Genomic DNA, 288,358 nt, shown 5'->3' on the forward strand with positions numbered 1-288,358 from the left:
GGGGGTAAGGATGAGGTGGGGGAGGCAGGGGAAAGGCCCAGGAGGGTGGGAGTGGCCCTTAAAGCAGCATTCCCCCATACCTAAGAGAGCTAAAAGGCAGCCCAATAGTAAGAGGCCCCCTGAGGCCAGGCCTCAGGAGGAGGTGCCAGATCCATCACGGCTGGGCAGAGGGGGACCAGTGGAGGAAGGTCCGACAAGTGCACCCGTGGGGGCGGGTGCCCGGGGATCGGTGATGGCACAAGGTGGTGTGTCTGGGGCACACAGCCAGCCTGATTTAGTGGCCAATCTAGCCACTGTTTTACTGTGGCTTTCTAAATTCAGATGTTATCCATTCCTTCTTGGGGTGGGGCCATGGCTACAGAAGTTGGCGTCTTGGAGAAGGCCAGGAGATTAGTGCCGCACCTAGAAGGGGCCGGGCAGCACGGGGTCCAGCCAGGGCCAGCCGTGACATCAGAGGTAGCTGGTGCTATGTCACGGTGGAGTCAAGTCTCAATGACTAATTGAGTTGTAGCCCAGGGGTGGTGTGACAGAGGTGGGGGACTGCCCCCATGGCCTAAGATTCCACGAATGCAGGTATGACAACCCTGCTACCAAGTATAGGTTTGAGGGAGAACCGGTCAGGCTGGGATCAGTTGGACAGGCATATTGCAGCTGAAATGATCTGGATTCTGGACAAGCCTGATAGGGAGGATTCAAAAAGGTGTAAAGAGTGTGCGTATTCCAGGGGATGTGGCTAATGGCCTTACAAGATGAGGGTGGAGGAAATGTTAGTCAATTGGTTTAAGGGGTTTTCCATTTGTCAGGCAATCTTAACTAAGTGTTTCAACGGTTTGGGCCCCCAACTGGCATGCTACCAGAACAGGATTGCATGCATTGTATGATTAGTATGGCGGTGTGGGGTGGAAAGAATACAACGAAGAGTTTAGGAGGATTAAGGTCACTAACCCTGTTTTGGAGTGGGATCATCGTTTTATGGTTACGTCATATGAAGCACCCGCGCCATGACTCTCCCCCAGTCAGCCCTTTCGGTCAGGTTTCTCCAGCAGCCCAGGAGAAGGGGTAGAAGAGAGCATGCTGGGATTTCATTAAATGTTCTGTACCAGGCCTCCAGGGTCATGTCAATGCCTGCTCATTGTGCTGTTTGCCTTCACATCCTAAATCAAAGTGTTTCAAGAAATCTAAGGATCGAGAGGGCAAGTAGCAGGATTGATGAACTCCTAATCAAGGCCCCGTCCCCAGTGAACTTGATGGCAATTATCCCATGGCTTAATAGGTAAAGTAGCCTGAACGCAGCCCAGGTTCTTTTTGAAGGTTTCACCGAAGTTTCAGGATACCAGCCCCAGAATATATATGGGTTTTCCCCATTGCAAGAACTAGCAGTCCCTGAGGTACATCCGGGCAGTGACTGCAGAAAAAATTGACAGAAAAGTGTGTTTGGGAAGGGTGGCCGGCCCATTTGAGTCAGTACCCCTTAAAGGTTTTGTCTGCTCCCTCTTGGAGGTGGAGCCCAAGAATAATCCATGCGAATTTAGGTTAATACATAATCTCTCTCTGCTCTAAGGGGTCAATCTCTGAATGAGGCAATTGATGTGACCTTATGCTCTGTTAAGTATACTTCCTTAGACCAGGCGATTGCTATGCTCCGGGAGTTGGGGCGGGGTACCCTCCTTGTGAAGTTAGACATAGAATCAGCCTTCCAGCTTCTCCCCGTGCACCCTCGAGATTTTCATCTGTTTTTGGTTTGAGGGGAAATACTATCTTGATAAGCGCATGCCAGTGGGTTGCTCGGTCTCATGCTCCTACCTCGAGACATTCAGTTCTTTCCTCAAGTGGGTGTTCAGGCAGAGAGAAAGACATCGGTGGGTGCTGCAATATATGGATGACTTTCTGTTCCTGGGTATACCTGGTTCGCCAGAGTACAGCAATGCATTGCAGTCTTTCTGCACATAATGAGGGAAATTGGAAGAGTCCTTGTCCGACTTAATGAACTCCTTCCTTATCCATGATGTGCGCCTGACTCACTAAAAATAGGCCATGGCTAGCCCCACCTCAAAAACATGGCAGTGATCCAGCAGATCCCAACAACTATTGACCCATCAGATGCTTGCCTTTATGGCCTAAACTTGTAAAAGCATGGCTACTTAACTAAGGAATTATGTCTCAGACTATACCTTTTAATACCTGTTTCCTAGTTTGGTTCATTGACAGCACTGAAACTTCCACTCTACGTTATCACCATGCAATGTTTATACAGGAGTTCATAACATCCTTCTTTAACCCTACACTACAGCCTTGCAACATGGCACAGAGCTGAGTGTGTACTGGTTAGACTAGGATTTGTCTTGGAAGCATACCCTTCTAGTACAAATTCCCATGCCTGGACAACATCAGGAAGGCCCCACACATTTGATGTGTGCTGTTTGTTCACTGCAGCACAAATGCAGTGCATTGGATATTTGGAGAAGTGAACACATTTTCCTTTGTTTATGCCTGCTTCTAGTAGGCATTATCATTTGATGCAAAAGCCGGAGTGGCAGTAGATTGGGCTTTGAGTCAAAATCTATCAGTCTTTTCAATCATACGTCCCGCTAATGTCTCATTGATGTGAAACAGAGCAAAGTGGTTTGTACTGAGAAAAGGGCACCTTTACAGCTCTAAACACTTTTGTGCTGAATAGTAAATACCATTCAAGACTTCACGTTGTATTCAGTTGGCCCACAGCCTTAGTAAGTCTGGAGCTCATTTTTGCTTAACTACTAGAAAGTGCATCTGAAAGAGCTAAACCGCCCTCACATTGCATCTCTTTTTTCTCCTTTCCCTCGGCCTTGGGCTCTGATTTGGCTCCGATCTGGCAGCATTGCTCTCTCACGGTGCGATTGCAGTAGAGGAGGCACAAGCCATGAGCCATAAGCATTACCATTTGCTGCCTTTTGTCCATGAGGGCCTGCAGCATGCCAGCAATGCTTCTCCCCCACTCCAAAGCAGATTCAACATTGTCTCCTGGCCAGTTCCTTTGTAAAATGGAGAATTAAAGAGTGGAGAGCTGCAGCAGTTGGTACACATGCACACAAAAAGGTACAGAAGGGCACAAGCATGACTGACTGCTTTGCAACATAAAGCGAGAGTAAAGACATTATTGTGACTTTTGAACGAGTGAGCTAGACAAATTCTAATATCATTGTGAATGGAAGCTAAACTCTTTATGAAAGATTTCCAGTTCAAGAAGCTTTGCTTAGGGGGCCAAGCATCAGCCGTACTCGGTCCACAGCAATGAAAGTCTCTATCGCTTCATCTGTTGCAAATATTAAAGTAACTTGCCTTCAGGAATGCTCTCAAAACATTGTTTCTTAGTCCTGCAAGGAGTCATGGCTCCACGAAGCACCTGGGAGTTTGTGAAATTTACAAATAATCAATAATATCAACAAAACATCCAGTCTGGGTGGGAATGTCCCCCGCATGGTGTGCAGTCACTTTCTCCTGCCCTGAGTACCTGCCTGCTAGGATCTGGTATCCTGGATTTTGATTTCGGCTTCAGTCTCACAGTAATCTAGTCTGTGCGCATAGGCCTTGGCGTGTCGCTTGACATGAGTGAGGCCCTGGACTGGAAGGTGCTTACCAACTCTGCCCTTATTGGTTTCACAATGGACTGCCGACCCTGTCATGAGTGTAGAGTGGTGGGGACAGCGTGCCATCTTTTTGTGTAATAGTAGTTGTGACCTGACCGTTCTTATATGTGTCACTGGAGTGGAATCCCACGCACGCTTGTTTAAAGTTCTCCATATGTATCCATATTCATGCTGCCTGTGTGCATTGCGTGTATGTTGACCTAGAATAATGGAAGTCTGTAGGTTCCACATTGGAAACCTCAGGCTTGTCCATGTGCACAAGATAGAGGTGAGGTTGTTTTCTCAGATAGTACATGTGTATTGCTGACATTCCTGAATCTGGAGGGAGTGGGCAGAGGGACATACACAATGAAGTGTGGAAGAGGAGCTCTCTTTAGAAACAGCCCACACTCAGCACCTCACCCAAGTGACATTCAGCCGTTTGTCAGAATACTTTTTTTTTCACTCTATCGCTGATGGTGTACGTTTTTCAAGTTACAGCAATGTCTGTGACTTCCGCAGCCTCATTCGATGTGTGCATTGTGTTGTACCATATAGAAAAGAGAAGGTAACAAAGGTAAAAAGCTGGTGTGCTAAGTGCCAGGGCCGCAAGTCTCAGACACTTTTACCCATGGACGTTGAGTCACCTAAATGCCAGGGGTAGCAGAAGTGACACCACATACCCTTTGACTTTTATGATGTCACAGAAAGTGACATCATATGACCTTTGACCCTGAATTGTCCCAAGAAGTGATGTCAGAGTACTTTAACCCTGATGACATTACAAATAATTAATATTGCAAAAGTTACATAATACATGCATAATTAATAATCTCTATTCTTCTAGAGGAAAATGGAAGTTGTTGGGGTTTCTCTCTGAGAATAAGTTGATAGAATGGGCTTTGCTAGTGTATTTTAATGCACAATCTTCACATACATCTGCAAAAAAGCTATAGGCACTGAAAAGACACTCCCCAAATATTCAACCTTCCCTGGTGTGCCAAACTAATGGAACCTGACAGTCCCCGTGAGTAAACCAAATTATGGCACAATGCTGAAAGCGATTACAATAAAAGAAAGAAAGAATGAAGCATAAAGAATATTGATTGAGGCGTCAACGTTTTAATGTAATCAAAAAACGGAAAATCATAATGTGAAATAGGGGAGGAAACCTGAATTACGACATATTCTGAATTAACATTCACACACAGTGCAGCACTCAGGAATGCTCCTCGGGAAGCAAACCTATGACAGAGGGTTACCTGAAATAAAGAAAGGTTCATGGGAATATTCCTGCTGTGTGGGATTGTGCAGCTGCAGAAAGCAAGTCTCAGCGGGAGAAGATGTAGTCCGTAATTGGCCTAGTTTTTTTGTAATCTTCATTCTGTTCGAGGATTTGTCATTTGGTAATTCTACAAAAGCATTAAGGAGCCGTAGAGCGCCTGACACTGAAGGTAAGGAACAGTCTGCCGCCGGCGCTTTCCTGTTCGGTGCCGTCATTCATCACAGATACATTTTTGTAATTTGCCATTCCATGCCGGAAGCCATTTCATGACACAATACGCATATTATACCGTCGTGATGAATTATAAAACCTTAACTACAAATCGGCACACTGCCAGTTCAGTGACTGACAGTCTGTAGGAGGCCGTTGAGATCTGTACTGATTTGTAAGCAGGTGCCCCCTGACCCCTAGGACTGACATTTGCCAGGCCCTTCGGACCCCGCACTGCGCTCCCTGTAATTTTTGTACCTACCTTTTTTAAAAACAAATTCCCTGCCCTTTTTGTGCTTACCGTTTTTTAAAAAAAAATCCTGTCATTATAGTAAGATTAAAAATGCTGCCTGCCGGACGCTCGCTCAGTTAGAGCCAGGCACTTTCAGGAGGTTCACTGCTATGTTAGAACTTGGGCTTGAGGCTGCATGGAATGTCGATAGGGCTTGCCTACCCGTAGCCCTTGTATTTCACCTCCGATCAGGTGTCAACATTTCCATTTCTCCTCTTTCAAGTGGCTGAGATAAAAGCGGGCATTGAAAATGCAATCCGTCTCGCATTTGTTGGAGTTAGAGCTATTGGCATTGTAAATGGCAATGTATTTTACCTATGTGTCATGGGAGTGGATGTATGTGGTGTGTAGTGGAAGTATATGGGTTGGTTTGAATTAGTTAGTTGTGTAATTGGTTGGCATGGGATTTTGTGGTGTGGATTTGTGTTTTGGAATTATGTGACATGGTGTGCTATGGAAATATGTGGACAGTAGTTACGTGGTATTGAGTGGAGTTGAAGGTATTCTCAGTGAGATTGTGTGTTATGGGGTATCATTATGTGGAATGTTATTTTGTGTTGTGGAGTGTTATGCAGTGGAGTTTAAATATGTGGTATGCTGTAGAGTTTTGTGGTATGATGTGTGATTATGTGGTGTGTATTGGATGTATGTGGTGTGTTATGTAATTGTGTTGTTGATTAGAATTGTTTATTGTCAAAATATGTGGTGTGAAATGTAAATGTGTTGAGTTGAATTTTGTGGCGTGGAACTGTGTGGCATGGAGTGAAAATATGCTGATGAAATTATGTGGCATGGTACAAAGTGTTTTTATGTGGATTGTTGCCTATGTGGTATAGTTTGCTTTAATGTTGTGTGTAATTAGGTAGAGCTGAGTGGTATTATGTGGAGTGTAAATTTGCTGGATGGTGTTGATTTATGTGTTGGCGGATCTCAATGAAATCGAGCATTAGGGTGGCATCACCAGTGCAATGGTATTTACAAAAGCACAACCGCCCGCGGTCCGGCTCTGCCTCTTCAAGCCTCATTTAGACTCCTGCTCTAAATATGTGGCAAAACCCAGTATGATGCTTACAGGTCCACAATAGGACATACAGAATTATGAATAATTAGGGCATTCTTCACATGCATTGGGAAGAACTTGCTCAAATGACTTTAACTACTAATTTTACACAGGACCAGAGAGAACAGAACAGTAACATGTTTGCATTTTTGTTGCAGTAAGTGCAGTATTCTAATCCAGCAGAATTTGATGCTAGAGCAGTACTCCAATTAACCCTAGCTTTCCTGAATATTTCCAGAACGCTACATGAGTGTTTTTGGTCATAGGTGTCTAGATGCATTTCTTGTCTCCACTCACGCCTGCGCATAAAACACAAGCACTGAGAGAGACACGGGGTGGACTGAGGGTAAAAGCAGTTGGAGGCAGACTTAGGCTGCTATACAGAATGCAAAAAGCAAACACAACACATATTTCAAAATAAATTCCTGAACTGAATTATTTGAACACACAAATGTGATTAAAAAAGATAAGTGATGTGTTGAACATGCATTTGCCCTGAATATGTTTATAAGCAGTCTCTGCTCTGTGAAAGGCCAACCAAATGCTAAAATCCTGGGTATTGTACCCAAGCTAGAGATAGCCACGCCTTGACTCTGGCGTAGGGACCCACCCCCTAGTGTCACCACTCCTGAATGCACTTCCTCCCTGCCCTCCGGTGACCTTTTACTCTTCACTGACAAACTGTGGTGCTTGCAATGAAAGGGAAACGCCGAGAACCCCTGCCTTTAGCCAGCACGTGTTACACCCCGTATGTGTGTGGTGTTGCTTTAAAGGGGTGCGATCAGAATGACAATAGGGAGGGTAGTGGAAATATTGGGTAGGAGGGTGCTGGCGGAATGCAGAAGGAGAAGAGGACCTCTAAAGGACCAGATGGGAGAGCAGAAAGAGGCTGTAAATTAAGAAACAAGTGGGACTGCTGTGTGGGGGGAGCATGGCCTTGCAGCAGTAGGCAGGGTTGCCCACCGCAGTAGTGAGATAGGGTGGGGAGGCAGCTCTAAATGATAGACCCTACCTTACTGCAGCTAAGAAGAGCATTTTACTGAAGAAGTGAAAGTTCGAGAGAGAGGAAAAAGAGCAACCCCAGCATCTCCTGCGGGAGAAAGGGCAACCACCCTCCTTTCTCTAGCAACTAATAAGGTATTATTAGACTAATGGAAGGTCTCTTAGGCTTGCATGGGGGACCCCATACCTTATAGATCAGCTTAGTGGAATCACATCACAGGATCAGCTAGGCTCTCTCCTGCAACAGCTCTTCGTTTCGAATGTAACAGAAAACATGCTGCTCTGTAATATTAAAAGGCTCGTCTTTCAGGTATTGGCAGCTGTATGTATGTTATGGCTAAGAAGTGGTACGATCAACCTGAACACAACAACCTGCCCCGTCTAGTGACCCAGACTCGTTCCTTACACGGTGTACAGACCAAGGTCACTACTCGCTGTTAAAGATGTTAAACAACAGACGGTTCTCATGTGAAGCAAAGTCGAGTCAGAAGTTCTCGAATGAATAACATGTAACAACAGTGTCGCGTGCAAAAGCAGCAGAAGCAGCAAGCTGGCTTTCTAACAGCCATCGAGGTTATGCTAACTTAGCGTTGTACAGAGGGCGTGGTTAACCCAAGAGTTCAAGTTAGAAAGAACGGAACGAGAGGAAATGAACTATAAGTCCATATAAGGTAAGTGTAAAGTTCGAAAAAGGAAAAAAAAAATTTAAAAACAGAAAAAGATGTCGTCAGGGAGAAAAAAAACATAAAAAAATTGGGGAAAAAACGACATCGATCGATACATCAAGGGTCGATCAAGATAAAAAGTCAATCCATAAAAGTATAGGCACAATAAGTTGCAACTGCCTCCAAGAGGATATCATTGGAGCGTTCCGCAAAAGTATCTGCCATCCAGTTTAACAGCGGAAAGGAACACACGTGGGACAACAGGAAGGTTCCTCGATATAACTTCGTTCCAGAAAGTCAATCGCAGCCTCTTCGATGGCCCAATTACCAAGGACTCCATGTGCCGCACCCAAGGCCATAAACCCAACACCAGAACATTCATACTCATGAGCCGTTAAGGGGCCCATCAGTTGACCAAAATCCGGTACAGGTGACACCGAGGTTGAAAGGCACAAATCCAGAGCCCACTGGAATGGACAATCCAGGCAGTGAAAGACAGGTTGCACACATGTAAAGAAGGGAAACTGGAAGGATAATCCATACGCGACACTTAAAGTCGCCAGGGGCAACGTGCCATAGTTTTCAAGCATCCGGTTGCGCAGATGAAACAGCCGGGGCATGTTGTCTCTGTACGCAAGTTGCGCAGCCATTGCGTAGGACGCAAACCAGCAAAAGTATTCCAGCAATAAGGGCAAGAAGCAAAGGAAGACCTCTGAAGACGCTGGAAAAAATAGAATGAAAAAATGCGGGAATCACACCAAAAATAGTCTGAAAGGAGGTCACGAGGCCGGAGCCCACTAGTTTAAAAAAATTAACTATGCCGGTCGTAGACGAGGCATTAAAGATAGTCTGTATCAATGTTCCAAAATGGAAGGGGAGGTCAGTATTCAAAAGCGCCTGCACCTCCGTGCGGGTGTTTGCCACGTGAAGAAGAAAGGTTTCACGGGATGAAGTTAAAGCGACCTCCCTTTGAGACAAAAGAGCCCTTATTCTGCTCATCTGGTTGAACTCTGCGCTCAAGGTTGGAATCGAAGGCCAGATAGAAACATCGAGCCGGCCATGCGGGGGTGGGAAAAGGACATTATTACAGCAAACTACACGCTTTGAAACAGTGACTATGTACGGAATGCCCTTTAGCATCCCACAGCAATTGTCATTATTTAAAAGCAAATAACTACCATTAGCAAGCAATGTGAATGAAGGGGTTATAACTGGCACAGGTACACCTTTCAAAACTCAAGCTAAATTAGGAGCGTGTACATTGCAAGCACCATGTAATTGTATGTGTCTACACACCACAGAATGATCAGGAGCAGAAGTGCATTCCTCACCCTTCAGATAAACCTCTGTGCCCTCCCGCATGCATCTATATGTGAACGGGAGCGACCAAACTTCGTGCAGGAATGCGCTTCCAAGTTGTTCATATCTGCCAAGAGCATAATGTTTCATACATGAACTAAATTTAAAAAGCAAAAAAGGTAAAGTGATTACGCCGTGGATAAGCCACACGCCCGAATTTAACTCCGCAATAGAAAAAGGCAATGGTTCTAATTTTTCGATGTGCAGTAAAGAATAAGTCGCATCCTTCATAGACATAAACTGTTGTTTGTCAGTTAAATTAAAAGGGAGGAACCAAGAGGAAACATTCATGTAATCCCATGGGACCTTCCCTGCCTTTAACTTTAGTAAAGTCCATGCAAATTGCATAACAGAACGCAACTGATTCTGGCCATGGTACAACATAGACAAATCATCCTGCACAATATCTACGACAGCTGAAACCATATTATCTAAAGTGTAAATTCTCGAAGACAAGGTATTTATACTATTATCAATCACAGCCAACACTTTTTCCATATTGGCCTGGTCAATAGCACGTAATCTGGAGGCAGCCTCAATTTGCGACAATTTCCAAACTTCGTTGTAAATAGCATATACCCATCTTTTGGACCTGCCTATTGCAGGACCTTTGATAAAATCATTCAAATCAATTTTGTCGTTTAAATGTGACAAATGAAGTTTAACAGACGCTAATGTGGAATGTTGCAGCCACGACTGGCATAACTTAACCACAGAGTAGGTAGTCACAGTGTGTGAAGATTCAAAACGAGGATCTACCCTGACTTGACTGTACCCAGGTGCCAGTGCTAAAAATCGACGTTGACAAGAATCTGAACCAGTTTGCCAAACCAACCAACCCTCCGGATTAAATGCCGAAACATTAAAGGTGGTGTTGGAAATAAGGGACTGCAACGTAGTAAGGGAAAGATCTGTGTAATTACCCCAGCCGGGATAAACACCCAGATCCGGGATCGTGGGGGAATTCATTCTTTTAGACGTAGACAAGCCAAAACAAGTTGTCTGAAAAATAGATGAATTCAAAAATAAAATATGGTTAGGGATAAGACCGGCACGATGCAAAGCTTCTGTTCCCTGAACCTGCCACGGTTTAGTACCCCAAACCGACTTAAGATCGATAGTAGCTTTCTATAGCTCATAGCCTCCGACAGCCAATTCGTCCATAAAGGACTTGGAATACAATAATTTGGTATGTGTCAGCCTTGCCTTCGAGGCGGTTTCAGGCGCCATCTTAAAGTAAAAGGAGGCCGGTTTTGACGCACTGAAATCCGAAAAGTATGTGAACTTGTTCACTAACGTTTTAGAACTGCCCTGATGAGGGGCTGGACAATGTTCCCATTGAGTGTAATTAACAAAATTTCGAAAGGTATTTGCTCTGTGTAGGAAATGTGTGCCATAATGTTGATAACAAAACTGTTCACCATAATTAGCAGAATTTAAATACAAATCTTCAGCATCAAATGCAGCATAATATTTTAGATCAGAAAATAGTGCTTCTATTGCTTGTACATCCCAATCATCAGATCTGATATTCTGTTTAACTACATCACCCATAGAAACACGAATTAGGCACATTAATCACTTGGGTAGGTCCATGAATTTGAAATTTAACAGCATCCCAAGCGATCCCATCACGCACAGGCCAGGCAGTAATGTTCACAAAAGTCTGGTCCCTTTTCATAATGTGGGATGAGGAATGGGGGGCCAAAGTTCCATCAATTGATCCAATTGTAGGTCGTTCAGTAAGGTAGTGTCCATTTATAATTTTAAAAAACACCACCACAAAGCCAATTGTCATGAACAAAAAAATACATATTAGCACCAGCCAGATGTAAGTCCATGGTGCGACTAAAAAATGTCTCTTGAACCAGGCAAAAAATATAGCAATTTTGGAAGGGGCAGTGGAAGTCATTGATTCAGTGTCAAAGGAAGAACGGGACTGGTTAATCGCTGTTGAATGTAAAAGAGGCAACGGGACACTTGCAGGATAAGCATACTCAGGATCATCAAGCAAACGACCATCAACAGGCGGTATTGGAGGGGAAGCAACAGCATGCATCTCAACTGCAACCTCAGGCATGATGATCGAGGGCGGCATCACAACAGAATTTCGCAGCATGGAGGGGCAAGAAACTGAAGGTGTCATACTATGAAGTATCGGCCACTCGCTGTAGCTTGACATTGTCAATCGAGATGTACCTGTTTTTCTTGCGACCAGGAAGTGGTGGTAAATTGACTGTACGTGTACCCTGGACTCCAAGCACCGGCACTGGTGCACGATAAGAGGGGCCAAACTCTTTCTTGTTCTCCACCTTCTCACGGACCAGATCACCAACTCGAGGTAGCCAGCCGACTACCAGAATCTGGAGCTCAGCTTCGCATGTAGAGGGTACGTGTTCCTTCGCCAGAGTGTCTCTTGCTTCTTGTAGATTCTGCAATACAGCACAGTGATCATCTAGGTCAAAAGGCGCGGCAGCCGCCACCATGTCTAGACCCTCAAGGTCCGGAACAAACATTCTTACTCCAAAGAGCATCATGTATGGGGTTCGCCCACCCAGAGACCTTCTAGGGAGATTATTAAGTGCACGTTGCACGTCATACAAGTGGGTCAGCCAGCTTCGGCCTGTACCTAAAACCCTTGCTGTCAAAGATTGCTTTAGGTCACGGTTCATTCGCTCCACAACACTATTGCCCTCAGGCCGGTATGGAGACGAAAATTTGACTTGGACCCCCAAACTTCTCATGGCTTCTTTGTAAGCCCTAGAGGCAAACGCAGGGCCCTGGTCAGAATGAAGGGTACCACATGCAAAACTCCCAATAAAGACACGCAAATTCTTGATGACCGTCCGGGCATCAGTACTCCTTTGCGGCCACACCCACAGAAAACATGTGCACGAATCCACTGCAACCAAGATGTACTTGTACGCAGTATCAGAGGAAAAAGGACCGCAGTGATCTAAATAAACACACGCAAGTGGTTGATTAGATATAAACAGCTGCGTATGTGGTGGACGCGCGACAGTAGAAGGTTTAATCTGCTGGCAAATGTCACATAAAAGGACATAAGCTTGCGCCTGTTTGTACAAACCGTACCACCAGTAACGTTGCTGTAAAAGAGATACAATCGCCGAAACTCCGGCGTGCGCGGACGCAACACCTTCGTCGGCAGCCGTAATCAGAGATGGTCTGCAGTCCGCGTTGGGAATCAATCTGTCACCAACGTCGTTAATCCTCACTAACGGGACGTTATCAGGACTTAAACGATAATGGTAGCGGAAAGGGAATCCTTTCGGAAATCCCGTCCCTGTCTCGGACGCAGCAATAGCTGCCAAGATGTCATCATCAATCCTAGTTTTGGATCTTGTAACTGCTGCTACTAAATATGTTGCCACTGCGGTTTTTGCTGCCTCGTCAGCCAAACTGTTACCGACAGCATGGACACCAACACGCTGGTGACCAAGAGTGTGAATTACATTCACGAGGGGCAGCCCTTCTTTAAGTTCTGCCACTCGAACCCAAAGCGTTTTGTGCTTTACTGTGCTACCTTTCGAATCACGATAGTCATTGTGACTCCAAAAGTGTAGATTCTCGTTGCATGATTGAACACAATAAAACGAGTCACTCACTACAAGAGTGGTGCCCCGAGGATCAGCAAACTCCAGTGCAAGCACCAGAGCTTTCAGCTCTGCCAACTGCGCGGTACAATCACCCAATGACTGCGTATGCACGACATCAGACTGGAACTCACCGTTCACGAAAGTACCTACTACAACTGCGCAGGCCCCTGAATAGGCATGCTTTGATCCAGTTGCGGGTTGCGCAGACCCATCAGTGTATATGACACAATGGTACTCCTCGAGCGGGCGCAAAGTCAGAGGAGCCGGATGAACAAATTCATACTCCAAGAACTCCTGTGTCTGTAATGCCGCGTCAAAGATATATGTGACGTCCGGCGAGGTCAAGGAGGTTGCCCATTGTATCCACCTTGGATGCAAAGCCTTAGAATTAGGTACACTGGCTTTAGTGACCGCCAGCATGTGCTTTCCCTGTGATAGCGCTCGCTCTTTCAGGATTGCCATTTGGACTGCTGTCAGTACTTTCTCGACAGCGGAGAAGCGCAGCTCAGCCGAAGTGTACAGATGAGATTTGTATGCAATGGGGACGGTGTCGCCCTCATTGAACGTCAAGTAGGTGAAACCCACTGCACCCGGTACGATTCTAATGACCAGGTTAGTGTGGTTATCACGAGTTTGTAAAAACTTTGAAGCTAGAAGATCAGACTGCAACTACTGCAATGCAGCCGAATGCTCAGGCAGCCAGCAAGATTTGGTAAAAGTAGGTTGTACCAAGGCATAAAGCGACTTGATACGCTGGGCATAATCAGGAATGTAGGTACGACCGAAATTCAGAAAACCCAGCAAAGATTGCAATTTCTTCAGTGTCGTTGGGGTACTGAGGCGTGCGCATTTCTCAAGGAACTGCGGAGCCAAGCCTCGACCCTCATGATTGAGTTCGTACCCCAAGAACAACACTGTGAACTCGGCAATGTGGGACTTGGCAAAGTTGAACTTGTAACCATAGTCAGCAAACATAGTTATTATGTTATCCACACGAGCAAGGTGTGGAAGCAACTCGTCGTCCGTCAGGTAGATATCATCTACATACGAATATGCTTCCGGGTCAGTCATCTCCAAAAGTGAGACCACACGAGCAGCAAAGACCCCGGGGCTGTTTTTATAGCCCATGGGGAGCCTTTTAAACCATTTTTGGTTGCCACCCGAGGTAAACGCCGTCCACTCATAGCTATGAGGAGACAGGTTATGGCTGTAAAAGCCGTTGGAGATGTCAAGAGTAGTTTTAAAACGTTTTCTCACAAGACTATCGACGAGAGCCGAACTGTGTGTATTCTGTACCGCACATGTCCGGCAGTGTGAATGTAAGTGCCAGTAATCCAAAACTAGGCGGTACGATCCATCAGGCTTCGTCACAGTTAATTAAAGGATTATTCATGGGTGACACACATGTTTCAATTACTCCCTGATATTCCAATTGCTCAAGGATAGACGCGACGTGAGACCGAGCTTCGCGACGCATGGGGTATTGGGGTTGTGGCTGGGGTTCCGACCGCAACGGAATCGTATGGTTGGGAGAAAATTTGTCCCAGCCCACCCGAGTACGGTACAACGCAGGCGCGAGCACCTGCCCCCACTCCCCGGCTAACCTATTAGAATGTTCCAATGGCTCTGTGTGCCCAAAGGACGGGAGGATTACCACCTCACCTCTAGGAGCCTCTAACACGAAAGCCAATCTGTCTCCGCCAAAAGTATATCATAGGTGGAGGTTAGATTATCCCAAAATACCACTTTAATTTTACGTTGTATGTCACCCTCAATTAAAAGGTCAATTTTAAACATTCTTTCAGGGGGAGCTACGCGAGTATCAGCAGTTTCAACACTTACAAATGTATCAGTTGCTGTCGCCACCAGAAACGGACGCAGCGCTTGTCGCACTACTGTAACTTCCGCCGCGCTGTCTAGCAGCGTTAGCGCCCATGTCTGGTTCAGAAGCTGTGTCCGTACCATCTGAGGCATATCTCGCAGTCAGAGCAGCAACTTTCTTCTTTTGAAACGGGGGTCTTTGACGTGCAGACTCGTCCTGTTTGCCTTTACCGTCAGTCTGACGGGGCTGCTCACGACCTTGAGCACCCTTTCCCTTCCCACGATCTCCGCCACCGGATTGATAAGCCGATGCTTGCTGTGAAGAACGAGGAGAGCGTTGTTCAGGAACCTGAAATCTATCAGGTGACTTAATATTAGAACGATCGCGCAAATCATGAGTGCGTTCACTTTGTGTCTGCACCGGTGATGCAGAACGAGACCTCCGTTTCTCTTGCTGCTTCCCCTGTTTCTTAGCTCGCCAACTTTGTTTCGGGAAGTTGGGCTTTTCGTCTTTGGTAGACGAACTCACTTTAGGCTGCTGCACTGCAGTCGGAATGATCACGGCGGGTTTCACACCCAAGGCGCTACGACCCACCATTCTGTAGGCTTTCGCTATAATTTTAGCGAATTCCTTTGGCCTGTCGCCCGGATCCACAAGTGCCAACATATTGCACACCTGGAATTGCATGGCATCTCCTTTGAGGTTGCCCATAACCATGGAAATAAACCACATCGAAGCTATCGACAAGCCTCAATCCCAACTCAATTGCTGCCTCGGCACCATGATTGTCTTGGACCTTCTTGATGACCGAGGGCAGTACAGACATAGACGGAGTGCCGTAGCACTTCGCATAGGTCGCAGCAAAGACCTTGCACCAATTGTCACAGTCGACAATATCCGGGACTAGATCCTTAGGCAATGTTATAGTGAGGATCCTGTGTTTATCCACAGGAGAAGTATTGGGAAACACGGCTTCAAATTGATTACATTTTTCAGCAAGCCAGTAAGGGAATTCATCCCTATTTTGGGGGCGTCTGCCGACAACCGAATTAACCATAACTGGACTGATGACTGTCGCATTATGGTCAGTCGTGTGGCCCGCAACCGCAGGTGCCCCCACCTGCACATTGCGAGACACGTACTGCACTAATGGACTATGGACCGTAACCAGGGCAGTGTGTAGCACACATAACTCCGCCACCACCACAGTCATGTAGCGGGGATGGGGTGTATAACCGGCCAGCACCGGCCATGTGGCCCCTGCAATTGACAACGGGCCCATTCTCGCCGGCGCTACTGCATGGGGAAGGGCGCCATTAAACCAAATAGTATGCTGCCAGGCACTAAGGGGAATTTCAAGTGTCCGATAAGGGGCATAGGCAGCAGGCATCGCGGTGTGAGTATATTCGTGGAACAAATTGTCATTTGCATCCACTTTGTCAAACGTCACCCAAGAGTAAAACAACTCATAGGGGAACGCCGCATCAGCGCCTACTACTAAAATAACAGCCAAGCCATCATCCTGGACCCCATAGACCCTCAAATGTGCGGTCAGGAGAACCCTACTATGCGTGGCAACATTGACCGCCATCAGGACACTTTCAAGAACAATGAAAAGCTATACTGTAGCACTGGGGTTCAGTAAAAGAAAACCTTTTTAATTATCAAGCTTGAAAGAACCTTTAGTCGAAACCTAGGTGGGTTAAGCCGTCACTCACGTTATCCGGAAACTAGAGTGAGGGCGCTGTGGACTAATAAAAGCACTACTAAGGCGTTTCAGATCAAAAGACCAAACGTTAGGTGCGCCATGTTGCAGGGATTCTGCTTATGCACAGAACTATGCGCAGGAAACCAGGACCTCAGAGAATTGTGGTGTACCAGAAACTCCCCTCAGAACTAAGAACCCCTATCCGACTAGCTTAGTGTCACATTCGTTATCCGAGATTTAGCTCGGCGGTCCCAATGTATAGACAACCCAGAACAAGCGACTTAGATACTCTCAGGAGTGGTGGGAATCCGAAATACTCGTTGGTAACTATATATCAGTCCACAACAGAATAACAAAGACTCGGTAAAAGTTTAAAGAGTTTATTTTATAAACCTCGCGTCCTAAGATGCAGTACTTTGGCTAACACAAGCAGACAAATGGTTAGGATCAGCACCATCAGCATTGTTACAATACCATAGAAAATGAAAGGAGCAATCATAATAATAATGACAGTGGAAAGTAACCCCCCTCCTTTCTCTAGCAACTAATAAGGTATTATTAGACTAATAGAAGGTCTCTTAGGCTTGCATGGGGGACCCCATACCTTATAGATCAGCTTAGTGGAATCACATCACAGGATCAGCTAGGCTCTCTCCTGCAACAGCTCTTCGTTTCGAATGTAACAGAAAACATGCTGCTCTGTAATATTAAAGGGCTCGTCTTTCAGGTATTGGCAGCTGTATGTATGTTATGGCTAAGAAGTGGTACGATCAACCTGAACACAACAACCTGCCCCGTCTAGTGACCCAGACTCGTTCCTTACACGGTGTACAGACCAAGGTCACTACTCGCTGTTAAAGATGTTAAACAACAGACGGTTCTCATGTGAAGCAAAGTCGAGTCAGCAGTTCTCGAATGAATAACATGTAACAACAGTGTCGCGTGCAAAAGCAGCAGAAGCAGCAAGCTGGCTTTCTAACCGCCATCGAGGTTATGCTAACTTAGCGTTGTACATAGGGCGTGGTTAACCCACACTACATAACATCATAAACTGGTTTGTCAATGGTGTCAGTGATGCAGTGAATGCTCTGTGAAAACAATTCCTCATCCTCGATCATGTTAACTTTACCAGACCTACATATGCAGGTATAGTGACCTTTTTTCCCCACAATTATTGCAATTTGTGCTTCTGGCAAAACAGTTTGGGTAGTTGGGACCATGGTTGATACTTCCACATCTCTGGCATTTTGTCTCACCATCTTTGTTCCAACTCGAGACAAATTTTTATTTATCAGCTTTGCCTATCCCCTTTTCAACTTTCACAGTGGCTTTGGATACAGCAGCAATTGCAGTTTCTCCATAAGAATTGTTGGAATCACCTCTAATAGAGTTAGTGCTGTTATCTACGGTTGCACTAGGATTACGAATTTCCTTCACCCAGTGGGAAGTATATTCTATGCTTTTCACAATGGTGATTGCCTCCCTAAGATTGGGATTCTTTGCCAGCAGATTTGGTTGCACTTTCGGGTCATTTGTGCATCGCACCAATTGGTCACAAATGAGAGAATCTGTCAACAGTTCAAAGTCACAAGTCTGTGCGAGTGATTTTTAATGCAGTTCCATAGTTACAACGGAGGTCATACTGTTTGGTAATACCTCTAACTTTTGGACCCCTGCCTGTTGGCCCAACTCCATGGGCACCCTCCCAATTCCAGCCAGAAAGATGAAAAACCTTGGCATGATACTGGACGATAAACTCACCATGGAGCACCAAATAAAAGTATTAACATCTAAAACTTGGTATCCCATCGGAATGATGAGAAAAGTGCTACCCTTGCTCCCTCGAGATAGTAGGCATACGGTGGTAAGGGCCCTGGTAACAACGAGACTGGATTATTGTAACGGGCTGTATCTGAACGTGCAGCAAAGCATACTGAACAGACTACAGATTTTGCAGGATGCAGCAGTCCATTTACTTACAGGTTCTTCCAGATTCTCCTCAGTTTCTCTGGAAAGAAGAACTCTACATTGGCTCCCCATAAAAAGCCGTATACGTTTTACGCCGCTGCCCATGACATTTAAGGCCTTGCATGGACTTGACCCTGAATTTTTAAAGCAGCGTATACAATGGTATGTTCCGGGAAGAAGCCTTCGATCTAAAGGAACAAAACAGGCTCAAGTCCCTCGTATCAGGAAAGCCCGATGGTGACCGACTAGAACTTACCTGTGCCAGGCAAGGCCCTTTTGGACATCGCTCCTATGCACCTGAGGCTCCTGCCATGCTCATCTCTCTCTCTCTCTCTCTCTCTTTCTCTTTCTCTTTCTCTCTTTGCCACTGCTATCCTGTTTTCATCTTACTCATTACTCGCTCTTCTCTGTGCTCTTTCTCTTTCTCTTTCTCTCTTTGCCACTGCTATCCTGTTTTCATCTTACTCATTACTCGCTCTTTCTCTCTTTGCCACTGCTATCCTGTTTTCATCTTACTCATTACTCTCTCTTCTCTGTGCTCTTTCTCTTTCTCTTTCTCTCTTTGCCACTGCTATCCTGTTTTCATCTTACTCATTACTCGCTCTTCTCTGTTCTCTTTCTCTTTCTCTCTTTGCCACTGCTATCCTGTTTTCATCTTACTCATTACTCGCTCTTCTCTGTGCTCTTTCTCTTTCTCTTTCTCTCTTTGCCACTGCTATCCTGTTTTCATCTTACTCATTACTCGCTCTTCTCTGTGCTCTTTCTCTTTCTCTTTCTCTCTTTGCCACTGCTATACTGTTTTCATCTTACTCATTACTCGCTCTTCTCTGTGCTCTTTCTCTTTCTCTTTCTCTCTTTGCCACTGCTATCCTGTTTTCATCTTACTCATTACTCGCTCTTCTCTGTGCTCTTTCTCTTTTACTTTCCCGTTCGCTCATCTCTGCTTGGCCTCTCTCCACTCACCTCTACTGCACCAACAGCACCCGGCACCCTACTCTCTTACCCTTTCACTGACTAGCCACCACCCACACAAAACCCGGAACTCTGACTCAAATCAACTGCACAACAACCTACAACACTAAAGGAGCAAGTTCTTATACACCCTCTCTTGCCCTCCACTCACCTTTCTCACACCAACAGCACCCCCACTCTATCACCCTCACACAGACCACCTGCCACCCACACAACACCCTGTAATTTCACTCAAATTAATAGCATTCAACACCCCACTAACAACACCCAATGCCCCACTCTCTCACCTACACACAGGCCAGCCACCACCCACACAACACTCCAATTTCTCTTGGATCCTGCCTGGCCAACCCTCACTCACTCACCAACCAAATGCCCCATCAGAGATTTGGGACCTGCTAATGACCTCACGCTGTTCAGGCTATTCCTCTGAGAAACCTGACTGAATCCTGCATCAGCCACTGACATCGCCACAGCCATCCTCCATGACTATAAGATCACCAGGCAGGAGCATCAACACAAGCCCAGAGGAGGATTTCACTTCACCTTGAAGAATACTTTCAGCTGCACCATATTCACAAACACACCCACCAGCTACATGGAACACCTCACATTCAAACTTCACATCACTGCCAACTCCACCCTGAGTGGTACCCTCATCTACAGGCTGCCAGAACCACGTAGCAATGTCGACAATGACATGAAAACCTCATTGCGCCCCTCATCCTCAACTTCAGCAATTTCATCCTCCTCAGGGACCTGAACTTACACCTGGAAGATCATGCTGACCTGAACTCAATGACTCCACTTGGAAACCTCAGCCTCACACCCTGCAGGAGCCTCCTGAAACCAATCTTCATCTCCTTCAACAGCATTTCAGTCAAAAAGTCCTTGCCGATCTCCTGGGCAGACCACATTCTTGTCGGATTCAGCATCCCCATCGCACACCACCAGAGCCTTAGCACTGCTTGACCTGCCGACTGGATCTGAAACAACATCCCAAAGGAGGACTGGACCACTTCACTTTTTGCAAATTGACCTGAACATATCACCTGCCTGCCCAAATCTATCAACAACTTTAACGACTGGATCACTACCTGTGACAATACGCTGGTCCCCTTCAAACACAGCAAAGCCACCGGATCCAGACCTCAAGCCAGCTGGTACATGGAGGAACTGAAGCATCACTGCAAACAACTAGAGCACAAGTGGAGAATGAGAAAAGACATCACAGACAAAAACACCAACAAATCTGTCCTGATTCTGTACCACCAACAAGTCTAGAACACCATGTACACAGTACTTGCAGACCACATCGATGCCTGCAGCAACAGCATTAAAGAAATTTTTGCCTTCGTGAAAGACTTCGCCTCACCAGTATCACACCCTCACAGGATCTCTTCAACAAGCTCTAGCAATTATTCTGCAGAAAGATTCCATCCCTATACAGCAACTTCGACCCTCAAATGGATTCCGCAAACCTTCCAACTCAGTTCCCCACAGCTACCATGAAATCTATCCACTCTGGAGCCGCCTCAGACCCCCTGCTACCAATGCCTCTACATCAAAGAAGGGCAACCCATCAGCGAAGTGTTTTCACCATCATTGCCCCACACTCTTCAGCCACCTTCTTAGGCACATGGGAACATGCTAATACCCTTCTACTAATCAAGAAACCCTCCATGGATCCATCTACATTTGCCAATGACAGTCCAATCTCTGTGCTTCTGTACCCAGCTAAAGTCCTGGAGAAACTTATCAACAGACACCCCACCAACTATCTCAGCAACCACCAACTCCACAGATTCATTCAGTCTGGATTTAGATCCAACCACAGCACATAAACAGCCCTGATCATCGCCACAGACAACATCCACATGATCCTTGACAGAGCACACACACACACACACACACACACACAACCCTCATCCTCCTGTACCTCTCTGCAGCATTTTAATTGGTCTCCCACCCTATCCTTATCTGATGCCTCCACGACATTGGAATCCAAGGAACCACCCTCCTTCGGATGTGCTCCTTCCTGATTGTTAGGACACAAGCAATCAGCCTGAACCCTTATGCTTCAGACACCCGCAACCTCCTCAAGGTTTGCCACTCAGCCCAATAATCTTCAGTTTGTATACGATCCTCCTGTCCAGTGTCATCCTCATCCACAACATTGATATAATCTCCAATGTCGATTACAACTCATACTCTCTCTTGGATAAGACTCGCAACACCTGAAAATAGTGCATCAGAAACAACCTCAACCTCCCTCACAGCATCCCCATCACACTGCACCTCAAGGATGTCCATTGACTCCTTATATACAAGCTCACCCTATTCAAACTCCTTACCCACACCTTCAAAGCACTACATATTTGCCCTGCTGACCTCAACAGTTGCTTTTACAAACCTTCCAGAAAGCCTGGAGAACAGAGCTGGCTCTATCAGGGGGCCCTTGAAAGGCTGGGGCCCATGGCCAGAACCAACTTTGCCCATGCATTAATAAAAAGTCTCTGCCTAGTGCACTACCACATCACTCTTTAAAGTCTCCAGGGTGCAGCAGAAAATGTTCTTCCAGGCCAAGGGCTTTGAGCTTTTGATAGTGGAAATGGAAATAACTATTTGGGCCAACCAGCCCATCCCTTGCTGCACCTAAGGGGTTTGGAGAATGTTGTGACAGTGCACGAGAGGAATAAAGGGGAGGCAGAAGCTATAGATTCTTGGGGCCAGATTTATAACAGAATTGCAGAGTGTGGTGTTATGCCATAATTGGTAACGCCACACTCCAACATTCTGAAAATGCAGGGATGCCTTGTATTTACAATAATACGTCGCACCCCTGTGTTTCCCCTAGTGCTGGCGCTAAGTTTAGCTGCCTAGCACAAATGCATGCAACCTTTCATCCCAATGCCCCTTCCTGCACATGAACAATCACTAATGGAGAATTGTAACTTCTATGTGTGCTGCATAATGCAGCACCTATATCAGTTGCAACTCGTCAATATCTAATGATTGTTCATGTGCAGGTAGGGACACCTTTCTGCACATGAACAATCACTGATGGCAATTTGTTCTTTCTAAATACTGCACACACAAACAGCAAAACCAAGGAAAAATTAAGCATTTCTCCAAGTTGTGCCAGTGTAAGACCAGGTTTTTCCTGGTCTTATTTTTGGCGCTGCCTCATATTTACTCCAGCCTTGAAAATTGGGGGCAGCATTCCAAAAACAATGGGTGTTGTGGCAGAACGCCCACTGCAACGCCCATTGCCTGCCCCCTTCATGCTAAATGCTGCGGCAGCCGCCTTGTAAATAAGGCAAAGGGGTTGTCAGCACCAGAACATCAAAAAAGTGATGTTCTAGTGGTCATAATCCCCTGTATACATGCCCCTTGGTTCTTCTTGCTTTCGTCTTGAAAACTACAGGGTGATTTCCAGCTGAGAGAGAGCTGGAAATCTTGCTCAAGCCAGGATTGAATTTTCAGTGTCCTGTACACCTCAACCGGCACAGCCTAATCCCTGCACAGATGTAGTTCACCCCCTGTGGTACTTACACTACCCATATGCAGAGTTGCAATACAGACATTGCACTTCATTCATGAGACCAACAATGGCTTTATGTGATGTACTAAAGAGAAAGCTAAATGAGCAGCTGAAGAAGCTTTATTGAATAACTGCAAAAACCATAAACTAGTTCTCCCTGCTAATGTTGCTTCATATGATGGCGTGGGCTCAGGTAGAAAGGCACAAAGATTAGTTTGAAAGGAATGACATCTGTTCACATGTCCAGCCTTTGCAACAAATGAATAACGAGCATGTAAAAAGGTGAACGTGCGTGGTTAATATATTAATTGCACAAGTAGCCCTATTTTGGACCTTTGACTGACAACCTCTTCCATGTGTGTATTGTCCTTTCATTTTTAGACCTGCTGTAATCACTATACAGAGTGTAATTCCAACTGCTGCTTGGGATTGGCGTCCCTCTTGTTTGCTGGCTGCTCATTGGTTGGTGCTCCAGGTACATCACTTCCGTTTATCGGCCAGGCGCACGACTACAGTTTCTTATGCTGTGAGTGTTTATATGTTATTTTGGGGTGTACTTCTTTTATTTACTGTTTGTGTTTCACTGTGGGTGCTTACTGTGGTGCTTATTTCTATTACTGTGTGCTGCCATTTATTTAATCATCACGGCGCTGGCTTCACGGGCCCAGCGTAACTTTTATCTACACGGGCACCACACTTTATGTTTCAGCATGGCTCTCGGGTTTATATTTCTTTTTTATGCGTCCACTCCACTCCAACACCCCCCCTGTGCATTCCAAATAAATTGCACGTTTTCCCTTGCAGTTATTATATTTACACGTGGCATGCTTTCTTCCCTCCTTAACCAACCACACCGCCGTGACTATCCTAAACCCGGAGAAGGGTTCCAGGAATGTAGGTGGCAGAGAAGCATGAGGCACAATAACACGGGGCATTTTTATTTGTATTAGCCTTGTGTATTACTTCTAGTAAGCTACATCGGCAACATGAATTTACTGCCAATCATCACATGAGGCTCCCAATCTCGGCTTGGCTGCCCTGCAAGTCATTAACTTTGTTGTGTGTGGCTGCGACTGCCGCTTGCACTTTCCCATAGCCCCCTCTCTCACCCCCAGTAATTGCCTTTGCTGAAGGGGGAACAAGGCCCGTCCAATCAATGGACACCCTGCAGCAGCAGGGCCCTCAGTAGTATCCCATGCTGTCTGCAGACTCCTGCCCGATGCTGCCTCGATTCAGGCTCAATGAGAGGTGCCTACACACATCAGGGCTCCAGCCTCAGCAATTTTCTAGCTGTGCCATAAGACCCCAGGCAACAAAGCAGCTCCACCCCAATCAGGGACACTTCAGACAGCCTTAAGGCCAGGAAGGAAGCAAGACCAGAGCACCCAACCCAGCTCGCAGGGGGGGCTCCCGCAGCAGCCGCCAGCCACCTCACTCCATTCGCAGCATACTCGCAGCACTGCAAAACACCTTAACGGGAAGGGGCCCAGCGGTACCACAAATGAGAATATTGCCTTGTGGCCCGTCGATTCAGCCACAGTGCAGGCCGCTACTACCAGGGAACAGCACCGCACTTGGTGAGCTCCCCGCCAGACTTCTGTCTGCACTCTTCGACTTCGGCTGGTACAGACCGTGCGCTGCTGCCTAAGGCCTGCTCAAGTGAGGCCCGCTTGATTGACAGTGTCCTCACCTCGCTGCAGACTCCCAAACAAACTCAGAGGGGGTCTCCATTGGCCGCAGTAAGCTACAGCACAGCACAGTACAACAGAGGGTCAGTCATCATAGCATTGGCAGGATGCGGCAGCATTAATTTGCAGGGCTGGGAACACTTGTCTAGAGCTGCTGGTCAGCCATCTTGCTGGCCACTCCCTAAAGTTAGGGTTAAATGAGACTACAAGGCCCAGGATTCTAAGACACAAATTGCACTTTTGCTATAAAATGTGTAATTTGTACTGTCTTCTGTACTAGAAAATGAGCTGAATGCAAATTCATCAGATTACCTCATTACCATGGGTGTAATGCGTTTGTCCTTTCTTTTGCACTTTATTCTATTGAGGTACTATTTTAGGTGAAGTGAATCAGAACTACAATACCCAGAAAGCATTGAGCTGTAAACATCTGGCACCGAAGAACTGTGCACAGTATTCTGCTAATTTTGCTTACATACAGAGTATGTGCAGGTATGATACAGTCACCACCGTTCTTGCTGCACTCTCTCCTCATGCAATGCTCGGTGTGCTGCAGCTTTGCCCAACAAGTATACCATACACAGCCCAGCAGCATATACAGAACTGCATATTGTGCACACAGAAGAGTGCGCTTTTCCTGACAAGTACTAATGGGCCAAAACTTCAGCCCAACCTGTGATTCCATGCTACTTTACAATAAGTCAAAACTGCAACCAGACTAAATGATGGTCTCACTAGTAGGAACATTAATCACCAGAGTTATCTTGATATATTTATTGTTGCTTGAAAACTACCTGTTGCACAAGGGCGTTGATATGCTTTTAAACCAAACATTATTTTTAAACACAGCCCCCCTACCAAAGTTAACACCTGATGCAGCTGCACCAGTCACACCGCCCTACTGTCAAGAATTCCTGTCATACGAGGGGAGGAAAACGGTAACCAGCGAAAACGGACTACATCTCCCAGGATGCTTAGCGGTTGAGAGGTTATGTAAACAGGAGAGCTGTTACATAACTCAAGGGAAACACGCCCTTATGTAAACAGGAGAGCTGTTACATAACTCAAGGGAAACACGCCCTTATGTAAACAGGAGAGCTGTGACATAACTCAAGGGAAACACGCCCTTATGTAAACAGGAGAGCTGTTACATAACTCAAGGAAAACACGCCCTATAAAGGGAGGAACCGGGAGGTACAAGGCTGTCGGATATTCTGTTTACACCGACGTACCTGCTTCGTGAAGAGCAGTGTTCCGGAGTGGTGCTCCAGTTAGGCAAGAACGGAGGTAGGTCGAGTCGTTACTCCCTGGGCCGTGTCTTGCCCCATCGTCACCTGTGAAGGACCCGGAAGCTCTACCGGTCAACCATTGAGCTTCGCTTTTTGACTCGGCTGAGTCCAAGCGCAGTGGCGCTTTCGCTGGTTACCGTTTTCCTCCCCTCGTATGACAGGAATTCTTGACAGTACATCCTCCCTCTCAGCGGCTCCCCACGGGTCCAGCGCTGGCAGGAAAACGCCGATGGAACAAGGAGACCAAGCGCGGAGCATGAACCCCTTCAGCCGGTTCCCATGAATGCTCCTCCGGGCCATAGCCTTTCCACGCAACCAGGTACCACAGCTTCCCCCTGCGCCATTTGGACGCCCGTATGCCCGACACCTGTTTATCACGGTGCACGTGGGAGTGCATGACCAGTGGATACCCGTTGTGGCCATGGTGGATTCAGGGGCCACTGGCATGTTTATGGACCACAACGTGGCATGCAGGCTAGGGCTAGTGCTTCTTCCCAAAGCAGTACCCGAAGACGTCTATGCGGTAGACGGAAGGCGATTGGTGACGGGGCCCATCGGACAGCACACGGGGGTCCTTCCGATGAGATATGGGAGGAACCATTTGGAACAAATCGATTTTAACATCATCCGAGCTCCCCAATATGGCGTCATATTGGGATTGCCGTGGCTACAGAAACACAACCCCTTTGTGGATTGGCCAACACATCGCATCGAAATGACGTCACCGTATTGCATCCTGCATTGTGGAATAAGAACGGAATCCCTTGACGCAGATGAGAGCGGGAGTCAGACGGTGGCTACAGCGGCAGAAAAAGATGTGGCTCTCCCCCAGGCTTATCACAGTTTTGAGGATGTATTTGATGAGGTGAAGGCGGAAGTGCTACCACCACATAGACAGTTTGACTGCCAGATCGACCTGGTGCCAGGGGCCAGCGTTCCCAGCGGCAGGCTGTATGCCCTGACGGAGCCTGAAAACGTGCATCTCCGGGGGTACCTGGATAAACTCCTCAAGCTAGGATTCATCCGCCCGTCCAAGTCTCCGGCCGCCTCGCCACTCTTCTTCATCCCGAAGGCTAATGGGGAGCTGAGAGCCTGTGTGGACTTTAGGGCATTGAATGCGATAACCATAAAAAATCGGTACCCCTTGCCTCTCATCAGTGTACTTCTGGAACAGGTCAAGAAAGCTCGTATCTACACCAAGTTGGATTTGAAAGGGGCATACCATCTGGTGCGCATGAGGGACGGAGACGAGTGGAAGACCGCCTTTAAGACCAGGTTCGGCCTTTTTGAGTACCTCGTCATGCCGTTCGGTCTGTGCAACGCCCCGGCAGCCTTTCAGTACTTTTTGAATGAGGTATTCAGAGAGGAGTTGGATATCTACGTGGTCGTATATATCGACGACATCCTCATCTATTCGTCCAGTGTGGAGGAGCACGTACACCACGTCAAAGCTGTGCTCCAAAAGCTGAGGGAAAACATGCTGTTTTGTAAACTCAGCAAGTGTGACTTCCACGTCACATCCGTGGAATTCCTCGGAGTGATGCTGAGTCCAGAGGGACAGGAGATGGCAGAACGAAAGATCAAGGCGGTGAAAGAATGGCCGGTGCCCCAAAGCGTGAAGGACGTCCAAAGTTTCATTGGCTTCGCCAACTTTTACAGGCGGTTTATAGATGGATTTTCAGGAGTGGTGGCCCCAATCACACAGCTACTGAGGAAGTCCAAGGAGTTTGTCTGGTCCCCTGAAGCGAACAAAGCCTTTGAGGCCCTGAAAAGCGCCTTTGGTAAGGCGCCGGTGTTGGCTCACCCCGATCCGGATCTCCCCTACGTGGTGGAAGCGGACGCGTCGGATGTGGCGCTGGGGGCTATCTTGTCCCAACGCAACCACGACACAGGGGTGCTTCATCCCGTTGCGTACATGTCCCGCAAACTCAACGACGCCGAACGCAACTACCATATTGCGGAGAAGGAGCTTCTCGCAATCAAGGACGCCTTCACCGAATGGAGGCATTGGTTGATGGGGGCAAGACATGTGGTATCGGTGTACACGGACCATCGGAACCTACAGTTCATGACGGCCACTAGACACCTTTCTCCCAGGCAGCTGCGGTGGATGATCTTCTTTGCGGGGTTCAACTTCCGCATCACATATCGGCCGGGGACGGAAAACCGGAAGGCGGACGCCCTGTCCCGTCAATCTGCAGTTAAGGAACCATTGCCTGCAACCGAGCGTTCCATCATTTCCCCGAGGATGGTATTGGGGGTTATCCAACCGGATACTTTCCTGAGGGGAATAAAGAGAGGGATCAGGTCATTCGCATGGCGGAGGTGGCTCCTCAGTCACAGAGAATGGCAGCTGAAGGACGGGATACCCCTGAAGGGCAGGTGCCTATTGATACCCACGCCTAGGCTAAGGAAACAAGCATTCATCTGGTGCCATGACTCTCCATGCGCAGGTCATTTGGGCTTTGAAGAAACAGTATCTGCGATGTTTTGTGGACCAGGGCAGGGAAGAATGGGTCGACTTGCTATGGGTTGCAGAGATAGCCTATAACAACGCCACTCACAGCTCCACACAGTCATCTCCGTTCTATAGCAACTATGGCCAACATCCCAGGTTCTTGCCATTTCTACATCCGTTCAGAGAGGACAGGATTCCCGCCACAGCGGACAAGGTGGCACACATAAAAGACACGTTGATGCGCTCAAGGGCTGTCCTAATAGAGGCCAAGAGAAGATACAAGGCTGCGGCAGATAGGAAGAGAAGGCCCGGGCCACTGTACCGCACTGGAGACTACGTCTGGATATCCACAAGAAACATGAGGTTTCGAAAGAACAGTGTGTTCCATCCCAAGTACATGGGCCCCTATCGAATTACCAAGTGTATGGGTCCCGTGAACGTGAAGGTGTGCTTGCCCCAGTCATTGCGGATACACCCTGTCTTTCATGTATCATTGCTCAAACCAGCACCCTCCAAGCCGTCTGGGACACCTAGGCCGGTATGCGTGGAGTCGGAGGTGGAGTATGAAGTGTCGGGCATACGGGCGTCCAAATGGCGCAGGGGGAAGCTGTGGTACCTGGTTGCGTGGAAAGGCTATGGCCCGGAGGAGCATTCATGGGAACCGGCTGAAGGGGTTCATGCTCTGCGCTTGGTCTCCTTGTTCCATCGGCGTTTTCCTGCCAGCGCTGGACCCGTGGGGAGCCGCTGAGAGGGAGGATGTACTGTCAAGAATTCCTGTCATACGAGGGGAGGAAAACGGTAACCAGCGAAAACGGACTACATCTCCCAGGATGCTTAGCGGTTGAGAGGTTATGTAAACAGGAGAGCTGTTACATAACTCAAGGGAAACACGCCCTTATGTAAACAGGAGAGCTGTTACATAACTCAAGGGAAACACGCCCTTATGTAAACAGGAGAGCTGTGACATAACTCAAGGGAAACACGCCCTTATGTAAACAGAGCTGTTACATAACTCAAGGAAAACACGCCCTATAAAGGGAGGAACCGGGAGGTACAAGGCTGTCGGATATTGTGTTTACACCGACGTACCTGCTTCGTGAAGAGCAGTGTTCCGGAGTGGTGCTCCAGTAAGGCAAGAACGGAGGTAGGTCGAGTCGTTACTCCCTGGGCCGTGTCTTGCCCCATCGTCACCTGTGAAGGACCCGGAAGCTCTACCGGTCAACCATTGAGCTTCGCTTTTTGACTCGGCTGAGTCCAAGCGCAGTGGCGCTTTTGCTGGTTGGAGTCGTAACTCCCAGCCCGACCAGAGACACAGGGACTGCCAGCTGTAACGCACACCAGGAGGTGTTTGCCGCGTTACAGACTCGGAAGTCCACAGGATCGATCGAGCGGCTGCTCTCGGTTCAGTCTTCTTGCTTGTGATTGGGGTATCGGTGACGCATCACCAGGAGGTGACTCCGCGTCCCGGTGCAGTCTGAGGAAGAGGTTGAGCGGCTGCTCCCTTCAGGTAGAGACCCCAGCTGGGTGTTTCCCTGACTCCTCGATTCTCCCCAACACTCTTTGTGCCCTTCACAGCCTACCGATTGGCATTGTCGGCCATTTCATTTCTGCCCTCTGTTGGCATACGCCGGGATCGGCGTATATGCAGAGGACGGTTAGGACCATCCGTGCTGTGGGCTGGTAACGTACTTAGCCTGGAGGATTCCAGTGACTATAACTTTTGTTTGTTCTTTGTATTTTATTTGCCTTCATTAAAAGAACTAACCCTTCACAAGTGGTTGCGTCCTCATTGTCGTGTCTGTTAAACGATCCTGAGACGTTCAGGGCGTTACACCTACAGCCAGTCCTGCTCCCAGCAATGGAGCAGAACAAGCATTTTCAGAAACTGGGTGAGAGCTAACCTCATATCCATTATATAAGGGAAATGATCTATGTAAGCGGTTGGGTGTGATACTTCCCCCAAATTCCGGCAAGCAAAACAGGTTAACAGATTTCTTCTAGATGATTTAATGGAGAGCAGACTTCTCCAATCAAATTTGTTTTGAACTTTTGAGATCAAATTTGCTAAAATGCCACAGACCCTTATGGGCATTCATTAAATATTCCAGTACTTTCATAGTGCACCAGAAAAGCCTGGCCTTTCCTAGGAGAAGATCTTGTTTTTATGTTGAACGTAAGCGTACCACCTTGTGTATACTTTAGTATACATCTCTTTGGGCTTAAAGCCATCCCTCTGGTTCTTATTTGTTTGTTTCAGTGTTTTTTTTTTTATAATTGCTAGCTTTTAAGTGGTTAATGTTTGCTCTTTGCCTTAACTTTGGTCATTTGTTTACTCCCACGGAGCAGGGCCATCATTCCTGTACTGCTCCACTTGTCCCATTATGGTAACTGTAAAGGGACCACTTATTTATTTGTCCAACAGCAATGCATCCGAGCCCTCGATCTTTCCATTCACTCCAAACTCAAAATCAGAAAACAGTACATGCCACGCTTTTTACTTCAGCATGAAGGGACCTAACTTTTATCTACATGGTAATTACTTGCGCCTGATTCAAGGTCACTGGGTTTCTTTTTTTAGGGTTAGGACCCATCACGAAACAAAGAAACACACAACTGCACATCTATGTGCATCAGCAAGTTTTCTGGCAGATGTGGGCCATTGTAACATCAGGCAAATACGTTATTTCTGTATCCTCCTAATTGCCATTCACTGGTATTGACAAATAGGTATTCAGAAGTTTTCATCTGTTCGTGTACTCCATTGTTCAGTGCTCTGCTGCTTCTGCCTGTTCTCGCCAAGAAAAGGGTTCTGTTTTAGCCTAGGCAGCACGCATGCACTATCTGGAAGACCTGCTGTAATCATTATACAGAGTATAATCCTTCCTGCTGCTTGCTATTGGTTAACTCCTGCTATTCTTTGCTGGCTCCTCATTAGTTAGCGCCCCCATTACATCACTTCCGATTTTCGCTCCGGTGCACCGGTCAACTACAGTTTCCTTACTCTGTATGTGTTTATATATTTCCTTTGTGGACTACTTGTATTACTACCTGCTCAGTTACATTGTGGGTGCCTATTCCTAGTACGTGCGGGTAAATAACAGGGGAATGATTCAATTCAGGAAGAACAGAGGTCGGAATCCTAATACATGAGAAAAAAACAGAATACCTCTGACACCATAAATCAAGAATCACTTTTTTCCCAAAAGGATTTTTTAATTATCCCTGGGTTATAGTTGTGTGTATGTGTGTATATATATATATATTATCTACTGGCGGTCGCCAGTAGATAGTTATAGTTAGGACCACGTTTCCATAGGAAATCCGCAACATTCTATTTTGAATAACTTTGGCGCCGGTTGACGAATCCTCGCGAATTTTTCAAAATAGGTGGGGCGCTACGCTCCGCTCCTACCCTGAAAGTCTCGGGGGGATTCGTCAAGCGGGGGCTGAGATAAAAGGGGGGTCCCAAAACGCGTTTTTCCCATGCATTTTTCCATAGGACCTTTAGACACAGCTACAGCCCGAACGGCTGAACAGAATTACTTGAAATTTGGCAGAGAGGTAGTCCTCAGGTCAAGGAAGTGCCTTTTGTAGGTTTGGTGTAAATCTGTTCAGTAGATCCTGAGAAAATAGCATTTAAAAGCATATATATATATGGGCGGAGCCTAACCACACATCTCATCCTGAGATCTGATTGGCTGTCAGCACTTCATCCAAGAAGTGTTGGCAGCCATCTTGGGACCAATATACATGATAGCACCTCATTAAAAAGCATTGCAGTTAATAGAAGGTTTTAAGACTTTAGTTACATTATAAATCATTTGTTGATGGTACCATACTCATTTTTGGAATTGTGGTATGTTCTAAGGTGATTTCACCATGTGAAAAAGCCTTCTGCTGGGATATCATGATTGAGAGAAAAATATTTTCTCATGCTTTTACCACAGAGGTTTGGAAGGTGATCTATAGGCTAAACTGAGAGCTTATTTTCTGTAAATTCACATTATCTTTCTCAGTCATGTGAGAATGAAGTCTGACATTCTCAGTAAAACATGTACATCCAACAAGGGCAGAGACTGTCAGTTGATTCCTTTGTGTTCTACTGCAGCTTCCCAGAGTGTTCCAAAGAACTACTAGAGCGCTAACAGTCCTACTTATGATAAACGTATGGCACACCTGAAGCCATCTTGCTTGGATTAAAGTGGTAACTCTTAAAACATTTAATTTAAAAAGGAACAAAATGAGGGGGTTCATTTTTCAATAAAAAGTATGATTAGTGCTGCAGAAATAAAAATTAGGGCACATTTTGAGTGACTTCTCAAATCCTCTTCTATTTCATTAAAAAATTCTGACATGCAGACTGAAACATGCACTTTCAATACCAGCAGCAGTTTTCCCTGGTGAGCAGTAGCTTTACTACAGTGATCTAATGAGCAAAAAGAGTGCTAACATTCTGAATTTATGGCAAATGTGTGACACATCTGAATGCCTTCTTGATGGAATCAAAGTAAAAAACTGAAAGTATTTCCTACTGAGGAGACTGCAGTAAATGAGGAAATTAGGAAACTTCATAACAAATAAGTCTCCCAAGATGGCCACCAGAGACAAAAGAGCCCAAATGTAGCCCAAATATCACCCAGATGTAGCCCAAGTATAGCCCAATGACAGAATGTCCCAGAATGTTCTTAAAAACAACTAGAGCGCTTACTGTCTTCATTATGACAAAAGTATGGCACACCTGAAGCCATCTTGATTGGAATAAACTGGTAACACTTAAAACATTTAATTTAAAAAGGAACACAATGAGGAGGTTCATTTTGCCATAGAAATTATGATTAATGCTGAAGAAAGAAAATGAGGGCACATTTTGAGTGACTTCTCAAATCCTCTTCTATTTCATTAAAAAAATTCTGACATGCAGACTGAAACATGCACTTTTAATACCAGGAGCAGACTTCCATGGTGCAGTAGTTTTACTACAATGATCTAATGAGCAACTAGAGTGCTAACATTCAGAATTTATGGCAAATGTGTGACATATCTGAATACCTTCATGATGGAATCAAAGTAAAAAACTGAAAGCATTTCCTACTGAGGAGACTGCAGTACATGAGGAAATTAGGAAACTTCATAACAAATAAATCTCCCAAGATGGCCACCGGAGACAAAAGAGCCCAAATGTAGCCCAAAATCACCCAGATGTAGCCCAAATATAGCCCAATGACAGAAGTGTGCAAAACACTTATTATTTTGTGTTTTTGCAGTGTTATATAGTGCAGACTTGTCAGGTATTGGAGTGCTTTACATGAGCATTGGTTACATCACACAAGAACACATTCATTTTGGTTGTAGACATGGGGAGACTCAGTGATTTGACCAGAATCACAGAATGTCGAGCTGAAGCAGAAACTTCAACCTGGTTCCCCAGTTGCAAAGTCTGCAGTTCTGGAAGTAACACCACATCATCTCCCCTAAGTGCAACATTTAATCAAGTGGTCAACTGGATAAAAAACATAAAGATAACAAATAATTTAAAAGTGCTTTGTCGCTATTTGAAAACTCAGAAAATATGTCCTTATTTTAGCCTTTTAGAGCACTAACCATAATTTTGATGCCAATAAGACCCTCTCATATATGTAATTTCTAAAGGAAATGCTCTAGGTATTACAGTTTTGATTACATCAAGATGATGTCAGGCGTTCCACACTTTTGTAATAAATATAGAATGTTAGCAATCTAGTTGTTCATTAGGATACTGTTGAGAGGCAGAGGCCAGGGGCACGGACTCTGAAAATTGAAGGCAGGTAGGAGGGTGCAAAGGCAACAATTTAACCACACTGAGCAGGCAGGAAGGGCCGTGGAAGCACAACAGACTATGGAGGGCAGTGGAAAGGGGGGCAGGGGCAACAAACCAACAATACAGGACTTGCAAGAGAGGCTGTTGGAGGCAAGATCTATTACGGGTCAAGGAAGCTAGGGGCGGTCCCCAGATCCCCGGGAGCCACCACAGAACTGAGCAGGAGAGTGAGTCAGGGACAAAAGGGGCACCTTAATTTGAGCCGGGGTGCCTAGGAACGCTTGCTCCAAAAATGAAGAAAACAGACATATGAGACATGGAATTGGAGGCAGAATACAATGGCAGTTTAATGAGAAGATGCAACTTCAAAGAAACCGCAGAATAGAGACACAAAGTACAAAATACAGAATCCAGATAATCATACAGCTGTCATGATATTCTCTGTATCTCAATTAATGTACTGACAGAGAGAGAGAGAAAACACATCTATAAATGCATCATGAGAAACAAGTTACACCAAGGAAAATGTTACCTAGGAACACTCACGTTTACTCTTAGAGCAAGCATTCCTGCAATTACAATACAAAATCTTTTAAATGCAAAAGTAAAGAGAACAATGGTTAAACATAACATGACCTTTCATATAGGTAAAATAGAATAAGATACTTCAAGCAGAGCAAGACATTTTAAGCAAAGGAAGACAAGAGCTCCCAGCTCTTGGGGAAAACCTGCACTGCCTGTTAACCTACATACAGACGGCGAGGTAGTCCGTCGATATCTGTGGGTGCTCCCTTTTTATATCATTTTGTGGGCTCCTTTGCACGCTACATCTACCTACGTATGCTACCCAAAAGCTTCGTCTGCAGATTTTACCAGACATTTCGTCATTTACCCACTTAATGCTGACAATGGACTGGGTGAAAAGGTCAGTCTCTCAGGCCAATCGCTTATCGTAAGTTCCATAGAGCAAGCAGAAAATAATGGGTATTGTACGGGAATTCAATATATTCATGTATAAAATCTCCTCAGTTCTCCTAACTTGACGCTCTGCGGTTGCCACTTCCTTAAAAGCGGGAAACCTGCCCAGGAAGCAAGTACCAGTCCAGGATGCAGCCTACTGTATGTCGACAGCTTCAGGGGGATGTTGAACTTTGATACCGAGCACGGAGCACTCGGGTAGGGTGGGAGCTACTGGTTTGGAGCAGAAGGCCTCGCAGACCTGCCTTCAGACTGCTATACACTAAAATTGCAGAGCTATGGTCAATTTAACAAAGAGGCCTACATATTGAACAGAAGGGCCTACACAGGGGTTTTATACTGGCTGAGTGGTAAGGATGTCTCAGGATAATTATATAGCAACACAGGACCCGCTGGTCAATTTAATACGGCCTACAAATGCAGCTGGCAGGGCAAGGACAAGGGTCTCATACTTCAGGTGTGGACAGAACGGGCCAGGGGCCCCCTGTGATACAAAATCTACCCTCCTTCAAGCCTGTGGCAATGTAATAGACCATTGTGGGCAGAAGGAAGAGGCAATGGTAGTACAACCATACATGCCAACAGACCCGATTCAGCCAGGAAACGTCCAATGTTTTTAAGCTCAAATGGGCTTTATTTGATCTGTCTCCTGTCTACAATATCCTCTTTTTCAATGTAACTCAAAGGGGAAAATCAATACCCCAGTTTTTTTTCAAAATCTCCCTCTTACCAAGTTCAAAATGTTCGCAAGTATGGTACATTGGATCATGGAAGGAAATGGGATAGGGACATGGACTTGGATAACAGAGGACAGGAGGGACATGGAGAGGTGCACCAAACTGACCCTGCAGGGCAGGCATCAGGGTTTGCAGCAGCACAATACACCACACGGGAGTGCAGCACAACAATCCATAGAAAGCAAGAGGGAGGGGACAGGACCATGCACATGGACAACAGAGAACAGAGGGGCAAGAGGCAATGGTAGCTAGCTGACCATAATGGACAGACAGGAGAGAAAGCTGCAGCATAACAGACCATAAAGGGCAGGAGGGACGGATCAGGGGCATTACAATGGAACAGACAAGCCAGGAGGGAGGGAGTAGGGCTGGGGGCAAGGGGGCAGGGCAGGAGCAGCAAGATAGCCATGGAGGTCAGGCAGGATGGGCACTAGAAGCAAGACACACCATGAAGAGCAACAGTGAGACTGTGATGGCATACACACAGACCATGGAGGGAAGGTGGGAGGGGGTCAGGGGCAGCTAACTGACCACACAGGGAAGGTGGGAGGGGCCATGGCAGCACAGAAGACCATGCATGGCAAGTGGGAGGGTTAGTGGCAGCACAATGGCTATGATGGGCAAGAAGGAGGGTGGAGGGGCATGCACAAAGGACGATGGAGGATAGAAGGGAGGGTCAGGACCTGTGCACAGACAAGAAAGTTCAGGGGAAGGGACCTCACAACAGACCACACGGGGCAGGCAGGAGGAGCAGCTGCAGCACAACAGACCAGGGAGGGCAGAAGGGTGTGGCAGTACAATGGACCATGTAGGACAGGAGGAAGAGGATAGGGGCATGGCATGTGGACAGGCAGGGTGGAGGTGACAGGGACAGGTTACAGTCATCTGACAATGCTAGGCAGGTGGGAGGGGAGTGGCAGCTCAACAGAACACTCAGAGTAGATAGGAGTGGCAGGTCCATGGGACATGGTGGGCAAAAAGGATGGAGCAGGGGCATGCACAAAGACATCGGAGGGCAGGGGGAAGGAGAATAGGGGCAGCAAGCTAAGCACAGAGTTTAAGCAGGAGGTCAATGATGGGGCATAGAATTGGGCAATGGAGGGCAGGAGGAGTGGACTGGTGCATCATACTGAGGGCAGTGGCAGCACATCAGACCATGCATGGCAGGAGGGAGGAGGCTAGTCCATGGATTCACACAACAGAGGATAGGGAGGAAGGGGATGGGGCAGCAAGCTAACTGTTCAGAGAAGGCGGGTATTAGGAACTTTATTGTTTTTAAAACATTGTGTCTGTGCGAACTACTTAAAATATGAACAAGTATGCAGCATAATCTCACTTTTATTCAGGAAGAAGAGGACGTTTGTGACTGTGACTCCGGGCTCACTTGGCAGAAACACCCCCTGACCCTCCACCCCCTATCGCAAAATGTAATGCCCGTGAAAAGGGTAGGTGAACACAGTGTTATATAGAACATAGTCCTGAGAGCACGATTGAAAATGAAAACTAGATATAGTGTATGGTATAAACTATGCACCAAAAAGTGTGATATAAGATGAACCGGGCGTGAAATATAATATGCAATACATTGTGCGCAATGACAGATTCATTGGAGAGCGCGAGATAGCACAGGCACTAGCGCGTGCTATGCGATATGCGCCTTGGAGTGTAATATGCACAGGGCAGTGTTGTGTAACCTAACTAGTCTCTAAAGTTGTAATATAAAATATGTGCTGGGGAGTGTAAGGTTGCATATGCACTGTGACAAAGATATGGATCCCAGATTGTAATATGTATGGCATAGCACTGTGCGTTATAACATAGGCATCGAGAAAGGCACGTTAGATGGGGCAATATAACCCGTGCGAAGACAAGTGTGGCATGACATATTCACGGGGTGGTGTTACAGTGCACATGGGCTAGAGAGTGTCATAGCATATGCACTAGCTAGTGGAATACAACACAGAGGTGTGTGGCACACGGCAGGCAATGGTGGGTGTAAGACAGCATTGGGCTCTGTCAGGAGCGCGCTGTGACTCTCAAGTGATGTTCGTCCCCTTTCCAGAGAGTAAAATAAAAAGTATTACACATCCGGCAGTGGATGTGTGTTTTATTAACCGTGAGGGGGGTTTCTTGCATAGTTTTGGTCGAATTTTTGTCGAATCCCCTTTGAATGGCTTGGTGTGCATGTGTATTAAATGTGCCCGTCAATAGCTACCCAAGTTTGTATAAATAAACGACAAGGGTGTCTACCGGGATTAGGCACGGTAGGGCATCAGACATGTCAGAGCTTCACTAGTGGTGTAAATACATTCCACGTGGATTCATTGCATGCATAGTCGCCTTTTAATGAATATCACGCAAATCGTCATGGTGATAGGTACGTACGGTTTGTCCAGCATGTCCTAGGTGTGTCTATAAATAAATATTTTTTAAAAATAATAAAAAACAGTGGCCGGCCCTGGGGATTGGGGTCAAAAAAATATAATTAGGAGACTGGCCCTGGGGGATGGGGTCATCAGGGCCAATAAATTAGAATAAGAAGGGGAACCAAACAGCCCCCCTTCTTAAAAAACTAAAATAAATAAAAGACTGGCATCGTGCAGGAGGCCATGCCCCCTCCGTGCAGCACTCTGCAAACGCGCCCCCAACAGGTATCTCCAGTATGCGCCAGGGAGCTGCGCTGCAGCCAGGTGTTCTGAGGCCAAGCCCCTTTTTACACCTCTCTGCAACGCAGCTCTGTGGCGCTTACTGGAGGTACCTAGTGGTCTAGTTTGACCCTAGGGACCCTTAGGATTCAAGGGGACTTAATCTCTCAACTTAGAACAGCCACAGGGCGCGTTTACACAGTGGTAAAGGGAGGGGACGGGGCCTGAGGTGACGTGTGCAAACACGCACTATGGCACGTTTTAAATTGGGGATATAATTTCCCTTCAATACTGAGGGCCCCTGGGGGCTAACTAGCCCACCAAGTGCTTCCAGTAAGCGCCACTGAGCTGCATTGCAGAGAGGTGGTCCAGGCCGTGCCACTTTTTACACCTCTCTGCAACGCAGCTCTGTGGCACTTACTGGAGGTACCTAGTGGGCTAGTTGGACCCCAGGGACCCTCAGGATTCAAATGAACTTAAAATGGACACAGGGCGTGTTTACACAGTGGTGAAGGGAGGGGACGGGGCCTGAGTTAACGTGTGCAAAAACGCCCTGTGGCCTGTTTTAAGAGGTAGTTTTAATCCCCATGCCCTCTTATATACTAGGGGCTTACAGAGGAGGTCTTGCTAATCACAGGGGGACCCCAACGCATAATGTTCCCTAGTGTATGTAGGTGTTTTCACTGTATTCTAAGTGTCTTAACATAGCACTGGCTCTAGGACTGGTTAGTCAGGCTCAGTTACCACCAGTATCCGTCTGAAAAAGTTGAGGGTACAGGATGATTTTGCAACAAGGCTTCTTTCTGCTCTTCTTTTTGTTCTTTCTGCATGTTATCCTTCTTCCTGCACTTATCTTCGTATTTGAGGACTTCTGTTGCTTCTTTCTGCACTTCTTTTGTTTCTTTCTGTGCATTTTTTCTTCTTTCTTCACATGTCCTATCTCTGTAGGCATAGTTAGAAATTAGCATTTAAAAAACCTTTGAAATTCACAGAAAAAACCATAGGTTTCAGGCACGTTATAGTTAGGAATTAGCATTTAAAAAACCTCAGAAATTCACTGAAAAAACCATAGGTTTCAGGGGTGTTATAGTTAGCTGGACTTTTCACTTGTACAAAACCATTGAAATTCCCCCGTTATAGTTAGTTCAGCTAACTATAACTCGGGCGCCCGCAATGCACTGCTGATGACGTCACATATTACATCACTCATGACATGGTCAGTGACATCACTCATGACATCACTGATGACATCTCAAATGACATCACTGATGACATCACTGATGACATCATCCTTGTGATAGAGTGGCAGACCTCCTCTCACCCTAATATAACCTTTGATACACACATTCAAAAATAGAGACTAAAATTTTCAAAACAATGGACATACCAATACCAGTTACAACAACCTCTTCAGTAATTCTAAGATCCACATACACATCCACTCATTCACCAACAGTCCTATACAGTCACTCATACATGTACTCACTCATCATATGTACTCATACACCTATACATCCTGTTACACAATGCCACTCATCCATAGAGTTACTCACACACATAGTCACTCATGCTAATAAAGAATCAAACATACATTTGCTTGCATATACAGTTATACACACACCACCATACTTACTTCTACGGAAACTTACACATACTTAGTCTTTTAAACAATCACTTATAGAAACACATACTTATTCATACAGGAACTCTTTCAATCTCTCACTCTCACATATACTCACATATATACACCAATAGTCACATATACTAGTTTAAAACATATGTAGTTACTCATAAAGACACTACTGAGACAGTCATTCACTCACTAACACACCCATACACACACTCATCCACCCATACAGTCCTGCACACATGCTGTGTTCAACACATACAAACAGTGAGTCACTCATTCTTGCACCTATGCACTACGCAATACCCCCCACCGAACCATGCAGACACTCAGACTGATACTCAAAAAACCAACTAATAACCTATATAGACACCCATGTAGCTACTCACCAACCCATGCAGCCACTTATACACAAAGTGAGAGACTGATACAGATATTTACATATTTAAACATTACTCACTAAGCCATGTATTCACTATGATACACTTAATCAGTCAGTTACACAATCAATTTTTCAAAAACAAATCATCCATTTAGACACTTATATACCCATTTATTCTTCCATCGACCTTGAGATATACATATATAAAACATATTTAATTTTCAGAAAAACACACATTCACTGGATGATGTCATCAGTGATGTCATCAGTGATGTCATTTGAGATGTCATCAGTGATGTCATGAGTGATGTCACTGACCATGTCATGAGTGATGTAATATGTGACGTCATCAGCAGTGCATTGCGGGCGCCCGCTGAACTAACTATAACGGGGGAATTTCAATGGTTTTGTACAAGTGAAAAGTCCAGCTAACTATAACACCCCTGAAACCTATGGTTTTTTCAGTGAATATTATACATATATACATTATATATATATATATTCACTGAAAAAACCATAGGTTTCACACACGTTATAGTTAGGAATTAGCATTTAAAAAACCTTGCAAATTCACTGAAAAAACCATAGGTTTCACACATGTTATAGTTAGCTGGACATTTTACTGATAAAAAACCAATGAAATTCCCCCGTTATAGTTAGTGCAGGCAACTATAACTCACGCGACCGCAATCCTCTGCTGATGCTAATACTGTATTTAGACAATTATTTGCCCATGTCTTCTTCCATTAAATTTTAGCTATACATATATTACAAATATTTTTTTTTCATAAAGACACATATGTCATCAGCACAGGATTGCGGTCGCGTGAGTTATAGTTGCCTGCACTAACTATAACGGGGGAATTTCATTGGTTTTTTTATCAGTAAAATGTCCAGCTAACTATAACATGTGTGAAACCTATGGTTTTTTCAGTGAATATATATATATATATATATATACACAGCAAAAGAAATGCGCCAAGCCCAGTTCCTGACAAACACACTTTTATTTTAATTGGCGTAGGCACAAGCATCACGTGATGCACCTGACGCGTTTCAGCATTCTGCTTTTATCAAAGGATTAGCCATCACGTGTGCACAGTGTCCCAGGTGCATTAAGGAATTGTCTCACTCTTGATGTACTGCATCTCCCATAATTCACCTCCAGCCCTGGTGAAATCACGGTTTCATCAAAGTTACATTTTCTCCACCGTAGGCACAGAAATAGTATTGCCGGTAAGTACAGTCAGTGAGGCTTTGCTGGTACGCACAAACTTGCTGCTTGTAGCCCTTTCAATAACAATATTGCGCCCATGTCAGGAACCTGCCTCACAAAGGCGTACACCTCCTCCGGCTCCCTTTCTCGCCAATATATATATATATTCGTCTTCATTTTATTCAGCGGCATTTGGATATATGTGGCAGATTGGTTTCGTCAAGCCACAACATGGGACCCTTTCTTGCAACGGTCAACGCCGTCAATCGAAACTTTGTCCAAGTTCACTTAGATTATATTTGCCCTGGAAAGAGAAAGGCGTTTGACCCCCCTCGTAACCTGAATGAAACGGAAGTCATACGGAAGCTGAGAGCAACTTGCGAGTACCGAGTCGGAGGACGCGGAGCATCGGAAGAGGTCTCCAGCAGTCGTGACTTTACAGTCAGTAAGCAGGTTCAAGTGGGGGAGGAAAGTCATTGGTGCATAGGCGCATTTCAGTAGTTAAGACAAACAGCTGATTTTTGGTCGCCAGCATTCTATCATTCTAACAGCAGTATGTCGGCTGACAACGTGAGAGACCGGGAATCAGCCGCGTCAACCATGTGTACAGATAGTCTCCCAATCCCCAGCAGTATACGTGGGAGAGTGAATGAAGAAATGAACACCACTAACAAGTCTTTAAAAGACATTTTTAACACACTAGAAAAGAAATCCAAAAGTTAACACACTAGAAAAGAAATCCAAAAGTGAGCAAGCCAAGTGGTGGGAAGCTAAATCCCTACAAGGATACATAGAAGTAAACCGCATACCGAGGGGTCTTCGTATTATGATAGCACCTAGCTATGAAGACCCGAATCCTGATTTTATGAGGGAATGGGCAGAAAGTAATTTAGACACATCACGACGACTAGTGCTCATCCTAATTAAATATGCGGAGATTGATCGAACCAAACTATTAACAGAGATAGCTACCCTGCATGAGCAACTGGAAAACCTGGGTACAAAAGAGGAGAAGGAAAAACTAACAATTGAAATGAACATACGTTTAAAAAAAGAGGAGACCAAGATAATGGAAAGAAAGGCATACAAATTCCAACGAGACAGGAATGATTATGATTTAGGACAAATCTTCACATTCTCTAAGAAGTTTGATGCCCTCAGAAATCCCGGTGATAAAAGTCAAGTCAAAATGAGGAATACCAGAAAAATTAATGAAAAGGCAGAGTCTTCGTTGTCGGAAATAAGCTCAGGGGCAGGCACGGAATCGGAAACAGAGATGCGTGATGATACCCAGCTGAGACAGAGTGACAGACCATCCCCTGGAAGAGAAATCCGTTTTTTAAACCGGGAAAGGTTGCAAACGCTCAGACCTCGGACTCCAAGGCAGCACGGAGAAAATATGCAAATTACAAATGCAGGCAGAGGCAGAGGACGAGGAAGAAGCACTGCCTTCGCAAACAAAAAAAAAAAAAAGAGGGGCAGAGGTCAATGGATGGCCAAGGAATAATGCCATCCAAAGAATGTGATAAAACCGTCATCAATCTCACGTCTTGTACTTTAACTGATGAGGAAGAGGGCATCCTTAAACTAGGCCTGTCGAATGTCCCCCGTGCAATATGAACTATGCCAATACTAGATGTGACATTTACAAAGTAGTAAGGAAACTCAAACTACGGAAATATTTTGCCTTAAATGATACCACAGACAAACCTACGTCAATGATTCAGCCCCCCTTAATCAGTGATTCATCAGAAACATTGCTAACAGCCGAGCTTCTTGAGCTTTGGGAAACTGATGGAACAGGATATGAGCAGAGAACAGCCTGTGCAAATACAAGAGCTAAAACGCCATTCAAAACGCCTTTCAAACCTCCATCTGTTTTCAATCCTCTTATGCCACGGGATGTAATTGACATTTTCCATGAGAAAACGACTATTCAAATAAAAAACTTTATAAAAAAACAGTAACACAGAAAAAGAAATATAACAAACAAACATCTGAATATGAAATGCTCATGAAAAAACTTAGCGCAGACAAAAACATTGTCATTCGACAAAGCGACAAAGGTGGAAATGTGGTTCTTATGATGCGAACAGATTATGATAAAGAGGCCTACTCTCAACTGAATGACCGCCAGTGCTACGAAAGGAGTAATGCCAGTGCACTCAAGGCTACCCAGCAAGATTATCGTCTGAAAATCACCAAGTGGAAAAATAAAAGGCTTATTACAGAGGCGGAGTACAGGTTTCTCAAGGTTGATAATCCGGTAACCCCAGTAATCTATTTTATCCCAAAGATACATAAAAATGAGAAGAAACCCCCTGGTAGACCAATAATATCAGCTGGGGGGGGGGGGGTTACTAGAAAAAACGTCAGTGTATATTGACTATTATTTACAGCCATTTGTCACAAAGCTTTCCTCATTTATACAGGATACAGAAGACTTTCTCTGTCAGCTTCAACAAATCAAGTGGATTGACGGTTATTGGATGTTAGCTCTTGATGTTACCGCACTGTATACAAGTATTAAGCATGAAGATGGTCTAACAGCAGTAGCGTATTATCTGAACCAAAGGGAAGGTCAGGACAGTGAACACAACAGTATGTTATTACAAATGCTTGAATTTTGTTTAACAAACAATGTCTTCATGTTCAACAATCTCCTTTATCGCCAACTACAGGGAGTTGCCATGGGGGCCAGTTTTTCGCCAAGCTTTGCCTGCCTGCATATGGGCGCTTGGGAGGAACTGGTCCTCAGAGTCAAACACAAGGATGAAATAGACGAATTTGTGGTAGCATGGTTTCGTTACATTGACAATTTGTTTGTTATATGGAGGGGCAATGAGGACCAAGCAAAGGAATTTGTTGCTAATATCAATGTGAATGAGTACAATCTTGCATTCAAAGTAACTATGAGTCTGACATCTGTCACTTTTTTGGATACTGAGGTTTACATTAAAAATGAATCTATAGAAACAAGACTATTTCGCAAAAAAACAGCTGGCAATACATTATTGCATGCTGGTAGTGCACATCCAGCTCATTTAATTGCGAGCATTCCACATGGGGAAATGCTACGCATCAGAAGAGTATGTAGCAACACATTAGATCTTGAGACTGCACAATTGTCCAGCAGGAATAGATTCATTGAAAGAGGGTACTCTTAAAAACAGCATAGACAGTGCTATAAACAAATCGATGCAGCACACCAGACAGGATCTTTTACGTTCTTATACTCCTGTGATCCAGAATACTGATGCACCTCAGAATGATATTCTTGCAAAAACTGAAAACACCTTCAGAATCATCACCGGTTTTAGTAAGCAACACAAAGACATACACATGCACGATAAGGTCCATGTTTGAAAAAGCACAAATGTTTACATTTTGTTAATGCACTATAAATGTTTTTTATTACAACCTTTATGATTTTGATGTATATAAAAGAACGCAAGAAGGTTTTGCTCTAGCTTGTTTCGTGATGAGATTTCATGTTTTGCAAAACAAGTGTACAAAATATATATATATATATATATATATATATATATATATATATGTATTCACTTAAAAAACCATAGGTTTCACACATGTTATAGTTAGCTGTACATTTCACTCGTAAAAAAACAATGAAATTCCACGTTATAGTTAGATCAGGTAACTATAACTTGCGCGCCCACAATAAACTGCTGATGACGTCACATATTACATCACTCATGACATGGTCAGTGACATCACTCATGACATCAATGATGACCTCTGAAATTACACATTGTGGATTGCGGTCGCGCAAGTTATAGTTACCTGATCTAACTATAACGTGGAATTTCATTGGTTTTTTACGAGTGAAATGTACAGCTAACTATAACATGTGTGAAACCTATGGTTTTTTAAGTGAATTTGCAAGGTTTTGTAAATGATAATTACTAACTATAACGTGTGTGAAACCTATGGTTTTTTCAGTGAATTTGCACGTTTTTTTAAATGCTAAGTTATGTATTTATTTTTTATTTTTTCTGGTTTTTCACTGTGCGCACACCCTGCACTTCGCGCACCGGGCGCCCACGTTGCGCAGTCCATGCCGTGCGCGCCTCGCCTTTTTTTAAACCGTAACATTTGTTTTTTTCTCCCTTGTGGGTCCTTTAATTTATTTAATAAATGTGATTGTTACTTCTTTATTTTTTATTTTTTATTTTTTTTTCCCGTGCGCGTACGTTAAGCCCTCTTTTATTTCTATTTCAAACATTAACATCAGGTGAGTTTACACAGCATCCTGAAAGTTTGCATAGCTTCCTGGGAGTTGGAGTCCTGCTATAACACCCATGTGGGCTGTAGCCATCACGCCGTGAAAATCACTTGTTTTTGGGTCCATTCAAAGCTGCTCCCCCCAGTGCGAACAATCCTCTACTGCTCCCAAGCAGTTGCCCACTACAGGCAACCGAGGACCCGCGCTGATAACGCAGCGGTGCAGTTCCGCGACCGGGCCGGCCGCATTAATGAGAAGAAAGAGAGTTGACCCCAGGTGGAACGCACACGCAGGAGAAAAGTGAAGATCAAGGGAAGTCTCCTCACGGACCACCACAGCCAATCCTGACGCGTTTCGGGCATGCGCCCTTTATCAAAGGTGAGCTGCAGCGTAGTGGCAAACATTCAGGACTTCCAGCATTATGCCCTCTTTTATTTCTATTTCAAACATTAACATCAGGTGAGTTTACACAGCATCCTGAAAGTTTGCATAGCTTCCTTTTCTCCTGCGTGTGCGTTCCACCTGGGGGCAACTCTCTTTCTTCTCATTAATGCGGCCGGCCCGGTCGTGGAACTGCACCGCCGCCACTGGGGGCAACTCTTTCTTCTCATATATATATATATATATATATATATATATATATATATATATATATACAGTTTTGATGCCTGAGTTGCCGTTGTGTCCCAACGCACAGGTACGGACCTCTTAAAATTCTGCAGAGATGAAAGAAAAGCTGCTTCAAACAGCCGGGGTAGCTTCTCAGTATAGTTTATTTAGCCATAGTAAAAACCAGACAAGTGTCCGCCCTGTATATATATACTATAACCCAGGGATAATTAAAAAGTCCTTTTGGGAAAAAAGTGATTTTTGATTTACGGTGTCATGGTATTCTGTTTTTTTCACATATCCCTAGCACATTGCACCGTTTATTTAATCATTATGGCACCCGCTTCATGGGTGGCTGCATCCATAACTTTTATGTATACGGGTACCGCACTTCAATGTTTCAGCACAATGACCACTTTTTTATATTCAATATTTTTTAAGCAGCAGGATCAACTCATTTCTCTCCTTTGCCGTGCGCGTCACATGCGTTTTTTTTGCTAAATACTCACTCCACTGCAAACCCAAAATTATAAATAGAAACATTATAATTTTTAATGCCACTAGCTTTCATTTTTAAAAAGCGAGACCTATTGCATTGCAAATGCTTATTTTTGTGTGTGTCTGTCCTCTTAGCTTCATGGAGGTCCCGAACCACTCTACTGTGACTAGTCTGTGTACACAAACCCTGTTCCCCTTGCAATGGACCTTGATTGCCATGCAGCTGTCCTATGTTTTCCCTGAAAAGAGCAACCTTTTATATGTTCTATTTTTACAGCATTGTCAAATTGCATCAATGCTGTAAGAAACCACTCACTTTATCGGGGGTGGATGTTGGAGTGACAGGTGGATTGACATTTTATTGTAATGCCATCTCCTTAAATTGTTGTTTATGTTGTCTTTGACATTGATCGGATATTTTTGTTTCCAAACGAAAGCCCACAAATAAATGCCACTACAAGGCAGCAATGTAATGGAGCTCTGGTGTGGGGATCAAAAGAAACAGGAGAACCTGAAAAAAAGGCATGAGGGAGGGCGGGGTGTAGGAAAGGATTGAGAGAAAGATGGATGAAAAAATGCATGGATGTATGCTGAATAAATAAATATCGATTGAGGCATGATGGATGAGTGAATGGATGGATGGAGAGTTGGATGGATGATAGTGTCAAGGACTGGATGCATAGGGTGTCTGTTGAGTGTCCTCCTTGCCTTTGCCCAGTAGCGAAGGGGCCAGCTGGTATAGATCTACTACTTAAAGAGTTGTTGCTGTCTTTTTTAGAGGGTCACAGTCTGGAAGAGCCAAACTAAGTGAAAAACAATATTCGGCAATGTTTTAGTACTCCTGAACACCAGGAAGTAGAAAAGAGCAAAACTGAAAAACAGGATAAAAGGTCAGATGAACCTCAAGAAAATAAGCCACACTGTTTGAAGAAGGATAATAAAAAATGCACACAAGAATAAAACAAGTAAGAGCAACAGATAGGAATTGATAATTAATAAGGAAGAATTCAAATCTACTGATAAAGATTAAGGGAAAAAATAAAATCACAAGAGGATGATAAGCACAAGGAAAAGCCAGTGAAGAAATGCGCTTCAACATTAAGGGCCTCATTACGATGTCGATCGGAAAGGCTCCAAACGGCATTTGGATTTTCCCAACCTGTGTCGGAACCCATGTTTCAGACTGACTCAAAAACATTAGAGATTGACCGATTATGATAGAAGGTAACCGTTTGGTCTTTCCTACTTGGTTCCGGACGGCATTCGGAGACTCTGAGTTGGTGGGAGCTGAGTCATACAGCTCTTTGGAACACCTTTCCGATCGATGTATTACGATGTCGGATTCAGATAGCTTTTCCGAATCGGTCTGTCTGACACAGAACGGCTGTCAGGAACTAACATTGGGGGCCCGTAGCAGCCCCCCCTTCACCCAGAGGCCTCCGGTTGGGGCCCGTGGGGGTACCCATGGGACACCTCTTTAAAACCATGCACAGTGTTGCAGGCACCATGGGGTGCCTGTGACAAGGGTTTCAAGGATTTCCATGGGAGCCTGTGTTGTCGGTCAGAACCCAGGCTCCAGTTGAAGTCAATGGGAGTCTGACCGAACGGTGTTTGGAAACTTAGGGGCACATTATCAAGGGGCCGCGATAAAATTATTGCCGCTTTAGCGTCCGTTTTCGGGTGAAAAGAGGTGATAATTTTATCACATTATCATCAAGGCCATGCTAGCGCGTGATTCCTTGACTTAGCGCCTGTTTTTCACATGCCTCGCCTCGATAATGAGATGCAAATTCCTGACTAAGGCATACCTAACATGGGGGGTGGATTGTGTGGATAAGACCACAGGTCATATCATCCAGCGATGTTCCATGGAAAACACCGCTATTGCTGGAATAATTATCGCCATTGCGCTAAGCGTTGTTAATACAGCGCTAGCATGGCGATAATTTCCGGCGATATGAATCCTCACGCTAAGAGCGGCCAGTGATAATTATCACTGCCACTTGATATTATGTCCCATGGTAATTGGTCGGTTGGACTCCCTGAACTCATGTCGGTCAGAACCGAATCAAAAAAGCAGTTGGCAGGAGTGCTTTCCCACTGTCATCGTAATGAGGCCCAATGTCTTTTATATGCTTGAAACAGGAACTGACCTCATAGTAATTGGGTTGAGATGTTCAAATCATCGGGCCACCTTCTTCAAAAGGGCAGTTTACAAAAACTTTGCCCTTAATCGTAAATATAATGCATCCATTCTACATCAAAGTGTCCCAAGTTGGACGTTCTACACACCATGCAGTTTTTTGAGAACTCACCAGCTGGCACTCCATGGTACTTCCCGTCCACAGAAACCCCTCAGGGTTTTTGAAGAGAGGGAAGCGCAGCAGTCACCCTGGTAGTCAGGGGGCCTTGCATCGGTTAAGGCATAGCATAAAGTAACACACTGACCTTTTGCATGTAAAAGACTTGTTCTTAGTTAAATGTGAGTCCAGCCACTCACCTGAAATCCAGGACTGTCTACAGGGGCGATGACTATTCCCAGTCCTCCTAGAACACCTCTCAGCACTGCTGGAGCAAACAGAAGCCCTGGCAGGTGTCCCAAGAGGGAAGAGGATTTGGACTACAAAGAGAAAAGAATAAAACACAGCTACTCTTCTGCTGTCACTGGCCAGCCAGGATCAACACTCTGCGACTTCAAGAGTAGCATCTTTTGTACCTTAGGAATAAACAGGGTTGATTATAAATAAACAGTAGTGATAGTGTAAGTACACATTATATATGTATAGCTATATCTGCTCCACAACCTTCACTTCTAAAAGACACAACAGATATTATACTAACAAATACCAGTTATTAAGGATGTAGTGATATGCCTTCATTCTGACACTCTCTCACCTGAATAATTTTAAAACATCATGATATCAAATGATCACAGTGGTAATTGTCTCTGGCGCATGCGGAGACTTGTTAATTATGGTGCTCCAAAGTTAGCATTCAAGCTAGCCTGGCTGAAGAGGGCTGTTAGCCCGAAACCGGTCCCAGGATGCTTGTTTCCGGTCCAGGGAAGACATGGCTTGGCAGTTCGGGCTGGACTGTTCCCATGAGGCACAGGGTCAAGACTGATTTGCATATAGCTGTGTCTGAACTGGGGTGGCAAAGTGAGCTAAAGAACGATGATGGATTCAACCCAGATCTGTGACTGGGGATGAGTGTTTGAAAAGTTTCAGCACTCCGTCCATCATCTCTTTGTGTTTTCTTTGTTCGCTCCAAAGTTCCAACATAAATAACCCAAAAGCGAATGTCAAATAAGGTTGAAATGTCAATGTCAATGTTGTCCACAAAAAACTGATGTAGCCATAACACTGAGCGTAGAGTCTTTGCTGTAAAAAAAAACTAAACAAAAAGCTTCCTCCAATGACATGAAAACTGGCAGCTCAAATAATAACAACACACTGAGCAGGCTTTGGCATAAAAATAGAAATGTTCACTTAGCTTTTAAAGTTCTAAATTCTGTCTCTCTTTAACGAGCTGGCTGGAGTCCTTGAATATTCCAAGAACAGAAAACTCGATCTCTGGTAGCAGAAGGAAAGAATTCACACCTAACTCCAGACAGGGTGACAACAAAAGCCAAGCACCAAGTGCTGAAGGAAATTGCTATTTATAGCTTCTTGACAGGGCATTGGTGGGCGTGTTTATCACAACATGCTTGACAACGTTAATATTCCACTTGTCTATCACCTGTCATGCACCATAGTCTGGCATGCTTCCCAACACACAGAAGCATTTCCTATTTGCCTGAGGTTCATGCTGCCAACGGAACAAAACTAGCATTGGCAGCATTACTAGAATAAGGATGGCAACACTTAAGCAGTGAAACCTAAGACCACAAGAACACACTATATAATAACAAAGTATGAATTCCTGACATTCCTCTTCTGGGTCTGCATGGACATGAGTAGGCTCCTCATAATGTTCTGGGTATGAATATGACAGATGGATGAATAGAAAGAAGGATAGATGTCAAGACGGGTGGATGGATTGATTGATGGATGGATGGAAAGAAATAAGACAGATGGAGAAAAGGAAGGAATGGAAGAAAAGGATGGACAGAAGAAAAGATGAATGAGGAGGTGAAGAAGTAAAGAGTGGTGAAATATGGATTTCACCCAATTCACCTTGAGACCCTATGCCTTGCCAAATATCCAGAGGATATCCATGAGCCCTGGCACAGAGGTACAGGATTTATGGACGCATAAATAACATATTGTCTGCAAAATAGTGATATTCCTCATAGACGTTTACCCACCATAACCATTCAACCGAGGCATCCCTCCATATCTACTCAGCCAAGGGTTCCACTAGTAACTAGTAGGGGGGAGGGGACAACCCTGAAGAGTGACTCACTATTTTGAATGAGGATAGGTAATTTCCATTCATTCTCAGCTACCCCATAGATCAGCGCACAACGTTCCAACAAATTTGAGAAAGTGTGGCCTGAAATTAATTTTCTTCAGTATTTGGCACATAAATGTCCAGTGAACCAAGTCAAACACCTTCTCAATATCTATTCATAGTAGGGTGCTGCTTACCAGGATATCATCTATGCAATTCAAAATGACCCGAAGCCCCTGTAGGCAATGTCTAATGCTCCAATTAGGTATGAATCAATTTTGGTCATGAATCACCAGTCCTCCACCACCGTCCTGCACCCTCCCTGAGGCAAACACCTGTCGGAGTAGGAATAGTATATTTAACCTCCCCTATCACCATTCAGCAACTTACCTGAGGCAAACATGTGTCGGAGGGGAAATAGTAATTTTGCTCCACCCACTGCCCAGCACCTTTCCTGAGGCAAACATCTGTCAGAGTAGAAAAAGTAATTTTAACCCTTCACCACCATCCAGCACCTTCCAGGCAAACACCTGTTGGAGTAGGAATAGTAATTTTGCCCACTACCACCATCCTGCACCTTCCCCGAGGCAAACACCTGTCAGAGTATGAATTGTAATTTTAATGCTGCACCACCATCCAGCACCTTGCCTGAGGCAAACACCTGTTGGAGTAGGAATAGTATTTTTAACCCCCTACCATTATCCAGCACCTTCCATGAGACAAACACCTGTAGGAGTTGGAATAGTAATTTTGCTCCTCAACACCATCCAGCACATTCGCTGAGGTAAACACCTTTCAGAGTAGGAATAGCAATTGTATCCCACCACCACTATCCCACACCACCCCTGAGGTAAACTGTTGTGTGAATTGGATTAGTAATTTTCCTTGTCTTCACTTTCCAGCATTTGCCCTGAGCAAAATTCTGAGCACTAATTTTTAAATTGACAGCCCGGCATACTTTTATTCGTAATTTTAAATACCACCTCAGTAATTTAGTTATGCATTTTTTTTTTTATAAATGAAAATATTTTTTTTTAATATTAATCGATTTATATAGCATACACTTACTTTTGTGAGTGTCCTGTAGAGAGTCAGGCGAAAGTGATAAAAATATTATTACCAAATATTTGGTAGTTTTAGTGTATTATCTGTATACATGTTTGTTGTAACTGATTTACTTAATTGATCTGTAGGTGGCATTTTTAAAAAGCAATCTGTCTTTTTTTTTCTCCGTGCTCCGATGCATGTGGACATCAGCATGTGGACATCAGCAATGTCAGTGATCCACTGAGCACAAAATGGTGGATGGCTCAATTTATATGTTTTTGGGGGTGAATAGTAATTTAAAACAAATAGATTTTCGATTGCATCTTTAATTGTGAACGTAATTCTGACAGAAACTATATTTTAATGAGTAATCTTTAGAAACACGAATTGTTCTTTCATGCCTAGAACAGTAGCTATTTGGTAGATCAGTGAATACAGAGATTTAATAAAGATATAATTTTTTACTGCATCTGTTTGTTTTTATTTCAGCGTTATATTGATTAGTAAATGCTTAAATTCTGTTATCTCAAAATAAAGTGTTACAGTTTTTTACAAAAATTTACGAGAATCTGATAAACACTATTTTTATGTTTACTATAGTTGCGTTGTAATGGTTTGCGTTGTAATGGTAGTTATAATGTTACTCTATGGGACTGCATTGTAATGGTAGTCGTTGAAAAATCTTGCATTGTAGTGGTGTTTACCTTGTAATGCCTGTGTTGTAAAAGCATGCGCTGTAATGGTATGCGTTGTAACACATACCAATGGCCAGGCCATCCGGCAGTTCAGTTAGAGACATCTGTGTCCAATATCAGCAAGTAAACATGCAGTGGCTGCCAGATGTCCTTGGGTTTGGAAGTGTGGGGTTTGTAATGCGGCATACATTTTGCTAGTGGTTTCGTAGTACCTTATATATTTCAGTCAGTCACCATCAACGGTACAGTGCTTACTACCCCAGCATATAGCCAGACTTTGTTTAGCTAGCCGCAGGGCAATGGCAGTTAACCTACGTGCGCCAGGTTGAATTGGTTTGATGTAGCCTAATATGGCAAGTAAAGAATCCGGCTGTAGACTGGCACTAGTCATGATGGAGACCAGAGTGTGAATTTGCATCCAGTGGGACTTTACAACAGGGCATGTCCAGGCGAGATGTATAAAGTCTGCCTTGTCAGTTCTGCACTTTGGGCATTATTGTGATTGTGTGGGATCGATTTTCGCTAGACCTTGCTGTGTAGTATATGCTCAGTGGAGAAACCTGGAATGCAGCAAATTATGCCTATGATTGGGGGAAGACGAGTTTCGTACGTGTGCATCAATAGCACCAGGTCTTATCGGGTAGCGGGTGCCGCATGTCTCACTCACATGCTGCCCAAACACTTCCATCGCCTCCCAGTTTTAAGGCAATGGAGGCTTGATACAGCCTAGAGACCAGCCATGACTCTTTAGTGGCAGAAATCACTAACCTCAATAAAGGGAATTCCTTCGACTCCGGTGGGTTCAAGGGCAATTGATCATGTAGAGTATTGAGTAGTCATCACAGAAAGAGGTGGTCCATATGCATGGCAATACTAGACTTGGCGATGTCAGTGTGTATTATGATGTCCGCCCGTGTAGAGGTCCCCTACTGTGCAAATTATGGGCATGTAGTGTAGGCTATACCAGTTTTTCCTGTGTGAGTAGTAACCAAGGGATATGTGTCAGTGGGATAGCAGGAGGCTAAAGCAAACCACTCACTAGGTAGTAATGAAGCTTTGCCCATGCACAGCTGGTAGTCGATAATCTTTGAATATCAGAGGGGTCCCTTGGTATGCCCATGGGAAGAATAGAGGGGAGAGAGGTTTTGTCTGGCCAGGTTTCTCTCCTGTTTTGAGTATGGTAAACGATCATCTGCATGAAACCAGTGGTACAAAAATTGGCACTGTGACACCAGAAAATATATCTGCAGATCCAGCATGCCAAATACCCAAATATAAGCGGCATCAGGAGGCTCTTTAGAGGTTTGAAAAATTTCTTATCAGAGGGACCAGTATGTTCATGAACAAATATAAAAAACAGGAGAGGATGACCATTTTGATAATGGCAATGCGTCCCACCATCAACAGCGGTAAATTGATCCAGCATTCAATTTGCATAGTCAATCTGGCTGAGGCAGGGCCATAGTTCAAGCGAATCACCATCTCCTTTTGTTTATGCAGTATAATGCCTTTGTATGTCTCAATCCTTTATTGGAAATGTATGCGCCATACCATTTATTCTTCGATGAGCCCAGATGAAGCAGCACAATGTCAGAAGTGGCGCCTGTATGATTTAGTGCTGTGTTCTTAGCCTGTGGTTTGGGGACCCCTAGGGATCCACCAAGCCTACTCAGCGGATATGCAATTAAATGGAAAATGAAATAATATTAACAGGCTAATAAAGTATATAAATAATAAAGCAGAATTGAACATTGAACATTTTAAAACATCCTGTCAATGTGAAGGAATTTGAAATTAGAGGATAAAAACGAAGATTGATTTGTGGGAGCAGTGTAAGTGCATAAAACATAATATAGTATGGATGATGAGTGGCCTCAATCAAAATTATAAAAGCTCATATTCTCTCATTAAAATGAAGAATTAGATGTTCTAATATTTGTGAATTAAATGAAATATTTAATATTTGTGTATTTGTTTGAGAATTGCATATTGCTGTATTTTTCTGTATTGTTTTGCAGTTGAAATCATCAAACATGCTTAGGCTGGGTCCCCGGCGTCCAGGAATACCACACATTGTTAGAGCCCCAGATACCAACAATGATTCAGTGGGGATCCCTGGTGTCCAGTTATTAATCAGTGGGGGTCCACAGAAGTCAAAAGTTAAGAACTAGTTATTTAGTGGATATGTTCCATTTTGGTTTAGCCAAGAAACAGCTGTAGGATAAATCACAATTCATAAGTCACAATTCACCTGAATGGTTCAGTTCAGTGTATGTGTGACTTCAGAGTCTGCTTCCCCCATTGGAGTCTCAAGGGTCTTTACTAGGGAGCTAACTGCCTTTGGTCTCACATTTAGCCACTTCTTTCTGGAATTTTCACAGTTGTGCTCTTTGACTGAAACATTTTGTTTGCTCTTTGGGACCTGCAGTCATCCGGAGAAAGCTCTGGCTGGATCCTTCTTTCCTTGGTCGTTTGAACTGGGAGTGGCGTTCTTTACCTAGGACAGGCCTCGTCCAAAGATGAAAAAAATATTCTCTGTTATTGAAAGGTCTTTTCATTTGGCATGGTACAGCAACATATAAGGTAGGACCACCGCCCACTTTTTAAGCTTGACCTGATCAAACGTCCTCTGCTCAATACAATTCTGAAGTAATCTGTAAAAATGAGTATTTTAGAGGAATCAAACCTCAATTTGCCTTGAGTAATATACACATTTGAGTGCCTTTATTACTTTTTGGCTATTCACAAAATCCAAGTGTAAATTTACTCAAAAAGTGTAATTTCCTATTCTCCATTAAATCGAAGAGCCTGGGGGGGACTATAACCTTTTGAGTGAAGTTTACTTCTTTTAGCTATTAACAAAATCCAAGCGTAAGTTTCACTTATGGAGTAAATTTACCCTCGGATTTGTCAATAGCTGAAAAGTAGTAAACTTCACTCAAAAGTGTAAATTACTCAAACGCGTACAGACCCAATTCCCTTTCACTTGGTAGAGATATGTGAGTTACACTTTTGGAGTAAATTTACAATTAGGCACAGTGTATTTCAAATTTTGGTTCCTCTAGAGGCTTTAAGGATTAAGTATCTGTCCCTGTAGTTGGGGAACTGTGCCATTATGATGGGGTGGTTGCAGTCCCAGTGCACAGCGTGCTTTCACAGTTAGGAAGCAATTAGGAAGCAGGGTAAGATTTGATAATTCTGCTGCTGTGCCTTCATCTACTCCTCAAGGAAAGTTGCTAGATTATCTTCTGCACCTTCGGGGAAGCCCACAAATTTGAAGTTGGTTCTTTTTGACTTTTCTTCAGCACCTTTGACGAGAGTGCATAACTCGTGAGTAGTTGCCTTCAGTTTTTGCACTGTATCTCTAGACCTTGTGACTGCATAATCCAATTGGAATATTCATGCTTTCTGTTTCTGTTACTCTGTCAGTAACGTTGCTCATGTCCTGCAGGAGTATCTCCACTACACTGCCCAAGATTCTTGGAGTGTTAATGGCTTGTGCCTTGTCAAAGTTGATGTCCGAGTGTCCGTGTTGTCCCAGACTGTCAACGGAAGCTCAGCACCACTAATTTCACATGGAGAAGAGATCGGTTGTGCTGCTGAAATTGGCATGGGAAGCAAGAAAACTATGAACTTTTGCCCAGATATATGCCCAGGTATATGTGCTGAGGTGAATGCATGACAATGGTCCACATTCTGTCCATCAACTGTTGTTTTTGCATTTATCACCCCGAGTGGGACGCGTATGCCCAGATGTGGGTCCTGTGCTCTCCATGCCACTGGAATCAAGCTATCCTGGCTGAAGAGGGGTGAAACCCCTAAACTGGTCCTAGGATGCTTATTTCCAGTCCAGGGCGGACCTGGCTTGGAAGTTCGGCTAGACTGTTCCCATGAGGCACAGGGTCAAGACTGATTTGCATATGGCTGGGTCCAAACTGGAATGGCATGGTGAGCAAAACAACAATGGATTTAGGCCCAGATCTCTGTACTGGGGTGAATGTATGACATTGTTCTGCATTCTGTCCATCAAATGTCCATTTTGCATTTGTCACCCCGAGTTTGACGGGTTTGCCCAGATGTGGGTTCTGTGCTCTCCATGCAACTTCAGTCAAGCTAGCCTGGCTGAAGAGGGCTGATACCCCGAAACCAGTCAAAGGATGCTTGTTTCCTGTCCAGGGAGGACCTGGACTGGCAGCTCCGGCTGGACTGTTCCCATGGGGAACAGGATCAGTACTGATTTGCATATGGCTGGGTCTAAACTGGAATGGCATAGGGAGCAAAAAACATTGGATTTAGGCCCAGATCTCTGTATTGTGGTTAATGTATGACATTGTTCAACTGTCTGTCCATCAATTGGTTTTTTTGCTGGTATTTTTAGGCCATCAACTATTCTCAAAGGCCAGAGACCCTCCCAGCTGACCTGTCAGCCCGAGGCATCCCTGCAGTCGCAGGCTGAGAGACAAACGAGAGGAGTGGGCCTACTTTCTACCGCAACAGGTTCAGCTCCACCCCCTCAAGGTGTTTGTTAGGATGTGTTGTAGCAGACACATGCCTCTGCCATGCATTACAGCCCCTCAAGCCATGAGTAGGAGATTCTGGGGGCTCAATGAGTGAGCTTGGTACATATTTGCTGCTCTCTTGTTATTTACACTGTGCCCTTGTGGAGTTTCACTGGTCCCAGGGCATGTAGTCATTGATTATGTTTGGTTCTGTATCTGCCCAGGAGTGGGAGGGGCCTGTGGACAGCTGTTTTTGCCTAGAACGTCTTCCAACTAGTATTTAGGTTGGGGGGCTGTTTTCCCTATGGCATGTCTATATTATCCCTGCATATCTCCACTATCATGCCCACTAGCAATCTCTGAAACAGGCTGAGTGCTCAATCATGTCATAGGTGGAGCGTGGGACCCTCTTCTGCAATGTTGAGGACAGACATCCCACTCACTTGCGATTGGCCCTAGGATGTAGTTGAGGAGGAGCACCCCTCAGTGTCACCAATCACAATCATCCAATTGTCCGCTGTGTTGGGCCACAGCAAAACTCTGGAGTGCTGCTCTAAAAATCTCAGATGACTCCCGGGGGCACAGGGATTGATGGATGCTACAGCTTGGGCTCCTTTGTCGCTGCAGGCTCGGTTAGGAAGTAGAGCTGGTTTTTGTGGGCAGGTCCTGCTCAGCTCTCATGCTATGTATAAGTGCCACAAAGCCTGGCTGCATCTCCATGTGATAGGCTGCAGCCCAAAAAATGTTGTTTCAGATCCTCTTATTTTGTGCTTGGTGCACCCCTCCTGCATTGTCAAGAATAGGCCTATGCCTCTGCACACACACACTTGGTGAGCGTGATGCCTGGGTTAAAAGCAGAAAGTCAGGATGGTTTTCACTTGCAGTCAGGAACTTAGGACAGTGTTACATTCCTGTTTAGCATGCAGAGGATATTCCCTTCCCAACAAATAGAAAAAACATGGATATGCCTAATGAAGTTCTCTCCAAACATTCTCCACACCCATTCGGATACTGTTACTTCAGTAATGGTGGCTGTCCCATGTGGAGAGTCTCTTTTTACATTGTAGAAATTCGTAGCGTTCTTCTTTCCATTTGTCTACTTTCTTCTCGCAAAACAGACCATCAATAACGGGTTTCCTACAAGGCCTCTTTGAGTAAATGTTATCAATGATTTGTTATGGCCATTGGGGCTACAACCCTCTCCCCTCCAATGGTTGTCCAGTTAAATCACTCCTTGTCTTCCAATAAAGCTGTGGAACGGCCATCCATGTTCTATTGAGTGCTTAACTGTGGTCAGGACCTGACAGTTTCTCAACTGTTTCAGGCATTTTTATTTAATGGCTGTGCTTGTCTCTTCTGCTGATGCTTTTATTATAATGCACACTATGGATTTATATTGTCCCTCATTCTCTTCTATTATGCAAAGCTTGGTAAACATGCTAAGAAATTTGCAAGGTCAGTGCTGTTATCCTCATGCACCTCCCAAGGTGGGAGTCTTACTGCTGCAGATGCTTGAATGCTCTATAGCAGACCTGACTTCTGTTGAGGAGGGCTAACATTTATTTAGCACTGTCTTCCACAATGCATGCGGGATAAGGTGTATGTACTGTGGTTGGTAGTTTAAGACCAGGTACTTCTGCGCGGTGCCTTTTCCTACTTGCAGTAGAAAACTTCAACAATCCTTTGAATCCTGACAGGTGACAGGCTATAATATGGCATCCATGAATTTATTTAATGGACTTTGCAGAAGGTAAACTGAGTTCATGGAGAAGCCATGCTGGCTTACTAGAACATTTGTTGAATCGTTTATCCTGTGAACTTCCAGAATGCCAAGTAATGGTCACAGAGAGAATGGCACAAGGGTCTGCTTCACCATAGCGTCCGTGGTGTTAGTCCACATCACACTCTTCCAAAAAGCGAAACACCATGTTCTCTCCTTTCTCCTTTGCACTGCTCCATACACACCCAGAACTACTGTGAAATCTGCCTGGGAGGAATTTCCAGAAATCTGTGGTGCTCAAATCTGGAGCTTGCACCCATGATATCTTTTGAGACCTCTCTATGATACAACCTCTCCACAAAGAGAGAAAACATATCACTTCACCAAAGTCAGACAAATTACCATGAAAAGGATAGTGGCAGTTTCTCCTTTCTGCAAAATGGTTAATGCGCTGTACACAGTCCCACAATCTGCAGGTCCACTCTGAATGTCATGTCATCTATCGGTAACACTGGATTGTGCCACCCTTCAGAATTCGAACAGCACATCTTGCATAAAAACAGCTAATCTGTGCAGCTGCCTCTGAATGGGGGTAGTGAGCGGGGTTGGGGTATATGTGGTCGGGATGAAAAAAAAGAAATGTAAACGTACCTGCTTTACTGCCATATCCGCCGCACGCCTCCTTCTTCTTGTCGTCATCCCGGCTGCTGCCTGAATGGCCTGTTTGGACACTCAGGCAGTGACTGGGGAAGCAGGGCATGTTCTCATCGGGGCTGTGTAAAGTAGCCCAATGGAGAACATGCTAACTACGCATGACTGTTTGGCCGGTCCTACAGGGCCGGTCGAAGCATCATGTGCATGTATGGAGGGAGTGCAAACCACTCCTGCTCCCTCTGTGCAAGCAAGCTCTCCCCACCCCGCCTAGAGTCGCAAAGGAAAATTCAATGATAATAACTTCTTATTATCCTCTTATTTTTATTTTCATGAAAAGTGCAGAAATCTCCCATTTTGGGAAAACCAATGTTACCTGTACTGTGATATAGCAAGTCCATGTCGATATATATACAAGTGTAAGGCAGTTTAAATACAGGTACAGAACGTTGATACAACACTTGAATTATAGCCAAGAACAGGCATTGTGCTTATCGAATGGCCAACCTATGATCAGTTAGCAAGAGAATACAGCATTCAGTCTGACGTGGCAACTTGATATAAATGCGTGCCTGTAGGGCAAAACAAAATGGCCGCTCCCAAGGAAGCAAAACCTAAATGAAGATCATTTAGAGCATGTCTGGAAGCCTCATGTATATTTCTTTACATTGGCAGGAAGCGCCGTAATGGTTGTTCCTGTCAATGTATGAAAAGATTAACACACAGCTCCATCAAATATGATGGACGGCTGTCAAGCTTTCCCAAGTTTTACATTTTTTAAACACACACAAATATTCAAGAGAAGATTCTACAAACTGGAGCTGATGTATTCTGCTGTACACCCTTAAAGTTTGGTTCAAGGTATTTATTACGAAAGTGAAGTGGGAATCTATTTCGAATTACCCTGGCTGTGGCATGGCACATGAAGTTGGCTTGACTAGCTTCTCCAGGCCATGGAAGTGTATTGCCTGCATTTTTGAGTTTGGAGGGTGGTGTGCCAGATAATGAATTAAGGAGGAAGTGGTGCTACTTTGAACAATTCCATTCTTCCTGAACACTGCTATTTGGTAGATTTTATTTTAAGTGGTGGAACTGCAGTGTCTGTGGTTCAAGATGAGAAAGTTTCTAAGGTGGTTTGCCCTTTGAATGTCGCTAATTGCTGCTTCTGGAACGTTAATGACAGCCAGTTGCAGAGCTCACCCACTTCATTGTGTCCATATTGCATAGTGCTTGGCCCAGTGCTACCTGCTATGGTAAGCATCACTTTCCACAAACACAGAGAGACTGAGGGGGACAACTTAAAAAAAAAAACTGGTTCCACAACCTATCAATTATACAGCCCAGTAGGGGAGGCAGCTAATGAGCATGCTGTAGAGTTTTGTATCACTTGACATTTAAATAATAATCTTCTAGAACCTCTATATGAACATTTCATTTTCCTGGGACTTCAAACATCAGAAAGATAGAAAATTGGAAGCAAACTAACAGACGTATGAGACAATTCAGTACAGACAACCTCTTCAATGTTGACGCCCCAAACAGATCTGGCAGGTCAAAAGAAGATTCCATTCGTCCTCCATCCATACATTTTCCTAAATTAATCCTGGTATTGGACAGAACTTTATAAAATGGTATCATTGCCCCCGGACATGCTCACACTTTTTTAAATCCAATGGTGGAGATCAAACAATGTTATGGGTGATTTAGTGATCTACTTTGCAGAAAAGCACATGTGGGCCATGAGTTTCCTTTCAAAAGCCAGGTGGAATGTAATTTACCATTTAGTGGTGGAACTAGCATGTTGACAACATTAGAGAACACACATGTGTTGTAGCGGGATACTGGGCCTTTTTCTATTTCTCTCCTGCTCTCATTATTTAATTCTTCCGACACTTACTTGATCCTCCAATGGATCTTGTATTGTTCGTCTGAGGGGTAGGATATAGGAGACTTAGCACCCAACTATCCAATGAGAATCAGGAATTGGAAATCCGACTCCCAACTTTATAATTAGATTCCTATATATAACCCTCGATACCTGACTATGTAAGTAGAGGATTATTACTGCCGCCCGAATCTTCAAAAGAAATTTAATCCCACTAAAATCAAACAAACCAGAAGTTATGTTACAGGAATACAGAATAATAACATTAATACCTGATGATTAGAGCTCTCTCTATATTGATCTTTCCCTGTAATTAATAGATTAATTTGGAATGCACACTCAACAACGGAGACAAGTCATGATTAATTAATTAATCCACATTTGTAAAGCGCGAACAATCACCCGTAAGGGTCTCTAGGTGCTGGGGGCCGTCGGGAAGATTAAGCAAGCTATTGCCCAGAGTCACATGGTGCTGGGCTAATCTGCCGCCGGGGATCGAACCGCGATCCCCAGATTCCGGAGTCAGTCGCCCTGGCCGCGGCCCCACAGACTCTGGTTTAGATGAAAGTATATTTTATCTAAGATGTTCAAAACGTTGTGCATCACTAATAAGCATTTAATAATTTAATATCTAAAGATTGCTGAACAATCTAATTAATCTAGGCTTGCCATAAGGGAAAAAGGAGTTTTAGAAAGTTCAGAAAGAACATGAACCACAACAGCTCATGTGCAGTGTCCCATCAAGGAAAGAGTGAATGAATAGCGCACACAGCATATGTACCAGTCCAAAAGGAAATACATAGAGCTCGCAAAGTTCCCAAAGCCAGTTTCTGGGATCAGGCATGGCTTGAGTCAAGAAAATAAGAACATTTACCCAAAATCTCTCTGTCGAAAAGCATATGAGAAAAAATATATGAGTGAGAGTGTGTGAGAGTGTCCACCTCCTCCTTCAGATCAATGTGTATTATAATCCTCTAGTTCTGGTGGTGACACCTCCTTGTTCACCTCATTGTTTCAGACCACTCAGTTCATTGGTCAGTTTGTGTAGGATGATTGTCATATGACATACACAAAGAAACATTTTATAGGAAGAGGTTGTTGAAGACACATACTTTGCCAGCTCATCTGGTTTAAGTAAACCTTCAAACAGTTATTCTTTAGCAAGAGGCACATGAGTGAGTGCAAGAGGACAGTTTCCCTCAGCAGATGTTCTCAAAGTAACAACTTTTGCAGCAGATAATTCTCATAAGCTAATGAGAACTCTTTCAGTAAGACAAAGTTGTGTTTTCACACTGTAAGGTAAGGAAAACATCCCATAATTGTAAAACAAAGCAGAATAGGAAAATGCAGGCCTACATTTAAATTGTAATAAAATCTGCAGAATATAAAATAATGAAAATATATGTTTCATAAGAAAAGATCAACATTCTAGAATAATTTATTTGTTGAATTATAAAGGCCAGGTATAACTATGGCTCATTACTGCATTTTCAAAGTACCAACATGTAAAATAATTTCAAATAATAAAATATTAATATCATTTCAAATGGTTTACACTGGTACATATATAAAGCTCATAATCTGAAGGTTTCAGAACAGTCACACTAAATGTGACTATGCAGCACCAGTTTTCTCTTGTCACATCTGGTGCACAATTTCATGCATGCAAATGATGAAAATCCAAAATGAACCCTTCAATGTCTCATGTAAAGATGACTAATTTACTCTAGGTCTAGTTAATTTTTTCACACATTAATAATTCGATGAAGATAATTAGGAGTTTAATAACATGTGACTATATCATTTAACCTTTTTCATACACGTTGAATTAACATCTAAGGCTCAATAATAAAATGCAATCGATATTATTTAATGTATATAATAGCATCTATCCTACAATTTATCTGCATGCTTTTACGATGCAGTATCTAAATCCTGACATCTAAATTTTCACATCTCTTTTAACATGTGATCAGTGTACGTTTAGTCATCTTTTATGCAAATGTCTCATAATCGGTTTTTAGGTATGTGTCAAAACATTTAGCTGCTTCTCCGCTGTATCACATGTCCCTAGCAATTTTGGCAGGGAAAGTCAGAAAAAAAAATCTGTCTACTGTCCTTTGTTTATAAATACCACCCCTGCTGTACATTTCAAATATTTCATATATGCATACCTGATGTAAATATATTTATGTATGTTTTTGCACTATGTGTATGCACAAACATGCTACACAGACCCGTACATATGTATTTAATGCTCATAAATATAAACCAATAAACACAGTACGTCTAAAAAATAACATCCAACAAAACTCATACAACAGCACCATTTATTTTGTCGGTCTGTCAAAACATTTCAAATATGTCTCTGATAAATTGCCATGTAAAATATCTTGGTTTGGGTATCACTTTTTTGACAGGCATCGCAAATCAAAGCATTGCCCCTAAAAAGCGCAATGACACAAACGGAGGTAGCTCATTTTGCTAAAAGTGGGAGTAAGTGAAGCAGAAAGGCTGTGAAGTTTGTGAACTTAGCTGGTTATTTATTAGTCTTGCATCACTTTTGCACCATGTAAAGTGGTACAAGCGTGACACAGGGCTCTGAATCAGATTTATGAAGCCACTCAAAGCCACCTTGAATGGTGTCATAAATCTTGACTAAAGCGATATGGCGTCGCCTTAATCTGCGCTCGAGAGGTGTTCCATTGGCGTAGCAGTTGGTGTTTCGACGCGACACTCATGAATTTTGATGCTGGCCCAGATTTCCAAAATCATGTTTATCTGGAAAAGCACCAAATCCTTATGCCACCCAAGGAGATGTGTAACAAGGAGAAATATCTTTAGTTCTCTTAATTCTTTCCACTTTCTATTTGTGCTGCATTATGCTGCACAAATAGAAACCGGAAAACACCTCTATGGATTGTTTCTATGCAGGATGGCATCCCTTCCTGCTCAAAAATAATCCTGCATGCAAAAGAAGCACCCTTGCACCATGGTGCAAGGGTGCCTATGTTGGCGTTAGGCTGCAGAAACGGGGCCAGCACAGGGAGAAAGGACAGGAATCCACTGTATTGCATAAATACTGTGCATTCCTGCCCCTTCACTTTGGTGAAGGTTGGCACAGCAAGGTGACATGCTGCTGTGCCCTACGTCAAAATCGAGTAAATGAGGCCTTTACTTCGGTGCACACACACTCCCAGCATTGCCGAATCTTGATGAGCTGCACTCCTACTGTAGCAGACGAGGCCAGTGGAGGCACCTCTGGGTGAGGCGGAAAGTGACCAACATGGTACATCTAAAAGATGCTGTGACCTAAGTGGCAAACACTGCTGCTCTATGGTGCACTGTTTTATAGACCTATCCATGAGGGGAGATGACCTTCAGTATGAGTTGTGGTGGTAGCTATTCTGGCAACCGCTATTGTCCAGCTGCTGTTGGTAAGAGAAACCAAGATTTATGAGGCCTAGCTGGGCCTGCACCTGGAGATCAAGGCTCCCCTTAGGAAAGTGGTCTAGGGAACTGCCCTTCTAGGCTGAAAAGCTTTAGGTTTCGGCTCAAAACGTCAAATTTGTTTTTACTCTGACATCCCTCATTTATGAGGTTCCTAGTCCTAATGTAAATCTTGTTTTTGAGATCTCATAATGGATCCTTTTGCAACTTTTTGTAATGGGCAGGTTAGGCAAATGCCTTCTATACAACTATTCCACCACCTTTTCAGGCCTTTTTATAAGCACAAGTTAGAGAGATCCACTAGATATAGCCAAATGGATATAGGGCAGACATTTTATTCATGTGTCAAACAAACACTCTTTAGTAATGCCTGACAATGTATGGCAGTAAAATGTCATGGTAGCTTGTACAAAGATGAGCCATTGGGATTTACCTTGGAAATTCTAATCTAGTCTCTTCTGTCTCTATGGGACTCAACACGAGAAGACCGCAAAGCTCAGATTCAAAGGAAAACCAGGATACTGAAGATTGTATATTCAGTGCTCAATGTCCAGTATCTCATGCCACGAGTTCCTATACTCACACCCTCGTATGAATGGGGTTAACAATAAATGCCACTTATCAGATGTGGAATACAATTGCGGAGGTCCAGCACATTCCAGGCAAATTTACCAAGCAAAGACAGCTCTGTTCTCCATTCAGTGATAGTTAATGGCTTTTTTCACCACCCTCCAGCCATTTGAACACCTGAAACACTGTCACACAATTCTGATGCGGAAAGACAACCATATAACCGGAAAATATGTAAATTGTCAACCACAGCTTGTTGGAACAGGCCGTTGAAGGTGACTCATTAATTATCAGCTGAGCAAAAGTCACCCTACTGTCCATGATACCATACTACCTTTGGGTAGGGACCATCAGACTGTCTAAGAGAAGGTATGCTCAGCAGGATATAGTACTCCTCAGTGGGTTGTTGCTTACTTCTGATACCTTTTTATCTAGCGACTCCACTTTTTGATAACCCATGTGTGTATGTATTTGCATCACTAAAAGATGCTCCCCTCTCACAGAATTGCACAGCAGAGCCAACCTCCGGGGCCTGGAAAATGGATACATTTTCTTCTCAGTGGCAAAGGAGATTTTGCAATTTTGATTTCCCCATTGCTCCAGTTGTCATGGTTTCCAAGTCTTTGATTTCCCTCGGTTTTCTCTTCTAAACTTCACCTATTGTTTCCTCTTTCAGCCCTCAACTGCCTTCAGATGTTGGCAAGTAGATTCCCACATGATATTTTCACCTTTACCTTACAGTGTTAATGGATGTGATGCTAAAGTTTGGAAGTATGTGTCTTAGTAAAGGAGAAAGAAGCATTGGCCTCACACCTTCTGTCCAGCTTTAAGAGCCCACAACCTGTTCCTCTTATATCATGGAACATGCCACTGGAATTGCAAGGCAACCAAGGGGTCCCATTAAATTATCTCAGGTATTTTAAAGGTTTGCTTTCATCTCTTCATTGCCACAGCCACAGCCATGAGTGAACTGGCGTCACCTATTATTTATGATCCTTATCTACAAGTTTTCCATATAAATTGATGTTATCTCAGAAACAAATGTCAGACTCATTGTAGTTTCTTGTTTTCAGCAAGAACAGACCATTGATAGGCCTGCTTTGAATCCTAATCCCATGTTCCCCAAAAATTGTCTTTTACACACTGCAATAACCTGGTGGGTAACGTGTTTGAATTTAGTTCATATAAATCAGACACTCCATCCTTTCTTTGTGTTCCCGATACTTTTTTATGTGCATTTCTCCACTCTCCTTCAATCTTAACTTGTTTGTCACCTCTTTACCCCTGTCTCTCACTTCTTGATATAACCTTCCTTCTCACATTTTCTGCCCTCACCTCCCCCTACAGTCCCAGGCATGTGACGTCACGTCTCATCAAGTAGGAGACTGTGAACCTAGGACCACTGTTCCGGAATTCCACTCCTGGTTTTGTAGCTCGCCAGTCCTCCAGGTCACCAGTTTGTCAAGCAGTTCACCGCCGTGTGCGAGAAGTAAGCTGTAAGCGGTAGCAGCAAGGAGACAAGGGCATACGAGGATATATGCCATACGAGGAGACCACATGAGGTAACCGCCATACTGCCAGATCGAGAGAGCCGCAGCTGCGGGCGGCACACCAGCAGCGGCAAGAGGCAGGAGCAGCAGGAGGCTGAAGTGCTCATCACGGCTCCTGTACGGTTCCTGCAGCTTTCTCGGTGGTTTCCAGGCGACGAGTGGGGGCGGTGTAGTGCAGTGCAGTGCGGTGAGGTTTGCTCCTCACTCCTCAACGGCACCAATCCTGCATGAATCCCTCGTTCCTCCCTCACGCCCTGAGAGACCACAGTTACTGCAACAGCCTCAGCTGTCGTTATCGCCGGCTGCAGACCACCAGATTGCAAGGCACAGGAAAGCAGAGGTGAGCAGAGCAAACTTGCTGCTAACAGTGAACGGAGCAGCCCAGCAGTCCTGCCCCCAGCTGTGGGGGTGGTTGGCAAGCAGGTTTGAGTGAGCACAGTCTCCATCGGAAAGGTTGCTGGGAGACAGTTTGTTGGCCCAGCGGGGGTAGCCCTGCTGGGCGTGGGTGCCCCTGCCTCGTGCCCCTGCTCACATACTGACTCCCTACGACCCTAATCCTCCAGATGCTTATGGTCTTTCCACGAACAAGTTGCAAACAAACAAGTCAAATATGTAATTGGGAGTTTGGACAATAGCCCCATTAGGTATAACATCGTCAAAGTCACACCTCGAGGCAAACAACTGAGGCTACATAGACAAAATAAATGAATTGCAAGTTGGTCAAAACCGTGGGCAGGGAACCATGAGGTCAGGCAGAGTGAGAAAGGCCCCAACGAAACTAAGACCACAACCTAAAGCGACGAAACGGAAGAATAAGGGTAGGAGCAGGCCTAGAGACACTAGTCATTTGACCTTGGCCCAGACCGGCAAAGTCAAAACGCAAAAAACTTCACGAGGCAAAAGCCAAACCGATGGCCAACATGATCCTCAGCCCCCTCAACAGATTCCCTCTTAATGTCGAAAATAACAACAACCTTTTATGCCAGGAACGCAATAATCTTTCAGCCGTAACTGTAACAGAAAAGAATGCAGCAGCCGCCACGAGGCAGAGCACTGAAGAACAGGCCTTAATCAGAATAGAAGGGCTATCATCAAGAAGAAACACTTGTTCTTTCCAGCCCAAGATATACACAAAACTTTCCTTCCTGAAAGATCCCGGCACCGCAATATTCTCAAAAAATGTGGAACCATAAAAGGGCTGCAAACTCCTCTTCAACCTTCACTAGCAGGTAGCCCTGGCCAAACTTTACAATCCACAACAAAGCTAACCATTGCATTAATTCACACAAACGATAGGCTTCAAGACCAATCTAATGGGAACACCAGAGATGAAGAGTTGTTGTTTCGGCAAAACCACAAAGCAATGCAAGTAGCCGAAGACTAAAACACATCAAGTGCAAATAAGGAGCATGATTGCGACCAATTGGACCATCAGGTCGCCCAGCAGAGGGACAACAACATGAGCATATAACCAACTTACAAAACGCCCCACTGGTCAGTTTTTACAATGCTCACAACTATTTTCCGCCTTCTTAACCGCCTGGGGCAGCGTTTGAGGGCCCATCAGAGATAGCTATTTTAATACCCTACCAGAATGGGGTAATAACATCTGGACCAGACTCCAAGCATCTTCAAGCCTCCTCTTATGACGCAGAGTCTTGTCTCGGCACGGACACTCAAACTTCACCACGACAAGAGAGCCAAGACACAGGACTCGTCCTAAAGCCTCACCGAGTTCTTTCATTGGAAGCAGCCCAGCTGGAGGAACAAAAAACAAGGGAGCAAGCATCACAATTAAAAAAACTCTTCCCGTTCAATTTTCATCAACCACCTACCTGGAAGACTTAATGTCCCCGGCGGACTCGTCAGCCTCCGGCAAACTTTTTGAAAAATCACCATTAGGGCAAGGCCAGTTGTCCACCAATGAAGATCTTCACACTTTCAATGGTGATATGTCCTTCTTAGCCTCCCAAGAGTAAGAGGAATTAGTCGACTCTTACAATCATCCTCCTAACATCCTTCCAAAACGTGCACGCTCAGAAAGAAGTAACACATAAACCAAAACTTAATCTGGGAATCAATATTGAGCACCATGCAATATTCAACAGCTGCACTACAATATCAATCTCATAAACTGGATCTTCATCTTGCAGTTCTTCACACTCTAGCCGAATTCACCTCAGAGATTGAGCGGAAGTTAGCCGATTTGAACAGACTAATAAAGAGAGGGCAAGAAGCGGCCTCCAAAACACAGCAACTCCAACAAGAATGTTCTTGTGCCCCAATAGTGGACAAGCTATTAACACTCCCAACAATACTAGGCAACCTATTGTCCATCCTGAAACCAATAGCCACAACCCAGACCATTGTGAGTAAAGACAAACTTACGGAGGGCAATACAAAATCAGACTCCCAACTAATTGCGACAACATCATCAAATAGGGAATTTTCACCAGGAGGAGGTGGACCCTCGCAAAACATCAAAACAGGATCATCTGATGAACATACTTTACCAGCAAAAATTGGCCGTAAGGAAAGGAAGGAACAGGAAACCAATTGTCCAGGTCCAACATTCGGTCAGCTAGCTTCATCTGAATTTAGCTACAACCAACTTTACAAGTAAGGAAACGTCAAATTTCTCAGCTTCAGCGATGGTAGACAGTACAAAGGAACGGTCCATAAGACCCAATATTATACAGGTGCAGTAAAGGGGCCCTCTCTCTTCAGTAAGTTTTAACAACAATCTGGAAGGCAACTATGAATCAACCAGGAGACTATCCGGCAGTAATTCTATTCCAAGCACTCTTATTCAGGGTAGCAACCCTGACCGCACTAATCTAAAGCAAGTGCTACTTACAACATCTCCAGTTAGTAGGGTACTCACTAAAGGAACACAAACCACAAGGCTGAAGCCGGGCTTAGACCCGCAGGACAGTTATAAAGAGCAATCACAACCCACAAGGAGAATCCTCAAACAAGGTTCCAGCACGCATGACACAACTTGGACTTTAACTGATCAACCGATATTCCTTCACAACAATCCTAACCGCGAAATAGATATTGTCAATGTTCCCCACTTTGGGCCTTCTGCCCACACATAAATTAACAGTGTTGGCTTACAGCCCCAAAATCAGAAACCACCTGTCCACACAGCAACCAACAGTAATGGCACACAGCCTCAAAATCATGAAACATCAAAGGTAGAAGAAACCGATACTATAATATTCGCCCCTCAATACAAATTACAAGGCCGTGTGGACATACTAAACAGAGGGAACATGCTGCGGCTCCTACATTCCATCTCAACTTTAACCGATATTGTAACCTCTGATTTACTGTCAATAGAATTTTTGCCAAACAATAACTGCCAAAGCTCTGAAGCAACCAAAACAAGATGGAAAACCTCAGCGTAGCAGGTAGAATCATACAGGAAAGAAATAGATTTCAAAACTGGGGGATAATCTTGATACCAGTCCCAAAACCATTATATCCACACCTTTTCTAAGCAACGATGTAAACATCCCAAGCCGGAAGACTTCTTCAGTTCTGAAAGGAGCAAGGAGTAGAACTCCAGGCACAATGACTGCGGCCAACCTGACAATTGCACTCATGCCAACTCAAGGTTAATCCGTCCCAGCACACTCTCCAATAAATAACAACTGGACAGGCATACAGCGATTAATAACATCAGCACGTACAAATTGATAGCCGATACGCAGCCACCTCTAAAAGAGTGAGAAGGAACCACCTTATGTGTCTGGAACATCAACGACTTATCTTCCAAAACAAGTGACTATGAGATCCTAAGTTACCTGAAATCCTTTGATATAATTCTGCTCCAGGAGACTTGGGAAGACAAGTCCTTTGAGCTGCAAGGTTATACTTCTTATGTAATTCTGGCAACCAAGGGATCTGTCTTTGGCCATCGCTCGGGAGGTTTACTGCTCCTAGCCGCAATAACAGAAATAGGAGAGACCCTCCCTATAAAAATTCACGTAACACCTCCAAGCTGCATCTAGGTCATAAAAGTAAAGCTTAAGTTTAACCAGCAAAAACAGGAAGTAATAATAATAAATGTTTACGTACATCCGAAACAAAAATTAAAATCAGCGAAGGAGTTATCAACGGAGCTAAAGAGAGTAATGGAAGAGGAAGTCACAGATCGCATCATCTTGGCTAGTGACTTCAATATGCACCTCCTAGGGCATGCCCAGGACGATGACGATATGCAGGATCTAACAGGCGCATGGGGAATTCCGACGCAAGGCCTAATAGAGACCATCAAACCTACGATTTTTAAATGCTAATTTATAACTATAACGTCCCTGAAATCTATGGTGATTTCAGTGAATATATATATATATATATATATATATATATATATATTCACTGAAAAACACCACAGGTTTCAGGGACATTCTAGTTAGTTGGACATTTCACTCGTACAACACCAGAGAAATTAGTTGGCCGGATTTCTCTAGTTTTGTACGAGTTAAATCTCCAACTAAGTATAAAGTCCGTGAAACCTGTGTTTTTGTCAGTGAATTTCAAAGGTTTTTTTAACTGCTAATAACGTCCATGAAACCTCTGTTTTTTTCAGTGAATGTGTAAGGCTTTTTAAAATGCAAATTTTTGAATATGCCTACTAAAGTAGGACGTGCAGAAAAATGAAGAAAGGCGAGTAAGAATCAACAGAGGTGAAGAAAGAGGCCTACTTTGACTGCACCCTACAACAGACTCATACAAAGTACCCTAATCACTAATCCTTCTCTGAAGATGTCTTAAACCTCACTTTTCTCTTGAAGGTTCACTATTAATGGACTTCTCAGAATGTTAGACCTACCAAATATAAAACCGCAATCCTAAGCATATCACTGTTGTAAGTCTGACCAAGTTTTTGAAGGTATGCATGCGTGTCTATGCTTTTACCTAGTGACATGTTAAATTAAAATAAACACACAAACACTTGTATACCTCTGTTTCAAACAGCATACTCTGTAAATTTGTGTAAAAGAAGGTGTATGCATTTCTTCCTGCTCACAATACAGGGCAAATGGGTATTCAATAGTATATTTGAGGGGCTCTATAACACATATATACATAAGACATGTCTGCCTGTGCAACCGAATGACAGAGCAGAACTGAGATGATTTAACCACCTATTGGAGAAGTTACCCCCTGTTTAAGCTACAATCTTCAGGATGCATAACACATGTAAGAATACATTTACAAGTAGACATATACCTCAGTCACAATAGCACACACACCTTTAACCAGACAGCTTGCACTTCCCAATTGAGTACAGAAGGAGGCAATAGCAGTACAGAAACAGGCAAAAGAGGTGCAGAAAAAGCAAGAGCAGTGCAGAAAGAACCAACAGAGGGGCAGAAGGAGGCAAGAGGGGTGCAGAAAGAGGCAAGAGGGGTGCCAAAATTTGCAAGAGAAGTACAGAAAGAAGCAACAGAGGTGCGGAAGGATACAAGAGAACTGCAGAAAGAGGGAAGAGAGTTGCAGAAACGGGCAAAAGGGGTACAGAAACGGGGAACAGGTGGGTAGTCTGAGGCAAGAGAGATGCAGAAAGAGCGCAGAGGGGTGCAGAAAGAGGCAAGAGGGATCAAGAAATTTGGAACAGAGGTGCAGAAAGAAGCAAGAGCAGTGCAGAAAGAACCCACAGAGGTGCAAAAAGAGGAAAGGGGTGCAGAAAGGGCTAGGAGAGGTACAGAAAGAGGCAAGAGGGATACAGAAAGAGGCAAGAGAAGGGCATAAAGAAGCAACAGAGGTACAGAAAGAGACGAGTGGTGCAGAAAGAGGGGAGTGAAGTGTAGAAAGAGGCAAGAGAATTGCACAAAGAAGGAATAGGGTTGCAGAAAAAAGCAAGAGCGGTGCAGAAATAAGCAAGTGAGGTGCAGAAAGAGGTGGGAGAGGTACAGAAAGAGGCAAGAGAGGTGCAGAAACAGGCAAGAGAAGTGCAGATTGAGACAAGGGAATTGCTGAAAGAAGCAACAGAGGTGTAGAAAGAAGCAAGAGAAGTGTGGAAACAGGCAAGAGAGGTGCAGAAAGAGAGAAGACCAGTGCAGAAAGAGATAACAGGGGTGCAGAAGGAAGCAAGACAGGTGCAGAAAGAAGCATGAGAAGTGCAGAATGAAGCAACAGGCGTGCAGAAAGAAACAAGAGAAGTGCAGAAAGAAGCAACAGAGGTGCTGAAAGAGGCAAGAGGGGTGCAGAAAGAGGCAAGAGAAGTGCAGAAAGAAGCAATAGAGGTGCAGAAAAAGTCAAGACAAGTGTAGAAGCAGGCAAGAAAGGTACAGAAAGGGGGAAAAGGGGTGCAGCGGTGCAGAAAGAGGCAAGAGAGATACAGAAATTTGCAAGAGAGGTACAGAAAGAAGCAAGAGCAGTACAGAAAGAAGCATGAGAAGTGAAGAAAGAAGCAAGAGAAGTGGACAAAAAAGGAAGAGGTATGCAGAAATTTACAAAAGAGGGGCAGTGCAAAAAGAACCAACAGAGGTGTAAAAATAGGCTTATGACATATTGATCCATGCAGTACCAATTGCTTCTCTAGAATCTTATGGTTCACCACTGGCGTGCTTGCTGCAGGGAGTGGAGAGGTAAGCTGTGTGGGCACATATGCGCTGTGAAATGCCGGTCTGTCTTCAGGTCCCACTGACCCATGATGCGAGCCTTTTAAACCAATGCAGAAGCCTGTCCTGCTGTACTGTCACTTGCTAAGCATCTACATGCATTGTACCAAAGAGCTCGGGGACCAGATGGCATGACTTTACAAATGTTTAGAGTTCGGTACAAAACAAGCGGGAGAATTAGAAAAAATATATATATAATGGGAATAAAACCGGAACATCTAGAAAAGGCAAGGGGGCGTGAGGAGGCTGACAGTTGGAGTGTTGGAAAAATGGCAGGTAAAGTAGAAAACAGAGAAGATGCACACATAGAAAATGGGAAAAGATGGGCAGAGGGGGAAAGTGGCAGAGTGGTCAACTGTCACAAAAGGCAGGCAGAAAAGATTAAGATAGAAAATTAGAAAAGACAGACAGAAACAAAGGTAACAAGGGAAACACACAGATAAAAAAAATTAAATCATAACAAAGAGACAGTTACAGTGAACTATGGCTAAAGTGGAGGCAGGCAGATAGAAAAAAAGGCAAAAGGATGAAGGAATATTCAGACAGACAGGTTCCACGCAGCACAGAGACACAGGAAGGCAGATAAAAGGTGGAGAAAAGCTAGCTATGGCAAAAGTAAAAGCAAACAGAGAATGACAACAAGGGAGGCAGACAGTTAAAGAAGGGATACACACAAGTAAACCAAGAGGGGAACATGAAGAAAGGCAGGATAAGGGATGGATACAATAATATAAAAAAAACAGGCAGTTAAAAAAAAGCCAAAAAACTAGGTTAAACCAGGCAGACGGACAAATAAAAAAATAACAAAAGACAGACTGAAAAGTAAATAACCATTAAGCAGTAGGACAGAGAATGGGCAAACAGCGCACAGAGGTAAAAGGGTAAAAAAAAAAAATCAGCAAAAGACCAATGGAATGACTAGCGGATAGGAATTCAGACAGAAAATGTCAACCACACATTCGGGCAGCCATGCACAGCTTGAACATAGGAGAGATGGGCAGACCGAGAGAAAACAAGAAAAGCAGATAGAAAATGTCGAAAAGACAAGCGCTACTGATGTGCAGCGGATGATAAAAGGGGGAAGATAGATCGGTTGAAAAACTTATGAAGAAGAAGGCAGGCTTCTAGATAGAGGGGAGGGCAAATAGAAAAATACATAGATTGAAAAATGTTTGCAGCTAGTGGATGGCAGAAAGACAGATACTAGCATAAAAGGGAAGTGGAGTAAAACCAGTCTGAGATGATAACAGAAAGACCGGTGGGAAGCAAATAACAAAAACACTCTTAGAAAGAAAGAAAAAGACAGGCAGAAAGACAAACAACCGAAAGCTAGAAGAAACGCACGTAAATTTTGCAAAGAAGGAACAACTTGTGTGAAAAACACTAAATGCACACCCTACTCCCAATTCACTATGCAAGCAGAAATTTAGAATACAAACTTTATAAAAAATAATTAAAAGCCCCTGGTGAAAAAAGTTTTCTACGGCAAAAAGTGTGGGTGTTTCTTTCACCTTCTGCTTCTTTGATGCAGGCATGGTGTGCCTTCTGTTGCCCTACACGAGCTAACCACGGGATATTACTTTGCTTCAGCCAGGAAAAGAATGCAGCAGTTGTTAAGGTTAGTAATCTATATAGTTACACATATATGTAGGCCATGCTTTCTTCGAAATGATTAACAATCTTAGCATACGAAGCGTTCTATGGAACTGTATGGTATGTTAGTAGATGTAATGTCCCTCCGAGCAGCTGCTAGTGTGCGGTGTGAGACGATGCGCCGATAATGCAGGTGTATTGCCATGTGACACGTATCACACGGTGCATGGAAACGAAGGGGGCAGTTCGGGAAAAATCTGTGAGTTTAGATGCGGTCGAAACTACCGCGAGTTTGGAGGAAAATAAAGTTTAAAAAAGTAAACACTTTAAATGAAGAACAACATCCACAGAATAGTGAAAGTAGTATCCACAGAGTAGTACAAGGGGTCGGAAACACAGGGGGAAATAAAAATTGGGAGTTTGTGCTTAACATGCCAATAAATTATTGCACAAAACATGGGGTTGAGTTGACTTCATCTTCGCATATGACATTTAGTTAAACAATGGGCTGTCTTCTTTTAATATTTACATTTTTTATGTTTTGAGCCATACAAGGGGCATTCTATGTATAAGAAATGCCCTTTAAGGCTTAGTGTATATATATTACCTACTGGCGGTCGCAAGTAGGTAGTTATAGTTAGGATCTATTATCCATAGGAAATTCTCAACATTTTGAGTGACTTCTCAAATCCTCTTCTATTTCATTAAAAAATTCTGACATGCACTTTCAATACCAGCAGCAGACTTCCCTGGTGAGCAGTAGCTTTACTACAGTGATCTAATAAGCAACTAGAGTGCTAACATTCTGAATTTATGGCAAATGTGTGACACACCTGAATGCCTTCTTGATGGGATCAAAGTAAAAACTGAAAGTATTTCCTACTGAGGAGACTGTAGTAAATGAGGAAATTAGGAAACTTCATAACAAATAAGTCTCCCAAGATGGCCACCAGAGACAAAAGAGCCCAAATGTTGCACAAATATCACCCAGATGTAGCCCAAGTATAGCCCAATGATAGAATGTCCCAGAGTGTTCTAAAGAACAACTAAAGCGCTAACAGTCTTACTTATGACAAAAGTATGGCACACCAGAAGCCATCTTGATTGGAATAAAGTGGTAACACTTAAAACATTTAATTTGCAAAGGAACAAAATGAGGGGGTTCATTTTGCCATAGAAATTATGATTAGTGCTGCAGAAAGAAAAATTTGGGCACATTTTGACTTCTCAAATCCTCTTCTATTTCATTTAAAAATTCTGACATGCAGACTGAAACATGCACTTTGAATACCAGCAGCAGACTTCCCTGGTGAGCAGTAGCTTTACTACAGCGATCTAATGAGCAACTAGAGTGCTAACATTCAGAATGTATGGCAAATGTGTGACACATCTGAATGCCTTCTTGATGGAACCAAAGTAAACAAGCATTGAAAATGCAATAGGTCTCACCCTCGTTTAAGTTAAAGCAATTCTGTTTGTAATTAGGTGGCATTTTAGCTTTGCTTGTATTAGTGTTTTTCAAACTTTCATGTACATAACATGCATGTGTATGCATATATGTATGCATGCATATAGATATGCAGATTATATATATGTTTATATATGTATGTATATATATATATATATATCTTCAGAATGAATTCGGTGCCATCACCACCAACGTATCCACGGCACAGAGCATCCACAGTAGTTTCTTTAAGGTATTTTTCTTTTTTCTCTACACCATCAGTGCAACATGAAAGGACAGTCGACTCGTTTAGGCTGATGCCTTCAACTGGACCATATATATACGCATACATATGTAAATGCATATGCATATATATGCATATTTATATGTGCATATGTGTGCGCGTAGAGAGAGGTAGAGGTAGAGAGGTCGAGGTAGAGAGTAGTAGAGAGAGAGGTAGAGAGAGGTAGAGAGTAGAGAGTGAGTAGTAGAGAGTAGAAGAGAGTAGTAGAGAGTAATAGAAAGAGTGAGTAGTAGAGAGTAGTAGAGTGAGTAGTAGAGAGTGAGTAGTAGAGAGTGAGTAGTAGAGTAGTAGAGAGTGAGTAGTAGAGAGTGAGTAGCAGAGAGAGAGTAGTAGAGAGTAGTAGAGAGTGAGTAGTAGTGTGAGTAGTAGAGAGTAGTAGAGAGTGAGTAGTCAAGTGTAGTAGAGAGTGAGTAGTAGAGAGTGAGTAGTAGAGAGTAGTGGACTAGTAGAGTGAGTAGTAGAGAGTAGTAGAAAGTGAGTAGTAGAGTGAGTAGTAGAGAGTAGTAGAGATCAAGTACTAGAGTGTGTAGTACAGTGAGTTGTAGAGAGTAGTAGAGAGCAAGTAGTAGAGAGTGTATAGTAGAGAGTGAGTAGTAGAGAGTGAGTAGTAGAGAGTGAGTAGTAGAGTGAGTAGTAGAGTGAGTAGTGGAGTGAGTAGTAGAGAGTGAGTAGTGGAGAGTGAGTAGTAGAGAGAGTAGTAGAGAGTGAGAAGTAGAGAGAGTAGTAGAGTAGTAGAGAGAGAGTAGTAGAGTAGTAGAGACTGAGCAGTAGAGAGTGAGTAGTAGAGTGAGTAGTAGAGTGAGTAGAAGAGAGTAGTAGAGAGCAAGTACTAGAGTGTGTAGTACAGTGAGTTGTAGAGAGTAGTAGAGAGCGAGTAGTAGAGAGCAAGTAGTAGAGCGTGTATACTAGAGAGTGAACAGTAGAGAGTAGTAGAGAGTGAGTAGTAGAGAGTGAGTAGTAGAGAGAGTAGTAGAGAGTGAGAAGTAGAGTAGTAGAGTGAGCAGTAGAGAGTGAGTAGTGGAGAGTGAGTAGTAGAGAGAGTAGTAGAGAGCGAGTAGTAGAGAGTGAGTAGTAGAGAGTGAGTAGGAGAGTAGTAGAGAGTGAGTGGTAGAGAGTAGTAGAGAGTAGTAGAGTGAGTAGTGTAGAGTAGTAGAGACTGAGTAGTACAGAGTGAGTAGTGGAGACTGAATAGTGGAGACTGAGTAGTGGAGACTGAAATAGTAGAGAGTGAGTAGTAGAGAGTGAGTAGTAGAGTGAGTAGTAGAGAGAGAGTAGTAGAGAGTAGTAGAGAGTGAGTAGTAGAGTAGTTGAGAGTGAGTGGTAGAGAATAGTAGAGTGAGTAGTAGAGAGTAGTGGAGTAGTAGAGAGTGAGTAGTAGAGAGTGAGTAGTAGAGAGTAGTGGAGTAGTAGAGTGTAGTAGAGAGTAGTAGAAAGTGAGTAGTAGAGTGAGTAGTAGAGAGTAGTAGAGATCAAGTACTAGAGTGTGTAGTACAGTGAGTTGTAGAGAGTAGTAGAGAGCAAGTAGTAGAGAGTGTATAGTAGAGAGTGAGTAGTAGAGAGTGAGTAGTAGAGAGTGAGTAGTAGAGAAGTAGAGAGTGAGTAGTAGAGAGTAGTAGAGTGAGTAGTAGAGAATGAGTAGTAGAGAGAGAGTAGTAGAGAATGAGTAGTAGAGAGAGTAGTAGAGAGTGAGTAGTAGAGAGTAGTGGAGTAGTAGAGTAAGTAGTAGAGAGTAGTAGATAGTGAGTAGTAGAGTGAGTAGTAGAGAGTAGTAGAAAGTGAGTAGTAGAGAGTAGTAGAGATCAAGTACTAGAGTGTGTAGTACAGTGAGTTGTAGAGAGTAGTAGAGAGCGAGTGGTAGAGAGCAAGTAGTAGAGAGCAAGTATTAGAGCGTGAGTAGTAGAGTGAGTAGTAGAGAGTGGTAGAAAGTGAGTAGTAGAGTGAGTAGTAGAGAGTAGTAGAGATCAAGTACTAGAGTGTGTAGTACAGTGAGTTGTTAAGAGTAGTAGAGAGCGAGTAGTAGAGAGCAAGTAGTAGAGAGTGTATAGTAGAGATTGAGTAGTAGAGAGTGAGTAGTAGAGAGTGAGTAGTAGAGAGTAGTAGAGAGTGAGTAGTGGAGTGAGTAGTAGAGAGTGAGTAGTGGAGAGTGAGTAGTAGCGAGAGTAGTAGAGAGTGAGTAGTAGAGTAGTAGAGAGTGAGTAGTAGAGAGCAGTAGAGAGTGAGTAGTAGAGTGAGTAGTAGAGAGTAGTAGAACGTGAGTAATAGAGTGAGTAGTAGAGAATAGTGGAGTAGTAGAGTGAGTAGTAGAGAGTAGTAGAAAGAGAGTAGTAGAGAGTAGTAGAGAGTGAGTAGTGGAGTGAGTAGTAGAGAGTGAGTAGTGGAGAGTGAGTAGTAGAGAGAGTAGTAGAGTAGTAGAGAGTGAGTAGTAGAGAGCAGTAGAGAGTGAGTAGTAGAGTGAGTAGTAGAGAGTAGTAGAAAGTGAGTAGTAGAGTAGTAGAGAGCAAGTACAGGAGTGTGTAGTACAGTGAGTTGTAGAAATTAGTAGAGAGCGAGTAGTAGAGAGCAAGTAGTAGAGAGTGTATAGTAGAGAGTGAGTAGTAGAGAGTAGTAGAGAGTGAGTAGTAGAGAGTAGTAGAGAGTGAGTAGTAGAGAGAGTAGTAGAGAGTGAGAAGTAGAGAAGTAGAGTAGTAGAGAGTGAGTAGTGGAGAGTGAGTAGTAGAGAGAGTAGTAGAGAGTGAGTAGTAGAGAGTGATTAGTAGAGTAGTAGAGAGTGAGTGGTAGAGAGTAGTAGAGTGAGTAGTGTAGAGTAGTAGAGACTGAGTAGTACAGAGTGAGTAGTAGAGAGTGAGTAGTAGAGAGTGAGTAGTAGAGAGTGAGTAGTGGAGTCAGTAGTAGAGAGTGAGTAGTAGAGAGAGAGTAGTAGAGAGTAGTAGAGAGTGAGTAGTAGAGTAGTTGAGAGTGAGTGGTAAAGAGTAGTAGAGAGGTGTAGTGGAGTAGTAGAGAGTGAGTAGTAGAGAGTAGTAGAGTGGGTAGTAGAGAATGAGTAGTAGAGAGAGAGTAGTAGAGAATGAGTAGTAGAGAGAGTAGTAGAGTAGTTGAGAGTGAGTAGTAGAGAGTAGTGCAGTAGTAGAGTGAGTAGTAGAGAGTAGTAGATAGTAGTAGAGTGAGTAGTAGAGAGTAGTAGAAAGTGAGTAATAGAGTGAGTAGTTGAGAGTAGTAGATAGCGAGTGGTAGAGAGCAAGTAGTAGAGAGCAAGTATTAGAGCATGTGTAGTAGAGTGAGTAGTAGAGAGTAGTAGAGAGTGAGTAGTAGAGAGAGTAGTAGAGAGTGAGAAGTAGAGAGAGTAGTAGAGAGTGAGTAGTAGAGAGTAGTTGAGAGTGAGTAGTGGAGAGCTAGTAGTCGAGAGTGAGTAGTAGAGAGTGAGTAGTGGAGAGAGAGTAGTAGATAGTAGTAGAGTGAGTAGTAGAGAGTGAGTAGTAGAGTAGTAGAGAGCGAGTGGTAGAGAGCAAGTATTAGAGCATGTGTAGTAGAGTGATTTGTAGAGAGTAGTAGAGAGCGAGTAGTAGAGAGTAGTTGAGAGCGAGTAGTAGAGAGTGAGTAGTGGAGAGTGAGTAGTAGAGAGTAGTAGAGAGCAAGTAGTAGAGAGTGAGTAGTAGAGAGAGAGTAGTAGAGAGTGTAGTAGATAGTAGTAGAGTGAGTAGTAGAGAGTGAGTAGTAGAGTAGTAGAGAGTGAGTGGTAGAGAGTAGTAGAGAGTAGTAGAGTGAGTAGAAGAGAGTAGTAGAGAGTGAGTAGTAGAGAGTAGTAGAGAGTGAGAAGTAGAGAGTAGTAGAGAGTGAGTAGTAGAGAGTAGTAGACAGTGAGTAGTAGAGAGTGAGTAGTAGAGAGTAGTAGAGAGTGAGTAGTAGAGTAGTAGAGACTGAGAAGTACAGAGTGAGTAGTAGTGAGTAGTAGAGTAGTAGAGACTGAGTAGTACAGAGTGAGTAGTAGATAGTAGTAGAGACTGAGTAGTGGAGAGTGAGTAGTAGAGAGTGAGTAGTAGAGAGTGAGTAGTAGAGAGATCGTAGTAGAGTGAGTAGTAGAGAGTGAGTAGGAGAGTAGTGGAGAGTGAGTGGTAGAGAGTAGTAGAGAGTGAGTGGTAGAGAGTAGTAGAGCGAGTAGTAGAGAGTAGGGGTGGGCAGAATTTGCGGAATTGCATTACGCAAATCTCCGCGAAACGGTAAAAAATCTCCGCGAACACGCGGAATTGCTTGTTCGCGATGCTTTTTTCCTGTTCGCAATTGCTGTTTGCGTGCTCGAGGAGAAATATCTCGCGAACATGCATTTTGAGAACGCGAACAAGCAAAAATTTCGCGAAATCGCGGAAAGCAGACTTCTGAGCAATTTCGCGTTCCACGCGGAACGCAAAATTACGCAAATTCCGCGAGCGGAACGGAATTTGCCGCCCAGGCCTAGTAGAGAGTAGTAGAGTAGTAGAGACTGATTAGTACAGAGTGAGTAGTAGAGAGTAGTAGAGTAGTAGAGAGTGAGTAGTGGAAAGTGAGTAGTAGAGGGTGAGTAGTAGAGAGTGAGTAGTAGAGTGAGTAGTAGAGAGTAGTAGAAAGTGAGTAATAGAGTGAGTAGTAGAGAGTAGTAGAGAGCGAGTGGTAGAGAGCAAGTATTAGAGCATGTGTAGTAGAGTGAGTTGTAGAGAGTAGTAGAGAGCGAGTAGTAGAGAGTAGTTGAGAGCGAGTAGTAGAGAGTGAGTAGTGGAGAGTGAGTAGTAGAGAGTAGTAGAGAGCAAGTAGTAGACAGTGAGTAGTAGAGAGTGAGTAGTAGAGAGTGAGTAGTAGAGAGAGAGTAGTAGAGAGTGAGTAGTAGATAGTAGTAGAGTGAGTAGTAGAGAGTGAGTAGTAGAGTAGTAGAGAGTGAGTGGTAGAGAGTAGTAGAGTGAGTAGAAGAGAGTAGAGAGTGAGTAGTAGAGAGTAGTAGAGAGTGAGTAGTAGAGAGTAGTAGAGAGTGAGTAGTAGAGAGTGAGTAGTAGAGAGTGAGTAGTAGAGTAGTAGAGACTGAGTAGTACAGAGTGAGTAGTAGAGAGTAGTAGAGAGTGAGTAGTAGAGTAGTAGAGACAGCGTAGGACAGAGTGAGTAGTAGAGAGTAGTAGAGACTGAGTAGTGGAGAGTGAGTACTAGAGAATGAGTAGTAGAGAGTGAGTAGTAGAGTGAGTAGTAGAGAGGGAGTAGTAGAGAGAGTAGTAGAGAGTGAGTAGTAGAGAGTGAGTGGTAGAGAGTAGTAGAGAGTGAGTGGTAGAGAGTAGTAGAGTGAGTAGAAGAGAGTTGTAGAGAGTAATAGAGTAGTAGAGACTGAGTAGTGGAGAGTGAGTAGTAGAGAGTGAGTAGTAGAGAGTGAGTAGTAGAGATTGAGTAGGAGAGAGAGAGTAGTAGAGTGAGTAGTAGAGAGGTAGTAGTAGAGAGAGTTGTAGAGTGGGAGTAGTAAAGAGAGTAATAGAGAGTGAGTGGTAGAGAGTAGTAGAGTGAGTAGTAGAGAGTAGTAGAGAGTGAGTAGTAGAGAGTGAATTGTAGAGAGTAGTAGTAGAGTATTAGTGAGTAGTAGAGAGTGAGTAGTAGAGAGTGAATAGTAGCGAGAGAGTAGTAGAGAGTAGTAGAGAGTTAGTGGAGAGTTACTGGAGAGTGAGTAGTAGAGAGTAGTAGAGAGTGAGTAGTAGAGAGTAGTAGAGAGTGAGTAGTAGAGAGCAAGTAGTAGAGAGCAAGTAGTATAGAGTGAGTAGTAGAGAGAGAGTAGTAGAGAGTAGTCAGTCAGTGTCTGTCAGTCAGTCAGTGTCAGTCAGTGTCAGTGTCAGTCAGTCAGTCAGTGTCAGTCAATCAGTGTCAGTCAATCAGTGTCAGTCAGTCAGTGTCAGTCCGTGTCAGTCAGTCAGTGTCCATCAATCAGTGTCAGTCAGTGTCTTTTTCAGTCAATCAATGTCAATCAGTCAGTGTCAGTCAGTCAGTGTCAGCTAGAGCAGCTCTGCTGACCTGGTTCTCTGGCTCTAAAGCAGCTCTGCTGACCTGGTTCTCTGGCTCCAAAGCAGCTCTGCTGACCTGGTTTTCCCCCTCTAAAGCAGCTCTGCTGATCTGGTTTCTCTGGCTCTACAGCAGGCCTGCTGGGCTGGTTCTCTGGCTCTAGAGCAGCTCTGGTGACCTAGTTCTTAGGCTACAGAGCAGCTCTGCTGATCTGGTCCTCAGGCTCTAAAGCAGCTCTGCTGGCCCGGTTCTATGGCTCTAAAGCAGTTCTGCTGACATGGTTCTCTGTCTCTAGAGCAGCTCTGCTGACCTGGTTCTCTGTCTCTAGAGCAGCTCTGCTGACCTGGTTCTCTCCCTCTAAAGCAGCTCTACTGACCTGGTTTCTCTGACTCTATAGCAGCTCTGCCGACCTGGTTCTCTGGCCCTAGAGCAGCTCTGCTGGCCTGGTTCTTAGGCTCTAGAGCAGCTCTGCTGACCTGGTTCTCTGGCTCTAAAGCAGCTCTGCTGACCTGGTTCTGTGGCTCTTAAACAGGTATACTGACCTGGTTCTCTGGCTCTAAAGCAGCTCAGCTGCCTGGTTCTCTGTCTCTAAAGCAGCTCTGCTGACCTGGTTTCTCTGGCTCTACAGCAGCTCTGCTGACCTGGTTCTCTGGCTCTAGAGCAGCTCTGATCACCTAGTTCTTGGACTCTAGAGCAACTCTGCTAACCTGTTTCTCTGGCTCTACAACATCTCTGCTGACCTGGTTCTCTGGCTCTAAAGCAGCTCTGCTGACTCGGTTCCATGGCTCTAAAGCAGTTCTGCTGACCTGGTTCTATGGCTCTAAAGCAGCTCTGCTGACCTGGTTCTCTCACTCTAGAACATCTCTGCTGACCTGGTTCTCTGGCTCTAAAGCAGCTCTGCTGACCTGGTTCTCTACCTCTAAATCAGCTCTGCTGACCCGGTTCTCTGCCTCTAGAGCAGCTCTGCTGACCTGGCTCTATGGCTCTAAAGCGGCTCTGCTGACCTGGTTCTCTGGCTCTAGAGCAGCTCTGCTGACCTGGTTCTCTGGCTATAAAGCAGCTCTGCTGACCTAGTTCTCTCCCTCTAAAGCAGCTCTGCTGACCTCTTTTCTCTGGCTCTAGAGCAGCTCTGCTGACCTGGTTCTCTGCCTCTAGAGCAGCTCTGCTGACCTGGTTCTCTCCCTCTAAAGCAGCTCTGCTGACCTGGTTCTCTGCCTCTAGAGCACCTCTGCTGACCTGGTTCTCTGCCTCTAGAGCAGCTCTGCTGACCCGGTTCTCTGGCTCTTAAGCAGCTCTGCTGACCTGGTTCTATGGCTCTAAAGCAGCTCTGCTGACCTGGTTCAATGGCTCTAGAGCAGCTCTGCTGACCTGGTTCTCAAGCTCTAGAGCAGCTCTGCTGACCCGGTTCTCTGGCTCTAAAGCAGCTCTGCTGACCTGGTTCTATGGCTCTAAAGCAGCTCTGCTGACCTGGTTCTCTGGCTCTAGAAAAGCTCTGCTGACCTGGTTCTATGGCTCTAAAGCAGCTCTGCTGACCGGGTTCTCTGGCTCTAGAACAGCTCTGCTGACCTGGTTCTCTGGCTATAAAGCAGCTCTGCTGACCTGGTTCTCTCCCTTTAAAGCAGCTCTGCTGACCTGGTTTCTCTGGCTCTAGAGCAGCTCTGCTGACCTAGTTCTCTGGCTCTAAAGCAGCTAGTAGAGAGTGAGTAGTAGAGATTGAATAGTAGAGAGTGAGTAGTAGAGAGAGAGTAGTAGAGTGAGTAGTAGAGAGAGTAGTAGAGAGTAGTAGAGAGAGTAGTATAGAGTGAGTGGTAGAGAGTAGTAGAGTGAGTAGTAGAGAGTAGTAGAGAGTGAGTAGTAGAGAATGAATAGTAGAGAGTAGTAGTAGAGAGTAGTAGAGAGTATTAGTGTGTAGTCGAGAGTGAGTAGTAGAGAGTGAATAGTAGAGAGTAGTAGAGAGTGAGTAGTAGCGAGAGAGTAGTAGAGGGTAGTAGAGAGTTAGTGGAGAGTGAGTAGTAGAGAGTAGTAGAGAGTGAGTAGTAGAGAGTAGTAGAGTAGTAGAGAGTGAGTAGTAGAGAGCAAGTAGTCATCAGTGATGTCATTTGAGATGTCATCAGTGATGTTACTGACCATGTCATGAATGATGCAATATGTGACATCATCAGCAGTGCATTGCGGGCGCGCGAGTTATAGTTAGCAGAACTAACTATAACGGAGGAATTTTTATGGTTTTGTACGAGTGAAATGGCCAGCTAACTATAACACCCCTGAAACCTATGTTTTTTCCTTTAAAAAAAATATATATATATATTCACTTAAAAAACCATAGGTTTCACACATGTTATAGTTAGCTGGACATTTCCCTCGTAAAAAAACAATGAAATTCCCCCGTTATAGTTAGTGCAGGTGTTGGAGCCGGCCTCGTGGCGTGGTCCTGTTCCCCCTCGCCAAGCCGCACGAGGTCCCCTGCACCTCGGGGCTCCTCCATTTTGGATTGTACGTGACTCTGCGCACCAGCCTACGTGACCCCGCTCAACCCGGCCTTGGCCCCAGCAAGCCCCGACATCAGGGCACCAACAACTGGCCAGGGGGTACCACGTGAACACTTCCCCACTCCCGGCGGAGGGCAGTATCGATGGGACCCCCCAACCGTCCTCCCACACCTAGGTGCGATCGCTCCACAGCTCTCCTGGGCCTGACGCCTCTCCTGCTGAGCGTCTGGCCGCTCCCGACCCGGCCTCTCCGCCCCCAGGGCGCAAGGATCCGGACATCAAAGGGCTCCAGACCTATATCTGGGGCGACCCTGCAACAGGACCGCAGTTGTATCGCGGAGTAAAGAGCCCTGCTGATCGGATCACGGCTGACACTACGGAGAAAGACTCATCCTGGAACCACGCTTTGAGCCCTGCTTAAAGACCTTCACGAACCTTTGAGGCCCTGCTGACGCTGTCGCGGCCCGACCTTGTTGAACTTGCCATCAGAGCCCAGCTGACCTCGTCGCGGCTCGACCGAAGCGGACCTACCACCGGAGCCCTGCTGACTGTGTCGCGGCCCGACCCAAGCGGAACTACCACCCGAGCCCTGCAGACACCGTTGCGGCTCTCCACGTCCGAGCTGCTTTGAGACCAGCACCTGCCGCTCCGGTCCCCAGAGCCACCTTCGGCCTAACGCAAGGTCTGGCGCAGAGCTTCCCCGTACCAGGCTGGTACTGAGACTGTCCCGCTACCCTGTCCCTACAAAGACATTGAGACTCTTTCTGGATCTCTCGATCCCCCTGTAAATATTTCGACTGTGCTACTATTGATAAAGTACCTAGATAAGCAACTGATACGGAGTCCTGTGTGGTGGTGTTACTGGGCCTGGTACGATCATAGGAGAAAGACCTCTCCTAGGAGGCTTCTCAGCGGCGCTCGGCTATAACTTTGCGGTAGGAAGGTGCCCCGGAGTGGTCCCCCTGACTCCCCGGTGGTCCTCCCTCCAACATTTGGTGGCCAGCGACGGGATCCGAGCCAGACGCAATCGTACAGGCAAGTAACGCACCCGCTGCCTAACCAGACGGAAAAAGAAAGAGAACCATGAGCAGCCAAGAAACAACCGTGGCCGCAACCTTCCAGCAAGAGAGGTTGGAAGAATACACCCACAAAGAATTGAAACAATTCTGCAAGGACAAAGGGATCCCAACCACAGGATTGGGCACCAAGGAAGAAATGCAGAAAGCCCTGAAAGCCTGGGCAGAATCCGAGGCCACTCCACCCCAAGGCGAAGGGACCTCGGCCCGGGACGAAAACCTGCCGCCGACCATGACCCCGGCAGATGGGGGACGAAGCATCCCGGAAGCCGGCCTATCCCACGAAGAAATGCGAGAACGGGAGAGGGTCCAGACACATGAATTGGAACTCGCACGACTCCGGCTGGACGGTGAACTCCTGCTGGCGGAGAAAAAGTTGGTCTTGGAGCAACTATGGCTGCAGGAGGAAATCGAAGAAAAGAAACGGCATCGAGAACTAGAAGAGAAACGGCTAACCCTCGAGCACGAGAGGGGCTCAAGGAACTCAAACTGAAATCCAAAACGGGGGAGACCAGCACCCCCGGATCCCGGGACGCTCTGCCACTGACCGAGCCAAAGGTTCATATCCCCAAGGATGTCGTCAAGGAGTACTATAAAAACGACGACATCCAGCAATGGTTCCGAGCATACGAGGTAGCCATGACCTCCCATCGGGTACCCTGGAGGGATTGGGGTGCCGGCCTATGGGGGAGGTTCCTCAGCGAGGGCCGGGATACCCTGCTGCAACTCCCCGACGCGGTGATGACCTCGTACGACCACATGAAAGAGGCCCTACTCACCCGCTACGGACTATCAGCCGAGATGTACCGGCAGCGCTTCCGGGACTGCAAGAAGCTCCCCGGTACCACATGGGTCGAATACGTGGACTTCTTCAGCAGAGCCTTTGAAGGGTGGATAAGAGGGAGCAAGGTCACCTCGTACAATGAACTGTTCGACCTCATTGTCTGGGAGCACCTCGCCAACAACTGCTTTGTCGAACTAAGGCAACACCTCCTTGACAGCAAACTGACCGAGCCCCGGAAGCTCGCCGCCGAAGCCGACCGATGGGTCAACACCCGGGTCCCCTGGAACCCCGTGGGGGACTACCAATGGAGTACCACGGACCTCCTCGCCAGCGGGGCGGAGGAGGAGGGTCCCAACGCAGTCGAGAATTCCCGGCCGGGCCGCCCCGAAGCCCGCCACGAGGCCAAGCCGCCAACCACACGTCCCCGACCCTGGTCCGTAGGGGGACCCCCATCGCCAGGCCTGGACCCCGACCAACAGTGACCTGCTTTGGCTGCCAACAGACAGGCCACTATGCGAGTGACCCGGCTTGCCCCGTGAACTGACGAAACGGGACCGCTGGGCCCCCTCTCCGACAAATAGCTGCCGCAGCCCTGGGGGAAGGAGAAGAAGAGGAGGAAAACCGCGACGTCGGGTCCCCCGAGTGGGAACCGGCTGCCATGTCACTCGTATGCCTGGGCACCCGAGAAATGGTGCCCCGAGCCCCCATCCTGAGCAACACCCAGAAGTACCAGTAGTGGGTCACCATCAATGGGCAACGGGCCGAAGCCCTCCGGGACACTGGGGCCAGTGTGACCGCTGTCCGCTGCCACCTGGTGACCCCCGAACAGATCCTGCCGCATGTCCTATGCCCTGTCCGGACCGCGGACAACACCGAAAGCATGTGCCGGATGGCCCGGATGTCCTTCGAGTGGGGAGGAGTGTCAGGCACACTGAAAGTAACTGTCCGCGACGACGCTCCAGTGGACTGCCTCCTGGGGAATGACCTGGAGAGCTCCCCCTGGGCCCAGGTGGAGCGCCGAGATCATCTGGGGATGCTAGGGCTGCCCGAATGGGCCTGCGCCACCACCCGGTCCATGACCGCCCAACCAGCCGCTGCAGCGGCCCCCGTCGAGCCTACGGGTCCCGAACTGCCACCCTCCTCCGGCACGGAGGAGCCTGACGATGAGGCCGGGCCATCCGAACTTTCCCCCGACGAGGCCGCCTCCCTCAGCGAGATCCCCGAGCTGGCCCAGTGGGGCCACGACGGGGGCCCCACCCGCGAACAGTTCCAACAAGTACAGAAGGACTGCCCGTCCCTCGAGGGGGCCCGACAGCAAGCGGCCGCCCAGGCCACGGGGGACCCCACGGGAACCCACTGGATCTATTGGGACAATGACTTGTTATATAGTGAACAGAAAGTCGCCGAACTAGGAGCCGGCCGTGTGTTGGTGGTTCCCCTCCGATTCCGAGAGTTCCTCCTGAACCTGGCGCATGACGTGCCCCTCGCCAGACACCTCGGGCGAGACAAGACCTACAGCCGCTTGGTGACCCATTTTTATGGGCCCCGAATGCGGAGAGACGTGGACCACCACTGCCGGTCCTGCCAGACCTGCCAAGCCAGCGGGAAGACTGAGGGGCGAGTCAAGGCCCCCCTCCAACCATTTCCAGCCGTCCACACCCCGTTCGAACGGGTAGGGATCGACATCGTGGGGCCCCTCGACCCCCGAACCGCCCTGGGCCACCGCTTCATCCTGGTACTGGCCGACCACGCCACCCGATACCCAGAGGCCATCCCCTTCCGAACTGTGACAGCTCCAGTGGTGGGCCGGGCCCTGATGGGCATCTTCTCCAGGGTGGGGTTCCCCCGAGAAGTGGTGAGCGACAGGGGTACGAACTTCATCTCGAAATACATGAGATCCCTCTGGCAACAATGTGGGGTCACCTACAAGTTCACCACCCCTTACCACCCCCAGGGGAACGGACTGGTCGAGCGGTTCAACAGAACCTTGAAGGGAATGATCAAGGGCCTGGAAGAGCCCCTGAGGAGGAGATGGGACGTCCTGCTGCCATGCCTCCTGTTCGCCTATCGAGAGGTTCCACAGAAATCCCTGGGCTTCAGCCCCTTCGAACTGTTGTATGGGCACCCCGTCCGAGGGCCCCTCAGCCTGGTCAAAGAGGGCTGGGAGGCGACCGTCCAAGATGCCCCCCCTGACATCTACAGGTACCTCTTGACCCTGCGGAACCAGACTCAGAAGTTCCGGGCCCTGGCAAAAGCCAACCTCGAAGCCAGCCAAGAAGACATGAAACGCTGGTATGACGAAAATGCCTCGACCATCGAGTTCGAGCCGGGCCAGCAAGTCTGGGTCATGTTGCCCGTGGACCCCTGCGCCCTTCAGGACAAATGGACCGGGCCCTTCAAGGTGGTTGAGAAGAAGAGCCCCGTCACCTACTTGGTCGACATGGAGTCCCCAAGGAACCCCCTCCGGGTCCTACACGCCAACCGGCTCAAGCCCCACTTTGCCCGAACCGAACTAAGCCTGCTGCTGGCTACCGACGATGGGGGCAAAAGCGACTCCGAGCCCCTGCCCGACCTCCTGGGGTCCTCGGACCAAGACGGCTCCCTGGAGGGCGTCAAACTCTCCACCACCCTGACCCCAGAACAGCGCCATGACTGCCGGCAGCTGCTGCAACCCTTCGCTGCCCTCTTCTCTCTCACGCCCGGGGTGACACCCTGGTGCGTCCACGACGTGGATACCAGGGACAGCCCCCCTGTGAGACACCGCAACTACAGAGTGCCCGACCGGGTCCGAGCCTGCATACAAACGGAGGTCTCCAAGATGCTCGCCCTTGGAGTCATCGAGCCATCCGACAGCCCGTGGGCCAGCCCTGTGGTCTTGGTGCCGAAGGCCGCCGCCCCCGGCACCCCCCCGGAACTCAGATTTTGTGTGGACTACAGGGGCCTAAACGCAGTCACCAAGACCGATGCCCACCCCCTGCCATGGGCAGACGAGCTGATCGACCGCTTAGGGGCCGCCCGCTACCTAAGCACTTTTGATCTCACCGCTGGGTACTGGCAGATCAGGCTCACCCCCGGCGCCCAGGAACGATCCGCCTTCTCCACCCCCGATGGGCACTACCACTTTCGGGTGATGCCCTTCGGTATGAAGAACGCCCCAGCGACCTTCCAGAGACTGGTGAACAAGGTCCTGGCCGGACTAGAAGCCTTCAGCGCGGCCTACTTAGATGACATTGCAGTCTTCAGCAACCACTGGGCCGCGCACCTAGATGGACACCGAGGGCCTCGACAGACCTGTGGCCTTCATCAGCCGCCGACTGCTGCCCCGAGAACAGAGGTGGAGCACCATCGAGCGGGAGGCCTTCGCCGTGGTATGGGCTCTCAAAAAGCTCCGGCCCTACCTTTTCGGCACCCACTTCCGAGTCCAGACTGACCACCGGCCCCTGCGGTGGCTAATGCAGATGCGGGGCGAGAACCCCAAATTGTTGTGATGGTCCATCTCGCTGCAAGGGATGGACTTCACCGTAGAGCACCGGCCCGGCAACGACCACGCCAATGCCGACGGCCTATCCAGATTCTTCCGCCTCGGCGAGGAGAACCCCCAAGGAGATGGGTGACTCTCCCTGCCTTCAGCTGGGGGGGACGCTTGTTGGAGCCGGCCTCGTGGCGTGGTCCTGTTCCCCCTCGCCAAGCCGCACGAGGTCCCCTGCACCTCGGGGCTCCTCCATTTTGGATTGTACGTGACTCTGCGCACCAGCCTACGTGACCCCGCTCAACCCGGCCTCGGCCCCAGCAAGCCCCGACATCAGGGCACCAACAACTGGCCAGGGGGTACCACGTGAACACTTCCCCACTCCCGGCGGAGGGCAGTATCGATGGGAATCCCCAACCGCCCTCCCACACCTAGGTGCGATCGCTCCACAGCTCTCCTGGGCCTGGCGCCTCTCCTGCTGAGCGTCTGGCCGCTCCCGACCCGGCCTCTCCGCCCCCCCGGGCGCAAGGGTCCGGACATCAAAGGGCTCCAGACCTATATCTGGGGCGACCCTGCAACAGGACCGCAGTTGTATCCCGGAGTCAAGAGCCCTGCTGATCGGATCGCGGCTGACCCTACGGAGAAAGACTCATCCTGGAACCACGCTCTGAGCCCTGCTGACTACGTCGCGGCTCCACCGTGCTTAAAGACCTTCACGAACCTTTGGGGCCCTGCTGACGCTGTCGCGGCCCGACCTTGTTGAACTTGCCATCAGAGCCCAGCTGACCTCGTCGCGGCTCGACCGAAGCGGACCTACCACCGGAGCCCTGCTGACTGTGTCGCGGCCCGACCCAAGCGGAACTACCACCCGAGCCCTGCAGACACCGTCGCGGCTCTCCACGTCCGAGCTGCTTTGAGACCAGCACCTGCCGCTCCGGTCCCCAGAGCCACCTTCGGCCTAACGCAAGGTCTGGCGCAGAGCTTCCCCGTACCAGGCTGGTACTGAGACTGTCCCGCTACCCTGTCCCTACAAAGACATTGAGACTCTTTCTGGATATTTCGACTGTGCTACTATTGATAAAGTACCTAGGTAAGCAACTGATACGGAGTCCTGTGTGGTGGTGTTACTGGGCCTGGTACGATCATAGGAGAAAGACCTCTCCTAGGAGGCTTCTCAGCGGCGCTCGGCTATAACTTTGTGGTAGGAAGGTGCCCCGGAGTGGTCCCCCTGACTCCCCGGTGGTCCTCCCTCCAACAGCAGGCAACTATAACTCACGCGACCGCAATCCTCTGCTGATGACGCCAGATATTACATCACTGATTACATATGTCTTTCTGAAAAATAAATATTTGTAATATATGTATAGCTAAAGATTAATGGAAGAAGACATGGGTAAATAGGTGTCTAAATACAGTGATGTAATATCTGACGTCATCAGCAGAGGATTGCCGTCGCGTGAGTTATAGTTGCCTGCACTAACTATAACGGGGGAATTTCATTGGTTTTTTTAAGAGGGAAATGTCCAGCTAACTATAACATGTGTGAAACCTATGGTTTTTTAAGTGAATTTGCAAGGTTTTTTAAATGCTAATTCCTAACTATAACGTGTGTGAAACCTATGGTTTTTTAAGTGATTTGTACGTTTTTTTAAATGCTAAGTTATGTATTTATTAATATTTATTTTTTTCAGGTTTTTCACCGTGCGCGCACGGTGTGCTTCGCGCACCATGCGTGCGTTGTGGGCACTCGTTGCGCTTCGCGCACCGAGCGCCCACGATGCATTGTGCGTGCCGTGCGCGCACAGTGCGCGCACCCCGCGCTTTTTAGTAAAAAAAAAAAGTTTTTTTCACCCTTGGGGGTCCTTCAGTGACCCCCTGAGAAAGGCTAGGGGGTCAGGAACTGTCCACCCTGCCCCCTTTTCACGTTCTCCACCTTTGTTTTTCCCTGCCTCAGAATTTTAATCCAATCAGACAGATCGTTTTTGTATAATTGTTAAAGTTCTTTAGTTCTCAAATGAACATATGCTGCACAGTCTCTTATGGCAGAAAGAACTTTAACAATTATACAAAAACGATCTGTCTACGATTGGATAAAAACCATTAAGTGCATACCAAGATGACAGCCAGTAATTTCAGGAATGGAATACTGAATGGCCACAGTCCTTTGTTGCTGCCTATGGCTCTAATCTCCATTTAAAAGAACTTTTTTGAAACAAACGCTATATTTTGGTGCACAGCAGCAGAGCACTGATGACGGCAGCACGCCGAAATGCATTTGCTCAAAATGCTCAATAAAACCAACAGTGTCCTGTGAGTGCTGCCGTGTTGGAGCCTTTATTATTACCGTGATTTCACCCTTCACGTTAGCGGCCAGAGCACCCGTCCAGAGTTCAGCAGTCAGGGTGAGATTGGAGCTTGGATTTACTTCTGCCAGAACTGCTGCAGTTTAAATGACAACATTTCCCGGTCAACCATCAAGGTTGTCAATCATACATTGAAGGGGCAAGCATACAGACTTAAACCTGCGGGGATTTGCTAAAATGAGAACAGCAGCAGTGACGAGGGACAGAGAGATTGTTCAGCTGCACACCCCCTTTTGGAGATGCATAGCCGTGATTTTTCGAAGGGCAGTATGGATTCAGCCAGCACACAAATGAAAGTAGGCAATTTAGTTTTCTGCCATAAGAGACTGTGCAGCATATGTTCATTTGAGAACTAAAGAACTTTAACAATTATACAAAAACGATCTATGATTGGATTCAAACCATTAAGTGCATACCAAGATGGCAGCCAGCATTTTCAGGAATGGAATACTGAATGGCCACAGTCCTTTGTTGCTGCCTATGGCTCTAATCTCCATTTAAAAGAACTTTTTTGGTGCACAGCAGCAGAGCACCGATGAAGGCAGCACGCCGAAATGCATTTGCTCATAATGCTCAATAAAACCAACAGTGTCCCGTGAGTGCTGCCGTGTTGGAGCCTTTATATATATATAAATATATATTTTTTTTTTCTCCGAAAAAACCATAGGTTTCAGGCCTGATATAGTTAGGAATTAGCATTTAAAAAACCTTAGAAATTCACTGAAAAAACAATAGACTTCAGGCCTGATATAGTTAGGAATTAGCATTTAAAAAGCCTTTGAATAATCCGGAGTACACAATCACAGGCTCTGCCCACCTGAACCCGTAGGCTCCCAGCCGTGCGAGACCTTGACAGACCCTAGCTCCAGGCGCACTGTTACGATTTTCGGTCGCAACGACCAGGATAGGCACACATGGTATTAGAGGTACCTCACCATCACGACGCTGCATTCCCCCCCTAGTGCAATTGGATATATTCTTCCATATTCATCCCCTAGTTTACACCTCTGTTGAACCCCAGTTCCTTTGCCATATATGGAACCCGAGATTGTAGGCTGTGAACGTCACGATGATTGTATACACTGTTTAGAACTCTTGGTAACGAATCATCAATCAATACCATTGTTGAGTAACCTTACAGGATGTATGATCGGATACGACCACTTGACGAATATGTATGATGTACAATATATAAAATGTGAAAATGGCAATAAAAATAAGTTTAAAAAGCCTTTGAAATTCACAGAAAAAACCATAGGTTTCAGGCCTGATATAGTTAGGAATTAGCATTTAAAAAACCTTAGAAATTCACTGAAAAATCAATAGGTTTTATGGGTGTTATAGTTAGCTGGACATTTCACTCGAACAAAACCATTGAAATTCCTGCGATATAGTTAGTTGTACTAACTACATCTAGTTGCCCCCTAGGGGACATCTGGATTGAAGAGGAATGAATTCCCCAACTTAAAACGCGCCACAGGGCGTGTTTGCACAGTATCACCTCAGTATCACCTCAGGCCCCGCCCCCTTCCTTCACCACTGTGCAAATGCGCCCCATCTCACATTTTAAGTTGGGAGATTAAGTCCCCTTGAATCCTGAGGTCCCCTGGCGGCCAACTAGCCCACCAGGTACCTCCAGTAAGCGCCACGGAGCTGCGTTGCAGAGAGGTGTAAAAAGGGGCATGGCCTCATTACACCTCTCTGCAGCGCAGCCCCCTGGTGCATACTGGAGGTTCATGGTGGGCTAGTTGGCCCCCAGGGGCCCCTATTTTTTTTTATAAAACCCCCCCAAAAATCGGGAAGGGTGCCGCGTGGCTCCCCTCCCGAGGCCATAATTTGCCCCGGTGACCCCATCCCCCGGGGCATGACCTTTTTTTTTTGAGGGGGCTGCCTTGCCCTCCTCCTGTGGCACATTTTGGCCCTGGGGACCCCATCCCCCGGGCCGTTTATTTTTTATTTTTAGGAGGGGGGGCGCGTGGCCCCCCTCTCGGGCCACTACTGGCCACTACTGGCCCCGGGGACCCCATCCCCCGGGGCTTGGCCACCTCGTTGGGGAGCGTGGGGGTCCCAATCCCCCCACAGTCCCAGCCAGCTCCCGCTTCCTGCGGGAGCAGGCATTGCTTTTCCACATGGGGAGCAGCTAACATACTGCTCCCCATGTGGAAAAGCAATCTGCCTTGCTGCAGGATTCCCTGCTCTGGCTTCAATGAAGCAAAGCAGTTTGCAATGGCAGAGTGGGAGCCGCGAGGCTCCTGCCCTGCCATTGCAAACAGCAGTGTCCTGGGGGTGGGCACCCCGGGACACTGCAGGAGCCGGCCAAATCCCGGGGTCAAATTAGAATATTGAGTGCGGGAGCCCGCTCTGATTTTTTTTTATTTTCGGACGAAATTCGCGCTGGGTGCGCGAATCTCGCTGATTTTTTTTTATAAAAAAATCTTTTTTGGGCCCTGGGGGTCCTTGTGGGACCCCCTGAGCCAGGCCTAGGGGGTCAGGGTGTTTCTACCCTGCCCCCTTGTCGCATTTTTCACGTTTGTTTTTCAGGTTTCTTGTGCCTCGGTTCTACCGAGGCACAAGATGGCTGCCAACACTTCCTGATCTGGAGTGTTGACAGCCAATTAGAATACAGCTCGTGCACGGCAGGGTGCGCGCTGGGTGCGGGGAGGGTGCGCGGATCCTCCGAGGCCATAGATTAATCTATCTTTTTAACTGTAATTTTCTCGGGAACTACTGAATGGATTTACACCATTTAAGCAAAAGGCATGAGTCTGAACTGAGGACTAACTCTTTGCCAAATTTGGTGTAATTCCGTTCAGCACTTCGGGCTGTAGCTGCGTCAACAGGTCCTTTGGAAAAATGCATGGGGAAAATGTGTTTTGTGACCCCCCTTTTTTCTCTGCCCCCGCTTGACGAATCACCATGAAATTTTCAGGATAGGAGCAGACTGGAGCTGGCCAAAAGTTTGGAAAATTTTGACAAGATTCGTCACTCGGCGCCAACGTTATTCCAAATAGAATGTTGCGGATTTCCTATGGAAAAAAGGTCCTAACTATATCTACCTACTGGCGACCGCCAGTAGGTAATATATATACATATATATATATATAGATATATATATATATAACTCACGCCCCTGCAATTCACTGCTGATGACATCACAAATTCACATATTACATCACTCATGACCTGGTCAGTGACATCACTGATGACATCACTTATGACATCTCAAATGACATCACTGATGACATCACTGATAGCATCATCCACTTAATCTCTGATGCTCCTACTCACACCCTAATGAAACCATAGACACACCAATACCAGTCAGTACATACCCACTCACTGATTCATAGGTCTACACACACTTCCACTCACTGACCCATACAGTCACTCTTCCATGCAGTCACTCATAAATACAGCCACTATTATATGCACTCATACACCCATACAGACACTCACACATCACCACTCACCCATAGAGTTACTCACACACCTAGTCAGTCACCCAATGAGTCAATTACACTACCATTTACTCATCTATACAGTTATACTCACAACACCTCACTTATTCACAGATACTAACACATACTTACTCTATTATACAATCAGTGACACAAGCACACACTCATCCATACATCCACTCTCACAATCACTCACTTTCACATACAGTCACTTATATACTCCAACACTCACATATACTGCCATTCACATATGCAGTTACTCACGCATATGCCACTGAGACATCCATTAACTTACCAACACAGCCATATGCACACTCACTCACTCATACAGCCCCTTGCAGATGTACTCATGAACCCATACATCCAGTGAATCACCCACTCACACATCCATGCAGGTAGTCACACAACACACATACACTCAGGCACCCATAGAGGTACTCAGTCAATCAATAACCCATATAGACACTCATGTACCTATTCACCAACCCATGCAGCCACATACACACCAACTGACAGACTGATACAGACATTCACACGGATTAGTTACTCACCCATACATTCACCCAGACACGTATAATCACTCACTTATACAGTCAGTCACACACTGACTGAATCATCATATATATATATATATCTCACATTCTTAAACTTTTTAGAAACACTCACAGTCACTGGATGATGTCATCAGTGATATCATCAATGATGTCATTTGAGATGTTATCAGTGATGCCATCAGTGATGCCACTGACCATGTCATTTGTGATGTAATATGTGACGACATCAGCAGTGCATTGCGGGAGCGTGAGTTATAGTTAGCTCCGCTAACTTTTAAAGCTGAATTTCTCTGGTTTTGTGCGGGTGAAATGTCAGACTAACTAACATCCCTGAAACCTGTGTTTTTTTCTGTGAATATCTAAGGTTTTTTAAATGCAAATTTCTAACTATAACGTCCTGAAACTCGTGGTTGTTTCAGTGAGTTATATGTATGTATTTAATCTCCACTCACTCTTACAAGGAAGGAATCAGCATTCAGGTTGTAGTTTGGAAGTATTTAATCTGCAAAGGACGCGATCCACGCGTTTCGGTTCGTCCGAACCTTGACGTCATTGAAGCTTCCTTATTTAAATGTACAAATGCCTCCCGTTGCCAACATTAACAAAGGACTACATATTACTTTAATCCAAAAAGCTGACAGCCATATTGGCCTGGTCACGATGTGAAAATTCAGGAATGATACCTGTATGTTCGTCAACATGACTTATTCATAATAAACATACTAAGGATTGCAAACATCGGACTACACATTACTTTAAAGTGAAAGGCTGTCCTCCATATTCATCTGGGCACGTTGCGTATTATAATGGTGCTTGCATAAAAGAAAAGAAAAAAAAGGGGTGTTAATATACACACACTATCCCTAAATCAAGTTCTAGGGATTATAGTTCCATTCCATTCACAGCTCATTTGAGATGTCATGAGTGATGTCATGAGTGATGTAATTGACCATGTCATGAATTAAGTAATGTCTGAGGTCATTAGCAGTACATTGCGGGGGCGTAAGTTATAGTTAGCTCAGGTAACTATAACTGCTGAAATTAACTGGTTGTGTATGAGTGAAATCTGAGTCTAACTATAATGTCCCTGTAATCTTTGTTTTTTCAGCAAATTTTTAGGTTTTTTTAATGTTAAGTAAGATGCATATCACAATGGATGATGGGGGGTTGGAAGCAGGGCCTGGCCTGGCATTGTGCTGCCCCCACCCAAGCTTCCTGCTCCTGCCTCCCCTCCTCCTAGACATCCATTGTCCAAGTCCATGTCCCTGCTCCCTTATTACAGTCCTGTGTGGCCATTGTTCTGCCACTGGTCTTCCCACCTTCTCTGAACAGTTAGATTGCTGCCCCATCCACCTCCTCCCTATCCTCTGTTGTCTGAATCCATGAAACCAAATTTGGCAGAAAGGTAGCTCTTGGTTCAGAAAACAACCTTTTTGTTAAATGTTGTAAATCTGTTCAGTAGTTTTTTAAATTTTAAAGGAAAATGAAATGTATATCTCTGGGCGGAGTCTAACCACACATCTCATCGTGAGATCGCAGTGGCTGTCAGCATTTTATCCAAGAAGTGTTGGCAGCCATCTTGGGACCAATATACATAATAGCACCTCATTAAAAAGCATTGCAGTGAATGGAAGGTTTTGAGGGTCACCAAAAAGAGAACATATAAAGGGTGATAAGACTTTAGTTACATTATAAATTATTTGTTGATGGTACCATACTCATTTTAGGAATTGTGGTGTGTTCTAAGGTGATTTTACCATGTGAAAAAGCCTTCTGCTGTGATATCATGAATCATGTTTGAGAGAAAACTATTTTCTCATGCTTTTCCCACAGAGGTTTGGAAGGTGATCTATAAGCTAAACTGAGAGCATATTTTCTGTAAATTCACATTATCTTTCTCAGTCATGTGAGAATGAAGTCTGACATTCTCAGTAAAACATGTACATCCAACAAGGGCAGAGACTGTCAGTTGATTCCTTTGTGTTCTACTGCAGCTTCCCAGAGTGTTCTAAAGAACAACTAGAGCACTAACAGTCCTACTTATGACAAAAGTATGGCACACCTGAAGCCATCTTGGTTGGAATAAAGTGGTAACTCTTAAAACATTTAATTTAAAAAGGAACACAATGAGGGGGTTCATTTTGCCATAGAAATTATGATTAGTGCTGCAGAAAGAAAAATTAGGGCACATTTTGAGTGACTTCTCAAATCCTCTTCTATTTCATTAAACAACTGACATGCAGACTGAAACATGCACTTTCAATACCAGCAGCAGACTTCCCTGGTGAGCAGTAGCTTTACTACAGTGATATAATGAGCAACTAGAGTGCCAACATTCTAAACTTGTGGCAAATGTGTGACACATCTGAATGCCTTCTTGATGGAATCAAAGTAAAAACCTGAAAGTATTTCCTACTGAGGAGACTGTAGTAAATGAGGAAATTATGAAACTTCATAACAAATAAGTCTCCCAAGATGGCCACCAGAGACAAAAGAGCCCAAATGTAGCCCAAATATCACCCAGATGTAGCCCAAGTATAGCCCAATGACAGAATGTCCCAGAGTGTTCTAACGAACAACTAGAGCGGTAACAGTCTTACTTATGACAAAAGTATAGCACACCTTAAGCCATCTTGATTGGAATAAAGTGGTAACACTTAAAACATTTAATTTACAAAGGAACAAAATGAGGGGGTTCATTTTGCCATAGAATTTATGATTAGTGCTGCAGAAAGAAAAATTAGGGCACATTTTGACTTCTCAAATCCTCTTCTATTTCATAAAAAAATTCTGACATGCAGACTGAAACATGCACTTTGAATACCAGCAGCAGACTTCCCTGGTGAGCAGTAGCTTTACTACAGTGATCTAATGAGCAACTAGAGTGCTAACATTCAGAATTTATGGCAAATGTGTGACACATCTGAAAAACTGAAAGCATTTCCTACTGAGGAGACTGCAGTAAATGAGGAAATTAGGAAACTTCATAACAAATAAATCTCCCAAGATGGCCACCAGAGACAAAAGAGACCAAATGCAGCACAAATATCAGCCAGATGTAGCCCACATGTAGCTCAATGACAGAAGTGTGCAAAACAGTTATTTTTTGTGTATTTGCAGTTTTATATAGTGCAGACTTGTCAGCTATTGGACTGCTTTACATGAGCATTGGTTACATCACACAAGATCAAATTCATTTTGGTTGTAGACATGGGGAGATTAAGTGATTTGACCAGAATCACAGAATGTTGAGCTGAAGCAGAAACTCCAACCTGGTTCCCCAGTTGCAAAGTCTGCAGCTCTGGAAGTAACACCACATCCTCTCCCCTAGGTGCAACATTTAATCAAGTGGTCAACTGGATAAAAAAACATAAAGATTACAAATAATTTAAAAGTTCTTTGTCGCTATTTGAAAACTCAGAAAATATGTCCTCATTTTAGTTTTTTAGAGCACTAACCATAATTTTGATGTAAATAAGACCCTCTCATATATGTAATTTCTAAAGGAAATACTCTAGGTATTACAGTTTTGATTACATCAAGATGACGTCAGGCGTTCCACACTTTTGTCATAAATATAGAATGTTAGCAATCTAGTTGTTAATTGGGATACTGTTGAGAGGCAGAGGCCAGGGGCACGGACTCTGAAAATTGAAGGCAGGTAGGGGAGTGCAGATGCAACAATTTGACCACACTGGGCAGGCAGGAAGGGCAGTGGCAGCACAACAGACTATGAGGCAGTGGAAAGGGGGGCAGGGGCAACAAACCAACAATACAGGACTGGCAAGAGAGGCTGTGGCAATATAATAGACCATTGTGGGCAGAAGGAAGAGGCAGTGGTAGTACAACAATACATGCCAACAGACCCGTTTCAGCCAGGAAACGTCCAATGTTTTTAAGCTCAAATGGGCTTTATTTGATCTGTCTCCTGTCTACAATCTCCTCTTTTTCAATGTAACTCAAAGGGGAAAATCAATACCCCAGTTTTTATTTCAAAATCTCCCTCTTACCAAGTTCAAAATGTTCACAAGTATGGTACATTGGATCATGGCAGGCAGGAGGAATTGGGGGAGGGAAATGGACTCGGATAACAGAGGACAGGAGGGACATGGAAAGGTGCACCAAACAGACCCTACCGGGCAGGCATCAGGGTTTGCAGCAGCACAATACACCACACAGCGCATGTGGGAAGGGAGTGCAGCACAACAATCCATAGAAAGCAATAGGGAGGGGACAGGACCATGCACATGGACAACAGAGAACAGAGGCAATGGTAGCTAGCTGACTATAATGGACAGACAGGAGAGAAAGCTGCAGCATAACAGACCACAAAGGGCAGGAGGGTCGGATCAGGGGCATTACAATGGAATAGACAAGCCAGGAGGGAGGGAATAGGGGTCTGCACATGGAAAGAGAGGGCTGGGGGCAAGGGGGCAGGGCAGGAGCAGCAAGATGACCATGGAGGTCAGGCAGGTTGGGCACTAGAAACAAGACACACCATGGAGAGCAACAATGAGACTATGATGGCATACACACAGACCTTGGAGGGAAGGTGGGAGGGGGTCAGGGGCAGCTAGCTGACCACACAGGGAAGGTGGGAGGGGCCATGGCAGCACAGAAGACCATGCATGGCAAGCGGGAGGATTAGTGGCAGCACAATGGCTATGATGGGCAAGAAGGAGGGTGCAGGGGCATGCACAAAGGACCATGGAGGATAGAAGGGAGGGTCAGGACCTGGGCACAGACAAGAGGGTTCAGGGGAGGGGGCCTCACAACAGACCGAGCGGGGCAGGCAGGAGGAGCAGTTGCAGCACAACACACCAGGGAGGGCGGAAGGGTGTGGCAGTAAAATGGACCATGGAGGACAGGAGGAAGGGGATAGGGGCATGGCATGTGGACAGGCAGGGTGGAGGTGGCAGGGACAGGTTGCAGTCATCTGACAATGCTAGGCAGGTGGGAGGGGAGTGGCAGCTCAACAGAACATGGAGGGAAAAAGGATGGAGCAGGGGCATGCACAAAGACATCGGAGGGCAGGGAGAAGGAGAATAGGGGCAGCAAGCTAAGCACAGAGGCTAAGCAGGAGGTCAATGATGGGCCATAGAATTGGGCAATGGAGGGCAGGAGGAGTGGACTGGTACATCATGCTAAATGGAGGGCAGTGGCAGCACATCAGACCATGTATGGCAGGAGGGAGGAGGCTAGTCCATGGATTCAGACAACAGAGGATAGGGAGGAGGTGGATGGGGCAGCAAGCTAACTGTTCCGAGAAGGTGGGCATTAGGAACTTTATTGTTTTTAAAATGTGTGTCTGTGCGAACTACTTAAAATATGAACAAGTATGCAGCATAATCTCACTTTTATTCAGGAAGAAGAGGACTTTTGTGACTGTGACTCCGGGCTCACTTGGCAGAAACACCCCCTGACCCTCCACCCCACATCGCAAAATGTAATGTCTGTGAAAAGGGTAGGTGGACGCAGTGGTTTACAGAACATAGTCCTGAGAGCACGATTGAAAATGAAAACTAGATATAGTATATGGTATACACTATGCACCAAAAAGTGTGATATAAGATGAACCGGGGCATGAAATATAATATGCAATACATTGTGCGCAATGACAGATTCATTGGAGAGCGCGAGATAGCACAGGCACTAGCGTGTGCTATGCGATATGCGCCTTGGAGTGTAATATGCACAGGGCAGTGTTGGGTAACCTAACTAGTCTCTAAAGTTGTAATATAAAATATGTGCTGGGGAGTGTAACGTTGCATATGCACTGTGACAAAGATATGGATCCCAGATTGTAATATGTATGGCATAGCGCTGTGCGTTATCACATAGGCATCGAGGAAGGCACGTTAGATGGGGCCATATAACCCGTGCAAAAGCAAGTGTGGCATGACATATTCACGGGGTGGTGTTACAGTGCACATGGCCTAGAGAGTGTCATAGCATATGCACTAGCTGGTGGAATACAACACAGAGGTGTGAGGCACTCGGCGGGCACTGGTGGGTGTAACACAGCATTGGGCCCAGCCAGGAGCACGCTGTGACTCTCAAGTGAGGTTTGTCTCCTTTCCAGAGAGTAAAATAAAAAGTATTACACATTCGGCGGTGGATGTGTGTTTTATTAACCGTGAGGGGGGTTTCTTGCATAGTTTGGTCAAATTTTTGTCGAATCCCCTTTGAATGGCTTGGTGTGCGTGTATATTAAATGTGCCCGTCAATAGCTACCCATGTTTGTATAAATAAACGACAAGGGTGTCTACTTGGAGAGTACCCACCAGCGGGGGCGCTGAGATTAGGCATGGTAGGGCGTCAGACACGTCAGAGCTTCACTAGCGGTGTAAATACATTCAATGTGGATTCATTCTATGCATATTCGCCTTTAATGAATATCATGCAAATAGTCATGGTGATAGGTACAGCATGTCCTAGGTGTTTCTATAAATATATATTTTTTAAAAATAAAAAAAAACAAAGGCCGGCCCCAGGGGATGGGGTCCCCGGGGCCATAAGTGGTCTGAGGGGGGCAACCTAGCCCCCTCCTAAAGAATTAAAAAAAAAAAAGGCCATGACCCGGGGGTTGGGGTCCCCGGGGCCTATTACGGCCTTGGGAGGGCCAAATTTATTTTTTTCAACAAAAAAATTGGGGTGCAGCACTCTGCAAAAGCTCCCCCTGGCCAGTTGTAAGTTGGGGAATTAATTCCCCTTCAATACTGAAGGTCCCTGAGGGCCGACTAGCCCAACAGGTATCTCCAGTATGCGCCAGGGAGCTGCGTTGCAGACAGGTGTTCTGAGGCCACGCCCCTTTTTACACCTCTATGCAACGCAGCTCTGTGGCGCTTACTGGAGGTACCTAGTGGGCTAGTTTGACCCTAGGGACCCTTAGGAGTCAAGGGGACTTAATCTCTTAACTTAAAAAACGGCCGCAGGGCGTGTTTACACTGTGGGTAAGGGTGGGGACGGAGCCTGAGGTGACGTGTGCAAACACGCCCTATGGCGCGTTTTAAGTTGGGGAAATAATTCCCCTTCAATCCTGAGGGCCCCTGGGGGCTAACTAGCCCACCAGGTGCTTCCAGTAAGCGCCACTGAGCTGCGTTGTAGAGAGGTGGTCCAGGCCGTGCCACTTTTTACACCTCTCTGCATCGCAGCTCTGTGGCGCTTACTGGAGGTACCTAGTGGGCTAGTTGGACCCTAGGGACCCCCAGGATTCAAATGAGCTTAATCTCCCAACTAAAAATGGCCACAGGGCGTGTTTACACAGTGGTGAAGGGAGGGGACGGGGCCTGAGTTAATGTGTGCAAACAAGCCCTGTGGCAGGTTTTAAGTTTGGGAAATAATTCCCCTTCAATCCTGAGGGACCCCGGTGGCCAACTAGCCCACCAGGTGCTTCCAGTAAGCGCCACTGGCTGTGTTGCAGAGAGGTGGTCTAGGCCGTGCCCCTTTTTACATCTCTCTGCAACGCAGCTCTGTGGCGCTTACAGGAGCTACCTAGTGGTCTAGTTGGACCCTAGGAACCCTCAGGATTCAAGGGGATTTAATCTCCCAACTTAAAACGGCCACAGGGTGTGTTTACACTGTGGGGAAGTGAGTGGACGGGGCCTGAGGTGACGTGCGCAAACACGCCCTGTGGCACGTTTTAAGAGGTAGTTTTAATCCCCTGCCCTAATATATACTAGGGGCTTACAGAGGAGGTCATGCTGATCACAGGGGGACCCCAACGCATAGTGTTCCCTAGTGTATGTAGGTGTTTTCACTGTATTCTGGGTGTCTTTTAACATAGCACTGGCTCTAGGACTGGTTAGTCAGACTCAGTTACCACCAGTATCCGTCTGAAAAAGTTGAGGGTACAGGATGATTTTGCAACAAGGCTTCTTTCTGCTCTTGTGTTTGTTCTTTCTGCACATTATCCTTCTTCCTGCACTTTTCTTCGTCTTTGAGGACTTCTGTTGCTTCTTTCTGCATTTCTTTTTTTTCTTTCTGTGCGTTTTTTCTTCTTTATTCACATGTCCCATCTCTGTAGGCATAGTTAGAAATTAGCATTTAAAAAACCTTTGAAACTCACTGAAAAAACCATAGGTTTAAGGCACGTTATAGTTAGGAATTAGCATTTAAAAAACCTTAGAAATTCACTGAAAAAACCATAGCTTTCAGGGTCGTTATAGTTAGCTGGACTTTCACTCGTACAAAGTATATTTATACACACATATGTATTACATTAACATTTAATATAAAACTACTTTTAATATTTATTTTCAAATTAAATACATTTTTTACATTTTCCTTATACTTTACCATAGTGTGTTTTCACATTTGGGGTAGAGATCTCTCTATGGTAAAGTATGAGGGAGTAGAACAAAATAAAAGATGCCATAGCACTATTAACCTAATGTTGAAATAAATTGTTAATTAAGGAAGTTTATTAAATTCAATTAAAATAATTTATTTAGTTTTCAATTAAGAAATACATTCCAACCTTCAGAAAAAAATGTTATGCATTAGTGAATATTATAAGTTAATTATAGAATGATTTAACATTAATTAGTTATTTTGTAAAAAGAAATTGTTACATCAATTCAAATTAGGGTTTTAAAATAATTTACAATTAACTAATAAATATGGTCTATTTTTGTATATTTCTTGAACATTAAATTACACTTGTTTATATGGTTAACTATTTTAAATAATTTATCTTAAAATAAAATTATTTCCTAATGGTTTTTATTTTATTTTCTGATTAACTAATAAATATGTTCTATTTTTGTATATTTCCTGAACATTAAATTATACTTGTTTATATAGTTAACTATTTTAAATAATTTATCTTTAAAGAAAATTATTTCCTATGGGTTTTTTTTTAATTCCCTACCTTCAAATTTTTGTATGGGTGTTGCTGTAGCAGCGGGTGGCCATGATTGATGCTGGGCTTACTAATGGTTTCTTTTGGTTTTATTTTAGTAGTAACTTACATTCATATTTTTTTAATTCGCAAAATATCGTAAACTTTCTTAAAAGCGTAAACTACTCAGAAGGTCCCTAAGACTTTGGTTTTCTCTGCATTTTGCTGTGGATGAATGCTTTCCATTAAGCACCAAATAAAAAAAGAATTAGAAAGCTTGATGGGATGGCTAATTATTATACAGAGGAGTAAAATGTGTGTTATCAGCATACATATAAGTTTTAAAACCTAAATTAGAAAAGGCTTTTGAAAGAGGTGCATCATGAATGCTGAATATGAGGAGTGAGAGTGTAGAACTTTGAGGCACCTCACAGGAAAAAGTCATTTTATTGCCCGTAAAATTATCCAACTTCACTTTCTGCAAGCATCTAGAAAGATAGGACTGGAACCAATTTTACACTATCACTGCAAAGCTGCCACTGCTAGGCAGTTCAATAGAATGAAATAGGTGACCATGCAAAGGCTAGTGACAGGTCTAAAAGGATCAAATCTTTGACCTGGCTCTGTTCCAGATCTGATCTAAGATCATGCAGTATAAAATGAAGAGTTTCTGTATTGTTGGCTGGTCTGACACCGGCTTGAAACAGTTGGACTTTCGTAGATGATTGCAAAGTATTTTAGCTACATGTTCTCATCGTAAGAAGGGAAATCTAAAAAGGTTTTAGATTTGAAGAGATTCAGATCAGATTAGCAGTGCAATAACATCTTTAAGGATTCTTGGTAATGTACCCTTCTCTTAAGAGAGTTTTATAAAGGCTTCGAGAGGATTTACAATGGTTCCTGTCTGTTGAATAAATATATTAAGTGGGCAAGCGTCTAAAGGTCAACCTGACTTCAAAGGTAATTCAAGACATCAGCACAGCCCTTGACATCTGTCCAAAAGGTGATAAAGAGCACAGGCTGATTTCAAGTTGGAGGCAGCTAACTGAAATATTCACTTGTCAATAACCATTCCATTGTCGGTAATTTTGTCCACAAAATACTGATTTAATTGATTGCAAAAAGCTTGAGTGCATACCATAGTCGAAGGTAGTATAAAATCATCTGACAGGTCATGGAATACCTTGAGAACAATGATCTTTCGGACACGCCCCAATTCAGATTCCACACAAACCACAGCATTAAAACTGCCCTGATTGTTGCTACTGATGACATCAGAATCCTCCTAGACCGAGTAGAAGTGGCTTCCTTGATCCTCCTTGACATCTCAGCTGCCTTCAGCACTCTCTCCCACCACACCCTGATCAAGAGGCTTCATCAGATCAGAATCCAGGAGGATGCCCTCAGATGGGTCACATCCTTCCTCACCAGAAGAACACAGATAATTTGCCTTCCACCATTTACCTAAGAGCTCAAGAACATAATCTATGGTGTCCCTCATGGTTGATCTCTCAGACCTACTCCGTTCAACACCTAAAAGACCCCCTGGACAATATCGTCAGAAATCATGGACTGAACATCTCCTATGCAGATGACACCCAGCTCATTCTCTCTCTAACCGATGGCCCATCCAGCATGATTACGAACTTCCACCAGTGCACAATCAGCATCGAAGACTAGATGCAAAACAACTGCCTCAAGCTCAACAGAGACAAGAAAAAAGTTCTTATCGTCAAGAACAACACCTCCTTGTGGAACAATTCCTGGTGGCCTGTTGAACTGGGACACTCTCCTGCCCCCCAGCCACGGGCCGTGCAGGTAACTAGGGTGGGGTGGTGGGCCGTGTAAGGGGGTATTACGAGAGATGATGCAGAGGGAAAATTAATTATTTATTTAATTGTCCCTTGGCATCATCCATCGGAATCCCCCCTTACATGGCCCCACCGCACTGCCGCAGTTACCTGCACCGACCGCAGCTGCTGCACACACGGACCATGCCGGAAACATTGGCAGCATATTAGACAGCAGACTCACCATGAAAAACCAGATCAACGCAGTCTCTTCCGCCTGCTTTCTCACTCTGAGCATGCTCTGAAAGATCTTTCAGTGGCTCCCAATATCCACCAGATGCATTGTCACTCAAGTCCTCGTCACCAGCCACTTGGACTACGGCAATGCACTCTATGCAGGAATTACCACACACTTCTTAAAGAGACTGCAGTCCATTCTGAACTCGGCGTCCAGACTCATCCTGACCTCCCAAGACAGACCCACCCCTCACCTGGAAAACTTCCACGAAAATCCACAATAGATGCCAATTGAACATTCTGACCCACACCTACAAAGTCCTACACAACAAAGGACGAGCATACATCAACCATCGCCTGAGCTTCTACCAATCCTCCAGACTCCTGATCTCCACCTCCCTACCTCTCGCACACCCCCCCCCACATTTGCCTAAGCAGCAGTGGCGAACACTTCAGCTCCTACCCCACCCAGAAGTCCTGGAACAGCCTCTTCATCCATCTATGGACCTCCCCCTCCCTCCAGGAATTCAGAAGAATGCTCAAGACCTGGCTATTCAACTAATGCCACCCGAGCAGTTTGGCTCTCAGCACCTGGATACCCTTGCAGGTGATTAGCTATGCTTTATAAATCCAATTTGATTGATTAACAACGGGCAGCTATTTCCTTCTGCTTAATGTATTCTGTTCACATATTATTCTTGTCTGTCAGAGAAGACAAGTGTTTATAGACAGCAAGCCTCCTTCTAAATTATTCTTTGTCAGCATCGTCATTAGGTCCTTGCCATCGGTGTTCTAGTTGGTGAAGTTATGATTTGTCCAGCATTAAATTGTGTGAATACAATGGAGCTAGCTTGAAACATTTTGTAAATTATTTAGAGATTGGTTTGAGACTTTAAGTAAAACATTTAGAGGTTAAAGGGACATGGTTGTCTGCTGCCACCAAAAGCCAGTTAAAAAATGCAGTGCTGTGAGATTCTGAAGAGTGTTGCTGTTGAAACAAATTCTTTGAAAGAGTTTGCAAAAGTGTGTCACAAATGCCACCACCCAATGCTTTATGAGCAAGATTGAAAATCATTCCACCTCATAGACGGATCATCATGTCATCTACTTCATTCTTCCCTTTCCATACCTTCTGTACACTCTCAACATGAAAGCCCATAATAACAGTTCAAAAAGTTTCATTTCTGACAATTGTGCTTGATAGTATTATCCCATGCCAGTCATCCATACTTATGCAACCCGATTGAAAAGCTGGCTGGCTGACAGCTAACTTAAAGTCGCTAAACAATAAATAATCCTGGCTGTACAGTGGAAAATAATTAATAATTAGATTGATGAGCTTCAAATTTAAAGACACGTGGGGGTGTGGCTAGCGACACCACCTGATGACCACTAAGGACCAGTGATCCCCCTTGGAAGGAGGATCATAGGGGAAAATGCTGCAGCATTTATCACCTTTCTCCTGAACAGGTGGCCAAGCTGGGTATTGGAATTAAGGAGGAGTGGAGCAGTAAAGACTGCTCCACAGTCTATTTTGCCTAGTATTTTCCCTTTATAATGTTCCTCCTGCTGACGCACCCAACCACCATTTTGAATTTTACCATGCTGTTGTGCTCACAGCACCAGATTTCTAGAGGGCATAATGAAAAAAGATGCTTTCATTTATATTATAGGAAACGCCTTTTTACACTGTATGACAACAGTATGGGGGCCATTTTTCCTCCTCATTTCTGGACTCATGTTTTTCTTTCTATACTAATTTCAGCTGGTTTCTGGTTTGAATGCCATTCCATGTTCTACACAATATGACTTGCTTATTCAGCCGCTATTCCTCTAATGATCTAATCTATTACTTTAGTGTTGTTTTTAATTTATGCGTCATGCAAAATCTAACTGCAGATCCAACAAACTCACTGTCTCTTCATACGTTTTGCCTCTTCAACATTTCATCTGAGGAAGAGAGCAGCATGGCTATGCCTATAACTTCTAAAGCAGAAATCAACCATCTGCAATACCTAAACCTGCTATAACCGATATCATGTCTGCATCTCTCCACAAAGAAACAGTGAGGGGGGGAATGAATGTCTAAAGAAGATCCTGTTCCTCCAACTAAATCGCCATCTCTATTGACTTTGGAGAACCTTATGGATGAATTAAAAAACATGAAACATTATCAGTGAAACCAATAGTATTTTACAAAGGTTTGACCAAAAATGGTCTAATTTGGACTCCCAAGTGTGAGCAATTGAAAAACGTATTGGTGACGTCAAAGACGTTTTAGTTATGGGTTGAATCTATGACAATGGAGAAACCCAAAGACTTAGAAAACTGCAACAGGCAGAGTAATGTATAGATTTATGGTATCTCAGAGGGGTCAGAAGGTCCTGACATAATTACTTTTCTCCAAACAAATCTTCCAAAACATACTGGTTTGTCAGACTCATGTTCTCATAATATTCAGAGAGCTAATTGACTGGGTACTAAAATTCCATTGTCTGCTAGACCTCGAGCTAGTATTCTTTATTTCTTGTAGTATACTGTCCTCATAAGTATCCTTCCAGCAGCAAAACAAAGAACCCAAGGTTTATTTTCGGGGCATAATATTTATCTATCTCAGGATGTTTCCATAGCTATTGGCACTCGAAGGAAGGAATTTCTCAATGTTTGTCCTCAATGGAGACTGATGAATGCTCGCTATGGTTTAATTCATTCTTGCTATTTTAAAGTCCCATACAACAAACAACTTTTAAGTTTGAGGGGCCAGATAAACTGTGTGACTTTATTCATTTACATAAAGGAGACACCATGGAAATAGCTAAGAGTTAACAATTAACAATGCTATTTTTTCAAGTTGCTTTATGTTCTCATTTAGTCATCACTCAGTTCTATCTCTGTCAGTAGTGTTGTCATTTTCCTGTTATGATATTTACTAACATTCTGTTCCTCTTTTTCAGTGTTCCAGTTGTGTGTGTCATTTTGAAATTGTTCTTCCCCTCCATGTGTTTCCTGTTATGTCTATAGGATAATTCCAAAATTGCATTTTCCATTCGGTTCTCCCTTTTTGGTGTAAGTGTTGGTTTTATGGTATTTTTTCTCTTTTGTTCACTGGATTTTTCACTGTTATGACCTACTTACTTACCCTTATTTTTATATAATGTTCTGCTTATTCTTCTGCTTACTATACTATTGTATCTCTCTTTCCGAGAGTTTTTGTTTGTTTCTGTGTGGACAACAACTTGTGTTGATTACCACTATTACTACTTCCTTCACCTTTAAATGCTTTTTACGGTTGTGGCTTTTTGTAGTCCTTATGGTCTATTCTTTCTTTTATCATTTTAGGGGTTATTTTTGACAGCCTTATTCCTCATCCTTCCCCCTAATTTTCTCCTTCTTTTTTGTTACTTTGCAGAAACTTCATACAACTCTTTTTGTTTTTACAATGACGCTCCCTTCACTGTTTTTGTGTTACGATGACAAACACCAAGTGAATCAATGTATTACATATGTATGGAGGTAGTTGAAAGATTCGCTTACACATCATACGTTGTATTTTGTCTCGATCTGACCCAAGTGTGCCTGTAGACACTTGCTTGGCATAGCTGACAGTAGGAACGAGTTTTGCTTATATCACCCTCCTATTGGCCTTAGTAGTAGTGCTAAGCATACTGGTGTTTAATTTGCACAGAGTGTATATAACCACTTTTACTTATATTTTAATCTTTTGATGGTGTTTGGCGGATTTCCCAGTGTCACTAAACCATGCGCCGAGGTAGTTGTAGTTTCAGACACTTTCTATTTTCTGAGATCTGAGCCTCTATTTCTGTTTGTTTTGGGGGAGGGGTGGGTAGCGCCTGATATTCACCACTTTTGTTTAACTTGCATTTGCAACCAGGTCATTCAACTTGTATTTATTCAATGAATCCAATGCTTTTAGAACTCTTATTTTCATGAAGTCTAAAAGGATAAGATTATCAGTCTATTGCATGAGGAAGACCTTGTTTTGCCCAATCCTTGGGGTTACCAAGTTGTCTCTTGATAGTGTAGGCCCAAATCTGCTGTATACAGATCTGTTGGAATTTTTGAGGTGGCAGTGTCACCAGAGAGATTTATGTATACCCATGTCTTTGTATAAAGTGACATGATGGCTTTCAGTAGTTTGTTTGGTAAATTCCAGTTTTGCTGCTTCTGCCAGAGTTTGTTTTGCACAAATCCATCAAAAGCGGCAGAGTAGTCGACGAACTAAGGGAAAATGGGCAGGCTGTTGGGAGTGGCTGCTTGTTGAGCTATAAAGAAGAGGGCCACAATGTTGTCTATTGATGATCCTCCCTCGCGGAACCCGGTTTTATAAAATGAGAGTAGCCTCTCTTCTGTGACCCATTTAGTTAGCTCTTCTAGTAGGATGCTTGCATATGCCTTCCCTTGATGTCCAATAAGGCTATTAGCCTATACGTTTTTGGGTCTGTGTTATCCCCCTTCTTGTATTTCACTTTAAATAGTCTGGAACAGCTTCTTTTATTTTCCACTCTGGGTACAGCAGTGTGAGAACTGACAACGAAAAGGGAGCATCGTCTCTAAATAAAGAACCGGGAGGCCATTGCTTCCCAGTGTTCCATCTCTTCATATCTTCTTTAGCACTTGTGTATGTTCAATCATTACAGGTATGGTGGTGTCTTTGGCATCCATTGCAATGCGCATGATCCATGAAGATTCTCTATGCTCCATTAGATTAACAGGTATCTTAGAGTATGGGCCACAACATGTGTTAGCCACCTGTCTGCTGATACAGAATTGTGCCTTTCCATTTTGATGTGACATAATGTGTTTATGTAGTTCCAAAATTGCTGCTATTTATTTCTTGATATTAAGTCAAGTAAGTCGAAAACTTTTATCCATTCATCCTCCTTGTGTTTTTCTTTAGGGCCCCATCCAAGATGTCTATGGTTCTTTTTAGCAGCTGCTAAGTCTTGCAGGGTGATGGGTGTTCCTAGTCTTTTACGTGCCCTTGCGGCTCCCCTTAATTTGTAGCTGTTTATGTTATTTTACTTACACCAGCATTTCATTTTCACGAGTGGAATACAAGTCAGAAGCCTGGTTGGAGAAGCCTTTCATAATGTCTTGATCTTGTAAATTAGTTGACAAGACTGTCCACTGTCCTTTTCAGCCTCTATCCTGTTTGTACTTTGGGTCATACGTTTTATCCTTCTTATCAGTTTGTAATGTTCCTCACCTTTTGTTTGTTTAATTGCTGATATCCTATTGTGGATCCTTCCATATAAATGTAGGTGTACCATCCACACATAGAGTGGTTATTTTCTGGCCTTTGGCTATCTAAAAGCCCAGAAGGGCTTCGCTCAAGTTGGTGCTGAAAAAAATATAATCAATTGTGGTTGAATTATTAAAAGAATAGGGCTGTCTAATGAGTGGCTGACATTTCATCATTATGATCCGAGCTAATTTGAGATTATGAGTGTGAAGGAAGGTGTTAAGTTTCCGCTCTCTTGACAGGGAGACCTTATGCTGTTGCTTTTCACCCCCAAGAATGTGCATTTTAAAGTCACACATCCAAATTCTGTCTGATTATGTGTGCTTGCAAAAGAAAGGGGGATTGGACCCTGAACCGTTATTTAAACGGGTCCTGCACACAGGGCTCCTAGAGAACTGTGCTGCAAAAGGTATGCAGTTCCTAGAGGAGACAAGGGGGAGACAGGTCTGGGCCCAGAGCGAGGGTAGGATCCCAGCTAGTTTCAGTCCACCCAGCAGATCAGAGCAACAACGTGCTCTGTTTTTTCCCCATCAGGTCGTAGATCTCTATACTGGTGGTCTTCTACTGCCCAGTATAGGTCTACTAGGGCTTCACTCTATTGCGTCTAGCTACCACCCTAATATTTAGGAGCCAGACCTCTAGTAGTGCACCACTCATCCACTTAGGTCCTGATGAAGTGCCATAAGACTCTTTAGGAGCTACTAGGGCACGAAACATGTCGACCCACCACACAGCGATAGCCCTCTAGGAACATTGCATCCAGATAGGGCGTCCACACACTTTTTAACTAAGCCGGATCTACCTGAACCATTAAAATTGTTTTTGAATAGGACTGATCCAGACTTATTTTAAGATCCACTTCCTGTGCACTACACTTTCCTTGCACTCTTACCCGCACCCACCCCACTGCTTCTTCAAAAAAGATCTCCGGCAAAGAGCCCCGTTTTTGGTGAGCCCGTCGGGCATTGCAGCGCCGGCCCGACGAGGAGCAAAGCCCAATGATGAAGCATGACATCCTTCGGGGTGTGTGAGGACATCATGAAGAAAAACCTGTCTCTCCCTTGTCCCCTGTAGGAACTGCATACCTTTTGCAGCACAATGCAAATTAATCTCTCCAGGAGGGCAATCATATTTTATGGTTTTCCCAATCTCTTCCAACCATGGATGTTAAAGTATGTATATATTATTAAGATTGCCAATTTTCCTCCATTTACTCTAAATCCTTTGACAATACCAGCTAGCAGCGTTTCTGATTTGACCTTTATTTCAGTGATAATGAGCTTTGCTGAGTGTTTTACATATATTGATATGCCCCTGGATGGCCTTCCAAAAAGGTGAGCTTTCTTTGAGGGCTTATTTATCTCTGCGAAACCTGGAATGAGTGTGGGTGTAATTTACCAAGTCTCCTGGAAACAGACAACATCTGTCAGTAGGGTGAGTGTAGCCTTACTCTGTTACATCTTTAGGATCTCTGTGATTGCTGATTCAATCCATGACACATAGCTATGCTTCAGGAAACTCATCCACTGATACAGAGACTCACCTAGACATAATTGGGTTGGTTCTGTTTTTTTCACTCCAGCAACTAACAAAAATTGAGTTTTAATTTTATTTAATACATCGCTAAATTTATAAATTCTCAAACAAGAGCATGATGACAATGACATTACTTCCAAATTAATGTCACTTTCTCATTCCAACCTTTTCATAGGAGGAGACTGTAACCCGAGTATGGGCCCTCTTATTGATAGGAATTCCAAAAGGATATATATACATAACAAAATGCAAAAAGCTTATTCTAAAATTATTTTTTCCCGAGGTTTAACCCATGGAGGTTATTTAACCCAAATGAACTAAAATACACCTTTTTCCCCTGGTCATGATACTAGATACTAGAAATGCTAAACCGGCCCATTGGAACTAATTGCATGGAATTTCCTATTTGCAATTTCCTAATAGCGATTCCTACCATGTAAGTATCGCTATAAGGACATCGGTTATTTCATACATATAATTTTGCATTACCTAAATTTCAATTTCTAAGGAATTGCTTCTTATGAAATGCAAAATTGCATTTTCGTACATCTGGCCCAATATCTTTTTAGGTAAAAATATTAGTCAATCCATTAGGCAACCTGAAATTCGTGCAATTCTAATATGTGCTCATGCCCCTGTGATAGTGGACTGTCATCAGATTCTACTCTCCCCTAAATAGATATTGATTGCTCAGAGATTACATTTTTCTTGCTAAAGTTGGACAATTCACAAAATATTCAAAATCTAATTTAATATGGGATTCCTCTTAGGCCACAGCCTGGGGATTTGTTATTAACTATATTGCAGTTAAGAATAAATTAGATATTAAAGAGTCACCACTGCATTTGTTTAACTGAATTAAAGATCTAGAACATGACTACTACTCCCCAAATCGCAAAGATACTCTTGCTCAGCTAACCCAAGCAAAATTAGAATTTAATAAGAAATCTATCAATGAAGATTAAAGTTAAATATTACGGTGGCCACAATATGGCAGGCAGATTATTAGCTAATTAACTCAAAACTAAAAAACAAAAATGGAAAATTACCATCATTACGGATACCCATGGTAATACATTTTATAAGGATTCTGTTATTCTCAAATGCCTCGCAGAATATTACACTGATTTATATACCCCAGAAACTATTCCATCACAAACTGCCCTGGATCACTTTTTTGACAATATTTTTAAAAATATATCACATAGATTGGATTTTACCTCTTTTAGGGCCATATGTAGGAAGCCAAATACCGGTCGGTAACGGCCGAAATTCGGTAAATATCCCGTTACCGACCGGTATTGAGGCACTTGAGATGTAGGTGGCTGATTTCTGGATTCGGTATTTACCGAATCAGAATTTTAAGAAATCGGTAAAATACCGCGAATCCAGAAATGCTATGTAGGGGGCACTCAAGTGAGTGCATAATTGGTGTCTGGATTCGTTATTTACCACCAACTACAAGTTGATGGTAAATGACGAATACCTTTAAAAAAGCATTTTTGTGCAATTTGTGAAGTGCCATCTGGCAGACATACATGCCCTTAGGGCATGTATGTGCGCCACATGTGCACACATGCACGAATCAGGGGTGCAACAGGGTGTCAATGTGACACCCTGCCACCCATGATAATGCCTCCCCAATTACCGATTCGGTATTTACCGAATCGGTAATAGTAACTGGCTTCCCATTCATTCCTATGGGCCTCCAGGCCCATAGGAATCAATGGGAAGGGATGCATTATTACCGATTCGGTAAATACCGATTCATAAATACCGATATTTACCGAATCGGTAATGAGTACCGATTAATTACCTACATACTATTTACCGATTCATAAATACCGAATCGGTAAAATTCGGTATTTATGAATCGGTAAATGTTATGCTACCTACATATGGCCCTAGATGTTGATCTTGATCCCACTGAAATCAAAAATTCCATATCAAGCCTAGCACCTGTGCCGGATGGTTTTTCTGTGGAACTTCTGTTGAACTCCTGTTGTTTGCTCCTGTTTTTCTGGGATCCTCATACACAAATGACATTCACTGTTTCAACAGTTGTGCTCTATAGGTTATGCTCATGATTACTTTTTGGAAGCAATGCTGCATTTAATTCTTAAAAAAAGATCGAAATTCATAAGAAATTGCAGAAAATATAAATCTATTTCATTAAATAATGCTGATTATAAAATATCAGTTAAAATATTGGCTAGGCGAGTACAATTTAGGATGTGGCAAGAATGGTTTTCCTTCTCAGAGGGGCTGACAACATCCCACTCCACGACTCTCCCTGGCATAAAACAAACAGGAAATTATGGAGATCCCTTGATGCCTTTTCCTTCACATATGACCCACCATGAAATTACCTCAACCTTCTATAATGCATTACTTTTAGAATGCTATGTCCTCTTGGTACACTTGTATTGTACTGTATTTTTCTTATAACACATGTGAAAATTGTGTTCGATAGACCACATGTATCTCTTTTCAGCTTCACTGTGACCTCCACGGTAATGAACTTGAGTAACTTGCTGCTTTCTACTTCTTTTGTATTTCTCATGGCTTATTTTTACTATTTGTCAGTATTCTTGTGTTCATTATCATCATTTTAACTTTGTGTCTTTTGTCATTTGTTCTTTTCTTGAAAATTCAATAAAAACGATTTGAAATAAAAAAATAAATATTGGCTAGGCGACTGTCTCTTATTTAGTGGATCATGAGTATTCTGGGTTGTTCGTAGAGATATGTTTTCGTGATAACTCCAGGACCATTCTGTATATATAATTCATGGTGCTTTTAAACTACTCGACCTTGTTTCAGCTATTGCATTGGATGCTGAAAAAGCTTCTGGTCGAATAAACTGGAATTCTTTGTTTAAAGCTTTATGTTGGCGTAGGTTTGGCCCTACATTTAAACTATATATTCAATTATTATATTTTCTCCCAAGACATAGGTTTTTGTTTATGGTATTCAATACTCATATTTTACTCTTTACAGAGGCATGACAAATTTGTCCCTTATCACCTCTGTTGTTTATATCAGCAATTGAGCCATTTTAGAGCAGCTAATCACCTCCAAAACGTCCTCAGGTTAAAAATATAAAGATGTTGGGCCCAATTCACAGAACTAGCTTAAGACAAAATCCTAAACTTACTACCATTTTCGTATTCACAGAAGGCACTTACTCATTTTGGTATTCACAGAAGGCACTTACTCATTTTGGTATTCACAGAAGTTAGGAGTCCTAACTTTAGGACTCCTAAATGCCTTCTGTGAATACCGAAAGCCTTAAAATTAGGATTTTTCTCAGTTTAGTAGTAGTATAGTTAGGACTCCTAACTTTAGGACTCCTAAATGCCTTCTGTGAATACCGAAAGTCTTAAAATTAGGATTTTTCTCAATTTAGTAGTAGTAAAGTTAGGACTCCTAACTTTAGGACTCCTAAATGCCTTCTGTGAATACCGAAAGCCGTAAAATTAGGATTTTTCTCAGTTTAGTAGTAGTAAAGTTAGGAGTCCTAACTTTAGGGCTCCTAAACTGAGAAAAATCCTAATTTTAAGACTTTCGGTATTCACAGAAGGCATTTAGGAGTCCTAAAGTTAGGACTCCTAACTTCTGTGAATACCGAAATGAGTAAGTGTCTTCTGTGAATACCAAAATGAGTAAGTGCCTTCTGTGAATACGAAAATGGTGGTAAGTTTAGGATTTTGTCTTAAGTTAGTTCTGTGAATCGGGCCCGTTGAGATTTAGTTTATTGCATATGCAGACTATATTTTGCTTTATATGACTAAACCTGACACAGCTATTCCTGCATTTTTTGACATACTACATTCTTATTCAAAGGGGTCTGGTCATAAACTGAGGGGCTTATGTACACACCCCTTGTGCCGCCAGTGTGTCACTTTTTATGATGCTTTAGTGGTGCAGACCCATATCTATGAGGCCACTCAAAGCCACTTTGCGTGGATTCTCATGGCCTCATAGGTATAGTGTAAGGCAACACAGCGCGAGTCGCTGCATTGCCTTACACTGTGTCATGGAGGCATTCCATGGATGTTGCAGTGGGTGTTCTGACCCAACACCCATGGGTCTTGAGGCTTTTCCAGAATTACAAGGATATGTAAAACCTGGGAAAGATTCAAAACTGTATGCCTCCCCAGGCAGGCGTAACAAGGAGAAATAGGCTTATTTCTCCTTGTGCTTTACTCTTTCATTGTGTGCTACATTCTGCAGCACACATAGAGAGAAAAATGCCTCAATGGATTGTTTTACTGTAGAAAGGTGTCCCTTCCTGCACAAAAACAATCCTGTCAAGAACGCAGATATGCTTGCACTATGGTGCAAGGGTCCCTGCATTGGCGCTAGGCACCATCTTGTGACGAGCTGAAAGGACAGGAATGCACCGTGTCTTGTAAATGCGTTGCATTACTACCCTTTCAATTTGGTGTTGCTAGAGGGCGGAAGGAACTAGAGGGTGGAAGGAAGATGGCGGACTAGAGACGCCGCGTCTCACAGCCTCACAGGATTCACAGCTCCCGCCCGTTCTGACTGACTAATACTATTCCGTAATTAAGAAGCTTATCTTTAAGGAGTAACCAGGGGTAATTCATGCCCCTATAGCCCCTATAGCGATTCCTTGGATCCTGCTTGGTGTGCCGTAGATGCTCATATTCAGCTGTAGACTTTGGCAGGCTTCAAGGGAAGCCTGGTGGAGAGTCTCGTATTCCCGCTGCTCCTGTGAATCCGGGGTCTATTGGTCACGCCTGAATATGGCGCCGTCGAAGAATGCGTTGAAAACAACTCGGGCTGCTCGCCTTGCGGGCTACAGCCTTCTCTACATCCTGAAGACAACACGGAGAACGGGACCAAAGCTGCATTTGTTAAAAATAGCAAGACTGCAGCGCGGCTTCTAGAGGCAGGTAAGGCGGCAGAGCTAATGGTGGAGGGTAAGCCCCGCGCCACTACTGCTGATAACATCGCGCTTGCCTCGCTACTTTGTAGCCCTAGTACAAAAGAAAAAGATGCGGGCACTGTGGGGAGTAAGGTGCTGGTGAATACTGCTAAAAGGAGGGAAAAGGAACCCTTTGTAGAGCGGGAGCTCTTTGGCAGCCTGGTTCAAAGGGGTTGTCTGGACACACAAAGTGGGGCAGAGACTGATGATGCTAGAGAGCGATTAGTCTCTAGCCAGCTGGACAGTAATTGTGACCGCAACAGTGAGAGTAACTGTGCTAGTCCCGTAAATATTAATCAAAGCTGTGAGGTTTATAGCCTTGAGACCAGCCAGTTAAGCCAGCCTAATAACGACACACAAGCGGATCAAGGCAACCTGAATCGCATAGTTGACTGCTCTCAGAAGACAGCTGACACGCAGAAGACAAGCTCAAATAAGTCTGGCCCACAAGGTCAAAGAATCAACAAAGGGGCTCATATAATGCTCATAATATCCCGGCACCAAATCAAAAGAAGAGAGCAAAAGGCATTAAAAATACAAATGCTCGCAGGAAATCTAGTGACTCACAAGGGGGGGGGGCTCTTATACTAACCCGGGGCCCCGCCGGGGACTGGAAAATGGCCCATTAAGGAAATGGGTACAGGCCAAGGGGGAAGTTATAGCAATGATCTCACGGCTGTCTGCTACTAGTTTAATCAAGAGCTAAGACATGGCAAGTGTAACTTCTGGTGAAAATAGGGAGGCTAGTGTGGAGCAAGACACTTCTCAGACTTCCCCACTAATTCGCCCATCTGCATTAAGTATGGTGGGGGCTAGCAACGTTCAGACAACCTCGGTGAGGGTAGAACTAGAAATAGGAGGAGATCCAAGTATAGGGAGGGAACCCTCTCTAGCAGCAATACTACAAGCACTGCAGCAACAACTCAGGGAGGCACAGGCGCATCACTCACAGGTCAGGGCAGACTATTTAAGTATTAAGATGTCACTTGATGAGGTAACAAACACAGTCACTAATGTTACGAAGGATGAGATGGAGCTGCAAAGCAGAGTGGCGGAAGCAGAGGAGACAGTTACGTCAGTCGCACAGACTGTTCAGTCACACGAGCAACAACTCCATATCTGCCTTGCTAAGATCGAGGACCTGGAAAATAGGCAAAGACGCAATAATCTGAGATTGTTTGGGGTGCCGGAGGGCAAGGAAGACTCAGACCCACGAGGCTTTGTGGTTCAACTCCTTCAGAAAGCTTTTCCCGATCTATCGGATTGAGAATGGGATTATCAAGTTCAAAGGGCACATAGGCTCCCTTTAACCATACAAAGAGCTAATGCCCGATATCCCTGCCCTATTTTGCTTTTTTTGTTGGGACAAGTGTTGTCTTTTAAGGCTCGTCCTAATGCTCCAGTGGCAGTGGATTCTTTATCAATATTTTTTAGGTCAGATTTAAGCTGGGCAACTATGGAAAGAAGGTGGAAGCTGAGACAACTTATTGATCCGTTTAAGTGACTGGGGCTCAAGCGTTCCTCCAGGAACCTGCAAGACTGAAAGTTATTAAAGATGGAAAGCCACTATTTTTTGTCTCTGATTAGGAGACCAAATGGGCACTGACAAAGTGGCAGACTGTTTGATTATCAATAGTATGAGTACCTGGAGGACTACATTGGTTGTCTTGATTTCTTAGCTCTGCCTTCGAACCATTCGAGGTTCTTCCCTTTTTTTTTTTCCTTCCTTTATTTTTCTTCTTACGATTAGTAGGGATGTAGCGGCTAGATAGGAATTAAGCGGGACTCTATTATAAAATAAACTAGGATATTATGGGTGCAGTAGGTGTATAATAAAGTTGTAAGTCGTTTCATAGTTATTTTTCTGTTTGTTTATGCAGGGCCAGATGGGGGTTGGGCCTGTGGGGCGATGAGACGCTAGCTGCCATATTCAGCCACAGCTGTTTATACGGGGGTGATTCCTTCCGTGGGAAACAGGGAGGATGGGCTGGATGGCTTTAAAGAGGGGAGGGGAGGATGGAAAAAAAAAATCTATTTGGTGTAAGTCAGCGCAGCAAAAATACTTGTGGCGCTGCCCTACACCAAATCCTTGTAAATGAGGTCCTGAATATTGAAAAACCTGACGTTCTGACACTTAATAAAAATTCTTACAAGGAAATGTTTTTATACACAGATCTTACCTTGAAACTCATTAGATTAAAATGCCTAGGTATCTTATATTCAAATTCCATATCAGACACTATTAATATGAATTTTGAGGAAACTAAATGTAAGATTGGAATACTTTAAAATAACTGGTCTACACTTTTTCTGTCTTGGCATGGTAGACTTGATATTATCAAAGTTATGTTTTGACCTATTATTATTTTTTTAATCTATGCTCCAGCTTAAAAGCCTACAAAAAAAGTATCATTTTATTAATATTTAATTAATTAAGTTTATCCGGAATGCTATAAATGCTTGTATATCACCGGCCAACATACTGTGACTTTAAAAAAATGGTGGTATTAGTTTCTCTGATTTTCAGAATTGTCACTCAGAATTTACCCTTAAGCTAGTTTGACGTTTTATATAAGACAAACCTATACCTTCTTTTAATATCTGCCAAAAACTAGAGAATGCTTTGATCCATCATGTTAGACCTGTCAGCCTTAGGGTGGTCTTCCCCCAAACCTTTGCTTTTTTACCTCCTCTTTTTGCTGATTCTTTTTGCTGGCCTTAGGACTGTGAGCACTTTACCACCTCTGAGCAGTGCTATAGTACATATGATTTTACCCTAAACATGGTAACATTGGTGTATCCACAATTGGGATATTTAATTTATCTGTAAGTCTGTAGTAGAGAGCACTACATGTGCCCATGGCCTGTAAATTAAATGGTAACACTGGGCCTGCAGCACTGATTGTGCTACCCACACAAGTAGCCCTTCAAAATGTCTCAGGCCTGCCACTGCAGGGCCTGTGTCATCAGTTTTACTACCATGTCAACTTGGCATTTGAAATCTCTTCATAAGCCTCAAACTCCCCTTTTATTACACATTAGTCACCCCTAAGGTAGGCCCTAGGTAACCCATAGGGCAGGTTGCTGTATAAGTAAAAATTCGGACATGCACTTTTGAAGAGTCCTGGTAGTGAAAAAACACCTACATTCGTTTTTCACTACTGTGAGGCTTACTCCTCTCATATGCTAACATTGGGAATTCCTTATTTACACTTTTGAGCTGTAATTCCTGAGTGAGAAGTAGGTCTGTCATGGTTCATATAATTGGAATGGTATAAATCCTCTTTACTGGTAAACTTGGATTTAACATTACTATTTTAGAAATATAACCTTTAGAAAGTTGATATTTCACTACTCTTAAAGCTCTATGTGCCTGCAGCCTGTCTCAACTATCCATCTGGGATAGGTGACATCTTGACTTTGTGCTTTCTCTCTGGATGGCGACACACAAAGGAAGGTTAGGTGTGTCTGAGTGCCCATCGGCATCCTGATGGCTCATCCTAGGCAAGGTGGAAGGGAGGAGCTGAAACCTACGCCTGAATAGTGAACTTCAAAGACGTCTCTTTGAAGTCATCTCCACTTCAAAGGCATAACTGGATATAAGTACTGGGTCTCTGACCTCACCAAATCAGACACTTCTGAACCTGTAGAGAATCTCTGAGAGGAATAAGGACTGCTGTGCTGCTACAAGGACTGTCATTCTGTTGGACGGCTGCTCTAGAAGAATTGCTTTTTTGCTGTGATGCCATGATGCCTGCTACCCTCGGTCCCTGCTGAAGAATAACTGGACTCCGAGTGATCTCCAAGGTCTTGTTGGCTTGCCTCATGTTCTTGAGACTCAGAAATGTCAAAAGGTCACCCCCTGCTGCTGTGCCTGATCCATTTGAAGGGGACTCAGGTGCTTGCTTCAGTTGAATCAACATATAACCTGTCTGCAGGAAACAGAACCAATGCATCGTTGTGGAGCAGAGCCAGTGCATCGCACTCGGAACCAGTGCATTGCTCCATAGAACTGCTGCATCAGAACTGCTTTATCGCCACTGCTGTAGCATGGGCAGTTTGACACTTCCCCACGACTGCATGAAGCGACTTGCGCTATGTTGCCTCACACTATACCTATGAGGCCATGATAATCTACACAAAGTGGCTTTGAGTGGCCTCGTACATATGGGTCTGCAGCAGGACATCACAGTAGGTCCAGCACATCCAGATAACCGCCATAGGTGCCTTTGCTTCTAAGCACTATTTTTACCTTTAATCTTTAAAAAATCATATCTCAACTTCTACTTATTGACTTTTCATCATTTTGGTATTGTTTTATTTATCAAATCATAATCTATTCTTCTAAAGTGGTATGGAGTATTTTTGTGGTATTTTCACTGTGTTTGAAGTGTTGCACAAATACTTTACACATTACCTCTTACGTTAAGCCTGCCTGCTCTGCACCAAGCTACTAGAGAGTGAGCACAGGTTACTTTATGGTGTGTGTGTGACTTACCCTGACTAGGATTGTGGTTCTTGCTTGGATAGGGTCCATACATCTACCAACCAGAAATCAAATTTCTAACATACCCAATTGTTTAAAGGAATTTTCCTACATATAACGAAAGCCTTCTTCTTTATCACCTCGTGCCCGCCAGTCTGGACGGCAGGAAACCGATTGATGTAGCTCAACTAAAAAAACGTTTAGGTGTCTGACCCAAGGTATGTTCTCCAATTTATAACACATCCATTTTTTTAAAAGGAATTTTCCTATATACAGCAAAAGCCTTCTTCTTTATCATCTCCTGTAATTATTCTGTTTTATTGGCTAGACCTTTACTGCAAAATATGCAGTCAATGATGGATATCTTTAAATCCCTCTGATTTGGTGTAATGCAAATGTTACACTCAATAATAAGATGTTATGATGGCGTAACCGTAGTATTTTTGTTCATCACTGCTTGTGGCCAATAGTTGGTACAAATGCTCCACTTTTGACCATGCAAACGCAACACGAATTCTCAAACATAGACAAATATAAAAAAAGATACATTGTAATCAGGCACCGGACTTAATCCTATGGCCCATAGTCGCAAGCCGGAACCTCTAACCACCAACCCGCAAAGGCCATAACAGATTGGGCAGTGCATCCTTGCCATGCCACCAGCAAATTGCTGACTGGTGATATACATGCGAGACATAAATGGTCGCGTAAGCACTGCTTCCATGCCTTAGAGCCCTCATATATTAGTGTATGTAATGTGCTAAATGTTCTAAAAAATTTTCACGTTTAAAGAAAGAGTCCAGCGAAACTCACTGTAAAATGTTTCCCATTGCTACGAAGCCCCCATGATATTCACTTACCTAGAAAACCAGCCACATTCGGTCAGTGAACTCCCAAAATTTGGTCAGCGACCTCGAATTGCAGCACATCAGGGGACAAAGAGGTGACCACCAGGTGTCAGCCCTCATTTAAAGGGTCCTACTCTGCCCCGTCAACCCCCAGTCACATACCCCATGGCCACTTTCAGTCCGACAACATTTCCTTCCGTCCACGACCCCTCCTCAGTGGAGCGACTGATGACGCTCACCTGCAAATCACGATGGGCTCTAAGCCAGTCTGAAATCTTCGAACAGGACATGGTTTCACTTCAAGGCTGGTTTGCCTTTTTAAATTTGCATTGATAGAAATATACCTTATATCTGTGTGGCACAGCAGAACTTTGCATTATGATCTTGCAGGTATCTGGATCTATTGTGGGGTCTAAATATGTGGCATTCCTGAGAAAGGTGTTTCATGCTGAAATGCACGTTGATGACAGTTAATCAAGCCACAACAGTAAACAATACTTTAAATAAGAACCGAAAGGACAACAACTGTACATCATGTGGGTTTAAATGTGATGTGATGACCCAATTCATTCATGTTCAAAGACAAATGATGCTAAAGATATTTTGAATTGCTATATTTGGTCACAGTGATACCCTTAAAGTGTAAAGACCCTAAAAGACAGTGATAACGTTTGTTTTTACGTGGATGTATTTAAATGACTGTGGAGTAGCATAATTGAGTGTGTGGCAGATATAGAATGCAATGAATGAGAGGATATGTTTTTTAAATAGTGTTTGCATTATCCAAGAGACCTGCGGCACAATGAATTACAAATTGCATGGTACTCCAGGGAGATGTTTCCCCTGTTTTGTGAGAAGATGAAAGTACTAAGACATTATGTATTGATAAAATAAAGTATTGAAAACTGTGACAAAGTCTTCCTAAGCCTTTAGTAGGTTAATTCATTTTTAGGATTTGTACCGATTAATATTTTCGGAGGTTAGGTGGGGATTCTCTTTTGTATTAGACATTGTTCCCTTCTCCGATAATCTGTTCTTAGCAAGGGGTCTCAGATTTTTTTTAATATAGGAGGAGTCTGGACGACCAGAGCTGTGTGGAAGGTTTGTGAAAGAAGTTTTGATTGTCAAGGTACGCTGGGCCAATGTTATGTAATGCCTTGAAGAATACTGCAGCCTGAAAACTCTCTGTCCTGCCCTGCGATCATTGTACTGGTTCATGGGTGCCCTCCATGTGAATTTTAAACTGACATGCATAGCTTCATTTCCAACATCACTACTCTGGCCAAACTCCTTGAAAAATGTGTCCAATCCCAACTTTTGGGGCCGATTCCGATTCCGGCCGCAAATCGTACCGACCGACACGGATCCGGAACGGATATCGACCGACACAGACCGGCACATACGACCCATGCAGTACGATGCAACGCGTGTGAATTACAACCGGCACGTACGGAATAAAAGCCGTACGACCGAGCAGTAGGGAAAACAGTGATTTGGCTGGAAAACCGACACTGGTTGCACCGACCGACACGTACCCGGAATGAACCCGACCGACACGTACCCGCGATGTCAGATCCGCACAGTACGATGCAATGCGTGTAAACCCAGACCGACTCGCACGGAGCCCAAGCAGCATGACCGACACGCACAGAAAACAGGGAGCCCAAGCATTAGAGATCTCTGCGGCCGTCGCATATGAAACACAGAAGAAAGTCAGCGTGAACGAGGCGGAGAAGCCCGCACGAGCCAGCATCAGCGTCCGTCTTGGTCAGAAGAACGTCTCCTTTATGCCTAGAAAACCCAAAGGAAAAAATACAAAAAAAAGGACCAAACAAGGAATGACCAAGCCAATAAATATAAAAAAAAAGCCCTGGAACAAAGACACACCCACAACTCCACCTATATAAAGGACATCAATCACTACCATGATCCTTTGCAAATAGGAGACAACACCCCCCTTCCCGACACACTCACAACTCACCTATCACACAACTCTCACACCATTAGCACCTCACCAAAAGCACACACACATACAGCTAGCAAAACCAACACTAACCCACACTCACTTGCACCCTCACACACACATCACTCACCACCACCACCCATCACCATGCCCCCAAAGAAGAATCCAAAGTTCACAGATGATGAGTTAGAAGTGCTGGTAGACGAGATCATCAGAGTACATCCATATTTGTTTGGTAAATGTAAATGTAAATGTGTTGTACTTGTACTGCTACCCTAGGGTGTCCTGGCGCTGTACTCATACCGCTGTGGAACCGTTCCTGGCTTTTCCCTGTGAAATGTCCACTCCTGGGCACCCCCAAGGTGAAGCCAGGCATCCCAGCGCTATTGGGGCAGTTGTGGAGATTAAGCAAGCTATTGCCCAGAGTTGCAGAGTGGGACTCATGATTAAAATAAGCACCGAGGTGAGAATTAACAGGTCCGAGGAAATTGAGCCCAAGACCCGCCGAGGCGGGGATTGAAACCTGGTCCCAGGCCAGACTTTTGCATCAGGGTCTGCCGTTCTAACCATTGAGCCACACTTCAACACATTGGTCCAAAGGACCCCCATGTCATAGAAAACAAAGATGTGGACGAGGATTGTGGGCAAGGTGAACACACAAGCACCAATGTTGCGCACAAAGGACGATATCCAGAACAGGTGGTATGACGTGCGCAGGAGGGTCAAGAAACTCATAGAGAAAGATCTCGCCTTGAGTCAGCGCACTGGCAGTGGCCCTCCTGCCAAACCAGTCTACTTCAGGACCTGGGAGGAGAAGGTGCGGAATATCCTACCACCAGAGAGCGTCCATTGTCTAGCAGACATACCAGAGCCTGGTTAGTACACAAACAATATACTCAATATTGTGTGGAAAGGGGACAGTGAAACCATGCACCGTTAGCAAAGCCACAGTAACCAATAGATAATCATCCCAAGATGTGTATGCTAGTCAGACAAGCACAATACCTGCCATCTCATAGTGACTTGGAACATGTACCAACCTACAAACAAATAGAGCAAGGCAGTGGCACAAGGCCAAATAAACACTGTCAGACAGTTTGCCACCACAAACACACTACCTCACAGTGCAGCTGACTGACAGGAAGGAAAAGGGGGTATGCAGGTGAAGTGAGTGTAGTCAAAAGCATGATGGGGTTTGTAGTCACAGATAATGCTCCCCCTCAAAATTGGCCCATCAAGACCTCTCTGAACCATGCCCACATCACAGGGAGTGGAAAATGACTGACAAGATGGCTGACACTGGCTCCTGCTGTGGGGAGCACAAGACCCTGGTTGGGCTTGTGCGCCAATCAGAAGCAGGACAACACTGACTGACATCATGAAAGACAACTTGCACGCCCTCCAATGGAAGCACGTTTCATGGTGGGTTGTCTGGCTGGCTGGGAAGGAGGACTGACAGCTCTGACCATACTTACCAGCATGTGGAGACACACACACCCCTTAACACAAACTCCATACAACTCAACGGGTAGAATGCATTGATTCACACCTCAGTGAAATATCAGCAAAAGATACACCGTACTGGGTGCTGCTGTGTGAAGCACAGGGGCTCTCTTTGGACTTGTAGCCAAACAAACACCAAGACTTCACAGGAAGCCATCTTGCCATTGCTGTCACACCCCCTCACAGGGAAGCAGAGTCAAGAGGAAGGAAGTATGGGCATGTTGGGAAGGGGGGTGTAGCCAAGAGCATGATGGGAGTTGCAGTCACAGACAATCCCCACCCACCCACATGGCCCAGCAAGCTCACACACCACCAACGACCCTCACTGTCATGAGCATTGAAAAGCCAGAGTGCTTCCTTGCCCAATCCATGTCACCATGGAGAACATTGACAAGTCAAATCACATATGCACGTACAAAACTCAGCACCAGACTCATTAACAATGGTGACTTCATCACTTTTATGAAATGAGATGGGAACTAGGAACACTGTAAAAAAACACTTCACCCAAAGAGATCACAGGCATACCGGACTGTGACCATGTCGTACCAATACACCAATGTGGCACACAAAGACTATCAAACTCTGCTACCACACATGCCCCAATAGTACAACATATCCTCAGTGGAATAGCACATATGTCCTTGTTAAAGCTCACATGTGTACAAGGATGACACACCTGTGTCAGCAACATGATGGCCCTTGAGTAGTAATGGTCATGTACAGTCAAATCTATCCATGAGCTGGGCATGCACACACTTCGACATGCACATTGAAATGTTTCTTTTTGGCTGGGCAATGTGCAGCAACAATATCAATCTCTGTCTGTGACAACCCTGGACATAGCAGTGTACAGGCAGGCATCCGTTCGTACAGTAGAAAATGTCATGTTTGTGAACCATTGATGCCTGTAGAAACCTAACTTACATTGTGTGTCTCTTCCAAACACAGGTGGTGCTGGGGACACAGCAACAAATGAAGAGGAGTCACAGTCCCAGACTCTGGTGGACAATCAGCTTTCTGGTTTGAATCTGTCTCTGTCCTCTTCGAATGATGATGAACAACCTGGCACCTCCGGTGTGAGTCATCATGCAGCAACAGCAGCACCAAAATCTGCACCCCCTGTACCCACGCCTCCAGCATCTGGAAACAGACAGGGCACCCCTGCCAACACGGACAGACCAAGGCGACAGAACACCAAGAGCACAGGGACACAGGACCCCAGGAAGCTACAGACAACACCACCAGCAACACCACCCAAGGGGTCCCAGTGTCACCTGTGCATGCCGCCGCTGGTCCTGCCCATGTTGATAGGGGTGCTGCGAGGGGTGGGAGGCAGAGGGCGCGCCTTGCAGCGGGGTCTGGACTGCATGATGACCCCCAACTGGCACGCATCATAGATGCGTACCAGGATAGCACCGGAGGATTTGGCCAGGTAGTGGAGATCCTCAAGGACATACAACAGGAGCAGGCTGCCTAACATGCCCGCATGGATGCAAAGTGGGATGCACTTACTGCGATGCATCAGGACATACTCCAATGCCCCCACCAGATCAGCACAAACATGTCCACACCTCCCAGAGTGGCCACAACATCTGTTGCCACACCATCTGCCAGTGCCACAGGGAGGGAGGAGGACTCTGGCGGAGAGTCCTCTGCACCTCAGAGGCCTGCACCTGAGGATCCCCCCCCAAGAAGAAGAGGGGTCGTCCGAAGAAGGACATGTGAGCTGCAGATTCTGGACAATGTTCTTTGTACACAACCCGTTCACATTGTCGGATCTGACACAACTCACCTACATGACATGGAGGGTTGATTTTGGTCCAATGTAGCAGATGACTGTAGACTTTACTCTGGACATTTCATCTATCAACACTTCCAACTCTACTGTGAGCTTTTGATTCAAAACCCAATGTACAGCACCCACCATCCTGTGCACTATTCTCACACATGTTCGTAAATAAACTCACCAGTACACCATACTTGCCTCTGTTGTGATTCCAACTTGTCATGTGTCATGGAGATGTTGATCTGCTAAACAACAAAGTGCATGCCAAATACTACAACAATGTGACCACCGTTATGTGAGTCATGGTGATGTGACACATGTGAGGAAGACACACCACTATGGCACCACAACACATACTCACCATGGCCATGTTACTCATCCCACACAATGATGTTGACCTGAAACACATTGGTATGCACAGACACAACACCTATCCACAGTCAGTGGTAACAAGTCCACAGGTGAGGTAAGCAAATGTCACTCAGATGTGGGAAGACAGACAACGCACCTAACAAAGCATAGCACAGGTTCATTACACATCAGCAACATGTTTATTCTAAAATAGTTGCAAGGCAATTGTACGTTACAGTGGACACACGGTCACAAAGTGTCTGAGAATTGAAGTCCAGGGGTGTGTGGCACATCACTTGATGGGAATTGACTACTCCCATACTGGTGTCGGATTCTGGGTGTTGGGGGTCATTGTTGACCAAATCACAGGCAAAGTACCCTGGGAAGGACAGACACAAGACACAGTCAAAAGCACAGCAGAACAGGAGAGAAATGCAATACACATGCACAAAATATGACACAAGACACCTACACCGAAAAAAGGTTAGCAGTACTACACTATTGTGGAGTACAGACCACCTGAATGGACACATCACTGCACGCATCCAGTCAAGTGTCACACAGACACACTCAGACAGCAACAGAGCAGCCACAACACATTTCAGGCTGACTCCATACATTGACATAACAACCCTGTAAACTCACATTCAGGTGAAGAAGTTGTTGATGAGCTGTGTGCGGACGTCACCCTAATCATCATCATCACTGGCATTGTGTCCCAGGCCTGGATCCTCCACAGGTGGCGGAGGTCGGTCATCGTCATCCTGGATGAGAGGCAACTTCTTCCGCACTGCCATGTTGTGTAGCATTCAGCATACAAGGATAATTTTGCACACCTTTGCAGGGTCATATGGGTGGGCCCCTCCGGTCTTGTCCAGGCAGCGGAAGCGGCTTTTCAGGAGACCAGAAGTCCGCTCAATAACCCTCCTGCTCCGACCATGTGCCTCATTGTAGCGCATCTCGGATGGTGTCACAGGGTTTCTGAGGGGTGTCAGCAACCACGGCATGTTGGGGTATCTGGAGTCACCTACACACAATTAGCAGAGTTTTAAAGGAGGGCGGAATACAACATTGCCAAACACACACAATGGTAAACAGTCAGTACACACCGACAAGCCAGGCACGCTGGTCTCGCATCTGTGACATCAGCGTTGCAATGCGACTACTCCTCATGATGTAGGCATCGTGCGCAGAACCGGGGAAATGTGCACACACGTGTGATACACATGTCTGCAAGACATACCACCAGAGCATTGATGGAGTGGAAATGTTTCCTGTTCCGGTATGCCTGCTCATGTGCCTGTGGTGGTATCAGGACCACATGTGTACCATCAATAGATCCGATGACGTTCGGCATCCTCCCCAGTGTATGTGCACAACACACAAAGGATTCTGCGAATATGTGCACAGCCTGGGAGTGGCTGAACAAACATGCCACACAACAAACCAAATGTTGCCCCCCCAACACACAGGGAATGCAGCCTTACATGCCATGGGACACTGTGTGGCCAATGCTGTAGTGTGGTAGGTGTGCACCTGAGTTCCTGGCAAGTAATTGTGTGTTGAAGCCGTCAAATATTCACACTAATGAGGTCTGACGTGGGTTACCATGCGTACGCATTGCACGGTTCATGACCGAGACGTGCATACGCTTTGCCATTGACTGCAATGAGGTCCGACGCGGGTGACAATGCGTATGCATTGCACGGTTTATGACCGAGCCGTGCATACGCTTTGCCATTGACTGCAATGAGGCCCGACGCGGGTGACAATGCGTACGCATTGCGCGGTTCATGACCGAGCCGTGCGTACGCTTTGCCATTGACTGCAATTGGGATGTATGACGTTACAACGCACACTATTACAACGCATGCACTTACAACGCATTTTTTACAACGCATAATCCATTACAACGCATGACATTACAACGCATGACACTACAACGCATTTTTTAAAAATACCTTTACAACGCACTACCATTACAACGCATACTACCTTTACAACGCATACCATTACAACGCATAATATTAAATTACATTTCAGGTAAGTATTAGATAGTATAGGGGTAAAAATTACTATTCTAACTCCAGGGGGTGCAACAGTAGGGTAAGTGTTGGATAGTGTAGGGGTAAAAATTACTATTCTAACTCCAGGGGGTGCAAAAGTAGGGTAAGTGTTGGATAGTGTAGGGGTAAGAATTACTATTCTAACTCCAGGGGGTGCATCAGTAGGGTAAGTGTTGGATAGTATAGGGGTAAAAATTACTATTCTAACTCCAGGGGGTGCATCAGTAGGGAAAGTGTTGGATAGTATAGGGGTAAAAATTACTATTCTAACTCCAGGGGGTGCATCAGTAGGGTAAGTGTTGGATAGTATAGGGGTAAAAATTACTATTCTAACTCCAGGGGGTGCATCAGTAGGGTAAGTGTTGGATAGTATAGGGGTAAAAATTACTATTCTAACTCCAGGGTGTGCATCAGTAGGGTAAGTGTTGGATAGTATAGGGGTAAAAATTACTATTCTAACTCCAGGAGGTGCATCAGTAGGGTAAGTGTTGGATAGTATAGGGGTAAAAATTACTATTCTAACTCCAGGGGGTGCATCAGTAGGGAAAGTGTTGGATAGTATAGGGATAAAAATTACTATTCTAACTCCAGGGGGTGCATCAGTAGGGTAAGTGTTGGATAGTATAGGGGTAAAAATCACTATTCTAACTCCAGGGGGTGCATCAGTAGGGTAAGTGTTGGATAGTATAGGGGTAAAAATTACTATTCTAACTCCAGGGGGTGCATCAGTAGGGTAAGTGTTGGATAGTATAGGGGTAAAAATTACTATTCTAACTCCAGGGGGTGCATCAGTAGGGTAAGTGTTGGATAGTATAGGGGTAAAAATTACTAATCTAACTCCAGGGGGTGCATCAGTAGGGTAAGTGTTGGATAGTATAGTGTAATATTATGCGTTGTAATGGTATGCGTTGTAATGGTAGTATGCGTTGTAATGGAATGCGTTGTAAAGGTAGTTTTTAAAAATGCGTTGTAGTGTCATGCGTTGTAATATCATGCGTTGTAATGGATTATGCGTTGTAAAAAATGCGTTGTAATGGTAGTGCGTTGTAAAAGTTGCGTTGTAAAGGTTGTTCCCCACTGCAATGAGGCCCGACGCGGGTGACCATGTGTACGCATTGCGCGGTTCATGATCGAGCCGTGCATACTATTTGCATTGACTGCAATGAGGCCTGACGCGGGTGACAATGTATACGCATTGCACGGTTCATGACCGAGCCGTGTGTACGCTTTGCCATTGACTGCAATGAGGTCCGACGCGGTTGACAATGCGTACGCATTGCACGGTTCATGACCGAGATGTGCGTACGCTTTGCCATTGACTGCAATGAGGTCCAACGTGGGTGACTGCATACGCATTGCACGGTTCATGACCGAGCCGTGTGTACGCTTTGCCATTGACTGCAATGAGGCCCGACGCGGGTGACAATGCGTACGCATTGCACGGTTCATGACCGAGCCGTGTGTACACTTTGCCATTGACTGCAATGAGGCCCAACACGGGTGACTATCATGCATGCGCGTCGGGCAGGCATGGTCCGAGACAGGCGTACGCCTTGGCCATTGAATCGTATTGGGACGGGTGCATATGTATTTCCAAAATACGCGTTGTACAGTCAGTTGACCGAGCCGGGCGCACCATTGGCTCTGGACTGTCATGGAGACGGATGCAGATTCAAAACTTGTGCGCTGGAAATTCAGTTGGATGCCTACAACAATGTTGCAATTCCTAGGGTTTTATGAAGGTGAAGATTTGAACGATGCGGAAGACATGTACGAGTGGTACATTTCCATGGATTGGCCAGATTCTTAGAATGTAACCGTGTTGGACCTATCACTGGGGACACATGGCACAGAGTCTGCCTCTGTAGCACAGATATAAGGGGGCTCACTTGCCTGCACTACATGCTACTGGACCACATCCCTGCTACCACTGCTGCTGTCTCTGCATCCTCTGTACACCAGTGGCAAGCATACTCACTGAGTACTTTCATCCCCCAAAGTGTGTAGGTACATGTAATGAACAGATGTTCTGCAGCTAAAGTGCTTTTGTGCAAGCTTAAACTTCCCTGGCATTGTTAACATGTCAGACATGCAGGGCATTTGTTCTTTTCCATGGGTGCAATTCTCTGTTTCATTCTTTTCCTTTGCGATGATGACATGCATATCCAACTGTGTGCAGCACAAATATGGGGCATGTGTGTTAATGGACTTTTAACTTTGTCATCCTCACAGGTTGATGCCCACCAGAAGCAGGGGATATGGCTGACCATCGCCCGGGCAGTTCGATCGGTGGGGGTCTACAAGCTCCGGATCCGCAACTGCCAGAAGAGGTGGCAGGATCTTCGGGGCTGGACCCGGTGGATCGTAAGGGTCCAGATGAAGCTGTTGCCTCCTCACAGGACGGGCGGACACCGGACCCTGACCCCCCACATGCTCCAGATACTGGCAGTGGTCTTCCCGGACCTGGATGGGCAGCTGAAGGCCAGACAGCAGCAAGGACGGGGTAAGTCCATGCCTAATCTGTGTACTATATCTGACATGCTAATTGCAGTCTTTTGGCCTGGTCACACTTCCACATTACGTAGGTCTTGTAGTCCAATACTCATGTCCCTCAATTGTGTGATGCACCCTCCTCATCTGATCCACAGGTGTGGCCCCTACAGTATGTTGCTTGTGTCACTAGGGCACTGTGTCCCTGCAGTCAGCTATGCTTCAGCTTCCGGACAGCATCTGTTACCGTGACTCTGTTGTGTGTTTCACGGGTGGGTCAATTATTTACACAATGCCTGAGATCTGACATGTGATCTGTGTGTGCCCTTGATATGTGTACCAATTGCTGGTCTGACTCGCCACCTTTTCTCGCCCCAAGCAGGGAAGACCATCAAGGCATTGATCGGTCTACCCTGGCTTTTGGCTGGAAGGGGGTTATGTAGGACTTGGCCCTTTTTCCCTCATTTGTTTTCGTTTTCAGTGTTGAGGCAGATTCAGGGAGCCATTTTACCTACCCCTGAAACTTCTGTCTGAGGGCCTGAAGCACAAAATGGTGGCCACCTGTGACATCACCAGCATCCACTGGAACCTGCTAGCACCTTCCAGAACATTCCAGAACCCTGTGACAGTTGGAGGCGGTTTAGAATGTTGGGAAGCTAAGACAGAGAGTTGGCAGTTGGAGCTGGCAGTTGGCACCTGACTGGTGAAGAGAGAGCAGCAGAAACCTGAAGGAGGAAGGAGTGAGGCAGCAGGGGTGGAAACTTGTGCCTGGAGTGGGGTCCATAAACCCACCCTTGATACTAGTCCCTACTGACTGAGCCCGGCCTGGAGCCCTGTGTGGGAAGAAGTAAGAAAAACCATCTTAAGGACCTGGACAGCAGGAACAGGCCTTAGGAACCAAGAAAGCAAGATCCTGACCTGGATACTGGTTTCCCTGGAGCCGGACGTCGAGTAGCCTGGAGACCTGGAGCCTGAGGTGGAGAAGCGGCGCTGACTGGAAAAGCAGACGTCGTGCCCAGAGCCGCCAGAGATCGTGAGAGGGCGCCGACGGAGGACGTGAGGTGTACCAGAGGTCGAGGAGGAAGTTAACCAAGGTCGAGTGAGCGGTGTCGACGGGGGAGTGAAGACCGCCCTCCGGAGTCGCCGGAGACCGAGGTGAAGTGTGCCGGAGGTCGGGAGTGGAGATCGCACTCCGGAGTCGCCGGAACCTGAGAGAATCGTGCCGGAGGTCGGGAGTGGAGATCGCACTCCGGAGTCGCCGGAACCTGAGAGAATCGTGCCGGAGGTCGGGAGTGGAGGTCGCACTCCGGAGTCGCCGGAAGTCGACATCGAGCCAAGGCCGGCCGACGTCATCGAAGCTGAGGTCGCCATCGGACCGGAGCCGCCCGAAGTCGGCATCGAGTCAAGAGTGCCCGACGCCATCGAATTGGAGGTCGAGATCGAGCCGAGGCCGCCGACATCGAACCGGAGCCGCCTATCGGCGTCGTCAGGAACTGACATTGTGCCGAGGCCGCCGACGTCGAACCGGATCCGCCTCACGGCGTCGACACGACTCCAGCGGCGTCGGAACTTCAGAAAAAGGGCAGTAAGTGGAATAGAGGGTGCCAAAGGCCCTGTGGAATCCTAAGAGACTATTCTAGGGGTTAGAGAGGTGCTGGAACCAGCTGGACTGTGCCAGGGGTGAGCTGGGACTAATCTAGAGGGGTTGTGTGGAGTGAGAGAGCCAGGTCTCTGGTATTCCCCCCTTGATCTACCTCAGTTTAGGCCTCAGCCTTGTCCAAGCCAGGGAGTAGACACCCTCAAGCCTTCCACATCCCCACAAGCTGTGCCTGGGCCAAATTAGCCCATAGTAATCTCAAATGTGATCCGATTCTATGAGTGTCACTGTCAGCTTTTAATTATTTATTAGGGGCACTGTATTTATTGTATTTAACCTATTTATTGCTTCACTGTATTTATTGGTCCACAGTATTTATTGATGCACAATATTTATTGGTTTACAGTATTTATTGCCTCAGAATATTTAATTGCCTGTATGTATTGCACTTATATTTATGCCTTCATTATTTATGATCACCCCTATTTATTGAATCATTAAGCCAGTATTTATTTGACCTGCACTATTTAAAAAGTTTGTATATTGTGATTGTTATTTATTTATCTAATCAGCAACTAAGAGAAAAAGAAGATAAAGAAAGATATTTTTCATAATTTTTACGGTGTAGAGTCGTTTTTGGAACGGATGCACGCATGGTTATTGTATGGGTATGTCGTATGCTTAGCACGGTGCCTGATTCCTGACCACTCGAGCCAAGCTACCACTGTGTATGTCCTGGAAATACTCCGTTACCACCAACCCTTACCGGTGTGGGAGTGGGGTATTTCCAACAGTGCCCTTGATATGTGCTCCAATTGCTGGTCTGACTCGCCACATGGTATTAGTTTCTCTGATTTTCAGAATTGTCACTCAGAATTTACCCTTAAGCTAGTTTGACGTTTTATATAAGACAAACCTATACCTTCTTTTAATATCTGCCAAAAACTAGAGAATGCTTTGATCCATCATGTTAGACCTGTCAGCCTTAGGGTGGTCTTCCCCCAAACCTTTGCTTTTTTACCTCCTCTTTTTGCTGATTCTTTTTGCTGGCCTTAGGACTGTGAGCACTTTACCACCTCTGAGCAGTGCTATAGTACATATGATTTTACCCTAAACATGGTAACATTGGTGTATCCACAATTGGGATATTTAATTTATCTGTAAGTCTGTAGTAGAGAGCACTACATGTGCCCATGGCCTGTAAATTAAATGGTAACACTGGGCCTGCAGCACTGATTGTGCTACCCACACAAGTAGCCCTTCAAAATGTCTCAGGCCTGCCACTGCAGGGCCTGTGTCAGCAGTTTTACTACCATGTCAACTTGGCATTTGAAATCTCTTCATAAGCCTCAAACTCCCCTTTTATTACACATTAGTCACCCCTAAGGTAGGCCCTAGGTAACCCATAGGGCAGGTTGCTGTATAAGTAAAAATTCGGACATGCACTTTTGAAGAGTCCTGGTAGTGAAAAAACACCTACATTCGTTTTTCACTACTGTGAGGCTTACTCCTCTCATATGCTAACATTGGGAATTCCTTATTTACACTTTTGAGCTGTAATTCCTGAGTGAGAAGTAGGTCTGTCATGGTTCATATAATTGGAATGGTATAAATCCTCTTTACTGGTAAACTTGGATTTAACATTACTATTTTAGAAATATAACCTTTAGAAAGTTGATATTTCACTACTCTTAAAGCTCTATGTGCCTGCAGCCTGTCTCAACTATCCATCTGGGATAGGTGACATCTTGACTTTGTGCTTTCTCTCTGGATAGCGACACACAAAGGAAGGTTAGGTGTGTCTGAGTGCCCATCGGCATCCTGATGGCTCATCCTAGGCAAGGTGGAAGGGAGGAGCTGAAACCTACGCCTGAATAGTGAACTTCAAAGACGTCTCTTTGAAGTCATCTCCACTTCAAAGGCATAACTGGATATAAGTACTGGGTCTCTGACCTCACCAAATCAGACACTTCTGAACCTGTAGAGAATCTCTGAGAGGAATAAGGACTGCTGTGCTGCTACAAGGACTGTCATTCTGTTGGACGGCTGCTCTAGAAGAATTGCTTTTTTGCTGTGATGCCATGATGCCTGCTACCCTCGGTCCCTGCTGAAGAATAACTGGACTCCGAGTGATCTCCAAGGCCTTGTTGGCTTGCCTCATGTTCTTGAGACTCAGAAATGTCAAAAGGTCACCCCCTGCTGCTGTGCCTGATCCATTTGAAGGGGACTCAGGTGCTTGCTTCAGTTGAATCGACATATAACCTGTATGCAGGAAACAGAACCAATGCATCGTTGTGGAGCAGAGCCAGTGCATCGCACTCGGAACCAGTGCATTGCTCCATAGAACTGCTGCATCAGAACTGCCTCATCGCCACTGCTGTAGCATGGGCAGTTTGACACTTCCCCACGACTGCATGAAGCGACTTGCGCTGTGTTGCCTCACACTATACCTATGAGGCCATGATAATCTACACAAAGTGGCTTTGAGTGGCCTCGTACATATGGGTCTGCAGCAGGACATCACAGTAGGTCCAGCACATCCAGATAACCGCCATAGGTGCCTTTGCTTCTAAGCACTATTTTTACCTTTAATCTTTAAAAAATCATATCTCAACTTCTACTTATTGGCTTTTCATCATTTTGGTATTGTTTTATTTATCAAATCATAATCTATTCTTCTAAAGTGGTATGGAGTATTTTTGTGGTATTTTCACTGTGTTTGAAGTGTTGCACAAATACTTTACACATTACCTCTTACGTTAAGCCTGCCTGCTCTGCACCAAGCTACTAGAGAGTGAGCACAGGTTACTTTATGGTGTGTGTGTGACTTACCCTGACTAGGATTGTGGTTCTTGCTTGGACAGGGTCCATACATCTACCAACCAGAAATCAAATTTCTAACATACCCAATTGTTTAAAGGAATTTTCCTACATATAACGAAAGCCTTCTTCTTTATCACCTCGTGCCCACCAGTCTGGACGGCAGGAAACCGATTGATGTAGCTCAACTAAAGAAACGTTTAGGTGTCTGACCCAAGGTATGTTCTCCAATTTATAACACATCCATTTTTTTAAAAGGAATTTTCCTATATACAGCAAAAGCCTTCTTCTTTATCTTCTCCTGTAATTATTCTGTTTTATTGGCTAGACCTTTACTGCAAAATATGCAGTCAATGATGGATATCTTTAAATCCCTCTGATTTGGTGTAATGCAAATGTTACACTCAATAATAAGATGTTATGATGGCGTAACCGTAGTATTTTTGTTCATCACTGCTTGTGGCCAATAGTTGGTACAAATGCTCCACTTTTGACCATGCAAATGCAACACGAATTCTCAAACATAGACAAATATAAAAAAAGATACATTGTAATCAGGCACCGGACTTAATCCTATGGCCCATAGTCGCAAGCCGGAACCTCTAACCACCAACCCGCAAAGGCCATAACAGATTGGGCAGTGCATCCTTGCCATGCCACCAGCAAATTGCTGACTGGTGATATACATGCGAGACATAAATGGTCGCGTAAGCACTGCTTCCATGCCTTAGAGCCCTCATATATTAGTGTATGTAATGTGCTAAATGTTCTAAAAAATGCTCACGTTTAAAGAAAGAGTCCAGCGAAACTCACTGTAAATTGTTTCCCATTGCTACGAAGCCCCCATGATATTCACTTACCTAGAAAACCAGCCACATTCGGTCAGTGAACTCCCAAAATTTGGTCAGCGACCTCGCATTGCAGCACATCAGGGGACAAAGAGGTGACCACCAGGTGTCAGCCCTCATTTAAAGGGTCCTACTCTGCCCCGTCAACCCCCAGTCACATACCCCATGGCCACTTTCAGTCCGACACCATTTCCTTCCGTCCACGACCCCTCCTCAGTGGAGCGACTGATGGCGCTCACCTGCAAATCACGATGGGCTCTAAGCCAGTCTGAAATCTTCGAACAGGACATGGTTTCACTTCAAGGCTTGTTTGCCTTTTTAAATTTGCATTGATAGAAATATACCTTATATCTGTGTGGCACAGCAGAACTTTGCATTATGATCTTGCAGGTATCTGGATCTATTGTGGGGTCTAAATATGTGGCATTCCTGAGAAAGGTGTTTCATGCTGAAATGCACGTTGATGACAGTTAATCAAGCCACAACAGTAAACAATACTTTAAATAAGAACCGAAAGGACAACAACTGTACATCATGTGGGTTTAAATGTGATGTGATGACCCAATTCATTCATGTTCAAAGACAAATGATGCTAAAGATATTTTGAATTGCTATATTTGGTCACAGTGATACCCTTAAAGTGTAAAGACCCTAAAAGACAGTGATAACGTTTGTTTTTACGTGGATGTTTTTAAATGACTGTGGAGTAGCATAATTGAGTGTGTGGCAGATATAGAATGCAATGAATGAGAGGATATGTTTTTTAAATAGTGTTTTGCATTATCCAAGAGACCTGCGGCTCAATGAATTACAAATTGCATGGTACTCCAGGGAGATGTTTCCCCTGTTTTGTGAGAAGATGAAAGTACTAAGACATTATGTATTGATAAAATAAAGTATTGAAAACTGTGACAAAGTCTTCCTAAGCCTTTAGTAGGTTAATTCATTTTTAGGATTTGTACCGGTTAATATTTTCGGAGGTTAGGTGGGGATTCTCTTTTGTATTAGACATTGTTCCCTTCTCCGATAATCTGTTCTTAGCAAGGGGTCTCAGATTTTTTTTAATATAGGAGGAGTATGGACGACCAGAGCTGTGTGGAAGGTTTGTGAAAGAAGTTGTGATTGTCAAGGTACGCTGGGCCAATGTTATGTAATGCCTTGAAGAATACTGCAGCCTGAAAACTCTCTGTCCTGCCCTGCGATCATTGTACTGGTTCATGGTGGCCCTCCATGTGAATTTTAAACTGACATGCATAGCTTCATTTCCAACATCACTACTCTGGCCAAACTCCTTGAAAAATGTGTCCAATCCCAACTTTTGGGGCCGATTCCGATTCCGGCCGCAAATCGTACCGACCGACACGGATCCGGAACGGATATCGACCGACACAGACCGGCACATACGACCCATGCAGTACGATGCAACGCGTGTGAATTACAACCGGCACGTACGGAATAAAAGCCGTACGACCGAGCAGTAGGGAAAACAGTGATTTGGCTGGAAAACCGACACTGGTTGCACCGACCGACACGTACCCGGAATGAACCCGACCGACACGTACCCGCGATGTCAGATCCGCACAGTACGATGCAATGCGTGTAAACCCAGACCGACTCGCACGGAGCCCAAGCAGCATGACCGACACGCACAGAAAACAGGGAGCCCAAGCATTAGAGATCTCCGCGGCCGTCGCATATGAAACACAGAAGAAAGTCAGCGTGAACGAGGCGGAGAAGCCCGCACGAGCCAGCATCAGCGTCCGTCTTGGTCAGAAGAACGTCTCCTTTATGCCTAGAAAACCCAAAGGAAAAAATACAAAAAAAAGGACCAAACAAGGAATGACCAAGCCAATAAATATAAAAAAAAAGCCCTGGAACAAAGACACACCCACAACTCCACCTATATAAAGGACATCAATCACTACCATGATCCTTTGCAAATAGGAGACAACACCCCCCTTCCCGACACACTCACAACTCACCTATCACACAACTCTCACACCATTAGCACCTCACCAAAAGCACACACACATACAGCTAGCAAAACCAACACTAACCCACACTCACTTGCACCCTCACACACACATCACTCACCACCACCACCCATCACCATGCCCCCAAAGAAGAATCCAAAGTTCACAGATGATGAGTTAGAAGTGCTGGTAGACGAGATCATCAGAGTACATCCATATTTGTTTGGTAAATGTAAATGTAAATGTGTTGTACTTGTACTGCTACCCTAGGGTGTCCTGGCGCTGTACTCATACCGCTGTGGAACCGTTCCTGGCTTTTCCCTGTGAAATGTCCACTCCTGGGCACCCCCAAGGTGAAGCCAGGCATCCCAGCGCTGTTGGGGCAGTTGTGGAGATTAAGCAAGCTATTGCCCAGAGTTGCAGAGTGGGACTCATGATTAAAATAAGCACCGAGGTGAGAATTAACAGGTCCGAGGAAATTGAGCCCAAGACCCGCCGAGGCGGGGATTGAAACCTGGTCCCAGGCCAGACCTCTGCATCAGGGTCTGCCGTTCTAACCATTGAGCCACACTTCAACACATTGGTCCAAAGGACCCCCATGTCATAGAAAACAAAGATGTGGACGAGGATTGTGGGCAAGGTGAACACACAAGCACCAATGTTGCGCACAAAGGACGATATCCAGAACAGGTGGTATGACGTGCGCAGGAGGGTCAAGAAACTCATAGAGAAAGATCTCGCCTTGAGTCAGCGCACTGGCGGTGGCCCTCCTGCCAAACCAGTCTACTTCAGGACCTGGGAGGAGAAGGTGCGGCATATCCTACCACCAGAGAGCGTCCATTGTCTAGCAGACATACCAGAGCCTGGTTAGTACACAAACAATATACTCAATATTGTGTGGAAAGGGGACAGTGAAACCATGCACCGTTAGCAAAGCCACAGTAACCAATAGATAATCATCCCAAGATGTGTATGCTAGTCAGACAAGCACAATACCTGCCATCTCATAGTGACTTGGAACATGTACCAACCTACAAACAAATAGAGCAAGGCAGTGGCACAAGGCCAAATAAACACTGTCAGACAGTTTGCCACCACAAACACACTACCTCACAGTGCAGCTGACTGACAGGAAGGAATAGGGGGTATGCAGGTGAAGTGAGTGTAGTCAAAAGCATGATGGGGTTTGTAGTCACAGATAATGCTCCCCCTCAAAATTGGCCCATCAAGACCTCTCTGAACCATGCCCACATCACAGGGAGTGGAAAATGACTGACAAGATGGCTGACACTGGCTCCTGCTGTGGGGAGCACAAGACCCTGGTTGGGCTTGTGCGCCAATCAAAAGCAGGACAACACTGACTGACATCATGAAAGACAACTTGCACGCCCTCCAATGGAAGCACGTTTCATGGTGGGATGTCTGGCTGGCTGGGAAGGAGGACTGACAGCTCTGACCATACTTACCAGCATGTGGAGACACACACACCCCTTAACACAAACTCCATACAACTCAACGGGTAGAATGCATTAATTCACACCTCAGTGAAATATCAGCAAAAGATACACCATACTGGGTGCTGCTGTGTGAAGCACAGGGGCTCTCTTTGGACTTGTAGCCAAACAAACACCAAGACTTCACAGTAAGCCATCTTGCCATTGCTGTCACACCCCCTCACAGGGAAGCAGAGTCAAGAGGAAGGAAGTATGGGTATGTTGGGAAGGGGGGTGTAGCCAAGAGCATGATGGGAGTTGCAGTCACAGACAATCCCCACCCACCCACATGGCCCAGCAAGCTCACACACCACCAACGACCCTCACTGTCATGAGCATTGAAAAGCCAGAGTGCTTCCTTGCCCAATCCATGTCACCATGGAGAACATTGACAAGTCAAATCACATATGCACGTACAAAACTCAGCACCAGACTCATTAACAATGGTGACTTCATCACTTTTATGAAATGAGATGGGAACTAGGAACACTGTAAAAAAACACTTCACCCAAAGAGATCACAGGCATACCGGACTGTGACCATGTCGTACCAATACACCAATTTGGCACACAAAGACTATCAAACTCTGCTACCACACATGCCCCAATAGTACAACATATCCTCAGTGGAATAGCACATATGTCCTTGTTAAAGCTCACATGTGTACAAGGATGACACACCTGTGTCAGCAACATGATGGCCCTTGAGTTGTAATGGTCATGTACAGTCAAATCTATCCATGAGCTGGGCATGCACACACTTCGACATGCACATTGAAATGTTTCTTTTTGGTTGGGCAATGTGCAGCAACAATATCAATCTCTGTCTGTGACAACCCTGGACATAGCAGTGTACAGGCAGGCATCCGTTCGTACAGTAGAAAATGTCATGTTTGTGAACCATTGATGCCTGTAGAAACCTAACTTACATTGTGTGTCTCTTCCAAACACAGGTGGTGCTGCGGACACAGCAACAAATGAAGAGGAGTCACAGTCCCAGACTCTGGTGGACAATCAGCTTTCTGGTTTGAATCTGTCTCTGTCCTCTTCGAATGATGATGAACAACCTGGCACCTCCGGTGTGAGTCATCATGCAGCAACAGCAGCACCAAAATCTGCACCCCCTGTACCCACGCCTCCAGCATCTGGAAACAGACAGGGCACCCCTGCCAACACGGACAGACCAAGGCGACAGAACACCAAGAGCACAGGGACACAGGACCCCAGGAAGCTACAGACAACACCACCAGCAACACCACCCAAGGGGTCCCAGTGTCACCTGTGCATGCCGCCGCTGGTCCTGCCCATGTTGATAGGGGTGCTGCGAGGGGTGGGAGGCAGAGGGCGCGCCTTGCAGCGGGGTCTGGACTGCATGATGACCCCCAACTGGCACGCATCATAGATGCGTACCAGGATAGCACCGGAGGATTTGGCCAGGTAGTGGAGATCCTCAAGGACATACAACAGGAGCAGGCTGCCTAACATGCCTGCATGGATGCAAAGTGGGATGCACTTACTGCGATGCATCAGGACATACTCCAATGCCCCCACCAGATCAGCACAAACATGTCCACACCTCCCAGAGTGGCCACAACATCTGTTGCCACACCATCTGCCAGTGCCACAGGGAGGGAGGAGGACTCTGGCGGAGAGTCCTCTGCACCTCAGAGGCCTGCACCTGAGGATCCCCCCCCAAGAAGAAGAGGGGTCGTCCGAAGAAGGACATGTGAGCTGCAGATTCTGGACAATGTTCTTTGTACACAACCCGTTCACATTGTCGGATCTGACACAACTCACCTACATGACATGGAGGGTTGATGTTGGTCCAATGTAGCAGATGACTGTAGACTTTACTCTGGACATTTCATCTATCAACACTTCCAACTCTACTGTGAGCTTTTGATTCAAAACCCAATGTACAGCACCCACCATCCTGTGCACTATTCTCACACATGTTCGTAAATAAACTCACCAGTACACCATACTTGCCTCTGTTGTGATTCCAACTTGTCATGTGTCATGCAGATGTTGATCTGCTAAACAACAAAGTGCATGCCAAATACTACAACAATGTGACCACCGTTATGTGAGTCATGGTGATGTGACACATGTGAGGAAGACACACCACTATGGCACCACAACACATACTCACCATGGCCATGTTACTCATCCCACACAATGATGTTGACCTGAAACACATTGGTATGCACAGACACAACACCTATCCACAGTCAGTGGTAACAAGTCCACAGGTGAGGTAAGCAAATGTCACTCAGATGTGGGAAGACAGACAACGCACCTAACAAAGCATAGCACAGGTTCATTACACATCAGCAACATGTTTATTCTAAAATAGTTGCAAGGCAATTGTACATTACAGTGGACACACGGTCACAAAGTGTCTGAGAATTGAAGTCCAGGGGTGTGTGGCACATCACTTGATCGGAATTGACTACTCCCATACTGGTGTCGGATTCTGGGTGTTGGGGGTCATTGTTGACCAAATCACAGGCAAAGTACCCTGGGAAGGACAGACACAAGACACAGTCAAAAGCACAGCAGAACAGGAGAGAAATGCAATACACATGCACAAAATATGACACAAGACACCTACACCGAAAAAAGGTTAGCAGTACTACACTATTGTGGAGTACAGACCACCTGAATGGACACATCACTGCACGCATCCAGTCAAGTGTCACACAGACACACTCAGACAGCAACAGAGCAGCCACAACACATTTCAGGCTGACTCCATACATTGACATAACAACCCTGTAAACTCACATTCAGGTGAAGAAGTTGTTGATGAGCTGTGTGCGGACGTCACCCTAATCATCATCATCACTGGCATTGTGTCCCAGGCCTGGATCCTCCACAGGTGGCGGAGGTCGGTCATCGTCATCCTGGATGAGAGGCAACTTCTTCCGCTCTGCCATGTTGTGTAGCATGCAGCATACAAGGATAATTTTGCACACCTTTGCAGGGTCATATGGGTGGGCCCCTCCGGTCTTGTCCAGGCAGCGGAAGCGGCTTTTCAGGAGACCAGAAGTCCGCTCAATAACCCTCCTGCTCCGACCATGTGCCTCATTGTAGCGCATCTCGGATGGTGTCACAGGGTTTCTGAGGGGTGTCAGCAACCACGGCATGTTGGGGTATCTGGAGTCACCTACACACAATTAGCAGAGTTTTAAAGGAGGGCGGAATACAACATTGCCAAACACACACAATGGTAAACAGTCAGTACACACCGACAAGCCAGGCACGCTGTTCTCGCATCTGTGACATCAGCGTTGCAATGCGACTACTCCTCATGATGTAGGCATCGTGCGCAGAACCGGGGAAATGTGCACACACATGTGTGATACACATGTCTGCAAGACATACCACCAGAGCATTGATGGAGTGGAAATGTTTCCTGTTCTGGTATGCCTGCTCATGTGCCTGTGGTGGTATCAGGACCACATGTGTACCATCAATAGATCCGATGAAGTTCGGCATCCTCCCCAGTGTATGTGCACAACACACAAAGGATTCTGCGAATATGTGCACAGCCTGGGAGTGGCTGAACAAACGTGCCACACAACAAACCAAATGTTGCCCCCCCAACACACAGGGAATGCAGCCTTACATGCCATGGGACACTGTGTGGCCAATGCTGTAGTGTGGTAGGTGTGCACCTGAGTTCCTGGCAAGTAATTGTGTGTTGAAGCCGTCAAATATTCACACTAATGAGGTCTGACGTGGGTTACCATGCGTACGCATTGCACGGTTCATGACCGAGCCGTGCGTACGCTTTGCCATTGACTGCAATGAGGTCCGACGCGGGTGACAATGCGTATGCATTGCACGGTTTATGACCGAGCCGTGCATACGCTTTGCCATTGACTGCAATGAGGCCCAACGCGGGTGACAATGCGTACGCATTGCGCGGTTCATGACCGAGCCGTGCGTACGCTTTGCCATTGACTGCAATGAGGCCCGACGCGGGTGACCATGTGTACGCATTGCGCGGTTTATGATCGAGCCGTGCATACTATTTGCATTGACTGCAATGAGGCCTGACGCGGGTGACAATGTGTACGCATTGCACGGTTCATGACCGAGCCGTGTGTACGCTTTGCCATTGACTGCAATGAGGTCCGACGCGGTTGACAATGCGTACGCATTGCACGGTTCATGACCGAGATGTGCGTACGCTTTGCCATTGACTGCAATGAGGTCCAACGTGGGTGACTGCATACGCATTGCACGGTTCATGACCGAGCCGTGTGTACGCTTTGCCATTGACTGCAATGAGGCCCGACGCGGGTGACAATGCGTACGCATTGCACGGTTCATGACCGAGCCGTGTGTACACTTTGCCATTGACTGCAATGAGGCCCAACACGGGTGACTATCATGCATGCGCGTCGGGCAGGCATGGTCCGAGACAGGCGTACGCCTTGGCCATTGAATCGTATTGGGACGGGTGCATATGTATTTCCAAAATACGCGTTGTACAGTCAGTTGACCGAGCCGGGCGCACCATTGGCTCTGGACTGTCATGGAGACGGATGCAGATTCAAAACTTGTGCGCTGGAAATTCAGTTGGATGCCTACAACAATGTTGCAATTCCTAGGGTTTTATGAAGGTGAAGATTTGAACGATGCGGAAGACATGTATGAGTGGTACATTTCCATGGATTGGCCAGATTCATAGAATGTAACCGTGTTGGACCTATCACTGGGGACACATGGCACAGAGTCTGCCTCTGTAGCACAGATATAAGGGGGCTCACTTGCCTGCACTACATGCTACTGGACCACATCCCTGCTACCACTGCTGCTGTCTCTGCATCCTCTGTACACCAGTGGCAAGCATACTCACTGAGTACTTTCATCCCCCAAAGTGTGTAGGTACATGTAATGAACAGATGTTCTGCAGCTAAAGTGCTTTTGTGCAAGCTTAAACTTCCCTGGCATTGTTAACATGTCAGACATGCAGGGCATTTGTTCTTTTCCATGGGTGTAATTCTCTGTTTCATTCTTTTCCTTTGCGATGATGACATGCATATCCAACTGTGTGCAGCACAAATATGGGGCATGTGTGTTAATGGACTTTTAACTTTGTCATCCTCACAGGTTGATGCCCACCAGAAGCAGGGGATATGGCTGACCATCGCCCGGGCAGTTCGATCGGTGGGGGTCTACAAGCTCCGGATCCGCAACTGCCAGAAGAGGTGGCAGGATCTTCGGGGCTGGACCCGGTGGATCGTAAGGGTCCAGCTGAAGCTGTTGCCTCCTCACAGGACGGGCGGACACCGGACCCTGACCCCCCACATGCTCCAGATACTGGCAGTGGTCTTCCCGGACCTGGATGGGCAGCTGAAGGCCAGACAGCAGCAAGGACGGGGTAAGTCCATGCCTAATCTGTGTACTATATCTGACATGCTAGTTGCAGTCTTTTGGCCTGGTCACACTTCCACATTACGTAGGTCTTGTAGTCCAATACTCATGTCCCTCAATTGTGTGATGCACCCTCCTCATCTGATCCACAGGTGTGGCCCCTACAGTCTGTTGCTTGTGTCACTAGGGCACTGTGTCCCTGCAGTCAGCTATGCTTCAGCTTCCGGACAGCATCTGTTACCGTGACTCTGTTGTGTGTTTCACGGGTGGGTCAATTATTTACACAATGCCTGAGATCTGACATGTGATCTGTGTGTGCCCTTGATATGTGCTCCAATTGCTGGTCTGACTCGCCACATGTGGCTGGGGTATTTCATACAAACCCATGCAGCATGGGACTCCAATTTGTGTGCTTTAGGAGTATGTATATCAAGTGTGTCACACTTGCTTAGCCACCTGACTACGGTCCAGGGTTAAACACTGTTTCACGTAGACCTGAGCAGTCATGCCTACTCAAGGGCATTTAGAAACACTCTGTAAGCCCACTCCTGTGTATCAACTTACAGGTTGTGCTTAATGACATGTGCCTGCAGGTGTCTGCCTCGGTGTCATTGTGGTGTGGCTTTCTGTTACGTACAACTGGGGTGTTCATGAGTTTGAGGGTCAGCAGGACATCTGAGATGTGACTATGAGAGACAAGACCTGTGTGACATATAGGTGTGTGATCATTTGAAAGTGCACAATGGCGTATGCAACTGTGCACTTCAGGCAGCTGGGTTACATGCACAGCAGACTGTGATGTGCTAATGTACAGGGAGTTGTGTTCGCAGAGACTCATATGTCTGATTTGTATGATGTGGGGTCTTCTGGGTCCGGGATATGTTGTTTGCAGGGGATGGGCAAGTGCACTTTTCAGCTGCAGAGTTTGCCTTACCCCTGAGCTATGATTGTGACACAGTGCATACTGTTGTTGTCTGGATGCCCTGCCCCTGTGACAGGAGACAGTGTTGACTGACTTTCCAGGCATCACAGTGCCATGGCATTTAACCTGCATTGTGTTCAAGTGTGCACCATGCACCCCATTGTAGCATTGACTATCAGGACATGAGAACATCATAGTGTGTGTTGCTGGCATGCGTCACAAGCATGTGAAATGAGTCTCTGCCCATCCTTTCATCCTGACACCTGTACTGAGTCCGTGGCATGAGATGTGCTGTGTGTATAGTGACATACTCCTACATGTTCACTTGCATGTCCAACAAATGTGTGGGTGGTGCATGTCAGCACATTGGGGTGTTAGCATCCAACATGCAACAGACATATGGGTGCAAGTCCAGGAGGGATATGAGTGCCATGTTGATGGTGAGACTGACAATTGGCCTATTCTAAACAGTGTGAGCACTTTGAGCCGTGTTCAGTTGATGATGCCAGGGCTTGCCCTGTGATGTGATGTACTCACTGTGGTGTGTGCAGTCAGTGCAGTTGACCGATGTTGTTCTCATTTTTCCTAATTCTATCCAGATTCATCCACGGCCACAGGAGGGGACAGCTCCATGGACCAGGAGGAGCCACAGAGCCTGACTGGGACAGAATGCGAGGAGTCGGGGGACCCAGTGGCACAGAGGGCGAGTGGAGTCACACCGAGGAGTCCTCAGCACCATCCACCCCAGCTGAGGGCCACAGCAGCTCAGAGGATGACTCCCTTGCGGAGGCGAGTGTCAGCAGCCACCACACCCCAGCTAGTGAGGCTGCCCCCGCCACCGCCCCACCACCACCATCACCACCCTCCCATCGGCTCCCATCCCAGAGGTCTGTGGAGGCTCCCGTGTTTGGGAGCATGTCTCCTTTGTGCAAGGCACCGCACCCCCTGCCCCTGTGTCCCCTGTTGCCCTAAGTGAGGAGTCTGTGGACTTGCTTAGACTGATCCATGTAGGGCAGACATCAATGCTGAGTGTCCTCCATGCACACACCAGTCTGTTGACACAACTGGTGTCGTTCATGGAGGGCATTTAATCGGGCATGTCCCGCACCCCTCCTACCCCTGCACCACCCATGATTCCTAGCCTCCTACCTGTCCCAAGCCCCCACACACCTGCACATTCTCACAAACCCACAGACACGGGCAGCACACAAACACCCAAACCAAGGGCTAGACGTGCACAAAAGCAAGCGCAGGGGACTGGTACCACACTCACAGGGGATGGTTTGCAGACACACACACAGTCATCCACAACCACTCCGCAGTCCTCTGATACCTCTCCCTACCAGCCCAATTCCCTTGCCTCACCTGCTTCCCCATCTCCACAGAAGCTCTTCCTCTGTGACCTTGGGCTTTTTCCCACCGATCCAGCAGATCCATCTTTCAAGGGGAAGAGGAAGTCCCCACACACAGAGGGGAGTGCCCCTCACACCCAGACACCCTCCCCCAGGTGTAGTCAGACTGAGGCCCCCACCCGCAAGTCCCCCAGGAGCCAGAAAAGCAAGACCCCACCCCGTCACGCAGCTCCACAGCGAAGTCTCTGTCCTCCATCCCCCAGGCCACCACTCCAGAGGATCCCCTGCCACACCCTGCCCCAGGTTCCCCCACCCACAGATACACCATCCCCAAAATGCTGAGGCCCTCCCCCTACCACTTGCTCTTCCACCCCCGGTCAGACAGTTAGTGCCACTGATGTGGGGACCATGCCCCCCTCTGTCCGGCCGACCTCACCTGAACCCCATTCTGCTCACATTGAGTTAGGCACTGCAGTGGAGTCCACAACCACCCCGTCTGACTTGGGCACTGCAGTGGGGACCTAGTCCACTCCATCTGACCTGCCCAATGCAGTTGTGCCGGCACACACCCCATCTGACTTGTGCCCCACAGTTGTGACTGCACCCACTACTTCAGTCAGCTCCACTTCAGTTGCCAGTGACTCTCCTGCATCCACCACCCCTTCACTGCCTCCTACTGCTGCGCCCTGATCCTGTCCCTGTGGTGCCTGGCCTGCCCCCATGTATGCCCCTCCGAGGGGATGTCCCCTGTCCTTACAGTGCAGGCAAGCAACGTGTGACAGTTGTCACTCAAGTAAACTTCTTGTCATTTGGATATGGACTGACCATTGGCCTTTGTTTTGAACGGACTTTTAATTTTTAATCTGCTGAATAAAACTTTTTTCTTTATCCTTGTGAATTTGATTTAGCTGTTATTTATGTTGTTGATGATGTTTAGCATGACCTTGCAGTTGTAATGCTGTATTTCAAATGTTGAATACTGAGGTGTTGATGTGAGGTCCTCCATGTGGTCCATGAAATATGTATCCTATTCTGGTCGTTATCCATATCACCCTTTGCAGCTAAATGGGTGTGTCATGATTAACAATTAGTGGACACTCTATAAAAATTTCATTTGCATGGTCACATCTGTGGCTTGCACACATGAACATATGATGTGCTTCCCATTGTCCAATTTGTCTATTTTCCTGACTGTGAGCGCATCTCCACTGGACATGTAAGTATGGGCATCATTGGTGTAGGTGCAACTGGGTCCTCTGTGCAACTTGCTGGACATATGTATTGAGTATGTGCAGATGGCTTAAGGGACACTGCCGTACCCAGGCTGTTGTGACCAGAGCCTTCATTGTGTGGTAACTGATGGCTGACTGACCGAGTGTTCTGCTGACATGACTGAGACCTGCTGGGGCTATGTTTGGCGCAGCTGAGCTTCCACAGGAGTTGAGTCCCCTCAAGTAAGGGTGTTGTTCCGTGACATTGCCTCTGCCCATGTTCTGTGTTGTGTGGGCATGTGTGTGTGTGTCCACATCCTTTTTCATACACAGACACTGTTCCCTTGATATGTTCCTGTTGTTGATGCTTGCTGAGTGGTACAGTGTTCATCCCACAACTTTGCCATGGGCTACCAGATGTGTGGGTGCATCACACACTACTGTTAATTGGTGTTTCATCATTGGGATTTGTCAGTTCTGAGTGGTGATGATGTTGTCAGATGCAGATGGGACACAGTCGGGGTCCCAAAGGCACTTGTTTGTTCACAATATCATGTAGTTGTCCCTAGGTGGTACCTTTCAGTGATTGAGACATGTGTATGTGTGTGTGACTGCTCCCACTTGTCCGGTTCAGGGCTGCAATGTTTGCAGGTGTCAGCATATGTGCCTTGTGGTTCTCCTTGGCTTCTGCATTGTCCTGGGACTGTGGCAAGTATTCTGCAGGTTACGGGAGCATTGACGACATGGCCATGTACTGCATACTGTGGAGTATGTCTGTCAATCACCAGGGTTGTAAACTGTCCTTGTGTGATGAGTCTGTGCACCTTAGTTCCTCCCAACATTACGGTGTTTGTCATGGGTGCATGTGCAATGTCACCTGTCCATGTGGGCTTCACAGATGCACATTGGTGCAGTTCAGGGTGTGTGGTGTTGAGGGTGAACTGATGTAAATGTTTGCATGGATGGGCCCCTAGCTCCCGTTTGTCCATGGATGACGGGCCATGCTGAGTGGTTTGTGTATGTGTAATGTAGGTTTGTGGCACAGGACAACTGTGTCGGGGTTTCACAATTTGTATGACATCTACCTTTGTCAGCACAGTTTAAGTGTCATGCATGCTTGTGTCACCCCAATGTCTGGTACCTGGGGGTAGTGCTGTTGTGTGTCAGTCTCTTGCTGTGTTAGTTGCTGTTCATTCCAGCTTGTGTCACATGTGTCTGTTGTGCTCCCTCTCATCTCACAATGCCTGATTGCCCACTAAGGGGGGCCTGTTGGAGCCGGCCTCGTGGCGTGGTCCTGTTCCCCCTCGCCAAGCCGCACGAGGTCCCCTGTACCTCGGGGCTCCTCCATTTTGGATTGTACGTGACTCTGCGCACCAGCCTACGTGACCCCGCTCAACCCGGCCTTGGCCCCAGCCAGCCCCGACATCGGGGCACCAACAACTGGCCAGGGGGTACCACGTGAACACTTCCCCACTCCCGGCGGAGGGCAGTATCGATGGGACCCCCAACCGTTCTCCCACACCTAGGTGCGATCGCTCCACAGCTCTCCTGGGCCTGGCTCCTCTCCTGCTGAGCGTCTGGCCGCTCCCGACCCGGCCTCTCCGCCCCCCCGGGCGCAAGGGTCCAGACATCAAAGGGCTCCAGACCTATATCTGGGGCGATCCTGCAACCGGACCGCAGTTGTATCCCGGAGTCAAGAGCCCTGCTGATCGGATCGCGGCTGACCCAACGGAGAAAGACTCATCCTGGAACCACGCTCTGAGCCCTGCTGACTACGTCGCGGCTCCACCGTGCTTAAAGACCTTCACGAACCTTTGGGGCCCTGCTGACGCTGTCGCGGCCCGACCTTGTTGAACTTGCCATCAGAGCCAAGCTGACCTCGTCGCGGCTCGACCGAAGCGGACCTACCACCGGAGCCCTGCTGACTGTGTTGCGGCTCGACCCAAGCGGAACTACCACCCGAGCCCTGCAGACACCATCGCGGCTCTCCACGTCCGAGCTGCTTTGAGACCAGCACCTGCCGCTCCGGTCCCCGGAGCCACCTTCGGCCTAACGCAAGGTCTGGTGCAGAGCTTCCCCGTACCAGGCTGGTACTGAGACTGTCCCGCTACCCTGTCCCTACAAAGACATTGAGACTCTTTCTGGATCTCTCGATCCCCCTGTAAATATTTCGACTGTGCTACTATTGATAAAGTACCTAGATAAGCAACTGATACGGAGTCCTGTGTGGTGGTGTTACTGGGCCTGGTACGATCATAGGAGAAAGACCTCTCCTAGGAGGCTTCTCAGCGGCGCTCGGCTATAACTTTGCGGTAGGAAGGTGCCCCGGAGTGGTCCCCCTGACTCCCCGGTGGTCCTCCCTCCAACATTTGGTGGCCAGCGACGGGATCCGAGCCAGACGCAATCGTACAGGCAAGTAACGCACCCGCTGCCTAACCAGATGGAAAAAGAAAGAGAACCATGGGCAGCCAAGAAACAACCGTGGCCGCAACCTTCCAGCAAGAGAGGTTGGAAGAATACACCCACAAAGAATTGAAACAATTCTGCAAGGACAAAGGGATCCCAACCACAGGATTGGGCACCAAGGAAGAAATGCAGAAAGCCCTGAAAGCCTGGGCAGAATCCGAGGCCACTCCACCCCAAGGCGAAGGGACCTCGGCCCGGGACGAAAACCTGCCGCCGACTGCTGCCCCGAGAACAGAGGTGGAGCACCATCGAGCGGGAGGCCTTCGCCGTGGTATGGGCTCTCAAAAAGTTCCGGCCCTACCTTTTCGGCACCCACTTCCGAGTCCAGACTGACCACCGGCCCCTGCGGTGGCTAATGCAGATGCGGGGCGAGAACCCCAAATTGTTGCGATGGTCAATCTCGCTGCAAGGGATGGACTTCACCGTAGAACACCGGCCCGGCAACGACCACGCCAATGCCGACGGCCTATCCAGATTCTTCCGCCTCGGCGAGGAGAACCTCCACGGAGATGGGTGACTCTCCCTGCCTTCAGCTGGGGGGGACGCTTGTTGGAGCCGGCCTCATGGCGTGGTCCTGTTCCCCCTCGCCAAGCCGCACGAGGTCCCCTGTACCTCGGGGCTCCTCCATTTTGGATTGTACGTGACTCTGCGCACCAGCCTACGTGACCCCGCTCAACCCGGCCTCGGCCCCAGCCAGCCCCGACATCAGGGCACCAACAACTGGCCAGGGGGTACCACGTGAACACTTCCCCACTCCCGGCGGAGGGCAGTATCGATGGGACCCCCAACCGTCCTCCCACACCTAGGTGCGATCGCTCCACAGCTCTCCTGGGCCTGGCGCCTCTCCTGCTGAGCGTCTGGCCGCTCCCCACCCGGCCTCTCCGCCCCCCCGGGCGCAAGGGTCCGGACATCAAAGGGCTCCAGACCTATATCTGGGGCGACCCTGCAACCGGACCGCAGTTGTATCCCGGAGTCAAGAGCCCTGCTTATCGGATCGCGGCTGACCCTACGGAGAAAGACTCATCCTGTAACCACGCTCTGAGCCCTGCTGACTACGTCGCGGCTCCACCGTGCTTAAAGACCTTCACGAACCTTTGGGGCCCTTCTGACGCTGTCGCGGCCCGACCTTGTTGAACTTGCCTTCAGAGCCCAGCTGACCTCGTCGCGGCTCGACCGAAGCGGACCTACCACCGGAGCCCTGCTGACTGTGTCGCGGCTCGACCCAAGCGGAACTACCACCCGAGCCCTGCAGACACCGTTGCGGCTCTCCACGTCCGAGCTGCTTTGAGACCAGCACCTGCCGCTCCGGTCCCCGGAGCCACCTTCGGCCTAATGCAAGGTCTGGCGCAGAGCTTCCCCGTACCAGGCTGGTACTGAGACTGTCCCGCTACCCTGTCCCTACAAAGACATTGAGACTCTTTCTGGATCTCTCGATCCCCCTGTAAATATTTCGACTGTGCTACTATTGATAAAGTACCTAGATAAGCAACTGATACGGAGTCCTGTGTGGTGGTGTTACTGGGCCTGGTACGATCATAGGAGAAAGACCTCTCCTAGGAGGCTTCTCAGCGGCGCTCGGCTATAACATTGCGGTAGGAAGGTGCCCCGGAGTGGTCCCCCTGACTCCCCGGTGGTCCTCCCTTCAACAGGGCCCATTGATGGTTTACTTTTGTATGGCACTGTGTCCACATCTGTCTCACTGTGGTTCAGCCCCCCTCATGTGTTGTGTAGTTGCCTGGGGATATTGAGACACACACACATGTTGTGTCAGATGTGCAGTGTGAGGTTGCCTGTTTGTGTTTGTGCATCTGCACCAGTGCATTGGTATTGCTGTTGTGGGCCATTGTCTGGATGTTGTTTTTGTGATTTACCCTGCTGCCCCTGTGAGTCATATCACATCATTCTGCATATTCATCCTGGTTGTTATTTCCCATTGCTGGCATGGAATGGGAGTTTGTGACCTGACACCTACAGTCTACACAGGTTGATTTGATTTGTGCATCTATTTTTGAGATGTGTGTATGCTTTGTGATGGTCACTTCTGCTTTTGTGTCATTGTACACTGTATGCATTTTCAGCCCCCATGGGTGGTGATTGTCTGCACATGGCCGAGAGTATGTTAGGTTTTCACAGCACTGTTAGCCTCACCACATCTCTGTCTGTATGGGACACAACCACTACTTTGGCCCAAAGGTGTTTCATGTGTTGGGACCAGAAATCATACATGCTGCTTGGCATTTGCAGCTTTGTCCATGATGACACTTACCTTTTGGTCACTGTGATGAGGGGGGTTTTGGACCCCATCACCACAATGCTCAACATCTGCTGGAGTTTGGAAGCACACACTTAACTTTTGTTCTACACAGTGAGGGGGTGTTATTTTTACATTGCCACAGTGCTAGTGATGCTTGCCTTGTGTAGGCCACACTCAGTTTTTGGTCACACATGTGATGGTAGTTACATTGTATGATCGAAGTCATGATCACTGTTGTGGGCATTTGTCACAGACAACACACTGTTGTCATGATGTTGGGGGGTGTATTTTGCTGACTTACCTAATGTTGGTATATAATGGATGTGTGGCGCATCATCCATCCTATGAGTGGGGATGGGAATAGTGATGGGCAACATAGTCCCTATGGGTGGGGGTGGCAGTAGTGCTGGGCAACAGGTCCCCTATAGGTGGGGGTGGAGGTAGTGATGGGCAACATAAGCCCTATGGGTGGGGGTGGCAGTAGTGCTGGGCAACAGGTCCCCAATGGGTGGGGGTGGCAGTAGTGCTGGGCAACATAAGCCCTGTGGGTGGGGGTGGCAGTAGTGATGGCAACATAAGCCCTATTGGTGGGGGTGGCAGTAGTGCTGGGCAATAGGTCCCCTATGGGTGGGAGTGGCAGTAGTGCTGGGCAGCATAAGCCCTATGGGTGGGGGTGGCAGTAGTGATGGGCAACATAAGCCCTATGGGTGGGGGTGGCAGTAGTGCTGGGCAACTGGTCCCCTATGGTTGGGGGTGGCAGTAGTGATAGGCAACATAAGCTCTATGATTGCGGGTGGCAGAAGTGATGGGCAACAGGTTCCCTATGGGTTGGGGTGGCAGGAATGATGGGCAACAGGTCCCCTATGGGTGGCAGTAGTGATGGGCAACATAAGCCCTATGAGTGGGGGGGCAGTAGTGATGGGCAACATAAGCCCTATGGATGGGGGTGACAGTAGTGATGGGCAACATGAGCCCTATGGGTGGGGGTGGTAGTGGTGCTGGCCATGCAACCCCTATGGTGGCCTGTTGTTAGTGACCAGGATATGGATCCCCTGTGTGTGTGACAATTTGTGGGTATGTGTCGTTTGTTTGTGTGGTGGGTATCTGACTTACCATCTGCGCAGTCCGCATCTGTTCCTGATCCGGTCATAGATGTAGAGGACTGGTATGACCTGCGCGATGGGGTTCATGATGTGTTTGTGTCATACACGCTGCTTGTTGCTCCGTCTTGTACCCGTTGCAAGCTGGTCTGTCTCGTAGCCGTGGATTGAGTTCTGTCGCGAATCATAACTGATATGCTTCTTTCTCGGATGCTGTGACGTGCCGTATGTGGCGACCCCTCTGGCGCGTATGAAGTACGCATCGTACTTGTCCGGGCGGAAACTGCTATAGATACTGCTTCCGGGCGACTCGGTTTGGCATTAGAAGTTACGGCTCGGATGGAGAATGGAGCTTAAATCTCAGCCTACGTGTCGGTCGGATTTTTGGCAGTTATGCGCATCATACTTCATCATCATACTTCATCAACAGGACGGACCGGCTCCGGGTACTCTCGGAGAGCTTTCCGACCCGGATCGGAATCGACCCCTAAGTGCGCACATTGGAAACTTTCAACTCCTAGACCATCACCAATCTGGCTTCCGGAGTGGACACAGCATTGAATCGACTCTCATTCTTGTTTTTGATGATATTTAAAATGCTCAACCACAATGAATCCTGCCTCCTGATCCTCCTTGACCTTTCATGTGCATTTGACACTGTAAATCACAACAACCTATTATCAGTTCTGGAGCACAGAATGGGCTTCTCTGGTCTGGTGCTACAATGGTTCTCGTCCTTCCTCCACCACAGATCTCAAAGAATAAAGGGGACCACTCCCTATCCCAGCCCACACCTGTACCCATGGGTGTCCCAAAAGGGTCCGCCTTAACCCCCATACTATTCAACCTATTCCTGGAACCTCTTGCAAATGCACTAAACTCAATGAACATTCTCTTCCACATGTATGCAGACGACACGCAACTTTACCTGAAAATCTCCTTCCCTGACAATCTCACATCACTCAACACTACCCTCATGAGCACTCAAAACTGGCTAAAGGAGAACCACCTCCTACTCAACACTTTCAAAACCGAATTCCTGCTCATTTCTCCTCTGAATCATACCCCTAAGCTAGACCTCTGGTTGAACTATCTCACTGCCTTCAACTGCCCCCTGTCATTATTGATTCCGCCAAATTGCTTGGAATCTCCCTGGACAAACACTTAAATTTGAAGAACCACATTAGTAATGTGTGTAAGGGTGCGAATCACCATATGAGACCACTAAGGAATCTCAAACCTTTCCTCCCACAAGCTGACTTCAGGCAGGTGGTTCAAGCACTGATTTTGCCAAGGCTAGACTATGGCCGTGCTACACTATGTGGCCTTCTGAAAAATACCTTGGCACCTCTTAAGGCTGTATTGAATGCGGCGGCCAGACTGACCACGGGCACAAAAGATCTGCACACATTTCCCCAGTTCTAAAATCTCTAAATTGGTTGCCTTGTGAAGCAAGAATACAGCTAAAGATCGCCTACCTGACTCACAAAGCTCTCCATCTCAAAAACCCCAAATACCTATGCCAAAAGCTAGAACTATCTGGAGGTGGTAGACTCTCAAGAAGTGCTAACACCTTCCTTCTTAAACCACAGACATTTCGCAAAAAGAGAACTTGTCAAAGAGCTTTCTCTGGCTCCGCTTCACAGATCTGGAACTCTCTCCCTCCTGAAATTCACAGACACATCTCCACGGTTGCCTTTAAAATGGAAGTAGAACGATTCCTTATGTGCAAGTTCTTAGCCTAATTTTGCTCTTTTCATTTGCTTGAAGATACTTGACTTATACCCTCATATCTTGTACTGATGTTTTATATCCCCTGACCTAATATTTTCTTTCCCTCCCAGTTCCCGCTATATACATATATATATATATATATCCCAAATCGTAGCCAATAGTTGCACTCTCAGTAACACTCTCAGTAACACAGCACTCCACAGAAGAAATTCAGTAAAGGTGTTTATTACGACGCGTTTCAACTTCAACCGAAGTCTTGTTCACGTAATGGTTTGTGCATACACATCCGGTACTACATAAAGTTACACTTGGAAATCGACAAGGGACAACAAACTTCGCATCTCAGTGTCCTGGTTCTGGCAGACATGTTGGAGCGGTACAATACCTCGAAACTAAACATAACTGAAATCATACGTATAAATCAAAATATGCCTAAGATGGTTCCAATCATGAGCTGCATAAAATATAGCCAACACAACCCAATGTAGTCGTCAACAATGATGTAGGACTAGCATCCTATACATGCTAGCATAGTTGTGGCAGACATGTGGAATCAGTGAGCATCCGAAAGTATCTTTCGTACAAATACAGAGAAGACCAAACATATGCGAAATAAATGGCATAATACCCACTCAGGCCAATACATTAACGAGTCACAAAGTCTGCGGCTAAGGAAAATAAAAAATGAAAAATCATAAATGAAGATTATAAGCACCAACGTGGTGTGCACAGTCAAGTTTCAGAAAAATGTTAATGAAATGCCAGAATGAACTGCATCCTAAAAAATTCAAGAGACAGAGCAATCGTACTGGCGTACAGAGGACCAGTGTCCTTACCACCCTGCTGTCAATCAGTCCCTGTCGAATCACAACCAGTATCCTTCAATCGCCCGTGAAAGTGATGATAGGGGGAAAAGGGTAGGTTGCCCGTGAAGGGTGAGTGTCAGTGACTTGGGCCCCTTCCTTTCCTCCAAGAAAAAATAGAAAACATAAAATAGTTGAAAGACACGGGGCCCGATTCACAGAACTAACTTAAGACAAAATCCTAAACTTACTACCATTTTGGTATTCACAGAAGGCACTTACTCATTTTGGTATTCACAGAAGGCACTTACTCATTTCGGTAACTTTAGGACTCCTAAATGCCTTCTGTGAATACCAAAAGTCTTAAAATTAGGATTTTTCTCAGTTTAGTAGTAGTATAGTTAGGACTCCTAACTTTAGGACTCCTAAATGCCTTCTGTGAATACCGAAAGTCTTAAAATTAGGATTTTTCTCAATTTAGTAGTCCTAAATTTAGACTTAGGACTACTAAATTGAGAAAAATCCTAATTTTAAGACTTTCGGTATTCACAGAAGGCATTTAGGAGTCCTAAAGTTAGGAGTCCTAACTATACTACTACTAAACTGAGAAAAATCCTAATTTTAAGACTTTCGGTATTCACAGAAGGCATTTAGGAGTCCTAAAGTTAGGACTCCTAACTTCTGTGAATACCGAAATGAGTAAGTGCCTTCTGTGAATACCAAAATGAGTAAGTGCCTTCTGTGAATACCAAAATGGTAGTAAGTTTAGGATTTTGTCTTAAGTTAGTTCTGTGAATCGGGCCCACAGTGTGCGACATAAGAACCAAAATTTCAAATATGTAAATTAATGGATGAAATCCATAAAAACCATTCAAAACAGACGTATGACATGTCAATACGTATATATACTTGTGTCAGCATACATGTCCAACTAGTGAGATCTAAAACGTTATTACTCTTTCAATGCACACATGCAACTGGACGTGGTAAAGATGAAAGGGAGCCAAAGGAACAGCTGTGTCTGTATGGGGAATACACCGACACACAAAAAAATGATACACATCGATGATAAACATATCATACAGCTGAAAGGGAAAAGACCTGTTACATGGGGATACTAAACCCCAGCCCAAGTTATTCTCTAAGATGAATGGCCAATTCTTCGTCCTGGTTAAGCCCCCCAGGGAACTTAGTTTGGAAATTGACAATGTATTTGGACTCTTTTTGTCTGAGTTTGAGAACTCGATTCCCGCCCCTGGGGTTGCCAGGAATTTGTTCTAAAATGAAGAATTTAAGTAGGGAAGAGTTGGAAAAATGTTTGTCCCTGAAGTGCAGAGCAACAGGATATTTGTCATCCTTGTGTATGATTGCCCGGTGATGTTCTAAAATGCGTTTCTTGGCCATGTTGGTGGTACTCCCAATGTACCACAACTTACACGGGCATTCAATCACATAGATGACGCACATGGAACTACAGGTCAAGAATTGATTGATTTCCTTGTTGATACCATTGTAATCAACCATCTTGCAAAAAGTGCTGTTTCTGCAAGCCTTGCAATGGCCACAAGAAAAAAATCCTTGAAGACCATGTTCTTGTCTTTTGAGGTAGATGGTAATATCACTCTGCACCAAAAGGTCCCTGATATTCCTCCCTTTCCTGTAGGTGATACTGGGTCTAGTGGGAATATTCTCACCAATGATGTTGTCACATTTGAGAATCTCCCAGTTCTTGGTTAATATCTTCCGTATGTTATTGGAATCAGAGCTGTATGTCATAATCAGCCTGGTTTCATTCCAGGACTCTTCGTTATCCGCAACGGGTTTCTCCTGGATGGTAGAATCTCTACTGATTCCATCCGCCCTGTCTTTCGCCCTACGGAGTACCCAATTGAGATATCCCCTGGCCTTGAAGCGATCTAGCATACGAATGCTCTCTAGTTGATACGATTCGTCAGTGTTACAGTTTCTCTTAGCCCTCAGCAATTTATCATCGATGTGTATCATTTTTTTGTGTGTCTGTGTATTCCCCACACAGACACAGCTGTTCCTTTGGCTCCCTTTCATCTTTACCACGTCCAGTTGCATGTGTGCATTGAGAGAGTAATACCATTTTAGATCTCACTAGTTGGACATGTGTGCTGACACAAGTATATATACGTATTGACATGTCATACGTCTGTTTTGAATGGTTATTATGGATTTCATCCATTAATTTACATATTTGAAATTTTGGTTCTTATGTCGCACACTGTGTCTTTCAACTATTTTATGTTTTCTATTTTTTCTAGGAGGAAAGGAAGGGGCCCAAGTCACTGACACTCACACTTCACGGGCAACCTACCCTTTTCCCCCTATCATCACTTTCACAGGCGATTAAAGGATACTGGTTGTGATTCGACAGGGACTGATTGACAGCAGGGTGGTAAGGACACTGTACGCCTGTATGATTGCTCTGTTTCTTGAATTTTTTAGGATGCAGTTCATTCTGGCATTTCATTAAAATTTTTCTGAAACTTGACTGTGCACACCACGTTGGTGCTTATAATCTTCATTCATGATTTTCATTTTTTTATTTTCCTTAGCCGCAGACTTTGTGACTCGTTAATGTATTGGCCTGAGTGGGTATTATGCCATTTATTTCGCATATGTTTGGTCTTCTCTGTATCTGTACGAAAGATACTTTCAGATGCTCACCGATTCAACATGTCTGCCACAACTATGCTAGCATGTATAGGATGCTAGTCCTACATCATTGTTGATGACTACATTGGGTTGTGTTGGCTATATTTTATGCAGCTCATGATTGGAACCATCTTAGGCATATTTTGATTTATACGTATGATTTCAGTTATGTTTAGTTTCGAGGTATTGTACCGCTCCAACATGTCTGCCAGAACCAGGAAACTGAGATGCGAAGTTTGTTGTCCCTTGTCGATTTCCAAATGTAACTTTATGTAGTACCGGATGTGTATGCACAAACCATTACGTGAACAAGACTTCGGTTGAAGTTGAAACGCGTCGTAATAAACACCTTTACTGAATTTCTTCTGTGGAGTGCTGTGTTACTGAGAGTGCATCTATTGGCTACGATTTGGGATCTTACAGCCGGCGTGCTCCGCCGGCGTATGCACCACCTCCCTCGGGTCCCATGCGGTCGGAAGGAGCGCAACTTTGGATATATATATATATATATATATATATATATATTACCTACTGGCGGTCGCCAGTAGGTAGTTATAGTTAGGACCCCTTTTCCATAGGAAAACCTCAACATTCTATTTTGAATAACTTTGGCGCCGGTCGATGAATCCTCGCGAATTTCTCAAAATAGGTGGGGCGCTACGCTCCGCTCCTTCCCTGAAAGTCTCGGGGGCATCCGTCAAGCGGGGGCTGAGATAAAAGGGGGGTCCCAAAACGCGTTTTTCCCATGCATTTTTCCATAGGACCTTTAGAACGAGCTACAGCCCGAACGGCTGAACAGAATTACTCGAAATTTGGCAGAGAGGTAGTCCCTAGGTCAAGGAAGTGCCTTTTGTAGGTTTGGTGTAAATCTGTTCAGTAGATTCTGAGAAAATAGCCTTTAAATCAATATATATATCTGAGCCCGCTTACGGTACGCTTACCGTAAGCGTACGGTGGCGTGCGCGAGCGCGATTCTGATTGGCTCTTAGATCTTAGTAAACATTCGAATCGGCCGAAACCAGGAAGCGGCGGCCGCCATTTTGTGTATTTCACTCTGAAAAAAAAGAGTGAATACAAGAAAAGGGGGCAATGAGGAGAGTTACAGACCCCCTAACATTTGTAAGGGGGTCAAAGAAGGACAGAAACGTACAAAAAAAACATTTATTGATTTTTAAAAAAATCACGGGGTACGCGTACGGTAAGCTTACGGTAAGCGTACGGTAAAAAAATAAAAATAAATAAATGAAAAGCAGATTTAAGAGTTTAGATATTAGGGAGCTCTAAAAACTGCGTAAAGTGGGCGCGCGGTGCGCGAAGCGCACCGCGTGCTTACTGTGCGCGCACGGTGCGCGAAGCGCACCGTGCGCGCACGGAACGAACTGCGTTAAGTGGGCGCGCACGCCACGAATGGCGTAAAGTAACTTAGCATTTAAAAAACCGTACAAATTCACTGAAAAAACCATAGGTTTCACACACGTTATAGTTAGGAATTAGCATTTAAAAAACCTTGCAAATTCACTGAAAAAACCATAGGTTTCACACATGTTATAGTTAGCGGAAATTTTACTGATAAAAAACCAGTGAAATTCCCCCGTTATAGTTAGTGCAGGCAACTATAACTCACGCGACCGCAATCTTCTGCTGATGACATATGTGTCTTTATGAAAAAAAAATATTTGTAATATATGTATAGCTAAAAATGTATGGAAGAAGACATGGGCAAATAAGTGTCTAAATACAGTATTAGCATCAGCAGAGGATTGCGGTCGCGTGAGTTATAGTTGCCTGCACTAACTATAACGGGGGAATTTCACTGGTTTTTTATCAGTAAAATTTCCGCTAACTATAACATGTGTGAAACCTATGGTTTTTTCAGTGAATATATATATATATATATATATATATATATATATATATATATATAAATATATATGTATATATATATATGTGTATATATATATACAGAAAAAACCATGGGTTTCAGGGGTGTTATAGTTAGCTGGCCATTTCACTCGTACAAAACCATAGAAACTCCTCTGTTATAGTTAGTTCTGCTAACTATAACTCGCGCGCCCGCAATGCACTGCTGATGATGTCACATATTGCATCATTCATGACATGGTCAGTGACATCACTGATGACATCATCCAGTGAAAGTGGTTTAGTGTGAAATTTAAATATGTATTATATATATACCAATCTGTATTGAAGATTGAGTGGATATATAACTGTCTGGATGGAGGATTTAGTAGCTGTCTGACTGTCTGTTTAAGTGAGTAATTAAAAGTGACTTAATACATGGATTAGTAACTAAACTATGTGAATGAGTGTGTATATTAGTTATTGATTAGTTGGGTGAGTATTTGTATGGGACACTGAGTTTGTGTGTGGTTGGATGGGGTGTGTGTAACTCTATACATAGATGTGTGAATGGTTGATTGACTAGGTGTATAGGTTTAAGAGTGCATGAGGAAATAGTTGTTTGGGTGACTGAGTGTATTGATTATGTGTGTTGGTGAGCGAATATATGTTTTAGTTGTACATCTTCAACAAAGTAAAAAAATAAAAGGCATTGTATTTGAGAGTTGGTGTATGTAAATAAGTATGTGCAAGAGTCAGTGATTGTGAGAGTAACTATACGAATGAGTGTATAATTGTAGTGGTGATTTTTTAACATATTAACTATGAGTTACTATGTGTTTGAATAAATGAGGTGTTGTTGGATAATTGTGTAAGTGAGTTAATGTAAGTGTGATTAATTTTTTTCATGAGTGGGTAGGATGACTGCATAACCGACTAAGATGACTGCTGATGTGTTAATGTCTATATATGTGTATAAGTGCATTTGATAGTGTTCTATTAATTAGTGACTGCATGTATAAATGATTCTGTTGTTGAATGGGTAGTTGTGTGTGTAAACTTAAGAATCAGTGAGTGGGTATGTAGTAACTGGTTTTGGTGTGTCAATGGTTTCGAATATGGTACTCTGTATTTTACAGTGAGTGATGAAAGGTTATACTAGTGTATGATGAGGTGTATCAGATTGTCATGTGGATGATGTCATCAGTGATGTCATCAGTGATGTCATCAGTGATGTCACTGACTATGTCATGAATGATGCAATATGTGACATCATCAGCAGTGCACTGAGGGTGCGCGAGTTATAGTTAGCAGAACTAACTATAACAGAGGAATTTCTATGGTTTTGTACGAGTGAAATGGCCAGCTAACTATAACATCTCTGAAACCTATGGATTTTCTGTGAATTTCTAAGGTTTTTTAAATGCTAATTTTTTACTGATTTTCTACAGTTTTTTAACTGTTTATTTATAAATATTTTATTCAATAAATAACATTATATATTTGTCTGAAAATTGCACAAAAAAAATTTACAAAAAATTCAGACTGAAATATTGATAAATTTTTTCGTTTTCATTTTTTATTTAAATATATTTATATTATTTTCTTTTTAAAAAAAAATTCCAATTGTTTTTCGGTGTCACGCACTCAAAGTGTACACATCACGGTGGGTGCGCGGATTCTAGCCGCCATTTTAGAAAAGTCATGAAGGATCCGCGTACGGTGTGCGATCGCTGCCTGATTTTCAGTTACATCATATACATTTAATATTACGTGATATGTGTGATTGGAGTGCGACCAGTCCGCGACTCCAGCTCCCGCGCATTCGCGACACATTCGCATTATGGTACGAGATGCTTGCGTGGTGGCGGGTCCCGCGTGATGTCATATACGTGCTGAGGCGCACCGGGTGCGCGACTCGCGCAAAAAAAAGTATGTTCCAAAATGATACGTATGTGTCTTTAATATACATATTAGGGTAAGAGATTATCTAAGATATTCATAAAAATAATGTATTTGTACTTATAATAAACTTATATTATTTTTAAATATATTTTCGCGAAGTCGGGTGCGTGCATCGTGAGCGCAGAGAACCAGGTCAGCAGAGCTGCTGTAGAGCCAGAGAAACTAGGTCAGCAGGGCCGTTGTAGAGCCATAGAACCAGGTCAGCAGAGCTGCTCTAGAGCCTAAGAAGCAGGTCAGCAGCGCTGCTCTAGAGCCAGAGATCCAGGTCAGCAGAGCTGCTCTAGAGCCTGAGACCCAGGTCAGCAGAGCTGCTCTAGAGGCCGAGGACCAGGTCAGCAGAGCTGCTGTAGAGCCAGAGAAACCAGGTCAGCAGAGCTGCTTTAGAGGGAGAGAACCAGGTCAGCAGAACTGCTTTAGAGCCATAGAACCAGGTCAGCAGAGCTGCTCTAGAGGCAGAGAACAAGGTCAGCAGAACTGTTTAGAGCCAGAGAACCAGGTCAGCAGAGCTCTTTAGAGGGAGAGAAACAGGTCAGCAGAGCTGCTTTAGAGCCAGAGAACCAGGTCAGCAGAGCTGCTTTAGAGCCAGAGAACCAGGTCAGCAGAGCTGCTCTAGAGGCAGAGAACCAGGTCAGCAGAGCAGCTCTAGAGACAGAGAACCAGGTCAGCAGAGCTGCTTTAGAGGGAGAGAACCAGGTCAGCAGAGCTGCTTTAGAGCCAGAGAACTAGGTCAGCAGAGCTGCTTTATTGCCAGAGAAACCAGGTCAGCAGAGCTGCTCTGGAGCGAGAGAACTATGTCAGCAGAGCTGCTTTAGTGGGAGAGAACCAGGTCAGCAGAGCTGCTTTAGTGCCCAGGGACCAGGTCAGCAGAGCTGCTCTAGAGCCAGAGAACCAGGTCAGCAGAACTGCTTTAGAGCCATAGATCCGGGTCAGCAGAGCTGTTGTAGAGCCAGAGAGCGAGGTCGGCAGAGCTGCTCTAGAGCCCAAGAACTAGGTCAGCAGAGCTGCTCTAGAGCCAGAGAACCAGGTCAGCAGAGCTGCTGTAGAGACAGAGAAACCAGGTCAGCAGAGCTGCTTTAGAGGGAGAGAACCAGGTCAGCAGAGCTGCTTTAGAGCCAGAGAACCAGGCCAGCAGAACTGCTTTGGAGCCAGAGAACCAGGTCAGTAGAGCTGCTTTAGAGCCAGAGAACCAGGTCAGCAGAGCTGCTATAGAGCCAGAGAACCAAGCCAGCACAGCTGCTTTAGAGCCATAGAACCAGGTCACCAGAGCTGCTTTAGAGCCAGAGAACCAGGTCAGCAGAGCTGCTCTAGACCCTAAGAACCAGGTCAGCAGAACTGCTCTGGAGCCAGAGAACCAGGTCAGTAGAGCTGCTGTAGAGCCAGAGAAACCAGGTCAGTAGAGCTGCTTTAGAGGGAGAGAACCAGGTCAGTAGAGCTGCTCTAGAAGAGAGAACCAGGTCAGCAGAGCTGCTCTAGGGCCAGAGAACCATGTCAGTAGAACTGCTTTAGAGCTATAGAACCGGGTCAGCAGAGCTGCTTTAGAGCCAGAGAACCAGGTCAGCAGAGCTGTTGTAGAGCCAGAGACCCAGATCAGCAGAGCTGCTCTGTAGCCTAAGAACTAGGTCAGCAGAGCTGCTCTAGAGCCAGAGAACCAGGTCAGCAGACCTGCTGTAGAGCCAGAGAAGCCAGGTCAGCAGAGCTGTTTTAGAGGGAGAGAACCAGGTCAGCAGATTAGCTTTAGAACCAGAGAACTAGGTCAGCAGAGCTGCTTTAGAGCCAGAGAACCAGGTCAGCAGAGCTGCTCTAGCTGACACTGACTGACTGACACTGACTGATTGACACTGACTGACACTGATTGACTGACACTGACACTGACTGACACTGACACTGACTGACACTGATTTAATGACACTGACTGACACTGATTGACTGACACTGACTGACTGACTGACGCTGACTGACACTGATTGACTGACACTGACACTGACACTGACTGACACTGATTGACCGACACTGACTGACACTGAAAGACTGACACTGACTGACACTGATTGACTGACACTGATTGACTGACACTTACTGACTGACACTGACTGACTGACTGACACTGACACTGACTGACACTGACTGACTACTCTCTCCTTCTCTACTTCTCACTCTCTACTACTCTCTACTACACTCTTTCTACTACTCCCTCTCTACTACTCATTCTCTACTACTGTACACTACTCACTCTCTACTACTCTACTACTCTCTACTACTCACTCTCTACTACTCTCTACTACTCTCTACTACTCACTCTCCACTACTCACTCTCTACTATTCTCTCGCTACTACTCACTCTCTACTACTCTCTACTATTCACTCTCTACTACTCACTCTCTACTACCCTCTCTACAACTCACTCGCTACTACTCTCTACTACTCACTCTCTACTTCTCACTCTCTTCTACTCTCTAATACTCAGTGTCTACTACTCACTCTCTACTTCTCTCTACCACTCACTCTCTACTACTCTACTGCTCACTCTCTACTACTCACTCTCTACTTCTCACTCTCTACTACTCTCTACTACTCAGTCTCTACTACTCACTCTCTACTTCTCTCTACCACTCACTCTCTACTACTCTACTGCTCACTCTCTACTACTCTCTACTACTCTCTACTATCTCTCTCTACTATTCACCCTCTACTACTCACTCTCTACTACTCTCTCTACTACTCACTCTGTACCTCTCGCTCTCCACTACTCACTCTCTACTACTCGCTCTCTACTACTCAGTCTGTACTACTCACTCTCTACTACTCTACTATTCTCTACTACTCTCGCTACTACTCACTCTCTACTATTTTCTACTATTCACTCTACTACTCTCTACCACTCACTCTCTACTACTCTACTACTCACTCTCTACTACTCTCTCTACTACTCACTCTCTACTACTCAATCTACTACTATCTACTACTCACTCTCTACTACTCACTCTCTACTACCCACTCTCTACTACTCACTCTCCACTGCTCACTCTCTACTACTCGCTCTCAACTACTCTCTACTACTCACTATACCACTCACTCTCTACTACTCTACTACTCTCTCTACTTCTCCACTCTCTATTCCTCACTCTCTGCTACTCTCTACTCCTCACACTCTACTACTCTCTGCTACTCACTCTCCACTGCTCACTCTCTACTACTCACTCTCTACTATTTACTCTACTAATCTCTACTACTCTCTACTACTCACTCTCTACTACTCACTCTCTACTACTCTCTACTACTCACTCTCTACTACTCTACTACTCTCTACTACTCACTCTCTACTACTCACTCTCTGCTACTCACTCTCCACTGCTCACTCTCTACTACTCTCTCACTACTACTCGCTCTCTGCTCCTCTCTACTATTCACTCTGTACTACTCTCTACTATTCTCTCTCTACTACTCACTCTATACTACTCACTCGCTACTACTCTCTACTACTCACTCTCTACTACACACTCTCTACTACTTTCTACTACTCTCTACTACTACTCTCTACTACTCACTTTCTACTACTCACTCTCTACTTCTCTCTACTACTCACACTCCTACTCTCTGCTACTTTCTACCACTCACTCTCGACTACTCTACTACTCACTCTCTACTACTCTCTTCTACTCTCTCTCTACTACTCCCTCCCTACTACTCACTCTACTACTCTCTACTACTCACTCTCTACTACTCTACTCACTCTCTACTACTCACTCTCTACTTCTCATTCTGTTCTACTCTCTACTTCTCACTCTCCACTACTCACTCTCTACTACTCGCTCTCTACTACTCTCTACTACTCACTCTGCACTACTCACTCTCTACTACTCTACTACTCTCTACTACTCACTCTCTAATACTCTCTACTACTCACTCTACTACTCTCTACTACTCTCTACCACTCACTCTCTACTACTCACTCTCTACTACTCTCTCTCTACTACTCACTCTCTGCTACTCACTCTTTTACTATCTACTACTCACTCTCCACTACTCACTCTCTACTACTCACTCTCTACTACTCACTCTGTACTACTCTCTACTACTCTCTCTACTACTCACTCTATACTACTCGCTCTCAACTACTCTCTAATTCTCACTCTACTACTCACTCTCTCTACTACTCGCTCTCTACTACTCTCTACTACTCACTCTCTACAACACACTCTCTACTACTTGCTCTCTACTACTCACTCTCTGCTACTCTCTACTACTAACTCTACTGCGCACTCTCTACTACTTGCTCTCTACCACTCGCTCTCTACTACTCACCCTACTACTCACTTTCTACCACTCTCTACTACTCACTCTACTACTCACTCTCTACTACTCTCTACTACTCCACTACTCTCTACTACTCACTCTCTACTACTCACTCTCTACTAATCTACTACTCTCTACTACTCTCTCTCTACTACTCACTCTTTACCTCTCTCTCTCTACTACTCACTCTTTACTACTCACTCTCTACTACTCTCTGCTACTCACTCTCTACTACTCATTCTCTAGTATTCTCTACTACTCACTCACTACTACTCTCTACTACTCACTCTCTACTACTCTCTACTACTCACTCTCTACTACTCACTCTACTACTCACTCTACTACTCACTCTTTACTACTCACTTTCTACTACTCTCTACTACTCACTCTCTCATACTCTCTCTCTACTACTCTCTACTACTCACTCTCTACTACTCACTCTACTACTGCTCTCTACTACTCACTCTCCACTCCTCACTCTCTACTACTCGCTCTCAACTACTCTCTATTACTCTCTATACTACTCAAGTCAAGAAGTACTTTATTCGGTTCATTTTACAAAAACCATAAAAGTATACAGACAACAAGAACAGGTCCTTTTTTAAAAAAGAATATAAATACAAACATTATAAAAACCATTCTAAAAAATGTGTCTGACCAGATCAACAAAATGACTCAGAAAACCCACTACGTTACTGTCTTCCAGTTTATCTTCTTGCTCAATCTCATAGCTATGGTCAGAAAATTTGCTATATTAAAAATTTCCCAAATATTTGACAACAATTGCAGGTGCAAAAGGGCCGGTTTAACCTGTCTAAAGCCTTTATCCTTGATTAGGGGTAATATAAACTTTTTCCTTATTGGGATAAAGTGTGTACAAAAGAACAAAAAGTGCGCGGTGTCCATGAGGGAGAATCCGTCACAAGGACAAATCTCTAAATCTTTCGCGTTTGTCCACCCTGGACGACCAGTAATAAGAAGATGCATTTTGTTTAATCTAAATCTGGTCAGCAAGAATCTATGATTGGAATTGTTGACCACTCTCAAATACAATTCCATCTCCCCAGAATTTATTAACAACTGATGTGCTCTTACAGTGGGTTTGGACAATTCTTTTCCTTCTCTTTCTAGTCCCATAATGAGCCTATATGTATGTTTTACCCATTTCACATCCCCCTTAACTATTTTAGATGGCTGGGTATACAATTCAGGACGACCTAAATATTCCGCCATCTATTTAATGTAGTTCAGCAAAGGGATGGAGTTACATCGCTCAAGTGCTATGCAGTCCCTTAGAACCTCGTTGTTTAATTCTAGGTCTGTATTCAACCACACTTTAATCCATTTTAATAGTGGTGCAACTGCGATTCGATCCACCAGATATTCCAGCCCACATTCTTGGTGGGCGATAAACCCCGGGGTGGATTGGGGTACTGATAAGATAATTTTTAGGAACTTGTCCTCCACACCCTGCAACAATTTTGCATCTTTAAAACCCCATAAGTCTGCTCCATTCAGGGCCAAAGAGACACATTTAGCGTCACACACCTTTAAAACTGCCTGCAGTGGTTTCACGCCTAATTTCCGCACAAATCCTAATACTGACAGGATAGCCCTAGAGAAGACATTACGCTTGGCTGCCATTTGAGGGAGCCATGAGGAGCTATCATCAAAAATAACCCCTAAATATGGAAATCTAGAGACTTTAGACAGGACATTTCCATTACAATACAAATTCTTCATTTGTTTGTTCTTTGGTCCCACTGTCATTACATGGGATTTGGAATAGTTAACACTTAAGTCTAAAACTTTCATAAAATCATAAAATGAGTTTAAAAGCAGCTGTAAACCGACCTTGGTACGTGCCAAAAGGGCGGCATCATCTGCATAAAGTACTGCTGGTATGGTAAACTTGCCCGCCCTCAGTATGTCCTTACATACTTTCCCTAGGGCCACACCAAGGTCATTAATGTAAAGGGTAAAAAGAAGGGGGGCTAAAATACAGCCTTGCCTAACCCCACTCACAATCCCGATCTTACCCGTACAGTTGCCCTTACGATCATACCTAACTGTAGCGGTAAGGTCCCTGTGGAGATCTGCCAGGAAGTACACAATATTTACATCAATGCCTAATTTTAAGAGTATGTCCCACAACTTTGATCTGTTTACTCGATCAAAGGCCGATGAGAGGTCCATAAATGCTATGTGTAATGAACCCTTTTTAGCAATTGTGTACTTCCCAATTAAAAGTTGGAGATTGAGGCATTGGTCTATCGTACCGCGACCCTTCCTGAAGCCAAATTGAAGAACCAAAAGGGTATTAGTCTCTTCCAATTTATCGCAAAGTTTACTCAGGACCACCCGTCCTAGGACCTTTACTGCAGAATCAATGAGTGAGATCGGGCGATAGTTACTGGGATCCCCTCTATTACCTTTTTTGAATATCGGCACAATAACTGATTCTGACCAAGAGGTTGGAATACCAGATTTACAGACTCTGTTAAAAACATTAGCTAAAACTACGACCATAGCTTGACATCTGATTTGAAGAGGTCAGCAGGAACGCCATCTGGGCCCGGGGCCTTATTGCCAGTCATTTTCCCTATGGCGTCTGCCACCTCTTCCACCGTGACCGAAAGAATGTACGGATACGAATTGAGGGCGGGTGAGCCCTCCTCACCCAAGTTTGTCACTTCATAGACTGATTTAAAATGCATGAGCCATGACTGTTCCTGTATGTTGCAATCTAACACATGATTGCCAACATCATTAAAAAGGGTTTATTAACAACGGACCAGAATTGATTACTATTCTTCAAGACATCAATGGAAGTCAGATCGTCCCAGGCTGTTTCCCTAATCTTGCGCTTTCTAATCTCTATGGCCCTTTTATATGATTTTCTTAGGGATGCCACAAGTATCCTATCTACTGGGTTACCCCTCAGGGCCATTCGTAGTTTTTGATTAGCATGCGTACATTTATGGTCAAACCAACCGACCCCCTCCGGGTCTTTTGCTTGACCTGGACAATTAAGATCAGCCCCTATTTGAGTGCAGACTGTTTGATACGCATCTAAAACCTCCTGGTCCCCTGCTTCCAAATCCCTGCATGTATCCAACTCCCTACCTACATTAGTCCTGAGATTAATTAAAAATTCCTCAGGGACAACCTTAGCCCATCTTAATCTTTTGCCCTGATCCGTTGGGACAATGTCTTTCTTACCAACCCTATTCTGATCTTTCTCAGGGACACTAATAAAATCTGCAACTCTAAGAGTTACTGGGTTGTGACCGCTAAAATGGGACCACTCCGCACTGTAGCTCTTAATATAATTCCCTAATATAAGACTGATAAAGATGTGATCTATATTTGAGCCCCTTCCTCTTTCTTTAAATGTAGGTATATTCTCATCTTCCCTTTGTAGGAGCATCAAGCCATGGTCAGCCAACATTTTTTCGAGAAATACCCCCTGTGCTGAATGTTCAAAATGAACTTCCCCTTGCTCTATGGGTCCCAACTGGTCCAAAGAAGAGCAATTTTCTGGGCACCCATGAATGTTAAAATCGCCCAGGAGAATAATTGAACAATGATGCTGATTTACCTCCCTATATTTGTCCAGCAAACAATCGAGAGAGGCCAGTTGGTCAGTCAGGCCTGATCTGTCATAAGAATTGTAAAAATTCACAATTAAAATATTACATGCCCTGTCACAAGCAATTTGTACTGCTAAGCAATAAGGGAGACCAGTTTCTATATGTGTGTGTGTCCCTGGAATAGTGGCCACAATTAACGTCACTAACCCCCCCTTTGCCCTCCCCATAACCGATGCTATTGCCGGCAGAAAGTAGGTAGAATAGCCATCTATGCTTAAATTATTTTCTAAGTCCCAGGTTTCTTGTAAACCAATGATATCCGCTGTCCCTATGAACTCTCTCCAAATGGGATCGTCCAATTTGTTCCGCAAACCCGCAATGTTACAGGTTACGAATTTCATAGCGGTAGTAGTCAAGGGATGAACTAACCCGTCTGAGGCTACCAACGTCCCCGCTGGGGTATTTACGTCATCATTATACATCATAACATTTGGGGCCTGGGTCTCACCATCCACCAGGGAGCCGGATGTAACTCGACTCCCTAAGCCGTGCCAGAGTCAATCTATACAGCCTAAATTGGACAGAGCATCATACTGATTGCAAACCGGGACGTTAAAAAGATTGTCTAATCCCAAGGTATGACGAGAGTTATATTGGGGATAACCTTTGTGCAATAGGGGGGTGGGCAGTGTCCTAATAAAGTGCCTCCTTTGAGCGCAATTTCTCCCAGGAAATTGCATAGGAAAATTTTCCATACCAGCCATTTGGGGGGGGCCATGAGTAAAAATGACTCAGATCAAAAGTCATGATTCCACCCCCATTATTGTGGTTCGGGAAACCGCTAATGAACTGAACCACACGTGGATTTCTAAAGTTCACTATAATGCAGTCTCCCTCAATATCCTTTGCCTTTTGGCCTACCGAACAGACCCGTCTCACATTTATTATTTCGCCATATAAATCTCGACTTAATGGCCGGTTTTTCCCTAACCAAAACATTACCTTGTTTTTTAGTTCATGGTAAGACTCTGCCCTGTTGTTCACCCACTCTGGAACCCCCGCCAAAACAATCACAAATGGATAATACTCCTCAGTGAGGTCAATTCCCTTATGGTTGCTCAGACCTTTTTTTACGGTGGGCACCACTTTAACTTGAGTGTTATCAATTGTCTGTGTGCCTTTCGGGGTTATCTGCCCATGATTTACAGCTATATTGCCTGTCTGTGTGTCACTTGCTACCTGAGGAGGCCTACCTTTGGTTCCCCCCCCCCCCAGAATTAAAGTGTGTACTGCTCCCTTTAGGCAATTTTCCCTTAGAACAGGGCTTCCGACTGGTTTTTAGAGGAATGACTGGAGTAGACACACTATTTTGTGGCTGTTGTACTTCCCCCGCGTTTTTGGGCATAATTGAGTTTGCGGGGGTAACACTTTGAAGGGCATCTAACTGCGAACCCATCCTTCTAAGTCGTTCGACTATTGGGGAGATTAGTGATTTTAACAAACATTCAAACTTTTCTAATAAATAAACAGTGTCTCCAGATCTACTGGGGGCAACATCCATTTTGTCAGGGAAAGAATTAACTTGGGAGGGCACATGAGTCACCTCCTGAGAAGAGGTATTTTTATTACCTCTCTGAGTGCCCCCCTTATGGCCGGATGGTGTAACTTTGGTCCTCTTGCGTCTCCCCCCCTTCAGTGCTATATCAACGCGTTTGCGCTTCAAGGCCGGCAGTGGCGTACTTTCTAGAGATTTATGTGGTGCTCGATGTTCTGGTACTGGATCAATACTTTTCCTAGCATCATTGACAATACTCGGATAAGCCATAAAAGAAACCAGGCTAGCATCCACCCCACTTATGTCAGAAATACCAGACTGCTCCATGTTGATGTAATTTGAGGGAGCACTCTGAGTCTGAACAGACGTTGGTGACACAACGAGGGCAATATTCCCAAGAGACGATCTTTTTTGAAGAATGGGGTCAAGAGATAGACGCCGCACCGTTTGGTCGATCTCCTTTTCCAAAGCCGAGGCCGCCATTGTAATAAAAGCGTCTATGGGACCTATGATCCCCCCTGTCCCTCCCTTACTACTCCGTTTCTGGCCTTTCAGTGATTTAGATGCCATACTTCCTCCCGCAGAGGCTACACGTTATGCTTATCAAATACAGAACAACCACTCTGCAATTGGGAATAAAAATACAGTACTTTACGTGGGTCTCTTCCTCCTTACACAAACGCTAAAACCCTGTCCGGCAATCAAAGGGAGTGGCCCAGTCCAGTCTCCTTCAGTCTCTGACTGTCTCAGACTGTCCGCCCTTTGTCCGGGCTTCGTCCCGTGCGCGTCCCGCTATGCGCGGGTCCGATGGTGATTTTATGCACCTGGTCCGGGTGTGCTGGGCGTGTCAGAGGTCCCCACTGCCTTGTGGGCGCTGTAGTCCTTTCCTGGAGTGTCGCCCCGGTTCAAGGATGAACGAGCGTTTCCCGCAAAGCGGGAAACACAAGAAGTTGCCTCAGGTCTTTTTAAAGGGCTTTTTCCAAGCTGCCTAGCCCCGATCCGTGACACAGCCAAACGATTTTCGAACACTCTCCCGCTTTCCACCGGTCCGATGGTGATTTTATGCACCTGGTCCGGGTGTGCTGGGTGTGTCAGAGGTCCCCACTGCCTTGTGGGCGCTGTAGTCCTTTCCTGGAGTGTCGCCCCGGTGCAAGGATGAACGAGCGTTTCCCGCGAAGCGGGAAACACGAGAAGTTGCCTCAGGTCTTTTTAAAGGGCTTTTTCCAAGCTGCCAAGCCCCGATCCGTGACACAGCCAAACGATTTTCGAACACTCTCCCTTATACTATACTATACTACTCACTCTCTACTACTCTACTACTCTCTACTACACTCTCTACTTCTCCCTCTCTACTACTCTCTCTACTACTCACTCTCTACTACACACTGTCTACTACTTGCTCTCTACTACTCGCTGTCTATTACTCTCTACTACTCACTCTACTACACACTCTCAACTACTTGCTCTCTACCACTCTCTCTCTACTACACTCTAATGCTCACTCTGCTACTCACTCTCTACTACTCTCTACTACTCACTCTCTACTACTCCACTACTCTCTACTACTCACTCTCTACTACTCTACTCCCTCTCTACTACTCACTCTCTACTTCTCGTTCTGTTCTACTCTCTACTTCTCACTCTCCACTACTCACTCTCTACTACTCGCTCTCTACTGCTCTCTACTACTCACTCCGCACTACTCACTCTCTACTACTCTACTACTCTCTACTACTCTCTCTCTAATACTCTCTACTACTCACTCTACTACTCTCTACTACTTTCTACCACTCACTCTCTACTACTCACTCTCTACTACTCTCTATCTACTACTCACTCTCTGCTACTCACTCTTCTACTATCTACTACTCACTCTCCACTGCTCACTCTCTACTACTCACTCTCTACTACTCACTCTGTACTACTCTCTTCTACTCTCTCTACTACTCACTCTATACTACTCGCTCTCAACTACTCTCTAATTCTCACTCTACTACTCACTCTCTACTACTCTCTCTACTACTCGCTCTCTACTACTCTCTACTACTCACTCTCTACAATACACTCTCTACTACTTGCTCTCTACTACTCACTCTCTGCTACTCTCTACTACTAACTCTACTACGCACTCTCTACTACTTGCTCTCTACCACTCGCTCTCTACTACTCACTCTACTACTCACTTTCTACCACTCTCTACTACTCACTCTACTACTCACTCTCTACTACTCACTCTCTACTAATCTACTACTCTCTACTACTCTCTCTCTACTACTCACTCTTTACCTCTCTCTCTCTACTACTCACTCTCTACTACTCTCTGCTACTCACTCTCTACTACTCATTCTCTAGTATTCTCTACTACTCACTCACTACTACTCTCTACTACTCACTCTCTACTACTCTCTACTACTCACTCTCTACTACTCACTCTACTACTCACTCTACTACTCACTCTTTACTACTCACTCTCTACTACTCTCTACTACTCACTCTCTACTACTCACTCTACTACTCACTCTTTTCTACTCACTCTTTACTACTCACTCTCTACTACTCTCTACTTCTCACTCTCTACTACTCTCTCTCTGCTACTCACTCTACTACTCACACTTTACTACTCTCTCTGCTACTCACTCTCTATTGTTCACTCTCTACTACTCTCTACTACTCACTCTTGTTGGAGGGAGGACCGCCGGGGAGTCGGGAAGACTACTCCGGGGCACCTTCCTACCGCAAAGTTATAGCCGAGCGCCGCTGAGAAGCCCCCTAGGGGAGGTCCTTCTCCTACGTTCGTACTAGGCCCAGTAATACCACCACACAGGACTCTGTATCAGTTGCTTAACTTGGTTCTTTATCAATAGCAGTACGTTCAATATTTACAGTGGGATCGAGGGATCCGGTAAGAGTCTTAATGTCTTTAGAGGGATAAGGTAGCGGGACAGTCTTAGTACCAACCAGGTACGGGAAGGCTCTGCGCCAGACCTTGAGTGCTGGTCTCGGAGCGGCTCGGACGTGGAGACCCGCGACGGCGTCTGCAGGGCTCGGATGGTAGTTCCGCTTGGGTCGAGCCGCGACACAGTCAGCAGGGCTCCGGTGGTAGGTCCGCTTCGGTCGAGCCGCGACGAGGTGAGCTGGGCTCTGATGGTAAAGTTCAACAAGGTCAGGCCGCGACAGCGTCAGAAGGGCCCCAAGGGTTCGTGAAGGTCTTTAAGCACGGTGGAGCCGCGACGTCGTCAGCAGGGCTCAGAGGTGGGTTCAGGATGAGTCTTCTTCCGTAGGGTCAGCCGCGATCCGATCAGCAGGGCTCGTGACTCCAGGATACAACTGCTGTCCTGCTGTCGGGTCGCCCCAGATATAGGACTGGAGCCCTTTGATGTCCGGACCCTTGCGCCCGGAGGGGGCGAAGAGGCCGGGTAGGGAGCGGCCAGACGCCCAGCAGGAGAGGCGCCAGGCCCCAGAGAGCTGTGGGGCGATCGCACCTAGGTGTGGAAGGACGGTTGGGGGTCCCATCGATACTGCCCTCTGCCGGGAGTGGGAAGGGTTCACGTGGTATCCCCCGGGCCAGGGGTTGGTGCCTTGATGTCGGGCCTCGCTGGGACAGAGGCCGGGTGAAGCTGGGTCACGCAGGTGGTCACGTGGCGTGACGTATGATCCAAAATGGAGGAGCCCCGAGGTGTATGGGACCTCGTGCGGCTCGCCGAGGGGGAACAGGACCACGCCACGAGGCCGGCTCCCACACGCGTCCCCCCCAGCTGAAGGCAGGGAGAGTCACCCATCTCCTTGGGGGTTCTCCTCGCCGAGGCGGAAGAATCTGGATAGGCCGTCAGCGTTGGCGTGGTCGTTGCCGGGCCGGTGTTCCACAGTGAAGTCCATCCCTTGCAGCGAGATGGACCATCGCAATAACTTGGGGTTCTCACCCCGCATTTGCATGAGCCACTGCAAGGGCCGGTGGTCAGTTTGGACACTGAAGTGGGTGCCAAAAAGGTAGGGCCGGAGCTTCTTGAGAGCCCATACCACGGCGAAGGCCTCCCGCTCGATGGTGCTCCACCTCTGTTCTCGCGGCAGCAGTCGGCGGCTGATAAAGGCCACATGTCGGTCGAGGCCCTTGGCGTCTAGCTGGGAGAGGACCGCCCCGACCCCGTACTCCGAGGCATCGGTCTGGACTACAAATTCCTTGCTGTAGTCAGGGGCCTGCAGCACAGGGGCAGCGCACATGGCCGCCTTGAGGGCCTCAAAAGCGGTCTGACAGCGGGGCGTCCATTGCACTACCTTGGGCTGTTTCTTGGAAGTGAGCTCCGTCAGGGGGCCCACAATGCTGCCATAATCCTTGATGAATCGTCGATAGTAGCCTGTGAGGCCTAGGAAGGCCCGGACAGCGGTTTGGGTTGCGGGGGGCTCCCATGCCTGGATGGTGTCGACCTTTAACTGGAGGGGCGCCACCTGGCCACTCCCCACCTGGTGGCCCAGATAGGTCACAGATCCTTGACCGATCTGGCATTTACTGGCCTTAATGGTGAGTCCGGCCCTCTGGAGAGCGGCCAGGACTTCTCCGAGGTGTCCTAGGTGCGCGGCCCAGTGGTCGCTGAAGACGGCAATGTCGTCGAGGTAGGCCGCACTGAAGGCTTCTAGTCCGGCCAGGACCTTGTTCACGAGCCTCTGAAAGGTCGCTGGGGCGTTCTTCATACCGAAGGGCATTACCCGAAAGTGGTAGTGCCCATCGGGGGTGGAAAAGGCGGATCATTCCTGGGCGCCGGGAGTGAGCTTGATCTGCCAGTACCCAGCGGTGAGATCAAAGGTGCTTAGGTAGCGGGCGGCCCCTAAGCGATCGATCAACTCGTCTGCTCGTGGCAAGGGGTGGGCATCGGTCTTAGTGACTGCGTTAAGGCCCCGGTAGTCAACACAAAACCTGAGTTCCGGGGCAGTGCCGGGGGCGGCGGCCTTCGGCACCAAGACCACCGGGCTGGCCCACGGGCTGTCGGACGGCTCGATGACTCCGAGGGTGAGCATCTTGGTGACCTCGGTCCGTATATAGGCTCGGACTCGGTCAGGTACTCGGTAAGCGTGGTGTCGCACAGGGGGACTGTCCCCAGTATCCACGTCGTGGACGCACCAGGAGGTCACCCCGGGCGTGAGAGAGAAGAGGGCAGCGAAGGGTTGCAACAGCTTCTGGCAGTCATGGCGCTGTTCTGGTGTCAGGTTGGCGGAGAGGCGGACGCCCTCCAAGGAGCCGTCTTGGCCCGAGGACCCCAGGAGGTCTGAAAGGGGCTCGGAGTCACTTTCGCCCCCATCGTCGGTAGCCAGCAGCAGGCTTAGTTCAGTTCGGGCGAAGTGGGGTTTGAGCCGGTTGGCGTGCAGGACCCGGAGGGGGTTCCTCGGGGACTCCATGTCGATGAGGTACGTGACGGGGCTCTTCCTCTCAACTACCTTGAAGGGCCCGGTCCACTTGTCCTGCAGGGCGCAGGGGTCCACGGGTGACATGACCCAGACTTGCTGGCCCGGCTCGAATTCGATGGTTGAGGCATTTTCGTCATACCAGCGTTTCATGTCTTCCTGGCTGGCTTCGAGGTTGGCTTCTGCCAGGGCCCGGAACTTCCAGTTCTGGTTCCGCAGGGTCATGAGGTACCGGTAGACGTCGGGAGGGGCATCTTGGACTTGCGCCTCCCAGCCCTCCTTGACCAGGCTGAGGGGCCCTCGTACGGGGTGCCCATACAACAGTTCGAAGGGGATTTCTGGGGTACCTCCCGATAGGCGAACAGGAGGCAGGGCAGCAGGACATCCCATCTTCTCCTCAGGGTCTCTTCCAGGCCCTTGATCATCCCCTTCAAGGTTCTGTTGAACCGCTCGACCAGTCCGTTCCCCTGGGGGTGGTAAGGGGTGGTAAATCTATAGGTGACCCCACATTGTTGCCAGAGGGATCTCATGTATTTTGAAATAAAGTTCGTACCCCTGTCGCTCACCACTTCTCGGGGGAACCCCACCCTGGAGAAGATGCCCATCAGGGCCCGACCCACCACTGGGGCCGTCACGGTGCGGAGTGGGATGGCCTCGGGGTATCGGGTGGCGTGGTCGACCAGTACCAGGATGAAGCGGTGTCCCAGGGCGGTTCGGGGGTCGAGGGGCCCCACGATGTCGATCCCCACTCGTTCGAACGGGGTGTTGACGGTTGGAAATGGTTGGAGGGGGGCTTTCACTCGACCCCCAGTCTTCCCGCTAGCTTGGCAGGTCGGGCAGGACCGGCAGTGATGGTCTCAGTCGGGGCCAGTAGAAATGGGTCACTAGGCGGCTGTACGTTTTGTCCCGCCCGAGGTGTCCGGCGAGGGGCACGTCATGTGCCAGGTTCAGGAGGAACTCTCGAAATCGGAGGGGGACCACCAACACCCGGCCGGCCCCTAGTTCGGCGACTTTCTGCTCGCTATACAATAAGTCATTGTCCCAATAGACCCAGTGGGTTCCCGTGGGGTCCCCTGCAGCCTGGGCGGCCGCTTGCTGTCGGGCCCCCTCGAGGGACGGGCAGGCCTTCTGCTCTTGCTGGAATTGCTCGCGGGTGGGGCCCCCTTCGTGGCGCCACTGGGCCAGCTCGGGGATCTCGCTGAGGAAGGCGGCCTCGTCGGTGGAAAGTTCGGATGGCCCGGCCTCCTCGTCAGGTTCCTCCGTGCCAGAGGAGGGTGATGGTTCGGGGCCCGCCGGCTTGTCGGGGGCCGTGGCAGCGTGGTTGCGTCATACCAGCGCTTCATGTCTTCTTGGCTGGCTTCGAGGTTGGCTTCTGCCAGGGCCCGGAACTTCCGAGTCTGGTTCCGCAGGGTCAGGAGGTACCGGTAGACGTCGGGGGGGGGCATCTGGGACGTTCGCCTCCCAGCCCTCCTTGACCAGGCTGAGGGGCCCTCAGACGGGGTGCCCATACAATAGTTCGAAGGGGCTGAAGCCCAGGGATTTCTGCGGTACCTCTCGATAGGCGAACAGGAGGCAGGGCAGCAGGACATCCCACCTCCTCCGCAGGGGCTCTTCCAGACCCTGGATCATCCCTTTTAGGGTCCTGTTGAACCGCTCGACCAGTCCGTTCCCCTGGGGGTGGTAAGGGGTAGTGAATCTGTAGGTGACCCCACATTGTTGCCAGAGGGATTTCATGTCCTTTGAAATAAAGTTTGTACCCCTGTCGCTCACCACTTCTCGGGGGAACCCCACCCTGGAGAAGATGCCCATCAGGGCCCGGCCCACCACTGGAGCTGTCACAGTGCGGAGTGGGATGGCCTCTGGGTATCGGGTGGGGTAGGGAGCGGCCAGACGCCCAGCAGGAGAGGCGCCAGGCCCCAGAGAGCTGTGGGGCGATCGCACCTAGGTGTGGAAGGACGGTTGGGGGTCCCATCGATACTGCCCTCCGCCGGGAGTGGGAAGGGTTCACGTGGTATCCCCCGGGCCAGGGGTTGGCGCCTTGATGTCGGGCCTCGCTGGGACAGAGGCCGGGTGAAGCTGGGTCACGCAGGTGGTCACGTGGCGTGACGTATGATCCAAAATGGAGGAGCCCCGAGGTGTATGGGACCTCGTGCGGCTCGCCGAGGGGGAACAGGACCATGCCACGAGGCCGGCTCCCACAACTCTCTACTACTCTCTACTACTCTCTACAACTCACTCTCTACACTACTCACTCTCTACTACTCACTCTCTACTACTCTCTACTACTCAGTCTCTCCTACTCTACTACTCTCTACTACTCACTCTCTACTATTCACTCTCTACTACTCACTCTCTACACTACGCACTCTCTACTACTCACTCTCCACTACTCTCTACTACTCACTCACTACTACTCTCTACTACTCACTCTCTACTACTCTCTACTACTCACTCTCTACTACTCACTCTACTACTCACTCTACTACTCACTCTTTACTACTCACTCTCTACTACTCTCTACTACTCACTCTCTACTATTCTCTCTCTACTACTCACTCTCTACTACCCACTCTACTACTCACTCTACTACTCACTCTTTACTACTCACTCTTTACTACTCACTCTCTACTACTCTCTACTTCTCACTCTCTACTACTCTTTCTCTACTACTCTCTACTGCTCACTCTACTACTCACTCTTTACTACTCTCTCTGCTACTCACTCTCTACTATTCACTCTCTACTACTCTCTCTCTACACTACTCACTCTCTACTACTCACTCTCTACTACTCTCTACTACTCACTCTCTCCTACTCTACTACTCTCTACTCTCTCACTCTTCTCTACTCACTCTCTACTACTCTCTCGCTACTACTCACTCTCTACTATTCACTCTCTACTACTCACTCTCTACTACTCACCCGCTCCTTCTCTCTACTACTCACTCTCTACTACTCTCTACTATTCACTCTCTACTACTCATTCTCTACTACTCTCTACCACTCACTCTCTACTACTCTACTACTCACTCTCTACTACTCTCTTCTACTCTCCTTCTACTACTCACTCTCTACTACTCACTCTCTACTACTCGCTCGGTACTACTCTCTACTACTCACTCTCTACTACTCACTCTCTACTACTCGCTCTCTACTACTCTCTACTACGCACTCTGTACTACTCACTCTCTACTACTCACTCACTACTATTCTCTACACTACTCACTCTCTACTACTCACTCTCTAATACTCTCTACTACTCACTCTCTACTATTCACTCTCTACTACTCTCTACTACTCACTCTCTACTACTCTCTACACTACTCACTCTCTACTACTCACTTTCTACTACTCTCTACTACTCACTCTCTACTACTCTACTACTCTCTACCTCTACTACTCTCTACTACTCTCTACTTCTCACTCTTCCCTACTCACTCTCTACTACTCTCTACTACTCTCTCGTTACTACTCACTCTCTACCACTCTCTACTATTCACACTCTACTACTCACTTGCTACTACTCTCTACTACTCACGCTCTACTACTCTCTACTACTCTCTACTATTCTCTCTCTACTACTTACTCTCTACTACTCTCTACTACTCACTCTACTACTCTCTACTACTCTACTACTCACTCTCTACTACTCTCTTCTACTCTCCTTCTACTACTCACTCTCTACTATTCACTCTCTACTACTCGCTCTGTACTACTCTCTACTACTCTCTACTCCTCTACTACTCTCTACTACTCTCTCTACTACTCACTCTCTACTACTCTCTACTACTCACTCTGCTACTCTCTACTACTCTCTACCACTCACTCTCTACTACTCACTCTCTACTACTCTCTCTACTACTCACTCTCTACTACTCACTTTACTACTACCTACTACTTACTCTCTACTACTCTCTCTACTACTCACTCTCTACTACTCGCTCTCTACTACTCACTCTCTACTACTCGCTCTCTACTACTCTCTACTACTCACTCTCCACTACTCACTCTCTACTACTCACTCTCAACTACTCTCTATTACTCACTCTACTACTCACTCTCTACTACTCTCTACTACTCACTCTCTACTACACACTCTCTACTACTCACTCTACTACTACCTACTACTTACTCTCTACTACTCACTCTACTACTCACTCTCTACTACTCTCTACTACTCACTCTACTACTCACTCTCTACTACTCTTTCTACTACTCACTCTCTACTACTCTCTAATACTCACTCTCTACCACTCCACTACTCTCTACTGCTCACTCTCTACTACTCTACTACTCTCTACTACTCTCTTTACTTCTCACTCTCTACTACTCTCTCTACTACTCGCTCTCTACTACTCTCTACTACTCACTCTCTACTACACACTCTCTACTACTTGCTCTCTACTTTCTGCCCTCTACTACTCTCTACTACTAACTCTACAATGCTCTCTCTACTACTTGCTCTCTACCACTCGCTCTTTACTACTCCAATCCTCACTCTCTACTACTCTCTCTCTACTACTCACTCTCTACTACTCACTCTATAGTATTCTCTACTACTCACTCTCTACTACATTCTACTACTCTCTCTCTACTACTTACTCTCTACTACTCACTCTACTACTCACTCTACTACTCACTCTTTACTACTCACTCTCTACTACTCTCTACTTCTCACTCTCTACTACTCACTCTCTACTACTCACTCTCTACTACTCACTCTCTACTACTCACTCTCTACTATTCACTCTCTACTACTCACTACTACTCACTCTCTACTATTCTCTACACTACTCACTCTCTACTACTCACTCTCTACTACTCTCTACTACTCACTCTCTACTACTCTACTACTCTCTACTACTCTATACTTCTCACTCTTCTCTACTCACTCTCTACTATTCTCTACTACTCTCTCGCTACTACTCACTCTCTACTACTCTCTACTATTCACTCTCTACTACTCACACTCTACTACTTGCTCTCTACTACTCACTCTCTACTACTCGCTCTCTACTACTCTCTACTACTCACTCTCCACTACTCACTCTCTACTACTCACTCTCAACTACTCTCTATTACTCACTCTACTACTCACTCTCTACTACTCTCTACTACTCACTCTCTACTACACACTCTCTACTACTCACTCTACTACTACCTACTACTTACTCTCTACTACTCACTCTACTACTCACTCTCTACTACTCTCTACTACTCACTCTACTACTCACTCTCTACTACTCTTTCTACTACTCACTCTCTACTACTCTCTAATACTCACTCTCTACCACTCCACTACTCTCTACTGCTCACTCTCTACTACTCTACTACTCTCTACTACTCTCTTTACTTCTCACTCTCTACTACTCTCTCTACTACTCGCTCTCTACTACTCTCTACTACTCACTCTCTACTACACACTCTCTAATACTTGCTCTCTACTTTCTGCCCTCTACTACTCTCTACTACTAACTCTACAATGCTCTCTCTACTACTTGCTCTCTACCACTCGCTCTTTACTACTCCACTCCTCACTCTCTACTACTCTCTCTCTACTACTCACTCTCTACTACTCACTCTATAGTATTCTCTACTACTCACTCTCTACTACATTCTACTACTCTCTCTCTACTACTCACTCTCTACTACTCACTCTACTACTCACTCTACTACTCACTCTTTACTACTCACTCTCTACTACTCTCTACTTCTCACTCTCTACTACTCACTCTCTACTACTCACTCTCTACTACTCACTCTCTACTATTCACTCTCTACTACTCACTACTACTCACTCTCTACTATTCTCTACACTACTCACTCTCTACTACTCTCTACTACTCACTCTCTACTACTCTACTACTCTCTACTACTCTATACTTCTCACTCTTCTCTACTCACTCTCTACTATTCTCTACTACTCTCTCGCTACTACTCACTCTCTACTACTCTCTACTATTCACTCTCTACTACTCACTCTCTACTACTGGCTCTCTACTACTCACTCTCTACTACTCGCTCTCTACTACTCTCTACTACTCACTCTCCACTACTCACTCTCTACTACTCACTCTCAACTACTCTCTATTACTCACTCTACTACTCACTCTCTACTACTCTCTACTACTCACTCTCTACTACACACTCTCTACTACTCACTCTACTACTACCTACTACTTACTCTCTACTACTCACTCTACTACTCAATCTCTACTACTCTCTACTACTCACTCTACTACTCACTCTCTACTACTCTTTCTACTACTCACTCTCTACTACTCTCTAATACTCACTCTCTACCACTCCACTACTCTCTACTGCTCACTCTCTACTACTCTTCTACTCTCTACTACTCTCTTTACTTCTCACTCTCTACTACTCGCTCTACTACTCGCTCTCTACTACTCTCTACTACTCACTCTCTACTACACACTCTCTACTACTTGCTCTCTACTTTCTGCCTTCTACTACTCTCTACTACTAACTCTACAATGCTCTCTCTACTACTTGCTCTCTACCACTCGCTCTTTACTACTCCACTCCTCACTCTCTACTACTCTCTCTCTACTACTCACTCTCTACTACTCACTCTATAGTATTCTCTACTACTCACTCTCTACTACATTCTACTACTCTCTCTCTACTACTCACTCTCTACTACTCACTTTACTACTCACTCTACTACTCACTCTTTACTACTCACTCTCTACTACTCTCTACTTCTCACTCTCTACTACTCACTCTCTACTACTCACTCTCTACTACTCACTCTCTACTATTCACTCTCTACTACTCACTACTACTCACTCTCTACTATTCTCTACACTACTCACTCTCTACTACTCACTCTCTACTACTCTCTACTACTCACTCTCTACTACTCTACTACTCTGTACTACTCTATACTTCTCACTCTTCTCTACTCACTCTCTACTATTCTCTACTACTCTCTCGCTACTACTCACTCTGTACTACTCTCTACTATTCACTCTCTACTACTCACTCTCTACTACCCTCTACTGCTCTCTCTCTGCTACTCACTCTCTACTACTCGCTCTCAACTACTCTCTACTACTCACTCTACTACACACTCTCTACTACTTGCTCTCTACCACTCACTCTCTACTACTCACTCTCTACTACTCTACTACTCTCTACTACTCAGTCTCTACTACTCACTCTCTACTACTCTCACTACTACTCTCTCTACTACTCGCTCTGTACTACTCTCTACTACTCACTCTCCACTACTCACTCTCTACTACTCACTCTCAACTACTCTCTACTACTCACTCTACTACACACTCTCTACTACTTGCTCTCTACCACTCACTCTCTACTACTTACTACTACTCACTCTACTACTCACTCTCTACTACTCTTTACTACTCCCTCTACTACTCACTCTCTACTACTCTCTACTAATCACTCTCTACTACTCTAATACTCTCTACTACTCAGTCTCCACTACTCACTCTCTACTACTCGCTCTGTACTACTCTCTACTACCCACACTCCACTACTCACTCTCTACTACTCGCTCTCAACTACTCTCTACTACTCACTCTACTACACACTCTCTACTACTCGCTCTCTACTACTCTCTACTACGCACTCTGTACTACTCACTCTCTACTACTCACTCGCTACTATTCTCTACACTACTCACTCTCTACTACTCAATCTCTAATACTCTCTACTACTCACTCTCTACCACTCTACTATTCTCTACTACACACTCTCTACTACTCTCTACTACTCTATACTTCTCACTCTTCTCTACTCACTCTCTACTATTCTCTACTACTCTCTCGCTACTATTCACTCTCTACTACTCACTCTCTACTACCCTCTACTGCTCTCTCTCTACTACTCACTCTCTACTACTCACTCTCTACTACTCTCTACTACTCACTCTCTACTATTCACTCTCTACTACTCTCTACTACTCACTCTCTACTACTCTCTACACTACTCACTCTCTACTACTCACTTTCTACTACACTCTACTACTCACTCTCTACTACTCTACTACTCTCTACTACTCATTCTCTACTACTCTCTACTACTCTCTACTTCTCACTCTTCCCTACTCACTCTCTACTACTCTCTACTACTCTCTCATTACTACTCACTCTCTACCACTCTCTACTATTCACACTCTACTACTGACTCGCTACTACTCTCTACTACTCACGCTCTACTACTCTCTACTACTCTCTACTATTCTCTCTCTACTACTTACTCTCTACTACTCTCTACTACTCACTCTACTACTCTCTACTACTCTACTACTCACTCTCTACTACTCTCTTCTACTCTCCTCCTACTACTCACTCTCTACTATTCACTCTCTACTACTCGCTCTGTACTACTCTCTACTACTCTCTACTCCTCTACTACTCTCTACTACTCTCTCTACTACTCACTCTCTACTACTCTCTACTACTCACTCTGCTACTCTCTACTACTCTCTACCACTCACTCTCTACTACTCACTCTCTACTACTCTCTCTACTACTCACTCTCTACTACTCACTTTACTACTACCTACTACTTACTCTCTACTACTCTCTCTACTACTGACTCTCTACTAATCTCTACTACTCGCTCTCTACTACTCACTCTCTACTACTCGCTCTCTACTACTCTCTACTACTCACTCTCCACTACTCACTCTCTACTACTCACTCTCAACTACTCTCTATTACTCACTCTACTACTCACTCTCTACTACTCTCTACTACTCACTCTCTACTACACACTCTCTACTACTCACTCTACTACTACCTACTACTTACTCTCTACTACTCACTCTACTACTCACTCTCTACTACTCTCTACTACTCACTCTACTACTCACTCTCTACTACTCTTTCTACTACTCACTCTCTACTACTCTCTAATACTCACTCTCTACCACTCCACTACTCTCTACTGCTCACTCTCTACTACTCTACTACTCTCTACTACTCTCTTTACTTCTCACTCTCTACTACTCTCTCTACTACTCGCTCTCTACTACTCTCTACTACTCACTCTCTACTACACACTCTCTACTACTTGCTCTCTACTTTCTGCCCTCTACTACTCTCTACTACTAACTCTACAATGCTCTCTCTACTACTTGCTCTCTACCACTCGCTCTTTACTACTCCACTCCTCACTCTCTACTACTCTCTCTCTACTACTCACTCTCTACTACTCACTCTCTAGTATTCTCTACTACTCACTCTCTACTACATTCTACTACTCTCTCTCTACTACTCACTCTCTACTACTCACTCTACTACTCACTCTACTACTCACTCTTTACTACTCACTCTCTACTACTCTCTACTTCTCACTCTCTACTACTCACTCTCTACTACTCACTCTCTACTATTCACTCTACTACTCACTACTACTCACTCTCTACTATTCTCTACACTACTCACTCTCTACTACTCACTCTCTACTACTCTCTACTACTCACTCTCTACTACTCTACTACTCTCTACTACTCTATACTTCTTACTCTTCTCTACTGACTCTCTACTATTCTCTACTACTCTCTCGCTACTACTCACTCTCTACTACTCTCTACTATTCACTCTCTACTACTCACTCTCTACTACCCTCTACTGCTCTCTCTCTGCTACTCACTCTCTACTACTCGCTCTCAACTACTCTCTACTACTCACTCTACTACACACTCTCTACTACTTGCTCTCTACCACTCACTCTCTACTACTCACTCTCTACTACTCTACTACTCTCTACTACTCAGTCTCTACTACTCACTCTCTACTACTCTCACTACTACTCTCTCTACTACTCGCTCTGTACTACTCTCTACTACTCACTCTCCACTACTCACTCTCTACTACTCACTCTCAACTACTCTCTACTACTCACTCTACTACACACTCTCTACTACTTGCTCTCTACCACTCACTCTCTACTACTCACTACTACTCACTCTACTACTCACTCTCTACTACTCTTTACTACTCCCTCTACTACTCAATCTCTACTACTCTCTACTACTCACTCTCTACTACTCTAATACTCTCTACTACTCAGTCTCTACTACTCACTCTCTACTACTCGCTCTGTACTACTCTCTACTACCCACACTCCACTACTCACTCTCTACTACTCGCTCTCAACTACTCTCTACTACTCACTCTACTACTCACTCTCCGACTCAATCTCTACTACTCTACTACTCTCTACTACTCTCTCTTCTACTCTCTACTACTCTCTACCACTCACTCTCTACTTGTTGCTCTCTACTTTTTGCTCTCTACTACTTCGTCTCTACTACTCTCTACTACTCACTCTACTACACACTCTCTACTACCTGCTCTCTACCACTCTCTATTACTCTCTACTACTCACTCAACTACTGACTCTCTACTACTCTCTACTACTCACTCTCTACTACTCCACTACTCTCTACTACTCACTCTCTACTACTCACTCTCTACTACTCACTGTTTACTACTCTCTACTACTCACTCTCCATTACTCACTCTCAACTACTCGCTCTCTACTACTCTCTACTACTCACTCTGTACTACTCACTCTGTACTACTCTACTTCTCTCTACTACTCTCTCTTCTACTCACTCTCTACTACTCTCTACTACTCACTCTACTCTACTCTACTACTCACTCTCTACTACTCTCTCTCTACTACTCACTGTCTACTACTCACTCTTCTACTTTCTACTACTCACTCTCTACTACTCTCTCTCTACTACTCACTCTATACTACTCTCAACTACTCACTCTCTACTACTCGCTCTCAACTACTTTCTAATTCTCACTCTGCTACTCACTCTACTACTCTACTACTCTCTACTACTCTCTCTACTTCTCACTCTCTACTACTCTCTCTACTACTCGCTCTCTACTACTCACTCTCTATTACACACTCTCTACTACTTTCCATCTACTACTCGCTCTCTACTACTCTCTTCCACTACCTCTACTACGCACTCTCTACTACTTGCTCTCTACCACTCGCTCTCTACTACTCACTACTACTCACTCTACTACTCACTTTCTACTACTCTCTACAACTCACTCTCTACTACTCCACTACTCTCTACTACTCACTCTCTACTACTCTACTACTCTCTACTACTCTCTCTCTCTACTACTCACTCTCTACTACTCACTCTCTACTACTCTCTACTACTCACTCTCTACTTCTGTCTACTACTCACTCTCTACTACTCTATCTCAACTACTCACTCTCTACTACTCACTCTCTACTACTCACTCTCTACTACTCACTCTACTACTCACTCTACTACTCACTCTCAACTACTCACTCTCTACTACTCTTGACTACTCACTCTCTACTACTCTTGACTACTCACTCTCTACTACTCTCTCTACTACTCTCTACTACTCACTCTCTACTACTCTCTACTACTCTCTCTGTGCTACTCACTCTCTACTACTCACTCTTCTACTTTCTACTACTCACTCTCTACTACTCTCTCTCTACTACTCACTCTATACTACTCTCTACTACTCACTCTCTACTACTCGCTCTCAACTACTTTCTAATTCTCACTCTGCTACTCACTCTACTACTCTACTACTCTCTACTACTCTCTCTACTTCTCACTCTCTACTACTCTCTCTACTACTCGCTCTCTACTACTCACTCTCTATTACACACTCTCTACTACTTTCCATCTACTACTCGCTCTCTACTACTCTCTTCCACTACCTCTACTACGCACTCTCTACTACTTGCTCTCTACCACTTGCTCTCTACTACTCACTACTACTCCCTCTACTACTCACTTTCTACTACTCTCTACAACTCACTCTCTACTACTCCACTACTCTCTACTACTCACTCTCTACTACTCTACTACTCTCTACTACTCTCTCTCTCTACTACTCACTCTCTACTACTCTCTACTACTCACTCTCTACTTCTCTCTACTACTCACTCTCTACTACTCTATCTCAACTACTCACTCTCTACTACTCACTCTCTACTACTCACTCTCTACTACTCACTCTACTACTCACTCTACTACTCACTCTCAACTACTCACTCTCTACTACTCTTGACTACTCACTCTCTACTACTCTCAACTACTCACTCTCTACTACTCTCTCTACTACTCTCTACTACTCACTCTCTACTACTCTCTCTGTGCTACTCACTCTCTACTACACACTCTCTACTGCTCTCTACTACTCACTCTCTACTACTCACTCTCTACTACTCACTCTGCTACTCTCTATTACTCACTCTTTCTACTACTCTCTACTACTCTCTTCTACTCTCTACTACTCACTCTCTACTCTCTATTACTCACTCTCTACTCTCTACTTCTCTCTACCTCTCTCTCCACTACTCTCTACCTCTACCTCTCTACCTCTACCTCTCTACCTCTACTTCTCTACCTCTCTACCTCTACACCTCTCTCTACCTTTCTCTACACGCACACATATGCACATATATATGTGCATATATATGCATCTGCATTTATATATATTTATGTGTATTTATATATATAATTGTGAATGCGTTATCTCCCGTAGGAGTAACGTCCTTTACTCGGCACTCCTTTTTTGTCAAGATTCAAATAATGGTAATTCAATTGATGTAGTTTTCTTTAACAATTTATTTTCTGATTCAAATTGTAGACGATTTCATTAACATTCATTCTATTTCCGGCATAGTATAATTCATAGTAAAGTTCAAGATTCACTGTATTTCAGCCCTATGCATTTCGGGCGAACCCTTCTTCAGGGGACTTACATTTCTGAAAGCAAAAAATATTGTATTCAAATAACCAGATACAACACATATGTCATCAAAACGTTGTAAATACGTATTACACTAGCACCTATTGTGATGGTAGAAAGAAAAGTTCGAAAGTTTGTGAACGGAAGAGTGCCGGACTGTGATGGTTATAACATTCCTGTAATGAGATAGTAAGCCAGCAAATTAATTTATGTAACAACTAGTGACATGAACTGTAATTCAAAAGTAGAACTTAAATTTAGTGGTTGTACGACGTTTTTAAATAGGATTTCACCACTCTACTCGACCGAAACTTGATTGCGGTAAGATTTTTTTATAACCGCACAAGCGGTTCGCACAATTCCGAAAACCGTTGGCATATCCAGTTTACTTACTCGCACCATTCCTCTTTCTTTCCAGAGGAATTAACATTGTTCGCCACGGCAGACGGGCAGAAAAGAATGCTTGCTTTTCGAAAGGTCAGTTTTGATCCTTCTCACAGCCATGGTATCAGTATCGTTAAATCAGTGAGCCATTACCGTTTAAGATAGAGATGTTTAAATGGGAGTTTAGTTTCACACCCTCAGTAATTTCAGTTACAGTCCACGATTTCTTCCATTGACAGCGTGTTTACATACACTCACCTGCGCATACCAACATGCACACACACTTTTTATACAGTTGGATACCGTTTTCGTCATACAACCACTAAATTTAAGTTCTACTTTTGAATTACAGTTCATGTCACTAGTTGTTACATAAATTCATTTGCTGGCTTACTATCTCATTACAGGAATGTTATAACCATCACAGTCCGGCACTCTTCCGTTCACAAACTTTCGAACTTTTCTTTCTACCATCACAATAGGTGCTAGTGTAAAACGTATTTACAACGTTTTGATGACATATGTGTTGTATCTGGTTATTTGAATACAATATTTTTTGCTTTCAGAAATGTAAGTCCCCTGAAGAAGGGTTCGCCCGAAATGCATAGGGCTGAAATACAGTGAATCTTGAACTTTACTATGAATTATACTATGCCGGAAATAGTATGAATGTTAATGAAATCGTCTACAATTTGAATCAGAAAATAAATTGTTAAAGAAAACTACATCAATTGAATTACCATTATTTGAATCTTGACAAAAAAGGAGTGCCGAGTAAAGGACGTTACTCCTACGGGAGATAACGCATTCACAATTATAGTTTCTACCTCCTGGCTCAGGAGGTCATTTACCAGGCACCCTAAATAAACTCAACAGCATTTACCACTAATAACCAGGAGTGCGACGTTCCACAATCCATTTGGAGTTTCATATTTATATATATATATATACACATTCATATATATAATCTGCATATCTATATAAATACAAATATAAATGCATGCATACATATACATTTACATATATGCATACATATGATGAATATAGGCCCCAGCTAGGCCCGCAAGACACAAGGGTTCGCTCTCCTGTAACGGAATCTATAAGGAAGTTGGCACGGAAACTGCAAAGTACAAAAACAGCGTTTATTAACCCTTAAGGGTGGTCCTACAATCCACACAACACTCTTCAGTATTGCATGGAGTAGCACACAGAACATTCGTACACAGTCCCCTTTTATACACAACAGAGGGGCTCATAAGTGGGTGGATACAACATGAGGCCGAAGAACATTACCATTTATGGTCATTCTCGATACTGAATCAATACATGGGCGGAGCCAACACACTCCTCGAGCCCGCGAAACACATGGTCAAGCAAGGCTAATTATAACAGATGTGGTCAAGTCTAGGCATGCGCCAGATGGACAGGAGAGAGCTATTTATAAACTGTTACTAGGCAGATTACAAGAGCAACTAACACAGAGGTCGGACTCTCCTCGTGGTGAACACATGGCAGCATGTCAATACAAAATGGAGTCCGGACTTCGGTCAACATAACGAAGAAAACATGATCTAAAGGGAAAGCATTAATGTCTTTAGTAAATGCTTAATCACATTCTGTTTCAATTTACAACAGACGACCCTTTCAGCATTTACTGAAGACATCCGGTTTCCAAGAATCATCATATATGTCAATTATCATCATTCCTTTAACCTCTTTGGCTAGACGCTTCTGATGAGCAACATCCGCAATAACTTTCTTATCCGGGATGCAGAATGAAATGCATACAGAACAGCACAATGGTCCACATTGAACACACATACAGAAAAAGAACAGAATTGCTATAATAATACAGAGACCAGTTAAGACCTTCCATCCCCAGGCAGTAACCAACGCCCAAAACCATCCAGAAAAGGACCAAGTGCCGTTTTCTGTGTGGATTTCAGCTGCTATTTTATGCAACTTGTTAATGGCGTTATAAACGGATGGCGTATGATCAGGGATAAACACACAACAGCTACTTCCAATAATTTTACAAGCTCCACCTCGATCAGCTAACATTACATCTAATACCATACGATTCTGTAATGCAACAATCCTAGTTATTTGTAACTCTTCTGTAAGATTCCCAAGAGCAACAGCAGTCTGATTGGTCACAGCTTCTACCACTCTTGTTAATCTTCGGATCTTCCTACTATTCAAAGCGGCTCCAACAAAGAAAAACAGTCCTAAGTTAAAATCAATATATTGCTGCAAGCTGGTATCGGTCTGATCCACATCATCAACTGATAGAGTACGTTTATACCTATTTACAGTCACATTATTCAACAATTTCAAATCCTTATGATATGACGCAGGTGCTAGAAATACAGGAGGTAATAGGAATGATACATAGCATACCCCAGACCACCCAGCCGGCAAACGGTAATAACCTTTATTTCCACATACAAAGTAAGTATTATGGGACGCTAGGAAGGTACTGTTGTTCAACCCGTCAATATTCAGTACAGTTATGCAATCACTGACACCAACAGGGATAAAACCCACACTCTGGACACACAGGTCCGCTTGAGCTTGTGCCACTTGGATCACGAATTTGTCCTTCCCCACAGTGTCTCTGGTATTCGTGAAGATATAGGGAATGGATTCATTGTCCGGTCGGTACTCTTCCCATTCCCAAATTGTCCCATTCGCTTGTGGATACCCATTCTTGTCTTGATGGCATTCTCTATTAAGTCTGAAAAGCAATTGTCCCACTGTCGGTTTCCGAGTGGCAAAAAGCAAAGTGTACCATGCTCTACAAGAGCCATTATGAGAGAAAGGAAGTGGTATAAATGGCGTTCCTCCTTTCTTCTGATGGGCTGGCATCATCCCACATATCCAACAGTTCGTAGCATTCGTAGCAACGTGGGTATGATGCAGCATCTGGATGAAAGTGTTGTTCAAGTAAGATTGTCGATGCTTCAACTCTTGATACGGTAATGTATAAAAGTAGTGCTCCTCAGGCACCGGAGTTGTCAACACAAGTGTTTTCCGAGCAGGAGTTACCTCCTCCACAAACCATGTGGTTATCCCAACAACAGCTACTGTTAGCATGAACCCCAACGCACAAAGGATTTTCTTCTTCTCCATGTCAAAAGAAACAGTACCCTGGTATCTTCCTGAAACTAAAAGGTCTGTCAGAACTCTTCCCTTGGGCAGCGGTTGATTTCTTCACCAGCGGGCCAAGACGGGTGTCGCTACACTAATGCAGGGCTGATCCCCCCCCCTTGCCTCATCGGCTCTCCGTTTCACTAACCCAAGGGCCGTTCTGACAGTATGTCCCGGTACTGGAAACCTTACTTCCTTGGTCGAAGATGATATCGCCTTCCTCCAGAAGTCATGTGGTCCGGAAAGAGCTCCTCAGTGTCATTCGGCTTCGCAGCACGGCCTGTCTCTGCTGCTAGGATTTCTCGTTGATCGGTCAGCACGGCAGACTCCACCAATCCGGGCGGTACCTTTCGACAGTGCAAGGAATGGATCCAATTCTTTCGGTTCGAGACTCGCACAGCCGTCCTCGTTGCAAGGAGGACTTGCTCAGGTCCTACCCATCTCGGCTCCAAACTGTTCGTTCTGTCGAAGACTTTCACCATAACATGATCTCCAGGCCGGAGACCATGTCCTTCGCCGGTAGACCGATCAGGGAGCGCCTCTCGGACCTGTTGATGAATAGAAACCAAGTTATCCGTTAACTGTGCCAGATAATCGCTCATCATTACACAAGGTACATCATACACAGCCTTAGGCCTTGGTGGACCCCAAATGTTCATTGGGCGTCCGAACACTATTTCGTACGGCGTAAGGCCGGTTCGAGAGTGTGGCACTGACCTAATTGACAATAACGCCAGTGGCAGGGCGTCTGGCCAAGTCAAAGACGTTGAAGCTTGGATTTTGGCGATCTTAAGCTTCAGTGTACCATTATACTTCTCGACTAGTCCGGCAGACTGGGGGTGAAACACAGCATGAAACTTCTGAGTGATGCCTAGGCCCTTCAAGACATACTTTATAACATCCGCTACAAAGTGAGGGCCATTATCACTCCACAGAAGTCTACAGACGCCGTATCGAGGGAAAAACTCTTTTAGCAGTAGCTTCGCCGTGGTCATTGCAGTATTGTCTTTCGTAGGGTACGCCTCAACCCATTTGCTGAAAGCGCAAACCACTACTAGAACATACTTCAAATTGTTACAGCGCTCAAGCTGGATGTAATCCATCTGCAGAACCTCAAAGGGTGCAGTGGGTGTCGCAAATCCTCCTGCTGGAGTTCGAGTGCCTTTCCCTGGGTTATACTTCAGACAGATCATACAGGTCTGCACCACCCTCTTTGCCGTGCTAGCAATCTCTGGATGCTCCCAGACTTGGGTAAGCAATTTCACAATTGCGGAAGCTCCAACATGTGCTAGCCCATGTGCCATCTGAACCATAGGTTGTACGAAAGCCGTGGGTAACTTCCATCTATCCATCTGTTTATTTCTCCAACAACCCTCATCATCCAACTCTCCCTCGCTAGCCCATTTCTCCCGCTCTTTATCAGAAGCGGTCCTTTGCATTTCTCGCACTTCCTCCTTCGCATCAAGCCATCTCTCCACCTGTGCTTTTACTACATACATGGCAGTAGCGCCGGGCTGCATCGCAGTCTCTCGTGCTACTCGGTCTGCTAACGCATTCCCTTTCCCAACTTTATCAACTACTTTCCTATGGGCGCTACACTTAACAATGGCAATTTTCTTTGGGTATGTCAATGCAGTTAAAAGATTATGAACTAACTCTCCATGCATTATCTGTACTCCATGTGACGTTAAAAACCCTCTCTCCTTCCAGAGTAGGCCGAAGTCATGCGCTACTCCGAAGGCATAGCGGCTATCTGTATAAACATTCACACATAATCCTGTACTGAGCTCACATGCTCGTGTTAATGCTATCAGTTCCGCTGCTTGAGCTGATTTCTGTGGTATGCGTGCTGTCTCCACTATCGTGTGTAATGTGGTAATTGCATACGCTGCTGAAGTCGTACCATCTGGTAGCTTCAGGCATGATCCGTCTACCCACAACTCTCCATCTACATCTGAAAAGGGCGTATCCTGGAGATCAATACGACCCTTTGTTTGTTCCTCAGTCACAAGAATACAATCATGCGCTTTCTGCGCCTCAGGCTGGGTCTCGGGGTATGGCAACAATGTGGCCGGGTTTAATGTCACGCACCTTTTCAACGTAATATGAGGAGCCAAAAGCGTCAGCTCATATCCCGTTAAGCGGGCACTGGTCAAATGCTGCGTCTTTGTTTGATTGAGCAGGGCATCCACAGCATGGGGAACTAACACCAACAATTTATGGGACAACACAATTCCTTCACTTTGGCGTATTGACACAGCTGTCGCCGCTACCGAGCGAAAACACCCTGGTAATGCTCGGGCGACAGGATCAAGCACAGCCGAAAAGTATGCACAAGGGCGCTGCTTGTCGCCGTGCATCTGCACTAAAACTGACAACGCACATCCATCTTTCTCATGCACATACAACGAAAAGGGTTTTGCATAATCAGGGGTCCCTAACACTGGTGCTGAACAAAGGGCCTGTCGTAGTTGCTGAAAAGCAGCATCACACTCATCTGACCAAGGGATTGGGATAGGCGTATCTTTTGTCAAAAGAGCTAGTAATGGCTTAGCTATGTGTGAAAACCCCAATATCCACTGTCTACAAAAAGAAACAAGGCCCAAAAATGCACGCACATCCTTCTGCGTGGATGGCCTCGGTGTGTCCAAAATTACTTGGATACGATCTGGTGTGAGTGCACGCCCCTCCTTAGACAAAAGGTGACCTAAATAAGTCACCTTTGGTCTACAGAATTGCAATTTCTTCCGAGATACTTTATGATTGTGGGATGCTAAAAAGGAAAGTAGGGATAACGTGCTCTTCTCACACAACTCCAGGGTGTCAGCCGCCAACAAGATGTCGTCGACATATTGAATGAGGGCGACCCCCTCGAGTAAAACAAAGGAATCCAACTGTCGTTTCAAAGCCTGACTGTAAATACTAGGGCTTTCTGTGTAGCCTTGGGGAATTCTACAAAAACGATAAGATCTATTGTTTAATGTGAACCCAAAAAGAAATCGGCTATCAGGGTGAATGGGAATGGAAAAGAAGGCATTCTTCAAATCAATCACTGAAAACATGGTCGCCGTAGGCGGGACCAAGGTAAGCAACGTCGTGATATCGGAAACCACCGGGTACTGAGGTATCACGATCTTGTTCACCTCCCTCAAATCAATTATGAACCGATAGACCTTTGCATCCGTGTCCTTTTTCAGAATAGGGAGAATCGGACTGTTACAGATATTATAGGGAACTTCTTCCACTACCCCTACTGCGATCAAGTCTTGCACAATCTGTATGAGAGCCTCCTCACCCTCCTGGGAAATACGATACTGCGGGAGGCGTGGTAACACCGCCCCCTCCTGGACACTAATGTGGACCACAGGAATCACCATTTGTCCCACATCTGTGTCCGAAGTCGCCCATAAAGCTCGGGGGAGGGTAGCCAACAACGCATCCTCTGATATCGTACACATCCGCCCAGACCGGGGGTTGTTGTCATTTAAGATCACCCTCACACCCTCAGGGGAGCAGCGGATTGTAGCCCTAAAGTACTTTAACATATCAAGGCCCATAATGTTATCCGGTGTATACGGAGCAAGCAGAAACGGACAGGGCGCAGAAAAAGAATCAACCTTAAATGTAAGGGGCTGTGAAAGAGGGCTTCGGGAGAGTGTACCGTCAAACCCTACCGATGTAACCACTGAGCCGGATGGGGGAGCCCCCGGAACCAAGTACCTAGACAATGCACTACGTGTCGCTCCTGTATCTACTAGGAACTGATCAGTAGAACCTAAAACCTCAGCCGATACATAAGGACCCGTCTGATCGACCGGCACCTCAACTGATTCAGACCCCCATCCAACGCATTCCTATGCATGCTGCGAATCGTGATATCCCGATCGATCGATGTCCGACACATGATACTGGTGCTGGCGATCGAAAACATTTGAGCTATCTCGGTGCTGCCCAGCAGTATCGAAACGGGCATTATCATTAGAATTCCCTCTGAAGTTCACGGAACCCCCTCTACCTCTCGGGCCACCCGGAGTATGCCCCTGACGTGAAGCACGCAACACTGGGCAATCCCTGGCCCAATGGCCCAATTGCTTACAATACGCACACTGGTTCCTATTCAAATCAGATCGGCCCGAAGGGGGGCCATAAGATCCGCCCCTTCCTCTATTATTACCCCGTCGGGGCGGGCCATATACTTGTGCTAACATCACCTTAGTCTTGAGGTCTTTCGATTTCTTCTCTTCCTGGCCCTTCGCCTCATGCTCCTGACGCTCATAATACTGAGCGATAGTCAGAAGGGCCGTCGGCGTCGCGGAGGACCAGGAACTCTCGCTCGCTTTTAACCGGGCCGCAACTGCCGGTAGCAGATTAGCCACATATTTGTCCGCGAAAAGGTGGCGGCCCGTGTCGTCAGTAAGCGACTGGCCACTAAAATCATGAAACGTCTCCTCAAAGCGCGTAAAGAAGTCCGCAACTGACTCGTCAACTTTCTGTTTACATGCAGCTAACATATTCCAGTCAATCTTTTTAGGGGGGATAATCGTCTTCAACTTAGCCACAATAGCCGCAGGGAGATCTAAAATATTCTGGGGTGGTTTCTGTGCGGGCTTCCGTTCCCTATCCTCATCCTCAAGGTCAGACCACCGGGCCTTGAAGGCAACCGCATCATCTACCTTTCGGACAGAGCGCCACGTATCCGGCGGTAGGATAAGGCCAAAGAACAGGTCTATATCCGCTAAGGTCATAATGCAAGAATTCAAGGCCCCCTCGACTTCTTCATAGAAGGCCGCTGGATTCTTGCGGGGGTCAGGCAACGCATTCTTTAATGCCATAACATCGGCCCTATGCCATGGAGTGTAAACCCAATTATACACAAAATATCCCCTTGCATCGACGGAGTTAATGTCTGAGCTAGTCCCCGCTCCCTTAGGAGGAACATACAAAGGCGCCGCCTCTCGCATTGGTTTAGCATGCACTATGTCATCCTTATCTGACTGGGAGGCGGATGGGTGGCCCCCTGCTGCAGACGAATCCAACTGCTTCTCCTCCTCCGTTTGTTGGCGTGCTTTCTCTCTAAGGGCCAACACCTCGTCCCGCAAGGCGAACAGCCGCCGAGCCGCCTCAGGAGCCTTAGGGGGAGAAAAAACACCATTACGTAATGCTCCGGCATCCGAAGACACTTCGTCAGGCTCAAGGACACTAGAATATTTTCGGAAAGCAGCTATCACTTCATCCGCGAAATGAGACAGAAAATACACCCTCTCTCTATCTTGCCACGACCCCCAAGTATGGAACAACTCCTCCCTAGACATCTTGCCCTTAAGTGCACGGAGGGAAAGTTTCCGAAGCTCAGCCATATGCTCGGCCGATAACATGGACCGTGTGTCTACCTTACCCGAAGCCGGGCCAGAATCTTGCAGCCGCGGAGCAGATGCGCCAACATAAGGGGGCGGAGAGCGATCTAGCAAATAAAAATCATCATCAGGATTATTAAGGACAGGATAAAGTGGCTGACGAACAACATATTGACCCGAGACCTGTAGCCTACGCTCTTTCTCTTGTCTGTCCGTTTGCTCTTTGTCCTCCCGACGCTTCGCTTCCTGCGCTCGCACATGATCATTCTTCCGTTGCTCTTTATCAAACAGCGCTTTCTCACGTTTCTCTCGTTCACGCACTTCCTTCACCCATAATCGCACGCACTCAAACATATCCTGACGAGCACGTCGCTTACACATACACTGTTCCACATACTCAATCTTACGTATATCAAACGATCCATACAAAGGCCATCGCAACTCAGGATCCTTCTTCGTGTATTTCCTCCATAGCGTGCTGTACATTATGGAAGAAAGACCATGCTTCACATACATATCCCTATTAGGAGTCCCCTCTGGGGGAGCTGGAGCAGATTCCTCGAGGTTCAACCGGTTACCAAAACAGCAGCACCACTTACGGAGTGCGCTAAAAGCAGGCATGCTAAGAATAATGCAAAATATGCAATATTATAAGAAAAATGGCACTTAATTGTTGCGCCGTTCAAAGTTTACACAGCTCCGGAGAAATCTCTCCACATTACCTGCCTATATGTGTTGCAACGCATATATTTTCACAAAGACAAATTCAAAATATGACTAGTCATCATCAATCAAACTCAAATAGCCAAACCAGGCTTCAAAAACTCGGAGCAAGTACCGTACAACGGTTCTTACCAATCAAGAGTCCAGGTTCCAACTGCCAAGCTCCACAATCGCCCAAACGGCTCTCACGGCAGGACCGACAGAAGAGGTCTCAGTCGATGACCGGCGCCACCCAGACGGTCAGCTCGGAAGGGAAGGAAGAAAAACCTCGGGATGCCAGGGCTAAGACGCCGCTGGCAGTGATCACGTCCCCGGCCAAACTCCTCACCTTCGTCGCGACCAGTCCTTCGAGCATCCGAGTCGCCGATGAGCCCCACGTGACGGGCGCCAATTGATGAATATAGGCCCCAGCTAGGCCCGCAAGACACAAGGGTTCGCTCTCCTGTAACGGAATCTATAAGGAAGTTGGCACGGAAACTGCAAAGTACAAAAACAGCGTTTATTAACCCTTAAGGGTGGTCCTACAATCCACACAACACTCTTCAGTATTGCATGGAGTAGCACACAGAACATTCGTACACAGTCCCCTTTTATACACAACAGAGGGGCTCATAAGTGGGTGGATACAACATGAGGCCGAAGAACATTACCATTTATGGTCATTCTCGATACTGAATCAATACATGGGCGGAGCCAACACACTCCTTGAGCCCGCGAAACACATGGTCAAGCAAGGCTAATTATAACAGATGTGGTCAAGTCTAGGCATGCGCCAGATGGACAGGAGAGAGCTATTTATAAACTGTTACTAGGCAGATTACAAGAGCAACTAACACAGAGGTCAGACTCTCCTCGTGGTGAACACATGGCAGCATGTCAATACAAAATGGAGTCCGGACTTCGGTCAACATAACGAAGAAAACATGATCTAAAGGGAAAGCATTAATGTCTTTAGTAAATGCTTAATCACATTCTGTTTCAATTTACAACACATATGCATGTTATGTATATTAAAGTTTGAAAAACACTAATGCAAACAATGCTAAAAAGCCACCTAATTATAAACAGAATTGCTTTAACTTATTCGAGGGCAAGACCTTTTGCATTTTTAATGCTTGTTTGCTTTGGTTCCATCAAGATGGCATTCAGATGTGTCACACATTTGCCATAAATTCTGAATGTTAGCACTCTAGTTGCTCATTAGATCACTGTAGTAAAGCTACTGCTCACCAGAGAAGTCTGCTGCTGGTATTCAAAGTGCATGTTTCAGTTTGCATGTCAGACTTTTTTAATGAAATAGAAGAGGATTTGAGAAGTCAAAATGTGCCCTAATTTTTCTTTTTGCAGCACTAATCATAATTTCTATGGCAAAATGAACCTCCTCATTTTGTTCCTTTGCAAATTAAATGTTTTAAGTGTTACCACTTTATTCCAATCAAGATGGCTTCAGGTGTGCCATACTTTTGTCATAAAAAGACTGTTAGAGTTCCAGTTGTTCTTCAGAACACTCTGGGTCATTCTGTCATTGGGCTATACTTGGGCTACATCTGGGTGATATTTGTGCTACATTTGGGCTCTTTTGTCTCTGGTGGCCATCTTGGGAGACTTATTTGTTATGAAGTTTCCTAATTTCCTAATTTACTACAGTCTCCTCAGTAGGAAATACTTTCAGTTTTTTACTGTGATTCCATCAAGAAGGCATTCAGATGTGTCACACATTTGCCATAAATTCGGAATGGTTCACTCTAGTTGCTTATTAGATCACTGTAGTAAAGCTACTGCTCACCAGGGAAGTCTGCTGCTGGTATTGAAAGTGCATGTTTCAGTCTGCATGTCAGAATCTTTTAATGAAATAGAAGAAGATTTGAGAATTCACTCAAAATGTGCCCTCATTTTTCTTTTTTCAGCACTAATCATAATGTCTATGGCAAAATGAACCCCCTCATTGTGTTCCTTTTAACTTAAACTACTCACTCTCTACTACTGTCTCTCTACTACACTCTACTACTCTCTACTACTACTCTCTACTACTCACTCTCTACTACTCACTCTCTACTACTCTCTCTCTACTACTCACTCTCTACTATTCACTCTCTACTACTCGCTTTCTACTACTCTCTACTACTCACACTCCACTACTCATTCTCTACTACTCGCTCTCCACTACTCACTCTCTACTTCTCACTCTCTACTACTCTACTACTCTCTACTACTCTCTCTACTACTCACTCTCTACTACTCACTCATTACTACTCTACTACTCTCTACTACTACTCACTCTCTACTACTCTCTATCACTCACTGTCTACTACTCTACTACTCACTCTCTACTACTCTCTACTTCTCTCTCTACAACTCACTCTCTACTACTCTCTCTCTAATACTCTCTCTCTACTACTCACTTGCTACTACTCACTCTCTACTACTCGCTCTCTACTACACTCTACTCTCTACTACTCTCTACTACTCACTCTCCACTACTCAATTTCTACTACTCGCTCTCTACTACTCAATCTACTACTCACTCTCTACTACTGTCTACTACTCACTCTCTACTACTCCACTACTCTCTACTACTCACGCTCAACTACTCACTCTCTACTACTCTACTACTCCCTACTACTCTCTCTCTACTACTCAATCTCTACTACTCACTCTCTACCACTCTCTACTACTCTCTACTAATCACTCTCTACTACTCTCTACTACTCACTCTCTACTACTCTCTCTCTACTACTCACTCTCTACTACTCACTCTCTACTACTCTCTCTACTACTCTCTACTCTTCACTCTACTACTCACTCTCTGCTGCTCACTCTCTACTACTCACTCTCTACTACTCTCTACTACTCACTCTCTACTACTCACTACTACGCACTCTCTACTGCTCTCTACTACTCACTCTACTACTCAACCTCTCATACTCTCCACTACTCACTCTCTACTCTCTATTACTCATCCTCTACTCTCTACCTCTCTCTACCTCTCTTTACTACTCTCTACCTCTACCTCACTACCTCTACCTCTCTACCTCTACACCTCTACCTCTACACCTCTACCTCTCTACGTCTCTCTACCTCTCTCTACACGCACACATATGCACATATATATATGCATATATATGCATATGTGTTGGAGGGAGGACCACCGGGGAGTCGGAGGGACTACTCCGGGCACCTTCCTACCACCAAGCTATAGCCGAGCGTCGCTGAGAAGCCTCCTAGGAGAGGTCCTTCTCCTATAATTGTACTAGGCCCAGTAACACCACCACACAGGACTCCGTATCAGTTGCTTATCTTGGTTCTTTTATATAAAACAAAGGAGCACGTTCAATATGTACAGTGGGATCGAGAGATCCAGTAAGAGTCTCAATATCTTGGAAGGAATAGGGTAGCGGGACAGTCTTAGTACCAACCAGGTACGGGAGGGCTCTGCACCAGACCTTGGATGCTGTCTCAGAGCGGCTCGGACGTGGAGAGCCGCGACGGCATCAGCAGGGCTCTGGTGGTAGTTCCGCTTGGGTCGAGCCGTGACACAGTCAGCAGGGCTCCGGTGGTAGGTCCGCTTCGGTCAAGCCGCGACGAGGTCAGCTGGGCTCTGATGGTCTGTTGCAACAAGGTCGGGCCGCGACGGCGTCAGCAGGGCCCCAAAGGTTCGTGAAGGTCTTGTAAGCACGATGGAGCCGCGACGTCGTCAGCAGGGCTCAGCAAGTAGTTTCAGGAAGAGTCTTTCTCCGTAGGGTCAGCCGCGATCCGATCAGCAGGGCTCTTGACTCCAGGATACAACTGTCATCTTGTTGTCGGGTCGCCCCAGATATAGGTCTTGAGCCCTTTGATGTCCGGACCCTTGAGCCCAGGAGGGCGGGGAGGCCGGGTAGGGCGCGGCCAGACGCCCAGCAGGAGAGGCGCCAGGCCCCAGAGAGCTGTGGGGCGGTTGCACCTAGGTGTGGAAGGACAGTTGGGGGTCCCATCGATACTGCCCTCCGCCGGGAGTGGGAAGGGCTCACGTGGTATCCCTCGGGCCAGGGGTGGGCGCCTCGATGTCGGGCCTCGCTAGGACCGAGGCCGGGTAGAGCAGGGTCACGGAGGTGGTCACGTGGAGTAATGTGTAATCCAAGATGGAGGAGCCCCGAGGTGCATGCGACCTCATGCAGCTGAGCGAGGGGGAACAGGACCACGCCACGAGGCCGGCTCCAACACGCGTCCCCCCCAGCTGAAGGCAGGGAGAGTCACCCATCTCCTTGGGGGTTCTCCTCGCCGAGGCAGAAGAATCGAGACAGGCCGTCAGCATTGGCGTGGTCGTTGCCGGGCCGGTGCTCCACGGTGAAGTCCATCCCTTGCAACGAGATGGACCATCGCAACAGTTTGGGGTTCTCGCCCCGCATTTGCATGAGCCACCGCAAGGGCCGGTGGTCAGTCTGGACTCTGAAGTGGGTGCCGAAAAGGTAGGGCCGGAGCTTCTTGAGAGCCCATACCACAGCGAAGGCCTCCCGCTCGATGGTGCTCCACCTCTGTTCTCGTGGCAGCAGTCGGCGGCTGATAAAGGCCACAGGTCGGTCGAGGCCCTCGGCGTCCATCTGGGAGAGGACCGCCCCGACCCCGTACTCGGATGCGTCGGTCTGCACCACAAATTCCTTGCTGTAGTCAGGGGCCTGTAGCACCGGGGCAGCACACATGGCCGCCTTGAGGGCTTCAAAAGCGGTCTGGCAGCGGGGCGTCCAGTGCACCACCTTGGGCTGTTTCTTGGAAGTGAGCTCCGTAAGGGGGCCCACAATGCTGCCATAATCCTTAATGAATCGCCAGTAGTAGCCTGTGAGGCCTAAGAAGGCCCGGACAGCGGTCTGGGTTGCGGGGGGCTCCCACGCCTGGATGGCATTGACCTTCAACTGGAGGGGCGCTACCTGGCCACTCCCCACCTGGTGGCCCAGATAGGTCACAGATCCTTGACCGATCTGGCATTGGCTGGCCTTAATTGTGAGCCCGGCCCTTTGGAGAGCGGCCAGGACTTTGCCGAGGTGTCCCAAGTGCGCGGCCCAATGGTCGCTGAAGACTGCAATGTCGTCGAGGTAGGCCACGCTGAAGGTTTCTAGCCCGGCCAGGACCTTGTTTACCAGCCTCTGAAAGGTCGCTGGGGCGTTCTTCATACCGAAGGGCATCACCCGAAAGTGGTAGTGCCCATCGGGGGTGGAAAAGGCGGATCGTTCCTGGGCGCCAGGAGTGAGCTTGATCTGCCAGTACCCAGCGGTGAGATCAAAGGTGCTTAGGTAGCGGGCGGCCCCTAAGCGATCGATCAGCTCGTCTGCCCGGGGCAGGGGGTGGGCGTCGGTCTTGGTGACTGCGTTCAGGCCCCGGTAGTCTACACAAAATCGGAGTTCCGGAGAAGTACCGGGGGCGGCGGCCTTCGGCACCAAGACCACCGGGCTGGCCCACGGGCTGTCGGAGGGCTCAATGACTCCGAGGGTGAGCATCTTGGCGACCTCGGTCTGTATGCAGGCCCGGACTCGGTCGGGTACTCTGGAGGCGCGATGTCGCACAGGGGGGCTGTCCCCGGTATCCACGTCGTGTACGCACCAGGGGGTCACCCCGGGCGTGAGAGAGAAGAGGGCAGCGAAGGGTTGCAGCAGCCTCCGGCAGTCATGGCGCTGTTCTGGGGTCAGCGTGTCGGAGAGGTGGACCCCCTCTAAGGAACCGTCTTGGCTCGAGGACCCTAGGAGGTCGGGCAGGGGCTTGGAGTCGCTTTCGCCCCCATCATCAGTAGCCAGCAGCAGGCTTAGTTCAGTTCGGGCAAAGTGGGGCTTGAGCCGGTTGGCGTGCAGGACCCGGAGGGGGTTCCTCGGGGACTCCATGTCGACTAGGTAGGTGACGGGGCTCTTCCTCTCAACCACCTTGAAGGGCCCGGTCCACTTGTCCTGCAGGGCGCAGGGGTCCACGGGTGACATGACCCAGACTTGCTGGCCTGGCTCGAACTCGATGGTCGAGGCGTTTGCGTCATACCAGCACTTCATGTCTTCTTGGCTGGCTTCGAGGTTGGCTTCTGCCAGGGCCCGGAACTTCCGAGTCTGGTTCCGCAGGGTCAGGAGGTACCGGTAGACGTCGGGGGGGTGGCATCTGGGACGTTCGCCTCCCAGCCCTCCTTGACCAGGCTGAGGGGCCCTCGGACGGGGTGCCCATACAATAGTTCGAAGGGGCTGAAGCCCAGGGATTTCTGCGGTACCTCTCGATAGGCGAACAGGAGGCAGGGCAGCAGGACATCCCACCTCCTCCGCAGGGGCTCTTCCAGACCCTGGATCATCCCTTTTAGGGTCCTGTTGAACCGCTCGACCAGTCCGTTCCCCTGGGGGTGGTAAGGGGTAGTGAATCTGTAGGTGACCCCACATTGTTGCCAGAGGGATTTCATGTACTTTGAAATAAAGTTCGTACCCCTGTCGCTCACCACTTCTCGGGGGAACCCCACGCTGGAGAAGATGCCCATCAGGGCCCGGCCCACCACTGGAGCTGTCACAGTGCGGAGTGGGATGGCCTCTGGGTATCGGGTGGCGTGGTCGACCAGTACCAGGATGAAGCAGTGTCCTAGGGCGGTTCGGGGGTCGAGGGGCCCCACGATGTCGATCCCCACTCATTCGAACGGGGTGTGGACGGCTGGAAATGGTTCGAGGGGGGCTTTAACTCGACCCCCAGTTTTCCCGCTAGCCTGGCAGGTCTGGCAGGACCGGCAGTGGTGGTCCACGTCTCTCCGCATTCGGGGCCAATAGAAATGGGTCACTAGACGGCTGTAAGTCTTGTCCCGCCCGAGGTGTCCGGCGAGGGGCACGTCATGCGCCAGGTTCAGGAGGAACTCCCGGAACCGGAGGGGAACCACCAACACCCGGCCGGCTCCCAGCTCGGCGACTTTCTGCTCGCTGTATAGTAGGTCATTGTCCCAATAGAGTTACAACAAACAAATGATGGACGGAATGCTGACAATGCAGACATTCTCCCCCAGTCAAGAGATCTGGGTTAAATCCATCGTTTTTTTGCCCACTACACCACCCCAGTTTAGACATGGCCATATGCAAATCAGTCTTGACCCTGTGCCTCATGGGAACAGTCCAGCCCGAACTGCCAAGCCATGTCTTCCCTGGACCGGAATCAAGCATCCTAGGACCGGTTTCTGGCTATCAGCCGTCATCAGCCAGGATAGCTTGACTCCAGTGGCGTAGTGAGCACGGGTCCCACGTCTGGGAATACCCATCCCACTTAGGGCGAAAAGCGTTACAACAAACAAATGATGGACGGAATGCTGACAATGCAGACATTCTCCCCCAGTCAAGAGATCTGGGTTAAATCCATAGTTTTTTTGCCCACTACACCACCCCAGTTTAGACATGGCCATATGCAAATCAGTCTTGACCCTGTGCCTCATGGGAACAGTCCAGCCCGAACTGCCAAGCCATGTCTTCCCTGGACCGGAATCAAGCATCCTAGGACCGGTTTCTGGCTATCAGCCGTCATCAGCCAGGATAGCTTGACTCCAGTGGCGTAGTGAGCACGGGTCCCGCGTCTGGGAATACCCATCCCACTTAGGGCAAAAAGCGTTACAACAAACAAATGATGGACGGAATGCTGACAATGCAGACATTCTCCCCCAGTCAAGAGATCTGGGTTAAATCCATCGTTTTTTTGCCCACTACACCACCCCAGTTTAGACATGGCCATATGCAAATCAGTCTTGACCCTGTGCCTCATGGGAACAGTCCAGCCCGAACTGCCAAGCCATGTCTTCCCTGGACCGGAATCAAGCATCCTAGGACCGGTTTCTGGCTATCAGCCGTCATCAGCCAGGATAGCTTGACTCCAGTGGCGTAGTGAGCACGGGTCCCACGTCTGGGAATACCCATCCCACTTAGGGCGAAAAGCGTTACAACAAACAAATGATGGACGGAATGCTGACAATGCAGACATTCTCCCCCAGTCAAGAGATCTGGGTTAAATCCATAGTTTTTTTGCCCACTACACCACCCCAGTTTAGACATGGCCATATGCAAATCAGTCTTGACCCTGTGCCTCATGGGAACAGTCCAGCCCGAACTGCCAAGCCATGTCTTCCCTGGACCGGAATCAAGCATCCTAGGACCGGTTTCTGGCTATCAGCCGTCATCAGCCAGGATAGCTTGACTCCAGTGGCGTAGTGAGCACGGGTCCCACGTCTGGGAATACCCATCCCACTTAGGGCGAAAAGCGTTACAACAAACAAATGATGGACGGAATGCTGACAATGCAGACATTCTCCCCCAGTCAAGAGATCTGGGTTAAATCCATCGTTTTTTTGCCCACTATGCCACCCCAGTTCAGACATGGCCATATGCAAATCAGTCTTGACCCTGTGCCTCATGGGAACAGTCCAGCCCGAACTGCCAAGCCATGTCTTCCCTGGACCGGAATCAAGCATCCTAGGACCGGTTTCTGGCTATCAGCCGTCATCAGCCAGGATAGCTTGACTCCAGTGGCGTAGTGAGCACGGGTCCCACGTCTGGGAATACCCATCCCACTTAGGGCGAAAATCGTTACAACAAACAAATGATGGACGGAATGCTGACAATGCAGACATTCTCCCCCAGTCAAGAGATCTGGGTTAAATCCATCGTTTTTTTGCCCACTACACCACCCCAGTTTAGACATGGCCATATGCAAATCAGTCTTGACCCTGTGCCTCATGGGAACAGTCCAGCCCGAACTGCCAAGCCATGTCTTCCCTGGACCGGAATCAAGCATCCTAGGACCGGTTTCTGGCTATCAGCCGTCATCAGCCAGGATAGCTTGACTCCAGTGGCGTAGTGAGCACGGGTCCCACGTCTGGGAATACCCATCCCACTTAGGGCGAAAAGCGTTACAACAAACAAATGATGGACGGAATGCTGACAATGCAGACATTCTCCCCCAGTCAAGATATCTGGGTTAAATCCATCGTTTTTTTGCCCACTACACCACCCCAGTTTAGACATGGCCATATGCAAATCAGTCTTGACCCTGTGCCTCATGGGAACAGTCCAGCCCGAACTGCCAAGCCATGTCTTCCCTGGACCGGAATCAAGCATCCTAGGACCGGTTTCTGGCTATCAGCCGTCATCAGCCAGGATAGCTTGACTCCAGTGGCGTAGTGAGCACGGGTCCCATGTCTGGGAATACCCATCCCACTTAGGGCGAAAAGCGTTACAACAAACAAATGATGGACGGAATGCTGACAATTCAGACATTCTCCCCCAGTCAAGAGATCTGGGTTAAATCCATCGTTTTTTTGCCCACTACACCACCCCAGTGAAAGCCCGAAACCGGTCCTAGGATGCTTGTTTCCAGTCCAGGGAGGACCTGGCTTGGCAGTTCGGGCTGGACTGTTCCCATGGGGCACAGGGTCAAGACTGATTTGCATATGGCTGGGTTCAAACTGGAATGGCATGGTGAGCAAAAAAACGATGGATTTAGGCCCAGATCTCTGTACTGGGGTGAATGTATGACATTGTTCTGCATTCTGTCCATCAATTGTTGTTTTTGCATTGTCCCAATAGACCCAGTGGGTTCCCGTGGGGTCCCCCGAGGCCTGGGCGGCCGCTTGCTGTCGGGCCCCCTCGAGGGACGGGCAGGCCTTCTGTTCCTGCTGGAACTGTTCGCGGGTGGGGCCCCCATCCTGGCGCCACTGAGCCAGCTCGGGGATCTCGCTGAGGGAGGCGGCCTCGTTGGGAGACAGTTCGGGCGGCCCGGCCTCATCGTCAGGTTCCTCCGTGCCGGAGGAGGGTGATAGTTCTGGGCCCGTAGGCTGGTCGGTGGCCGCGGCAGCGGCGGGTTGGGCGGTCATGGACCGGGTGGTGGCGCAGACCCACTCAGGCAGCCCTAGCATCCCCAGATGCTCTCGGCGCTCCACCTGGGCCCAGGGGGAGCTCTCTAGGTCATTCCCCAGGAGGCAGTACACGGGGGCGTCGTCGCGGACAGTCACTTTGAGGGTGCCGGACACTCCTCCCCACTCGAAGGGGATCCTGGCCATCCGGCACATGCTTTCGGTGTTGTCCGCGGTCCGGACCGGGCATAGGACATGTGGCAGGATTTGTTCGGGGGTCACTAGGTGGCAGCGGACAGCGGTCAGGCTAGCCCCAGTGTCCCGGAGGGCTTCGGCCCGTCGTCCGTTGATGGTGACCCACTGCTGGTACTTCTGGGTGTTGCTCGGGATGGCCGCTCGGGGCACCATTTCTCGGGAGCCCAGGCAGACGAGCGACATGGCAGCTGGTTCCCACTCGGGGGACCCGTCCTCGCAGTTTACTCCTCTTCTTCTCCTTCCCCCAGGGCAGCGGCGGCTATTTGTCGGGGAGAGGGCCCAGCGGCCCCGTTTCGTCGGTTCACGGGGCAGGCCGGGTCGCTCGCATAGTGGCCGGTCTGTTGGCAGCCGAAGCAGGTCACTGGTGGTCGGGGCCCTGGTCGGGCGATGGGGGTCCCCTTTCGGCCCAGGGTCGGGGACGTGTGGTTGGCGGCTTGGCCTCGTGGCGGGCTTCTGGGCGGTCCGGCCGGGAAGTCTCGGCTGCGTTGGGACCCCCCTCCTCCGCCCCGCTGGCGAGGGGGTCCCGTGGTACTCCGTTGGTAGTCCCCCACAGGGTTCCGGGGGACCCTTGTGTTGACCCATCGGTCTGCTTCGGCGACGAGCTTCCGGGGCTCGGTCAACTTACTGTCCAGGAGGTGTTGCCTTAGTTCTACAAAGCAGTTGTTGGCGAGGTGCTCCCAGACAATGAGGTCGAACAGTTCATTGTACGAGGTGACCTTGCTCCCTTTTATCCACCCTTCAAAAGCCCGGCTGAAGAAGTCCACGTACTCGACCCAGGTGGTACCGGGGAGCTTCTTGCAGTCCCGGAAGCGCTGCCGGTACATCTCGGCTGATAGTCCGTAGCGGGTGAGTAGGGCTTCCTTCATGTGATCGTAGGAGGTCATCACTGCGTCGGGGAGTTGCAGCAGGGTATCCCGGCCCTCGCTGAGGAACCTCCCCCATAGGCCGGCACCCCAATCCTTCCGGGGTACCCGATGGGAGGTCATGGCTACCTCGTAGGCTCGGAACCACTGCTGGATGTCGTCGTTCTTGTAGTACTCTTTGACGACATCCTTTGGGATATTAACCTTTGGCTCGGTCAGTGGCAGGGCGTCCCGGGCCCCGGGGGTGCTGGTCTCCCCCGCTTTGGATTTCAGTTCGAGTTCTTTGAGGCTCCTCTCGTGCTCGAGGGCTAGCCGTCTCTCTTCGAGCTCCCGATGCCGTTTCTTCTCCTCGATTTCCTCTTGCAGCCGTAGTTGCTCCAGGGCGATTTTCTTCTCCGCTAGCTGGAGCTCGCCGTCCAGCCGGATTCGCGCGAGGTCCATTTCGTGTGCCCGGACCCTCTCCCGTTCTCGTATTTCTTCGTGGGATAGGCGGGCTTCGGGGATGCCTTGCCCCCATCTGTCGGGGTGGTGGTCGGCAGGTTTTCATCCCGGGCCAAGGTCCCTTCGGTGCGGGGTGGAGTGGCCTCGGCTTCGGCCCAGGCTTTCAGGGCTTTCTGCATTTCTTCCTTGGTGCCCAATCCTGTGGTTGGGATCCCTTTGTCTTTGCAAGATTGTTTTAGTTCTTTGTGGGTGTATGCTTCCAGTTTTTCCAGCTGGAAGGTTGCGGCCACGGTTGCTTCTTGTCCGTCCATGGTTCCCTTTTTCTTTTTCCGTCTGGTTAGGTAGTGGGTGCGTTACTTGCTTGTACGATTGCGTCTGGCTCGGATCCCGTCGCTGGCCACCAAATCTTGGAGGGAGGACCACCGGGGAGTCGGAGGGACTACTCCGGGCACCTTCCTACCACCAAGCTATAGCCGAGCGTCGCTGAGAAGCCTCCTAGGAGAGGTCCTTCTCCTATAATCGTACTAGGCCCAGTAACACCACCACACAGGACTCCGTATCAGTTGCTTATCTTGGTTCTTTTATATAAAACAAAGGAGCACGTTCAATATGTACAGTGGGATCGAGAGATCCAGTAAGAGTCTCAATATCTTGTAAGGAATAGGGTAGCGGGACAGTCTTAGTACCAACCAGGTACGGGAGGGCTCTGCACCAGACCTTGGATGCTGTCTCAGAGCGGCTCGGACGTGGAGAGCCGCGACGGCGTCAGCAGGGCTCGGGTGGTAGTTCCGCTTGGGTCGAGCCGCGACACAGTCAGCAGGGCTCCGGTGGTAGGTCCGCTTCGGTCGAGCCGCGATGAGGTCAGCTGGGCTCTGATGGTCTGTTGCAACAAGGTCGGGCCGCGACGGCGTCAGCAGGGCCCCAAAGGTTCGTGAAGGTCTTGTAAGCACGATGGAGCCGCGACGTCGTCAGCAGGGCTCAGCAAGTAGTTTCAGGAAGAGTCTTTCTCCGTAGGGTCAGCCGCGATCCGATCAGCAGGGCTCTTGACTCCAGGATACAACTGTCATCTTGTTGTCGGGTCGCCCCAGATATAGGCCTTGAGCCCTTTGATGTCCGGACCCTTGCGCCCAGGAGGGCGGGGAGGCCGGGTAGGGCGCAGCCAGATGCCCAGCAGGAGAGGCGCCAGGCCCCAGAGAGCTGTGGGGCGGTCGCACCTAGGTGTGGAAGGACGGTTGGGGGTCCCATCGATACTGCCCTCCGCCGGGAGTGGGAAGGGCTCACGTGGTATCCCCCGGGCCAGGGGTGGGCGCCTCGATGTCGGGCCTCGCTGGGACCGAGGCCGGGTAGAGCAGGGTCACGGAGGTGGTCACGTGGAGTGACGTGTAATCCAAGATGGAGGAGCCCCGAGGTGCATGGGACCTCGTGCAGCTGAGCGAGGGGGAACAGGACCACGCCACGAGGCCGGCTCCAACAATATGCATTTAAATATGTGTATGTATATATATATATATACATATATAAACATATTAAATCTGCATATCTATATAAATAAAAATATAAATATATGCATACATATACATATACATATATGCATACATATGCATGTTATGTACATGAAAGTTTGAAAAACATTAATAAAAGCAAAGGTAAAAAGCCACCTAATTACAAACAGAATTGCTTTAACTTAAACGAGGGCGAGACCTATTGCATTTTCAATGCTTGTTTACTTTGGTTCCATCAAGAAGGCATTCAGATGTGTCACACATTTGCCATAAATTCTGAATGTTAGCACTCTAGTTGCTCATTAGATCACTGTAGTAAAGCTACTGCTCACCAGGGAAGTCTGCTGCTGGTATTGAAAGTGCATGTTTCAGTCTGCATGTCAGAATTTTTTTAATGGAATAGAAGAGGATTTGACAAGTCACTCAAAATGTGCCCTAATTTTTCTTTCTGCAGCACTAATCATACTTTCTATGGCAAAATGAACCCCCTCATTTTGTTCCTTTTTATATTAAATGTTTTAAGAGTTACCACTTGTTTCCAATCAAGATGGCTTCAGGTGTGCAATACGTTTATCATTAGTAGGACTGTTAGTGCTCTAGTTGTTCTTTAGAACACTCTGGGAAGCTACCGTAGAACACAAAGGAATCAACTGACAGTCTCTGCCCTTGTTGGGTGTGCATGTTTTAATGAGAATGTCAGACTTCATTCTCACATGACTGAGAAAGATAATGTGAATTTACAGAAAATATGCTCAGTTTAGCTTATAGATCACCTTCCAAACCTCTGTGGGAAAAGCGTGAGAAAATAGTTTTCTCTCAAACATTCATGATATCCCAGCAGAAGGCTGTTTCACATGGTAGAATCACCTTAGAACACACAATTCCTAAAATGAGTATGGTACCATCAACAAATGATTTATAATGTAACTAAAGTCTTAAAACGTTCTATTAACTGCAATGCTTTTTAATGAGGTGCTATCATGTATATTGGTCCCAAGATGGCTGGCAACACTTCTTGGATGAAGTGCTGACAGCCAATCAGATCTCACGATGAGATGTGTGGTTAGGCTCTGGCCAGATATATATATGATTTTACTTTTGATTTTCTCAGCAACTACTGAACGGATTTACACCATTTAACTAAAAGGCACGAGTGTGAACCAAGGGCTACCTCTCTGCCAAATTTGGTGTAATTCCGTTCTGCAGTTCGGGCTGTAGCTACGATTAAAGGTTCCTATGGAAAATTGCATAGGGAAAACACATTTTGGGACCTCCCTTTTTTCTCAGCCCCCGCTTGATGAATCACCCTGAGACTTTCAGGATAGGAGCGGACCGGAGTGCCCCACCAGTTTTGAAAATTTTGCGAAGATTCGTCAACTGGCGCCAAAGTTATTCCAAATAGAATGTTGCGGATTTGCTATGGATAATAGGTCCTACCTATAACTACCTACTAGCGACCGCCAGTAGGTAATATATATATATATATATATATATATATATATATATATATATATATATATATATATATATATATATATATATATATATATATATGTATATATGTATATATATATATATCTCTATATATATATATATATATATATATATATATATATATATATATATATATATATATATATATATATTATCTTATCTACTGGCGGTCGCCAGTAGATAGTTATAGTTAGGACCGTGTTTCCATAGGAAATCTGAAAATTCTATTTTGAATAACTTTGGCGCCGGTTGACGAATCCTCGCAAATTTTTCAAAATAGGTGGGGCGCTCCGCTCCGCTGCTACCCTGAAAGTCTCGGGGTGATTAGTCAAGCGGGGGCCGAGAAAAAAGGGGGGTCCCAAAAGGCATTTTCCCCATGCATTTTTCCATAGGGACCTTTAGTCCAAGGTACAGCCCGAACGGCTGAACAGAATTACTTCAAATTTGGCAGAGAGGTAGTCCTCAGGTCAGGGATGTGCCTTTTGAATATCTGGAGTCAATCTGTTCAGTAGTTCCTGAGAAAATTTCAGTTAAAAGTACATATATATCTATAAGCGCGCACCGTGCGCGCACGGTGACGTGCGTGAGCGCAATTCTGATTGGTTGTTAGATGTCAGTAAACATTTGAATCGGTCGAAATCAGGAAGTGTCGTCCGCCATTATGTCTCTCACAGTCTGAGGCAGTGAAAAACAAAGGTGGAGAATGTGAAAAGGGGGCAGGGTGGACAGTTCCTGACCCCCTAGCCTTTGTCAGGGGGTCACTGAAGGACCCCCAACGGTGAAAAAAACATTTTTTTTTTACAAAAAAGCGCGGGTGCGCGCACCGTGCGCGCACGGCACACACAACGCATCGTGGGTGCTCGGTGCGCGAAGCGCACCGAGTGCCCACAGCGCGCGTATGGTGCGCGCACGGTGATAAACCTGAAAAAAAAAAATATTAATAAATACATAACTTAGCATTTAAAAAACCGTACAAATTCAATTAAAAAACCATAGGTTTCACACACGTTATAGTTAGGAATTAGCATTTAAAAAACCTTGCAAATTCACTTAAAAAACCATAGGTTTCACACATGTTATAGTTAGCTGGACATTTCCCTCGTAAAAAACCAATGAAATTCCCCCGTTATAGTTAGTGCAGGCAACTATAACTCACGCGACCGCAATCCTCTGCTGATGACGTCAGATATTACATCACTGTATTTAGACACCTATTTACCCATGTCTTCTTCTATTAATCTTTAGCTATACATATATTACAAATATTTATTTTTCAGAAAGACACATATGTAATCAGTGATGTAATATCTGACGTCATCAGCAGAGGATTGCGGTCACGTGAGTTATAGTTGCCTGCACTAACTATAACGGGGGAATTTCATTGGTTTTTTACGAGGGAAATGTCCAGCTAACTATAACATGCGTGAAACCTATGGTTTTTTAAGTGAATATATATATAGTTGTGTTTCTTCAATTATTGTACTGCTTTGTTGTAACCTTTGTAACTATGTCCTTTGATTTGTATTTGATGCCTGCCTGACCATCCTTAATTGTGAAGCGCTCTGATATCCTTTGGGATCATGTTTGCACTATATAAAACTTTATAAATAAATAAATAGCACACAGAGACATACAAAGCACTGGAGCACTCGGGGGCGCTAGGTGGCGCGCGAGCAGAATGGCCGCACTGCCGTGAGGCTCCTGCAGCCCAGTGAATTTATCCGATTATTTATCCTTCTCGGAGCGAGGTGCGGAGGCAGCGACGGTGTGAGGGGACGGCGCCTATGTAGCTACGGCCCCGGTGAAAGCAGCATCGAAATCGGAGCGGTGACGGCCGAGCTATCCTGCGGTGAAGCTGAGCCCGGGCAAGGGAGCGTGGAATGGTGGAGCCCTCTCCCGGACGAGCGGTCACGAGAGCCCGGTGCTGCCCACGAGGGGCCTGGGCCTGAGGGGAGGACGCGAGAGAGCCGAGATCGCCGAGGGCAGCCCTGCCCCCTGCCCCCCCTGCCTGCTGGTGTGTGGTGGCCTGCGGAGGTCACCCGCGGAACTGGGCTCGACGGAGGCGCATGTGAGCTTCCCCTGGCCCTTGGAGGGCGCTGATTACGGGAGCGGAGCCTGGCTGTCCCCTGGAGGCGCTGCGGCCGTGAATTGGAGAGGCGGGCGCTTACTGTGGGGTGAGTGGAGCAACGGTGCTGCCTGGAGTGGCCCTGAATGCCTGATTGAGGGGTGCGGTGCTGGTGGCGGTGCCCCCCCCCCACGACGCTGTGGACATAGTGCTGTGGCCTTTTCACCTGACCCTTTGTGAGGCCCTGGAGAGCTGAACTGCCCCCCCCCTCCCCTCCTGACTGGACGGGTGATCTGGTGGAGATCGGCACTGAGGCGCCTGGGGGCGGACCAGTGGGGGGCCAGAAAGGACTGGGGAGATCGTGATACAGCGGAGGCGCCATGGGGAAGACAGATACGCGACAGCCTAAGCTGACTTTTACGGCGCCCAAGAAGGGTATGCGCGCCTCGCAGGAAGAGCGGGAGCTGGATGGAGAAGAGGGACCCCGGGGCGCCGGACCTGGGGCGACGGCTGATGTCCAGAGTATCCTGTTGGAGGTGAGACAGGGATTTGCTACTATGGCCGACAAGATGGACGGGATGTCGTCGCGTATCGAGGCTATCACACACAAACTGGAGGGCCATGAAAATCGGCTCACAGAAGCTGAGAGACGCATATCGGACACTGAGGATTCTGCTGCCCGCGTCGCCACACAGGTCAATCGCATGGAGAAACTGTTGAGGGTGGTGGCTGCGAAGAATGAGGATTTGGAGGCGCGTAGCCGGCGCAATAATGTACGCGTAGTAGGCATACCAGAGTCCACCAATACTGGCAGGATGGAGGACTATGTAGAAAAGATGTTGCTGGCAGCCGTGGGGGCGGATGCCCTTTCGGGGCACTTCACTGTTGAGAGGGCGCACCGTACACTCGGCCAGCGGCCACCACCCGGGAGTGCGCCTCGCTCCATCATAGCGCGACTTTTAAATTACCGGGACCGGGATACTGTTTTGCGGATAGCGAGAAGCAAGAAGCAACTGTCCTATGACGGCAACGCCTTTACAGTATACCCGGACTTCACTCCGCTGGTCCAGGAGGAGTGACGCAAGTTCACAGCGGTAAAGGCCAAACTACGGCAGGCTCAGATAGATTATGCGCTGCTATACCCTGCACGCCTTCGAGTCACTCATCAGGGTCAGCAGCGGTTTTTCACGACGCCGCAGCAGGTGGAGGACTTTCTTAAGCATTTGAAGCAAACTGGCCACGGAGTGGACAGCGGAGGGGCGGCGCGCCCCCCTTCACCGTTGGACATGGACGCTGACATGCAGCAGAAGTAGTATTGCCTTCTTTCCTGCCCCGCTGAATGCATGGTCTGTATGTGGGCCTAGGGGATTGGTCCAGGGTTCTGAGCATGGAGACGACGGGGATTGATGGGCGGAGTGGATGGTTGGTGAAGAGACTGTGTATTGTTCACTGATGCACTCGCACTGCAGAATGACTGTTAACCGGCTGGGCACTCTCGGCTCCTCCTGTGTCTGAGCCTTACCATGCTCGGTGACCTGGCGGGGCGGGGAGGGAGAGCGCAGTCGCCTTGGCGATCCCCCATGGGTAGCCCCCTGTGGCGGCGGACTGCATGGGCTGGGCCATGCGGGCCGGTTCTTGCCTTATCGGAGGTTGGTCTGGGATTGCTGCGTTTTCTGTTTTGTTGTTGTTATGTTTTTCGTTGGGGAGGGATAAGAGGGTGGGGATTTATTACTGGCAAGTTGGGGATGCTTCAGTGGGAGGGGGGGGGTTTTCACAGGGTGTTTATCAGACTTGCTTGTTCTTATTGGCGGTAGCTGGACTGCGATCAGACTTTCTGAGCATGGGGTTAGCTGACAGGCCCAAGCGCGCAGCAAAAATTGCATACTGGCATTGTGGGGGCTTTCGGTCGAGGCTCTGTGCCTGGAGGACACGGCCCTTGTTGGCTGGTGTGGACTGTGTTTACTTATGCCGGATGGAGTAGGAAACAACTTGCACATCCTTACTTGGAATGTTCGGGGGTTGGGGGATGCGCGCAAAAAGCGACAGATATTGGCTTATCTTGATCGGCATCAGGTGCATATCGCCATGCTGCAGGAGACGCACCTCAGCCCCCGGAGCCCCAATACCTTCGCCAATAAATGGGCAGACCACCAAATCTTTTCCTCTTACTCCACCTACGCCCGGGGCACTGCTATTCTCATAAAGAAACAGACCCCGTTCCAATTGGCGGGTACTGCCTGGGAAGCGCAGGGGCGTTACTGCATAGCTTGGGGTAGGCTGGGTTCGGACTCCGTCACCTTGGCTTGCTGCTATGGTCCCAATGTGGACACCCCTGACTTTTACCCTGCTTTATGGGCTGAGATATTTGCGGTGGGCTCCAATCATGTTATTTGGGGTGGAGATTTTAATGTCGCCTGCGACCCGGGGGTGGACAGGTCCCATCCTGCTGCGCACCATTATACCAGGGCAAGGGCGGCCCTTAATGACATACTCTGCACTTATCAGTTGCTGGACACCTGGCGCCACTTGCACCCACATGAGAGGGAGGGTACGCATTTTTCAGCACGGGCGGCATCTTGGGCGCGCCTGGATTATGTCTTTGTGTCCCGTGGACTGGGGCCTGCTATAGCGCAGGTGCAGCACCTGGCGCGTACCTGCTCTGACCATGCCCCTGTCCGCCTTACGTTGTCGTCGGCGGATTACGGACCCCCGCGCAATAGCTGGAGACTGCGCGCGTCCATTTTGCTGGACCCGGTTTTCCAGGATGGGCTGGGGGAGGAGGTGAGCAGCTTCTTTGCTCGAAATAAAGGAACGGTTGAGCATGTCGAAACCGTCTGGGAGGCCTTTAAGGTCACGCTTCGCGGCTACTGCATATCTAAGGGGGCGGGGGTGCTCAAGACTATTGTTGGCACCCTGCGGCGACTGGAGGGAGACCTAAAAGGGCTGGAAGCACAGCTGGCTGAACGCCCGGATGGAGCCACTCAGCTCCAGTTCCGAGAGCGGCTTACTGAGTATATGGTGGAAGCGCACCGGGAGACACGGTTTAGGGGTAAATATTGGACGGCTAGGCGGTATGGGGAGGGCGAGAGGCCGGGCAAGGCATTGGCGGACGTTATTCGGAAGCCGCGTCACTCCTCCCTTGTGTTGGAATTGGAGGGCCCGGGGGCGGAAGTATACAGAGATACGACGAACATCCTCAATGCTTTCGCCGCACATTATAAGCGGTTGTATACCACACAGAGAGCTGGGGTGCTGGACCTGGAGGACTTCCTAGCCGATGTGACCTAAGGGTGGCTAAGTGACCGACAGAGGGAGTTCCTCTGCACCCCGTTCCAATTAGACGAAGTGCGGGAGGCTATAATGCAGCTCCAATCTGGGAAGGCCACTGGCACGGATGGCATACCGGTTGAGTTTTATAAACTGTATATAGATCAGATGGCCCCCATACTGCGAGAGGTGTACGAAGATGCCCTGGAGGTCGGGCACCTCCCACCGTCCATGCGGGAGGCCCTAATTATCTCTATCTTGAAGCCCGGGAAGGAGCCACACTTGTGCGACTCCTATCGCCCATTGTCACTTCTGAACTGCGATGTCAAAATTCTAGCCAAGCTCATTGCCAACCGGCTGACCTTGCTGATGGAGGCTTTGGTGCTCCCTGATCAATCGGGATTTGTGCCTGGGCGCGCAACCTCCCATAACCTGCGCACCCTTTTCTCGGTGTTGAATAATGTTGCGCCTGAACTTCCCCTGGCGGCGGTCTTTCTGGATGCCACGAAGGCCTTCGACTCCCTTGAATGGGATTACATGTTTGGGGTGATGCTGCGTATGGGGTTCCCACCTCTCTTCCTCTCTTGGATTCGGTTGCTGTACAGCGTGCCCATGGCCAAGGTGCTTGTGAATGGACGCGTGTCCAGTGCTTTCTCGGTTACAAGGGGCACCCGACAGGGATGCCCTCTGTCCCCTTTACTCTTCGCTCTCGCGGTGGAGCCCTTGGCGGCAAAGCTACGACAGCATCACAGTGATAAGGCGCTGCGCTGCAACATGAGACACATCTTAATTTTCCTATACGCGGACGATATTACTTTGTATGTCCGGGAGCCGCAGGTTAACTTGAACCCGATCCTTCGTGAGTTCATAGTGTTTGGGAGACTCTCTGGGGTTCAGATAAACTGGAGTAAGTCGAGTGTCTTTCCGTTGACGGACGCCGCAAACCAATTCCCGCTGGATTACCCCTTGGAGTGGTGTGAGGAAGAGGTGCGTTACCTGGGCATCGTGGTCTCGAGGGACAGGGAAGCGCTCATGCGCCTTAATTATGGCACGACTTTGATGCGTATTGCGGACTGCGTGACCCGCTGGATTTCCCTCCCGCTTTCAATGGCAGGGCGGGCCTCCCTGATCAAAATGGTACTTTTACCCCAGCTGCTGTACTTATTCCTTAATATACCGTTTTACCCCGGTAGTTACTTTTTCAAAACATTGCGGTCTGAGCTAATACGCCTGGTGTGGGGAGGCAAGCATCCGCGGATACAATGGGCAGTCCTAACGCGGCCGTACTCGCAGGGGGGCTTCGGAGTGCCTGACCTTGAATTGTACTATCTCAGTGCGCAGGCACACTATGCGTACTTCTGGATGCGCCAGCCGCGTTACATGCCGCAGGTCGCAACGGAGCACTGGCTTGCTCACCCCATCCCAATTGACGGAGCGCTTTGGGAGGTGCCTACTGGCAGGGAGATGCCGGGTACGACGCTCGTCTGCACTGCGGCGGCATGGAAACGAATCGGTGCCATGCTAGATGTGCCTATGCTCTATTCCCCGTTGCTGCCCCTTGTCTACCACCCCCATATGCCCCTGCTGCAGGAGACAGTGTTCCGCAGATTCGCGGAGCGGGTGCGCATTCGCACATGGGGGGATCTGTACCACAGTAGTCGATTTCGTACGCTTGAACATATGCTTCTGACTCCCCGAGTACCCCCCTCGATGCATTCCTATATATCCGTCTTCGGCAGGGCATACGCTCTCTTACCCCCGGCTTCCCGGACGAGCCCCCTGAACTTGCGCCACTCCATTTACTCCTCAAAAGCGCGACGGCGAAACGCCTGGTCTCGTTGATATACTCTACTGTTCACACACAGCGGCAGGTATTGGCTGCCCCGGCCCGCGCGGGCTGGGATGCGGAGTTGGGCATTGAACTCACGGATGAGCAGTGGGAGTATTGTGCGATGCAGACAAAGCAGGTCTCGGCTAGCAGCAGACTGCGCATTGTGCATTATAAGTTTTTGCACAGAGTGTACTATACGCCGGCCAGACTGTGCAGATACAAGCTGAGAGAGGAGAATAACTGTGAACGGTGCAAAGCGCCGAATGCGGATTTTCTGCACCTGGCATGGGAGTGTCCAGAGATACATGCGTACTGGAAAAAGGTGTTCGATGCCCTGGCTACGATGATCAATGAACGGGTTGAACCCACGCCGCTATTGGCACTCCTGGGATATGTTAAGCCACTGAAGGCTGCCTATCGCAAGTACGTAGCCCTAGCGCTGTTGCTGGCAAAACGGCACGTGGCATGTCGCTGGAGCAGGGGACGGGCACCAAAATTTAAAGTATGGCTTGACAACTTGATTTACTGTCAGGAACAGCTGGGAGCCTACGCGGACTTGCTGCCGGGGGCCTCTAGGCCTGGCGATATTTGGGGGCCACTGACAGGCTATTTACTTGCACACCCGCAGGAGCAGGCTGCTGAGAAGGGCAGAGTGGGGCATGAGATTGGAGAAGGTGGGGAGGAGGGGAAAGAAGGGAATGAGTTGCTTGACGTAGCGCAGATTCCGCTGTATTGAGGATGTGGATAGATACTGGGGGAGGATGCCGCTGCGATAGTCCGGGAGGAGGCGGGCTGGACCCGGATAGATGCGCTGATGGGATGAACCTGTAAGATCATATTTGAACGCCAGCTATGCCAAATGCTGATGAGAACAATGTACTGAATTCATGCTCCTGATTACGATGCAAGTGTCTGTCTTGTTTACAAAAGTTTATAAATAAAGATTTAAAAAAAAAAAAAAAAAAAAAGCACTGGAGCACTCTCTCTTCAAAGCAAACCCTAGATTCGGTTCTGGGCGGCCTCGCTGCTGATCACCCTGTTCTTCACAAAGGCTTGCACTGGCGGGATCACCTTCGCTGCGCAAACAGCCAAGCTGGGGGATAATAATTCACCTGCACCACCATCGGATTTTGAAGAGCGCTAAACACGTCTCTTTTCGGTTCCTTGACACCTTAGAGTCATGAAAACGTAAGGAAACGTTTTGTACCAGCACGCACGACTCTCTATTCTCATACTTTTCCATATCACCTCAAGATAATGCCAGTTATTATTGATGGGGCTTCTTTAAAAGCACTCAAACCACACAGCATTTCAATCAAGCATTCGAAAGAGCTTCACAATTAGCCAAACACTGTCTGATTGGAGCCTCCAGAGGGAGACAAAGAGCTATTTAAATGCTGCACTGTACTGGATAACGTGCTGTTATGTTTAAACAAAAACATTTAGCTGAAAAAAACTTTTATCTTCAAGCAAGTAGGGTTACCCCTCTCACTATTTTAAGTTCGAGACCCACACTGACTGTCTTGACACACTCTATGTTGTGGTAATGTAGAACACGTGCTTCCTCCCAAAGCATCCTTGTCGGACTGGAGGATAATGCAGGTAGCTAGGCAGTATTTATTTATAGCATTTTCTTTTAATGGCTATGCCTTGGAGCAGTGCGAGGTTTTCTGTTGATGTCTGTAAAGGCAAGTTAAAAGCTGGAAACGATCTGAGGGAACGTTCTCTTTATGTAAAGGAACATCTTCCATGGTTTCTTTAACAAAAGTTTGAAAACTTTCACCCACGCCTAGCTTCCTAGCTTTCATGCAGCCTTTATTCATGTCGGTAATGGCAATTTTTATTCACCTTTTCTTCAGAGAATACAACAGAAAGATCTGTTAACAGATGCTTGTTACTTAGAAGAAACATTAGCGTCTTTTTGAAGTAAATTGTCCGTACCAAATGACACTTGTAAAGAAATCATACATAGAATGAAGCGAACAAATAGCACAGCATGCATGATTAATAATTTTCAAGAAAGGCCTTCGATTTTTCCTATAGAGATCAGGACGTTCCAGGGAGTTTTTAATTATGATTTCTATTGTCTTTCACTAGCAGTTATTGGTGTGACGTGCATAGTGTAACTTCGCACAATCTCTGCTTTCAAATTAATATCACCCAAGATGCTGTCTCTGTTCTAGTATAAGACCTATTCTTTCCACTAGATTGCATGTACTTAAAGTAGGGACTGGGTAAACACTTACTCGTGACTAAATTACTTTGTTCTCTACCTGAATTCCCTGCGCTTGATTTGAGGGCTTTTCTCTCTATTCTTGTGTTTTTGTGACCCGAGACCAGAGCGTTTTAGTCTCACAGTTCTGTGATTGGATGATGTATTCTCACACTGCTTACATCAGGCCTTGCTTAGCCTTGCAGTGGCTGAGAGGGACCATTGTCTTCCCTCATTTCTCTCGCTCTGCTCCACTATCCCAATTATCTGCCCCCAACCAGCATCCTTAGCATCCTCTTGAACCTTACTCCTTGTTTTTTTTAAACTTTATTAAAAAATGTTGCCATCTGAAGATCTATTGATGAGTGGTTAGCTTAAACTAGTTTCTTGATCATTTCAAGATGGCAGCACCGTGAGTGGGTGTGCATGCGTAGAGGGCACCTACAAACACTTGCCTGCTGCGAGGTCCTGTTGGGGAGGATTCCCTTGCGCTTGCCGCCACCTTGCTGCCCTGCCTGCCATGTCGTTTTGCCGGAGTGTGCGGAGTGCTGTGTCTGGGCTGCCCCCGCCGCCGTGCCGCTGCCGCTGCGCGGCCGCGAAGAGGGCCGGACTACATCCCCCAGCAAGCCCTGCATCACCGCCCACCATCCGGTTCCCGCACCTGGAGGCGTACAAAGGGAGGCAGCTCCCTTCGGGGAGCGGGAAACACTTGCCTGCTGCGAGGTCCTGTTGGGGAGGATTCCCTTGCGCTTGCCGCCACCTTGCTGCCCTGCCTGCCACGTCGTTTTGCCGGAGAGTGCGGAGTGCTGTGTCTGGGCTGCCCCCGCCGCCGTGCCGCTGCCGCTGCGCGGCCGCGAAGAGGGCCGGACTACATCCCCCAGCAAGCCCTGCATCACCGCCCACCACCCGGTTCCCGCGCCTGGAGGCGTACAAAGGGAGGCAGCTCCCTTCGGGGAGCGGGAAACACTTGCCTGCTGCGAGGTCCTGTTGGGGAGGATTCCCTTGCGCTTGCCACCACCTTGCTGCCCTGCCTGCCACATCGTTTTGCCGGAGAGTGCGGAGTGCTGTGTCTGGGCTGCCCCCGCCGCCGTGCCGCTGCCGCTGCGCGGCCGCGAAGAGGGCCGGACTACATCCCCCAGCAAGCCCTGCATCACCGCCCACCACCCGGTTCCCGCGCCTGGAGGCGTACAAAGGGAGGCAGCTCCCTTCGGGGAGCGGGAAACACTTGCCTGCTGCGAGGTCCTGTTGGGGAGGATTCCCTTGCGCTCGCCGCCACCTTGCTGCCCTGCCTGCCACGTCGTTTTGCCGGAGAGTGCGGAGTGCTGTGTCTGGGCTGCCCCCGCCGCCGTGCCGCTGCCGCTGCGCGGCCGCGAAGAGGGCCGGACTACATCCCCCAGCAAGCCCTGCATCACCGCCCACCACCCGGTTCCCGCGCCCGGAGGCGTACAAAGGGAGGCAGCTCCATCCGCCTGGCCAGAGGGACTACGTTCAACAAGACCATAATCGAACATGTAAGGACACACATTAAGACCAAATACCTGGGACAACTTAAGGCCATAAGGGAGGCACTGTGAGACTTGTGGGCCTTCTTCGAGGAGGCCCAGACCAACATTCCTATTCCAGCGCCACCATGTAAAGCATTAGCATCTCCCCCACCATATACAGAATGGAAGTGCTCTCCCAGATGACTGCCTTCTCTGCATTAGGTTATACCAATCTGCTGGGTGAGGGAGCCGAAGGGCCCCCTATCGAAAAACAAACCGCTAGATCGAGGCATGGGAGGCTAACATGCCAGCAGGCTCAGGCAATCCCAGCATCACCACAGTCCAGTGCTAGAGCTCCTCGAAGTTCAATAATCCGTGCATCATGTTCAACTGTTCGAACGTGCACTTCTACTCGTCCAGGTGAGCACACTCGGGTGACCGGTAGATTCATAGCAGTTCTGGACATTGACACAACTAGTAGGAGTGTGGAGAGGTGTGGCTCACTGGTTAGAGGCGGCAGACCCGTAAGCAGAGGACGGCCTGGGACCAGGGTTCGATTCCCGACGCGGCAGGGTCGTGGACCAGGGTCAGCGGGCTCGATAATTCTCGCCTCGGTGCCTACTCCAGTCAGGGACCACACTCGGCAACTCTGGGCATTAGCTTGCCTCATCTTCACAACGGCCCCCCCAGACCGCCGGGGATGCTTGGTCGCACCTTAGAGATACCCATTAGGGACCATCTCTCAGGGTGAGCCAGGACGGGTTCCCCAGCGGTCGAAGTGTGGAGATACTCCTCCGGGAGTCGATTCTAGCGATATATAAACCCACAATTAAAGGGGCCCCAGTGACCATTTTGCCACCTGCTAGCTCTCTGGACTGAAAGGGAGGGCCAGTATGATAGACCCTGGTTGGAGGAGGGATCCTTCGAATGAGACTACATGGCCATTTTAGAAAGGCTATGTCCGGCACAGGTGAGAGATTTCAAGTGGAACTTCCCCTATTTGCAGGATTGCCTAAAAAGATGCGTGCGCTACATTAGAGAGACACCAGTGGCACTACCCTAAGCCAAAATGTGCCTGCTACTGCAGAAGCACATGTCAGGGACCATCTATGTGCCATGAGTCAAGGTGGATAAAGAAAGGCTCAGACCCAAACTGCAGCCATTGTTGGATGGGGTGGCGAAACGGATCTCATGTTTTGAGAAGAACACTGCAGGAATAAACCTAGCGTTAGGTGATGTCAAAAGTCTGCTAAGCAGTCTCACTGGAGAGCAGACTAACACGGTGTTCACCTGATCCTGCATCCCAGCAGTCACACTGGCAAACACCGAGCATGACAGGCCGCTTTCAATTCATACAGGCAGCAGATATGGAAGGCCCTGAGGGAAATATCCCCTGTACTGTTTTTTTAGACAGAATGAGGGAATAATGGGAACAAGAGACAGGACAACCATGAACCAAAATGAGCCCCCAGGTCTCATTCTTATATTACGTCCTCAAAAAGGGGCTTCCCACTGAAATACAAAGTGGGTTGGACAGCGTATTAGAATCAGACACCAAATTCTGGTGGGAGATACAGGCACACATACTACATTATTCCATAAAGAAATAGGAAACAAACTCGGAAAAACAGGAGCAAGCCCAGAGAGACACTACCAAGTGGGTCCAAAACAAACTGAAAAAGACCGATCTCGAGGGGGTAGCATTGGCTGACAGCGTACAAATGACACAAGTCTTGAAGGGGGCTCCACTGCAGAACCCCAGATGGTTTCTGTCCAGTTATTATTATTATTATTTGAAGGTTTTATATAGCGCGAACAAGACTCTTGCGGGTATCGGAGTGCTTTACAGGGGTTGAAATCAAAAACAATAAAATACAGAGAGTTAACAATGGAGTCTTGATAAACAAACATCCGTAATGGGAATTAGATTAAATGTTCATGTGAATTTCCTTAGGAGGAGAGACTTTACTTCTTTCTTAAAGGAGGTAGAAGAGGGATTCCATCTGGTTTCAGGGGGCAGGTCCTTCCTAATCCTGGGAGTGATTCAGTAGGGGTGAGGGAGGCTGGCAGCAGCCGGGCCTCAGAGAATGTTACTATTGCCTCTGACCCTGCTCGCAGGCAGGTCGCTCCCCACACTGCTGCACGGCTCTGCCTGTCTTTTGACTGCCTCGCTACCAATACCTGCATTGTTTTGCCTAAACTTGTTTATCCATCTCTGCCTAACTTGTTTTTCTTTGCCTAACTTGTTTTTCTTTGCCTAACTTGTTTTCTTTGCCTAACTTGTCTCTCCTTCCTGGGTGCCCAGTTCTCCCACGGCCCCCTCGCCGTCCCTCGCTCGTTTTTCCCGCTGCTGCGTCCCTGCGGCCCCGCCCCCTGCACTTCCATTCGCTGCCCCGCTCCCACCTCCCAGCTGCTCCTTTCTCCCACACCCACTCATATGGAGGCCGCGCAGCAGTGAAAGGAGTGACCTCTGACCTTGTTCGCAGGCAGGTCACTCCCCACACTGCTGCACGGCTCTGCCTGTCTTTTGACAGCCTCGCTACCAGTACCTGCATTGTTTTGCCTAAACTTGTTTATCCCTCTGTGCCGAACTTGATTTTTTTTGCCTAACTTGTTTTTCTTTGCCTAACTTGTCTCTCCTTCCTGTGTGCCCAGTTCTCCCACGGCACCCCTGCCGTCCCTAGCCCGTTTTTCCCACCGTTGCGTCCCTGCGTCCCTGCCCCTCTGTATTTCCACTCGCCGCCACGCTCCTGCTCCTGCCTCCCAGCTGCGCCTTCCTCCCACACCCCCTCATATGGAGCCCGCGCAGTGGCCGCGTGCAGTGGGCGCACCGCTGGCGTGCCAAAGGGGCGCCTAAGGCAAGCCTGTCTGCACCCATCCGCGCCTGGACTGGCAGGACCCCTGGCCCCCGCAAACGCCACGACACCCGCCTCCGCTACGACTCCAGCACCCTCCACGCACTCAGCGCCGGACAATCAGCACCTGCTGCCTGGCTGCCCCGAAGCGCACCCAAGGACCCTTCTCCTGCTGGAACTTCAGCTTTACCAGCATCCGGCCCACCAACCCACCTACCAAAGAACCCAACTACCTCAGATGCATTCTTCTCAACACTCACTCTGCACGCAAACACGCCGTTGAACTCTGGGACCTACTGGACTCCAACACCCCAGAAGTCGCCTTCCTGACGGAGACCTGGCTGAACCCCTCCTCGGCACCCGACATGGCCATAGCCATCCTGGAAGGCTACAAGATCACCTACAAGGACCACACCAACGGAGTAGGAGGTCGAATCGCCATCGTCCACAGGAACACTCTCACAATCTCGACGAACACCGACGACACCCTCAGCACCGCCGGAAACCTGCACTTCCAGATCCACACTGACTCCAACACCACCCTCAGAGGAACCCTCGTCTACAGACCCCCCGGACCCCGACCACAGTTCAGCGACTCCATTGCCAACTTCATCAGCACACACACCCTCGCCTCCACGGACTACATGCTCCTCGGGGACCTGAACTTCCACCTCGAGAACAACGACGACTCCAACTCCTCCACCCTGATCGACAACCTCGCCAACCTCGGACTCAGACAACTCGTCACAACACCCACCCACTCCACTGGCCACACGCTTGACCCCATCTTTACCGCAAGCCCCCACGTCTCCTTCAACCACACCACCGAACTCCACTGGACCGACCACCGCTGAATCCACTTCCCCTTCTGGAAACCCACCATGCACCACCGCACTCAACAGATCCCCCGCCGCTGCTGGAACAAAGTCACAGAAGACCAGCTAGCCACCACCCTCGGCCGGAGCCCACCAGCAGATCTGACCCCGCCGCCTGCTGCCCGCAACCTCAGACAGTGGATCGACAACTGTGCCAACACCCTTGCCCGCTCAAGAACCCCTCCAACAGCCACACCAGAAAGAAAGCAAGCTGGTTCTCTGAAGACCACCAGACCTCCAAGCAAACCTGCCGAAAGCTAGAGAAGAGCTGGATCCGTGAATGAACACCGGAAAGCTACGCAACCCACAAGAACACCACCCGCAGACACCACCACCTCATCAGATCTGCCAAACGGGCCTCCTTCAAAGACCGCCTAGACAACAACACACACAACAGCAAGGAGCTCTTCAACATCGTGAAGTAACTCTCCAATCCCAGCTCCAACACCAACAAAATCCCACCTTCGCGACTCGCTGGCATCCTTCTTCCACCGCAAGATCGCAGACATCCACGACAGCTTCAACGCCGTGACCGCCCCAGCAACAACCGAGACCCCGCCCCCACGACCACCACACGCACTAATCAGCTGATTTCCTGGACCAACATTAACGACGACGACACCATCAAAATCATGAACTCCGTCCACTCCGGATCCCCATCAGACCCATGCCCACACCACATCTTCAGGAAAGCCAGCACCACCATCGCACCCCATCTCCGGAAAGCCATCAACATCTCCTTCGAGACAGCAACCTTCCCGGAGAGCTGGAAGCACGCCAAGATCAACACCTTACTCAAGAAACCCAAGGCGGACCCCAAGGACCTCACGAACTTCCGACCCATCTCCCTGCTCTCGTTCCCGGCGAAGGTCATCGAGAAGGCTGTCAACAAACAACTGACCAGATTCCTCAAGGAGAACAGCATCCTTGGCCCGTCCCAGTCCGGGTTCCGCAGCAACCACAGTACCGAAACTGCCCTCATCGCTGCCACCGAAGACATCAGGAACCTGCTAGACAACGGAGAAACCACGGCCCTCATCCTCCTGGACCTGTCAGCCGCCTTCGACACGGTCTGCCACTGCACACTACGAACACGTCTCCATGACGCCGGGATCAAAGAGAAGGCCCTGGACTGGACCTCCTCCTTCCTCTACGGCAGAACACATAGCGTCCGCCTCCCCCCTTCCGCTCCGAAGCCACCGAGATCATCTGCGCATACCCCAGGGCTCATCCCTCAGCCCAACGCTGTTCAACATCTACATGGCACCGCTCGCCCACGTCGCCCGACTGCACGACCTCAACATCATCTCCTACGCCGATGACACCCAGCTGATCCTCTCCCTCACCAGAGACCCCTTGACCGCCAAATCCAACCTCTACGAAGGAATGAAGGCTGTCGGCGAATGGATGAGAAACAGCTGACTGAAAATGAACTCATCCTCGGATCCACGCCCTCAGCCTGGGACGAATCCTGGTGGCCGACCGCACTAGGAACTGCTCCAACGCCCACCAACCACGCACGCAACCTAGGGGTCATCCTCGACTTGACCCTCTCCATGACGAAGCAGGTCAACCCGTCTCTTCCTCCTGCTTCAACACCCTCCATATGCTCCGCTGGATCTACAAGTGGATCCCCACCGAAACGAGAAGGACGGTCACCCAGGCCCTCGTCAGCAGTAGACTGGACTACAGAAACGCCCTCTACGCAGGAGCCTCGGCCAAACTCCTGAAACGGCTCCAACGCATCTAGAACGCCTCCGCACGCCTGATCCTCGACATCCCACGCTGCAGCCACATCACACCCCACCTGAGAGACCTGCACTCTCTCCCTGTCAACAAGAGGATAACATTCAAGCTCCTTACCCATGCAAACAAGGCACTCCACAACACCGGACCAGCGTACCTCAACAACCGACTCAGCTTCTACATCCGCACCCGCCAGCTCCGCTCCGCCAACCACACCCTCGCCACTGTCCCCCGTATCCGAAGAATGACCGCCGGCGGTAGATCATTCTCCCACCTTGCCGCCAAGACATGAAACACCTTCCCAATCTGCCTACGGCAAACCCAAGACCTACTGACCTTCAGAAGACTCCTCAAGACCTGGCTTTTCGAACAATAGCAGCACTCCCCCTCCCAGCACCTGAGTGCGCTTTACAAATGATTGATTGATTGGTTGAGAATGGGCCACATTGCTCACCAATACTGCCTAAAAGCAGATCACAAACAGAGATTGATAAATCTGTGCCTGTCCCTGCAAAATCCCTATCCTCAAAACTAAGCCAAGGGTAACCCGAATGCACCTTACATTCAGCCCCAGAGAAATCAGGCCGCCACTGCACCACTGCAGCAGGGATCAGGTAGTTGGTGAAACATGTGGCAATGGCAGCAACAGACAGGGAACCCAGCCCAGCAAGGACAGGGGCCCCAACCGCAGCAGGGAGGGGTAACTGTCTGGGGCGGCAATACCTTTTCATAATTGCAAAACTCACCTACACAGTAAGTTCAAACCCCCAAAGTGAAACATCCACTTCACGCACACTTCAAAATTAATTTAAAAAATAAAGACAAGTGAGACAACATTAGGAATTCAAGCCCTTACTTGTGTTCGGGAAACTCAGGGCTGCTGTATGTTTTGTTGATCTGGAATCCACACTAGAGAAGGCCATTTGGGTGCCTACAGGAGCCAAGGCCCCTTTCTGCTGCTAAATTTCTGGGGTGGGATTGGCTTGCCATGCCCTGGGGGAGGGCAGTCTGACAAGGGAGCAGGGCGGCTCCCCAAGCAGTGCATAAAAGCAGGCACCCAGGTCCCTCAGCCAAGTCCAATTGGGCCAGGGTTCTGATTACAAAATCAAATGCAACCCATTCTCGGGCACTTAGCCCGGAACCCACATTCCCTCATGGCCCCAGCGACAGTGCCTGAAAAGCCAAAAGCCTCAAGTCAATGAAGGCCACCTTTTCAGTTCCAAAACAAAGCCATGTTCGAGTGTCAGAAGCCAGGTTTCCCACACACCTCAGATGATGGAGACCACATAACATCCATAGAACATGCACAAACTACCACACATGGCAAAGCACCGCATGGCACCGAGTCAGTAGGGAGGTTCACCAGAAAAATCATTCATCCTAGTCCATTATCTGTATCGGGAGAATTTTGACGAGTCTGTCCTCTCATTTTAGCAATATTCTGCCTCCTCGTTTCCCACAATTTTTTTTCAAACATCCAAAAGCCTGCTCGTTGGGTCATGTCCCTCCAAAACAACAAAAGTATCATGTCACCGGTTAGAAGTCCTTTCCCCCAGTTGGGGACTGCAGGCCCAAATATCGTGGATGAGATGTGATCTGAGGGACAGGGGGGTGCCGAAGATTCTGTAAAAGTCCATCACACTGCCGTGCAAGATACTCTGAAAGATTTTCGCCACCATATCTGGCTTAGCGATCAGTCAGCACACACAGTGCCTCACACACGCCATCTGGGGAGGAAATAAACCCAATTTCAGACACCACATTAGAAGCACATGGAGGCCAGGGGACACCTCTCCAACCACCTCCATTACACAGTATAGACAGTAAATCACATGAAAACCTGCGGAAATGCCCAAAAGACCAGTAAACAGAAGCCAAAAGCTAGCCCAAAAAGAACCCTCTAGAAAAAGGACATAGTCAAGACACCTGGCACCAATACGGAGGGTCCCACTGCACACCGCGTGCCAGGAATGGAGAGGTATAAGCGTGACTTCAGGGCAGCTTGCGATTGCCAACAACATCCAACAAACAACAGCTCTTGTCCAAAAGTTCTGCAATCAAGCCACCAAAGTGCACTACCTTTACAGAAGCCCACCACCTCTTCAGCAACTACTTCCATAATCGGAACAGGCCCCAAGTGTGCGAGTCAAAGACCATAAACTTTTTATCTCAGCCTTTTTAAAACTCTTCCAATAGTAAAGAAACCCTAATCACCAGAGGAATACAGACATCTCCCCTGGATCCATCCCCAAGACCTGAAATATTGAACAAGTTATGTACAGTTGTAGCATTGTATACCATCTGGCCATACGTTGCCAAAGATCTGCTTAGTCAAATGGAGTCCACCTCAACATTTTCACAGTGCTTGCATAGGGGCCTCTTCCATGTCACTTCATGGCACTACAACACTAGCTTCTCACATGCACTAAACGGCGCACTCTGACAAAACAAATGGTTACAGTACATGATGACCACCGTGGGTGCCCAGACATCAGCCAGGTCATTTTACATCTGCTCCCTGATACCGCATGCAGTAGGCACAAGCAGGCTTTACTTGCCCTAAGAGGTAGCTCCCGAAAAAGCGAAATGCCTTCTCCACCAGTACCTATGTAGGATTAGGGCCAAGATACAACACAACATAGTAGACCCCCTTAGAGTAGTAGTGAATGTGAGCAGCTATGTGGCCAATCCCACAGTACTCAACCTTTTCACAGAGCCTTTCGATATTTAAATTGAGCTAGATAGGATACGCATGAGGGGCACCATAGGGGAGGATACTGTTTGGCTCGAGACTTTCCAGAAAAGAGATTCTTGGAGGTTGCAAAGCCACCGCGCCAGTGCACAAACACCTCTGCTCCCTCTTCCATCTGTGGTCCCAGGGTGACCCTCAGAGTGTATGGGGCAGTCTTCTTTAATAAGAAATGGACCCCAGACATGGAGTTCCAGTGTAGGTGCCATACACATCAATGATACAAAGGGAAATGAGTCTTGTAGGGGAGGGTTGAATGCCAGCATCTATGACCCGTGTCAGGAAGTATGGGATACTCAGATAGACAGGTACACATGGTTGGAAGGGAAGGGGTAACCCCAAATTGCATGGAAACTGACACTGTATTCCTTGCATCTCGGAGGTAAAGGAATGATCCCACTCTGCATTAATGAGAACTGTGGCGCAATTCTACACATATCAGGCATGCAATGGGGCACCTTCACGCTGATGGATACCTACTGGCAGTGCAGCTTGTTTACCTACACCCAGTCCGTCCCTGGATGGAGTGGCCTATGCTCCCTGGTCACCATGCACTCCCTGACCCTGGTCATTCCTGGAGAAGATCTGTAAGAGTTGGGCCATCATCCTCTCCAGAAAAAGACAATTCTGTTGCATCCGGCTTGAAAGAAAATAACTGCTGATTAATATTGGCTGTGCTTTGTACAAGGACATTCTGGAAGAATTCAAACTGTTTTCTGACACACATGTAAATGCTGGAGGGTCCCTACCCTTCTTGACAGTGCAGACAAAAGCAAACACCAGCTGGTTGCAAATAATCAGATGAGAAATGTTGAAAATGATTAACAGTACTAAGCTTCGCATTAATGCGATCAAGGAAGACCTTCAAGGAAGAACAAAGAGCTATCCGCCTGATGGTGATGCAACATCAATATGTATTGGACTTGATGACCTTAGTGAAGGGAGGGGCATGTGCCAAGATCGGTGCATCCTGCTACAAATTTATCTCAGGCAACGACATGAAAAATGGGACTCTGACTCTTGCCATACAATCACTGCACTGTTTACAAACAGACATGTGTAAGAAGGGAGATGCCCCTGAGCAGGAAAGTTATGCCAACTGGTTTTCCTGGCTTCCTTGGCGTTTGACTGGTTTGTGTACATCATTGCTACCCTTCTCATCTTCATATTGTTTTTGTGTAGTTTCCTACAAGTGGGGGTTTCCTGCTGTAAAAACGATGTCCTCAAATTGGGTAGGGTGGAAGTTACTAGGGAAGTAGTAATAGTTAGAACTGAAGCACAACAATCTGCTAATAATTTGACTGTCATGAAGTGTGGGGTAAATTATGTAGTTGAAAATTCAACTAGAGGGGGGAATGTTAATACTGAAAAAGTAGATGTTGATGTATGCAATGATACATGTGTATATAAAAATGAAATTGCATCACTGTGGTCAAAATCACCAGATATGACCTCTCCATCAACCCAGAGTCATAAATATATAGTCAGAAATTCCCTGCAACCTAGGTCTGAGGCAACTGATGACTGATCACAGGTGGGGTGGCACGTAGCCAGTAGAGCAAATGCGCAAACAGGAAAAACCCAGATCAATCCCACAGATAGGCAGCAACACCACAATGGTCTGGGGAGATTTGGCCCCAATAAAGCACAAATGGAAGAGGGGTAAGCGCATTCCCAGAACACCATAAAGTTGCCACATGAAGTTAGGAACACTCAGCCAATCAAGACACAGCACACACAGTGACCACACACTCCTCATGCTGGACATCTGAACACCTTACCCACTGGGCCTAATTGTGTCCATGCAAGGTTGAGACTCACCTGATAACAGATGTTTGACATTTGTTATCAGGTGGGAGTAATTTATGAAATGAAATGAAATTAGGATTTCTAAAGCGCACTGCCACCGGTAGGTGCTGACTTCCAGGGGGTAGAACCAAGGTTAGGAAAACACCAGACATCGGGGTGTATAGTACTGAGCTAGTTGTTAAACAGCCAGGCTTTAAGGACCTTGCGAAAGGTAAGCAGATTTTTTGTGGTTTTTACTGTCAGAGGCTTTGAATTCCAGAGTTTGGCAGTGGATTTAGGTACAGCCAAATTAACCTGGGAGGAGGATCTTAAAGTCCTAGAAGGGATGTCTAGTTGTAAGAGTTGTTTGATTAATTCAGGACTAGGCCTGGGCTAAAATTCCATTCCGCTCGCGGAAATTACGATAATTTGACATTTTCGCGTTCCGCGGAGAGCGCGAAAATGTCAAAATTTCCGCAATCCACATTTTACCGGAAATGTTTTGCTTGCTCGCGCTGTAAAATAATACATTCTCGCGTGCGCGCGATCGCCTTACCTGAATCCCCGCGTTCGCCGACAAGTTTTCCTGATCCGGTCGCGTTCTCCACGAGATGTTGGATTGTTGGTAGCCATTTGCGCTGTCTGGCGTCAGTTCGCGCCCGCAGTAACGTCATTCGTCGCGCGATCACGTCTTTCTTCTCGCGATCATGCACCACGAGACAAGTGAAAACAAGATGGGCGCGCCCGCGAGCAACCGCATGGGTCAATTGGCGAGCCGTGACCATGCAGAAAATACCGCGAACGGGCCGGAAAAAAACTTCCGCATCTTCGCGATATTTCCGCGTGTTTGCAGAGATTTTTTACATTTTCGTGATAATTTGCGAAAGTAAATTTCGCAAATTCCGCCCACCCCTATTCAGGACCCATAAGATGAAGGGCCTTAAAGGCTATGCATAAAGATTTTATCATCACCCGTTTTCTAACTAGGAGCCAGTGAAGTGAGGGGAGAGCCTTGGAGACCGATTGATATTTCGGTATTCCTTTTAAAAGCAATCTGGCTGCTGCACTTTGGACCATTTGGAGCTTGTCTAGAGCTCTCTTATGGGCAGTCAAAAAAAGCCCATTGCAATAGTCAATTTTTGATAAGACCAGAGAAATGTTCACTGCTTTACGTAGGTCTTGAGGGATGAAAGGAAAAACTTTTCTAAGTGATTTAAAAATAAAGAAACATGACGAGGTGATGGCATTGGTGTGTCCCACAAAGGAGAGTTTTTCATCAAATTAGACTCTCAGATTTTTCACCTTAGGTACAGGGGTTGAGAGAACCCCCATTTCTTGAGGACACCTGTTGGGGGACCAAAATGATGGATGATTGCCAAACAGCAGCACTTCAGTTTTATCTGAATTTAGCTTCAGACAATTGTTGGACAACCAACAGACAATCTGCGACATGCAGGGTTTTCTGTGACTGACACTACAATTTGGGTGTCGTCAGCGTAGGACACAACAGAGAACCCAAGGCCCTTGATCAGAGAGGCTAAAGGGGTAACATACGGATTAAAAAGGGTGGGACTCCATGCCGACCCTTGTGGTACGCCACAGGGAAGAGTAAAAGAATTGGATCTGTGACTGTTACATTCCACAAACTGTGATCTGACAGTGAGAAAGGATCTGAGGATCTTCAGAGAGGTACCTTTAATTCCTATCCCTAACAGGCGTTTGATAAGAAGTTCATGACTGACAGTATCAAACGCTGCAGAAAGATCTAACAGAATTAGGGCAGCGTTCCCTCCTTTATCTAACGTTGTTCTGATGTATTCAGCAGCTGTGGTCAAGGCTGTCTCAGTGCTGTGTTGGCTTCTGAATCCAAACTGGGAGGAATCCAGTAGATTATGATCCTGGAAGAATAGACAAAGCGCGGTGTTTATGGCCTTCTCTTGGCCGGAGAGGGAAGTCGGGAGATTGGCCTGTAGTTGTTGGGGTAGTCTGCCTCCAGATTTGTTTTTTTTAAAATAGGAAGAATTGATGCAATTTTCCAACTTTTAGGGAAGTAACTAAGGTGGAGTATTTGGTTAAAGATCACTTAGAGGAGTCCAGGGGCTATAGCTGGGGCTAGTTGTAAAACTCTAGGGGGCCAAGGGTCCAGTGGCTGCCCTGATTTGATTTGATTAAACAGGTTGTTTAGTTGACCAATTGTAAGGGGTGAAAATGCCGAAAGAATGGTATTCCAGGATAGAGAAGAAATCGGTTTCCAAAGAGGTTCCTACTGGGTTTGAGCTAGAAGTTAAAGCGTTATAGATAACTTCTACCTTTTTAAAAAAAAAATTGCAAGTCTGTTGCAGAGAGAGGCATCCGCATTAAGATTCCTGGCTGGTGGGGGGTTGCCGAGTGTGAGCTCTGTGGAAAATAACTATTTGGGAGTGTTTAATGCTGAGTTAATTTTGTTTATAAAAAAGTCTGATTTGGCTTTAGTAAGAACTTGTTTATAGCGTAATAGTTCTGCCTTATAAGGATCCTTGTCCTCAGTACTGCAATTCAGCCTCCACTCTTTCTCTAGTCTTCTCCATGATTGCTTGGCCAGTCTGAGCTCTTCATGGAACTATTGTTCCGATGGTACTGTTCGGTTAATATTTCCACGTTTGGTAGAAGCTATATTGCTAATGAACGAGCTTATCTATTAATGATAATCATCAGTAGCTTGATCAAGATCAGGAGATACTGGTTTATTAGATTCAGTTAGTGTCCTCATAAGTTGGGCTTCCGAAATTCGGTGCCAAGGTTGGTAGCTGGAAATAGGTGGAATCATAGGTTCCTCCAAACTGTGGCCCACTAAGTTCAGTTGGAACATTACTGCATTATGGTCTGACCATGTTAGTGGTAGAGCGGGGGAAACATGAATAAAAGGGCGATCTGAGAAAATGCCATCAAGGGCATGGCCACCAGAATGCGTGGGCTCGCAAACTAGTTGTGACAAACCTAGCAGAGCCAAAGAGGCTATAAGATCCTGAGTGTCTAAGACATCCTTATTTTCCAGATGAAAGTTAAAGTCACCAAGGATGGTAAAAAATCAGAGGAGTTAGCCTTAATGTCCCATGGTGACTTATCCAGATTTAGAAACATGTTTCTGGGGCCGGGGGTCTGTAGATCAAGGCACCATTAAAGGAATATTTATTTGAAAGAGCAATTTTGAAAACCAGGACTTCGCAGCAAGGATGGGGTAGGGGGTCAAACCTAACCATGAATTTGTCTTCAAAGACAATATCTAGGCCACAGCCTCTGCTCCCTAAGCGATCTAGCCTAATTGACAAGTAGCCAGGAGGGATGACAGAGACCAAGTATGGTCCCGAGGCAGCGTCCGCCCATGTCTCGGTTACAAAAGCGATATCAATATTATCACAGTCTACAAAATCTGCCATTTCCATAGCATGCTTTATGAGTGACCGAGCATTCGACATAGTGCATTTTATAATTTCTGCCATGCATTTCCGAGAACTAGCCACAGAAAGGCTTGGCAAGTATGTCTTAAAGCCCTTGAGTCTGAGGGAGCAGACCGGGCAAGTTTGATATCCTAGTGCATCTCCAGGGGACAGCGTGGCGCCTGTGCAGCACCGGGCTTTGGAGTTGAGAGTAAGTAGCTCTTGCCTACTGTACCTCAAGCAAACATGGTGCTGGGGAGCAAAAATGGCAGGGGGGCTGGCACTGAGCACGACCGGTGCATGGATGGGCGTCGACGGGCGTCTATGGGCTTGCATTTGGCGCCCCTTTGGCGCGCCCGCTGCGGGCGTCAGTGTACGTCCGCGCTGCCGCTACCATTATGTAGAGTGGAAGGGTGAGCCGGTCTCAAGACTAGACCGCTGACCATTCCAAGATGGCGCCTGTGCGTGTGCGATCGGAAGGAAGGCACACCCAAGCACACCTAATGGCCGCGAGTCAGCCCTGCAGATTAGGTAAGGAAAGCGTTTATTTAAAATAATGTTTGTTTGCTCGTTTGTTAAGAATCAGTTAAAAATATGTCCCAGTTAAAATAAATGACTCCTGCACCCTGCAACACACAGCAGTGCAGGAGAACACAACACACTGCAAACAGTGCATGAAAGAAAAAGTTAAATGAGCCGCACAAGCCTGTTGTTAGACTTAGTATCCCCCCGGGATCTGACTCTATTTGTAGGCTCTATTTGTAGGCCCACATTCCTCACCCTAAAAAGGATCTCTGAATTCTTTTATGTTGCTCCAAGAAATGTATATAATGGCTCTCGGATATTATACTTTTATCCTATATTATAATTTATCCTCTAGCACCACAGAGTGTAATGTCACTGGGCTATATGCTTGTGCATGAACTGGCACTACTAACCTAGACCTATCGAAAACACCTTTGCATGCTCAAATAAACACCATGAAAACACTACATAATATATGCCATTCTGCACCTCCTTAACTGCAATGAGCACCTTAACCATCATTTGACTGTACTCACACCTTGGTTCACTATTTTTTAACTCTCCCCCACCCCTTTTTCCTTCAAGTATTTATTATCATTGCGGGCACTCATCATGTTTAAAGATACCATTACTTCTGCTGTTCATTCACAGACATAACCCTGTATCATCAAATATCAAAATAAATATCATATGTATTTGTACATTATCTTATTTTTGAGTACAATGTGCAGTGTATGTATGTATGCATGTATGTCTGATGAATGATACTTCTTTTTTGGTATTTTGAACATAATTCTATATTGTTGGTTATTGATTAAATTATATCTTTGTAGTGTTGGTATTATACAAACAATCAATTGTGCTGTGTTCTTTCGTGCCCCCAATGTGACTGTATATTTACTTGCCTCATATTCATTTTGAAATTTTTGGAAGTCTTTTATGGCCCTGAAACTTAATGACAGGAGGCCTGGAAGATTGCTCTTGATTCAAGGGATGCATATGCAGTCCTTATCGCACAGCCAGGGGAGCAGCAGGCAGCAGGGCAGCAAGGCAGGAATCCATAGCTGATTGCTTCCACATCAGTATTCTTATGAGTTACCAGGCTACACACCTGGCTGTCAGTCACAGTTCTATGTACATTAAAAGATTGACCCTGGGCTCTCTGCCTCACTCTTTTAGGTTCCTTATTCATCCCAATTTCTTCCTTCCTGAGATGTGTCGGGCCCATTCCTTGTGATGTAGGACTGGTTCAACACATGCTTAAAGAAGCACAAAGACAGTGTATGTCCCTCCCAGCTTGCAGATTGTCTGTACTATCAAATACACAGCTGTAGAACTTTGGAAGAGGTGACTGAGCGAGTAGGCCTCACTCCAGTGACCCAGGGCTGAATGGTCATGTTCACTACTACTGATCATTACACGGTATATCACCACCCCCATGCCTGCTCTGTTATACCCCTGGCGAAGGAAGTAGCATACCACAACTATGAGGGTAGGTCTTTGGGTGGTGCTCCTGGTCCAACAAGACTGCAATCCATGACACAGGCCTATGTGTTGGCACACACAAATATTCCATGTTACCCCATGGGTATATACCAGCATTAGTGATCCAGACAACAATACAGTTTGGCACTCAGGGCAGGGGTACACAACTCTTACCATGCAGGGAAAATTCCCACCCAACACCACCATTATACCATATTTAAGAAATGTGTGCATGTTCACAACCATTTGTGCTTGCATTTTACAATACTTACTCCACACAATACCCTTCATTGTCTTCCTCAAGTGATATGATGGTTGGCAAACATCTCCCCAGTCTTTCTTTTCGGATACATGCCATGCATTGCTACATCAGCAGTTTAGTATGTTTTTAAATGAGCCTGTGAGCCTCACTGCAATGCTCTGCAAATCATGGTAAATGTGTAAATGTGTATTGTACTCATGTGTGGAAAAATGTAGGACTTACATCGAGCAGCCCTGGAAAGGTGTTAGAAGTGTGGGTTTTTTATGGATCCCCACACATGTATTAATGCGATCTTTGCTAATGTCATTTAGACATCTACACCTCAGACTAGGCCTTTGGCCATAACATATGTCCTCCATGATCTGTGATGGTATCTGATGCAACATGTGTACCAGCAATTTGCATGCTAGTCAATATGTGAAATACACATCAATTTAAAGATTGCCTCAAGGACTGACATATTGGATGATTTGTGATCCATCATACACTGAGTATCACATTTATCTCGCTTTGATGCAGTAGAACACAGCAGAAAGATTGCTGAGCTGCACTGCACTGCTTATGATAAGGAGGACTGGAATGCCTCTATCTATCTAATTATGGGCCAATCCTGCCCTCTCCTTTTCACACATAGCACTGCATCAGATTGGCTTCCTGCATTGATTTGCTCTTAGATGCCCCCATGTTTGTCAACAGCTCAGAAATCAAAATTATACTTGGTGAGGCCTGCATCTAGTTGATAAGATGTGAGTAACTGTATAAGTACCGTAACATTCACACACACCCCACATAATGGATGAGTTATAAAAATATATTTATTAGATGATAAGTTGATATAGTTCTGTCATTGTTGTCAACATTTCCATTCGAATGAAAACAAAAGTTAGCCACAATTTGGTTCGGTCTTCCCTGACCTACCACTGTGTGCTCAATGTCAGCATCTTTTTCATTCTCCTCTTCCAGTCCATGTGGGTCTTCTGCCTCTTTGTCCCATGGCACATTGGTTTGGAAACAGATGTAATGTAACATTGCACATACTAGTATGATCTTGCAGACCAGAGGAGTCCAGAACAGTAGTCTTCCCCCAGATTCATACAGGCAGTGGAACAGGAACTTTAGGACCCCAAATATTAATTCAATGACATTCCTTGTTTTGGTCAGAGCGGAGTTGAACTTATTTTGGTTCTCTGTTTGTGGATTTTGGAATCGGGTAATGAGTTATGGCGGGATTCTATTTCATTGGTCACCAGACATCTTGAAAATACCGACAGTCAATGATTTGGTACATTGTTATTTAAATATTACTGACTGTATGTGTTATGTTTGTGGGCCAACTCGTACACATTTCTTTAAGACTGTACATTGATGTGTAAGGTACTGTTGACTATTGATTTACACATTTATGTTCTACTTATGTGTCATTATACATATTGTGCATGGTGTGAAACATACAATGCATCAACAAGGTATGTTTCATGGATAGACAGAAGATTACTATGATGGATGCCCGCAGTGTCTTGCATATGCCAACCAGTACAGTACACAGCTTATTGCTGCATATCTCAATCTGAGCAACACAATATTTTGTATGATTGCCATATGTTTGTCTTTGCACATGGGGACATATTTCTTGCACACTTGTCATCCTATGGTAAATTCCCATTTCCATTGTGAAATTCAATAAAGGAAATGGTACTTGTATGTTGCAGCATTTTGAGCTGAAACTACATGGTGATGTGATGGAATTATATTGAATGTGAGCCATACATTGAGGTTGATGTTTAATATTTTGCTCCTATATAAGGCTGTTCTCACATTTATTTAAGTATTGTGTATCTGATGTCACACATACTGACTTTATCTCCTATAGATATTGGTTGTACTAGATAAACTAATACAGCACGTCTGTCAGTTATGTCGTCACATATATTTGATGAGTATCGCAGTGACTTGCTAAACATTAGCAAATTGGGATGAATTGAAACAAACCAGAAGAGCATATGTGGTGTCAATTATGATTTATGTATAGGAGTTGCAGCTTAAGCATTCTTGTCCCTCTTTATCTCTATTTATAAGTGACAAAAAGATTCTACTATTCCATCAAGTTTCAAGATGACCAGCCATAATGTGGACAATCTCTCCCTCAGAATCTTCATCCTCTTCTTGGTCATGTGGGATTGCCCCCATAGTCCCATGGGACATTCGTCATTACATGGAAGGTGAATACAGCAGTCTGCCACCTCATTTATCCAGGCACCTTAAGCAGGACTTTAGTAACCCAAACATTCACTCCAACACATTGCAGGTTTTGGACAGAGTTGCATTGTTTTTCTCTTGTCCATCCGTCTGTGGTTTTGTGAATGGAGTCATCAGGCATGGCTGCAAACCATATCCTTGGTCTCCTGAAAATTGACAACATCAGAAGTCAATGATTGTGTTCTTTGTGACTTCAACATACCCACCTATGTATCATTTGTATGCATGCATTATGAGAACAATTTCATTTTATTTGACATTGATATGTCTTAGTTATAGTTGAACCTTGCTTTACACAGGCTTGTTGCTAATTTTATGAATATTTGTGTATATTGTGCAGCATGTAAGGGATACAACACATCAACATGTGGGTTAACATGTTCACACATACGTTTGGCAAGATAAGCAAGTTTGTCTATTTGTATCAGCTAAACGTAAATTTGGGACTATATGTGTAGAATGTCTCCAACTTTAGTTAAAATTCTCTTGCCCATATATTGAGATTTATGGGTTGGAATAGCAAAGTAAGTTTGACACTCACAATTAAATTTGACATATTTTCAAATATGATGTGGTTGGTTATCTGCATGGTAAACTACAGCCTAACATAGTTAGATATATATTAGCAAGTTTAGTAGCTTAATCAATGTTTTCATTGTTTGACATATTAGATGAATATTTCACTTTATAGTTATCATCCTTCAGGTATTGTTTTTGCCATGGCAAGTTGTCTGGATGAACTTCGATTGAATACGTTTGTGAGACTGACTTGGTTCCAACAGAACTGTAAAGTATCAGTCAAATAATGTATGTTTATGAAATTTCAATATCTATGAATCAGTACTTATTGGACTTGATTCTTACACCACTTCTTGATAATCAAATGTATGTAGATTTGTTTGTGGATTACACGGTGATACCTTTCCTTCATCACTGTGTGACATAGAAGTATTCCTAGTATATGACTTCTGTATTGGCCTATTCATTTATTGTGTGGCAATTACATTGATTAAGTGAGATGCAGCTAATGTAGGCAAATTGCGGCATGTATGTAATCATTTACTACACGGATCAAAAACATCAATGTGCCTTATTATGAATGTATATTATTTGACTTTGAATGTTGTAATCTGGTGTATATCTGCCATTTGCTCTTTTAGTGTGACCTATGTACCTACAGAACATATTTGATACATTATTTGATCCAACACTTTTAGTGCATAACAGCCCTTTGATATTTGTGGTCCTAAGACATTCATCAGCCAACAGATATACTGCCATGTGTGAAAAAGATACCTGAGATGTGAAGATTTTGCCTATAACATTTTAAAATCAAGGGAATTAATATATATTCCCACCTTGATACACCATTGAACACAACGTTTTGAGGGTATTCCTTTAAGCTTAACTTCAATACAATTGTGGGACATATGATTTGTGATTTGATGTCAATGTAAATACACTACTTGTGATTCTACCAGTGTTCACAGTCTAATAGGTCACATTACCTAGCACTGTGTATTTTTTTTATCTTCCTTTTCTGAATCTATGAGGTAATCACACAATGGGACATAATTGGCTACATGTTTGATTGACATACTACCACTGCACATGATCCAGACACAAACACAGAGATGGGTATTCAGTCACTCATTTCAAATTAGAAAACGGATCAGTAATTCTGCTTTCTTTACCAATGAGTAGGCCATTCCCATATCTGCCATTCTCGAACCGCTTATTGATGATACTATAGCGGAAAATCTATGCTTCATGGATACTGCCACAGTATTTTGCAAGATGGTTTATGAAGATCCCCTGATGGTCCACTATTGCCTGGACATTTATGGAAATGTTTTGTTTCCGGTTCCTGTAGAGGTGTACAGTGGGTGCAGAGGGCACAATTTGCACATGTATACAATCTATTGCACCAGGCACATGTGGGAATGGCACAATATTGTAGAACCCTTGCTTGGTATTCAATTGTTGTAGGTTACTGTTGGGGAAGAGTAGGTACTGTGGGGTCAATTTTACTATGGAATCCAACATAGATGAGAGAAAAGCAGATAATGTTCCTTGTGATATACCTGCCAATCTTGCAGCAGTAGTTTGGAATGATCTAGAGGCCAAGATGTGTAGCACAGACAACAATGTGATGTGTGCTGGAATGGCATGGGTCTTGTAGTTGCTGTCTGGAGACTTGGCCCTATCTTCTCCAGCGATTCCATGATGGCTCCCTCTCCAATCTGTAAAACTGTATGACCTCCTCCCTGAGGTCAATGAGGGATATGCGCTTGCAGAAAATACATTATTTTCTCCTTCACTGCCTACATGGTTGTCTCCAAGTAGCTTCTCCCCATTACAGTATGACTACCTCAATAGCACAGTTGAGCTTGCCAAAACGTTCTGTGATGGTGGGAAATTTGTACTACAGCCACTGCGTCATTTCGTACACCTGGGTTGCCGATGCGCAGAAAATCTGGTGCATTTCTAGATTTCATAAGCACGAGCAGGATGCTCCAGAGTCAGGCCTCGACTGCCGAAAATTATCTACCACCAAATCGTATCCAGTTGAATCTATAAACCAGCCATTAGTTAGAAAATCTAAGTTCATGGAAACGGTCTGTTTCAACTAAACAAGATGTTAAAGAGAAGCTTGAGTCAAGCCAGTAGCAGTGGGTAGATATTTTGGTTGGCATGGTGTCAAGGAACAACTGCAGCAAAGAAGTGGTTTCAAGATTGAACAAGGAGGGATTCCCTTCAACAATTTTTTTTAACATATCTTGCAATATTTATGAAAGTATTGAAATAATTCTCCAACATTCTTTGGAACCTTTACTACCTTTACAGTTGTAACAATTAGTAGGCAATCATAGCGTTTAACTCACAGTGAACCAGTAACACTGAGAAATTTTAAGAAAGCACTTCTGGCCAGAAAAAATAATGAAACCTGCATAGAACATAAATGCAATTATACATGGGATTATACGTTCACCCTCAAAGCATCTTTGAGAAAATGTGCTGAAATGTAGTTCTAATCACATTTGCATATATTTATGGGTACACAGAAATGATGCATCTTAAGACATGTTCTCGCGGTCAGTACCCTGCACTCCCTCATTACCTGACTCCTGCAGGAGAGACCTTGATGCAAGAGTTAGCAGGACAGGGGGACAATAGAGACATACATTTTTGAGGGCGCGTGAGGTCAGCTCGGGGAATAAGTGTGACAAGGATCCCACTTCAAAGAGCAAGAACTAGACATTCAGCCACCCAGCAATCTTTTCAGAGCCCCGGATAGTAACGTTCGGATTCCTAACTTTGCTACTCCTAAACTGAGACAAAATCCTAACTTTACCCCTAAATGTCCTTTGTGTATACTAAAAGTCGTAAAGTTAGGATTTTGTCTCAGTTTAGGAGTAGTAACGTTAGGAATCCTAACTTTACTACTCCTAAATGCCTTTTGTGAATACCGAAAGTCATAAAGTTAGGAATTTGTCTTAGATTTCTCTTGGGAATTGGGCTCCTAGTGACACCAGCCCTTTGTAACTGTACCTATGTCAATGTCGCCATGTTAGTGTTCGTACTCCTATGGCAGTATGGCAGTAACAGTGTTGTGTCTCCTCTGTTGGTGTTTCCGAGTCATGGTTTAGCCAGTGACCCTGATTCAATTACCCAGTATCAGTGTGGTGGAGTGTGTAAATGTATTAGTCTTAGTGTCCCATATGCTTATAAACTAATTATACCATCCTACATCTACTTCAAAGCATAAGTGAGTGATAGAGCCCTGAGGGTGTAAGCTGAAGATAAGCATGACATCTGTTAACTTGGAACATGGATCAGTGCTGATAGTTGTTTTAGGAAGGATACCTTGAAAAACAAGTTTTGAAAGAATGTTTCGGACACAAAGAGAGGTCGACCTCACAAAAGGGTGAGCTGGCAAGTAAAGTATGCATTTCACGTATGCATGGAGTACAGTGACTCATGAGGCATTATGATTACCCCACACATCACCCTCATTATTGTAAATGACCATGCAGGAGCACTTTCACTGATCATCTGAAAATTGAAGAAATGGTTTGGAGTTTGGTTGACAATGCAGAGCAGGTCTTTAATTTTATTTTAGCTTACATGCTGAATGTAATCAGAGGAGATGGAGTTTCAACATGAGATAACTTTTGATGATTTTTAAAACAATCTCTTGACCTGCCTGTCCTGGCTTATGCTTATTAGATTTAAGAAGGGCCAAGCACTAATATGGGGGTGCAAGGCCCTGCCAGAATCCCACTCCCATTGGCTAGATCCCTGGCTTCACCTAGAATGCAATGCTCTGTGAACAAGGCAATGTTCTTTATACCTGAATTGTTAATTGATGAGTAAGCAAAAGAAACATGCAAGATCTTTTATTTTTAACTTGTAACAACAGTAAATACAATTGCTGTTAACAGTGCTAAACGATCATACTAATTTTGTTTGCACCTAATTTTCAGTCAAAGGTCCCTTATAAAATGTTAAGCATGTCCTAAAAAAGTGGCTGGATACTCGTTACCAGTGTCGAGTTTGTATGGGAGGATCGACTCCTAATTTTCCCCAATCACAACTATTGTTGGCATGCACAAACATATATGAGCTTGAACAACTTAATCAGGTGCACAAGTTGGATAGCATATATGTTGAAAAGCAACCAAGCTAAATTTCCAGCCTGGTGGGATGCTAGATATTGAAAAAGAGACTTGGAGCTGGAGTTGGCTAAGTTTTGGGTTTTTGGTTCAGATGGCTTTGAGACATGTCAAGACTGTGCCCTAAACACTGAAACCACCTAAATGTATAAATAAACTGTGGTGGTCTAAGGTGTCAAAGATTGAGTAAAGATCTAATACAACTAACACCAATGATTAGCCAGTGTCACCTCGTGTTTAATCTCTCACAGAGTTGTCACCACTACTGCCTTGGTGCAACAGTTTGTTTTAATTCCGGTTTACATGGGATGCAAAATATTGTTGGTCTCTAAAAATTCTTACACTTAATTGTAGACCACTCTTTTCATTACTCTAAACAGACATGACAGCTTGGAAATTGGTTGGTTTGTAGCGCTATCAGATTCCAGTAAGATATTTTTTTCTAAATAAAAGAGGGTCTTTTGAGCTGTGGTCGACTAGAAGACATGCATTAGTTATAAGCATGACTTGTAGCTCAAAAACAGGCATATGGCTTTTAAAATAGTGTTCAGTGAAAAGATCAAGAAGTGATGCATCGAACACAATCTCTACCTTCCATTCTGGAAGTGCCTTAAATGCTTGTGATTGAGCCACTAAGAACAACTGGTGATGTAGCATGATTTTAAAAATTATAATACATGACAAATTTCCAAATGTAAAACATGAAAAGCTGAAAGTGACAATCGCACACTTTGGAGACAGTGACACATGAAACTGAGACAAGTATAGCAGAAGCACCATAAAAGCTTGAGATTTAAAATGTGAGATTAGGAAAACAGACATCTAAAGTAATGCTAATACATATTAACGAGTTGTACTAATGAGAATTTTCTTATGCACATGTTTCTTATTAATGTACCTTGATGAATTGGTGTCTTATTAATAGAGTGGCCTAGCGTTTCAAATGCCCATTTTGCTAGAGTGCACCATTTCGAAAAGTCGGTGGAAAATGTGTAGAAATGAACTGCAAGCCTTAAACTTTGAACTGTAATACTCGAGACTTTAGAGTTTATGAAAAACTGAAAACGATTTCTGGAGAATCAATTTAGAAAAATATGCACTTATTTGAATGTTGTGAAGAATTGTGATAGAAGGGAATTTCTAATGTAAGCTATTTACAAGCAATAATGATTTGTGAAAGTTCTATAATTCTTTAATTGAATTGATTTAATTTCATTATATTTGATGTTGGGTTAGAGCTCATTTCATATATACGTGCAATGCTAAGTTAAAGGCCTTTTCAAAATGCCTTTTCTCTAATATTGACCTTTGCCCTAACTTAATAGAATGCCCCATTTATGACTAGTGATATGTTGCCTATTTGTCCTGTACATGTACCAATTTTGACATTCGTGAATGTTTCTACAATGTTCACAGAGAATTTTATTCCTGTGGGAATAGGAGTTCAGCTGTTGCTATAGATTGTTACTTTGTTTCCCTCTCCACCAATATTAGGTTTGTGTGGACTTTCAAATCTATCGTTACTCATGACTAGCATGGGAAAGCTTCTCATTGTTTCAAGCATCTTAAATGACAATATTTGAACTCAAAATGGAAAATAGAGAGAATGCACTCCTCTTTAATTAGTAATAGTTTATCGAACTTAGTGGAATTTTTTTTTATTGTGGATGCGTGTGAGCAGGCTGCGATCTGTCCCAACAATCACAGTTCTTATCAAAGAATATCCAAAGGGTAACGCTGGTGCGCACCCATCTGTCGCACTGTGAGATCAGGAATGTATCCTTCTCATCAACAACTTCTCTTTTCCTTTTTAATTGTAATCCTCTTATTTAAGGTAAACCGATCAGTAATCCAAAACCTTTATCCAAAGTTCATCCATACTTCCAACGTACCAGCGAAAACAGCGTGATTCCAACCTGATTCATTTTACATTTTCACAAATCTCCTGCATGCCCTCCGGGCCTTCAACAGCGACACGTTGAAAAGAATCATTAAAAGCAAGTTGGCTCAAAAGATGTTTATTACTTTTCACCCAATGCATTTCAGGCCAAAGGGGCCCTTCGTCAGGGGTCACTTAAAAGCCGCAAGCGGCAGTAACATCATAACGTGCAACTCCATTCGACACTGTCAGCATGCAGGAGATATGCGAAAATGTAAAATGAATCAGGTTGGAATCACGCTGTTTTCGCTGGTACGTTGGAAGTATGGATAAACTTTGGATGAAGGTTTTGGATTACAGATCGGTTTACCTTGAATAAGAGGATTACAATTAAAAATGACAAGAGAAGTTGTTGATGAGAAGGATACATTCCTGATCTCGCAGTGCGACAGATGGGTGCACACCAGCGTTACCTTTAGGATATTCTTTAATATTTGAACTCAAGCATGTGATAGTCTTTCGATGGTGACACTGGGACAATGTTAAAAAACCTTATAAAAGAAGAAACCCCAAAGGAGAGGCAACCCCATCTGCCATTCACATTTTTTTTGCTTTGAGACCAGAAAGGTATGCTGATCTATTTTGATGTTATTCGAGAACACTTTTACTCAGATTGCCTTGCTAAATACTGCATTCGGTAGCTGGTGGACTATGGGCTCATCATTATTTGCCAAACCATTCCCATTTTTCCATTTTCTTTATTTCTTTGCTTATGCTAATGCAACCCACCCCTAATGGACTCTAAACCCGAACCCATTTCTATTTTCCTTTAGAATTTTGAGCTGTTAAACAACAACTATCCTTCTGCCTTAAAGGTGGCAGGACTCTGTAACTCTGTAGCTGATTCTGATCAAAATCTGTCGAGAATGGCTATTTACATGTTTGGCATTATTATAAAACATGTGATTTTTTTATCTGAACTTCTTAAGAAAGTGTTTGTGCAACGAACTATGAATCTTTAATACAATATCCAAATTAATCAAATCTCTATCTGAGTCTAGTATTGAGTCCTGTTGCATTTCCATTTAAACTGATCTATTTTTCTGATGATTTAAATGCGTTGTAGGAAGAATCAGCAAGCTCTGACAGAACATCAAGTATTACTTCTTTTATTTTGTGTTGCTGTTGAAGAACTATTGGTCTGCATAATTCTAACTTGTCTTACCTTCTTTAGGAGGTTGGGTCTTCCTGTTGCTATTCTTTATTTCTATAGTATGGTCCTGAGAGTGGTGTACCTAATTCTGATCTCACATTTGTGAACTGGCCGTCAATTAATGGTCCTCATTGGACAGCTAACATAGTGTTTGGTTACCCTAATTCCCGCCCCCCCCTTATCGGCAGCTAAAGATTTATAGGAGAACCAATGCCTCTGTGGTAAATGGTAACACTGCAGTATGTTTAACCATAAAGGGCCCAGTGCAGTTAGAGGAATAAAGGAGAGTAAGTGTTTAATAAATAATTTTACCACCTTTTCTGCTGCAGCACTGGATATTAGGCAAGTCACAGAAACAGCTATATTGTGACTTTTTCTGCAGCCAAAATTGTTTCATTTTAGATTTTGAAAATCTGGCCACCTCTTAAAGTTATAGGGCAGTCATCATACAAGGATCTGGAGTCCTTCAGGTAGAAGGTAAGTTTTTTATTACAAATTAGGCCCTTAGGGTACAGCAACAGCAGGTAGGCCCTGTCAGGACTCCATTCCACCTCCAACTACGTCTGTCTCCTAGCTACCAGTCCACAACACACTCCAATGTTCTATTACATCAGTCACTCTCACACTCTCACCATTTAGACATGCAGGGAATGGGGACACACAGGATACCACAGCAGAGCATTATATTTGAGGGGAAAGGCTGGCTATTGCCATTCTAGTTTAAGCATGCTGAGTTCTGTTACTGAGGCAAAATTATGCTTAATTACATGAAATGCAAATCGGTCATTTTACAGTATATTTTACAGTATATTTTACTGCAAAATGTGTCCTTGTGCCAATTTTTGATAGAGGGATGCATTTGAAACTAAACAAATAGCACAAAAAAAACAGCACCATGACCAGCAATGCTCAAGGTTTGGTAGCTGGTAGTTATGCACCATTGGCAAATGGTGCATAACTACACAAAGCGGTGTAATGGTGTAATGTCAGGAATTTTGCATGGCAAGTGTAAATGTGAAATTCCCAAAATGACACAAAGTATGTTAGTGTAATTTAAATTTCACCTATTTTCGAATTTTAACAGTGCAATTGGACACATGTCAGGCAGGTGATGTTTTGACTTCCATGACTTCAGGACACAGTATGTCCTTGAACATCCTCAGTCTCATTTCTCTCTCCAATGTCCTTGGAGATAGTCCGACTTAGCTCTCCAAATTAACCAGGAGACCTAGGGTAGACTTTCATCAATGTCTCTAGACTTGTCCCAATCAAACATCAACTTATTACCCTCCTTCATGATGTTAAAATCTACATAGCTGGTGTCTCCACTCTGACACCAATCCAAGACATTAGTGAGGGTTTCCCACAAGTAAGTTGTGCTGCTATCCCCCCAAACACAACACCTCCTCTTTCAACGGCAGCAGACGTGAGCCGTACAGGAACGTTCCAATTTACCTGATACTCCGCATTGTTGCAAGACCTCTGTCTATTGCTATGACAACAGTGCTAGCAGAAGTTGCATCATCTGCTCTGGTCACCCTGTGCTGGTTGCCATAGAATAAATGCCATGCACACAGGAACTTCCGCAGGCATGGTCTAGCCTGTGACACATTCAACTCAATTGAGAAATAATACTACACACTGGCCCCTATCCTACTCCAATTTATCAGACTTTGAGTTGCAATTTGACACTCCTCTACCCTCTCAAGAAATACATCATTAACTGTGGTGTACTCTTAGGTGCCGATTACGATCCTGTAAAAAAATTCCCCGTACGACTCGTATCCGGTCTTTTTACCGTACGAATCGTACAAGTGCCGTACAAACTGCGAACTACGATTCGCATGGGAAAAAGTCCATACGAATCGCATTGGGAATTATTCCCCACACGTCCTCGGGTCGGAAAATGTGTCCGACACGTCCTCGGACGATTTACCGTACAAATGTGAAAAGTGAAGTCCTACCGCGGAAGTACGATCCATCCCGTGCGTCCGATGTTACAACCGTATGGAAAAAACACCGTCTGCACCGAACTCCCATAGCAACCATGGAGACATGTGCCCGCATACGCGCCCAACACTCTCCCCAGCCCTCCTATGTATGAGTCGAATCCCCACCCGTGTATGTACACCCGTGTATGTACGAGACGTACCCCCACCCATGAATGTATGGAGCGTACCCCCACCCCAACCATGTATGTATGACCCGTACCCTCACCCGCGTACGTATGGAGCGTACCCCCACCCCAACAGTGTATGTACGACCCGTACCCTCACCTGCGTATGCATGGAGCGTACCTCCACCCCAACCGTGTCTGTACATACCGTACCCCCACCCCAACCGTGTATGTACGACCCGTACCCTCACCCGCGTACGTATGGAGCGCACCCCCACCCCAACCGTGTATGTACGGACCGTACCCCCACCCCAACCGTGTATGTACGACATGTACCCTCACCCGCGTATGCATGGAGCGTACCCCCACCCCAACCATGTATGTATGGACCGTACCCCCACCCCAACCGTGTATGTACGACACGTACCCTCACCCGCGTATGCATGGAGGGTACCCCCACCCCAACCGTGTATGTACAGACCGTACCCCCACCCCAACCATGTATGTACGACACGTACCCTCACCCGCGTCTGCATGGAGCGTACCCCCACCCCAACCGTGTATGTACGGACCATACCCCCACCCCAATCGTGTATGTACGACATGTACCCTCACCCGCGTATGCATAGAGCGTACCCCCACCCCAACCGTGTATGTATGGACCGTACCCCCACCCCAACCGTGTATGTATGACCCGTACCCTCACCCGCGTACGTATGGAGCGCACCCCCACCCCAACCGTGTATGTACGGACTGTACCTCCACCCCAACCGTGTATGTATGACACGTACCCTCACCCGCGTATGCATGGAGCGTACCCCCACCCCAACTGTGTATGTACGGACCGTACCCCCACCCCAACGTGTATCTACGACCCGTACCCTCACCCGCATACATATGGAGCGCACCCCCACCCCAACCGTGTATGTACGGACTGTACCCCCACCCCAACTGTGTATGTACGGACCGTACCCCCACCCCAACCGTGTATGTACGACCCGTACCCTCACCCACGTATGTATGGAGCATACCCCCACCCCAACAGTGTTTGTACGGACCGTACCCCCACCCCAACCATGTATGTACGACCCGTACCCTCACCCACATACGTATGGAGCGTACCCCCACCCCAACAGTGTATGTACGACCTGTACCCTCACCCGCGTAAATATGGAGCGTACCCCCACCCCAACAGTGTATGTACGGACTGTACCCCCACCCCAACCATGTATGTACGGCCCGTACCCACACCCGCGTATGTATGGAGCGTCCCCCCACCCCAACAGTGTATGTACGACCCGTACCCTCACCCGCGTACGTATGGAGCGTACCCCCACCCCAACATTCTAAGTACGGAGTGCACCCCAGGCCCCAACACCAGCACCTTCACACAACATCGCGCATGTACGAGTCGTACCAAGCCAGACACAAGGACAGCACTGTATAACAAAATTCCCGAAGTACACACCGTACACACGCTAAAAACGCACGTACACAACCAGGACAAAGCAAAACAACACAAGAATACACCATTAGAATGGCACAAAGCCACAAAACATGTCCAGCAAGCACAACAACAACACATTCACTGACCTGCAACTGCCAAAATCCCAAACAGAGGCCCAAAACACAACCACTCCTTATAACACACCCACCCAAACTTCAAACACAGCCACACCCACCAATGGACCAATAAAAAGGGCCCACAGACACAAACCATGAGCCTTTGCAACAGACTCACTGCTGCCAGACCCCACAGACAACCTACAGCACCATACTTGAACCTTTACTACACCTTACACTTGCACACCTTCACACACACACCTTCACAAACACCCCCTCATCACATTCACACACACACCTGCACAACCACACCCACACACCCACAACCATCCACACACACCCCCCCAACCATCCACACCCACACCCCTCACCATGCCCACTAACAAGAATCCAAAGTTCACTAGCCGAGAGTTGGAGGTCCTTGTCGACGAAATCCTCGAGTCGAGCCACACCTCTTTGGAACATTGGTCAGACAGACCTGCATGTCCGAAAAAACAGCCATGTGGCAGAGGATTGTCGATGCTGTGAATGCTGTTGCGGCCACCAGAAGGACCAGGCATGAATGCCAAGCCAGGTGGTACGATCTGCGGAGGAGGGTCCGAGCCAAAATGACCGACGACCACAACCAGGCCAACGTCACTGGAGGAGGGCCGCCCCGCAGACCCGTACACTACCATCCCTGGGAGGAGAGGGTGATGGCCATACTGCCGGTGGTGTCAGTGGACAGATTAGAAGGACTCCGAGACCCGGGTGAGTACACAAACAACTCACCTCACATGGGGGGAACGTCATCCACAACCAAACTCACAAACAGGCACGCAACCACCCCAAGCTATCGCATGACTCAACCACACTCCATGAACACGCACATGCCACTGGCGCCACCATGCCCCATGCACCCAGCTGGACAATGCAAAGTCACAGGCCACAGAAAACACCAACACAAGACACGGTAAGCCGGATGGCAGGAGTGTGGGCCCCAAAAATCACATAGTGCAACTCAGAAGCAGACAACATTGCCCCCTGCCCATATGGCCTAGGTCACAGCCAGACAAACAGTGTGTCCCCACACAGGAAAGACTTGCCAGCAAATGGCGGACGCCTTGCATTAACACATGGGGGTGACGGCACGTTTTTGCACATGACAGCAGCTAAGGAACAGCCAACACTGTGAAAGAGTGGCAGCACACACCACCACAGCAGCAGCGCAGACACAGACACTACACCCAATGGGTGCCTGGAGATCAGAAACAAACTCACATCAACAAGCCAAGGGCCATTCAAAGATCTGCAAAAAGTGTGTGCCTAGGAAGCTGGGCTGAGGTAACAGAGGGTGACACACAGAGGGAGGGGGAGAGAGAGGGATGGAGACACAGGGAGACGGACAGAGGGAGGAGGCTGACACACAGAGGGAGGGAGAGGGGGACAGAGAGGGAGTGAGAAAGGGACACACAGGGAGCCCAATTCAGCCTTGGGGGCTGTAAGAATGTCTGCTCGTCATCAGGTAGACTGCGTGCATGTTGACAAGGGTGGCCAGTGCCTGAACCCCCCCTCTTCTCCATGGCAAAACACAGGGCCATGTCTCAACCTGTGCACAAGCACAACGCCAGCTACCTGCATTATCTAAGTGTGTGGAACAACTCCATGTGCCCACGTACAGTGCAACACGGAAGGCGCCAATGCATGGCTCGCCACAACTGCTCACTCCACTGCTGACTGCAGTCACAATTGACGCAGCAAGTAAGACTGTGCCACACATAGGTAAAGTCGCAAAAGCTGTGGCCAAGGGACATACCCATGCACAAGTGCACTGTGAGTGGAATGCAAGACATATCCAAATTCCCAGAGGAAATGTGCCAACTTAGAAACGAATGAAACATGGATGTTGCATGGAACAAAATTAACATTGTCTCTCTCACACACAGGTCAACGTTGTGGATCACCCCCCAACACTGGGGGGGAAGACTCACAGGACTCGGCTCAGCGGGATGACGGACCCACCGGCAGCGACAACTCTCACCACTCTGTGGACAAACCCGACCAACCTGGCCCCTCTGGTGTCCAATCACCTGCAGCACCTGCGTCAGGTACAACTGGGCCAACCACCACCCCCACTCCTGCCACATCCCAGGAGACACCCAGGATCCCTGCCCCACCACCACAATGCAGCCAGGCTGGCCAGGAGGGACACGGTGTACCAGGCACCCAGGAGGAGGCAGGCGACAACGCCAATGCCACCCCTCAGGGGTCCTGGAGACCCGATGTGCCCACAAGGGCAGGCCAGGTGCAAGTGGGCAGGGGTGGTGGGAGTGGATGACGGCGGAGGCGCGAGCCTGACCGGTTGGCTGCGGAACCGGTATATTCCCATGTCAGAAACATCCTGGACACATACCGGCAGGACACCACGGGCATGGCCCAGGTTGTGTCCATCCTCGAGGAGATCAAGACCCAGCAGGCCCAGCAACATGCGGAGCAACATGCCTGTCTACTGCGACACCAAGGGCGGATGGAGGACAGACAGGCTGAGCTTGTGACGGTGTTCACGGGAATTCACAGTACACTCCGTCGGATAGCCGACAACATGGGCAACCCTCCCTGTGCCACCAGGCGTAGAACATCACCACCCACAGGGAGGGATGAGGAGGAGGAGGAGACATCCGACGGAGCATCCCAAACATCTTCATGGCTTGCTTCTGAGGGTCCCCGCAGGAGGGCGAGTCATCCACGGAAAAGACCGTGAGGGTCAGCGCAACAGCACCATCTCCCAGGACACCTGGCCTGGCACCTGGCTCACTGGACCAACAGCAGCACAGCAGCAAAAGACATTCTCTGCCACATGGACTTGCTGGTCACTGTCTGACCAATGTTGACAAAGACTGTGGCATGGACTCTGAGGATTTCCAATGGCAAGGACACCAACTCCCCTAGTGAACTTTGGATTCCACACACCCAGAAAGCCCCCATGTCATAACCCCCCACGTACCCCAACAAAAATAAAAAGTTACACCATAAAGAGAAGATGCCTACATTTTGCATTATTACCTTACATGTGTCTTGTAAAGTCTAACCATGCCAGAGTTCTCATTTGACTTCAACCATCCACACCCTGGGGCCTGAGTCTGGCACAGGACACACATGGGTCACATTGTATTAGGCAAGACAGACATGGAGCACCATACACACCCGTGATGGGCCCAACCAGCTAAGGGGGTGGCCGCACAACCGTGCCGACAGACATATTGAGTACAGCGACAGCCATGCGCAGAGGTCAGGGATCATGTGGAGTGTCCTGTGGGGCACCCAGGTATGTGTGGACAGGTTGCAGAACCATGTCCTGCAAGCTTGAGTCAGGTGGATGCAGAGAATGGTGGCCTGGCCAACGTTGGATGCATTGGGATGGCACATGTCACAATACCCACACAGTCATGGACATCATGCACAATACACAGTCTAATCCCACACAAACAGCTAGCATCTTGCTACTCTACACATAGACACATAGCCACTATCACGGAAAACCATGCCAGACATGCCGGATGCACCGTGGCAACACACCAGCATTGACTGAGAAGAGGCACCTTGGAGGCATAGGGACACCTTTATTATTCATGTATTCGGGAATGCAGAGGCAACTCGGAGTACACATGAACAGGTCATGTGGAGTAACATGTGGGTCCAACACTGGAACCCCCCTTCTGCAGCACAAATGCGTGATAGCCATGGAACTGGCACACAAGTGTCGGCTAACAGCTAAACACCCCCTGCTGCTCACGGAGAGGCTGCCATACACCATTGATCCTCTGATGTGGAAGTCCCACACCATGTCAAGCCAATGCAAACCGTATGTGTCCGAGGGCAGTGTAACACACATTGATGCCATCATCACAATCCACAATCCCATCACAGATGACTGTCAACAAATCTGACCATCTATTCAGGTGTACCCAGCTGCATGTCATGTGTCCCATGGTGATGCGACATGTCTGCAGAGGAACCAAACGTCGACAGGGGCAGTGTGCACACATCGTAAACAACTGCCACACCCAATACACCCCTGATGCATCCCTTACCCTAAGGAGACTTCCAAACTTGTCCGTGCGTGTAACGCTGAGTCAGCACACGATGACGTGTCCATGAGGAATAGCAGTGCCACAACAATGCAACCAGCAGACGGCATGCGCAAGTACCTGGGGATGAGAGACACACAAGAAGTCAGCCACAAAAAGCACAGCCACTTGCATGTGCATGTACTCGACACATGTAAGGATGACAACATGCTAGGTCACAATTATGACTGGGGAAATACACTCATCACTGGCACCATCACTCCAGTGACACATCCACACACACCTCTGACTCACGTGCCATACATGCAGATGGACACACACATCGCAACACATGCCACACAAGGACCAATGCGTGCACACACAGACACTGGTACTCACCACTAAGCAAAGAAGTCGCGTATGAGCCGACTCCGGATGTCCTCTTGCGGAACCACATCCTCCACATCACTAGCCCCATTGCCAAGCCCTTCGTCCTCCACGGGTGGATGGTCCTGATCATCTTGATCCAGGATGAGTGGCACAGCTTTCTCAACTGCCATGTTGTGCAGCATGCAGCAGACCATGAAGATTTTGCAGACCTTCGCCGGGGCATATGGGAGGGTGCCGCCGGTCTTGTGGAGGCATCTGAATCGGCTCTTCAGGAGGCCAAATGTCCTCTCTATCACTCGCCTTGTCCAGCCATGGGCGGTGTTGTAGCGGAGCTGGGCCGGCATGATGGGGTTGCGGAGAGGTGTGATCAGCCATGGCATGTTGGGATAGCCAGCGTCCCCTACATGGAAACCACATGGACATAAGTAGGACAGGAGAAGCGGTCGTGCTGGAAGTCTACGCAAAATACAGGACAGACAGAGTGTACCCACCAACAACACATGCTCGTTCGTTGCGCAGCTGCGTCATCATTTCAGGCACCCTGCTACGCCTCATGATGTAGGCATCGTGTGCTGATCCTGGAAAACGAGCACAGACATGTGATATCACCATGTTGGACAGACACACCACAAGGGCATTGATGGAGTGGTAGTGCTTGCGATTCCTGTACGCTACCTCCTGTGCCTGTGGTGGTACCAAAGCCACATGTGTCCCATCTATGGACCCAATGACATGGGGCATCCCTCCCAGGTCATAGAATCCACGCTTGACCCCAGTCAACAGTTCAGGAGTTGGGAAATGGATGAACTCATCCAGGTGAAGCAACATGGCCTCTAAGAAATCATGCAGCACACGGCTGAACATGCTCTGGGACATGCCACCAACATGAGCTATGGTATATTGAAAGGTACCCGTGGCAAGAAAATGTAGGGCTGCCATTACCTTCAGCTTGGGTGTCAGTGCCGTAGGATACCTGTGCAGCGGTTGCAGGTGTGGTGCCAGCCTCGCCGTCAACTCCTCAATCAACGGTTGGGGGAAGCGGTAGCACTGGATACAGTCATTCTCCCGCATGTCAGCCAAGTACGGAATTGGTCGGGGAAGAGGCGGCACTCTGCAGTAATTTGGAAGTGACAAGGAAGAGTGAGTGCACTACAACAACAATTTATTTGTACTGAGCACATGTTAATCTGTCAATACACATATGCGACATACGGAGTCAGGTATGTGCCACATGCCCTGGACACGTATGGCTGCCAGGTGACACTCCTACCAAGACCCAGCTACACACGGAGATTGTGAACCTCCACATGCCATGGCATGGGATTAGCTGTGTCCCAGTGTAAGTGAACAGCCAGACGCAACACAGGAGTGACATACATCAACACATCAGCAGAAGTAGGATGTCGATTTCAGAGACTGGTAGCGGAACACTAGAGCCACAGGTCACATGACATTACACTAGGACAGCCCACACACCTTGCCAATAAGGTGTACATGTAATGACTCACCACACATTCATTGAGAGGATGCAGACATGTCCTTGTTACGCTACTCCGTGTCCCATGCATACATACGCACCTCACATCCGATACCACATGTGGCCTGGTGTGCGTAACAGTGTGCCATGTCCATCTACACACAGACACATGTTGGTTGCTGCAACAGCTGATGCTTTTGAGGGAGCACCAATATCAAGCTAATGGGAACACCCCACACATACATGACATAGACACATCGTGCACCGTGGGTAGTCACATGTCTGGTGTGGTAACCCCTGTAGCGGGCATCAGGGGACACTTGCGTGTGTTGTTGACTGTGCCATGCCAGTGACGCTCATCCCAAGTGTGCAGTACGACATGCACACATGTCAAAGGAGTTAAGGGCATGCCTGGCACACATTGCACCATCACACATAACATCTGTACACATCTCATCATACATCTGGTGCCTTCTCGACTCAGGAGTAATGTGCCACATCACAGACTTTCACACCTGTGCCCCACACATGTAGTACTGCCCAAACAATGCTTTGATGTCCATCCATGGACAAGTATGTCAGCCCTATTCCTTCCTGTGTGCTGCCTGTCACCACTCTGATGTGTGAAAGGCACCGTACATTCGCTCAGAGGGCCTGTGTACGTTCCCTATCACTATGGGAGTGCTGCCGTATGTGTACCCATAGTGATAGTGAGCGTACGCACGCGTGTATGGTCCGTATCACTATGGGTACGCATACGCGAGAACACCCATAGTGATAGTGAGCGTACGCACGCGTGTACGGTCCGTATCACTATGGGTACGCATACGAGAGACCAACCATAGTGATAGTGAGCGTACGCACGCGTGTACGGTCCGTATCACTATGGGTACGCATACGCGAGAACACCCATAGTGATAGTGAGCGTATGCACGCGTGTGCAGTCCGTATCACTATGGGTACACATACACGAGAACACCCATAGTGATAGTGAGTGTACAGGCATGTGTACGGTCCGTATCACTATGGGTACACATACGCGAGAACACCCATAGTGATAGTGAGCGTAGAGGCGTGTGTACGGTCCGTATCACTATGGGTACGCATACGCGAGAACACCTATAGTGATAGTGAGCGTACGCACGCGTGTACGGTCCGTATCACTATGGGTACGCATACGCGAGAACACCCATAGTGATAGTGATCGTACAGGCGTGTGTACGGTCCGTATCACTATGGGTACGCATACGCGAGAACACCCATAGTGATAGTGAGCGTACGCACGCGTGTACGGTCCGTATCACTATGGGTACGCATACGCGAGAACACCCATAGTGATAGTGAGCGTACGCACGCGTGTACGGTCCGTACCACTATGGGTGTTCTCGCGTATGCGTACCCATAGTGGTACGGACCGTAAACACGCCTGTACGCTCACTATCACTATGGGTGTTCTCGCGTATGCGTACCCATAGTGATACGGACCGTACACGCGTGCGTACGCTCACTATCACTATGGGTGTTCTCGCGTATGCGTACCCATAGTGATACGGACCGTACATGCGTGCGTACGCTCACTATCACTATGGGTGTTCTCGCGTATGCGTACCCATAGTGGTACGGACCGTACACGTGTGCGTACGCTCACTATCACTATGGGTACGCATACGCGAGCACACCCATAGTGATACGGACCGTACACACACCTGTACGGGCTGTTGCTATGCATTTGGGGTGCCCTAGGGCCCCGGTACGCACCGTACCTGTGTGTGAAACTCCAAATTACATAGGGGACACATGAGGGACAAGTATAAAGGCCTACATGCATGCTGGTTGTCATGGAGACCAAGTTTAAAGTTTGAATTTTTTTCAGCAGGTGCACAGCAGTAGTCAGTTTGAATGAATCTACTTTGTTGCAATGTGGTTCTTGTGTTGACATCATGCTCAAGAAAAAAACACAATAAGAACCCACTGACTGTGCTAGGTTTGAAGGGATTGGAGGAAACATAGGATGCAAATGTGAGTGACCAATCACTCTGTACTCCTGTGCATGAAACAGGCCAACAAGGCAGATATAAGGCAGCCAGGTCTCATGAGGGAGCACTTGCCTGCACATCTTTGGATTCTACGACCCAGCTGCTGCTACTGATTCCCTGGAACCATGTCAAGGTCTGTGGAGAGGGCACAGCCTTTCACCCTGGAGGAGAACCTGGCTTTGCTGGATGTGATCCTCCCACAGTACCCCCTGCTGTATGGGCGACCAGGGTATCAGGTGAGTGCAGAGTCTACTAGCACAGACTGTGTCCCTTGTTTGTGACTGTGACTTCTGGCATTGTGTCCAGGTGTGACACACATGCTATGTACTGTAGGGGGGGTTCCAGGGGGGGTAATGCCTGATGTCTCCCAGCCAGTGCATGCTGTGGTGCATGTCTGCCGTCCTCACTTGCATTGTGTTTACTGTGACAATCACTGCATGGTGCATGCCACATTCTGCCTGTCTTGTCCTCCTGGGAATGTAGCCTCTACAGTCCTCATTTTATTATGTGGTCAGCCTAGTGTGACAGGTGACTGTACTTACAGATGTGTGTTAGTTCTGTGTACCTGTGCTGAGAGTGTCCACATGATGTGTTCGTACCCTGGACATCGGTGTGTGTGTAAGTCCCCTGTCATGTGGGTGGGTGCATATGTGGAGTGTGGCACCCGGGCTGCATGAGGGATGGATATACCCTGCCCATGTGATGTGAGCAGGGAGCAGTGCTGTGTGTCTGACGTGCAGAGCCAGCCCCACACCTGTGAGACCCCCGTCTAGTGGCACATGTGCAGAGTGAGGTTTGTCACTGCATTTGGCAATGGCAGGTGAATGTCCTGTGCCTGTGTGTGTCTGTGTACTCTGCTGCGGTAGCGTCAGTGGCCTGTGGGTGGCATGTGACTGCTTAGAGGTGCTGCACATTATCCTGGTGTAGCTTGTGATGCACAGTGTGAGCCTGGATCATTGATTGTGTTGTTGCCCTCATTCCACCTGTGTACTTTCAATGGCACGTACTGCTTTTGCCCTTCCCCAGAGGATCATGTCCCTATGACAAAGGTGCAATGCGTTGGATGCATACTATGCCTTGTTGTAAACAGCAAATTTGTTCTAATATGTGTCTCTGTGACATGTGCCAGGTGTATTGATGTAGTGTCACTTGTTCATCCTCACAGGTAGGCGCCTCTGCCAAGAAGCAGATATGGATGAACGCCGTCAGTGCCCTGAGGAGGACGGACGGTCGCAAGCGGCGCCTGGTCCAGGTGAGGAAACGCTGGCAGGATATCCGGTGCTGGACGCGGAGGATCGCACGGGTCCTGCTGGGGGACTCACCTGAGACCCATAAGAACCGCGGGCGCCGCCGTCTGACCCACATCCACAAGCGTGTGCTGGCAGTGGTATTTCCAGACTTGGACAGGCGCTTACAGGAGAAGCAGCAGCAGGAAGGGGGTAGGTACATGTGTGTTTGTTGTGTGTCACCAGCATTTGTAAGTGCACAGTTGCATGGATACACTGCCAGGGTTTAAAGGTGCTGTGCAGATCCAGTTACCCACAGTATAGCGGTGCTCTCCTGCCTCCCTTCCCCTCCTTGCAATGTGTTCCCTGGTCTGTGGGTAGTCACTCCTTCACAAGGTTATGTAGGCTGGCACTTTCTCCACGTGAACTATGCCTGTAGCATCATGTGTGGCTGTGGTGTGTAACAGGTTTTGGGACCTTGCCTGTGCCCTGTCCAGTTCAGTACTTGTGGGTTCCATGTCAGTTGGCACTGATGCTGAGTCCAGACATGGGAGTTAGTCTCTCAAGTGTCATGCCTTACAGCACGCATGTCCTATGTTGTGGCTTGTGACATGATGTGCATGAGTGTGCGATACGCATAGTGCAGGGATGGTGGCGTGTGTTGCAGTCATTCCCATTCAGGACCATGGAGTTGTGTGGCCACTACTGTCCCCTGGGGCATATTTTCCTAGGTGTCATGTGTGTCATCACAAAACGTGGACACTCTCAGTGTCTACAGCATAGGTTGTGCTCTGTGCCATTGTCCCCTGGCACCATGTATATTGACGTAAAATGTAGTACAAGTGTCCACTGTACAGCCTGACCTGATTTTCCTTGTTCCTACTCACGGTGGCCAGTGCCTGTGTGTCTTGTTACAATCATCTGATGATGACCATTTGTACATGATTATTTGGACAGGCGCACCTTGGGTATTTTGTGTCCAATCTTGCATTTATCCAGCCCATGTGTATTTCACACAGACTAAGAGATGTAAGTGCTTCCTGTGTCTCAACAAATTGTCTCATGTAGGGGGTGGTTGGTGCGGGCAAAGCCTACATGTCAAAACCTGATATCTCCTTGCTAGGTCTGGCCAGTGTGTGATGTTTGTCTGCACATACACTCAAGGTGCAGTGAGCCAGTCATGGTGGCCATGTTCTCAGTATTAACTATGCAGCATGTGCCTCAAATTCATGGATATGGTCCCTGCTCATCCCTATTTTCGGCAACGCTGTGTGGTGCAGATGCAGTGCTGGATTGTCCCCAGGGCCTGGCTCCTCTGTCAAACTCCATTTCATGTCATTTGCTATTGTGTCATGCTCTCCATAGTTTTTCTGTGGCATGGTGGGTCAACCAACTGTGTGTTGCATGCCCTACATCTGTACCTTGTTTTGTAGATGTTACTGATCTTTCTTTTCAGGCTATGCACTGTAACCTATGTAGATTGGACTCATGTGACATATGTATACAGGTGTATGATTAATTGCTGTCTCTTCACCTTGCCCACAGCATCGTCGGGGCACACGGAGGGAGACATGAGCACAGACGGAGTGGAGGGACCGAGCACCAGTGCCAGCGGTGACATCTTGCCTGGCACATTGAGTGGAACTGAGGCGGAGGAGAGTGAGGCCGAGGACCTGTCCACTGGCACGACAGAATATGAAGCTGACGGGTCCGAGGATGATCTCTCCGAGTGGGCGGAGGCTGCACCAGCAGCTGACAGTGGCACAACATCTCTCCCGCCCCCTCCATTGCCATCAGCCGCCTCCCACTTGCTCGTGTCCCTTCCCAGCGTGCCCAGTCACCACATGTCTCCTTCCTGCCAGACACCGCACCCCCTGCCCCTGTCTCCACTGCTGCCGCCAATGCAGAGTCTGTGGACATCCAGCGGCAGTTGCAGGTTGGTCAGGCTGCGATGCTTAAAGTCCTCCATGGCCACAGCCAAGTGCCGAACAACATGGAGGCATACTTGGAGGGCATTTTCTCATCGCAGGCTGACCAACGCAACTTGCTGAGGTCCATTGACTCGACACTGACTGCAGCAGTGGGTCTCCTGCAGCGCTACGTCCAACCCCCTACCCCTGACCCATCCACACTTCCCACTCCCATGCCTGTCCCACGTACACCCAGACGTCAGCATGCACCCACCACAACAGACACAGGCACCACACCCGCAGGGAAGGTCAAACGTACACCTCCTGGCACGCACACACAGGGTGAAGTAGGCACACCCACTGGGTCGGGGGCAAACGTAAGCCACGCAGCCAGAGTGGGAGTCCGCATTCCACCCAATTCACTTCCTCCAAATCCCCTCCCCTCAGCTCTCCTGGCCACATATCCGGCAAAGACTCCTTCATGGCCGCTCTGTCCCTGAGCCCCACAGTCACACAATCCCACAAGCGGTCAAGGGAGTCCCCGGTCAGGGTGGTTGAGTCCCCCCCCATCCACACCCTCCCCCAGTGGCGCTGCGACCCATCCCTCCGCCCCCCCCCTCCTTGGGGCCTGTGGTTCCTTCGGGTGCAGGGGAGTTGCTGGAGGACCTTGCTAAGGTGTGCAGCGCCATCCTGGCCTCCGCCTTTGGCCCTGCCCCACCCCCTCTGGAGGAGTCCTCCATCCCTGCACCCACGACGCCTACCCTTGGCCCTCATGTCCCTGCGGTGCCTGGTCCTTCCCCCCCACATGATGCCCTCCCCACTCTGGAAGACGAAGGAGTCTGACTGTCAAGGCAAGCTAGGGGACACGCGTCCCACTGTGTCCCCCACCTGGATTTGAACTTTGGATTGCCCTATGGGCATTGTACATTTTGAACTTTCAAGGGACAGACAGATTTTTGGATGCTGATTAAAGCAATTTATTTTTCCTTAGTACACTACTGTCTGTCTGGTATTGCTGTTGGTCGACCTGCCCCATTATTTTGGGTGGTGATTATGTGTTGGGTGTGTGGGAATTGTAGTTTTGTGCTGGTCATAGGGTGGATCCTGGTATCTGTGTGCCATCACAAGCTGTTGGCTACATAACTTTGTTCATGTAAGCAGTTACTGCATGGTGACATCGTCCCAAGGTGTGTTCCTTCCTCTGTGTAACCTGACTTCTTCCCTGCAGGGTCTTTCCAATATGTGGTGCTGAGCTGTGTCTACATTGGCTGGGTGTGTGACGGACTCGTTAGACTTGGGCCATGCATGCTGAGCGATGTCTCCACCTGCATCATTCGTGGCGTCCTTGGTGGTCACTGTACTTGTGTATGTAGACTGTTGCCATGACTTCATGTGTACATGTTTTCTTTTTGGCGCTATGCATGTGTATACTCCCAGCCTCGCACACATGTGGTACATGTACTGCAGGATCTTTGTGCACATGACTGACATTTGTGGGCATTGGATCTGTGGGTACTCCACCCTTTTCTTTGCAGGGGCACTGCTGTGAGTGTTAGGCACCCACCCCTCCTGTGTCTGGGCACTGCTGTGAGTGTTAGGCACACACTCCTCCTGTGTCTGGGCACTGCTGGGAGGACTCTGCACACACCCCTCTTGTGACTGGGCACTGCTGGGAGGACTCTGCACACACCCCTCCTGTGCCTGGGCACTGCTGGGAGGACTCTGCACACACCCCTCCTGTGTCTGGGCACTGCTGGGAGGACTCTGCACCCACCCCTCCTGTGTCTGGGCACTGCTGGGAGGACTCTGCACACACCACTCTTGTGACTGGGCACTGCTTGGAGGACTCTGCACCCACCCCTCCTGTGTCTGGGCACTGCTGGGAGGACTCTGCACCCACCCCTCTTGTGACTGGGCACTGCTGGGAGGACTCTGCACACACCACTCTTGTGACTGGGCACTGCTGGGAGGACTCTGCACCCACCCCTCCTGTGTCTGGGCACTTCTGGGAGGACTCTGCACCCACCCCTCCTGTGTCTGGGCACTGCTGGGAGTGTTAGGCACCCACCCCTCCTGTGTCTGGGCACTGCTGGGAGTGTTAGGCACCCACCCCTCTTGTGACTGGGCACTGCTGGGAGGACTCTGCACACACCCCTCCTGTGTCTGGGCACTGCTGGGAGGCCTCTGCACCCACCCCTCCTGTGTCTGGGCACTGCTGGGAGGACTCTGCACACACCCCTCCTATGTCTGGGCACTGCTGGGAGGACTCTGCACACACCCCTCCTGTGTCTGGGCACTGCTGGGAGGACTCTGCAACCACCCCTCCTGTGTCTGGGCACTGCTGGGAGTGTTAGGCACCCACCCCTCCTGTGTCTGGGCACTGCTGGGAGGACTCTGCACCCAACCCTCCTGTGTCTGGGCACTGCTGGGAGTGTTAGGCACCCACCCCTCTTGTGACTGGGCACTGCTGGGAGGACTCTGCACACACCCCTCCTGTGTCTGGGCACTGCTGGGAGGACTCTGCACCCACCCCTCCTGTGTCTGGGCACTGCTGGGAGGACTCTGCACCCACCCCTCTTGTGACTGGGCACTGCTGGGAGGACTCTGCACACACCCCTCCTGTGTCTGGGCACTGCTGGGAGGACTCTGCACACACCACTCTTGTGACTGGGCACTGCTTGGAGGACTCTGCACCCACCCCTCCTGTGTCTGGGCACTGCTGGGAGGACTCTGCACCCAACCCTCCTGTGTCTGGGCACTGCTGGGAGTGTTAGGCACCCACCCCTCTTGTGACTGGGCACTGCTGGGAGGACTCTGCACACACCCCTCCTGTGTCTGGGCACTGCTGGTAGGACTCTGCACACACCCCTCCTATGTCTGGGCACTGCTGGGAGGACTCTGCACCCACCCCTCCTGTGTCTGGGCACTGCTGGGAGTGTCAGGCACCCACCCCTCTTGTGACTGGGCACTGCTGGGAGGACTCTGCACACACCCCTCCTGTGTCTGGGCACTGCTGGGCGGACTCTGCACCCACCCCTCTTGTGTCTGGGCACTTCTGGGAGGACTCTGCACACACCACTCTTGTGACTGGGCACTGCTTGGAGGACTCTGCACCCACCCCTCCTGTGTCTGGACACTGCTGGGAGGACTCTGCACCCACCCCTCTTGTGACTGGGCACTGCTGGGAGGACTCTGCACACACCCCTCCTGTGTCTGGGCACTGCTGGGAGGACTCTGCACCCAACCCTCCTATTTCAGGATATGTACGCTTAGAACATACACGGGTGTGGGTTCGCTCCATGCATACGAGGTGGGGGTACGGTCCGTACGTACACTGTTGGCATGGGGGGTACGCTCCATGCATACGCGGGTGAGGGTACGGGTCGTACATACACGGTTGGGGTGGGGGTACGCTCCATGCATACGCGGGTGAGGGTACGGGTCATACTTACACTGTTGGGGTGGGGGGTACGCTCCATATGTATGCGGGTGAGGGTACGGGTCGTACTTACACTGTTGGGGTGGGGGGTACACTCCATACGTACGCGGATGAGGGTACGGGTCGTACTTACACTGTTGGGGTGGGGGGTATGCTCCATACGTACGCGGGTGAGGGTACGGGTCATACTTACACTGTTGGGGTGGGGAGTATGCTCCATACGTACGCGGGTGAGGGTACGGGTCGTACTTACACTGTTAGGGTTGGGGGTACGCTCCATACATACGTGGGTGAGGGTACGGGTCGTACATACACGGTTGGGGTGGGGGTACGCTCCATGCATACGTGGGTGAGGGTACGGGTCGTACTTACACTGTTGGGGTGAGGGGTATGCTCCATACGTACGCGAGTGAGGGTACGGGTCGTACTCACACTGTTGGGGTGGGGGGTACGCTCCATACGTACGCGGGTGAGGGTACGGGTCGTACATACACGGTTGGGGTGGGGGTACGCTCCATGCATACGCGGGTGAGGGTACGGGTCGTACTTACACTGTTGGGGTGGGGGGTACGCTCCATACGTACGCAGGTGAGGGTACGGGTCGTAAATACACGGTTGGGGTGGGGGTACACTCCATGCATACGTGGGTGAGGGTACGGGTCGTACTTACACTGTTGGGGTGGGGGGTACGCTCCATACGTACGTGGGTGAGGGTACGGGTCATACTCACACTGTTGGGGTGGGGGGTACGCTCCATATGTACACGGGTGAGGGTACGGGTCATACATACACGGTTGGGGTGGAGGTACGCTCCATGCATACGCGGGTGAGGGTACGGGTCGTACTTACACTGTTGGGGTGGGGGGTACGCTCCATACGTACGCGGGTGAGGGTACGGGTCGGACTTACACGGTTGGGGTGGGAGTATGCTCCATGCATACGCGGGTGAGGGTACGGGTCGTACTTACACTGTTGGGGGGGTACGCTCCATACATACGCGGGTGAGGGTACGAGTCGGACTTACACTGTTGGGGTGGGGGTACGCTCCATGCATACGGGGGTGGGGGTACGGTCCGTACATATCCGTACCCACGCTATGGAATGCTTGTGCGGGCCGTACCCAGGCCTTCGCCACGTGGGTACAGCCGTCCCGCCATTGTTGGGGTGACGTAGGTGTGGGTGGGGTACGACTCGTACCCACGCTCTTAAGGCGTGGGTACGGGACATATCTGTATTGTTGTGTTGCCGGTTCGCGTCGTTAAGCACTTCCGTTGTGGCGGACGCTGGCTTTGCTGGACACGCCCCCACCCCCTCGTAGTGACCAGGGCCTGGGGGTCAGGTATGTCCAGGGCATGTGTGCTGTGTGACTTTGGTGGGGGTTTTGTGGCCTGCCCCTGGTCCTGCCCCCCCCCCTTTCCCCCCTCCCTTTGTTGTTCTGACCTTCTGCGGCGTCTGCGTCGTAACCTGTAGAGGAGGTCGACTGCTATGAGGGCCGGGATGACACGTAGGTTCGGGTCCATGTCTGTCCGTCACGTGCAGGTACTCCTTGTTCGCGTCGTCCTGATTTCCCGGCAGTTTTTGGCTGCCGGAAAATATTGTCCGTGCGGGATGACGTCGGTGCGAATCGTACTTCCTGGTTCGTGAATGGCAGGCTGCGCGCGTCCCAACGTCACGTCGGCGCTTTCCCGGATCACATTTGTATGTTTATTTTCGTCGGTCGGGGTTTTGTACGATTCGTACGGAAATGGTATTTCCGTGCGAATCGTACTTCCATGTTTGTATATTTTTACGACCGGGTACGCGTCGGACGGAGAATATGCTCCGTCCGACGGTTCGTACCCGGTTTTTACAGGATCGTGATCGGCACCCAAGTGTATTCTCTACCTCATTTAACACACTGGGGCATATTTGTGTAGGTTTTGCGGCTCCCCTGTGCCACGCAAGGGGGTGCAAGTGTGACGCAAAAACGATGTACAATTTATCAAGCCATGCAAGGCCACCTTACGTGGAGCTGAGTGGCATGATAATTCCGTTATAACTCAACGCAGTGCAAATTGCTGCATTGCGTGAATCTGCTCTGGGAAGGCATTCCATGGGTGGAGTGTGGGTGTTCCCATGCATCCACCCATTAATATAGAAGCATTCCCAGATTTACCAATACTGGTAAACCGGGAATGCGTCAGAATGCTATGCCTTCCCAGGTGAGGTGTAGCAATGAGAAATATTTGTATTTCTTTTCATTAGTTACTCTTTTTATATGTGCTGCATTTTGCAGCACACATAGACAGAGGAAAATGCCCCTGTCTGTGCAGGAAAATGTACTTCCTGCACAACAACAATGCTTCTTACAATGCAGTCACACTTGGTGAAAGGGTGCCTGCTTCGACGCTAGGCAGCACATTGTGTGCCAGTGATGGGAAATGACCATAAATTATTAAGTACGGTGCATTCCTTCCCTTTACCTGTCATGCAGCGCAGCACAGCACAGCAAGGTGACTTGTTGCACTGTGTGGTATCTTAGTAAATTTGCCCCTCAATGTGTGCCTCTTCGGTGTTCCAATTTTCGTAAGGGAAATGTACTCTTTTCTTTCTAATGGCTTGGTGAAATTAATTCTTCTTTTTACTTGACATTTCAGCCGCATTTTCTCTTCTCAAGTTGTTCATTTCAGTCGGTTCCTTCTTCTGCAGGACAGAATGTATAAGCTGTATGTAAAGATATAACAGTTATTTGACCAGGTCACAGAATTATTCGCTACATCCAATAGCTCTTTTCTGCTTTCCATGTTACTATACCTACCTGGTAATATAGGCACATTATCTTTTTTTTTTTAATGATTTTTATTTTCATCAGACAGGGCACATTTATACAACAAACGTAAACTGGAGGTTTTAAATATACACATCAGGCGATAACGCAAAGGTAAAAAGAAAAAAAAAAAACCAGAAGCAGTGGAAACAGAATAGGAGAAGTCAAAGGAGACACAAATTATTTCATGTATCACTATCAATTGTACTTCCATCCAAAGCTATCGGTCTCCATAGCGCTTCTAGCTTGACTAAGGAGTGAATAACCCTTGCCTTTGTCAAAGCTGCCTCTAGGCCATAAGTCTCTCTAATGATAGATCACCAATCCTCAGCCGAGGGCGGTGTCGCAGAGACTCATGCCCTGGCGATAGCCAGTCTAGCAGCAGCCATCAGTATTGAAAAAAGACGTGCTATTCCTGGGTTATCCTCCTTGTACCCCAACATAATTTCAAGATCAGTGAGTGGATGGTCCAAACCCGAGTTGAAACTGGAGTAACTGTTCAACTTTCTGCCAGTAGCCCCTCAGCTCAGGGCATTCGATAAACATATGTATCAGATTAGCAGCGTATAATCCACATTTAGGGCAATTTATCTTATCCCCCGTCATATTCCCCTGGGCTCATTTAGCTATTTTAGCTAAATGGTATAATTCAGCATGCAGGTAGTGCGTAGTTGCTGAAGTTGCAAGCTAACAGAGTGAAGTGAGTCCTTGATGTGACCTACAACCTGTTTAATCACTCCAGATGAAACCGCTACCCCCAAGGTTTAACTCCAACGCTCTGCTAATTTCTCGCTACCATCTGATCTAAAGTTGTGTAAATGTTCATATATTAACCCTATCAGAGATTTAGTTTTCCCTCCATAAAAGCAATCCCAGATGCTTGAGTGCATTATTTCTTTTACATCCAAATTAGGAGCCAAATAACTTCTGATCTGAAAAAAAATTAGCAGGAAGTTTGTAAGCTAGACGTAAATTTTCAAATGATTTGATTCCTTTCTCATTGTACAGATCGCCCAAGCAAGTAAGTCCATGCTTAGCTCAAGATATACCTGCTTGGTCCTGAAACACCTTGGGGAGCAAAAGATTCCCGCACAATGGACATTTTTCATGGAATGTTGGTAATTTACATCTAGCAGACATAGCTCGCCAAATATATACAGCATCTCTAACGGTCTTGAACCTCACTCGCTTAAAGTAGTTTGGGTCCCTAATTCCATAAAACTTGTCCCTCTGATTTCCTAAAATAAACCTAAACACTGAGTCTGTCTGATCCAAACCAAGCAGACTACGGAAACGGCCTGTAAAGGCATCCCAAATTTTTTTTTTTTAACCTGGGAAACCGAGTCCGCCATGTTCCAATGGAGATTTGAGCAGCTCAATTGCTCTCCTAGGTTTGTTATATCCCCAAATAAAGCTGCTAAAAATCACCTCAAGTTTTTTAAAGAATGTATTAGGGACTTTTAGAGGAATGGACCGAAACAAATTTAAATACTTAGGGAGTATTTTCATTTTTATTGTCATTTTTAATAGGTTACATCTGCCTAGGAGCCCTATAGGGAGCCTATGGCAAGTTTTGAACAGTTTAATAGTCTAATTTTGAAGTGGTGCGTAATTTAAGTCGATGATCTGATTGACTTTAGCTGTTATCTTTACCCCCAGGTAGGTCACAGAAGTTCAAGCCCCAATTATAGAGTTTTGAATCCCAACCGTAGTGAGCACTTGAGTCTTATTAGCGTTCAATTTGTATCCTGAAGCATTACCAAATTTCTCTGCTTCTCCCTTGATACTTATCACAGCGTCGCCTCGATTGGTTGTGTAGACTGCGATATCATCCACATATTCCGTGACTTTAAGTTTGGAAATCTCAGATTCCAGCGGCTTAATATGCATGCAGGATTGTAGAGTGCGTAAAAATGGCTCTATGTATAGCGCAAACAGTAATGGGGACAGGGGACAACCCTGCCTAGTCCCACACAAGATCCAAAATGGTATAGATCGGGACCCCATATAAGACAACTTAGCCTGAGGATTACAATATAAAGCATGTACCCAGGACCGAAACTGCAATCCAAGACCAACCTTAACCAACACGGCCCATAAAAAATCCCACCTGACCCGGTCAAAAGCCTTTTCGGCGTCTAGGAGAATCATGCCGAAATCAATAGTTTTTTTCTCCGCTAAATCAAATGCTCCAATAGCCATATTAACATGGGCAGTAGTATCCCTACCCATGATAAATCCATGCTGTCTTTCAGAAACTAATCCCGTCATAAGTGGAGCCAAGCGGGTCGCCAAGACTCTTGAAAATATCTTGGCGTCCGTATGGATAAGAGAAATTGGCCGGTATGATCCGCATTCTGTTGGTGGTTTGCCCATTTATAAAAAAACTCAATTTGTGTTGTGTTACACAACTCCAGTACCTGCCCGCTAATAGCCACAAATTATATTACCCTGCTAAGGGGCAAAAGCAAAGTCTTTTTGAGAGCTTTATAAAATTCTAGCGGCAGCGAGTCATCTCCAGCCGCCTTCCCCGTTGGCAATGCTGATAACGCCAACTCCACTTCTTCTACCGAGACTGTCTCATCTAGTATAGCAGCTTCCTCGGCATCTGCTACTGGAATACAACTTTCATCAATATAGTGTAGTATCTCATCTCGGTGCCCACGTGAGTGAATAAAGTTGTTGATAGAACAGCAAAAATTGTTCTAAAACGGCTGAAGGTTCAGTATGCAGAAGCCCATCTGCACCCTTTATAGCGCTTATCCTGGTTTTAGCCTTCGCCTCTGCTGTCTGATAGGCCAGTACCTGTCCTATGTGTTCTCCATATTCATATTGTTCTAAGCGATGTTTGCTATAACTAGCCACAATTTTATCCCTGAGAAACTTCTTCACTAATATTCTTGCATCTATTAACGACAGAAGCAAGGTATCTTGAATCATCTGATCTTTCTTTACTGCCTCCACATGCTGTTTCTCAATGTTACACAGAGTGTTCACCAGTGTCTCCATTTCATTTTTACGCTTTTTATTCTGCAATAGAATGTATTTTTGTGTACTACCACGGGCATACGCTTTCATTGTATCCCAAACAATTAATGGGGATGCTGTCCCTGTATTTACTCAAAAAAATTCCTCAAGTTGTTGAGCCATATTAACCAAGTACTCGCTGTCCGTCAGCAGATACCTAGGAAAGGAGAATGGCCTGACTTCCCTCTTCTCAGCTTCACCCCGAAAAGATAAAATAATGGGGTTATGGTCTGAGGTAACCCAAGGGCATATTTCCATATTTGATGTTGTAATTAGACCATCTGAGACCCATGTCATGTATATCCTAGAATAAGACTTGTGGGGGGCCGAGTAGAATGTATAGCCTGGTACTGTTGGGTATATGTGTCTCCATGCATCCCTTACACACTGAAGCCTTGCCATTTGGGATATCGCAGCACGGGTCTTCCGCATTCTAAGTTTAAGGCATTTTCCGGTGGAGTCTATACCATAATCTATGACACAATTGAAGTCCCCCATAATCAGTCTTTCACCCTCCCAGTTTAACAATTCTAAATTGAGATTTTCAAAAATAGCAGGATCGTCCACATTAGGACCACATACTAAGCAGGCCACAAAGTTTTTACCACTGAACTCAAACTGAGCCGGTGCCCAGCACCCCCATTGATCAGATTGAGTTTTAATCACTCTGCAGTTAAAACTCTTATGTTTTAAAATGGCCACTCCTTTTATAGATACTGATTGAGTAGTACAAGTAATAGTATCATACCCTAAGTGCTTTACCATGCTTCAATCTTTGTAAGCAAGATGAGTTTCTGTTAAAAAAAAACAGTTGAGGCTGATACATTCGTAGCTCTTCGTGGACAAGCTGTCTCTTAGTTGCTCTATTGAGACCAGCCACATTCCAGGCCATACATTTAACCCGATTCATGGTAGAATTTCTGCCTTTGCCACCTCCAATTTCTACTAAAAATAGTCATTTTTAGTATATCGCCTTCTGATCCAAAAAAAGAAAACCAGGAACCTTCCATTTACCCTAGACCAGCAGTACCCTTGTGATGACATAGCCCTTCCACCCCACACAAGACCCCAGTACCCACCCTCCACCCTGTCCCATCGAAGAGGACTCCCCCCTTTTACCAACTGCCGCTGATTGGGCAGCCCTACAGAGCCACAGCCATGGTGGTCACCCCCACATCCCCTCGTTCTATATCAGCAATGTTTGAGATAGCACTTAGCTTAGCCTATCGCTGATAAGGTGAAGAGAAAAGAAGAAAGAAAAAAACCCAAGAAAGACAAGGTGAGCAGGGCTCAAAAATGCAATTAAGAGAAGGGAAAAGGCAAGAAGAACAATTTAGCCAAATTACACCCCAAATATAACCCACTAGATTAGGCACAACCCCGCCCACCAATTAGTCTTTCAGTCCATGTCCATAACCATAAACTTTGTAAGCCCTTATTCTACATCTTCTCCGCATCTTCTGCTTGCCATTTGGCCACTGCCTGTCCAATTTCCTTTTCTTCAGTGAAAAAATAAGTACGGCCACCTTTAAGAACTTTTAAGCATGCGGGTACTTGCAAGAAGGCCTGAGCTCCTAGGGCTTTTATCGGATCTATAAATTGACGCAGCTTCCAACGCCTATCCATTGTAGCCTTACTTAGGTCTGATCTTACAAAGAAAGTAACTGTTTCAACTGTTACTGGAGAGTTAGGTGGGACTTTCAATGCGACTGCCTGTCTCAGCAAACAAATTCCGAGATAAATCAAAAATGGGCGAGGGTATTGACCCCCTTTGTTCCTCTGGACTAATGGTAATCTATGAACCCTTTGCAACTGAGAATCCCAATCCCAATCGGAGAGATCTGGAAAGGCCTTCTGGAGAAATTGGACCATGTAGGCCCTCGGGTCCGCCCCTTCCACGCACATTATCATGTTTATATCTTCTATTTTTTCTCAAACTGCAGAGTCTGATATTTTTCTAACAAAACAAAGAGCACATCTCTGAGCACCTGATGTATTAAAAGGGTGGGATATATACTTTTCATTTAAAGGTGCAATGTATCCGATAGTACTGAATGTTAGTCTCTTTATTCAGTATTCAAGTCCAGAGTGATTTAGATATCCTAGTTCTACTTTAGTACATTTTGCTTGTTTCCCATCGTTTTGCATTGTTTTATAATTCATTTACACTTTTTTCTTCACTTGTTTTTCTATTGTGTCTGATTTTGAGTTCAATACTTTAGATTCCCCTTCTCTCGTTCGTATCTTATGTTATTTTCCATTCTGTGATCTTCAGTTCTTCAGTTGCACGCTATGTGCTTGCCCAGTGTGAATACTGACTAAGTCAGAGATTAACGTTCCATTCGTAGGCATTTTATGCATATATAATAGCCCAATCAGGCTCTGAAAAGGAAAGATGCATAATTTGAAAGTTTGATAATAGGTAAGAATTCCAGATAAAAAGCTATACTAGCAATACAAAGCCAGTTTCCTTCTGTTAACCATATATACTTGAATTTCAAAAGTTTTTAATTTTCCTGTTCCTAAATATATACACAACAGTGTTGCTGTCTGCATTTCCTTTTAGTTTATTGTTCGGGTTGGCTCAGCCTGTACTTGTGCTAAGCTTATCTTTTATTGTTATTTTGTTTGAATATGTAGCCAAATTGGAAAGAATGCTATTATGTATCTATTTAATGCTCATTCGAAGCTTTTGAAAAAGCGGGACGCAATATATATTAGAAATCCATAAATACTTTTTTTCTGAAGAACGATTTCTAGCTTATCATTTGTTTATTTGTGCATGGATGTAGTTCTGTGATTTTTTACCTCTATTTTGGTGAATTAGTTATTCAAAAGTAATCGGTGAAACTAAACTTTTTTTGGTTATTATACTATCATTTGTATTTTTAGTAGAAATTATTGTGTCTCGGACTGATCTTCATTAATGAAATATTTACTGTGCTCATTTTTGTTTTTGCCTTTACCGTTATCTTTATGCGTGTGCCGGTCCTTACTCTTTTCTAATCCTTGATTATTTTCCTATTGCAAAATTCACCTTTTTGGATGGCCTCCCACACATTTTAAAATGTTATGATTCTAGATTACTGCCATTTTGTGGCCTTTACGTATTGAGAGCATGCAAAACACCCATCACCGAGAGTGATTTTCTCCGTAAAACATGGCATATAATTGGCAAACACTACATGGCATATTTGATAGAGTTCCACATAGGGTTCCTCGTAAATGTACATTACAGGTATAAAGCAAAACACTGTGAATTCCACCAGAAATAATATTCTGTCTAACGCATTAGAACACCATAGATGTGGCTCCACTAACATTAGACTATAGAACAAATCACAGGTTCTGGTGGGCGCGACCTTGGGAATAGAATGGGATTGCATGGTCTGCATGGTGCATCGAACCCTGTGAATATAAATGAAAAATATCAAAAACACACAAGGTGATGATAGGAAACAGGGGTGTAGCAAGGCGGGGGTGAGGAGTACGATCCGCCCCAGGGAAGCATGAGTTTTGGGGGCGGCGGCCTCCTCCCGCTCGTAACTGCCGTTGTCTTGGGGTCCCAATCAAACCCCCCGCACGCTTTTAATTTTGGCCTTAGAATCTCACCATCACCCCCCACCCATCCCCTGTTCTTCAATGGGGCCGCCATGGGCGGCAAAAGCAGGGACCGCCACGGGCGGCCATAAGGCGAGCTATGCCACTGGTAGGAAAGCTTGCAAATAGTCTAAAGCAAAGGCAATTACTCTCTGTAGTATTCCGGATCGTTGTTTTTCACCCACTGTGCCACTCTAGACAGAGGTCTTCATTCAAATCAGTGCTGATCCTGCCCTTTTTGGAACAGCCCATCCCAAACTGGAGGGGGCCTGCATGGCAGTTCCGGATGGACTATTCCCTTGAGGATCTGGGCCAGTATTTGTACACGCAAGGCTCTAAATAATGGGTGACATGTGATGGATGGTAATACTATCTCAGGCGATTGCCAGTGGTTTTACTATTTGCAAGCATTCTTCAAAACAAATTTTATGTGTTTGATGTAAATGAAAGCCTGTGCACCACCTCACACCAAGCATGAACATCTCCTCTTACAGTAGGTTGATCAAGGTGTTCGAACCCTCGGGGGCTCAGATACTGCCACATACAGCATCAGTCCCTGAGGAGGAGCCCTTATTGGCAAGGCATCAGACAAACGTGGAGAGGTGCTTTTGTGCCAGATGCTTCTGGGACTCGCCTGTAATTAGTATTACCACCACTCCAAGACCTGCTCTTAATATTACCAAAACCTTCTTGCTTCTGGTAATTTTCTCTGTAGATGTAAGGGGTTAATTGTCCATGAGCTCACCTTCCTTTGTGCCAGGAGAGAGTATGATCTCACCTGCATGGTACCATCATTGTAATTGTAGGAGCAATGGGGATCCACCACGTTCTCATTCACTTGTGACTAGTGTCACAATGTATAATGGCATAAACACGGCAAATGAGCTGAAGAAAGGCGAAAGGGAGGTGCAGACCTTTTGTTCTACATCATCCACACCTGTCATGATGGTGCACATCCACAGACTGGTGTGGGGTTTGAATACATGGAGTCTGGGATAATGCTGCTGAATCATTTTCAGAAGTATGAAAGGGAAGCAAAGTGTCCTAGAGTGACTGCAGCTTTTGATCTGAGTAACGCCAAAAGTCTACGAGGACAAGGGCATGGCAATTTGGTAAATTTTCGAAGCACTCCTGTGCAGTGGTAAATTTTCTCTGCACTGCCATGCAGTGGTGCTTTCTCAAAACCCTTTTTCCTATGCTAGTTACTTTTATGTCGTTTTTCCTGTGGCAATTTGTCTGGCATACCCCCACTAGTAGTATATGCCTCCACGTCTGTACTACTTTACAAATAACCTAGCTTAAATGAGCAGTAAGTGGAGGTCACTGCGTTTTGATTATCTGGCTAAGCAGACAAATGTACATTCTAATGCGTTGCGCTCAGTCATAGAATGCATTTGCATTATAAAAAGCTTTCGGAATAGCAAATATGATCTCTAATATTCCTGTCATGAAGACGGAAGGTTTGATTTCCCTAAACAGATTGACCCATCGTACGACACAAACTATATATTGATACGTGGACTAATTTGGAAAGCTTTTCCTTGTATTGTAAATGCTAAGTGGCTTACGCATATTCCACCTGCCCTCACCCATTTACCCACTCACCTTCATTCTACTGGATTTCTATTACATTTACCCACCACTTCACACTCACTTGATCAAACAGTGTTAGAAATTGGGTTACTAGCTGACTTGGATGTGTACCCTGGTCAAAAATCAATGACAATCCTAACCAGGGAAAGGCACAAACATACCCCAAATTAACCTGTGCTCAACCCGATAGTAGCTTGGCACAGAGCAGTCAGGCTTAACTTATATGCAAGATGTAAAGTATTTGTGCAACACTTCAAACAGTAAAGTAGTGAAAATACCCACACAAGGATAGGAGAATAGAGCAACATGTTTAAGAAATAAAACAGGATTAAAACAACAGAAATCCAATCTTTAGAATTGGAGTTATGCATTTTTAAATAATAAACTTCAAAATAGTGCCTAAAAGCACAAAGCAGCAACAGCTGCTATCTGGTCACGCTGAGCTGGGTCAATGTCAAAGGTTCAGGCCAACCGGGATGGAGCGTGGGTCAGATGCAGCCCCAGATTAATCCCGCTGATGATGTACCTTCTCAAGCTTTGTGTCAAGAGTCCTGTTCATATTGGAATGGGTTGCAGCGGGCAAGTAAAGTGTCACAGGTGGTAGTAAGCATGGTATGAAGAGCAGGTGAGGTGTCGCAGATGAGCGGTATGGAGCTTTGTGGTGGAGGTCCTCCACAGGCAATCGATGCTTGCCGTGTAAACAGACGTGCTGGCAGTGGCTCATGCTGAACTTCAATGCAAGCGGTGAAGTTCCAGTGCGAACATGCCAGTTTGAGGTCATGAAGAGCTCAAAAGCATGATTTAAAGATACTGTGGGCTACACCCAGGGCCCAGGACCTGAGAGGTACTACTTGGGCGTCAGGAACTCACTGCAACTGGGTCCAGATGCTGGTTGGGGAGTCTTTTATCTCTGAGGCTCAGATAAGGAGGCCAACAGACTATCCCTTTCTGTCACTCTGGAGTCCTGGGTTCAAGATTAAGTTGTATGTGCAGTTCTTCTTTCCCAGGCAAGAGAGCAGCAGATCAGCACAGCAGGGCAGCAGTTCCTTTAGAGGAGCAGCCCAGCAGAGTGGCACTCCTTGTAGCAGACCAGCAGTCCGAAAGTGTACTGAAGAGTTTATATCTGTGGCCGTTTTTTGTACACAGTTAAGCCTTTGAAGTAGAGAGAGCATCTAGAGGCCTGCCTTTAAAGTGCACAGATGCCCTGCCTTCCTGGCCCTGGCTCCAGACTAACTACAAGGGGTATGCAGCCCTTTATGTGGAGGCAGGAGACAGCCTATTCAAGTGTAAATAGGGGTAGGTCCAGCTCCTTCCCCCATCCTGCCAGTGATGGCCCATCCAGTCACACCTAAGCTTCTCATTGTAGCTGGTTGTCTAGGAGGAATAACTGTCACCTACACCCAGTCACATGACCCAGGGACTGGCTGCAGGCACCAAATGGCTAAGGCCAGAAAATGCCAACTTTTTAAAAGTGGCACTTTTAGAATTGTAATTTCAAATCCGACTTCACCATAAGTAATAATTTGAAAAATGAGGGCAGGGAAGGCAGGCATGTATGTTAATAGATCATACAGATGCAGCAGACTCTTGTTAGTAGAGCTCATTACAATCTGGAAGCCATGATTTCTTTAACAATGTAGGCTGACTTTCACTTATAGTATAGCCATAGCTTGTAAGGTGAACACTGTCACTGAGTCCTTGATCTTGCTCTTACATCATGCCATTCAATAATAAATCAGTTCTTCTCATGTGGTTCAGACATTGGATTATGACAGACCAAACTCTTACGAGCAACGCATGGAAGTCAAAAAAACACAGAATATATTCAACAGATCAGATGTGACAGATTGACACCATTATTTTGAGGTAGCACAGGCCTGAAAAAAATATTTACATATATATTACAGAGTTGGCAATAGGAACTCTCTAGTTATACGGACGCGCCGGACCCCCAGCCACCCGTATGTACGGTGCGTACCCCCACCCCACCCGTGTATGTAGGTGCGTACCCCCACCCCCGTATGTACGGAGCGTACCCCCACCCGTGTATGTATGGTGCGTACCCCCACCCCACTAGTGTATGTACGGTGCGTACCCCCACCCCCATATGTACGGAGCGTACCCCCACCCGTGTATGCACGGTGCGTACCCCCACCCCACCCGTGTATGTATGGTGCGTACCCCCACCCCCGTATGTACGGAGTGTACCCCCAGCGCTATGCGCTGGGGGTCCGCACCGTACATACGGGGGTGGGGGTACGCACCGTACATACACGGGTGGGGGTACGCTCCGTACATACAGGGGTGGGGGTAAGCACCATGCATACACGGGTGGGGGTACGCACCGTACATACACGGGTGGGGTGGGGGTACGCACCGTACATACACGGGTGGGGGTACACTCCGTACATACGGGGGTGGGGGTACGCACCGTACATACACGGGTGGGGGTACGCACCGTACATACACGGGTGG

Source organism: Triturus cristatus, chromosome 2_2 (genome assembly GCF_964204655.1).
Source record: "Triturus cristatus chromosome 2_2, aTriCri1.1, whole genome shotgun sequence".
Classification (NCBI taxonomy): domain Eukaryota; kingdom Metazoa; phylum Chordata; class Amphibia; order Caudata; family Salamandridae; genus Triturus; species Triturus cristatus.